This window comes from Natator depressus, chromosome 7 (assembly GCF_965152275.1).
Source record: "Natator depressus isolate rNatDep1 chromosome 7, rNatDep2.hap1, whole genome shotgun sequence".
NCBI classification, from domain to species: Eukaryota; Metazoa; Chordata; order Testudines; family Cheloniidae; genus Natator; species Natator depressus.
Window position 1 is genome coordinate 105,740,318 of NC_134240.1, and position 288,358 is coordinate 106,028,675.

The window sequence follows — 288,358 nt, forward strand, 5'->3', positions numbered from 1 at the left end:
TTCTGGGACAGTTTGCCTCCCTCTCTTCTTACCTATGGAACTGGAAAAGCATCAGATGCCAAAAGGAGATGGGGCGCAGGGTTCATAAAAAGGGGAAACCACCACGAAGAAGGAGCAGCAACAGCAGACCTCAGTGTTTTTTAAACTTTTTAGACTCTTTTAAACAATGCTGCTAAAAATTAAACATTAAATATTAATTTTCCTATGCAAAACAAACTATGTAAGCTGCCTTTTGTTCTTTACTTTGGCACTGAGCTTCAAATAGAGCATACCATGTTGCCCTCTTACACTAACCCAAAACAATTAGCTCTAATTGACTTTTAGGCTTTCGTAACATTGGATTCTGTGCAAGTCCCCTGCTTCCAGTAATAAGAAAAGCTTAGTTATATGAAGTGTAATTTACGAGAGGAAAACCAAAATATGAAGACATACTTACTGAAAGTCCTACGTGGTTTTCACTTGGTAAAATATGTAACCTTAAACCGGTCATTAAGAGAGAGGGGAAAATAGTATTTGTGGCTTTCTTAATGTGTCTTTTTGGATCTTGCATGTTATCATGTATAAAAGTAACTCCTATTTCAATGAGGAGCCATTTTAGAAAGAATTAAGTTTATTATTGGATGTCTAGCCCAGTTTGTTTGATTTGAACTGCAACTAGAGGGATGAGGGCATACTTGACATTTCTACTGAGGTAGAATGTCTAAAGCAATGCCAGTTTGGGATCCATTATGGGAAGCTAATAAAATCCTCTCAGTCTTCTGTCTTCTATGAATGAGATTCTGCCATCCTTGCCTATGTTGAGTAGCACCTTTTTAGTAGTCCCAATGAAGTCAGTGGGTCTAGGCATGGAGTAAGGTACAACTCAAAGGGTTTCAGAATATGTCCCTGTGACAGGGTGCTGGCTAAGGAAATCTGAGCCAGGCCACTATCATGCCAGCTGCAGTCAAGAAAGGGGATTGGAGCTGGCTGAGTAAGCCCAGCCCTGATTGGCAAACAGGGAACCGCTGCCGGCTTCGTTAGCTGGGGGCTACATAAAGGCTGGCAGGAAAGAAACAAAGGGAGGAGCATGGATGGTGGGTATCGTAGGAACAGGAACGTGTTGCCTTCGCAAACAGCCTGATGTGTCTGTCCCCCCCCCGCCATGTTCCATCCCCAGGCCGCATCCTGCCTGCTGTTCCCTGGCAGCCAGGGATCGGGGCCGGCAGTGCGGCCCAGGGAGGCTGGGGAATGCCGGTCGGGGGTCGGGCCTGGTGGCATGGCCTGGGGAGCCTGGGGCTGCGCTGCCCAGCTCTTGGTGCTGCGGGGCTAGGGCAGCTAGCCCGGGGGTGGGCTCCAGTGGGTGTGGAAGGGGTGGGGCTTCGGGAAGAAGGGGCAGGGCTGAGGGCTAGCCTCCCCAAGCCAGGGGTTTATCCACTGCCCATGGGGAAGAGCCAGAGAATTAGAGGGAGTGGGAACTCTTCTCTGCTGGCTGCCGGAGCTAGCAGTCCTTGAGGCTGTAATACTGAAGCTGTTTGGAGCTAGAAGGTGGTGGGAAAGTGTACTGTAAATAAAGAGCACGGGTGACTGCACTCACGGAGAGGGCTCTGGCTGGTTTGTGGGCGCAGCAGGGGCAGAAGCGAGGAGGGCCAAGCAATGCTCTCTTACAGTCCAAAATATCCCTTTCTTTTATATTGTAAGCTCTTCGGGGCAGGAACTATTTATTTCCAAGTTTTAGGGTATGGACACCTGTCCACTAGGAAGTGACATTTCACACAGAAGCAATCAAATGGCTAATAAGCATCTATATAGCATCCGTGTAGAACAAAGTAACACCTCGTAGAAATGTGAAGCATTTTTTCCTGCTAATTTAACACTAAATTAAAGTAGGAGGCATCTCTTCGTACAATAGGGCAACACAGAGAAAGAAAGAAAGTGGGCGAGATTTTCTAGTTAGTTGCTGGCCTCTATGTATCTTTGTGACCCAGCCACAAATATCCAGCAGAGAATTATTATGGCATAGGGGAACTCCCTCTTGGTGCACCTATGTTGCAACGGGGCCTGCCAGCGTCTGGGGCAGAGAGAGGGTGTGGTGGAACTCTCATGCACCATGGCAATCCTCGTCGCCAGGGGTCCATTAAGGATTCTGAGCTGCTGGCAGAAGTTAAAGCTGTCTGGCAGTGGCTCTAAGTGACCTATGGGCCAGGGCTTGCGTAGGAGAGAACCCAGCCCAATATCTGAAATGATGAATATGTGACTAGGATGTTATTCTGTAAGTTAGTGATTTGATGGCTCTATCTATTGCTCATTCATCAGTACTACTCAGACTCTTTCTATATGGCTGCCCATCCTCCTTTCTGGACTGATATGAGCTGCAAGGTGTTTAGGGCATAGAGCTGAGCAAACTAGATATTAGGCTGAATCTTAAGGCATGGCTGAATTGCAGAGAGATGTGGCAAAAGATGGCTGAAGCTAGCTCACCTTTGCCAACTTCTGGTCCTGCTACAGCTCTACCCGCATTCTGTGTTTAAAGTCGCCCTCAACCTTCTCTAACTTACGCTGGCTGCAAATGGCCACAAGGGACTGAAAACTGAGCCAATGATTGGTGTGGCAGGGGGTGTCTTGTCCACACCCTTTTCCCTTGCTGTGCTGACAGCAGGAGTGGAATTAGAACTCCTTCAAGGGCTCCAGGCTGGAAGATCAAACTTGCATCTGGGTATTCAGGTAATGGGCATCCCATGTTAGGACAGATGTGGACAATTAGAGAGAGTCCACAGGAGAGCAACAAACATGAGAAAAGGTTTAATAAAAAACATTGGCATGTTTAGCCTTGAGAAAAGAAGACTGGCAGGGGACCGGATAAGAGTCCCCAGGTGCGTGAAGGGCTGTTATAAAGAGAAATCTGTTCAATTGATCCCCTTCCACTGAAGGTAGGACAAAAAATAATGGGCTTAATCTGCAGCAAAGGAGATTTGGGTAGGTAGCAGGAAAACCTTTTAACTAAGCACTGGAATAGCTTCCAAGGGAGGTGGTGGAATCTCCATCATTGGAGATTTTTAAGAACAGGTTGGACAGACCTGTCAGGAATGGTTTAGATCAGGGGTGGGCAAACTTTTTGGCCCGAGGGCCACATCTGGGTATGGAAATTGTATGGTAGGCCATGAATGCTCACAAAATTGGGGATTGGGGTGTGGGAGCGGGTGAGGGCTCCGGCTGGGGGTGCAGGCTCTGGGGTATGGCCAGAAATGAGGAGTTCAAGGTGCGGAAGTGGGCTCCGGGCTGGGGCAGGGGCCTAGGATGTGGGGGTGTGTGAGGGCTCCAGCTGGGGGTGCAGGCTCTGGGATGGGGCTGGGGATGAAGGGTTTGGGGTGCAGGAGGGTGCTCCAGGCTGGGATCGAGGGGTTCAGAGGGTGGGAGAGGGATCCAAGTTAGGGCACGGGAGGGGGTGAGGGGTGCAGGCTTACTTCAAGCAGCTCCTGGAAGCAACGCCATGTCCCCCCTCCGGCTCATACATGGATGCATGGCCCCATCCTCAGGTGCCGCCCCTGCAGCTCCCATTGGCCCGGAACTGCGGCCAATGGGAGCTGTGGAGGTGGCGCTTGGGGCAATGGCAGCATGCGGAGTCCCCTGGCTTCCCCTACGTGAAGGAGCCGGAGGGGGGACATGTTGCTGCTTCCGGGAGCCGTGTGGAGCCACGGCATGCGTGGAGCCGGGCAAGCCCCCGATCCTGATACCCGACTGGAGTGCATGAGCGAGGCAAGCCTCGGACCCTGCTCCCCGGCGGAGTTCAAGGGCCAGATTAAAACATCTGAAGGGCTGGATGAGGCTCCCGGGCCGTAGTTTGCCTACCTCTGGTCTAGATTTACTTGGTCCTGCCTCAGCCTAGACTAAATGACTTCTTGGTGTCCCTTTCAGCCCTACATTTCTATGATCGTGATTCCTCTCTGGGGCAGATGAGTGGCCTTTACAGTCAGAATTTGCTGGTGGGACAAAGCAGCTGCCCTCTGCCAGAGGATCTGGCCCATTGCATCTATGGTGTCACACCTGTGTATATGTTCAAGGACAAGGAGTTGAAACACACTTTCCCATAGGAAAATGGAAGAAGCTGGTAAGCTGAGAACATTTATAAAGTGGCCACAGTGTTGTATTAAAGTTTGAATTTTAAATATGACATTTAAATGAACTGGTCTGACTTCAGAACACAAATAGCAAGATTTATCTGAATTTTTGAAGCACACCCAGTAAATTAGGGTTCTTAAGCACTCTGTTATTTTCCTGTTGTTTAGCAACTATCAGTTTAAGTTTCCTAGTTGACTGGGGAATCCCAAAAGTATTCCTACTTTCTATAGCCACACAATTTTGATGGAATAAAAGGACTGAATGCTCCCATGCACAATCACTGTAAATTCCTGATTGCCTTCCTTCACTTAAGGCCACACAGTTAAGTCTGCCTGGTATTTTTAAGGTACCTGCTGTCACTCTTCTCTCAGTGCCAAGAGAGGCTGGAAGTATTTGGGTCTTCATGTAATACCTCATTCTCAGTGAATGCTGCTAGCAGTACTTTTTCTTGGTCCTGAACTTCCGACGGATGACCAATATTTTACTGTTTATTTATTGGTTTACTGTCTGGAAGGAAATCAGACCATCCAGAATATGCATCCCAGGTAATTTGGGGATTCAATCTTCCATAAACAGAATTATGTTTAGAGTTGCTACTTCAAGAGTATTCCCGGCTTTGCTTTGCCTTTGCTTTTCTTTATTCCTTTTCCTGGGTTTTCTAAATGACGGAATCCTTCACCTAAGGGCTTCAGAAATGTTAGCTTGTATGTCACTTTCAGTATCCATTTCAGTACTGTCTACTCATTTCCAATTTGCAAGTTTTAGTCTGTGTTCAATTTTCCTCAAGTGCAGGAAGCTTTGCAGAGCCCATCTGGTTCTCTCGAGATATTATTTATTATTTGTAATCCTGTAGTACCTAGTAGTCCTGGTCATGGACCAGTACCCCATTGTGCTAGGAGCTGTACAAATACAGAACAAAAAAAGAAGGTCTCTGCCCTAAAGAGCTTACAATCTAACTACACCGGACCCTCGCTAGAACGCGCGTCTCTATAGCGCGAATTCGCATATAACGCGGTCGTGGCCATGAATCGCAAATTTAATTACTTTAATTGGAATTCATTTTAACGTGGTCCCCACTATAACGTGATCCCCGTGTTAACATGGTACCGCGCATGGATCCCAAATCCCACGTTCTAGCAAGGGTCTGGTGTATAAGGTATTGCAGTTAATCTATAGCTGTTCCTTAAGAATGGCTTGTCTGCTTGGTTTTGAGTCAGAATTTTCCAAACAACTGAAGATAAATGCTAGGAATGGAGGTGCCAAACTGACCTTCCCTACAGCACTGATTCACTGCCAGGACTCTCTTTCATAAGTGTCCAATGAGTTTAAGAGTGAAGACATGGGGTGAAATCTAGGTCCTGTCGAAGTCAATTGCAAAACTCCTACTGCCTTCAACAGAGCCAGGATTTCATCCACAGCATTTCAAGAGTACAGAAATGTTACATGGCAGGTAGTTTTTAATAAAGAGCAGAAATGATGGGTCCTTGCCCTTCAAATGTGTTCAGTTTTTAGTATTTTTTCCAGTATCTTTAGGGCATTTGGGGAGATGGCATAGGATTTCTTTCTATGTCTGGAAAATGCCTTGCCTTTGTGGGAACTATGAGAAATAGAAAATCATCTCTCTTCAGTTGCTGTTTGGGAAAAACCAACACAATGCAAACAGGATCAGACCCATAGTGAAGTCAGTGGCAAAACTCCCTTTGACTTCACTTGGGGGTGGACTGTGTCCTGTATCATCCTGGGAGACATTTGTCTTCTGTAAAAAAATGAATGACATAAATGATGAATAGTATGAGTCTTTAAAATGCTTTGTGGTTCAAATGGGGCCTGCTCAAAAACCCACTAAAGTCAATGGAAAGCACATGTTCAGCTTTTCCTGGGTTTGTCTAAAATTGTGTATATATTTCATTTTTTAGCAATTTTTATACCAGTTCATTAATTAGTGGCCTTAGAATGCTTTTTCAGCCAAGGGCAATACTGGTGCTATAATTTAGCACTATCTCTCATGTATTCTGCTTTTTGTTACTAATATACTGAAAGCACATAGCAACTAGGAAAACTTTTACTCACGTCCCACTAATGTCTCTGTATTTTCTTCTACAACACCCTCCCTGAACTAATTCATTAGGCGACTACCCCTCTTGGCCTTCAGTCTTACATACTCTGCTGCCATGTCGTCCACAATAAATAGCCAACAAATAATGAAAGCACTTCAGGGCAAGGACCGTCTTCCTGTGGCCTGTGCAGAATCAAGCATAATAGAGCCCTGAGCCTGAAGAGGATATCTGAGTGTTACTGCTCTACAAAGAAAATAGTAATGGTGATGTATAACTTTACTGGTTCTTAGATCTGAGTTTCTGAAAGGATCAGTGCTTCTTCGGCTTGTAGCAGAGGGAGAGAGAATTCTGTAACTGATCAAATATGTTGTGGATACGAAATGTAATTGAGGAAAAGGTGAATATTATAGAAACATTTGCCCCAAATGAAAGAGAATGGAGGGCCTGAGCATTAGATGTTGGAGCACAAAAGCCCTTTCTGTGAACGGTTCAGATCCAGCCCAAGGTCAGAAATGACTTTGCGTTTGTTTCTACCTGACGGCCATTTGGTAGCTTATGTGAACTGACTTTGATGACCTCCCTCCAGTTCTCAGTAGGCAAGTGTCTAGTAAACAACAGTGGGCAGCTGAAAGGCTAAGGACTGACTGAACATGGACGGTTAGCTACCCTCTTACAAGGAGAGGTGTCTTCGTCTGTGTTGAGAGAGGTTGGTACGGCAATGTGGAGAGGTTTGCGCTGCTGCTGTCCAAGTTGTATCAGATCTCTGGATAACAAGAAAGAAAAAACAACAGTTTCTAGGGGCTTTCAAAAAAGCAGCTTTCGCAAGCACTAAACTCTCATGAAATTATAAGGAAACCCCTCCAAATCCCCCAGAAACATTGAGTAGCACTGACAAAATAAAAGGGATGATTAATACGCCCTTCATAATGCAACAGACATAAAAAATACAGCCTCCTGAAAAAATGATTGCTTACAATTTTCAAAAAAGAACTTGCTAGAAGCCATAATGTGCTTTGGAAGGAACACGGATCATATTTCAGCCTTGGATTTTAGACACACATTGTGACACCCTGTGGCAGACATGCCAGGAACTTCATTCCATAAATCACATTTCTTGAAAAGGGAGGCCTCTGTGCTCAGTAGTAGCAGCAGCAGCATTTGTTTCTTCTTTTTCTTGGCTGCCTCACTTAGAAGTGATGTAAAGATTTAACCCTCGTCAGGAGAACCTGCAGAGACATAATGTAGTACGTGAGAGCTCCAACTTTTGCCTTGTTAAATGAATCTTAGTCCATATAAACATCCCCTGGAAAAAAAAAAATAGACGCGGATAGTGCTGCAAAATGGGTGTGCTGTTTTCGTTTAGTTTTTTGGCAGCGTTTTTAGCAAGAATGTTTTTGTGACTCTCAAACCAGACCCATCATCTTGGATGGACAACAGTGGCAATAAAAACATCACACACACCTTTATTCCGTATGCAGGTCTTGTTAGAAACATCTTACCAGATAAGGAGAAATAATGGACAAGAATATTTATTCATTTTCTCAGAAATGAGTGAGTTCTAAATCAGGATTCTGTCTTTATCTGCCCCCTTAAGTTCTTGGGTTCCTGGGTTTGTTTTTCACTGAATGCCCCTTTCCTCAAAGTGGTGCTTTTCCTTTTCTTTAACTGTGTTATAGAACTCTGTGGAACTAGACACATTCTTTACCTGGCCTTTTCATCCTGAAGTGTCTGAAGTTTAGTAGATTGTTTCCTCACAAGCTGAAAATGTTTCTGCATTCTTTGTGTTTATATTTAAACCATGTGAGCTGTGGCAACCAATGGGATACTCCTGTGTTTAAAGTTACACATGTGCTTAATTAAGTGCTGTGCTGGAAAAGGGGATATATGCCCAGTAACCTAATGTAGAGCACGGCCACATTACTGGTTCTTTTATGAAAGAGAATGACGATCTCACCATAGGATGGCATCTTGGATGGCAGTTACACTATAGTGTCTGCAGAGGAAAGTGCTTTCAGTCAGCCACTGAGAATTAAAAAAGCTCTTCGCCGTCATAAAGGAATATATGTTTTGGATCAAAGTTCATTTTGAATTACACTGTTCCAGTATTTTAAAGAAATCAAGCACGACTGCTGAAGACGTTGCTTATTAAATAAAGTGGAATCCTTTAAATATATCGTTCAAATTTATAGTGAAGAGAGAGATCGTGTAAAGGGCTGGATTGGCAGTCTGACAATCAAAAGCCTCTGTTTATTTGTGGAACAGGTACAGCACAGGCAGCTGCAGGTTAAATTGCCTTGCATGTCTGCAGCAATGTGTTTCACCTGGGACTGGAGATCCATCATATAGGAGAGTGCAGCAGTTCAGTTTCCATACCTAGTTGTTCCCTGGCCTCTCCAGGGAAAGGATCATCAAGGGTGTCAATTTGTACCAATTTTGCTGTCCCATGATGTTGATATCTGTCCACTAGAAACTGCAATGAGACTGCAAACGTATTGAATGATGTAGGCATGACCTGGAATGTAACATTGTTTGACTATTGACCTGGACTGCATTCAAAGGGGTATGTCTATGCAGTAGCTGGGAGGTGTAATTCCCTGTGTGGGTACGACATACACGTGCTAGCTCTGCTCGAGAGAGCACCTAAAAATAGTGATACACAGTGCTGTTGAGATTTCGGGCAGCTCTGTGGCCCATAGGGCAGCCCTGTGAGGCTGCTAAAGTATGCCAGAGGCCTCTTCTCCCCCTGGAGAAGCCCACGAACAGGAGGGCATAAAGATGGCTCAAAGCCACTTGCGCCCCTCACCCCAGGTGCTGTGACTTCTGTGCTGCACCACTTAGAGGTACAACACATAATCTCACCTAGTATCTCTACCAATCCCTACAGCCATTTGAATTCTGTCTCATTTCCCCCACAAATGGCTGTCTTTACTCTCTGTGACACCAGGGCAAGAAATCCATCTTTTTTTAACATTTAAAGTAACATCGACCAGAAAATGTGGAAATCTTGACGTTGTAGCTGCCTCAGGCAGGCCCAAAACATGTTTATGTGTTATATTGTTTGATAACAAAGAGCAGAGCATGAAAATGAAAGGCAGCTTCCATGCAACAGATGTGCTTACAATCTTGTCCTCCTTTCCTTTGTTTAAAACACAAGTATGCAGGTACTAAGACCCTGGCCACACTGGGGCTAATTCCCAGTTCCAGCAATCAGTAGCCTGCCATCATTTTAGTGTAACTGGTATATACCACTAATACACACAAGGAAAGATGCAATTTGTGCTTGTGATGGCTTCAAAAAGAAATTAGCTCTGTGTATACAAACCACATCTCTCCTTGTCTGCATTTGGATTTTGCACTAGTACATCTACATGGATGGCTGGAATTGAAGCAAATGCCTTGTTGTAGTCGAGACTTAACTCTCCAAATTCACTACCTCTTTCTGCAGAGAAACCCAGAGGTCCGGCCCTTCCAAAAGCCATCTCAATAATATTTTGCACTTCTCACCATTCACCCAAAAATGAGAGCTTTTCATATGTTAATGACTGAATGAACTTTGTTGTAAATTTGATTGCTATGGCATACAAAAAGAAAGAAATGAAAAGGGTTGTTTTGCTGAGCATTACTTGGTGGTGTGCAGTCTTAAGGCACTCAGTGAGTTAACTTTGCATTGTGATATCATTTCTGAGCTACAAGTCTGTCTCTTTTTGAAAACCACCCACACAAAAAGGGAGAACTGTCAAGCAGCAACATGTATAGGACACCTAGACACACCTATTGAAGCAATGCTTTGCCTGATCTAGTGTTTTGCATTCATTTAGCCTTTGCCTACTCAATGGAAAAAAGCAAACAGGTATTGTATAGTTTATTTTCAAATTTTATTTGTCAAACACCAGAGACATTCTGTGAATTGCAATGCATGGACAGTCATGGAAAGAGCATCTTTGTAGCACATTTTCCTGCAGGTTCATAACTGCGTACAATACATCATTCCGCACACTGGTGAAAACAGCTGTTTGCATGTATATGCTATGCTGAGCCTCTTGCAGCATTTGTGTTTTGCCTAAGTGTTTTGATTTGATGTTTTTTTCATTTATACTATGCTTTGTATTATTTGCTGAACACTGGAAGATGCAAGGAAGATGTGGGTTTGTTAGTGCTGTGGCAGCGGTTTTCAATGCAAGTTCCCGATGGAAGGATCTTTAACAAAGGCTGGTTTGAGCACAGTACTGGGAGCCAGGAACTACTGAGTTCTAGTTCTGACACTGTCGCCAATTTGCTGCATGGCCTCAGAAAAGTCACAGCCCCAGTGTCCGTTTCCTGATCTGTCAAATAGGAATAAGGGCTGGTCTATGCTGGAATCTTACGTCGCCATAGCTGTGTCTCTTAGGAGTGGAAAAACCCAACCTAACCTCCAGTGCAGACAGTGCTAGGTCAATGGAAGAATTTTTCTGTTGACCTGGCTACCACCTCGTGGGAGCAGTTCTCCCATTGGTGCTGTTAATCCACCTCTCCATTGCTGTAGTGCGCGTCTACACTGAAGTGTTGAAGCAGCACAGCCGCAGCTCTGCCACTTATAGCAGTTTAAGTGTAGACATACTAAGACTAACCTACCTCACCTCACAAGGATGTTGGACGATGTAATGGAAGAAGAAAAGTACTTCAGAAGTGCTAAGTATTATAGTTATATATCTGTAGAGGGTGAGCAATGAGTATTTTGGAAAGCAATGACTGACTGGGATGTAGAGTCATGGTAGATAACCAGCTGAATAGGAGCTGCAATTGTGATGTGGTAAGAGAGCTAATGCAGTTCTTGGGTGTATAAGCAGGAGAATATCAATCAGAAGTAGAGAGGAGATATTTCTCCTTTATATAGTCTTAGTGAGACCACTACTAGAATACTGTGTCCAACTCTGGTGTCCACATTTTAAATTGAGAAATTGGAAAGGATTCATAAAAGAGCTACAAGGATGATTTGGAGTCTGCAAGCCTACCTTACAATGAGAACTAAAGAAGCTCAGTATGTTTAACTTATCTGAGACAAAGCTGATTTGATCATGGTCTATGAGTCTACACAGGGAAGAGATTTCTGATCGTAATGGGATCTTTAATCAAACAAACTAAGGCATAACAAGATCCAAAGGCCAAGTACAGACCAGACATGCCAAACCCTTGAAAAAGATGCAGAAATTGGGCTTGTTTTTGGCTTAATTGGCTTGTGAGTTGCTTGTTGGTTAGTTTTTGGCTTGTTGCTTGTTTGGCTTGTAGCTTGTTGCGTCGTCGTCTTCTTTTTTTTTTTAAATCAGCTCCCAGCAAGCAGGGGCAAGGGCGGGAGAGAGTCGGGGTGCACAGCGGGCCCACCACAGTCCCAGACTGCATTCTGGCGGGATCTAGTCACACAGAGTGTTGGAGTTCTTAGGGATTGGCTTGTTTTGGCCTTGTTTTGAACTGGGATTAGCTTGATTTTTGGCTAATTGTGAAAGTTGGGGTGCTTATATACCGTGTGAAAGTTGGCAACTGTGGTACAGACTAAAAATAAGATGCACATTTTAAACAGTAAGGATAATTAACCAGTGAGACAATTTTCCTAGCCATGTTATGGATTCTCCATCACTTGAAGAGTTTAAATTGAGACTAGATGTCTTTCTAAAAGATCTCTCCTAGCTCACCCAGAAGTTATGGGCTGAATAAAGTAGTTAATGTGAAAATCTATGGCTCGGGTTATGCTGGAGGACGCATTAGATGATCAAATGGCCCTTCTGACTTCAACGGTTTAGATAATGGCATAGAGAGTACACTTATAAAGTTTGTGGATGATACCAAGCTGGGAGGGATTGCGAGTGCTTTGGAGGATAAGATGAAAATTCAAAATGATCTGGACAAACTGGAGAAATGGTCTGAAGTAAACAGGATGAAATTCACTAAGGACAAATGCAAAGTACTACACTTAGGGAGGGAACAATCAGTTGCGCCCATACAAAATGGGAAATGACTGCCTAGGAAGGAGTACTGCAGAAAGGGAACCTGGGTGTCATAGTGGATCACAAGCTAAATATGAGTGAACAGCGTAACACTGTTGCAAAAAAAGCAAATATCATTCTGGGATGTATTAGAAGGAGTATTGTAAGCAAGACATGAGAAGTCATTCTTCTGCTCTAATCTGCACTGATTAGGCCTCAGCTGGAGTATTGTGTCCAGTTCTTGGTGCCACATTTCAGGAAAGATATGGATAAATTGGAGAAAGTCCAGAGAAGAGCAACAAAAATGATAAAAGGTTTAGAAAACATGACCTATGAGGGAAGATTGAAAAAATTGGGTTTGTTTAGTCTGGAGAAGAGAAGACTGAGAGGAGACATAATAACAGTACATAAAAGGTTGTTACAAGGAGGAGGGAGAAAAATTGTTCTCCTTAACCTCTGAGGATAGGACAAGAAGCAATGGACTTAAATTGTAGGAAGGGCAGTTTAGGTTGTATATTGGGAAAAACTTCCTAACTGTCAGGGTGGTTAAGAATTGGAATAAATTACCTAGGGAGGTTGTGGAATCTCTATCGTTGGAGATTTTTAAGAACAGGTTGGACAAACACCTGTCAGGGATGGTCTAGATAATACTTAGTCCTGCCTTGAGTGCAGGTCCCTTCTAGTCCTATGAAAATCTATGTAATAGTATGTTTTAGATATTATACTGAAATACCATCTACCATAGTGGTTTGATATTTATTTATTTATTATTTGGTCTAATTAAATCCTCCTACATGTAGTAAATGTGTAAATCAGTGTTTAGGGTGAAAAATAAAATAAACTTTCCAAATTGTTGTCTCTGATGATCTTCCTTCCCTACCCATTTCCCGCAACAAACTTGCTGTGAAATTAAATTGCGTCAAGTTAGAAGGCATTAAATACAAGCTTTTCCAGAGTTTTTTGCAATCCTTTGGTTCCATCTTTTACATGTCAGGTTGGGTGTCTTTATGGTATCATGCCAGGTGGTAGTTTGCCAGGGAATACCATAGATGAAATTGTATAGTGTAATATATTCCAGAACTTCATTCCACTCACTTTCTGCTCACTTAAAATAGTATTTGCAGTTACGGAAGGTGGAGTTTTATTGTGAAAATGACAAAAATTGTCCATGTGTTTAAGTATTTGACGAAAGCAAAATGATTTAATGATTGCTACTGCAGGTTCTTTAGGGGACAAGTGTTTTATTTCCACAACTGTCTATGTAGTGCCATGTCATATACAATTCTTTTTAAGGCTAGATCTTGGCCTCCACCATGGCTGCTATAATGTATGCTTCACTGGCCCCTACAGATTTCCCTTAGCATGGGGGAATTCCCCAGGTGGCTCAGGAACTCCTCCACCGCTTACCACTCCATTCTCCGGCAATCACTAGCTACCAGAATGGCCTACTGGAGGTGCAAACAGCTTAAGGATTGGTTAGGGTAGCTCTGAGCAGGATTGAAAATGTCTAAAAGCATCATTCTATAGATTGTTGACTGAAAATCGTGACTCATTCTTTGTGCATTATAGAAATCTAGCTATTATATTAACTTTTGATATAATCACTCTTACTTCTGTTGGTTTTCCTCTTCTAGTGGTGATTGCCACCTTAATGAGCCTTGGTCTATATTTTTGGTTTTCCTATAGGAAAAACACGAAAAACAAAATGCTGTTTAAAATGGGTTCCTTTTCTCTGTTATTAATGACAGCAGTGAGTGAATGTATACATGAGTTGTGAATTGTCCCACATAATTGTGTTGTAAATGACTGATCCATGTTTTAATACTCTGGAAATAGCTGGCAGATAAGAAATTGCTTTCTGGAAATCTATATGGTGGTTCTTGCATTTCCCAGGATGCAGACTCTTAAATGTATTTCTTCTCCCAGCTGGGACTGAGTAATCCTTAAACACTTTCCTCCTTTAACTAGACTAGTCAGACTTACTCTTGCTATGCTTAAGACATATTATTGAACATATTCTAGGGGTACATTGGTGTTTGTTAACTGTAAATGTCAAACAAGTATTTTGTCTTCAGTATTTTGACTTAAACTTGGGGGAGGGAGAGTGGGGAGGGTCAGTTTGTTCAAGTCAAAAGCAAGTTCTCATAGATGATAAACTAGTACACTGGTGGTTGCATATATGAAAATGATTCTCTGACTTAGAATCAGGTTTAAAGCCAAGGTCTTAAAAGGTCATCTAATCCCACACCCTGCCAATGCTGGATTGTTCTTCACTGCATACAGAAGAACCTCAGAAATGCACCCTATATTATGAAGTCATCATAATAACTGAAGAAATCAACAGGCTTTCAAAAACTGACAAAGTTTGAAATAAATTAAAATTTTCTACCAAAAAAAAAATCATTTTGGGAAAGAGAGGCCATTTTCTGCTGAAAAATGTTTGAGGAAATTTTTTTTGTCCAGCTCCACCTCTACCTCCCAAAGGAATGAGTTGCACTGGTGTGAGAGAAGAATCTTTCTTGAGGATGTGCAAGCCAGAAAGGCTTGACGCTGATCACAGGACGACGTACCGAGTTGGCAACTGGAACAAGGCATCTTTTTACTTTGTCAGCAAAGCACATTTGATATGGATGCCCAGGATGGCATTGTTAGTCAGGTCTCAGGAAAGAGCTACATATTGAGCAGGGAATCCTTGGAGGATAGCGATTGGAGCAGATGGGCACTGAGGAACATGAGGAATCTCAAAATGTACATTTAGGAATGTACAGCAATTTTTTTGCTCGAGCAGATCTTATTATATTTGTCTTATACAAGTATAGGCCATTTTCAAAGTTACTTTTTGCTAACGTGCTTCACTGAGTATACCCACTAAATTATTTAATAAAACAAGCCTTTATTTTGTTGTTCTTATACCGGCTTTCCCTCCTCCATTTTTCAAGCTTGTACTCACTGCAAAAGGAGTTTGCAAAGTGAGTCGTCTCTTCCATTTCTGTTCACAAACCGTACAACCATTTTTGAGCACTGCAGTTTCCTCATTACTTTTTCTTGTAGGTCAGCACTGTAACTTTTTACATATAAAAAATGACAGTTCCGTGTCATATATTGATAGCTGACTTTGCCTTACAAACATAAATCTTCCCTTACAGGAACAATACCTATTTGAATGGTTTGAAATTGACTAATTAAAAACCAAACCAAACCAACAACATCCATGGGAGTGCTCTATAAATAGTGGTATGTCCTGAATTTTTTAAAAAGGAAATTTTTAAAGTATTTTTTCCTGCTCCCTTCTTAATGTTTATGGGGGTGGGGAGGGAGGATTCAGCAGGGGAAGAACTAACTAAAGTCTGGATCCTGCAAAGAAAAACACACAGGAATAACCTTAGTCACGTGCTTAAATATTGGTAGGATTAGACCCTTAGCTCATTGGAGAATCTGTGCAGGTGTAGGTACACTACAGAGTACAACATGGCAACCCTCGCATAGTACAGTCCTTGAAGGGTCCCAGAGCTCAGGCTTCAGCCTGAGCCTGAACTATACACAGCAATTTTTCAGCCTGAGCCCCGTTAGCCTGAGTCAGCTGACTTTGGTTAGCCACAGGTCTTTTATCCCTGTGTGGACATACCCTGAGTGCTTCAGTTCCCCACCTGTACACTGAGGTAACCGCACTTCCCTACCTAACAGGGAGAGTTTTAAAGATTGTTGGTTGCTCAGATACTACAGCGATGGGGCAATAACAAATACCATATCTAGAAAGAGTTAGAATTCAATTATCTAGCTTTTTAGTACAGCTGGCCTAGTTTTTCTCTCACACAAGTCTACTATGACCCCTCCCCCTTCGAACACATAAGTGACTGCCATTATTTACTACACAACTCGGCCCTTGAGATCTGTGGGTGAACCAAAGTCAAATGTTACGATTTGCACGGCAGTTAATTATACTTGACGACCTTGGACTGTCTTGGGCCCCAAAAAGGCAAGTGTGTCTCTCATATCTAATTTAAACCACCAGCACCTTCCCTCCCCACTCCCTGCCCTGCCGCTACCCGCACCCAAACATGCTGTACGTTACTCTTCTGTAGAAATTCATTTCAGATGGTTTTAACCTCCCTGGGACTTCAAAGGGATTTCTATCTGTGTTCACTCTAGCAAGCAGGGTGTGTCCTCGGCAAACTGCTTGTGACAGCAGAGCATAGGTAGGTAGGAATTTATCAGAGGGGCCGCAAGTGCTTCACTGTTCGGTCTGAAGACTGCGAAATCTTAAAGCTAGAGAGATCTCCAGAATATCATTGCAAAAGCCTGCAAATGAAGAGCAAGATTCTGGAGCTTTTGCTTGTATTTCGCCTTTTCTGTCCTTGAGGATTAAGGCACTACTCAGTGTCAGCAAGGTGGCATAATCTGGACCCAAATCTTTAAAATAGGGGTTCTCAAGGTTTTTCATCACATGGACCACGTCTTAGTGTAGTGTGTCTTGTGGACCTGCCTCCACTCCCACTCATGAGCATCACAGAGGGGAGCCAGCTCTTGTTGCCTCACCCACATTGGGGCATCTTGTGTACCTCATTTAATAGGGGAGCGTGGGAATCTAGCTGTAGAGAGAAGGTGGGATAATCTTGGTTGCCAGCACAACCCAGTGGAGTTCTGGAGTGTTTGGGTCTCAGAATTACTCCCAGAATTTCTGCTGTTCCAGTGCTGTTCCCTTCTATAACCCCAGCACTGGCGATGACACAGCAATGGCTTACATAGACAAAGGACACTAGGAAAGTACTGAATGTATCTGTAGCTGTCTTCAAATGCAATTTAGCGGCTGGAAACAAGGAGAGGCAGCACCATGTGGCCAGCCAGTTCTCCACACAGCATCAGCAAGCACTTTGCAGGCCAGTCAACAGGCTATCGTCCGAGAATAGATGATGTGGGGGGGGGGGGGGAGGGGGGAAGAACTCTCTGAAGACGCCCTCACAACAGAAAACCTCCCTCCACACGAACCCTCTCCATCCCCATTGAAGATGTCAGAGGGCATGTCTACGCTAGAAACGTAAGTCGACCTATGTTAGGTTGACATACAACCACTGCAGTAATTACTGCAGTGGTTCATGTCCACACTATCCTCACCAGGAGCTCTTCCACTGACTTAAGAGGGGTAGTGTGGGGGGCTGAGAGCCTGGGCTCTGAGCTCCACACACAGCTCCCCACCAGGAGCCTTGCTGCCCCCCAGAATCTCAGTTCCCTGCTGCCAGGAGCCCAGCTGTGCCCTGAGCTGTCAACGCCCTGCTCCCTGCCGCAGCTGGGCTCCCGACTGTGAGCTCTATGCCTGGAATCTGGGAGCCTCTGAGTAGCCGCCAGACTGTACCTGTTCAGCTTCCCACTCCCAGCTCCGAGCCGGGCTGTGCTCTGGGCTCCCCACTCCCCATGGGGAGCCCACTGGCTGCACCGAGGCGCTCACTCACTGCAGGGAGCCTGGTGGCTGCACTGACGTTCCCTGATGGGAGCCCAGGAGCTGCCTGGAATCTGGGCATGGAGCTTTCTGCCAGGAGCCAGCTGCAGCACGGAGTCAGGAGCCTCCCAGGAAGCAGCTTGGCTGGCAGTGGGGAGCCTGGGCAGCAGCTAGGCTGGGAGCCAGGACTGGGAAGCTGGGGGACAGCCAGGCTCTGAGTGGGGAGGAGGGCAGGCTCAGCCCGGCTGGGAATGGGGAGCCCAGGGGCAGCAGGGCTCTAGCTGGAGCCCCTGACCTGCCCCAGTGACAGCCAGGCTTTCTTGTCAATGTCACGGCTCCAGCATCAGCGGGAGCAAGGCTGTAGTGTGTACATGGACATAAACAGGTCGACATCAGCTGCCTTATGCTAACCTACATCTGTAGTGTAGACCAGCCAGAGTGTCTTTCCCTGGGCAAATCACCTAGCCTCTTTGTGCTTCAGTTCCCAAACTGTAAAATGGGCATAATAATGCTTCCCTACCTGACAGGGATCCTATTGGGTTCCGGGTCGTATGTCACAGGGGTGTTGGGAGGATAAATATGTTGCTTTCCCTCTTCTACCCTCAAGTCCCCATGTCACAGCCACCATGATGCAGAGAGTCCCTATTTACTGGAAATCAGAGGTGCTTTTTAACAAACTGGAAGAGGATCTGTAACGGTTTAAAACAAACAAACAAAAAAAAAGAGCGAGAGAGAGACAGAGAGAAAATCTGACCTCAATCCATTCTTTTGAAAAGTGGACTTTGTACAGATTTAAGACTACTCTTGTTCCATTCTTGAAGTTACTGAAGTTACTTTATATCTAAGTTGGAATTTTAAGCTAATTTTAAGATTTGCTGCACTTAACTCTTCCACCCCAACCAAATTTGTAAAAATCAGTGTCAGTGTTAGAAACCTTAATCTGCTTTTTCTCTAGATCTCTCTTAATCCAAAAATGAGACCGTCAGTCACAATTGTTCTTCAGGAACTGAAATATCGTGGCGGGGGGGGGGGGGGGAGCAAGAATTTGTAATCTGCTGAAAAGCTTGTGACACTGAAGTGAGTTCTAGGAGTAGGATTCAGTCAAGCAGCACTCTTTGTGTTTATTTGTAAAATGTGTGTCTCTGGATGTTTAGAGATTGGCAGTACTGGAAAATTAAGTTTGTTTATTCACAAGATATGTATCATACAAACAGCTGCAAATGGCTTCCCCTCACCACTCTGCTAATGTGTACGATTTTGACCTCAAGAGACCACCCTATCTGTGGCTAAGAGGTAGTGGCGTCTCTTTGCAGGTTTGTTTATTGGTTTGTATTCAGAAGACAGAACCAGTTGTTATGGCTTTTTGTACTGACAGCTCTCTAGCAAGAATCCTATCGCTATGCTTATTAGTTCTATAAAGCAACAGGGGAAGTAAGTACTTGTAGCCAGTCAGTAGTAAGAAGCTTCCTAAGAATGACTGACTGAGACCAGATGCTCAGCTGCTGTGAATTGGTGAACAAATCAATGGAGCTATGTTGATTTACACCAGCTGAGGATCCAGCCATCAGGCTTTTCTGCAGCACCTGTCACAATAATAGCTAAGCAGTAGTAGAAAATCTGGTCATGTGCTACACTCAATAAAACATAGTGGTGGTAGCTACCATTCAATGTACTGAAAAGATTTCTCAATGAATGAATTAGCAATGGTATTACTTGTGACTGGACACCTGGATTTTGGAAGAGATCTACAAATGTTTTCCTTTGGCAGTTTTGTTCCCATCCCAACCCCACTTCTCTTAAAGGAGGATCTCAGACAGGTAGTGGATCTGTCAGTTTTTTAGATGTGAAAGATTGTGGGGATTTTTCTCTGGAATTATCTCTGTTCTTGGTACCCGAGAAATGGAGAAGTTTTTTTGCCTACATCCTGGGTGTAAAATATCAGTGGGCCCTATTTTCTCATCCTCCAGGAAAACCTGTCAGAGAGCTCAAAAGAGATGGAAGTCATGGCAAGATTTTCCTTTGGGAATTTTCCCTAATTGCTTCATCGGGAAGATGAGGTTTACCCCGTTCCCTTGCTCCCCCTGCAGAACAAGCTGCTGGGCTGGCCTGGCTCCAAACCCAATGGATCCCCCAGGAGGCCCTCCAGAGACCTGAATTATTGTTGTAGAGGCCCATGTTTCAATGCAAGATGCAGGCTTCATTACAGCTTTGGGGTGAGCACCTCCAGGTGTGTCCTTTTGTTATTCTTTAACATTCACCCCAGCCCACCTGCTCCTTCCCAGACTGCCCACTTTTTCCGTGACCCATGCTCAGACCAGCACACAGCCCCCGGCTTGGGAAGTGTGTGGTTGCTGAGACTCCTTCCTGCCTCGGGGTGTGGAGTTCCACATGTTGAGGGTCCTCTCTCTGTGTGGGTTTTGGATCCTGTGTTACTATTTTTCCTGTTTCAGAATAGTAAATAATAATAGGAGAGGAGAGCTGTCCTGTCCTGGAGTTGAAGGAAGCATTTCTCCATTTTACAATGAATCCTCTAGCAGACATTTTATCTGATCCTTGATGTGAGGGGTCAGATACTTCCAGTTCATGCTGTCCTTGTAGCCTCTAAACAAGAGGATCCAAACCTGTCATTCCTTCCTGCCCACCCCTCCCTCTCTCCCACCGGAGAATCTCACTTCTGAGATCTCAAGGCAATTTGTATACAATGACAGCTAACTTGCAAAGGAAAGTGACACCACCACCACAGTGACTGACATCAGGGCTTTATGTCTATGTAAATACAATTTCGTAGTGCAAATGAATTGGTTGTTGCTTGCAGTTACCATTCTCTATTTGATTTGGGGACATAAGCTAGGACAGTGTCACTTCTTACTAGTAAATTATATATATATATTTTTTCCTCCAGAGGCTTAGAATCACAACTACAGCTACCCTGCTTTAATCTGTATTTTCTTCTACAATTCTTCCCCCCTCTCCTCCCCCCCCCCCCCCCCCCGCCAGTTTTCTCTTCTGTTGTACAGGGAGTTTGTCCCTCTGGAGATTGCAGCAGTTTTTGTTGAAGAGCTGTCAGCTTCTCTGTTCTCCAGAATTTAATACGTAACGGGTTTCTGCATACTGAATGGGTGGGACAGCTGATTTTTTAGGGAATAGATTACTGCATGTAAGGCTTCAGGGAATATAATTTACAGGCCCTTTTCTTTGCTTCAGTTCCTACTACTGTATAAATGCTTAGTGGGACCATCATGTTTTCACCCTCTGTGCACCGTGAAGAACTCTGATTAGCTGAAATATTCTCTGCAGTCCAAAATTTGTTATTTCTCTCTGCTTCTCTAGTTCTTGACTTAACATCTGTTTATTTTTATGGATCTCTAGTCCTTCACTCTCCTGGATGGCTAAAAATACAAATTAACCACTCTATTTTTTTTGTTTCCCTTATTTGGATTTAATTGGGATAAATACCCCATTAAATATTGGCAGGATAATTTAAAACATTTATTTTCTTCAGTAGATTTACTATCTGTCTGTGGGCTAGCAGTTGGATGGGCTCTTCAGACTACTGGTCTGCAGCATAAAATATTTTGAGAATCATAGAGTGAGGGGACTGGGATGTTGGGAGGTGAGCTGGTTCACGAGATGATTTCCCTCTTACAAAGTGGTCCAATGACTGAAACAACAGGAGAACTCTTGACACACGATACTGCTGAACTCTCAACTGAGTGCCACGCTGCAAGTTACCAAGAGTCTGAGGGCTGTACTTGGGTCTAGTCTGAGAAGCACTCTGTGTTGAGTGTCTTTAATTTGTCTAGGCCCACCTTACATGTATCAGCATCTTGTTCTTCATCTTAATTAGATTGATTTTATCTGTTAACTCTTGGTGTGATCTGCAATTGAGTATTTTGCCTTCAGCAGTCAATGGGAAAGAGAGGAGCGCAAGTTGGGATAAGCCATTGCTGTGTTCCACAACTTCATGCTAAAGTTGGCACTGACTGGATCCTTCTGAAAAACTTCTGTTATAGGATTCCAGTCAGAATTCTTTAGGGTTTCCACATACTCTTAATAGCTTTCTCAAAGTCAACAGCTTGTGTGCTACTTACTGTTGCTCTTAGCATTGATGATTATTTCAGATCTAATGATCGCCAGGTCTAAGGCTTGCCATCTGAATCCTTCCCAGGCATAGGATGGAAGGCATGAGCACACACAAGGCTCTGCCATCCCTGTCTATCATGCTTTTTTTGCTGGAATGCATACCTTGATCTGTTTCTCTAACTTTACTTTTTAGGAGGATAGGTGGTTGGCTGATCACTGCCCCCCTCTGATCTGGAGGACCAGTGGACCACTTGCATCTGGTCCCTACTCTTTGACCTGTCCTGCCTGGGTGGCACTTCCAGGAGTTAAAACTCCCACCAGTATAGGTCTCAGGGTCATTAGAACATACAAGCCTTCCTGCCGTGACAAAGTGCAGTCCCTAGGGAAGGAAAGGCTTGCCATATTGAACTGAATTTATAAAATTCCCTTAATTGAGCATTAAGCTTAAAGTACACTCTGACAGCCCTGCCCTTGTTAATCTAGTGTTGCTTACTGTGGTCATCAGATAACTACATACTTGCAGTGTTGGATGTAGAATCTTTGGCTCCAAAAACACAGGCCTGAACTTGACGAGCTAAAAAAGAAGTGGCTGTATCTCAAAGGAATGTCTGTATATGTGAGCCAGTCTGACATATTCCTTCCACTAGAGGGCAGTGTTACACACCTACCAACATCCATACCTTTTACTACAGAAGCCGTGGTAAAAGAATCCTGCCCTTCCTGCAGCAACACATACTCCTCTAATTTTTTTTCGCATAACTGTCATAACTGAATATCTAATTACATTCCCCTGAAATCAAGCTTCTAGCCTGCTTACTTGTATCTACTATGTGAAACATTTCCTGGTCTATTTTACTTTTCAGTCATGGAATCTGTTGAACTGTCTGTCTGACTTATCTGGCCCTCATAAGCAGAGTTTTAGTACCTCATAACTGTTATTAAATTTTAACCCTCCATAATCACGGAACGTACCATTATTATTCATTAAAAGATTGAGAAGATGGTTCGGTCCTAAAGTTACCTGCTGTCTCATAAGGGGTCTCCTCAGGGTATTGCATCAGTAATGTAATATTTATTGTTGTTTACACAGAGCTTTGGTGCAACTTGAAAATATAAACCCCAATGACCTTGTCGTTAGCCCTGAAGGAAAGCGGTGCATGTGCCCTATACTCTGTATATTTGTTTACACAAGATTGCATAATAAAGTGAGGATTTTCTTTTGTTTAATATTTGTACTGTGGGTAGTGCCTAGAAGCTCCAACTGAGACCCGGGCCCTGTTGTGCTAGGCAGCGTACAATGACCTAGTAAAAGTTGAAGAGTTTACAATCTAAACAGACTAGACAGACAAAGGATGGGAGAAAAGAAGGCTCTATTCTCTATTATCCCCATTATCCAGGTGAGGAGCTGAGTCACGGAGAGATTCAGGCCATGGCTAAAGCAGCACTGCTACAGTGCTGCTGCCGTAGCGCCAGAGTGTAGACGGAAGGGGCTTTTCCACTGATGTAGGTAATCCACCTATTTCAAGAGGCAGTAGCTAGGTCAATGGAAGAATTCTTCCACTGACCTAGCTGTGTCTATGCTCAGGGCACAGAATTTTTCACAGCCCTGAGCCACATAGGTCGGTCAAGCTAATTTTTAATTGTAGTCCAGGATCACACAGAACACCTGAAGCCTCTAGCCCCTTAATGTAGATCTAGACTACAGCAACAGAAGGGGCTTTTCCATTAGTGTAGGTAATCCACATTCCCAAATGACAGTAGCTAGATTAATGGAAGAATTCTTTCATCAGCCTAGCGGCGTCTCTATCAGGAGTTAGGCTGGCATAGCTACAGCACTTTCATACCCAGGAGCACAGCTATATTGACCTAAGTTTTAAGTGTAAGTCACCACACCATCCTTCTTCTTTAAATTTATCATGCAACACAGTTATACAAATAATTTTTTTTAAAAATTCTGGAATCCTATAGGTAAAATAAATATACAATATTCAGCAGTTGTCAAGGAAGGTTACATGATTTACTATCTAACAATCTAAAGAACGTATAGCTGGACAGCGCCTAGCACAATGGAGCTCTGATCCTTGGCTGAGGTCAGCTGGCACTATAGTGAATGCAGATGAGAAATGAGCATTTATTTTTGTCCGAACTGTCTTAATGCATTAGCTAAAATAATTGTATTTCTCTTAGTAGACTCTGCTGTGGCATAATGAAAATGGGGTAGACCAAAAATTGAAAGGTATAAGCAATTACATTGCAACAAACTGTAGTTTAAAGAAAAAAGGGTCTTACAGTTGCTGGATGCTTAGTATAGCTTTATCTTCTTGTGGATGGCAAACTGGAAAACTCTGATGATGCTCTTGACATATCCTGCTGCTGCACAATAATTTGATAGTCAGTTTCATGCTTTGGTGTGTAATGACTGATTCTACTGGCATTAAAATAAATAAATTCTTACCACAATTTTTCAGTTGTGCAGCATCTTTATTGATGTTGCAGTCTAATAATTTAAGCCTTATGATGGGCACTCTCATTTAAAGAACAGCTTTAATAATAATAATTTATATAGTTTGAAGTGACTTCCATCCCAAAGTATCTTAGAAAATGTATATAGCAACCACTTCACTTTCCATTGGAAGAAGAGGGGTAAAAAATGCTGAGGCCAAGATATTCAAGAATGGATGCCTGCGATTGGGTTCTTAAATCCACATTTAGGCATCTAAAGAAGTTGCTATATTTGCAAAGGTGCTGAGCATCCAAAATATGCATTGATATCAGCTCCCACTGAAGTTGATGGAAGCTGCAAGTGCTTTGAAAATCAGGCATATTATTTAGGTGTTTAAATATGGATTTAGAAGCTTAATTTTAGGTTATATTTAAAACAAATATTGGCCCAAATGTCTAATATTGCACAGCGTTATTAGACAACATTTTAAGACAAGACATGAGCAACTTACCCAAAATGGGGAAAATAGTACGTGGGCAGATAGCTGGAGTTAGCCCAGGACGCTGATGTAACTGGAACTAACATTCCTCTCATTTGAAAAATGCCATCGGAACTTTTAGGAGTAGAAGTGGTCCATTTTTAGGTCCTCAGGGCTGTAGTTAGACCACATTTGATGATAGATAGCTGGTAGAGTGTAACTGCATTACATTTAAAAGTTAGGGTGAGATTTTCAAAGGGCCTAAGAGAGTTAGGTGCCCAATTCACATTGCCCTTCAATGGAAGTTGGGCACCTAAGTGCCTTTTGGCCTTTGAATGTGAAGGTGTATGGAACCTGAGTTTTGGCTCATCCTGTTATAAAGGGTGGAAACCAGGACCAGGTACAAGTTTAAGTTCAGATCCTAGTTTCCCCAAAGGTCTGAGTGTTGTTCAGATCTAGAGATTGGACTGAACTCATCTCTAATTACAGTTGTGCTTTCATCTGGAATTTGAGTCTTATACTTTGTGCCATAGCTGATGCTGAATGTTAATTAGATCAATGTCTATTTATGGAGTAGAGAAACAGGGAGGCCGGATGACTGAAGTGACAAAGATTTCAGAGCACTGAAAGATTCAATTTAACTTTCTCCCCCTCCCTCCTTCCTTCTTCCCTCTCCCCCACCCCACAACTTCCTTCAGTCCATATGCTAGGAGACAGTACAGTTCGTGCTTTTGAAACTTATGGTGCAAAGGAGTATTGATGTCCTCATTTTCCTCCTTCCCTATTGAGGTATCATTACCAGAATGAAAAAGGATGTGAGAGCTTTTGAAAAAAGGGTGACTACTCAAGACACTTTATAAAGGGGGAAGAAAAGGAAAGAAAATAGAACTCGGCAGGGGGTAGAAAGATTCTGAATGTGTGCCTCTTCTGACTTTTCTTTTGCTGAAAACCTGGAGCTGCTGTTCCTATTTCAGCTCAAACTGTCCTAGTTGTTGATGGCTTTACTGCCCTTGCTCCTGAACCTCAACAGATTGGGGCTTATTTACCTATTCACACTCCACTGAGGAACCTCGTTAATATGCTTATTAGCCACATCATTCTCTTGCTGCAGGGTTGACAAAAAAGATTCCAGCCACTTTGAGAGAGAGAGAGAGAGAGAGAAGGGCGGCGGGGAGGGAATTCTAAGGAGATTATGCTTCCATTCAGCAGCCTAACTGGTGTGAAAGCCTCCCTGGGCCCACTGAAATCACTTGAAGCCTAAATATGATGACAGAATTTATTTTTTTTTAAATTTTAAACAGGCTTTTGCTTTTCTCAGGTTGAGAAGTTTCGCTATTGTGGGTTAGCTTGCAAATTGACTCATTTAAGAGAATAGGGTGCTGTTGATAGATAGCTGCCGTCTTTTCATCCCTCCGAAAAATAAATTCAGAGAACTGTTTCCAGATATAAAAATAGATGTCCTTATCTGTCATTATCAGTGGAATGCTTCCTTTTCGTTCTTTCAGAGTATGCAAAGATATTGATGAATGGCGAAACTGCTGTTTCCTGTGTTGGCCAATAATTTATGTGAGAATGTGTTGAGTGTTTTCAATGGACATACTTGGAGCTGGGGAAATTGGATCTTGACTGTGACATCTCGGCTTCTCAATTAGATCGTTCCAGTGTCCATTACTTTAGGGAGAAAATTAAGAATTCCAGTCAATGACAAACTTGTCCCCATCCCTTCCATAGCTTGTCTTAATGATGGTGACAAGGTAAAAGTACTTCCTGGGAGACGTACATATAGTTGTGAACATTTGAAAATGAGTTTCTGATGTCCCAAAGCATGTGAACAGAGATATACTGTGTTGTGGGTTTCAGAGTAGCAGCTGTGTTAGTCTGTATCCGCAAAAAGAAAAAGGAGGACCTGTGGCACCTTAGAGACTAACAAATTTATTGGAGCATAAGCTTTCGTGAGCTACAGCTCACTTCATCGGATGCCCATTTGTCAACATTGCACACAGATTAGAAAATGTGCAGTAGCGCTGTGCTTAAATAAGCTAATATTAAATTGATCAACACTCTAATTTAATTTGAGGCAACTACTGCATATTGATCTTGTTGTCAAGCTGATTCCACAGAACAAGCATTAAATAGAATCTATATAAATAACCTTTTTGTTATTAGTGTTTATTTTAGTAGCAGTTTAAGATGTTTGAATTATGCATTGTTTTTAAATCTGTGTGTCCAGGCAAATAACTTCTGCTGGACTATTTGATCAGACTCTTCTTTTTAGAAATCAGGAGTACATTTCTTAAAGAGGCAGTGTCCCTGAAAATCAGATGCTAATTTTATGTTTCATACAACAAGGTTTTGCCAAACCTAAGGTTGATTATTTATTTATTTACTGTGGTAGCCCCCAAAGGCCCCAGTCAGGATTTCAGAGTAACAGCTGTGTTAGTCTGTATTCGCAAAAAGAAAAGGAGTACTTGTGGCACCTTAGAGACTAACCAATTTATTTCAGCATAAGCTTTCGTGAGCTCCAGCTCACTTCATCGGATGCAAGTCAGGATTTTGGGGCCCATTATGGGAGGGGCTATAGAAACACACAGGTAAATGCAGTTCCTGCCCCCAAAACTTACTCAATATAAAGTTTTCCATTTATTTTCCTAATTCGTTTTTTGTTTGACTTTAAACGTTCCTCTGCTGTGTTAGCAACCCAGACTTTTCACATTGTGCTAGTGCATGACAGCCAGACAGTGAAAGTGACAAAAAATAGGAATGAAATTAACCAGCCTGTTTTCCTTGTCCAGGCTGAGTGAATGAAGTTCATAAACAACCAGCACAAATGGTGGAAAAATAGATTTTTACAACTTTCAGCTTTAACCATTGGAAGTGTTCTTAAAAACATAAGTAAAGGTTTTTTGTCAGTGTTGTTTTAATGGGTGGTGCTGAAATTGTGAGGGTTGACGGTCATATGCAAGCTGCCTGTTTTACTGCTTCTTTATGATACACCTCAAGCTCGAATCCTTGACATTTAATATGGATGATGTTGTGCAAGATTGTTTTCCCGCTAAAAATTAGGGTCCGAGTTCAGCAAAGCCCTTCAGTACATGCTAGGCTTTAAACCGATGTCACTGCCCATCGCCTTTAAGGAGAGAAGCTGAGCACGTGATTAAGTGCGTGCGTTGCTGAATCGGGACCGAGCTGGATAAATTTTTTTTAAATCAGCTTTTACCCCTAAGCTTTCACCTGTGTCTTTTTCACTCTCTTCTTCCCAGGAGGGCAAATTCTCCCAGTAATGAAGTACTTGTGGCACCTTAGAGAGGAACACATGTATTTGAGCATAAGCTTTCCTGAGCTACAGCTCACTTCATGGGATGCGTTCAGTGGAAATTCAGGTATTTTCCACTGCATGCATCCGATGAAGTGAGCTGTAGCTCAGGAAAGCTTATGCTCAGATAAATTTGTTCGTCTCTAAGGTGCCACAAGTCCTCCTTTTCTTTTTTGCTAATACAGACTAACACAGCTGCTACTCTGAAATCTCCCAGGAATATTATACGTTATGAAGGCTAGTGCCAGTACAATTCACTACTATTTAGAGACGTTTCAGAGTAACAGCCCTGTTAGTCTGTATTCGCAAAAAGAAAAGGAGGACTTGCATCCGATGAAGTGAGCTGTAGCTCACGAAAGCTTATGCTCACATAAATTGGTTAATCTCTCAGGTGCCACAAGTACTCCTTTTCTTTTTACTATTTAGAGCTTGATCTAATTGCCAACTTTCTGTGGACTTCAGTGGGTCAGGATCAGTCCCTTTATGAAACAATTAGAAGAGGTTAGGGTAGTTTTTAAAAATATCGGGATATTTTAAATGCGATCGGTTTCCAACATGAGATGGGGGGGGGGGGGCGACTCGCCTGGCAGACAGGAGCCTGTAAATTTCTTTCAGTGCAGATTTTAAAGGGGGATTTTCTCCCTGCTCATTTGGTTGTGCCACTTGGAGGCGTTTTCAGAGCGAATGCTCTAAAAGAGAGAGGGAGGCAGAGAAATCCCCGCTCCGAGTCCCGGTGCATCTAAGGGGGAAGAGTCTGCGGAGTTAAACATTGCCTGGGACGGCTGTGATTGGCAGAGGGAAGAAGAACTGTCCAGGAAATGGCTCGAGTTTCAACGAGGGGGGAGTGACCAGGGGAGGGAGGAAGGGGAGAGAGAAAGAGAGGAGTGTGTAGGGGGAGGGAAAAAAAGGGTTTGTAGACTTGACAAAGCTTTAGAGATTACAACCGGAATTCTGAATGGAGTGGACCTGGACCTAGGACTTGTTTTTAAAAATCCCAGATATGCCGTTGTGTTGGCTGGAAGTTATTCTTCCCTTTCCCCAAGGCTGGATCTCCTCTCTGAGCCCCTAACTGGAGAAGTGGAGGGAAGAAAAGTTTGGCTGATTATTAAATCGAGGCTTATTTCGTTTTAATTTTTTTTTAAATCTCTATTCTCCCGGCAATTTGCGTGCGAATTGCGCGGCTCAGGCGCTCCTGTTCCGCAGCCTGGGTTTGCCACCGAGGGGCCGAGCGCCTGAATGTGGAATAACCGAGGCACGATTGTTTTTCTTTGGAGAAGTTTCCCCCCCAAGGGAGCCTGTCTTCGTCACTTTGATTCATCCTGCGCACACGCCTGCTGCAGGGGGAAAGCAGATCGCTTACTCGGAGCCTTTTCATTCAAGGTAATTGCACCAGTGGTGGGTGGAGGAAACAGAGCCTTAGCGGAGCGGGACTGGGGTCGCAAGGACCCGAAACGCAGCAAGGAAGGACTCGGTGGCTCTGGATCCCTTTCCCATCTCTAACGTGGGCCTCCCTCCCCCCCCCCTTTTTTTTTTTTTTACTTACAAACGGTTGTGTGGGCCCCATCCACTCCTGCCTTGCACCTTGTGCAGACCTGTCCACACCCGTGCAAAACGCTGCGCCGTTCCCACTGACAATAGCTTTGCGCTGGTGACAAGCCAGGCAGCGGCGAACCGGGCTCTGCCCTAGACTCGCAGGAACGTGGAGTTGTTCATTGGGGATCTGCAGACCCCCTGTCAGCTTAGCCAGCCTGATCTCAGCCCTACAGGTTTATTTAACGAGGATGTCTTTTGTTTTGGATTGAGGGAACTGAGGCCAAGCACCCAGGGGAAAAAAATCCAATCGGGGAACTTCCCCCTCCCCCAAAGAAGAGGGTTGATTTTGAATGCATGATCATTTTTGTACAGTGGCCTTTGGCTAGGAGCGCCCGGTAGAGCGGCAATGAAAATGCTCATCCCTCATGTATCATTTCTGCTACTACAAGTATAATAAAAGAGATTACCTCATCCACTACAAGACTGCATTTTTTGTCTTTATTGCATGTGGACTCGGTCATCTTTGCTGTTAATTACAGTGAAGCCTGACAAACCTTAACCCTTCTTTATTTTTTCTATACACGGTTTATTCCTAGCAATTGAATGCCATCTTTCTTACCCAATTCATAGAAATCCACTTATTAATATTCAGTGGTTACAACACGATCTAAATTGCCTGGCCTATCAGTAAACCATTATCATGCTCCTAATTAAAAGGGAGCTAACCTTTGGGGGGCAAGAATAGATCTAGAGTACTCACTTGCAGTAAAAGTGGGGCTAAGTCTTTCAAACACATAACAAGTTAAAGCTTGTGTGGCAATGTTTTAAACCTATGTGGCTGTGGAAGGCCACAGTATAAACTCAACACATGGAATCTTTTAGCAATAGTTGCAACAATCTGTGTCAATGGAGAGAAGACTTTTACATGGAGCTTAGTGAAAACGTGGAGCAAAAGTTGTTAAAATCAAAAGTACAAGAGGTTCCTCATCTAGCCATGCATGATTTAGGTACTTTTTCGGGTTTTTTTTTTTTAAAGCGATACATAATTTCCCCTTTCTAATGAAATATATATTTAAATGTAAAACTGCCCTTTCAAACAGTGACCTATTATGAGGTTGGTGTGAAACGCTATCAACATTTAAAACCTCATTGTCTCCTTTGTACCAAAATCCCTGTAAATCTTCCACTAGCCTTTACTCATTTTCATCTGAAAAGCCTGTTTGAGCTGAATAGACAGCAATCAGTAGCCTCTGTACCTCTCTCCCTCTCTGGAATGTCAATTAAAATGCAGATTCCCCCTCCCCCCCCCGATCTCTTGGTGGCAAAAGACTCGAGAAAAAACAGGATAGTCCAGGAAAGTAAATGAAAAGTCCAAACAATGAAGTCTCACCGAAACTGCTAGCCAGTTCCCATTAGTCCTCTAGAATTCATGTTTAATAGCTGTGATACTCAGATCTACTTAGAGATTGAATTGAGATGAGTTTTAGTTTTATATAATGTATATGACATTAGCTCAATTATACTGTCACTTTTTAACTGCTATACAGCTCATTCCCTTAGCGGCAGCTGATAGTCATATGATTTTTAGAAGGAGAGATCCATACTTGATTCATATTTTGGTATCCCCTGATGCCTAAGTGTTCTACAGTGTGCAATGTATTGATTTGGATAACATGCTCTCTACAAATTGCAACCTCTCTGGGGAGTGATAAACATCATATACACAACAATGGGACGAGATTAAAAAGAGCTCCGAAGATTGAATTTAATTAAAGCCACTGCTGAACAAGTACTGTGTGTGTGTTTAAAGTTGAACTACAGCTTGGAGGAATTTGGTTGCGCTCCCAACTCAGGTTGTTTTCCCATGCTTGTCAGTTTGGCAAAGAAATTTGGGCAGGTATGTGACGAGGTGAAAATTGACTTGATGAGCGGGTGGCAAGGAGAACGATCAATCATTGGAGGCTGACAACTCCTCCCCAAAGTGTAGGCTGAGAAGAGAGACAGAGTTCCCTTTCAAGGGGAAAAATAAACACTACGTGTGGCTTTCACTGAGTCTGAGACTCCAGGAGGGATTATGGTATTGTAGTCAGGAAGCCAGAATTGTGGAGGCCAAAAGCATGCTGGGGCTGTGTTCCAAACATTGAGATAGAGGTACATAATTATCCAGAGTAGGAGGTCTTTCCAAATTCCAAAGAATTGTCCACCAGCCACAGTGGCAATTAAAATATGAAAAGAATTTGGTTTCATTTCTTTTTTGGGGGGTGGGGTGGGGGGAGGAACTGCTTTGAGACGTGGGATTCTTGAACTGCTTTGGGGGCACCTTAAAGACTAAAAGATTTATTTGAGCATAAGCTTTCGTGGGTAACAAGTCTTGTGGGGGAAATCCCTTCTCTTCATGTGTCAGTATATTTATGTCTGCTTCTGTAATTTTCACTCCATGCATCTGAAGAAGTGGGGTTTTTACCTACGAAAGCTTATGCGTAAATAAATCTGTTGGTCTTTAAAGTGCCACCGGACTCCTTGTTGTTTTTGTGGATACAGACTAACACGGCTACCCCCTGATACTTGAACTGCTTTACAATTTTTGGGTACCTGACATATTGCAATGCAAATTGCTTAATGCCTGGATGCAAATATCGGATTTCAGCTTTGCTGTTAAATTGTAAGAGAGATCTGCTGCATTTCAAACCTGCCTTTGCGCCATGGATTAAGAGAACCTATTCTCTCCTGGCAAATGTTCAGATGCAGAAACCATGCTAATACTCAGGTGTGAAGGAGTCTTGACAGAAGCCTAGTGTTATTGGACTGAAGAATGTTTACGATGAGGGCAGGAATAATTTATATACTTTAAAACCTTTTCAGGGGTTTAATGTAGCCTAAAATTCTTTAATGATTAAAATGTGACTAGAGTTAAATAATATTCCAGACCTGTTTTAAATAGTTTTCTTTCTTGCAATGATAGTTTCCTTGCCTGGGATTACAGTTTACATTTATATATACCCTTTAATCAAGTTCAAAGAAGGCTTTATAGAAATGTATTAAATTAGCCTCACAACCATCCAGTTAAGTCATTAAGTATTGTACCTATTTTACACATGGGTAAACTCACAAAGAAGTGAGTCAAATGGCAGTTAGGAAGAGAGCTCAGGTACAGACTTCTGGTTCCACTGCTCTAATTGCTAGACAGTCAGAGACAAAAGTTACTTAAACTGGTAGCAAATTCACTCCTGCTTAGTTAGTCCTTATTTAAACATTTTTTTTCAGATCCTCTAAAATCAAAGGAGTACTTGTGGCACCTTAGAGACTAACAAATTTATTTGAGCGTAAGCTTTCATGAGCTACAGCTTTAACCTGTCTTTAAAATCATTCCTTGCAGTGATCTAGTGTTTGTTTCATTGAAGGTTTAATGATAGCTGTTACAATATACATTATGAAAGCTCATGCAATGTTTAAATTTCATTTCACAGAGTATAGATCTGCATGAGATAAGGAGAAAAAAAGCGGTGGCTTGAAACATCATGTATTAATTAGAAAAAAGTATCTTGCAATTACATTTTTAAAATGTTTAATACATTTCTGGGTCTGAAACCTGAGTTACACTGTGTAGTATCTGAGGGGGCAGAAAATATGACATCAACATTTTCCCTGTTTAAGGCACAGGACAGGTTAGTTTTATGCATTATATAGCTTAAACAGGATATCTGAAGGCTGACACATTCTGAATGAACCCAGCAATACTTATTAAAGGATGAATCTGTGTGTCAAACCGTTTAAATGCTGAGGAACCAGGGTACGGAGTATGTTACAGATAGATGTTTTGGAGAAAGTTCCAGTTAAAAAAAAAATAATTGGAGGATGGGAATGAGGAGGAGAGAGAGAGGGACAATGAAAAAGGAATTTTTGATTTTTTTGTTTTTCTTCACAACTACCACCTCTGAAATTTCAGTTAGGACTTAATACAACTAAGATTAGTCATTAGCCAGGTCACACAGATCAGAATTAATGATGCAGTCACTTGATTTATTCATTCCCTGAGGAGTAGTCTTGTTTTGTGTGTGTGTTTCGGGGCGGGGGATGGAGGGGAAGAGAGAGAAGTTTGTGTCTGGTCCAGTTGTTAAGCCACTCTGTGTTGGTGCCGGCATTTTGATCCATGACACATCATTGTGGTGATTACCAGGTCCATTGTGGGAGCTGCAAGTTTCTTTGGCACTAAATTTTTTCCAGTACATTGGTGTTTCATAAAGGGTGCTCTTCATCCTTTTAAGTGGCTTGTTTTAAAAAGATTGAAATAAACTTTTTTTCTTGCCTGTATAACGTCTACTGATTCACGTCTATATTCTGTCTCAAGGATGTCTCTCTAGATACCTGTGTATATATGTGTGTTTATATGTATACTTTGTGCGTAAACAAATAGAAATGGTAGATCTTGTGTGATCTCTAGCAGAAATGTATTTTTGTGGCAAACATTATTCAGATTTTCATTTTCCAAAACACAGTGAAGTGAGCAAGTGCAGCTGCAAAAACTGGACCATTTTAATTGTCCCAGTCATGCAGACATTTGCATTGACAGTGAAGTTAATGCAGAAGAATGTAAATATACACGACAGTTGGAATCCCAAGTATAAAAGAAAATATCAAGGAAGATCTAAGTGGCAAAAAGTAGAAAAATACTATATTTCTATGTGGAACATTATTGGTTTGTTTTAAAACTTAGCTGACTCTACAGCTATATAGGTGAGGGACCGAAAGGCCATGCAAACTCAAACATATGTTCAAACAATAGCAAGAACAGAATTTGTATAATTGTGGTACTTTTGTAGCATTAAGGGTTATTTGTCTGCACATGTGTGCCTTTGTATTTCTTAGCAAGCTGTATATTTTTCTGTGATTAAAATAGTTCTTTAAATATGTGCTGAGGAACAATTTTGTGAAATCAAGAAGGGCTTGGTTATGCCCGAAGTGGTGATGGAAACTGTTAACAGAAAATGAAAAATCACTCACTTTTCTCGTGCTTTCAAAGCTGTAAAACTATTTCTCCCCCCCTTGGGTTTTTGTGAAGATTTTCAACTGGCATTCAAGATGATTTCACTGACACTACTAAATCTCTCTTCCCTACAGTGGCAGCAACAGTTCCAAGTGAGAAGCTTTTTATCAAGGCTGAAGGCACTGCTTTCAGTCCATGCTTGTGTAGAAGTGTTCAGATGGGATTAAAGTCCACATGGATATATGGAAAAGGACCAGGAACTGGCACTAAAAAGATGGTCAGCTGCAATTCGGGTTGCCTTATATGCTTGGTGGTGGTCGCCATGGCTGGACTTTCCCTGGCTCGGCCATCATACAATTCAGTTGTTCAAGACACCACTTTGGAACCTGAAGGTAAGGCTCTCTAGATTAGAATACTTCAGCGTCAAAATAAGTTCATTTGAAATGGTGCCTGAAATATAACTAAATTAGTTTATTTGCCCAGATAAACATAGAGAAAGTGTCAGGTTAGTCCAGAAATAGTTTCATGTATTCTAATTCTCTCCCTTCCAAATATGGGTTCCGATTCGGCAAATGTGCATGTACTTAACTTTATGCAGGTGAGTTGTGTCAGTGACTTCATTCGGACCTTCGCTCGTGTGTAGTGTTAAGCATGTGAGTATATGATTGCAGGAATGGGTCTGTGGTTTCCTTTAAGAGAATTCATCTCCTAGCTGAATGGAGCCACTGTGTTTGTACACATCTGTTACACATTCTGAGCTTATATATATATATATATAAGAAGCATAAATGTCTTTAAAAAATCCCATTTATTTTTCATCATTTGTGCTGATTATGTAATTTTGCAGTTCACTCTGCTAGGAGAATGAAAACGGGTTCCTCAGTTTTATTTTTGTTTATGGTCAGTTTCTGTTATTGTTTCTAATGCCCCAGCACAAACTCTGGAGTGTCTGGTTTGCAGATCCTACGGGGGAATGCTTAAATCCACACTAGATAGATATAATGTAGGATTTGCAAACCATACACTCCAGAGTTTGTGCTAATATATTTAGTTTAGGTTATAGTGTTATACAATTATATATAGTCTGGATTTAAGCATTCCCCTGTAAGGATTTGCAAACCACACACTCCAGAGTTTGTGCTTATATATTTAAAATTAATATATTAATTCAAGTGAAAACAAAGAATAATGGGAACATTTCTATTTATAGTATGCTTTATACAAACAAGTTCTTATAAAATCTAATATTTTGAGCCTAAATGTGCCAGAAACTGTTTCTTTAGGGATATCTTTGTGCCAAACTGATTTATTTGTTGAATTTTAAGAAGGTGTTTTTATTATAACATGTTTATTGTATTTTAAGTATATTTTTGTTATGCCGTACAGCACTCTCACTGGCCCCCTAGGCACCTTAATGGGGATGGTTGTTTCTTAATAAAGTTATCTTGTAATACAGTGCACGGATACATTTCTAATAACTGGGCTGTCAAAACAGTCTTCTCAAAATAATTGTGTATTGGCCCCTTCCTATCCCAAAAGCATTGTTTAAATAATTTCGCCTCTCTCTGTTATATTGTTCACATACAGGAATACCGCTTTGGTTTTCTTCAATGTATTTCAACGCTGAACTTCTTTGTTTCAACCCATTATGTCTAAAAGTAGGGTTACCAGTTAGTGAATTTTAAAAATAAATTCCTAATACATTCTTATAGATGAGTGAGGTTGGATTATTTAGATATGAGTGCTCTCCCCTAGTGTACGTTCATAAAAATATTAACAAAGTATTGTAATATTGAAGTCTGTCATCAATAGAGATTATTGGTAGCAAAGTAATTTTGCTCATGGTAATATGAGAATTAAAAACAAACAAACAAACAAACAAAAAAGGGCCAAACTCTCATCACTGCTTAAGGGACCTGTTTGTTCAATAGCCCACCAGGTGCTTTCTTGACTTCTTGGGAGCATGACAAAATCATGAATGATTCTGATTTCAGGGCTGCTGTTTATGGCAAGGGCTTATGGTTTAAGGGTTAATGCAGAAGGAATGTGATTTCATTGCAGGGCAGTATAGTAAGAAGATAAATGTTTTCATCTTACGGTCATCATCATTTTTCAGTTTTATAGGGAAGAAATAACCATTATTTTTATTTTAAACTTCCAATTCTAAAATATGATGCCTACAAAATGAGTATCCACTGGATGAAATCTGGATCTTATCAGAGTGTAAATTATTGAAAAGAAGTTAAAAATTTTTCCCTGGGCAGGAATGTCACTTACATAAAACAATTTCAGATGTGAGAACACTGAATTACTACCAGCAAAGCGAAAATAGGCTTTTGAATTAATGGCATAATAGCTTTCATCTTGCAGAATAGAGGGAACCGTGTGGGATTATATTGGAGATTTGGGAAATAAAAACTCCTTTTTGCTTATTTCCAGTATATCTTGGCACTTTGAGTGAGAGTTCATCTCAGTCTGTTTATAGAGCAACTGGCTCAGTGGAGCTCGATTCTGACTGTGGCCTCTAGGCAGTACCGTAATAAATAATATTTACACAGTAGACTACATCTATCAAAAACAAGCCAATTTATCTTGCAGTGTCATATATACTCACTAAGGGCCCGATCCTGCCAGCAGGAGTGCTGGAACAATTTGTATAGTGGGGGTGCTGAGAGCTATTGAACCAAATTGTAAACGCTGTGTATGATGGAAGCCACTTCAGGCTAGGGGTGCGGCCGCACTGCCAGCAGCCCTAATTCCAGCACCTATGCCTGCCAACACTTATTGCTGATTGGAGTGCGTCCTACCGCATGTCCTAGTAAGAACTAACATTAGCAGTGTTTGCAGCAGCAGAAAGTTAAGGACTCAGTTTTAAGCCTGCTTGTGTGTCTGTAGAATTATACCTAGCACTAAATGTTATGGGGCGGGAAGAGTAGTTCTGAGCAGGGGGAGTAACACAATCTCCACTTTCAAATTATTGTGATATTTAGAAATAAGCATATTCAACAGCATATAATGGAGTTCTTCTGTTATTGCACACTCACACTATGCAGTCTTTTGATTGCAGCCAGCACTTAAAATGCTGGGGTGGGGTGGGGGGAGTTGACCGCACACATAGGGTTACTTTGTGAACTGAATAATTAGTTTAGACACACATTTGATAAAGGGCAAGCTAACCCTTGACCTTCCCCTCACCCAAGTTGTCTGTTATGAAGCCTGCCAGCTAGCTAATTTAGTCCCCTCCATGCAGGACTTTGACACTGCGCTCTGTATACCCAGACTCACTATTTCCACCTTTTCCCCACAGTTTCAGGAACAATTGTTTTTAATTTAGCGCTGTTTTTAAAGCCCTAATTTAAACTCTCCATAAAGCACAGCCTAATTTCAAGCCCTGTGAAAAACACAATAGTTTAAAATTAGTCTTAAAGTGTAGGAGTAGCAGGGTATACAATCTCTTCAGATGGGTATCCCCCTGGGTGATGTATGCTTATGTTAGACACACAAGTGGCTAATAATTTGTCATTTGATATTTAACTCAGTAACAAGTATTCACTGATAGTAAATGAACGTAAATACCAGCTGGTGTAATTAAATACCTAAAGCAGTTCATTAATATCTGTAAAGTGTTTCATAATCCACTGGCAAAGAACTGTGCTTAATGTTAATGTCACTTGATTAATACAGTCCAATCACAATTAAATCAAGTAACACAATCCAATCTAAGTCAGAATTCTTTTCATCATTGCTACCCAGACTTGATTTGCCTGTGCTGGGACAGACATCGGAAATGAAAAGAAGAGCAAACAAAAATAAAAAATGAGTTAAAGTCCCCTACTATGCAGGTTGTGAGGGGCATCCGGCAGAAGAACATATTTTAACATAGCTTTTATTTTTTCCCCTTTGTGAAATCCTCTTATTATGCTCAGGACTGCAGGAGGTATTCCAGAATGCATAATTTTGTGATACTACAAGTACTATTGGTAGCAATGACATTTTTGGTATGAGTCAAGTCACAGAATGATGCGTTTTGGGATGCCTTCTTATCTAAGGAAATAATAGCATTTCAGAGGGAAGAAAATAAGTTCCAATTTGCCCTTTTAAATTATATGCCTGATAAGGGCAAAGAAATGTCTGTTTTAAACTCAATTTTCACTTGAGTCGTGCATGGTGTAACTATAGCATATTAGAGAAAAACTTCATCCGTTTTGCTCAGCCCAGTGGTATGGCAGTTCACTGGGTAAGAAGCACTTGTCAGCAAGAATAAACTATAATTAAGAGAAAAAAAGGCAACTGGTATTTCTGAGACTAGTGTGGAAGTGGCCATGTTGTGTTTATGTGGCATCTTTTGAAACACTCAGGCCTGGTTTACACTACGAGTTTGTCGGATTTAGCAGCGTTAAATCGAATTAACCCTGCAACCGTCCACACAACAAAGCCATTTTTTCGACATAAAGGGCTCTTAAAACTGATTTCTGTACTCCTCCCCAATGAGGGGATTAGTGCTGAAATCGACATCGCCGTTTTGAATTAGGGTTAGTGTGGACGCAATTCGAAGGTATTGGCCTCCGGGAGCTATCCCACAGTGCACCATTGTGACTGCTCTGGACAGCACTCTGAACTCAGATGCACTGGCCAGGTGTACAGGAAAAGCCCCGGGAACTTTTGAATCTCATTTCCTGTTTGGCCAGGCGGGCTTATCAGCACAGGTGACCATGCAGAGCTCATCAGCACAGCTAACCATGCAGTCCCAGAATCGAAAAAGAGCTCCAGCATGGACTAAACAGGAGGTACTGGATCTGATCGCTGTATGGGGAGAGGAATCCGTGCTATCAGAGCTATGTTCCAAAAGACAAAATGCCAAAACATTTCAAAAAATCTCTGAGGCCATGAGGGACAGAGGCTACAGCAGGGACGCAACACAGTGCCGCGTGAAACTTAAGGAGCTCAGACAAGCGTACCAGAAAACCAAAGAATCAAACGGACACTCCAGGACCCAGAGCCCCAGACATGCCACTTCTACACTGAGCTGCATGCAATTCTAGGGGGGACCGCCACCACTAGCCCCCCCCCCCCCCATGGACTTCGATGGTGGGGTACTCTCCACCATGCCTGAGGATTTTGCAGATGGGGAAGATGAGGAGGAGGAGGAGGAGGGCGAGCTTGAGGAGAGCACACAGCACACTGTTCTCCCCGACAGCCCGGGTCTTTTTATCACCCTGACTGAAATATCCTCCCAACCCAACAAAGCTGGAGAAGGGACCTCTGGTGAGTGTACCTTTTAAAATATAATACATGTTATAAAAGCAAGCATTTTTTAATGATTAGGTAGCCCTGAGGACTTTGCATGCATTCTTGGCCAGTATAGCTACTGGAAAAGTCTGTTAACGTGTCTGGGGATGGAGCGGAAATCCTCCAGGGACATCTCCATGAAGCTCTCCTGGAGGTACTCTAAAAGCCTTTGCAGAAGGTTTCTGGGGAGAGCAGCCTTATTCCGTCCTCCATGGTAGGACACTTTACCACACCATGCTAGTAGCAAGTAATCTGGTATCACTGCATGACAAAGCCAGGCAGCGTATGGTCCCGATGTTTGCTGGCATTCAAGCAACATCTGTTCTTTATCTCTCTGTTTTATCCTCAGGAGAGTGATATCGTTCACGGTAACCTGGTTGAAATAGGGGAATTTAATTAAGGGGACATTCAGAGGTGGCCATTCCTACTGGGCTGTTTGCCTGTGGCTGAAAAGAAATCCTCCCCTCAGTTAGCCACGCGGTCAGGGGTGGGGTGGGGGCGGGGGCATTGGCGCTGAGCTGTTCGCGTTTGGCTAGCAGGAATCTTCCCTGATACCAGCCACGCGGTGGGGTGAGGGATAAAGCGATCATCCTGGAGAATTGGATGCGGGGCGGGCGGGGTGGTTAGTTTGGTTTCTGTTGCTGCACGTTAACAGGAAAACGGCAGCACTAAATGGCCAACTCAACGATCTTTGCTTGGTATGGGAGAGGAGGGCGCTGCTGTTATGAAGGTTGTCGAAGCCAAAAGACTATGGCTTACCATGGCCGCCTGCAAGCCGAATTCTGTTGCCCGGCACTGCGTGTGTTATCTCTAACACCAAAGCCGCAGGCACGCAATATAAGATGCAAAATGCGACCAAAATCACATGTGCTACGTAATGTGAATAGTGTTGTTCACCGTGAAAGAGTATAGCCATTGTTCTGTAAAATGTATCTTTTTAAATACTTCACTCCCTTTTTTTCCTCAGCAGCTGCAAATGTTTCAAGCCTCCCTCCTCCATCCCAACGGCTATTTCAGATAAGGCGGCGAAAAAGTTCTCTGAGCTCATGCAGTCGTCTGGCACTGACAGAGCTCAGCAGAATGTGTGGAGGGACACAATAGCAGAGTACAGGACAGTGGCCGATGAACGTGAGGAGAGGTGGTGGCAGGAAGATCAGAGGAGGCATGAGGCAACGCTGGGGCTACTGCGGGATCAAACGGACATGGTCCGGCGTCTGGTGGAGGTTCATGAACGGCAGCAGGATCACAGACTGCCGCTGCAGCCCCTGTTTAACCGACCTCCCTCCTCCCCAAGTTAGGGAATCCCACTGCAGCAAAGCCGTCTAGTATGACCTGCACATTTCCCAGAGTCTCTACCTTTGATAGCAGCAGCTCAATGCGTTGGCTACTTGCATCACAGCAACCCCCACAGTAGATTTGCCCACTCCAAATTGATTCCCGACTGACCGGTAGCTCTCTGGCATTGCAAGCTTCCACAGGGCTATTGCCACTTGCTTGTGAACTGTGAGGGCTGCTCTCATCTTGGTATTCTTGTGTTTCAGGGCAGGGGAAAGCAAGTCACAAAGTTCCATGAAAGTGCCCTTACGCATGCGAAAGTTTCGGAGCCACTGGGAATCATCCCAAACCTGCAACACTATGCGGTCCCACCACTCTGTGCTTGTTTCCCGTGCCCAGAATCGGTGTTCCACGGCATGAGCCTGCTCCATTTGCCCCATGATCTCCAAATTGCGGGGGAATGCGGTTTTAGAGAAAAGTGTGTTCATGTCCTCATCACTGCGCTGCCGTCACCTCCTCGCCTGGTTTTTCAGGTGCTGGTTCTGCATAAACTGCACGATAATGCGCGAGGTGTTTACAATGGTCATAACTGCTGCGGTGAGCTGAACAGGCTCCATGCTTGCTGTGCTATTGCCCGCTCGGGCAATCCAGGGAAAAGGGCCAGAAATGATTGTCTGCTGTTGCTTTCATGGAGGGAGGGAGGTTTGACTGACAACATTTACCCATAACCACCCGCAACAAATTTTTGGCCCCTTCAGGCATTGGGAGCTCAGCCCAGAATCCCAATGGGCTGAGCTCCCAATGCCTGATGGGGCCAAGACTGTGGGAACTGTGGGATAGCTACCCACAGTGCACCGCTCAGAATGTCGATGCTTGCCATGGTACTGTGGACGCACACTGCCGAATTAATGTGCTTAGTGTGGACGCATGCACTCGACTTTATACAGTCTCTTCCCAAAAATCGACTTCTGTAAAATCGGAGTACTTTCTTAGTGTAGACATGGCCTTACAGTCATAAAAAAGAGCTCCAATATTTAAAGAACAGGTTTAATTTTTAAATATAAGCCATTAGCTCTGACTTCTGTTAACACAATACTAAAGCAGTTTAGAAAATGGTCTGATGGCCACTTCCAGTGGGCTCCTACACTCAAACTGTATGAAAGTCTCACACATATTCTCTAATCACCGTGGGTTCTATTGCTCTGGGAACCCCGGGCACCTTGAGTCTTGATTCATACCCTGGAATCTAGTAAGCTCTTCCTTAGACTCCATGTGCATGTGTGCCAGGTTGCCACTCCTAAAGTATTGTATTTTTTGGTTGGTTGTGGTTAGATGGTTCCTGCTCCCACTCTAAAGGCATTGTGGAATGGCATGAAGCATCAGAATCCTGCTTCCCACTCCTCCCCAAAACAGAGAAAGAAGACCAGCTACATGATGCACAGAGATGTGCCCTGTTTGTGAAGTAGCTAAGCAATAATACTGAGGGATTCCTTTAGGTCCCTGTGCTAGGGATTATGGGACAGCCTAGCATCTTCACTAAAGGTTATCTTCTTTCACTGCAACCTTTGGACCTTTAAAAAGACAGACTTAGTTTTAGTTTTAATCTGCATCTCTGAGCTCAAAGAAGCATAGTTAAAAGTACACCAGCATGGATACAAAGATTTTCTCCTCTGCCAGCAAATTCAGATAGGTGATCAGTAGGTGATAGGACAATACAAAATACTTCAATTTGGTCTGCATGCTTTGTAAAAGGCAAGGGACTGTAGATATGTGAACAAAAATAATTTTGACTTGATAAAACTTTGAGCCATTTATAGTGAAAGTCATGGACAGCAAGGCCTTGTCCCCACTAAAGGATTAAACAGTGGTAGTAAAAACCACTTTTTAGTATGGCGCCAAGAAAATCCAATGGCTGGAAGCTGAGCTCAGAAAAATTTGAACTGAAATTAAGATTCAAATTTTTAACTATGGTAATGAACCATGGGAAAAGATTTATCAAGAGATGTGGTAAATTCTCTATCAGAAGAATTCTTTACAGCAAGATTTAGATATGCTCTGGTTCAATAGCAAGTTTTGAAGCAAGAATTGTTGAGTGAAGTTCTATGGCCTATGTTGTACAAGAAGTCACACTAGATGATCGTGAACATCCATTTTGAACTTAAATCTATGAACCGTTAGCATGGACAAGGCCTAAATCTGCAGGCATGTGCGTATTATACTGCTGTACTGATCATACACTAGCTGTGTTAAAACTTCAGCACATCAGCTATATTTGCATTTTTTCAAAGTATCAGAAACAAGTGCGCATGGTAGGCTAATCTGCTACATTTTAAACCCAGTCCCTTTTTTATAATCTTGTGGGGGCGGGGTTGGGGTTTTTTTTTTTTTTTTTTTTGGTTTTTAGTTTTTTCTGGGCCAAAAACATTTCAGACTGGTTGAGTTCTTTTTTTTCTTTAACTTGTGACTAAAAAACTAAAACAATTAAATGGGTGTGTATTTTTCTAATTTTAAAATAGTTACTCCTGAGTAGAGAACTTATAACTACATTTTAGCCCATAGTAAATTTTTACAGGCAAGATACAAACTCATTAAAACAGAGTTTACAATAAAAATCCTGATATAACTGCAGCTATGTGAGGTTGTAATATATACGAGACAATGGGCTATTATGGCACTGCAGTAATAAATGTGGCATAATTCGTAATGAATATTTTCTACACTAGCTTTCCAACTTCAGTAGAAATCGTTGAATCCCCTTCCTTTTATACAAATACACCAAGATTAATATTTGCTTAAAATAAATGTTTAGTTTGGAAACAGATGGAAATATAAAAAAAATACTTAACTGTACTCTAGTGTCTTAGTGCATCAGCATCCCTTCTGATCACGCTGGGTCTTGCACTGTGTCCACTCAGCCCAGCTGGTTTGAATCTATATAGTAGCACATCCTTGGGGTAAGGACCTTAACTTCTATCCCTCTGTGCAAGGGCCTCCCCTTATATATAGTCGGGGGGCACGCTGGCTGGTCCTTATCTTCAAGGCTCTTGGAGGCCCCCTTTGAATCTAATTTTCTGTTAAAGGGGAGTTAAGGGAACCCAGGCCCATCCACTGCACTGTCTGCAGCTCAGGGCCCTTAAACCAGGCAGGCAGAATCAATCCTCAGCAATTCTCCTGCTGTGCCCATAGCTCCTGCCTAGCTCCCTTAGTTCTCTAGGCTTTTTCAAATGCATCTGCAAGTCTTCACTCACCACTGAAATGCAGATACTTCTGTAATACATTCAGGATTAACATGCAGGTCTTGTTATAAATCTACAGCACACCACTGCTAGGTGGTAGATACAGCATCTTAAGTTAGCAGTTCAAAAAAAAATTGACCCAATGGACCATCTTTCACTAATATTACCTACTGCCAAGGAGAGAGTTCTGGGACAGGGAATCACTTTGATATTTATTTATACTGTATTAAAAATACCCATACCTTTTAAAATGACTCTGGGACCATCAAGCTGTGAAGATATCTAGCCTGTGTAACTGCCTCATCCTATGACCGTGTCCTCCCTTTCCCCAGGTGCTATTGTTTGTTACTCTCACTGGTTGCATCTTGTTTTAAATTAGGCCCTGACCCTGCTTTGAGAGCTGCAAAGACAGAGCCCTATGCTCAGAGCCCCATTGAAGCCAGTGGGGCCTTGCACAGGTGCAGGTGTGTGATCACATACAGTACATTGCAGGATCAGAATGGTGGACTGTAAGTTCTCTGGAAAAGGAACTGTGTCTTCCTGTGTGCTAATACAGCTCTAGCACATTGGGACCCTGATCCTGACTGGGACCTCTGGTTGCTACAGCAATATGAATACTGATATATGATACCAGGCTTTAATGCTGGTTGACCAAAGTGGCTATATTTGATTAAAAGGCCTGTGTTGACAGCCTTAGGTAGCATGTCAGGAAAGGGAATGCTCTGAAAAAACAGCCCATCTGGGAGTAAAGTGGGAGGTAGAAAAGACTAGTGTACAGATTCTGCAGTTTAAAATACTTAAAGCAGTGGTTCTCAAACTTTTTTTTTTGCGGACCACTTGAAAATTGCTGAGGGTCTCAGCGGACCACTTAATGAGCTTTCCAAATGTTTTTTGTACCATTAGCTAACTATTGTAAAGCGCTTTGGATAAAAGTGCTATATAAAAAAAAATTAATAGTTAACTTTTTTTGTTCTACAAATAAAAGCACACAACTCATATTTTAATATCAGTAGTCTTACCTTTCTAATGCGATGGATATGCCCTCTCTCCCCTGCCACAGCAGCCCCCAAGCTGGGGCGGGGAAGGAGGGTTGTCTCTCCCTGGCAGTTGCAGCCTTGGAGCTGGGGAAAGTTGCCTCTTTCTCTGGCCGCCACAGCCCTGCACATCCCAAATTGCCCTCACCCCCTCTTCTCACCCCACTTCCCCCTCCCACCTACCCTCTATTCCCCACAAGGCCACCACCTCACCTTACATGTGCATCTTCTCCAGGGTCCAGGCACCTAATTAGTGAAGCCACGCCTGCACGGCTCCACTAATTAGGTGGGTGGCCCTTCACTCTCTCATGTGCGGCCGCCCAGGAGCGCACCTTAGAGGGAACTATCCACAGACCACCTGAATGGAGCTCACGGACCACTGGTGGTCCACAGACCACAGTTTGAGAATCTCTGACTTAAAGCTTGTATCTGGAGAAACTCCATTGGAGCTGACAGATTACACAAAGGTCAGAATTTGGTCCATGCCTCAGCTCCTGATCTTGGGGCTGTGCAGGGCAAATAGCATTAGCATTTAAATGGAACCAACAAGATTTTGAATCTTGATAGTAGTTGGGACAGACCAAAGTCAGATGATACGCCATGGTTTTAAGTTAAGAGTAATGTATTAACGAAAGGAGTTTCAAGAATGCTTAAGGGAATTATAGGCATCCAATTCCACTGATGTCTAAAAGTCCCATCCTAGCCATCAAAGGAGGTTTTATTTTACAAGGAGAATAGTGAATTCGCAGAATAGACTTCCAGATGAGGTCAAAAGGAGAGCTGGGTGGGAAATTATTTTCCTGTCCTGCAAAAAATTAGAGATTCCAAGGTTTAAGCCCCTGCAATTCCCACATCCCAGGTGAGCCCCCCCAACTCTTGGGCTATAAAGTTAGTCTCTCTGTCCCAAGGAATATTGAATTATTTCTGTAAGTGGAAAAGTTTCAGCTGGCGAGACTGAGAGAGACCCACCTCTCAATTGTCTGTGGTGGTTAGGGCTCTTCCTGATTTGGAGCAGGGACTTGAACTTTCCTATTTCCCATGTGAGTGCCCTAATCACCGAGAAATTGACTCTGGGTCTTTCTCTCTTTTTTTTATTTTGATGAATTGGCTTTTTCTGACAAAAACACACTAACAAACAAGCAACCTGTTTTTCCTGAGCTGTTTTAATCAAGAGTATTAATATAGTCATGTGTGTGGTCTAGTTTTTACTTAAGAAGGAACCACTGCTTTGCTCACAGAGAACCTGAGTATGTCCCCTCTCTGTCCAGAAGTTATGCAACTTCTAATGTTAAAGTTGTACTATGTTCCCATGGTATGTTTACAGTGATAACACCACCAGAGGATGGTGTGAGCCTTGAAGACAGAGGCTTAGTTCCATTTTTATGTGATGGGGAGTGGAAAGCACTTCCCCTTCATCACTCTTATAAATGGAAATAGGGGACTGGATAAAAAGCAATAGTCTGGGATGAGTCTGGTGGTTGGTTTAAGATGCTTTTTTGTTTATTCTGGATTCTGAATCAAATAGACCCATCCCTTTTTCCAGGATCATGTCTCCTATACATAGTGTTTCCCAGTCAAGCAGCTAGCGCCAGGTAGCAAAATGAAAACAGCTCAACCCCTCTACTGCTGTGTCATGAAGTAAGTGCTCTGTGCAGGAGCAGAAAAGATCTGATGATGTGCTGTTGTTGGAAGGAAAAGCAATGAGGAGACACATGATATTTGTCTCTCTGCCCATCCCTCAAAGTGTGCCTTTTAGCAGTAGTAAAGGTTGTTTCACAAAATGCTGCATTCAAGGTTCTAGAAAAGGTTGATGTCCCTTTTTATCGTTTTACATGTTACACAAAAGATCCCACTGTAATTAGCTTCAATATTTGCTTTAGTTTTTATGAGATTGAATAACTGTGTGAAGTACACATCACATTCCCCAATAGCATCTAGTTTGCGTAGAGGATAACAATCTACTACTGTGTCCAACTAATGGAGGTATTACTTTAGCTCCAATGATAGGGGTCTGTACTTTGGAGCTGAAGGTCGTGGGTTCAAGTCCTGCCGATGACATGTGGTTTGGTCACCATAACTGCAGTATAATTAAAGGATACTTAATAATGTAACTGGGGTGACTCCCAAGAGCATGTAGTGCATAGCTAAACCCAGGAGCATGTAAGACTTGGCACTTCCCATGTGTATTGTGTACTCTTGCAGCCACAACTCCAGGGTCACTTCTGTAGTAAGGTTCTTTCTACTGCAGTAAGGTGGACTGTGAATGCTGGGTGAAATTCTCACTTCCTATGCAAAGCTTGAACAAATAAACTTTCTCACAGGAGACCAACGCAGAGGTTCTGTGAGATGCAACCATCACTCTCCAACCTGGAGGCAGGACATGTGACACTGAAGCAGCCACTTTGCCACCACCAGTACAGTGCCTGAAATAGTTTCTGTGTTCCACTATGCCTTCCCTCCCCCACCAGTAGGGTTTGTAGCTAGAGAATCTGTGTAGTTTGAGGATCTGCTGGCCACACTTCATTACTTTGTTGCCTCCCCAAGAGCCTGCTGGGGCATCCTGTGCAGTGGGCCATCCTGGACCGTAATGCCATCACCTGCAGAGTGCTCTGGAGTTCCTTTGCAATACACTTCATGTTGTCCCAAGCAGTAGAATGGTGTCATTTCTGTTGTATTCTGTCCCATCCTTAGCCATGTCAGGGGAAATGTGACTTTCACGCATGGTGTATAAGACTCCTTGGTAATCAGGTCTTTTAAAGAAATTGCAGTTATTTATTTTAAATGCTCTCTTCTGCCATGCATGATCTACATCCTGGTATTCACGGCCAAGACTAAATAGAGCTGAAAGGAGTTCTCTGCAGGAGTATGCAGCATTACTTCTCTCATATTGATAACCAACCAGTTTCCAACCAGTATTACTTGAAATCGAAGTCCTCACACAGGGATTCATTTTAGGTGTGTTTCTGAGGCTTTCCTCTTTGCTAATAGGATCTTCAAATGTTGGAACCCGTTGCTATTTCCCCATCATCATCATTATTATTATTATTTTTTAAAGTCCTCAGTGCTTAGGAAAACAAGTCAGCGCCGGGTAATATTTTCCCCTTCCCATGATGATGTTGGGAAATATTTCTATTGGAGGAGATTCATTTTTTTTTTCTCCCTGTCCTAGTGTGTGTAGCATGTGAAAGAAGTTATTATGGTCCTGTAGGCTCATACTGTAATTACTGATTGCTGTAAAGTATACACTCATTGGAGTACGAGGTATACAGAACATGACATCATAACTTAACTTGTTTTGCAAGTTTCCTCTGCCAGAGCAGAGTAACTTGACCTTTTGAAATGGCTTTCTGATGTATGGTTTTCATCTCAGAGCTACACCTTTTTTTCATCTTATCTCATTGGTGGTACAGCCCTGCACACCTCAGGTGACTAGTTGAGAAGCCCACTTCTTTATAGAATAAAGATCCAAGGGTTAAAGGATGCCAGAAAAAAATCCCTCGGTTTATTTGGGAATCTGTCTCTTAACATATTTTGTAAATGAGGCTGTGATTTGAAATACAGTAGTTCAAGTAATTTTGTTCAATAGCTTCTTTGAAACAGAACTAGAATTTGTCACACTTTTCTTCTGTCTGTAACTATCAGAATGAAGTCCAGTTCCCATTCTTTGATGCCATTTATTTTATAAAGACTTTTGCTTCTGATTGTACTGACATTTTTAAAATTTCTTTTTAGAGGAAAAAATTAGTCTCTGCTCTTTGTAGGGCTATTCTTGACCATAGAAGATTTGTGTGTGTGTGTTGTGAGAAGATATTTATAATGGACTGCAGTGTATTTGGGAGATAACGTACGGCAACAGAACAGCTGGAGAAGTCATAGCTATGCCTGGCATAGGGTTTTGAAAAAAGATTGGGACATGGATGAGAGCTAGTTGGCTGAAGCTCAGTCCAGACAAGACTGAAGGGATTCTGGTAGGTTGGGGGAGGGAAGTGGAAGATGTGGCAAGAATGATCCCCACACTATTAAATCGGGGGTGCCCACCCTCTGTGAACTGTGCTCCTTGGTCTTTAGCTGCTGCCTGTTGGTTTCTGGATAGTACTAAAGCTTTTGTTTTTGACCTACAAAGCCCAAGTGGTTTGGGACTTTCAATGCCTTATGAGAGACATAGATTCCAGGGCCAGAAGGGATCACTGTGGTCATCTAGACCGACCTCCATAGAGCCTAGACCAGTGGTTCTCAAAGCCGATCCGCCGCTTGTTCAGGGAAAGCCCCTGGCGCGCCTTCCCGCAGCCCCGATGGGCCTGGAGCAGTGAACCACGGTCAGTGGGAGCAGCGATCTGCCGAACGTGGGGACGCGGCAGGTAAACAAACCAGTCCGGCACGCCAGGGGCTTTCCCTGAACAAGCGGCAGACTGGCTTTGAGAACCACTGGCCGAGACAATTCTGAGACCATATCTTTTAGAAAAACATCCAATCTTGATTTTAAAATGGCCTGTGATGGCGAATCCACATGACCCTTGGTAAGTTCTTCCAATGGTTGGTTACTTTTTGTTAAAAATGTGCACGTTATTTCCAGTCTGAACTCGCCTAGCTTCAACTTCCAGCCAAGTTGGCTCATGTTATACCTTTCTCTGTTAGATTAGGATAGCCACTCTTCCCATCCCATACTGATACAGTCCCCCTCAGTTTAAAAGAGAGGGAGCTGGCAGCAGAGTCTTCTCTGTGAGGGGCTGTCAACTTTGCAACCAGCCTCTCTGATTCAATACAGCCTGGGTCTTTGTGCTGCAGAGGGTGTTTGGTTATTTACTAAGGCTTTTGAAGTGGAAGAGGCTTGAGTGGGGGGAGGGGGATATGGCTTTTGTGAAGGTGGAGAGCTTTTTGGGAATCTTTGCTGGGTCTTATTTATTTATTTATTTATTTATTGGGGTGGGATATGTTAGCTGATAGTTTGTTTGACTCTAACTACGATATCCACATTCTTAGCTTTTTGTTAATATTTTAATAAATTTAGAAAACATAATAAAATACATATATAAACTTCTTGTTTAGATTGGTCATGCCCTAAATGGAAACGCTGTTTGGAATATAATTGAATTCATAGTAATATGAAAATGAGCTGTAGGAATTTCCACTGTCCTCTGTTCTGACCACTTGGCTCTTAAACAAACAGCATTTACACCATTTGTTCAGGATGGTCAGCTGACATAAACCATGCTGAGAGACATGGGGGAGGTGGGAGGACACCCAAGCCCGTTTGTCAAACATTTATCCCAGAGGTGCCCAGTTTTGCAAGGGACTCCCCCTTGCTTTTTCTCCACCTATGTTGTCATGGATGTGTTCACGCACGGGCACTTCTTTTCCCATCTGACATTAAAATAATGATGTCACTGTCAGCAGATGATTGACATGAATGTAAAAGAAAAGGAGTCTTTTTTTCAAGAATTAAGAATTGAACTGAAGTTTGAAATCCTTTAAAAAAAATTTATTTTTTTTTTGAGGGTGGAAGGACAGATGATAGTTACATTGCTTAATGCACCACTGGAGACGCTCAGATACCACGGTGATGGGGCGATATAAGAACCCGAGTACTAAAAGATACAAAGAGTGTTTGGCTGCATTTGTCTTCCACCCCCGATTGAGTAAATTGTCAACTTACAAACTCAGCCTGAGGGGCCAAATTGGACTCCCAACCTGTGGAGCTCTGTTGAAGGGAGGTGCCACCCTCTGCAACTGTAAAAATCTCCTTGATGGTGAGGAGTCATAGCCTTGCCTTTTCCTCACCCCTTTTGGGGTGCCAAATGTCTGGTAGTACTGAGCAGCCCTTGTGCTTGAGGGAACCACAAAGGCTGCATCTGAGGCAAACCCCAGGATGCAGGCACAAGAGAAGCCAAAGATCCTTGGACATCCATATGAGGTTGGGTTGCAGAAACAGCCCCTGTGTGGGCCTAAGGTCCAGCATTAATTGGGTTACACAGTGTGTGTGTGTGTGTGTGCAGAAATTGGCCCTGTATTCCTTGCTGTAAATCTCATCTGAGTGTAAAAATATTTATTAACTTGCAGAGTACTTGGAGAGGAGGGTAATTTTGTAGAGTACTGTAGTTGGCGGGAACAGTTAACAGTTGAAACCTGTTGACCTCTGACTATGAAACTATTGGACAGGATAGTGCTTCAGTGTCCCACCTGTTCCCTGTTTGCGTTTGGGCACCAATTCAACACCCAGACTGGAAAAGTTTTATCGGCAAACATTATAAAAAGTGGTTCCAGAGTAGCAGCCATGTTAGTCTGTATTCGCAAAAGGAAAAGGAGTACTTGTGGCACCTTAGAGACTAACAAATTTATTTGAGCATAAGCTTTCGTGAGCTACAGCTCACTTCATTATAAAAAGTGGCGGTCTTAAGTGCTGCTAGAAACACAAAGCCTTAACTGAAATAGCTCACGCCTTCCAAACATTGGTTATTTCCTGACAACTCTTGGTGCTATACCTTCCTGCAGATGATATTAATAGAGAATAATGCACTAGGTCAAGGATTACTAATTTGTACAGATCAGTATATGAGTTGTCCATTCTTTGTTGGCTTACTTGTAATTTTTCTTTTAGAGCTGTGGTTAAATATGACTTTTGACTTGTGCTGAAAGATTTAGTAGGATAGCCATTTAAAAAGAATTCATTTAGGGATGGAGTTTGAATATGGTTTATCTTTCACGGCATGTAATCACAGTTGGAGTAATCTGTATGTGGAGACATTGCAATGGGATCCAGAGGGCCCTGTCTGTTTGCTTTCTTGAACTGTTCAGTATAAAGCCCCTTATAACAGTGAATGGGAAGGCTGAATAAAGTTATCAACACCTATATTGGCATTTAAAAAATTTAAACAAGTCATTTTTAAAGACATCTGTAAATTGTTGGCATAGAGTAATTCTGTAAAACAAATTTACTCTGAAGATAGAGCCCACTACAGAAGCTACAGAGAAGTCTGTCAACTCTTGTACTGCAAAGTAAATTTGTCATCTTCTTTGTTTTGCAATTTCAGGTAACTTAAAAAAAATCTTTGGCAGTAGGATGTGAGTTTTCTAGTTTTCTTGGGTTTAATCTTTACTGATATGAAATATATGTAGAAACCACTTGTCCTCCATCTGGAGATCACTTTTGTAATAGCACTATTTGGTGCACTATGTTTAACTTGTATAATGGATCAATGGAATTCTTAACATGCCAGCAAGACTAAGGTGGATGAGGTAAAATGAGTTTGTAAAAAGTGTCAAGTTGTATTATAGCTCTTTGAAGACTTTGGCTAGAGAATGTTGTTCCCAGAAGTAAGAGTTGACAACGCCTATTTTAAGATGATGCTTGGCTCCCAATAACACAATATGTATATTTTATTTATACATATACACATAGGCATACTGGACAGTTGGTGTCTCCATGTTGAAGGATATTTGTTGGGGTTCTTAGGAGCTGGAGAGCAGCTGCTCCACATGACACACCCTCCTCAGTACCCATGATTCTCCCCTTCTTTGCTCCCTGTTCCACTCTGGAGAAAGGGAGGAGGAGTACAAGTGTGGAGGAGAGTAGACTGTGGCTACATATCTGCTTCTGAGAGGAACCCATGGGTACAGAGGGACCAAATTCCTTCATACAATGAAGCCTAGGGCTTTGAGGGGTTTCTAACTTTCATGCTCCATGACTCACAAGGACAGGAATCTGTCCCACTTGAGGTAACTGTGAAGTGAATTTCCAGTGTTCTTTTGGGTTTTGGGTTCTATTTTGGGAGAGGATGATTTCGGTCATATAAATATAGAAAAACTTAATTTGAATACCAAATTTGTTTGAGAAAACAGCTGCTGAAGTTCTTGTGACTATCCTGATACAGTAAGGGAACAGAAGGGTGAACTGTCTCATCTTGAGTTTGAAAGTTTCACTCGCATGTCAGTAGGTGTTTACATTCTACTCAGGAGAGAGTGTGAAATAAGAAAGGGAGAGAACCAATTCAATGGAAAAAAAGACTGTAAGTTGGAGCAGAGAGTGGGCAGTATGGAAAACAAATATAGAAAGTTTGAAAAAGGAGCAGAGAGGTGCCAGAGAGAGGGGATAAATTAGTCATATATACTGTGTATAAGCAATGGATTTATGCCAGATTAGATTTGTTCTTGTATCCCCTTATCCCTATTCAGAACCTCTCAGGGAGAAAAATGTTTTGTTTTCTATTTCTAAAATGAATTTCTCTTGGTGAAAAATATCCATTCATTTAAGTACAGGGATGAAGTAAATGTTCTAAATTTTGAATGAGTTTTGTGAGTCACCCCCCTCCCCAAAATTGCTTTGAGATCCTCAGAATCTCAGACTCAGTGACATTCACCTGACCAGAATTAGAATATTTTGTAGGCAGCTTTTGGTTAACATACAATAAGAATGTTACAGGGTTAACATACAATAATAAGCAGTTATGTGTGATGTGCCTCTTCATAATCACATGCGAAACTATCCCAATGAAGAAAGGAAGGACCACTGCTGCTTTGGCAGGGACTTTCTTTGTGGTTTACTTTTTACGAGTAAAATGTGCTCTATAACTGCATGGCTTTCAATTTTATAAAGTAGGTGGCTGGGAGAATTTGATAATGAAACATTTTCTTAACATAACTTAATTTCTGAGGATGAAAGGGGCCTTTACTAACTTTTGTTGGCAATTCTCTCCTTTCCCTTTTTATTTTTCCTCCTTCCTTCCACTTTGCAGAGCCACCAACCAAATACCAAATCTCTCAACCAGATGTGTACTCAGCACTTCCAGGAGATCCACTTAAGTTGCGTTGTCAGTTGAAAGATGCCATCATTTGGACTAAAGATGGGGTCCAGTTGGGGCCCAATAATAGAACAGTGATTAGTGGGGAATACTTGCAAATTAAAGATGCTGCACCCAGAGATTCGGGCCTCTATGCTTGCACTGCTGTTAGGACTACAGAAAGTGATACTCTATACTTCATTGTAAATATTACAGGTGAGTGAGCTGAACACAGATCTTGCACGTAGTAGCAATTTTCAGTGTTAAAAGTGCGATATAAAACTACATTCTGTTCTAATTTGAAGAAGTCCAGTGAGACGTAAAGTAGGATACACAGAATAGCCTTTCATATCGTGAAGTTTCTAATATTTTCCCCTTGAGCCAGATCCTGAACAGGTGTAAATTGGCATAACACTTCGTTTACTTCAATGGACCTATGCTGATTTACACCAGCTGAAGATGTGACCCTTTGCTTTATGTGTAAATTACTGGATTAGATTATACAAGCGACCACAGTGATAAAACAGCCTGTGTAATGTATTTAAATGATATGATTTACATATGAGAAGTATAAGCATATCCTAGAACCAACCACGCAGTTCTGCATGTTGCTGTATTATCTGCATCCTACAGTCTGCTAGTGACAAATCATTCCTGAGACAATTAGAGCTCTTAAGAAGAAAAGAATCATAACTGGAAAGAAATAGATTTTCTGTAGTTAGCAGCCTTGCTTTGAAATCTCTATAGCAATTTCAGGATTATTACCCAGTTTTAGTAGGTTTTGTAAGACTCATACACATTTTATGATTGGGTTTGCTACTCATTTAACTTCGGCACATTTAAAGAAATCTAATCCAGATGTACCTTGTTTAGGTGTTCTAAAGTGTAGGAAATTGCGTGTGCTACAAAATGCATCCTATAAAAGATATGATCATCTTTAATATGCAGATGCTCTTTCATCTGGAGATGATGAAGATGACAATGACGGCTCAGAGGATTTTGTGAATGACAACAACCATATGAGTAAGTAACAGCCAACTGCTGGAGGTGACTGGCGGGATCCATGTGGAAAGTAGTTGCTTTCTAACCTTTCGCACTGTCAACTACTTGGCTTCTTGGCTCTTAAATGCATGTGATATCAAATAGCAATAACTTTTCCCAACTGTTTTCTCTGTGTAATTTATTTCATGACTCTGGAACATGAAAATAAACTAACATTGTTGCATACCCAGTTTGTTTTACTGGTCTGTTCTTTCTATCTTAGTTTATCATTAACTTTTTAGTAGTTTTCCTTCTTCCTAAATTAAAGTTAACCATTGTTGTGTTATGGAGTCCAATTTATAAACTATCATCCCCTTTCACTTTCTGCTTTTGTGTCTGATTTGAAGTTTAACTAAAGAAAAATAATCTATTTGAGAATGAATTAGTTAAAAGGTGGTTTGGAACTATTTTTAACTGAACCTTATTGGGCCAAATCCTGCAGCCTTTACACAGGCAGAAATTCTTCTGGAGACAATTAATGGATTTAGAGACAATGGGATTTATTCCTGGAGTGAGAGCTGCAGGATTTGATCCCATGGAAAGCACTTTCTCTAATTAGTAGTCCAACTAAACGTGAACATTTATGATACTCAGTTAATGTGAAAGTGGATTAAAAGAATCTGAAACCTATGTGGACATTAAAATTCCTTCCCTTTTGGTTATTTAGAGAGTTTTTAATATGGCCTGAATGGATCAATCACTAGGAAGAAAAGTGTATTCATATTGATTTCTTAGGTGGCTCAATGGAATTATTATTAAACCCCTGTGGATTACTGGTGGTGTGCCATTGTGCACGCTTTTGTAGTGTCACTGACTTAAGGAACATAGACTGCTACATTTCACATTAGCTTACTTAGACATCATGCATTAGAGAGGTCATATTGTTACAGTATGTAGCAGTCAAGTAGTACATTCATTCTTCAGGCTGCTTTGTAATTAGCTCTTGTTTGGCATATAATACGTAGCTGAAACATACGTTCAAATGATTTAAGTACCGGTGTTGTTCAACTGTACTAGAGATACTGCTGTATATAACTGCCTCTGTTCTGACAATGTGAAATGTTAGATGCTATTTAAATTACATAAGTTCTTAGCTGACTGTCTGGCCCCTGCCATCTGTTAGTGTGATTAACACAGTCTGATTCACAGGTGCATCTTAAAGTGGCTTAGATTAAGCAGCTCTAGGCTGCATTGATAAGAAATGTGGTGGCAAGGATAATTGACAAGTTTGGAAAAGAGACATTTCCTTTAAAAACAGAATTTTGTAGTCAAAGCTGGTGAATATAGCAAATGCACATGAGGGCATAATTCCGTGTTGCATGTTTTAGGGAACATCCATATTTAAATTCCCATCTTCAAGTTTGTTTTACACTTGCTGAAATGATTTTGTGGCATTTTTTAAGAAGTTAGTCAATACGGTGGAGCTTCTGAACCACACTAATAACTGTGCGTGAGACGCTGTGATGGAATGAATTTTGTGAGTGACTAAAGTGAGCAAAGAGGAAAAGTCCAGATTGCTGCCTCACAAAAGAGCTTTGTTTGCTTATTTAACAAGTTGAATTTACTACTATTTATTTATATGTCCTGTAGTGTATTTTGCCACAGTAAAAGACATTCTTGTAATATGAGTCTTCATTGTAGGCCACTGCTAACTCTTTGCTGAGAAGAGGGTGAAAGACGGATGATCACTGATGATGTAACCTTAGACTTTGCATATTCAAAACTCATTTTATGTAGCAAAATAAAAGTTTGTTAAATTTTTAGGTGTAAACACAAAAAACCAGAATCTCTGATAAGAAAGACAACTGTTAGAGTTCTCTTTAATAAGGCTTTCACGAACTGCTCTGCCTGCCTGCAAATGGAAGCCCGAGAAAGACACTTTTTTCCTAGGTCATCTTCCTGGTTCTTGCAAGGGTGGGGAAGGAAATGGCTGCAGAGGTTTCTCAGGAAACCAAACCTTGGCATGCTCAATCCTGGATGCTTAGAAATAAAGCAAACATTTTGTGTGGTTTTATTCACTACTTTTTAAAAATGTCTTTTAAAATACTATTTAGAAGTTTCTTTGGTTACAAATATATTTTGTGTGGCCAAAGTTTTCAGATGAAGGCACCTCAGTCTGTAGGTAAATGCAGTCTTCTTTCAAAAGTGCCAAGAACACACAACTCCCCGGGAAGTTCATGGGTGCCGTAAGTGCTCAGCAGCTTTGAAACCAGGCTGCTTTTATTTAGGTGACTAAATATGAATTTAGGAGCCTAAATCTAGGCAACTAAGTTTGATCATTTTGGCCTATGTGCATTTTTTAAGTGACGGGCATGCACAGCATATATCATTCTGTATTTGGTTTCCTTACATGTTGCCAGATATTTGAACGGTCAGAAAACAGTATCCTGAACGGGTTTCTATTGCTTCCAGCTTTTGTTTAAGGGATTAGTGGTGCTGGGCTGAATGTACTAGAAAATAAAATCCTCTCTCCACGGAATAGCTTTGGTGGCAGTTCAAGCTTCCCCATCACGGACCTGACAATCTGCCTCCATCCTGGTTTTGAGGGCCACCTCTAGGGGCTACAAGGCTATTGGTCACGAATGCTGATTCAGGGCTCAATCTTGCAAGTCACAGAATGCCTCCTACATGGTGCTGAGCATCCTCAGGTTCTCTTGGCCTCAATGGGAGTGCATTGCCACCATTTGCTGATTGGTCACACCATAATTAATATACCACTGACATCAGTGGGAGTTGATGGGTGGTCAGCAACTTGAAGGATTGTTTTAGCTCTTTGTGCTCATTGCTGAGAATTCTGACATGAGTATCCGTTGTGATGATTTGTGTGATATGGACGCTTGTTCACGAATAACTGGACTGAGGCCGCCAACTGTAATTTCACATGGGCCACTGAATGACCATCAGGCAGGTCACTTCTAACTTGGACTGAATTCTAATATATGAAAGGCAGCATATCCAAACTTAGTCCTGTGACCATCCAGTTCCTCGCTCTCTCCATCTCCTTTTAAACCATTTCCTTTCAGTTAAATAAATGTATATTGCCATTATGAGTGTTTGTTTTAAAATAACCTGTATTTGAACCCTAAGTCTTCCTTTTGAAACTTGAAGACTATCCAGAAGCATAAGCTATATAGTTATAAGCTATGTCTGTCTATAGGGTGATAAGTGATAAAAAGGTGCAAACGAATCAAACTGCAGAGAATGGAAACCCTCTCAAGGGAGCAGCCAAAATTGGATGTCTAGTAGAAGTGGTCTTTAAGTAAAGGTCAAATTCAATTGTACTGGAAACCTTCGGGATACTTTGATGTGGTCACTTAAAGCAGGGTGTTGCCTGCTGGAGGTGGTTCTCAGTCAAGCTTCAGTGCAGTTGACATCTTTTACATTTGTGTTTATTGAATACTTTTTGTAGGACTTTGTAAATCCTGAAGCAAAATGGTCCTCTGCATTGTCTAATTTCAAGTTTGCATGTTCGGGATTTTCCTGATTAGTTTTAATTTGTCTGTAGTCGAGGGCAGAGCAGGTCAGCAGAATATTTTCTTAGCTAACGTGAATTCTAAAAGTAATCAGTAATTCTCACCAGTTCATCTAGTACTTATACTGTTACTGTACTGTGAACGTTAAACTGATGTACTATCTGTATATATTTAAGTGTCTAGTTAGTTAGCAAAGATAGTATGTGATCAGTATCGCTCATAAAAAGATCCTGCAGAAGTATTAACATGTATTGATTCTTGGTTTTAGTAGATCTGGTAAAAGTTATTTTTCCATAAGCCGATAAAAAGCACTATTGGTCAGAAGTTCATCTAGAAAGGAAGAAAACCTTCCTTGTTTTTCTTTGATACTTTCTTCTCCTTAATAAACCAAAATAATATGAAGATGGGTATTACAGGTCTGTGCTGCTGTTTTTCTTTTTATTTCTGTTTAAAAAACAATTGGTATGTTGCTAAAATATCTCTCAATGATTGTCTAAGGAAATACCATAAGGCCCTTTGAAGGACTGATTATTAATATAAAACGATATGTTTTAGCCCAGTAGAAATATACAAGTTAACTAGAAATCTAATTGCACAAACTGGCATTGTTTTGGGGATCCTTCTTCCAACTAAGGTCTGGATCCTGATTGTCTTGGTTCCACTGTGCTGGGACGAATATTCTGCAGACAATCCTCCCAGGAGGACTCAGTCCAGTCCTGTAAATTGTGGAGCAGTTTCCTTCAAGACAATGTGGAACAGGGTGGGGGTCTGCAATTATGGGGTTCCACTGGGTAGCTGCAAACCTCGTGCACACACAAAAACACACACACTCTCACAGTATATGCTTGAGTCAGTGCATGCAGTGGACATGACAACAGCCCATGTGTTATCGTTAGGCTTGGCAGAATTTGATTTTTCTTTTTGATAATTTTGATGGACCATAGTAATGTTTATTTTGAAGCTTTTTCCTTTTTATAGATTTTAAAATGTTCACAGTTGCAGAAATTACGGGGTAGGGTGGGGTGTCAGACAATAATTATTTAATGACAATAGACACTGTAGTTCAAACACTCAAAGCTTTACAATTGTTAAAACACAAATTTTGAACATCACATGTCAAAAAATACAAAGTAAATATCCTTAAAACAAACTCTAATAAACTCTCCAGCAGCATTTTTCTTATCTTGCTTATTTTTAAAAGTTGATTATTTTCGATGGAAATACCTTTTTCATAGGTTGTGTGTGTGAAATCAATGTTTCCTGACATTTACCAATAAAAATCGAATCCTTCCAAGTTTACTTATAGTATTTGCTGGGTGGGTGCTACACACATGGTAGGAAGGATTGCGTGCACTCAGCTCTTTGTAGGTACTCTGATATCTCAGTGAGGAGCCCAGAATAAATAAATGGACAAGCGGGTAAGTAGATTGCTTGTAAAAATCAAGTTTAATCTGACTTCAGGAATCATGGATTTGGCCCAGTGAGCATATCTGTTTGATCACATTGCACTACCTTATTGAATATGTTTAATGGTGCAGAGAAAATATTCTTATGCATTAGTACTTTAATGTAATTCTCCCTTTGCTTGATGTAGTTTTAATGTAATTCACTTTTTGCTAAATGAAGTAAATTCCTTTGGTCTTACTACTTCAATTTATTGAAGGAACCTTTGGTGTGTAAGGGAAATACTGTTTTTAGCTGATAATTTTAATGGTGTTTTCCTCTGCATCTTTGTTCACTTTGGATCATTTAGCAATTTCTTGGTCCTGCAGTTTAATTCCAAATACTTACAAGTTACCTAATTTTATGTTTCAACTTCATGTGCAAATTTACTTTGCTTTTCTAGTTCATTAATTTTAACATTAATTGCTTCTTCAGGCTAAAAAACCCCACTTATCGTATCCAGCGTCATTTAAGACTTGCTTTTGGAATGTTTTTCTTTATGGAGGAGAGGTTGTTAAAGAACTTATTCCTGTATTTCTGTCCAGCTGTATTTTTATTTTGAGGGGGGAGAGGTCACAGGATTTCTGAGTTTTTACCAATTGTAAGAAGTGCTATAAATATTTGAAGAACGGAAGAGTTTATTTATAGTGGAGTGCTAGACTGCTAATGAAGGAAATGAAACAGGGCTGAGAGAAGTGCAGTTATTTTTCTAGACCCCTTTAGTCCTAAAAATGCCATGCTAATCTGATTGATTTCAGGAAGAAGCCATTGTAAAATAAAGTAATATTTCTTACTCTTAAAGAGATCTTGATTTTTTTAAAGCAGGTAAGGTGGCTTAATTAAAACTGTTATGAAACCACCATGCAGTTTAGCCCAAGTAGCGTACACTCTGCTTCAGAGGACTAGATCTAGTATAGTAGGTATGTTAGGGCAGTCCAAAATTGAGTTGAACTGACAAAGTGTGTGGGGAAACTGGTACTGTGTATGGCTCATATAGTTAGTGCTAATAGACCCCCATGAGTCATGGGCATCAGCTATTATCTATCTCTGTTTATCTACACGTGTGTTAGGGTGACCAGATGTCCTGATTTTATAGGGACAGTCCCGATTTTTGGGTCTTTTTCTTATATAAGCTCCTATTACCCCCCACCCCCCCGTCCCAATTTTTCAAATTTGCTGTCTGGTCATTCTAACGTGTACGTGTGTGTGTGAATATATGTAATTTTTTTTTCCAAACTCGGCATTCACTGGGTAAAAACAGACTGGTTTCAATTCTTTTTATCACAGTTTATGATTTTGGTACATGACATATTAAGGGCCCAGTTTTTAGACAACAGAAGCACACGCGCGCACATGCACACACATCACATTTATCTGTGTGTGTGAGCACTGACCATAACTACAGATGGAAATGGGTATCTGGAGGTCTAAACATCCATTTGAATGCAGTAATGATAATCACCCATGTAAGTGTAGGCTCACAGATATGTGATCATTTTTGTACAACCACCTTGGGCTTTTCTATCCACTGAAGTTTTGGTTTGAAGGATCTTGACGAACTCATAACAGCGAAGAAATCCAAAGGTTGCAACTTTGCCCTTGTATCATCAATTTTTTTTTAATCAGATAACCTTTAACACAGATGCTGCCAAATTCTCTACCCCTTCCCCCCCCCCACCAAAAAAAACCATGTCCTGATAAGAAAGCACGAAATACAATTTTGCTGACTTGAGTTTGGCTCTCCTCCAAATCCATGTTGAGACCACCACTCTGCAAATCGTATACGACGGAGTGTTCTTGGGCAGGGTCTGCCTCTTGCTGTTGGTGTACTTGACTCATTTGGCCACCCGCATCTTCTCAGATAATTCATATTTCCAACATGGGAAGTACTGTTAACTGAGCTGTGGCCAGTCAAAATACATATGCAAAAATGAACTGAGTCCAAATTTGCCCCTTGGCATGTAATATCTCCCACTTTTTAGATCCTTGTAACTTCTGAGACTCGGTGAAATAAATTAAGGGTATAGTTCTCTTAACCATAGTGAGTCAGCAGCAGAACTGTGATTAGAACGCAGAAGCATGTGACCCTAGTTTTATGCTAACTCTAAACTACATTGTCTCCCCCAGACAATTCATGCAAAACCAAGAGTGAAATTTTCTGGCAGTGGGAAGGGAGCTCAGAACAGTTTGTAGATACTTATTTTTGAATATTTATTTTTTGGAAACAGGAGCGCCCTACTGGACACACACTGACAAAATGGAGAAAAGATTACATGCAGTCCCAGCAGCTAACACAGTCAAATTTCGTTGCCCGGCTATGGGAAACCCAACACCAACCATGCGATGGTTAAAGAATGGAAAAGAATTTAAACAAGAGCATCGCATTGGTGGATACAAGGTAAGATTACTTTTTATTATATTTCTATTTCTCATCTGCAGTATGGGTCTGATCCAAAGCCTATTAAAGTCAATCGAAAGGCTCTCAAAGGACTTTGGATCAGGCTTAGAATCACAAAAAGGCTTCTAAAGAAAATTAGTTCATCTTGCCTTTCTTCTGTCTATTTTGGCCATTATTGAGCTTGCAAGCTGAGTTTTATACCCTTTTTTTCTTTTTTTAAACAGATTCAGTCTCAGAGAATATAAATATATTTGAAGATACTTTTGAGGGCTAATTTGGAAAACTAAGAGAAAAATAACTTTACAAAACATGTTTTTTACAGATCAGATCTTAGCAGCCCAAGCTTTCAGCTCTAGTATCCTGGAATATTTAGTTGCATTGTTAAATACAACAATCTACATTGGTGATTACAGAGGTTTAATGAACGCAGGGTCGGAAGTCAAAAGTTATTATTTTCTATGGAGTTTATGGTCTGTGAAACTGAAATGGGAAGCAGAGTTTGAGGGAAAGTAACAGCAATTACTGACTTACTTACAAGGCTTTGTTTGAATTTTAAATAGTTTAAGATCAGAAGTTTCAGTCTCAACTCGTAGTTACTGATTAAAAGGGAGGTTTAGGGGACCAGCTAGTTCACTGGTATAGTGCACTAACCTTTAACCTCTGGAGTAGGTCAGATCAGAAGTCAGAATTTGGTCACTGTACCCTAGCCTTTGTTGAACATGAATTTGTTCATACTCCGGATTGAACATGTTTGACGGTAAGTGTCTGCACAAGAATCATAATTTCCACCTTGCCCCACAGCTCCAGGCCAGCTCTAATCCAGCCTGGCATCTGCCACAGCTGTGCTGCCACTGACTTGCTCAGACACTTCTAGAAATCCCACCAAGGGAGAAGAGTATCCAGACATGTGCAGGAGGCAGTAGTATAAATTATGGTAGAATCCCTGTCTCCTTCCACTCCCACTGATTCTACATACTGGGACCACACAATAGGGTCTCTAAGGAATGGGGCGGATCATGGCATATGCCTTTAGCTCTTCTCTTTTCTCCCGCAAAAAAACCCCAACTTTTTTATGGCCGTGAGCATGCAGAAGTTAATGGTAAAGCTTCTATTGACTTATTACAGTGGAAGACAAGACCCCAAAAAAAGTTGTGATCTGCACATATAAGCAAATGGGAGCATAGAGGAAGCCTTCATTATGGGTGTATTGACAGGTAGACTTCTGTAAGGAGTTCACTCATCCTTAGCACAGTCTGTATTCAACTCATGTCAGCATCTCCAGAAAAGCTGCTGAAAATGGCTTTGGTAAGGAAATGTCTTCATGGATACAAAGACTTTCTTGAGCATCTAATTAGATTGCTTCATATTTCTCGCATTGAGAAGTGAATATATTGATTTTGAGTCGTAAAACTTCTGAATTCAGTTTCATTTATGAAATGTAGTGTAAATAAGTATACATATATAATAATGCCAAGGAATGTGGCAAATACTTGTTTCACTTCCTCAAGTTTTTTCCTCTGAATTCATCATTTAAGATATTTTTCCCTTAGCCTTTTGTCCTGGCATTTCATCCTTCTCCCACTTTGTGCTGGACACTGTAGCACTTTTTATTTGAAGATCCCAAAGCGCTTTCACACACCTGAAATAACTGAGAGAAATTAAGTTACGTGCTCAAGGTGACACACTGAGTTAGAGGCAGAGCCCAGACTAGACCACAAGAGCCCCAATGCCCAGCTCTCTGCTCTAAGCCTGCTGCTGCACTGCTTCCCTACTCAGATTGATGTAATCTTATTACTGCTTTACAGGCTAAAAAATTAAGGTGCCTTGTCTTGAAATGCCCTGCTGTAGCAAGCACGCATATTGCCTTTCCTGCTGTTGAGTCAGATCATCCCTTTTGCAAAAATTTGTTTCCTCGGGCTAAGGAAGCCAGATTCTAGGCTCCCCTTTGTCTTTTCTACCCAGATTTACTGTAGAAGGTGTCAGTTTTTCCAATATTTGCATTTCTACAGAGCTAACTCCCAGCAAATTTCCCTAAACAAACATTATTTCTTCAAGGGTTTTCAATCTGATTTGCTTGCTCCATAAATTACTGTTCCTTATTAGTGTACACTTGGCAACACCTTCTGTCTTTTATAGTACTGTAGTGTGTTAATGAATTGGCTACAATTCGGTGGTTTCGTAGAGTTGTTAGAAAAATGAAGCCAACTGAGAAACCATTAATCCTGTCTCGGAGCATAACAGTAGCTGTTTTTTAGCACTAACGTTGCCATTGTTTGAACACTTTGCACCATGTGAGGGGGGAAAACACAGATATCTAGCTGAAAAATATTAAGTGGGGTTAATTAAATTTTGATCATGTGTGTAAAAATATATGTAAAAAATGCATATATGCCACCCACCCACACAAATCACAAACACATATTCCTGAAGCTGATGTAAGACAAAATTAAGTATATTCCTATAAGCCTAAATCATAAAATATCCTACACATTTTAAGATTAACAGATGAAAAAAGCGTGCGGTATTATGATTTCTCATAGCAAGCATATATCAAATAAATGCCTCCAGAACATTTCATATTTATCATTGTCCTTCAGTAAGCAGTCTTCCTACTTGCCATAATTACCTTTAGCCTAGATCAGGGATCGGCAACCTTTGGCACATGGCCCACCAGGATAAGCCCCCTGGCAGGCCTGGCCGGTTTGTTTACCTGCCACGTCCGCAGGTTCGGCCGATCGCAGTTCCCACTGGCTGCGGTTCGCTGCTCCAGGCCAATGGTGGCTGCGGGAAGTGGCGGCCAGCACATCCCTCAGCCCTTGCCGCTTCCCGCAGCCCCCATTGGCCTGGAGCAGCGAACCACAGCCAGCCAGTGGGAGCTATTATTGGCTGAACCTGCGGACGCAGCAGGTAGACAAACCGGCCCAGCCCCCCTAGGGGACTTACCCTGGTGGGACACATGCCAAAGGTTGCCGATCCCTGGCCTAGATTATGACAGTGGTCCTAGTAAGCAGAGTAAATTGTGCTCAGAGAGCGTGTTACAGAATGAAGCCCAAGTTGATTTTTGGGAGGTATTACACGTTTATTCAAAATAATTCCTCGGGTCAGAAAAACTTTGCGTCCTACTAACCAATAAGGCTTGGTATGCATTTTGCAACCTCAGTATGAACAGTTAAGTAGGGAAGGAAGACATTTTAGAAATGACTAATTTTTTTTTTTCTATTGCACCATATTCAACCAGGCATGGCAGCATCTTGTGCTGACTTTTATAAATTGGATTGTATGTAAAGTCTTTCTGGGGCTAAAGTATGTAAAAGCTTCCTGCTGTAGAATTTCATACTCAAGGTATTCAGAAAGACTTAACTGATCTAGAATGGTTAGAAGAGAACTTCTGCATCCACCATTGCTACCTGACATGACAGTCTGTGCTTTTTTCTTCTGACAGAGCCAATAATCTACACAGATATAAAGAGCAAACAAGAGGAAGGAAAATGTAAAATTGTTTACTGATCCTCCATTCCTCCCCACATGCTTCTTTTTCCTCCCCTCTTGAGCTAAGGAACCTATTCTTTTTTCTTTTTGTTCTCGTTATCACAATCAGATAGCAGTACCCAGTACTTTGTTCATTTGAGGTGTGTGGTGAGTCAGTTTTCACTCAGGCATGATAGCGGAATGGGTATCTGTGAAGGGAGGTAGGCTCCAGAAGGGAATTCCTCCACAGTGAGTAACTTTGCTTTTTAACCCCTGGAAATATAACCTTTTATGGTTTTCATGATATACTCAGAGTTCATATATCAAAGTAAAATGGCCCCTTACTTACCTTTCCAAGCCTTTTTGATCCCCCGTGTCCCCTCTAACATGACTATGGTATTTGCTAGGTCATTTGAAGAGATTTTGTAATTTCTCAGTGTGTACTTTAAAAAGAAAATATACTCTGTGTGAGATCACAGGACCCTTTACTTTTCTGTACGCCACCCAGAAAGCAAATTTACTTCTATCTGTTGTTACTGTTTAAGTATTAACAGGTGTTTGTTTCCACATCTGCGTTTTGATAAACTCCATCACCACAGCCCTTTTCACACATTTAAATTCAGCTTGGGTAAATATAGGATGAACAAATAGTTTTGAATCTATAAGAACTGTAAGAATATATACTTTTTGCATGTACCTTTTTGCCCTAGCTCTGTGGAACTGAGTATCCGCAGCAGGAAAATTGTAAAATACTTTCATTCTGTACTACTTGATGCACGACTAGTCGATCTGTTTCTGATACAGAGCCATGCTAGTAACTTTCAGGGTTTTGGTTCAGACTCCCCTTTAATATTTACATTGTATTATGTTTTTAATCTGTGTATCTGAAACCCCGTCAATTTTGGAAGGGTTTAGAATCCCAGTCCAAAACCTAAGTTGCTGACTGGACGTCGTCTTTATAATGGGGGCAAACCAAATCCCCAGATCTGAACACTGGGGAGGGGTAAAGTGCTTTGAAATCTGGATCTGAATTTTGTGGCTTTGGTACTAGTCTGAATTCACATCCTGTATGTGGAGGTAAAGAGACACAATATGTTTCAGCAATTTAGCTGATACCTGGAACTCTTTGAGGGGCTAAAAAAAATTTATGCTAATGAATCATCTCAGTTATATGTTACCGCTAGTCATGGAAGGGGTTGTTATTAGAACTTGGCAAAAACCTATTGCGGGAGCAAGTTTACTTTCTAAAAAAAAAATTAAAACAGAACATTTGCCTGTTTTCTCAGTCTGGCAAGCATAGTGCAAGTGTAATGAAAAATATAGGGCATGTCTTTGTGAACAATTTAAATTGTGTAGTCACAACTGTTGTCTTTTCTCTCCTCTATTTAGTTTCTCTGCCCAATACTTTCAGGGGAAGATAAGCAACTTAAATAATGCTTTCATTGTTTTAGGGCTCAGTGCTCATTTTTCCACACCTTTGTTTCACTCTGATGCACAGCAGTCTGCTTTCATTTTCACCAGGTTACAGCAAACATCCTCTTAATGTTAGGACTGGTCAAACATTTTCTCTCTGTTTTGTTTTTCAGTGGAAAATTGGATTTTTGACTAACCAGTTTTTTTTTCTGAAAAAAAAAAAACAGCTTTTTTTCTGCTTTCTGCAGAAGATTTTGACTTTTGTTCAATAAACTAAACACCCCCAAACTGAAATGCTTTTGATTCAGAAAGGGTGCTGCAGTGCCTCATGGAAGTTGTAGTTCAGCTGGCTCATGCCTCCTATTCTCCTTTATGGGCTGGATTCATCAGCCAGACTACATCTCTTACGATGCGCCATGACCAGGACCTCCCATGAGGCACCTTAGCAGCATGGCTGAATTGAAGTTTTTGATTTTAATTTTTTTTCTGAAAAGTCAATATTTTCTCTCTCTCTCTGTGGGGGAATCTGATTTTCTGACCAGCTCTACTTAATATTACTTTTGGTTCTATCAGCATTGAAGCAGTTTAGATTTCCTATTAGCATCAAGGTGAATTTGTATGGTTTTGATATGGTGCCTTGTGAGATTCTATTTTAAAAAATTGAAGTGGCTGTAATAGGGTTACTAGGACATGAATCAAAAACTTGCTGACAGACTAAGCAAAAATAGCACTTCACTGATTTGGTTAGACTGCTACTGGGGGACATGCAAGGGTCAGTGTTGGATCCTAGTTTCATTAACGGTATTGCAGAGACAATAGAAAAAAATTGCAGCTGTTGTTAAGGTAAGGGGAGCTGTAAACACCTAAGCATAGAAAGAAAATAAATGCAACCTGGAAAAATGCAAGGTGGTATATTTGGGGGGAAAATACGGCAAAGCATGGCTATAAAATGAATAGATGATGCTTGGAAAGCAAAAATACCAAGATAAAACTAAACTGAGTGGTGGATTATAAATTATAGAGATCAGCTCACAATAAGGTCTGGTGGCAAAACATTACAGGCCAGGCTGTGATAATCCTTCTGTATACAGCTGCAGTTCCAGAGTGTTTGGAATATTGCATGCCCTTTGGGGTGCCCCGGGTCAAGAAAAGGCCTTGACAAACTGGATAAAGTGAAGGACAGTAAAGCTGGTTAGTCTTGGTGAGGTGTGCATATGCTGAAATAACTTGAAGGGACTCAACCTTAAAGAGAGCTTTAGGTTGGTATCACTAGAAATAGTAGGGTGATAATGGACAAGGAAATATTGAGGGTGGACAGTTAATAAAAAAAAAAGAAAAAGAAAAAGGGTTTCCCTAGCTAAAGATTAATGAAGGGTGTATGGAATGTTCTTCCAAAGAGAGTTACTGAATCACTGTCACTGGAGTTATTCATATTCAGCGGTACAATTCACCCCTGTGAAGGCCAGCACAAGGCCTATGTCCTACATAAGACCCACATCGGCCTGATTTAGACATTTTAAGTGGAAGTTACGTGCTGTTTAGATCTTGACCTGGCCTCCTCCACAGGGGCCAGTTTCATTACCTGGTCTCCTTAGCTCACAGGTTAAATCAGGTTACCTAAGAGTGTGTCAAAATTTTTCACCTTCTCCTGTAACAGTATACAACACTCAGTGACAAATGGTACCACTTCCGAATCATGGCTAGATTCTAGGGATGATTATAGTTAACCATTCAGGTCAGTAATCTTCATCAGGAGAAACTTCCGTCAATGCAGGAAAATAGCTTTCACCATTCCATTTACAACATGGAGGCAGTGAGCCAACAAGATAAATCAAGTTAGCAGCCAAAAATCTGATTCCGTGACAAGATGTCCTAAATGCTTTGGGCATCTACAGCAACTGATTAGTTTAATTTAAAGAGGCTTAAATTGTGTGTCTAATCTGGAGATACAATAGCTCTTCCCCTCTGGGATATGAGAGGATATTTCCACTGTTGCTTTTTTATACTGACATTGGTTACATTCACATTTTAGCTATAAGCCTTATTTTCCTATCAAAAGTTACATAATTGATTGTATTTTCTTCCCAGATTAATTATTTGAGTAGCTGTTTGTTTTGTGGACCCACACTCTGTTTGTCCTGTTTTGATATCATCTAGGCTAAAAATTCTTGGTCTATAATCCTAAATCCTCTAACTTGGAAAGGCAAAAAGCATAGAAAACTTTTTATGTTTCTTCTTCCCAATAGAGGCCATGAAGCAGTAAAGCATCCAAAATACATGGCAATTGCGACAATTATTTATTGGCAATATGACAATAATAATCTTCCAACCCCAAACACGTAACATGCAAACTGCTTAGCAGCATAAAAATAGAATACAATAGTTATTTATTATAAACTCTTGATACTATGAAAAATTTGTAAATACTTAGGATAATTTTATAAATATAGAAAAAATTAACAATTTTGCATAGAGCCAGCACAGAGCCTCTAAACCACTTATAGCATAGTAACTGGTGTGTAGGTGTAGCTGCGTGTCTGCAAAGGTTTGAAATTCACCTGTAGGGACAAATACTGCAGGCTTCATTTTCCATGGTAGTACGCTCCAAGAACTTTTCCACTGCACTGGCAGAATAAGCCAGCAGAGAACCAGTGCGTGGGCACTCCATGTTCCCTGAACCCTGTGGAGCAGAGCTCCAAGGTAGTTCCTTGCATAGCACAGGTTGTAGGGGGAAATCTGGGCAGGCCCAGCATGTGGTCACTATGTCTATACGTTTTACGAATCCAGAGACCTCAACCCCTACCTATTTGGGAGCAGCAACATCTGCCTGGATGCATGCTAGTCATCGTAAGCGAGGGCTGAAGATGCTGGTCCTGTATTCTGTAGCGTTTCTGAGTGGTTTGGTTAGTGTCCAGGCCATTCACATAGGCTTGGACTTTCTTCCAGGATTTGACCTTTTTAAAGCACATAACCAAAGTGACTATTTCCTGGTAGGTAATAACTAGCTGTGAAGGCACAAGGGCAAGGCCAAGAGTCCTTGACTGAGCTGATAGTTCACTTATATAAAATGCCTGAACTCTGGAGGCCATTGGTGCTGTCACCAACATCAAAGAGCAGAAAGATATAAAGAAAACAAAATACCTTTTCATTTGCTTTAAAGTGCAAAGCTAAACTGTATGGCTAAACCATGGGTACATTATTGACAACACTAGTCTCTTTCTGACAGATAAAGACCAGTATAATAACCAAAAGGAAAGTAGGATTTCATAGATTTTCCCAGATTTTCACTTGAGTCCTTACTAAGCTTCTTTTTAGATGTATAGTATCTGACAGTATTGCTGTAACCCCTAAAAGTTATTATTGAACACAAAATTGTGGAAGGGAGAATTCATTGTTTTCCATTTTGCATGATTAAAATCACTCAAATTTGTGTTTACAGCACTTGACTTTTGTAAGCATGGCAGTTCATTGATGAGGCAGGTGTAGGGGGTCCTGGGTAGTGAAGGGCAGACCTTGGATCTAATTTTCATGATATATTTATAGTTCATAGAATTGAACAGAAATTTAATCACTCGACCTAAAAGTCAGAAAGTTTTCAGTTTATCTAACTATGTGTTAATTTCACAATACCACTTTGAGGGTTTTGTTTAATTCCAGCGTAATTTCCTTTTTCATTGCAACATTCAGATGGCCTTGTATTTTATATCAGACAGGAATTTTTAGAACCGTTTTCTTGAAAAGACCCTCTGTTGATACAAATTAGATTCCTAGAATAATAGAAGATCTACTTGAGTATTAATGTTGCACTTTTGGTTTTTTTGCTCTATAACAACTCTGTATCTGGATTGTTAGTTGACTATAGGGCTTTTGATATCATGGGAAAAATCCAGCCCTGGTTGCTAGAGTGATACAGCCAATACCATCAGATAACTGTTGGAGGCAGATGTGAAATGTCTTGGCAATCTAAATTCAGTTTCTAGTGGACTGGTGTCTACGTTGTAAAACCATAATCTGAACTGGGACTAATTGTGGCACCCTTGTTGTCAGTTGAAACAGAATGGCTGAGGACTGAAGTGCACTGAAGACTATTTTTCCAACTTAAGGGTGAAGTACCTTGGTAAAGGAGGGTGTGGCAGCATTCACTGCTACTGCCTATGCTGTAGCTGCTCTGTGCATAAATAAAGGATTTTGGTCTCCAGGCCTGTCAATCCAGCGCTGCTGTGGCTTTTAAAACATTAGTGTAACAGAAAAAAATATCCTCCTTTTATATGGGAAAGACAAGTACAAAATTGTGCTATCAACTTTTAAAACTCTCTTATTGAAATCCTATCAGGTACGAAACCAGCACTGGAGTCTCATTATGGAGAGTGTAGTCCCATCTGACAAAGGAAATTATACTTGTATAGTGGAAAATGAATATGGATCCATCAATCACACATACCACCTAGATGTTGTCGGTGAGTAAAATTCTATCAACTACAAGAAATGTTTTAAATTAATGGCTTAATTTTATTTCTTTATTTAAAACTAAATTTAATGGATATTTTAAAATTAATTTTAAGGATGATTTCAGGGTTGGATAAAAGAATAACTTCTGTTCTTTGAGGCTATTTCTACTGCCTTACAACTACAGCAAAACCTCATTGATTCACACACCTTATACATAAATTCTCTCTCACACACACACACCAGTTTCCTTGTGTCTCAGCAAAGATGTGGTACCCAAGTGTATGAGGTCTCATATTATGAATTCATTATTGTTATACAATATGATACAGTACACTTACAAGTGCATTGTGAAGTGTAAATAATTCAAATCTTACTGCAGTTGTCCGAATTGTCACATGGTTCTCTGAACTATTGTAATTATAGCTGGAAAAAAAATCATCCTATAAAGGGTCAAATCCTAATCTCAGTTACACCTGTGTAACTCTGGAGTGTTGGCCTTGAAGTCAGTACAATTAATCTGGATTTACACTGGTGTAACAGAGATCAGAATTTGGTCTGTGAAGTGCTGATATCATTTACTGAAACATAAAGGATAAATGTTGTGAAATCATTTAGCTGATGGAGAATCTTTTTTAAAAAAAATTCTTATCAGTACCAAGGCCTTGATTTAGGAGAGAACTTAAGCACATGCTTAACTTTAATCATGCGCTTACGGCTTACTGACTTCAATAGGATTGAAGCACATGCTTTAAGTGCTTTGTTTAATTAGGGCCTAGAATCTCAGGACCCAATTCCACCGCACATACCCATTCTGAGTAGTACATACTTAAGTGAGTAGTGGTACTCAGTATGACTATGGTGATAGAACTGGGTCCTTAGTTTCTAACATATGTGAATATAGCTCATGCTCACACCAGATGGTTAAAATGATGTGGGCATCTGAAGCTTAGTGAATAAAACCACTGATCATTCAGCACTGAAAAGTAACTTTTGGCAATTGCAGGCCAGTTCCAACTAGAGACAGGAGGTGCATTCCATCTCCTATTAAATCAATCGGAGTCTTATCATTGACTTTGGATAGGGATCAGACCAACAGTGACCCATTTTTGTCATTTTTATATTCATTCATTGTATTTATACAAATAATAGTGCACCCATCACATTGTCTCTGGATACCTGGAAGTGAATTAATAAAAAGCAATGCTGCATTCAGATCACAACTGTCCAAATCTGCAAAAAATTCAACCCTGCATTCAGTTGTGAATACAAATGCTTCCCAAGAAAACTTTGAGGGTGAGATTTTCTAAAGCACCCCAGGGGTTTAGGAGCACATCCTGTTGACTTAGGGACTTTTGAAATTCCCACCCTGACAGAATAGAGGAGCTTCACACCTCTTCAGCAAACTTGGTCCTATCTGACCAGTAGAGACAGAGAATGCCCTCGAATGAAGACGTCCTCCCCGCCGACATTTAAATTTTAAAAATTAGTTAATCTGAGCTGTTCAGCAGATCATTGCTGTAGCTTTGGTTCACGAAGAGAGATGCAGTTTGTTATGAAGCTAAGACCCAAACAAATGCAGGGCCTTTTACAGCACTAGCAACACTTCGGAGTCTGCATAGAGAGCATATTCATACAGTTGAGGTGAACTAACTAAACACAAAGCCATTTTTGTTTGAACACTTGTTTAAACAAAGTTTATTGAGGGTGCAGCACCAACAGCTGCCAGGAGTTGTAGTAAATTGTATTACACACGGCTCCATCCTTTGCAGACCAGCTGGTGGAAGGGTGCAGTCAAACCACATTAGCTCACCAGGGAATGCTAGCAAAGTAAGAACAGAGTGGTACAGAGTTCTGCAGTGATTTTCTTTTCCCTTCAAGTCCTGGCTTTGTTCCACTTTGCTTGAGGTTACAAAGTATTTGTAGCAGGTTAAGGGGGAAAGAAAGACCCTTTTAAAATGCCTGGAATTTTCTTAGCTGAAGTGAAACTGATTAAAAGGCGCCAAAACTGGCCAATTTCACATTGACTGTGAACCCTTTCACCCAGTTCTCTAGCAAATGCGTTCACCATGGATAATGCTGTCACTTGAGTAAATATTTGCCAGAAACCCCTTACCTCCTCTCCCCTTTTAAGCCTTTTCTGAATGTCATGCATTCAGGAATATTATGCAGAAGTTTATTTTTCCTGGCAGTAAATCACAGTGGCCTGCATGAATGAATGGAATGGTAACAAGGATTATGTCATTTATATAAATGTCTATTCCTTTCCTATAGAGAAGCAGAAAAGTAAATAATGAAGCCAAGATTTCAAAAAGTGATTCGTGATTTTTTGGTGCCTCTGTGTTTAGGTATTCACTTGAGACCCCCTCATTCCAGATGGTGGGTGCTCAGCACTTTCTGAACACCAGCCCCCTTTCACGTGACTCAAATCGGGCACCCAAAATCATTCACTACTTTTGAAAGTGGCAGTTCATGTTTTTTGGAAGCTAGCCATTTTAGCATTTACAGTGAACATAACCATGTTTGTCCCCAATAACCCAGTGTGAGTGTGTAAAATGTTTTTTGGGGGATGTATGTAACTGCCACATTTCTAGTTTGACCTGAAGTCCTATATGTGCAGACGTTTGATTCAGTGTCTGCTGAAGCCACTATGAGTCTTTGTATTGATTTCAGTGGGCATTGGATTAGGACCCTCGGTTGACTGCATGTGGATGGGATTGTTGGAAGGGGGTCAGGCAGATTTCTGTGGCTGCTAAGATACTGAAAGCCACTGCTGAGTGTGGTGGTTAGGCAGGAGGCAGAGCAGAGGACTGAATTAAACCAGGCACGGATGGAGACCTCTGTCACCCCTTCCCTATTGTATTGGTGTATTTCTACGGAAGTTTGGTTTGTTCTATTCTGCTCTATACATTTTCAGCTCCCATCGGGTTAAAGAGGGTTGTGGATGTGTGTTGCTAGTCAGTCATACTCCTTGATATGTTTAGCCATTGGTGATCACCTCTCACAAACTTCAGGCTATAATTTTAGGCCAAGTTGTATACTGAGAATGTTTGAAAACTGTCAGCTGAAATTCTTTGAAATAGATTTTCCTAAATGGTTTAACTGGTTCCAGAGTTGATTTTTAGTGTAAGTCATAAGGAATAGTATTAAACATGGCAATCTATTATAATAAAATGAGCAGCTGACTGTACGGTGTAATGTAGAGAAACTTCTGATTATGTCACAGTTTTGGGAGGTATCCCAGCAAAATTCATGCCAAATAATGACACAATCCTAATTGGGAATATCCATTATTACTCGACTCAAATAACTTTCCAAACCCTGAACCCTTTTGACATGTAGAAGCCCAGAGCCAGCAGAGCACGAGAGGTTTTCAGTCAAAATGTAGGTGTGAAGTATAATCATTTTTACTTGTAATTACTTGGAAGAACTTTATAAAATAAGGACTCCATTGGCTCAGACATTCTCATTCTCATTCAAATTTACAGACCTGGCACACAGTCAGATTGAATTTCTTACAGCAAGTGGGAATAGAAATAAAAGTAGCAAATTATTAGCCATCCATATGTATATCACAAAAGACTTGGCCATATTTACAATGATAACTTCTAACTGTAGAATAGAGCTGGTCAGGAATCTTTGATGGACAGTGTGATTCTTGAAATGTTTTGTGATGCCCCCCCACCTCCAAAATTTTTTTGACTGGCTCTACTGAGTATGAAATTCACATCACTGCAGAGGGTCGAGCAAACGGAATAGACACCACATTAGCTTTCACAATGGGACTTAAGTGGTACCTGGACTTTGGGTTGGTCTCTTGCCAGTGGGTGAATTTCACCCTGAGACAGTTAGTTTGCAGTAGCAGCAGATGATGAGGATTTATTATAGGTATAACCCATTTTTTAAAAGTCCTAGTAAAGCTCAGTTGTATTACACACACACACACCTATTCACCCTGTAAACCAGGAAGTGTGTTTTCTGGAAACCAATACTTTTTCTCTCATCTCTGTGTCTCCCACTCTTTTCTCTTCACCAGAGCACCAGGAAAACATTCGTGAAAGAGTTAGTTTTATTGTTAAAGGGCTATCATCTTTTATGATCTTCAAGCATTAAATAAAACCTGACACAGTACTTAATCTTACCACAGAGGTGGGAGAAGGCATTAACATCATGTAATAAGTGACTGTGCTTATTTTTGTTGATGGCAACAAAAAGATGAGTCCTGAGGTTTGATAGTGGACACAGAGCTGTGTCTCTGGCGCTCCCTGGCCTGTGGGAAGGATTCCATGCTCCCAGAGATCTTGCAGAACTCCCTGTATAAATCACTTTGTGAATGCATCCGATGAAGTGAGCTGTAGCTCACGAAAGCTTATGCTCAAATAAATTTGTTAGTCTCTAAGGTGCCACAAGTACTCCTTTTCTTTTTGCGAATACAGACTAACACGGCTGCTACTCTGAAACCTGTCCAGAGGAGAATAATTATAATCTTATTTATTACGGTAGTGCCTAGAGCTCCAAACAAGATCAAAGACTCTTTGTTCTAGGCATTGAATGTACAAAGAGCAAGATTGACACTCGAAATACATAAAGGATGGAAGAAAGGAAGTATTATCAATCCCTGTTTTATAGATTAAGAACTGAGGCACACAGAGAGAAATTAACTTAGCCTAGGTCTCAAAGGAAGCCTCTGGAGATCCAGGAATTGAATCCAGTTCCAAGTCTCCTAATCCAGTGACTTCAATTATAAGACCATCCTTCCTCTTGTAAATTTTGACGTTCTTGTCAACTGCTGGAAATGGCCCACCTTGATTATCACTACAAAAGGTTTCCCCCCGCCGCTCTCCTGCTGGTAATAGCTCACCTTGAGTGATCACTCTCCTTACAGTGTGTATGGTAAGACCCATTGTTTCATGTTCTCTATGTATATAAATCTCCCCACTGTATTTTCCACTGAATGCATCTGATGAAGTGAGCTGTAGCTCACGAAAGCTTATGCTCAAATAAATTTGATAGTTTCTAAGGTGCCACAAGTCCTCCTTTTCTTTTTGCGAATACAGACTAACACGGCTGCTACTCTGAAAGCTTATCAGCTGTTACTAGAGTTCAGGTGAAGTACCTTTTTATTCTGCTGTACTTAATTGCAGGTAGAAACTTTTATTTATAGGAAGCTCACAAAACAGATTCCGTCCATGTATAAAGTCATTCAGTCTTAAGGGGAAATGATTGGAAATTACAGTTATCGTGTACCAGTTGTATGTAGCAAATTCAGACTGTAGAAAGCAACATGGGAACACAGAAGTGCTGGAGTTTTTATATAATTAGATTGCCATTATCACCAGAGTACAGCTTGGGTAGCAGTTGCTCTCTATAAGCATGGAAATCATTTTACAACTAATTGAATTTATATTGTAACAGAAAAAAAGAGATATTCACTGAACATTCAGGCTGTAGGTTGCAATTTGTCCTATTTAATGTAATCATCTGGGGAAACAAAAAATTGGTTAGGTTTCAGTTTAAGTGCTTCACATTACCTCATCTACAGGGTGTTATAAGCAGCTAACAATTGCTCAACATCCTCAAAGAATGTATAGAAAGACTATGCCATTAACTGTAAAATTAATACAATTTGTCAGAAACACTTGTCTTTTTTTAAAGGTACTATTGCAACCTGTTCAGCTGCTTATTAATCAGTTTCTAAATTGTCCAGTTGGCTCATACTTATGGGTTTTTTTTAATGGAATATAACTATAAATGCAGCTGAGTACCTTTAGCTCTACTCTATTACCGTAATTACTATTTTCAGATGAAAATGGTGGCAGAATAACTTCTCCATGAGGAGCCATTTAAAGGCTTCTGTTAAACACTGTTCTGTTGAAAACCCTTTGTCCTGATCCTGCAAAGACTTATGCATGTGAGTAGTCCCATTGATTGATGTGAGTAAAGTTACATACTGAAGTCTTTGCAGGATTTAGACCTCTTATTTTTTGAAGCAAATTTTCTTAACTATGTTACATTATTAGACCATCAAAGATTCGAAACAGCCAATCTACTTTTCGCTGTTGATGATTGATTGTTTTCTTTTTTGTATTTCTCTTTGGGAATGAGAATGAACTTCTTTTGTTTCTCGTCAGATTCACTTACAGATTCTAGTGTGCTGTAATGTTGCAAAAAACACTGCAAGGGTTTTTTTTGTTTGTTCGTTTTTAAAGAGGCATGTCTCCATTTTGTTGTTTCTAAATTCAAGGAAACCTATCCATTGATCTTAGATTTTGTAAACACTTACTTTTCAAAATCTAAGGTTTGGCCTGTGTCCCTTCAATTTTTTATTTTTTTAAAAAATAGAGTATTAATGACTTACATTGTCTAAATTTATAGCTTGCCCTGTGTATCATCCATGTCTGGTTGGAGTTAAATGTAGGTATTACAACCAAGCCCAAACTTGCATTTCTGGCAGAGGTGAATGGAAGTTGTTGACTAGATCTTTACATGAACATGCTTTAGCATGACATATTCACCTGAGTGCATGCAGCCTGGGACATGATGGGACAGAGACTGAAAGAATGAAGGAGTACATACTATCCTCAGGTATTTGGTTAAATTGAGCAGGAAGAAGGTTTTATTCAAAGTACTAATAAGCCTGACTGTGGACTTTACACCCAGCATTGGGCTTTTGGCAACACATCTACAACTCTGAGAGGAAATTACCCAGATTGTTTAGGTTTCAGAGTGGTAGCCGTGTTAGTCTGTATCAGCAAAAAGAACGAGGAGTACTTGTGGTACCTTAGAGACTAACCAATTTATTTGAGCATAAGCTTTTTTGGGCTAAAACCCACTTCATCGGATGCATGCAGTGGAAAATACAGTAGGAAGATATATGTACATACACACACACAACATGAAAAAATGGGTATTGCCATACACACTATAACGAGAGTGATCAATTAAGGTGATCACTCTCATTATAGCGTGAATGGCAACACCCATTTTTTCATGTTCTCTGTGTGTATATATATATATCTTCCTACTGTATTTTCCACTGCATGCATCCGATGAAGTGGGTTTTAGCCCACGAAAGCCTATGCTCAAATAAATTTGTTAGTCTTTAAGGTGCCACAGGTACTCCTTTTCTTTTTACAGATTGTTTAGTGCTTGAGGCTGTGTGCTTCACTGTTGAGAATAAAGATTGGTGTGTGATGGTTCAGCAAAGGGAAAGTGAATTGATCTCCCTCCTTCCCCCCTCAGCTCCTGTTAATAAAGTCAAAATATTCCAAACCTGTAGTTTTATAGCATTGAAGCTTCTGATTTCATTTGAGTAGTCTGGCTAAAATATATTTTATGAACATATACTAGCATCATTACTTCATCCATTGGGTGAATGCTGAATTTCTCACATTTGAAATGCTTGCTGACTAATCTTTTGTGAGAGGACTAGCCTCCCTGTCCCACTTTCTGTTTTCTTACAATCTCAAGACAGGTATTTCTTTTTGGTTTGAGGGACATTATTGCAGCTCTTGTGCAGATTATTCTCTTTAATCTTGTCCTTTAATTCATCCAGCTTCACACTCACTGAACTTCAAGTAGAAGTTTGCAAGAGTTGTCTGAAAATACCAATGAGCATGTTGTATTACTAGATGTGCATTTGGCACTTGCTGAACGACACTTGTGTAATCTGTGTCTTTGTGATGCTCCACTCCACAGACTTATCCACAAAAGAGGTTTATGAGTTTGCTACTGTGTCCAGCAATGAGTCTGCTATTAGTGCTTCAACTCAAATCACAGGGCACTCACCCTGTTAGCTCTGAAGGTCCCAGGGTTCAACCTCTGCTTTTGGCCCAGGTGCATTTGTTTACACGAGTACATTGAGATATTGCAGTTTACCCATGCCTTAATAATTAAAGCTATCAGGAAAAGAGGTGGTGTTTCATCTTTCTAAGGCACACAAATTAAGTACCATGCAGCTTAGTGGGTGAGGTCTATTGGATGAGAATGTGGAATTCTGTGGGCACTGCAGAGACACTAAAGATATAAAAAAAGAGGTTTTCCCTGACAGCCTTCATGCAAATGTCCCCTCTACTCCCTCTTGTGCAGAGTGCTGTGTGCCCTTTACTCCAGATATGGCTGCATTTCATAGGTGTTGAGGATTTTAAGTCATTAGACCATCATTGGATTGCTACCATTCCCAAGGTGCTTTCGTAGCAGTTGCTGCATTTTAAGCATGGAAGTACAGTTAAAGCTAGTTTACTTACACTTTAAAAGCCCTATTAAAAACCATACTTTGTGAAGAATTTTGGGATATTTTAGGAGGAAAAATGCTCTGTAAATAAAAATTGATTATTTTTTTTCAGATTGCTCTTTGACAGGGGTGGCTAACCTGTGGCTCCGGAGCCGCATGAGGCTCTTCAGAGGTTAATATGTGGCTCCTTACATAGGCACTGACTCCAGGGCTGGAGCTACAGATGCTAACTTTCCAATGTGCTGGGGGGTGCTCACTGCTCAATCCCCGGCTCTGCCCCAGACCCTGCCCCCATTCCATCCCTTTTCCCAATGACCCTGCCCCTACCCCCGAGCCCATCATGCCCTCACTCCTCCCCACTTCCCACCAGAGCTTCCAGTGCATGAGAAAGAGCTGATTGCCGCAGGTGGGAGGCGCTTACTGGTGGAGTCCCCAGCGAGCTGGGGACTGGAGGACGGGAGCTGATGGGAGGTGCTGACGTATTGCTGTGGCTCTTTGGCAATGTACATTGGTAAATTCTGGCTCCTTCTCAGGCTCAGGCCGGCCACCCCTGCTCTTTGAAATATTTCATCCATTCAGGTCTACTAAAGAACGACATTGATAGTGTTAGAAGTAGAGCTGAATGGAAAACTCATCATGACGACCTACTTTTATCTTTTTCTTTTTGCAAAATGTTGACAAGCAGATTGCGAAGTTCTCAGATGTATTAGTTGTTGGAAATTATTTCTCACCTTCACAAATTATTCTGTCATAAGTACTCCTTTTCTTTTTGCGAATACAGACTAACACAGCTGTTACTCTGAAATCTGTCATAACAATAGCTCATGAACAAATAGTCTCTATTTAAATTTTAAAATTCACACTGTTGGTTAGTGCTGTGAGATAGCTGGTATTGTTTCTCTTCTCTGGTTGGATGAGACACATTAGTAACCAACACAACTTGTATTTCAAGTGGTGGTTTCAAGTATAAATTTGTTTTCGGTGACTATTTGAGTATTTGATCTTAACTTTTTTTTGAGTGGGTATTTGTGCTAATACCGGTACTAGGGTTTGAATATTTGCAGAATGCTCCCATGTCCGCAGTCAGCATTCACTTTCAAATTCAGACAGACAACTTTTTTCCCGCTCTTCACTCAGCTCTAGTGAGATGGCATTTCCATCAAATACACTTGGCCAGGAGGATGGAGATGTTGCTTCTGAACCCGAAGAGAGGAACGTGTAAATCTGTCAATTAATGAGCACTTCTAGCATGAGGAATGTAGTTTTTTGTTTGTTTTTAGTAAACCCATAAACAATTGATCGATGTTCAGATGACTGGAAATAGCTCTGCTGCTTCTCCATGCATCTGGTTACATGTGAAAGTTATGCTGTCCTTCCCATTCGAATGCTTATGTTAAAAGTCAGACAAACCTAGATACAGAAGGGAGATTAATAGCTGAAGAAAATGACATGAGAGACATTGCTTTGTCTTTGACACATCTATAGTATGTTTGCGCCCAGGCGTGGCCAGCTTAAATGTTTTCTATTAAAGTTGCTTCACCTTTATTTGTTGAAGCAGTGGAGTTAAGTTAAAGGTGATGAACAAATATACGGTTGCAGTTGGCCCATCTAGAAGCTGCTGTGCCTTCCCTGAGAAGCCACTAGGAACCAGGGACATTTTGCACTTTTCTGGAGTTGTACGACATCTTTTCAGATCCGATCCAATATTTAGAACAGACTCCAGATCAGGGACGGGCAAACTTTTTGGCCTGAGGGCCGCATTGGGTTTCTGAAATTGTATGGACGGCCGGTTCAGGGAGGCTGTGCCACCCCAAACAGCCAGGCATAGCCCGGCCCCTGCCCTCTATCAGACCCCCCCATTTCTTGCCCCCTGACAGCCCCCCTGGGACTTCTCCCCATCCAACCCCCACAGTTCCCTGATGGCCCCCCAGGAACCCCTGCCCCATCCACCCACCCCTGCTCTCGGTCCCCTGACCGCCCCTGGACTCCCCGCCCCTAACTGCCCCCGCCGCTCCATCCAACCCCCCTCCTCTTCCTGACTGCCCCCCACGGAACCCCTGCCCATCCAACCACCCCTTCTCCCTGACCGCTCCCGGACCTCTTGCCCCTAACTGCCCCCTACAACCTCATTCAACCCCTCCTCTCCTTCCTGACTGCCCCCCCCCCCGGGACCCTTGCCCCCATTCAACCCCAGTGTTCTCTGCCCTCTGACCATCCCAACCCCTGTCCACACCCCTGACCACCCCCTCTATCCAACTCTCCCTGGCCCCTTAGAGCACTGCCTGGAGCACCGGTGGCTGGCAGCATGGGTGCACCAGGAGAAGCCGCTGCGCCGTGCAGCACAGAGCACCAGGTCAGGCCAGGCTCTGCTGCCCCGCTGCCCAGAGCATTGCGCTGCATGGTGGCGTGGTTGTGTGAGAGGGGGGACAGTAGGGGAGGGGCCGGGGGACAGCTTCAGGGGCCGGGCAGGACGGTCCCACAGGCTGGATGTGGCCTGCGGGCCATAGTTTGCCCACCTCTGCTCTAGATTCCATACCGCAGTACAGTAAGAAGAGGGAGAATTGTGGAAACGTAAAAGAACTCAAAGGGTTTCAATGGTATTTTCCTGTCTACTTTGAAGGCAGACACTTTTCAGGGAAGGGAGAGTGTGGAGATAGAAAATATGTGGTGGAGCCACACTAATAATAATGAATACTTCGCATTTTATAGCATCTAACTAACTAGTTAAATCTCACAATACCTGAGGGAGTTAGGAAAACACTATTATCATCATTTTATTGATGAGGAAATGGAGTCACAGAAAGGTTGTGATTTGCCAGAGTCCTACAGCAAACCTTTGGCAGAACCAGATATAGAGCCCAGCCCTGTGCTTTCTCCACAAGACACTCCCTTCATCACCACCATCATTGCCATTATTAAGTGGTTGCGTGCTGACTGGGTGCTCACTGCTACACACAACACAGAACACACAGTTCCTTCCCCCAAGAAACTTAATGAAACATCTGGAAATGGCCTGGACAGTGACATTTTCCCCACTTTCCAGCCTTGTCCGTGAGAAGTTACATGCCGCTTTTCACATTCTCTTGAAGTTTTAGAAGAAGCAAATCAGAAGTAATTTCAATGGAAAGCTTTTCATTGTTCTGCTTCTCATGTTTTTTCACACCAAAATGAGGCATTTCTCCTTTGCTCAGATGTGCCTAACGCTGTTGCTTATACATGTAGTGTTTCAGGGATACCACAAGTGAACTCCTTGGCTTAGTAGGGCAGACATTAGTCTTTTTTCAGCTAAGACACTTTTTCACTCTGGCGAGACTGATGAAATGCATACTGTGGCAGACTAACAATAGGGTGTTGCACTAAGGATAGTCTAGTATTAAGTATTACCTTGTGTTGACAACTTAGCATTTTAAAACAAGAACGTTCATGTTGCATGCTTCAGTTCTTGAGTATGTCTTGACTTGTCTCTTTTTTTTTAAACCCTCTGATGCAGTCATGATTTTAAAGAACAGATTTTATTTAATTTTGATATGACTTTTATCAGGCCCTGATCCAAAGCCTGTTGAAATCAGTGAGAATCTTTCCACTGACTTCACTCAGCCCTTATAAAAGCGGCCTTTTTCCTTGTAGTGTCATATTCCACTTTATTTTGCTACAGCTGTCTTATCCCCACCCTGCAGGGAGCTAGTGAAGTTTTAGTCCTTAATCCTGAAAAAGTTTATGCACATGGTTAATTTTATGCACCTGAGCGGGCCTTTAGGAGTCAATGAGAGTACGCAGGTGCATACAGCTCAGCACATGCATAAGAGTTTGCACGAGTGAGGCCTTAGTGTTAATTCCCCTTCATGCCCTTACATGTCAGTACTCCCACCTGGAATAAATCTTGAGAGTTGCAAGCACTGACCAGAGTCTTATGTTTAGAAAAAATAATGCTTCACTACCTGCTTAAAAAAACCCAGCAAGGTGCTGGAAGGTCTCTGGTAGCTGTTGCTATTTACATTGAGCCACCACAGGTACATTGTTCTGTGCTTGATCTAAGAGAAAATATAAACAGACAGGGTGACATCAGTGGAAGTTTTGTCCATGGAGGGAGTGCTCAAGAGGGATCAGTATTTCAAGTCTGAGGCGAAAAGTAAAAGGAAGAGCAAAAGAGTTGAACACGTGAGTCATTTCTGTGAAGGGTTGAAAGGTATTGTAATTTTCTAACCTGACCTCGATGTGATTACTTTCAAACCAGGAAGGCAGTTTTCAGACGGCACAAAGAAGCACAGTGATAAATGCTTTACTGAAGGCAGTGTATCAACTGCTCCAAGTTTCCGTAATGACACTATATATTTTAAAACTATAATTGTTTAAAAATCACAGATAGCCCCAGTGAAGCCATTCAAGCTTTTCTTAAAGTTGTGAGCCTCATAACCTTACCTAAGAACTCTTATTCAATAATCAACTTTAGGGAAACTATATTGTCCCTGACCCTCCAGTGTGGTACTCCAGTCTTATGCCAGTGGACAGTTAGGCCCCGTAATTAGCAATGTCAAAGCATGTGAAACAGCAGCAGAAAGAAATAACCCAGTCTTACAAAACTGGAGCCACTAAACTTTCGCTAGGTCAGAGGAACAAAGAAGATGGTGAAGAAAAAGTAGGATAAAGACTTTAGTCCCTGTCAGTACCTACATGGGCAGACCTCTGTGCCTGCATGGAGCCCTACTGACTTCCTTAGGGCTTCTCGAAGCACTGGGGTCCACCCACACGGAAACAGTTGTGGGACTGGAGTCTTAGGTGTTACCTCTTTAAGGAGTCTTGAGCTGATCGGAATATTGTATACAGAGAAAAGAGAAGAATATGATCAAAAGATAGAACACCCTTGTTTCCCTAAAAACTTAGCAGAACAATAATTACATAATAAAAAATCTTCTAACAAGTCCATACTTATTTTAATTCATAAGAAACCTGTTGCTGAACAGTAAAGCTGTTTGAATAATTAGTAAAAATTTATTGAGGAACAATTATTTTATCAAAGATGCCACCATTGGTAACAAATTATATGACCAGCTCTGATGAACAAAATTGGTCCAAACTGCAAAATCCATAGTCCATTCTGCTTATGAGTTACCTGTTAGTAAACAGCGCTATGGCTGGATAGTCTTTCCAGTGTTGGAAAGGAATATTTTCTCTGGTTTACCATGTTGCTATCTCCAGTTTAAATTACAGAGTGAATGATTATTTTATATACAAAAATAGAGCATCGCTGTTCAGCAGAGCTTTTGAATTGGGTATGAACAGAATGCAATGCTTTGTGAAACGAGAGGAACCAAACTGACACACAGCTGGTCAATCCCTGGCTCAGTATATATATAATATATGACATTAATTAGTAGAGGTACTTGCCTATACCTGCTTAGTTGTTGCTAGTCTCCTGAAGCAGCAGCCATCCCTCAGCTTTACTTCTGAACATCATTGAGCAAGTGCAATGGAATTAATAGTGTTTTCCTTCTAGCATTTCAATGACGCAGGCCCCCATAAACCATTGCTTAGTTCAGGAGTAAGGAAATTTAGGCATGGATTGCCACCATATGAGCATACACTGAGGTGGGAAATCTCTGTGGACGCTCTGGAGTTTCCCCTAATCATCTTGCCAGTTTGAGCCCTCCTGTGTCACTCTACCTAGGAATGTACAGCCTGAGATCCCGCAGATCAACTTGAGTGCAGCTGGGGACACAGGGCCAGCTGAACTCTCCACTCTGGCTGAAGCTCCCATGGCCATAGCTTTCCTCAGAGCCCTCCTTGGAAGAAGATTTCCCCAGTGCAGAAAAGGCTCCAGCAACAATTAATGCAGCCTGAGGCTTAATTAATTTTTGGACAGATTTACCATTGGTAGCTGAGGTGTTTGGTGATGGACAATGGACGTCTCCCTTGGCCTTTCGTTTTTCATCCCTTTCCTTCACACTGGTCCCTGGGGCCCTCTACAGCATCCAGAGTGATGGGCATAGAGGTGTGGAAATTGGGATGAAGATAGCACACTTCACGTGCACCAACCAACAAATCTGTCCCTGATGGATCCCCAATCTTCCTCCTGGCCTTTAGAAACTTTTCTGAAAATTCACCAGACTGAGTGAATTGTAGTCATATATCTTAGGGACTCTTTAAATGAAGCTTTCTAATGTCAGCTTTGAGTGCAGAAGGTAGGCAACTACCTTCGGAAAATGAACTGTTAATCAGAATTAATATTATAAACTATAGCAATAGAGAATTAAAATGATCAGAGGAAACAAGTGTCCACATGACAAAAACCCCATCAAAGTTGGCAATAAATAGCATGTTTGTTACAAGGTTGGAAAATGAAAGAAGACTAATGACTGCAAGACCAAACATGAGTTTAGGGAGATCCTTGAAAAGGCAGTGAACTAATGCTCTTCTGCAACTTGTAATTAGCAAGACACATTTAACGGGTGACTGATCTTACTGAAAATAAAGGTGCTTACATAATAGTGCTGATAATGGCGGGAGCCTTGAGTGTCACTTACTCTTGCAGAATCATCTCAATAGCTGCTGCTGAGAAGCTGCAGAGGCACTCTCTTGATTGCATGTCCAGGAAAGGAAGAGGGTCCAGCACAGTCATCTGAAGGGGCAGATCCTGTATCTGTTTCTCTGTGGAGAGAAGAATTCCCGTGTCCTTTGTTCCCCACCCTGTTCGCCTAGAGCCTCAGGTTCTGCAGAGTCTGGGAGGTCTCATTTCTCAACCAACTGTCTTCTAAAGTGATGCTCTGCAGGAAACTCCATGAGGTCAATCTCATGGACTTTTCTGAACTTCCTGGCTCCCTTCTGCAGATTTTTCTGCTGGAGGAAGGCAATCTGGCCTGATGCTTTAATGTTAATAGTTTCAATAATGCATCCATTAAAATATGACCATTTCTTATAAATTGGTGGGGATTTTTCTTTGTTTGCAAATTGTTTACAATCTCCATCATTTCAGATGTCGATTCTGTTATTTCCTTTTATTTAGGCAATCCAAAAACTGGGCAAACAAACCCTGAACATATTTATATATTGGTATGTAATTTAGATATCTTAAATTTGAAATAAGGCATTACCTACACTGATGATCATTGTGGCTCTGCCTCTTGTAAAGGAAGTGATTGAACTCTAGTGAATGATTGACTCTTTAGATATTGACCAGAAACCTACTTCTTTGGAAGGGGAATAGGCTGTTCTTTTGTTGTTGTTTTTAACTCTGAGTTACTTATCTCCACATTTCCTTGAGTTACTGAGAATGAGCCATGCTTTCTGTTTGTAAAATATTACAGTGGTTGACTTCAAGAGGAATTAGAAGGAAAGTAAAATTTAACATGCTCTTGCTCAAATTTATATTTTTATAGCATTGGACTTTGCTAGTTCCAGCTCATTTTAGAGAAAAATATATTTTATTATTTCAAAGCCATGTAATGTGAGGTACTAAAAAAAACGTTAAGAAAGCAGAATTGATCTTTGAAATACCTCGTAGACCTGAATTTTGTTCAGTAATTAAATATCTGAGGGTTTGAGTTAATGTGTTGGAATAAAACAAGTGCCTAGTAACTTTTATGGTGCTAGAAATACAGTGTTTAGTATGCCTGAAAACATTTGGACATCTTTCTACTCTCCAGGGCTTCCCCCCATGTTATAGCCGATGATGTTGACCTGTTTTTGGGCAAACATGTTATGTTAGCACTGGAAATGGAATGCTATAAAATTTAAATGGTCAATTAGCAAAGATTTATTTCCCAAAGGCCTGATTCACCTTTCTATCACACTGGTGTAAAAGGAGGAAGTATACTGAAATCAATGGAATGACAGCAGTCTAAAGCTAGTATAACTGAGAGGACAGTTGGGACCAAGTTGTTTTTATCAAAATATTTAGTATTTTGAGTGAAATTATCAAAAATGTATATATTCTCCATAATTTAGTTTATCTACAATGCTTAGCTACAATTGTTAGACGATATAAAATAAATCTACATTCTTAAGTATCCATCAGACAAACTCTTTATTTCAGAATTAGTTTCTGTTAACTTTGAGGGATATTTTTAAGAGAGAACTTTCAACTCTTTTGTCTATCTTTATTGAGCAGATTTCATAGCCTCATGATATTAGAGCAGCCAACTGTCAACATGGGGATAGCTGCATACTAATGTAAGGCTTAGGTTTTAAATGTACATATTGACCTGGAATTCATATACAAGATCTGAGATAGCATATAAAGATCCACAGTCTCTTTGATTAGTTTTTGCACGTTGCATAGAAACAGCATATGAAATGTTAGCACTCTAATGGAGACCAAAAATATCTTACACAGAAATATAGTCAGCAACATGGTCACAGTTTTTCAATTTTACTAATTTTTCCATAGTTTTTCTTTTCCCTGTGTTAATAAATACTCTGTTTCACGTGAAGTAATTATCTAATGCCCTGATCTTGCACCTTATTTAATGAACACAGACTCCAGGATTTACACAGAGCCCCAGTGACTTCCTATGATGTAGCCTGACTTCAGCAAGGCTCCAGGCATAGTGTGAAACAAGTGGCAGGATCAGGGATTAAGAGTAAACTGCGAAAGGTCTGAATCATAGAGATCAGTTCTAAATCTGTGCAGTCTGCCTGTCCAGTGGAAGCAGATGAACAGGAGTTGAACAAATACTGATCAGCAGTTTATATCCCAGTGTGCAAACTTTAATTTGCTTCTAATGCATTTAACTGAAATGCATTTCAGGACATAGCAAGAGGAAATTTCACAAGTCCTTACTCCCGTTTGACCTGACTCTTTTAGGAATTTAGGAGCAGGAGTATAAACATTGCTTTTACTTCTTTACTTGGCCTTTTTTTTTTTTTTGAGGGGAGAGGGGTTGACAGTCATCAATAAAAAATTAAATTGTTGATGGCTATTGAGATAAACCAAACGTGTTTTGTGTGTTGATGCTGGCGTAGTAGGAACTTTTCCAAGATGTTTCAGGCCTCATTCTCTGGTTTGTTTAAGGGCAGAGAGTAAGGTCACAAAGGAAATCAAACCCTGATGTGGAGAAATGAAACATGAGGCCTACTGACTTTTAAAAAACATTTTAAATAACATTCTCTAAGGTTTCATTTTATACTGAAGGCAGCTGTAATAAGTTTTGGAAGATGGTGTAAGGTTTCTATTAAAGGGAGATCATGCTTGCTGTTTGTGTACCCAGAAGAAGGAGCAGGGGAACATGGAATTAGACCCTATTTAGTATAAGGTGAGAAACTTTATAAATTCTCTCCTGGACTATAAAATAGTAATTTATACATTCTACTGCAATTTACAAATTAAATAGAAAGCTGTTCCTAGGCCTTAGAAAATAACACAGATAGCCATGGAATAATTTAATAACTGCAACACAAATGCACTTTTTCCAAAAGTAAAACAAGACTGCTGCTTTGTAGTACACTGCCAGTGTTGCGTCAGTGAATAAATTCCCAGTAGATGCTTGCAGCATGCCAAATATATTGGACTGTATGAAAGATTCCATTGTTCAGTGGGCATCATTATTTGCTATTACACTCACAGTGTTTGCTTGTGAAACAATTTATTGGAAACTAGTATGTTTAAGAAAGAACACTTGATTTGAAATTCAGTTGATTTGGCTTATTACATTTAAGCTCTTAAATACATTGCCTCTATAAATATTTAGGTCCATTATCCTTTTCTCATCTTTTAAATAAAATGTTTTGAAGCGGGTATGGATGGCTCAGGAGATTTGGCAATGTGACCTTCACTTCTAATTCATGGGCTCAAATTTGATCTAGGTCACTATTAACTGTAAATATTTACCACCCAACCGCTATTTAGTGACTTACATGAAGTGAGTTGCTGGTCTTAGTCTCATTTCTAATAGGTATCCAGGTTACAAGAAATGTCCCTCACAACTGGAACCCCTGTTCATCTCAGAAGAAAGGACAAGGGGTGGATGGGTATGGAGAGTGTACTAAATTCACTTCTGGACTGCTCAAAGTTGAGGAAGTTGAATGATATATTGCTCCTGTCAATTATGATGTATGGATAATTAGGAGATTTCAGTGTGCAGGGCTGTTGTTAAGACAAGGCTGTCGTTAAAACAACTTTAATTGACACCATAGTCAGGTGGAATGGTTTTAAGCTTTGCTAGAGTTCCTTGTCCACCCAGTGTAGCCAATGGAAGCTTTGGGAGGCTGATCCTGTCACAGAAGTCAATGAGAACTTTACCATTGACTCCAGTGGGTGCAAGATCAGGCTCTGTGCACAAAAAGAATGCAGAAGCAGGCTCCAAGAGTGAAATCCTGCCTTTGCGGCACTCAATGGCAAAACACCTATTGATGTCAGTGGAACCAGGATTTCATCCCAAATCTTTACATATTTTGACAACAACTTTCTGCTAGTGACAGTAGCATATTGCTGACTCCTCTTGTAGGTTCAAGGACTGTAGAAGTAATAGTTAACTGACAGTAATAACCCATGGTGCTATTGAAGATAATTCCATATTCCCCTAAGCTATACTTAGAATAGGAAGCAACTTTGGTTTTTCTGATGCTGTAGTTGATACAAGTTGACTTTTGTTCCCTGTGTTTCAAAAGCCTGCTTAATTTTTGTTCCTCTTGTACCAAGAGTTTGATGCCTATGAAGCTTTTTTATTATGCCTGTAATAACTTCATTCATTTTAGAGCAATAATTATTTAATTTTATAAAATGATGAAACTTTGTGTTTTTCTGGTTTTATATTAAGTAGAATAAATAAAAACTCAAAAGCATTTGTTATGCTGAACTGTAAAGTTAAATGTATTTTCCTTATTCGGTGGTGGCCCAACCTTGAAAAAATGAAAAGTTTGTCATGTGGCTTCTCTCCCTCACCTCCCCCCCCCCCCCCGCGCCTTCTAAATGGGTATTCTTTGAACTACAAGTGTAGTACTCAAGTGATCTCCTTTGAAGTGTAGTTTTTGTTATACATTTTGGCTGCACTGTTATTTCAGAGGAGTCAGCCAACAGGCTTATAGGGCTTTTTGGCTTAAGTTCATAACAGTGTTCTTGGCAGCACTGCTTATTTATTTATGCATCTTTATTTTTTCTCTCTCTCACTCCCACTCCCCATCCCCACAGAACGATCACCTCACAGGCCTATTCTCCAAGCTGGCCTTCCAGCAAATGCCTCCGCAGTGGTCGGGGGTGACGTGGAGTTTGTCTGTAAAGTGTACAGTGATGCTCAGCCTCATATTCAGTGGATTAAACATATAGAGAAGAATGGCAGTAAATACGGTCCAGATGGATTACCGTATCTTCAAGTTCTAAAGGTGAGGCTTTTCGGCACATTAAGCGAGAGAATTTGGAGAATGGACTATATGTTGTGTGAACCCAAGAGTTTTGAGATCAGTTCTTCTGTTTTCAAACTGATTAGCTTAACAAAAAGAACATATCTTACAAATGCAATGGTATGTTGAAATTTGCTAGTCTAAATGCTAATTGCGCTAGCTTAAGGAAAGTCTGTTGTTCTTCCATAATTTCTTAAATCCATCTCTAAAATAATTTATGCATGTTTTATTCAAAGAAGTGAAAAGCCACTAAAAGAACATCAATGCTATTTATTTGTAGAGAGCATCCAAAGCAAACCAAAGAAAATCTACTGTCTCTCACATTTCTTGAGCCTCTTCATTTCAAAGGCCCCTTAGTAATGATGAGATCTGCTGCCAATGACTGTTGGCAGTGCTGGGTTCTCTGGATGTGGAGCCTGCAGAGATGTCAATTTTTCACCAACTTGATGGGGCATATGAATGGCACAAGGTTATTCTTCTTGGCAGGCATTCTAAGGAAGTTCGTTTAAGGAAATTCTCTGTTATGAAGTTTTCCAAACTGGTTGGCGATGCCAAGAATCCAACCAGTTGGCATCCAGGCTGGTCAACTATATGCCATGTTATTCCATTGAACTAGTATACCAGCTCTGGTGCTCTTCCTCCCCCCCCCCCCCCCATTAACAACTCCTCTTAGTTACTTCTAATAAAAAAACCCAAACAACAAAAACAATGTTTTGACACTGGTGTTTACACTAAATTGAAGGTATGTTCTCATGCAGTGTTGGTGGTGGGACCATAAACAGAGTAATGTCCATATTGGGCAGCAGTTACATTGTTCTCCTATGTTATTGGTCTATTCTAGCATTCGGGGATAAATAGTTCCAATGCTGAAGTGCTGACGCTGTACAATGTGACAGAGGCGGACGCTGGAGAATATATTTGTAAGGTCTCCAATTATATAGGGGAGGCCAACCAGTCTGCCTGGCTCACTGTTACAAAAGGTAACAATGTTTTTTAAAGAAAGCTGGATGTGTAGAAGCTGAAAAAAAATGGTGCTTTGGGAGACTGCAGGCAGCTTGTAGGATAACTCTTTGGCCTTGGTATATTTATAATCCTCCTTTGGTGATGCAACTGGTATTACGCCAGCAGCCATGGAAAAATTCTCACAATAGTCTCTGTCTGTGCTCTGTGTTTTCTGAAGTTGATCTGTCTTAACCAATTTTATTCTCTCTTGTATTTGATGTCTGTCTCTGTGTTTAGGTTTGTTGTTAATTCTGTATATTTCATCATAAAAAATACAGAGTGGTATTATATAATATTAAGGTCTATTTTTTGCTGCAGCAAATATATAAAATTTACATACGTACATCTCAAGACATAAGTTATCACAGTATTTAGTCATTTGTGACCTTCTACATTACATGCACATAAATTGCATGTGATTGATTTTTTCCCCATTACTTTGTTTACAAAATAACTATAAAACACAAAGCAGCATCATATTGACAATTTATACCTGAAATGATGGATAAGATTTTGCTCAGTCTCTCCTTCATTTACTTCAATTTAGTTTCTATTTTTGTTTTAAAATTGTGTTCTCTATATGTCTGACCTACTTCCTCCTAAGAGTCAGTGCAGTGCTTTGCCCCATTGAACAGTTTGTAGGATCAAGGGCTAAAAGTCTCTTTCTGAGTTAATTCTGTTTGTCAAAGTTTAGATAATCGATTATACAACAGATGACTTGTGACGTGATCAGTGTTGTCAACAAGAAACTTTCAAATATCATGGTTCAGGCATCAAAAATCATGAGATTTGTTTACGTGTGCTGAGATTTTTATATATCTACTTGGGTTCTATTTTGTTTGCCTCCTGATTTTATTAACCTTTAGGGCTTTCTAGCTTTTCTCCACAATCCTGGGCTAGTAACATAACCTGAGGGGAAAAGAAGAAGAAGCTGAGATTCTTACATAATAGCATGATTCTAGGAGATAGGGTTTTAAGAAAAGCATATCATGAGACTAGATAATTGAAAATGGTGAGACTTGGCAGCACTGTGTAACATGCCATATTTAAATACAGTGCCATGGATAAAGATTTCTTAGGGCCATATTCTGCTCAAGATAGCAAACAAGTTGTTTGTGTAGCTGAGGCCAGAATTTGCCTCTTAGGTTTCATCTCTTCAGTGTATATTTTTGTATGGCATGATTCTTTCTGGTAGCTGAGTGGTACCAGATACTGTCCTACTTTGTTTTCTCTCTGTTTTTCTTTCAATCTACTTTTATTCTTAAAAAAAGAAGAAAGAAAACAAAGTGTTGTGGGTTAATTTTTCCATGTCATTTGATTGCATGCATGTTTAGGTGGTGAGTTTAGGTCTGGTGAAGGGTGTTGATTGCTCTCTGAGGTGAGCTGGGACCTGTTGGTAAACGCCTTTTGGATGAGGGATTTGTGGATGGGGAAGGAACTTTGGATCTGCACACCCCACTGACTTCAAAAAGTGCAAAGCCCTGTGGTTCCATAGCCCTGTCCACAAGAATTCCCACAATGTCTAGCTTTTCTATTGCTTCCCTTTTTTTTTCTAGGCCGCCGGTGTTAACACCACGGACAAAGAGATTGAGGTTCTCTATATACGGAATGTAACTTTTGAGGATGCTGGGGAGTATACATGCTTGGCGGGTAATTCTATTGGGATATCCTTTCACACTGCATGGTTGACAGTTCTGCCAGGTATACACTGCTCTCTTTCAGTGGTTTTTCCTCTTTTATTTTCTTTGTTGATTGCTGCAGAATTAGCACAGCTTCTGTCTCAGAAATGGGGCTTTTATTATCCTCAAAATTCTTAATTATTATTATTTTTAAAGAAAGTCACCTTGATAAGTCTGTGAATGTCTTACAGAACTGCACTTAGTCTGCAGCTATAAAAAATGTAAAGGACAAATTGAACTACTATCAGGCTTAATTTAAACATCTTTACATTCGTCAAACATTCATCAGAAATTTGAAGGAAATATATTTTCTTAGCGCTTAATGAGATACTGAGAATCAACACACTGATCATCACAAACTTTTCCCATAAGAGGAAATTCAAAATTACCTTGGTAATTTTGAAACTAATTTGGCCATTATAAAGTATGTTTCATCAAAATCTCTAAGCCATTCCATATGATTGGGTTCACTTTTACTTATAACCTAAGTCTCTTGTGAGAATCATTGGGTCTAATTTTAAAGCCAGCAGAATGTATACAGAAGCAGTGTATGATATACCTTGGGAATCGGTTCTGTGCATCTTTCAACATTGCATGTTTTAAGAGAATGAATAGTTAATTTGCTTTTACTGCAAAGCATGTCCTAGAATGCGGGGATTGATGTTTTTTCTTAGGAGAAACAAACATCAATGCGCTTTATTGCCTGACAATTTTTAGCTGTCCGAAAATGTAACCTTTTAGTTTATTTTTATGCTAGTCAAACTTTCTTATGTATAACTGTTAGCTATAATGTAACTGCCTTGATGTTACCTTTGAGATAACTTAGGTCATCTGAGGTGTGCTGGGCCATTATGTACTTGATCATTAATTAATTCTTAATCCTAAGAAAAAGATGCAGTTACCTGCATGTGTGTCTTGCATAATTGTGTAGTTATGGTTTGTGCTACACAAGCGAAATGTTCTTAATATCTACTGGCCATTATGTCTTTATTATTAAAATGCACTGGACAAAACAGTTCCATTATATCTCACTCGCCTCTTGCCCAGTGAACTGACGTCTGCATGGTTCATTCATCACTAAGCAGTCAGACAATGCTTATGCTGAGCTTGCTTCTGCTAGCAGTGTTTGCATTTTGCAAGTGACTGTTTAGCATCTTTTAACCAATTTGCTTGAATGAAATATGACGTTAACTGAAGACGAGGTACAAGAAAATGAAAACTTGGATGTGCACTGCTTGCAGAGTGACCCTTGATTGCTGTGGAATGCTGCCTTTTTGGAGGCATATTCCAGATAAAGGCTAGGTAAACATGAACTTAGAGTATTCACATATGTAACCGTCTTGAGGATAACTTCAAAATGGTTTCAATAAGAATAGTAGCTACTTACAAAAAGACACCCACACAGCCCGCCCCTCCCCAAATAAGGACTAATCTTATTGACCCGTTACCACTGATGAGGTTAAAAAAAAAAGTATGAAAACTATTATGTAGGTCTGACTGAAGGAGAATCATTAAAGTGTATTGAAAGCAATTCAGTCATCATGTTTGTTTGTTTATTTTTTTTTAGTCTGAGGCTGGACTCTTCAAAAGAGCCTAAGGGAATTAGGCACCCAACTAAAATAGAAATTAAGTAGGAGTTGGGCAGCTAATTCCCTTCAACTCATTTAACAGCCTGAGTTAAGAAGCAAACTTCTTATAAGGGGCTGATGGATCCTGAATTCCTTGTGCACTTATTTCCCAGCGGAAATCTTGGATACGCAAGCAACACAGGCTCATGCCCAAAGTACGTTCTGTTTAGGAGTTTATAAGCCTTTCTTTTAGCCCAGCTAAATGAATAAGTGTTCGTCTGTAAATGTGTGTTCAGCCGGTTAGCAAAGTTAAATACAATGCTTTTGTGAATTATTTTGACTTAAATCTGTCATTTGTTGCTATCAAAAAATTGGCTTAACTATTTATTCATCTGGAGTGAATTATGTGCCCATTTTCTCCTCCTCGAGAGCCTGGCTTGAAAGTCAGAACTAGAAAACAAACTTAGGTGTAGTTTTAATTTTTAGAACTGAATTCACAGTGAAGCAAAATGAGTTATCCCAACAACTATATATATGTGTAGACATACACGCGCGCACACACACACACACACACACACACACACACACACACACACACACACACAGTTCAAAATTGTCTTGAACCAGCTGGAGAGGGAGACCAGTGTACTGGTTATGAGATGTTCTAAACAAATTCTTTGGAGATCAACAGTATTCTGTATTTCGTGAAGTCACTGCATGAAGTCCCCATGTAATTTAATGTTGTTCCAATTACTGTACTGATACATGTTTTTGCTGTGTGCTAACTCTGTGGCATGATTATTCCTCCTCCAAACTTCCAACCTAGCTCCTGATGAAAAAAAAGAGTATCAGACATCCCCAGACTACCTGGAGATAGCCATTTACTGCATAGGGGTCTTCTTAATTGCCTGTATGGTGCTGACAGTCATCCTGTGTCGCATGAAGAATACTACCAAGAAGCCGGACTTCAGCAGCCAGCCTGCCGTGCACAAGCTGACTAAGCGCATTCCTCTGCGTAGACAGGTAACAGAAAGTAGATAAAGAGTTTAAAAAACTTTTCCCCCCAATCCCCTCCCCCCCCCCCAAAAAGAGAGCAAGAGCGCCATGAAATTGATTTGTAAGATCAGAGTTTTGATGTAGATTCAAATCAGTTGTACACAAAATTGCCATAGAAGAGTTGGTTTCAGTGCCTAAAACCCTAGGAAGCCAGAATATGGAGAGCCTCATCCTAAATGTAGAGTATATTCCTCAAGGGGAGAAGAAAGCAGGGTGGGTGGTAGGGGAAGGAAAATTAAAAATGAAGCATGTTCTATATTAGCAATCCACAGGGGAAAATGCACTTGATGCAATTACGGCCTGATCCAATGCTCGTTGAAGTCAGTGGAAAATTTTCAGCTGGCTTCAGAAATGGGCATCACAAGTGATCCTTATTTAATTTTATTTATAATTTTGTTTCTAAGGTACCTATCATCATAGTAAGTGGGTACCAGAGAGAAAGAGGAAATTTTTAGGAAGCATTTCCGGAGACTGAGCAGGAAGGAATTTCAGTACATCATAACGCTAACCAAACACATAGAAACAGCTTCAGAAATACACAAGAGCATAATCAAATAGTAGGGGAGAGATTAAACAAATTCCCAAAGGCAATTTGATTAAGCTGCAGATGCATTTGGAACCTGGCCATAGGGAAAAAACTAATACCAAATTTGAAGCATACATCACAATAAAAAGTCACGTGAAACATTCACTGAATCTATTAAAGCATACTTTGACTCATCATTGGCAGTAAAAGTCTCTGGAGAGGGCAGTACCAGGAACTACAAACCAGTCGAGCAAGTGATAGGCTTTTTGGCTTTGTCATAGGCCCATCACTTGCCAAACCAGCAAGATTCCCACATACTATCCTCTTTTAAAAGACTTGTTTCTTTTGAGGTTGTAGTGTAATATGTTTTGATTTTCTTGCTATAAGTCTTCAGAAGAAATGGGCCTAAGCCACAAAGATTCACTCCCAGATTTTCAGTGCCTCAGGATTCAAAGGTCTCTGGATTTGGGGGTTTGCTTCATTATAAAAAATATAATTTGCCATCAGCAAAATTTAGATTCAGATTCTGCTTTCTAATGTTCAACGGTGTTTGGATCTGGCCCATCTATAAAATTAGTAATTTGTACAAAATTCCCATTGTTTTTGCAGCCTGTTCAGAATATTATGTAATTTGTAATAATGTGTGTTCCTCAGAAAGTTTGGTTTCTCAATGTGGATAAGCAGATAGAAGTTTAGATTCTTATTGTGGGAATGAGTCTTAATTTAATAAGCTGTGCTTTTTTTTGTTTTGTTTTGTTCTGGATTTCTAGTTCTTCTGGGTTAGAAACACTGTGAGAGGAACCTTTATTGCAATATTTTAGTCTGATCTTGAATACAGGAAGTGCAGGGGTTCATAGAATTTGAATAGGGAGGAAAAATGCGCAAACTCTTTCAAACTTTAAATATGTTTGGTTTCCTCTTATGGTCAAAGATTTGTGTCAGTTCTTATTTTATTTGAATCTCTTTGCTCATCATGATCATTGTAATTCTGTTTCTAAACTTGCTTGCATTTGAATTTGATTGCGAATGAGGAGAGAGAAAGTTTGGTGTGCGCCCCCCCCCCCAAAGCCCTGCCAATTAAGCCTGTGGAACTTGATTGATTGATTGATCAGAAATAGCCACGACATGTCTCTCTTCACCAGATAGATATATATTAAAAATTCTATACCAATTGTTCTTCACAAAGAAGGCCTTTTAAATGTAGCCCCCTTATCCAGAGAAGGAGATGTGTATCAGCTCCTATGATAAAAGACATTTATTGGACTGTGGCCTGAATGACAAGAATTGTACTAAAATGTTGTTGACAGAGAAAATGCGATAGGAATCCTCTGCGTGCCTTCACTGTCACCAGCCAGGCTTAAGGCTCATTGTAAACTCATCTTTTTCTGATGGAAAATACTTTTGGACTGGTGGTTTGTTAGGTGTCCTTTTGGTATGTGTGTGACGTCCTGTGCCAATAATTGCCCTCAGTTTAATCATTTGTCATCAGTAGTGAATTCTTCATGTGTTATACATTCTCTGCTGATGGGTCAAATTCCCAAGGGGCTGATTTGAGCATGAAACTGGCAAAGATGAGGAATTTGTTTGACTGTGAATGGCATCTTCTCTAGGTAGGAAGAGGTTTACTGCTGCGTACCATATGGCTTGGGTTGGGAGTCTTATAACTATTATTTAGTGACTATCCACTATATTTTATCCTTCTACACATGTAAGATTTTTTCCTACCAAAATTCAGTTGTTTCCACATTCCAGAGAAGCTCTGGGGTCACAATGAAGTTAATCAGAAAAAAATATTTCCCCCACCCTTTGCCCTGACCTCACTGTGTCCTATTACCTTCTTTTTGAACAGGAACTGCCTATGAGCCCAGTGCTGTTACTTAGTTACAGAAAATCGAACCTACACTGGTGTGTGTCTATGGCATTCTGTGTGGGAGTAACTATTCACAGGGTTGGGAGGTGAACTGCTTATGGGATTGGGTATTATGACACCAGTCAGAGAGTAGATCTCAAATAGTCACTTCATGGGGCAGAGGAACCAAAGTGAAAAGTTGAACATCAGTAAGAACTTTCACTTGTTTTGTAGAACAATTTTATGCCTTTAATAAAATAGATGACACTGTACTTTAGTGTTCCGGATGTTAGGGTCCCATAGCTCGTGACTTGCCAGGGTTACAAACATACTATGGATAAGTAGGAATGCTCTCATGCCTAGAAATTTTCCAAGTATTGATCACAGTAATGGATCAGAAAGAAATATTTGCAATCCCTTCTCCTTTGTGTGTTGTGAGAAGGGAAGGCATTTTACAGAGAGACATATTTTAAATACATGTAAATTAATTTGATGAGCCTATCAGCTGGTCTAGAAGTAGGCTGTTGAGTCTAAAACTATGGAGATATAGCAAATGTATTTGTAATGATAAAAAGGTTAATTGATCTGCGGGAAGACTGAGTTCACCAAATGGAATAACATCATTCAGAACGATGGTATTTGATAGGATTAAAAAAGAAGAGAGAGAAAGAAATAGTTCAGATTTAGGAAATTAAGATTAAGCATAATGGAGGATAGCTGGGGAGTAGAGAAGGTCAAACATAGTACCTGTCTTTGAAAAGGGTAACAAAGAAAAACTAGAGAATTATAGACCAGTCAGCCTAACTGCAGTACCTGGAAAGACACTAGAACAAGCTCTTCATAGGGCAGGATTAGAATTCAAAATGAACTTGACAAATTGGGGAATTTGGTCTGAAATCAACAAGATGAAATTCAATAAAGAAAAGTGCAAAGTACTGCATTTAGGGAGGAAAGATCAAAGGCATGACTACAAAATGGGGAATAACTAGCTAGGTGGTGGTACTGCTGAAAAGGATCTGGGAGTTATAGTGGATCGCAAAGTGAATATGAGTCAGCAACGTGATGGAGTTGCAAAAAAGGTGAATATCATTCTGGGGTGTATTAACAGGAGTGTCATATGTAAGACATGGAGTTATTTGTCCCATTCTGCTTGACACTGGTGAAGCCTCAGCAGGAGTACTGTGTCCAATTTGGGGCACTACCCTTTAGGAAAGATAAGGATAAATTGAAGAGAGTCCAGAGGCAAGCAATCGAAATGATAAAAGGTTTAGAAAACCTCACCTATGAGGAAAGGTTAAAAAAACTGGGCATGTTTAGACCTGAGAAAAGAAGACTCTGGGGGGACCTCACAAAAATGTTCAAATATGTGAAAGGCTGTTATAAAGAGGGTGGTGATCAATTCTTCTCCATGTCCACTGAAGGTCGTACAAGAAGTAATGGGCTTAATCTGCAGCAGGGAAGGTTTAGGTTGGATATTAAGAGAAAACTTTCTAACACTAAGGTTAGTTAAGATCTGGAATAGGCTTCCAAGGGAGGTTGTGGAATTCCCACATCCCTGGAGGTTTTTAAGACCAGGTTGGACAAATATCTGTCAGAGATGGTGTAGGTTGATTTGGTCCTGTCTCAGCACAGGGGCCTGTACTTGACCCCCAAGGTCTCTTCCAGCCCTACATTTCTATGATTCTATAATATTTCATGTAGTATTGATCTATGAGTTTGGTCTTCATCCTACACATACTCTCACAAACAGTTCTGGATTGGATATGGCCCAAAATGCTTGTCTTACTATATCATCAATCATTATCATCATCACTCCCATAACCACATTGGTCATTGGGGCACCATCATTGATGAGCAATCAACCAATTGTATCCACCCCTGGCGATTGTGTGTCAGTGCTTGAGTCTCTGCAAAGTCCATTCCTGTCCATCTCTTCTTCTGTCTACCTCTTCTTCTCTTCCCCTGTACTGTCCCTTGAAGGATAACCTTGGATAGGCCAGATGATCTTGTTACATGGCCATACCACTTCAGCTTGTGCTTCTTCATGGTCATTCGGAGGTCTTCATATGACCCAGTGCATTGGGTGATGATGGTGCGGACCTCTTCATTAGTGATGTGGTCAAAGTAGGAAATGTCCAGGATTTTACGGAAGTATCTCATCTCTACTACCTATATTTTCTGTTCAAGTTCTGCCATAAGGGTCCATGTCTCACATGCATACAGAAAAATGGAGATGACTAATGCGACCAGCAGTTTCAGTTTGGATCCCAGGGGGATGTTCTTATTCCTCCAAATTGGCTTTATCTTTGCCACTACTGCTGCTGTTCGCGCAGTTCTTGCCCGAATTTCAGTCTTGGATCCTTCATCAGTGATGATTGCCCCCAAATAGTTGAACAGTTTCACTGTCTCCAGCTCTTGTCCACCGAGAGTGATGTGTGATCTGATCCCATCACGTTTATTTGTCATCATCTTGGTTTTCTCTGCACTGATTTCCATGCCATATTTTGCAGAGGTTTCATCAAATCATTTTACCAGGTTGGCAAGTTCATCTTCGCTCCAGAAGGAATTGTGACTGAGTCAGCCAAAATTCTGCCTTGGGTTTTCACTACAGTGCGGTTTCTCTCCATCTCCTTAACACTGGGCTTTGCCTCAAAGGCACAGTCTAGCCTTTAATATTTACACCATAAATCTCTCAGATCATTACACGATTGAAACCAAAACCTGCTGTCCCACACTGCTGAAATGAATTCTCCATTCTGAACTTTGGGGCATATCTTAGCAAAGCAGCAAGCTCTGGGATGAGGTTGCCCATGTCCCCAGAAGAATGGGGCAGCAGTGATCTACTTAAAAAGGGATATATAAAATGTAAGAAAATGTGAATTTCCTACATACGACTCCTTAAAAATATTCAAGTAGGTTAAAACGAGCTTCACCTAGGTGGAATGTTCTTCACTGTTATATAGTGTAGTCCAATAGTGGATAAACAAAAATGCTTGATGTAAATTTCAAAGGCTTATTTTTGCTATTACAGAAGGGAGAAAAGGCCATTTTTAAATAGTTGTCTAACCTCAGAGGGCCTCCTCTGACCAAGGGCCAACTCAGTCTGCCTTCCTCTTTTCTCAAGCAGGACTTTTATAGCCCTTCAGCTTCCATAACTTCTTGCACTGTTCCAATTAATCAATCAAAATTATATTCCCTGTGAGCATGGTCTATTCCTTTCCTTATGACTAATACTGGGGAATCCTTCTGGATGTCACTCGTCCATCATACCAGGCTAATGCGCTTTTATTTCATATAGCAGTTAGTCAATTACATAGTTATTGTATGAAGTAAACAGGTTCAGTTATATTGAAATGAAAATTGGCAAAAAATTCCAGCTGTTTTTCTGCAACATTTTTGCAATTTTCTGTGTTCAAAATACACTTACAGGTTTACAGTTTCTTCCAAGTTTAAATGTAAACATGTTTTTAACCTGTAAAACCGCTGACTACAATCCTCTTTTAAGTTAAGAGCAAGCAAATGATCAAAGATGAAGAGACAGTTATTTGTACTAATGACATCCTATCAATGAAATAAAGTTCTGAAAACCCATTTCAGATCATTCTTTGATGTGCATGAGATATTAACTAAGTAACGCACCATTTTATTCACACCTTCATGGTTCAGTGTCCATTGAAAACAGCAGTGGCTATGATGATGAAGTAAAATATCTGTCAGATCACTATAATCTTTACTCAGAGTTCTGCAAATTGGTGTTTTTAATGTGAACTGTTTTCTATTGTTAAGTTGCTACTAAATGTGAGTATGATCATCACCTATGAATAATTCTACCTGCCAAGCATCAAGAGAGTCACTCTTGCTGCATTTACCAAAACTTAAATGGTGCCCAAGCAAATTTGGATGGAATATTCCAAATTCCATCTTTGCTTTTAAACTACTTCTCTCAGGAACTGCTTGCCACCATGAGTTCTACCTATTTGTGGTTGTGGAAAATTCCTGGACATGTGTCTGATTTTGTGAAGTATGCTGTTCACTTACATGTCATTTCATTGCTTTGTATCACTTAAGAGCTTCTCAGCTAACACAGAAGGACAGACAGGCATTTGTAAATAATATAGGGTATGGACATAAAGGGTGAAATTCTGACACCATTAAAATCAATGAGAGTTTTGCCATAGACTTCAGTGGGGCAAGGATCTCACCCAAGGTATCTACTCCTTGTTGTGGAAGTATAAAAAAAAAAAATTTATGTTGCACTGATAGAGTGCTAGACTCTTGACAGACAAGTATAAACACAGAATACCTGCCCCAAAGATCTTTCAGTCTAAAATAAACAACGTATAAACAAAGTAAGGGGAACAAAGAGCAGTGTGACTGCATGATGAAGTGGGACTAGCGTCTTGTGAGTTTCACAATTTCTTTCAATTTATGTTTGGTGTTTATCATTAGTTAGTTTGATGACCTGGCATTTTGGTCATGACCGGGGATTGAACTGGAGACTTCTAGAGCTAAAAGTATCAGCCTCTACAACTTGAGCTAAAGGTCTAATTTTCCGATCTGGGAGTTGTATACAGAATTGTATCCTCTGTGAATCAGGCACATTAGCACTTCTGCTGAAAGGACTAGGATTTATAAGCCCTAGGAAGAAGTGTGCTTTAAAGAAGGAAAGGCATAGAGGATGATAGATTGGATCAGGGAGGAATTTTCAGGCATGGAAGGAGGTCTAGAAGCCAGAATGAAGGAAATTAAAGGGCTAGGTGAGGGACGAATGAAAGGAGATGAGCACAGAGAGGCAGGCAGGAGCTAGATTGTGCAGATTATTGAAGTGAGCACAAGGAGTTTGCATTTGATGTGGAAGACCGTGGGAAGCCTGTAAAAGTGATTTGAAGAGGGACTGGATGTCATCAGAGTGGCAGGCAAGGTAGATGCCTTGAGAGAGAACATTTTGGACAGATTGAAGAAGCCTGAGCTGAGAGTATGGAAAGCACAACAGGGAGGGATGAAGTGGAAAATAATAATTGCCTGGGCCAGGGTCTTGGCAGTGGGGTGTAGACACATGGGTGGATTCTGGAGATATATGGAAACACTGACAGAATCTAGTGATAGCATCAGTGTGAGAGAAGAAGGAAAGAGGGGAATTAAGGATAACACTGAAGTTGTGAGCCTGAAGGACATATGGGATAGTGGAGTTGCCATTTTGCTCAGATTGCTCTGTATATTTCTAGTTGTGCTATCAGTTCATTTTATGAAGTATATTTTTTAAAAGGCACTTGTGAAGGGAAATAGATAAGTAAAAGTAGAACTCAAATTCTAATCCTGGGTCTTCTACTGACTTGCTCTGTAGCTCTGGGCAAGTCCTTTAACCTCACTGTGCTTGTTTCCGTCTGCAAAATGGGGATAATTATTCTTAGCTCACTGCAGTGTGTGGAGACTCTTTGGTTAAAGTGCGTTCTCTGCTTAGTATAGCCGTGTAAGCAGTATTAATAATGGCCTATTCATATACCAAGTGGGCAAGGTATTTATTATTCCTTAGTGCACAGAGTCCTCTGTGCCATGTATTTATATATTCTATAAATGGATAGTGACTTATTGATGTTGAGGAAGAGAGACTCATTTGTGTGTAAAAAGAAGACTTTAATTTGAGTTGTCAGAGTCACCTGTGCCCATATCCACATACCACAGATGCAGAAGTTGGAGTTGATCCATGGCAACCAGATTTCTTTTGAAGGCAAGTTTGTCAATCAGCTGTAAAATGGAATGGTTTCCTAATATGTTAATTTGTTGAAAGCAAACCACAGCACCTTTCTCCCCATTTCTAGACATAGGCAGTCCCCAGGGAGCTGCATCAAGAGGCCAAATCCACCTGATGTCACATCATAGTCTTGGGGATCTTCCCATGTTGAGAGCATCATTACCTCCACCATATCCTCCACCCACCTTAGAACTCTATTCCTGGGCACTAAGCAATTTAGCGAGCTTTGGCACTGTAACTATACTGGCGTTTAATATAGGTGGGAACAAAAGTGCAGTAGCCTGATGTCACAGAGGCAGCAAGGATGTTATGTGTTTTTCATTGGCATTCGCAGGAGAATGTTTTTCTCTCTCTGGATGAATCAGGATGGTTGGGAGCTGCTTTATTTATAATTATTTTTTCATTTAATTGTGTTTGCTGAATATCTGGAACAAATGTGAAATATGTGGCCTGCTAATACTGTACACCTGCCACATGTCATTCAGCCGCATGTGGGCCATGGGCTAAGGATTGATCTCAAGACTCCTGGTCCTTACTGTGATAAAGACCAGGTGTGTTAGTCATACTGATGTGTTCAATCTCTGGCTTGGGATGGGAGCAAGCCATGCCACCCTTCGAGGACCTCCTGCCAGCTGATTGTGAGGATTGGTATTGATGGCAGCATTGAAAGAGAACCTCCATCCAACCCTACCAACAAGATACTGGGTTTCCAGAAAGAACGCCAATACCTGGAGAAAAAAGGTGGACTCAAAACTAAAGACAGAGACAGGGTGGCAACGACACTAGAGATGCCTGAGACGTGAGGAGGTCTGGGGGAGAAAAAACACTATTTTGTTTTTAAATTATCTTGCAACAATGAGATTGAATAACAGTGGGATGCATGCAAGGGAAACGCCATATGTAAGGTGGCATCTTCTCTTTATTTTGTGCAGAAACTATTTTTATCCCACAAATGTAATCTGTGACATTGCTGGTGCCATTTTTGCTTAGCGGTTAGCACTAAGGGCCTCTAACATTATACTGTGAATTCCCGAATGTCTGTTCTGGGTGTCTGTATGCACAAACTGAGGAGCTGTGAATCTAGCCGTACAGCTGGGGAGAGGGGAGAACTAAAACCTGTTTTCATGGGGGGGGAAAAAATCAAAATGCCAAAGTTCCTTTAATTTTGCAGTGTTTGACATTGAGTCATTTTTCATTCCCCCCCTGCAAAATTTTAATGAATTATTTTCAATATTTTTTAATCAAAAATGTTATCAATATGCTTATTGACATTTTTCATTGTCCAAAAACTTGTTTTTAGTAAACCAAAAATGTTGATATCCTTTTTGATATTTTTGATGGTAATTTAGAGAAAAAAACAAACAAACAAAAGCCCTAACAATAAAAGACATTACATTTTCCCTTGTCCCCCCCAAATGAAACATTTAAACAACGCTGACAAGTTGGTTTTTGTAAAAAGGCCCACTGAAATCAATGGCAGTAATTCCGTTGACTTCAGTGAGGTCAGAAATTCACCCCTCTTTTGGTTTTGTTTGTTTGGAAGGGGATTGGTATTTTTTAACTTCACATTTTTTATTTATTTTTTATGTTGTTGTATGCAGCCCTACGCGATCTTATGTGGGAAGTGTTATAAATATAATTATTACTTTAATCAGTTGGGGTATGGCTCTGAATCTGTCTTCACAATAGGATTTCTCTGTGTACTGTTGAGCTCCCAAACTACACTTGCTTAGTGATCCCAGTTGAGCACAAAGTAAATAGAAATTCTTAGAAAATAAAAATATATTCAGGTGTACATAGGGTAAAAATAATAAAAAGGACAACTAAAATGAATGTCAATGTTTCAATAATTCATCATCTTAGAAATGGAAGAGGAAAAATGATGCCAACTAAATTAATAGTGAATGTGTTTAAACACTTAGCACTGTCCAGTTTTCTGCTTGTACAACTGACTCATTCTTATTGGCAATTGAATTAGAGTCAGTGCTTTATTTAGAAGGGAAGATAAACATGTCCAAATGAAGTGTGTGGTTTCATCCACTCTTCATTTTCTTTGGTTATAATGTATTGCCATTGTCCAATAGTTGGGCCAATATTACATCTCCTCCTTTTGCATCTTGTATTCCAATAACAGGTGTCTGCAGATTCTAGCTCCTCCATGAACTCCAACACACCTCTGGTGAGGATAACCACTCGTCTCTCATCAAATGCTGATGCCCCAATGCTGGCAGGTGTCTCAGAGTATGAACTGCCAGAGGATCCAAAATGGGAGTTCTCCAGAGATAAGTAGGTAGACTATTTCCATTAACACCACTTACAGACATCTGAAAATCACTACATGGTACTTTGAAGCGGTTTTCTTTCCAAATCTCTTCAAGGATTACTTTAGCTGTATATATTTTCCCTAATATGGTTAAATGAAAATTCCAAATATCTGAACCCTTGCTAAATGTCAGATTCACTTCTGTTTTATGAATCCAATATTTATAGTTCTGATTTATTCTGAAGTTTTCAGATGTCCCTCAGAGACATTTAGATAATGGTAGTCCACCCTGTAGAAAACTTTAGCAGATCCATATAACTGACTTGTTAGTAGCAAAGGAGTAAATCTTAATTGTGAGTTAGCAATGAGCCAAGAGTTTATACAATCTGGATCAATCATAGACAATATCTCGTTAGCAGTTGTTAAAGTTAATGGGCAATCAGACCCATGGGATTCCTTTCCATTAAACCATGTCTCTTAATCAATGTGGGTAATTAATAAATAGAAAATGTAGTACAACGCTATTGGAGATGATGATCAGTTTTGGCCTATTTGGAACTTTTTCTTTTTTTGAATAAAGCTATTCTGGAAAATCTATTCTTAGCAAAGTAATAAAGCTGAGTATCTGCAAGATGAGCTAGAGCATAGTCTTTACCATAAATATCATCCAGGGTTTAATCTGTATGCGTGAGAGCTATGAAATATTAACACAGGTAAAACCAAAAACATAGAGTAAATTTAGTATTAATTTAAAAAAATCATTAGGTTGGTTTGAGAAAACTTGTTTTTACCATGAACAGTTTCCTTTGTAAGATCAGACTAATAACTGTTGGCTAGAGGAGTTGTAATCATGTATGTTTTGAGAACAGTTATGGAAATTATTTGAATTATGTAGTCGAAACCTGGTGCAATACACTGTAATTGCCACCTGCAATGTTCTGGTCAACAGTGGGGGTCTGTATGAATAATTTTGTCAGCCCTCACCCTGGGGGGATTCCCTGAGTGCGGAACATTTTAGAGTGCTAAACATTTAAAAACCGTTTTCAGCACAAATATAGGTGGAGCTGGTTTGCAATGAAAGGAGGCTATTTAGAGGCATTTTATGAGGTTGTGGGGCAGCAGGCACACAATGGCAGGATTGTTATGCTGGTGCGAGCAGTGCAATAACACATAAATTAACCATTTTCCAATGCAAATGTTTGTTCTCTGCCAAGACCCAAAATTCAATTATAGTTCTGGATAAAACGCAGAATGACCTCAGCATAGCATACCCTGCCCTTCAGTCTTTGTACCTTTTCAAGCTAGTGTGCACACTCAAACAGATCCAAAGCATATTGATACATTTTCACTAGTATTACGGTTCAATTAAAGAACAATATTTAAAGAAAGTCCATCAAATTGTCCCAGCTGGAAATATCTTTCTATTGTTTTCCCTGTTATATCCAAGGAAATAGGTGAGATTTTTAAATCATTTAGCACTGGTCTAATCTATTCCTGTTCACCCCTGTGCTAAAACCTCCTTTTACTTCAGTGGTAACAGATAGAAAGCAATGCTGGGCGCTTTTTTCTGAACATCCCATCCTGTATACCTATTCATATGAAAAAGATGTTACTTCCAAAAGTGGACCCACACAACTTGAATAGCAGTTTTTATAGCCCTGTATGTCGAGGGCCATATTTGGATCAGACATGCCAAACCCGTGAGAAAAATGCAGAAATTTGGCTTGTTTTTGGCTTAACTGGCTTGTGAGTTGCTTGTTGGCTAGTTTTTGGCTTGTTGCTTGTTGTAGTTTGTTGCTGCTTCTTCTTCTTCTTCTTCTTCTTTTTTTTTTTTTTTTGATTGGCTCCCGGCAAGAGGGTGGGGGGGCAAGCAGGGGCAAGGGGGGAAGAGAGTCAGGGGTGCACAGCGGTCCCACCACAGTCCCAAACTGCACGCCGGGGGGATCTAGTCACATAGAGTGTTGGAGTTCTTAGGGATTGGTTTGTTTTGGCCTTGTTTTGAAAAGGGATTAGCTTGACTTTTGGCTTATTGTGAAAGTCGGGGTGCTTATTTACCACGTGAAAGTTGGCAACTGTGATTTGGATCCCATTATTCACACTGAATAGCAGCAGCAAACGCCACAAGTCGTCTCATTGATGCCAATGGGGCTACTTGTGGAATAAAATACTGCTGCATGTGAGTAAAGAGAGCAGAACATGGCCCTGAAGCATTGATTTTGTAGTTCTGTAACTTTGGGTAAACACTGATATTGCCACCGAACTCTCTCAAATCTCATAGTTTTGCAATCTTTGTTTTTATCTATCTATCTATCTATCTATCTATCTATTTATTTATTTATTTGTCCCCCCAAATTTGAGAATGAAATTTCTCTGTTACAGTTTAGTGGGTACTGCCTCCCGGGTGTCCTATCCACATTGCATTTTACACGTGCTGGTGACCTGGGTACTGAATGTTCTTGTTAAAATCTTTTATGGTGAAAGTATTATGATCAAACTTTACTTTCCCCAGCCCCTGCCCCAACTCCCTGGCTGGAGACAGGGGTTGGGAGACTCTCTCATGTGACATCTGGGGCAGGAGAGAGCATACAGCATGGAAATTGTCCCCACAGAGACCATACTGGGACACAGCCCCTAGTGAGAGGGGCTGAAGGAGTGGGAACAGGCATCCTACTGCTGAGGATGGAGAAGGGGAGAACTTTGGGAAGAGGAGGTGCTGCTCCTGAGAGCACTTACACCAGTAACTGGGCAGCCAAGGACAGAGGCTGCCTCTGTGTAAGTGGTGCCAGTGCTCACAAGGGAAGAGCAGAGCCAGGGAGAGCCATCAGCACTGGCAGCTCCTGGCAGTTGTTCAAGGCTTGGAGGCATTTAGAGAGAAGCTTTCTGTATGCTCTCACAGCTGCTTTACAGAAGCAGTTCCTCCCAACCCCCACTCCCTATGGACTAGCTGCTTGGTCGTCACTGGCAGTTTCCCCTTTCCATACCCTCTTGCCTATGTCTTCCTTCCCCTTTCCCATAAGCAGGAAGTTGTCTGGCCACCTCATTGCCCCCAACCTTGGACTCTTTAGTGGGAGAAATGGGGGTTGTGACCCAGTATGCCTGTCTCTGTGCTGCCTACTCCGTTCAGCTCAAGATGTCATGAGAGAGAAACTCGCTGTCCCTACCTGGAAACAGGAAATGGAAAGAGAAAACTGATCTAAAATTAAACTGTTTAGAAGTCATTTTAATGTCTCTGTTGCCTCCAGACTGTGGGTTTATACCACATGAGCCACTGATATTTAAAAGGTCCCAAAGGTGTTGATACCACCTTTAACACAAGAATCATTCCAACTCCAAGTTAACAAGTAGAGTTGAATCCAAACACAGAGCCACACACACAAATAAACTCTTTTCTCATCCCCCTGCACTCTGGCTGGAAAAGAAGAAAATGACCATATTATAGTGATGTGAAAAGTTCAACTGCTGTTGGCCATTCTGAAACACTGCATTTTAGTTGAGCAATTTTTAAGGACTACAGCTTGCGAGCCCTGCAGATCTGACCAGGTAGCCATCATATAGAGTGTTTGTTATTCTACGTAAAGGGAGATTTCAAAAACTGGTTTAGTAACTGTTCTGGCAGTATTGGATGCTCACTGTGGTGTCACTAAAAAAAAACATGCTACAGTGTGCATGAAACCTGGTATGCACCAGGAGTCTCATTTGTTCTTTATGATAAATGATTCATGCTATAGCAAGTTGTTGCAAGCTTTTTATATCTTGCTCTGGAATTTCACTGGCTATATCCCTTCCCCAGATGCTGTGTGCTAATCCTCTGTTTACACCTCTAGGCTGACACTGGGTAAACCCCTTGGAGAAGGTTGCTTTGGGCAAGTTGTCATGGCAGAAGCAGTGGGAATCGACAAAGACAAACCAAAAGAGGCAGTTACTGTGGCAGTGAAGATGCTGAAAGGTAAAGGGGTGTGTGTGTGGGGGGGGAGATGAGGTGGTAATTTTTATCAAGAAAGTTCTTTTGTGGCATCTGAACTCTATCATTATATGGGATCAGAGTTCACATAGTTGACCTCAGCCTTCAGCAGTTTTCAGTATAAATCGGTGCCTTTGACAGCCTATTTATCTTCAGCAATGTGTATTTACAAGCAAATCGAAGTCTTGTTAGAACTGTTCAGTTTTCTTGTCTGTTGGTTTCATTCACAGGAGAGATGATATATATTTAGATATACCCATGATTTTCCATTTCCAGGTAGGCAGGTACATGTTTGTTATAAACTTAGCTATAAGATTAGCTCTCCAAAAAGATGCAACAATTAATTGCTTGAGAGTCCAGTGCAGGTTTTGCAGCGTCTTGGCAATCTCCCCGTATTTTTTGCTTTTTCCTCTAAACAGAATGTTATTGAAGGGGACGGGGAAGGGGGGAGCTGTCCAGCCTGTTTCAAGAGACTGAGACCACTGCTTATCAGGTCACATGACTTTGTCACATGACATGACTTTGTCCTAGAAGCTCACATTTATTCCTAAAGCAGTGTCCTTTAGATGATGTCACGTGATCTGACAAATGGCTAACAACCCAAGTTAAGCTGGCATGCCAGAAAACGTTAGATGAACTTGTTTTCTCTTGTGCAGATGATGCTACGGAAAAAGACTTATCTGACCTGGTGTCAGAGATGGAGATGATGAAAATGATTGGGAAGCACAAAAATATCATCAATCTTCTTGGAGCCTGTACACAGGATGGTGAGTACAAAGCAGAAAGCTAGCCAGTGCTTTCATTCAAACAGGTCTTGAAGTGTCTCATTTATCATAATTTTTCAATAGTTTTAAAGGAAACAGTCATACTGTGATGGGATTTGCAGATATTTCTTTAGCTTAGCAGCAATATTTTAACTTCCATATCTGATTATAAACAGGCTTTGCAGCTGTAATGTTAAGAGGGGATACCGTATAGTGTGAAACCTCTGTAACTTAGCTCTGCTATAGGGAAAAGTGGTTTTTTTTTTTTACAGCAGTTTTACACACTTTATTCTAGGTTTCAGAGTAGCAGCCATGTTAGTCTGTATCTGCAAAAAGAAAAGGAGGACTTGTGGCACCTTAGAGACTAACAAATGTATTTGAGCATAAGCTTTCGTGAGCTACAGCTCACTTCATCGGATACATTCTGATATAGCTGTAGCTCATGAAAGCTTCTGCTCAAATAAATTTGTTAGTCTCTAAGGTGCCACAAGTCCTCCTTTTCTTTTTACACTTTATTCTGACACTCTCAGTCCTGTTTTAGTGAAACTTTTAGTGTGTCATTTGGAAGGGATCGCTTTACTCTGTAAATGTTTTACCACTTTGTTATTACAAGCTAATTAAGAGCTATAAGGAGTCCAGAACTGTGTAAAGGTGACAGGAAAACTAACTTTTTTTTTTTTTTTTTAAAGCGGTGTAATCTTTTGGGGGTTTCATGCAATGTTTGTTCTGCAAATGTATAAAGTGCAGGAGAGAGCATGGTCTGAAAGCAATAAACTCAAGGTTGGGATTTAGGAACTCTGGAGGGCTAATGCTGGCTCTGCCACTGACTTGTGGTGTGGCCGTGGGCAAATCACCTCACAATGTTTCTGCCTCTTTTTCCCTATCTTTAAAATGGTACTTGCCAATTTCGCAGGGGTGCTGTGAAGCTTAGTTAGTGAATGTATGTGTGTACAGTGCTTTGAAGATGGAAAGCACTATATAAGTTTCTGTTAAAAATCATTTTACCCTTTGTCCCTGTTTCAACTCTCATGCTGTCTATTCTGTTTATCTAAAGGTCCGTTGTATGTGATAGTTGAATATGCTTCTAAAGGGAATCTGCGGGAGTATCTGCGAGCACGGCGACCCCCTGGAATGGAATATTCATTTGATATCAACAGGGTACCAGAAGAGCAGATGACATTCAAAGACTTAGTATCATGCACATACCAACTGGCAAGGGGCATGGAGTACTTGGCTTCACAGAAAGTAGGTAGAGATTGGCAAATGCTGCACAAATCTTTCTGGGAATATTTGTCTGATGCTTTAAACTAATTCACTTCAGTTTTAGTCTGACCCCTTTTGTGTTAACTAGAGAATGTATTTACCAGCAGAAATGTTAATGGAGGCCTAGTTCCAGCAGGTTCATGACTCTGTGCACATGATTTCATTTTAATATGTCTCACACATTCATCAATTCTTTTTCTTTTTTTCTTTTTCAGTGCATTCATCGAGATTTAGCAGCAAGAAATGTTTTGGTAACTGAAAATAATGTGATGAAAATAGCAGACTTTGGTTTGGCCAGAGACATCAATAATATAGATTATTATAAAAAGACTACTAATGTAAGTGGATTGCAGTCTTATCTCTGGAACCAGTATTTCTTTCAGTGGGTCATTTAAAGTAGTGTGATTATAATACTAATGGACTTCTTGTACACCAGCCTAACTTTTAATCACTGAAAATAAAATAGTAATCAAAGGCATAAGCATCTCTAATCACTTTTACTAAGCGATGAATGTTATCTGTTTACACAACCTGAGAGAATATATATTACACGATTAATTATGAATGATAACATTCAGTATTGCTTTTCATAGGGCCTGATCCAAAGTCCACGGAATCAATGGAAAGATTCCCATTGTCCTCAATGGGCTTTAGATCAGATCCCAGGGTCTCTGAAAACATTTAGTAAACAGTAAAATGTTTCCTTTTATGGTACCCAAATAATGTACATTATTGTAGATATTTCTGGTTATACTTGCATTGTATTCAGGTTTGTAAACACTTTACTGTGGTGGTAAGTGGGATTGGAGTCAGGAGAATGGGTTTCATTGACCACTCTACTACAGATCTGTGATATGATCTTGAGCAAGGCAGTTAGGTCAAAAAAGTGTCACTGATTTGGGATACCTAATTTGAGATACCTTTTGCCAAGTTTTCAGAGGCCCTGAGCAACCCCAATTCCATTTGAAGTCAATGGAAGCTATGCAAAGTGCTTTGAGATCCACTGATTCAAGTTGCTATATTAGTGCAAAATATTAATATAATATATTACATTAAATGGTTAATTCATAAAAATAAGTTTCTAAGCTACCATCCATTGCACTTTTAAGGGTGAAACTGGGGTTTGTGTGGGCAACTCCATGGTCTTTGTCATGGAGGGAATAGAATCCACCGTCAATCTTGGGGCAAGACATAGCCCCTCTGCAGACTCGTCATTGGAAATATCATAGAGTCATAGAATATCAGGGTTGGAAAGGACCTCAGGAGGTCATCTAGTCCAACCCCCTATTCAAAGCAGGACCAATCCCCAATTTTTGCCCCGATCCCTAAATGGCCCCCTCAAGGATTGAACTGACAACCCTGGGTTTAGCAAGCCAATGCTCAAACCACTGAGCTATCCCTCCAGTCTCTAGTCCTCTGCAGCTCTCCTGTGCCCACCATGCTTGGGTTTGGGCCACTGGAGCAGGATAAATGTGAATCCAGTAGCCCTAACCTCACCTGCCAACTAGTCCCTCTGTGCTGGTCTACTGGTTAAAGAGTTGCTGAAATTCATCTGTTTGCAGAGTGTCCTAGGCGTCAGGCCCTCCCATATGAGGCTACTGACTCTCTCCATCTCTTCCTCCCACTGATAGGCAATGTGGGGGATACGTGGCATGTAAGGGTTCTTTCTGTGGATCCTTAGATCATTTTGTCTTAGCTAATTTTGTCTGAAAAGTTTACATCTATTTATTTGGGCCCGGGGTCTGGAGAATATCAGTCTTTGTTATCTCTGAGAACACCATGTCATTAATCCTTGCTTTTTTATATTACAGTATCGAATATTTTAGAAATCGTATTGCTGAATTTGCCTTGTGAATAACTACAATTTTAATTCAGTGTTACTTATTTCTCACCCACCTCCCCCTCATGTTTCCAGGGCCGGCTGCCGGTAAAGTGGATGGCTCCAGAAGCCCTGTTTGACAGAGTGTACACACATCAAAGTGATGTGTAAGTAACTTTATTTTCTTTAGCCTTTTATTTTATTTTATTGTATTTTATTTTAGTTACAGTTTTGGGAATCTTTATATCTTTTCCTGTTTTCCTTAAATCTTAACTGCATGCTTTCTCTGTTTCACACATTAATAGAAGGAGCAGGCATCGCCCTTGGAAAGTGAGGATTTTATGGTAGACTGCTAACCAATGCTCTGTTACTAATCTGCCTGGCTTCAAAGCACATGAAAGGTGGAGAATGCTAACCTCCTTCTGTCAGTGCGGAAGTTTTCCCCCCTTGAACTTATTTACGGATGTGCAGCTACAAAGCATGTATCTAATTTGCTTGGCTTTGGGAATATTCTGAACTTCCTTCTATTTTTTTTTTAAAAGGAAATAATCCTGAAATTTTCACTTGTTGAAATTTGTGCTAAAAATGGTTTTGATTTAGGTAAAACATACAGTGGGCTTACTTGAAAAGTTCATTCTGCTTTTAGAGTTATTACTGCTTCCAGAAGCATTCCCTATTTTAAGTAGGGGGAATAACTGGAATCAATAATACCTCTAAAACTGGAACAAACTTTTTAAGTTTCCCCACTGTATCTAGCTGACATAACCTTATGGGGTTTGCTCTACTTTCTAGGAAAGTTTTCTAGGATAATCTTAGCACTCCTTATAATTCTGGGATTACAATTTGAAACAAAATAAACTCTTTTATGGTGTAAATATTTACTGTTTTCCAGTGTCTTTGTTTCCTATACTTTGGTTTGATTTAAGCAGAAGAACTCTCTTTTTCTCTCACTTTGGGTCTCAGAATCACAGCGCTAATTGACACTACTCATAACAATTTAAACATTGCTTTTGTTGCATAGTCTTTATACAGTGCTGATGGAAATTGCACATTTCTTTATTTTTATATGAAGAGCTATTAACTCCAAAGGGCTTGATGCTGCACAGCACAGACATGAGAAATTGAACGTATAAACACAAAGTTTAAAAAAAAAAAAAGAAGAAGACGACAGGACGGGAGGAGTTTGATCCTGCACTAATCAGAGCACTTGCATCTGTATATAACCTCTACTTGCATTTACACAGAAGTGTAACAACCATATGCACCATATGAGGAACTGAAGGATTAAGACCAAGATTTGCAAACATAGCTGGTGATTTTTGGGTGCTTTAACTTTTGTGGCATCTGATCCGCAGAAAGTGCTGAGCACCCACCCTGTGAAAATTGGGCCACCTTTAAGGGGTGTCAGGCTGGGCTCCCAAAATCGCTAGTCAATTTTGAATATCCTAGTCAATGTGTAGTCTTTTAAAAAATGTTAATAATGTATGATGTACATTTGGTTTTCATGCAATGTTTTCATTATTTGTAGACAACGCCGTTAACACAAGTTAGTGGTAGCTGATTTAATTTGTTTGAGAGAGAGTTTATATTTAAAATAGAATTAAATTTTAGCAACTTTTTTGAGCAAACTTGCAATAAAAGTTGCCATATGTCTACATATAGTCCTTGCTTTGACAAATATATTTATCTGTCTATATTTTTAGTAGTCTTCAAGTTTGCCAAGGTTCTGGGACCCTAAAAGCCCAGCTCCATAGCTCCTCGGGGTTTCCTGCCTGGTTTCCTACAAAGATTGGCCAAAAGTGACACATTCCTGTGGAACATTTTGTTTTTAATGAATTGGCATTTTCTGAAAGAGAAATGTTCTATCATAACATTTCCAGCCCGCTCTACCATATATGTATTCTATAAATAATTATACTGTTAATTACAATTTCAGTTTTATTTACAATAGCCCTGGAAACTGACAACTTGGGAGTTTGGAGAACATCGAACGGAGGCTTCAATTCAGGGAAACATTTAAGAATGTGGTTAAGACAATCCCTATTCAGCAAAGTCCTTATGCACACGATTAACTCTAAACATGTGCTACGTCCCATTGAAATCAGCAGATGCATAAAGTGGCAAATGCATAAAGTTAATTTCATGCTTAGCTATTTTTCTGAATAAGGATGGACTGCTGAATTGTGGCCAAATTTAGGACCAGATTCTGCCATTGTTTCTCATACTGAGTAGTTCCTTATTTGATTAATCATCTCAGTGAAATGGGAAGTATTCAAGGAGTCAGATTCTACGTAATAAGGCTGGTAGAATCTGACCCTTAAACACAGAACTGCTGCAGAAAATAACAAGGAATCACTGTTCTCTGTCTCTTTCAGGGATATGCCTTTGCTTTTATAGGTAAGATTAATTTAATTATGCTCTGTTTCCTTTTATTCTGTAGTTGGTCATTTGGTGTGTTGATGTGGGAGATCTTCACTTTGGGAGGATCACCCTATCCAGGAATTCCAGTGGAGGAACTTTTTAAGCTGCTTAAAGAAGGGCACAGAATGGATAAGCCTGCCAACTGCACCAATGAACTGTAAGGACCATTATTTACTGAAGTAATACAACACTAGCATGGTCACACAGCTAATACTGATTTGAATCCCATGCAGAATCCAACATTTTCTAAGCTGCTTGACTCTATAAACGGGAGCATTGCGTATAAAAAAGAAATGGTTGAAACATGTTTCCAGGAAATGTGTGATACAGGATAGACATTTACTCACTTAACTTTGGTACTGTTGAAAAACAATTAAAAAAAAAAATCTCAACAAGTCAATCTTTGGTATATTTGTTATTACACTCAGTCCTAGCATATTAAAATCTATTGGCAAACCATTATCTGCATTTGGTAACAGGTATGAATATGACCCCTGACTGTCTTTGCTACACATTTCCCCCTGTTTTGTTCTCTCCACCCTCAAGGTCCTTTATAGTATCCATCATTCCTCCCGCCAAAGAGGAGGAGGTGCAAGAGTCTGTTTGTACCACTTATTAATCACCCAGCAGGATAGAACGCTACAAGCCACTTTTCCTGTTGTCAAGAGCTCAGTGGGCCACTAGGAGGTACACCTACCCTTTGGCCTCCTAGGAAGCCAGAGGCTTGTGGGAGTGCACAGCACAGACACAAGGTCACCCCGTGGCCCCTCAAAATATTCTGAAATTCTGAAGGATATCAGAATGCAAGTTAATGGTACATCCCTGCACATAGCACTTTAGCTCCTGAGTCATAGGCAAAGCCAAGCATAAAATTAACTAGTTCTGGTTGTGTTTTTGAGTATCTGCAGAATGCTGTACAAATGTCCTATATCTGTTAGGGTGCAGTACAAAGTGCAGAGCCGTTTGTAAAGTATAAAGTTCTATAATAATTTAACATGATTGGCCCAGTCTGGATATGAAATAGACCAGATTTTCAGAAGGGCTGAGCACCTGCAATTTCGTTGGCTTCAACTGGCGATGTGGGTGCTCCTCACCTGTGAAAGTGGGGCCGTATATGTCAAATGAATTGTCATGCTTATAGCCAAAATCCATACTTGTCATGGCAAATGTCATGCTCTGCTTGCATGCTGTTTTGTTGAAACCAGTTGATTTGACCTCCAAGCTATACCCCAGGTAATGCCCAAAGTTAGGACATAAAAGGCATTAAATCAGAGGTCCTCAAACCGTGGGGCGTCCCCCCAGGGGGACATGGAGGAACATGCGGGGGGAGTGGCTGGGGACCGGGCCAACCCCCACAGGAGGGGAAGCACCACCTGGCTCCGCTCCTGGCACTGGCTGCTGGCCCAGGGCCCCGCCTGCTGGCCCCAGCTGCTGACCCTGCGCCTGGAACTCCGATCCCAGCCCCCTTACCGTGTCCGAGTCTCCCCCAGCCCCAGAACCGTGGCCCCACTCCTGGCCCCAGCTCGGGAGGGGGGGCATGGACAGGGTAAGTCGGGGGGGGGAGGGGCGCAAGGTAAAAAGTTGGGGGACCACTGCATTAAATTATACTTCTAGTAGAGGAGAGCAATAATTACAATTCACAGAGGCTAAATTCCCTAATTCAGCATAGTATTTAACCATGCGCTCAACTTTAAGCATGTGATTTAGTTCCATTGAAACTGATGGAACTTAAGTGCTTCCCTGAATTTGGGCCTAAATGCTGTGATCTAGATGCTGGGTTTTCACAGTTATTTGCAGTGGTATAAAACTAGAAATGCAAGCTCATTGCTAAGCCCTAATTTAACAGAAGTGAAGTATTGTACAGTGACCACATTAGGGTCCATGGGCTCCTAGGCGCCGCAGTAATACAAATAATAATTGTGAATTAAATGGACAGGCAACAAGGATAAATATGGTTAATTAACCCAATGAAATGCATATTTATACAGCTATATGATGATGAGAGATTGCTGGCATGCAGTGCCTTCGCAGAGACCAACTTTTAAGCAGTTGGTAGAAGACTTGGATCGAATTCTCACTCTCACAACTAATGAGGTAAGTAAAGTATATTCACTTCTTAACCAGCAGATCAGAACATAAAGTTTACAAGATAAATGTAATTTATTAAAATATGAAACTGCTCTATTTCTGTTATAATTCTATTTATCAGTTTTCCACTGGGATCTCACATAGATAAACTATATGGCTTAATGAATCATGTTTTTTCTTCTAGAGGTTTTGATTTATATAACAAAACAAACACACGCATGCGCGCACACACACAATAAAGCGTTTTCCCTTGTCCCTCTGCATATCTCATAATAGTTTCAGCATATCATCCAGGAAAAATGTGTGTATGGGGCGGGGGAGGGATTTATATTTCAACATTACAGTTTGGTGTGAGGGACAGACCTAGAGTTTTATATTCTGAATTTGTCAACTTAGTTTGATTCTCACTTATAGTAATTAAGTCAGAATAAGCAGCCAAAGTAAATGGCAGATTTCAGTTGATCTGTCTAGGTGTTAATTTGCTTCATTGAAATAGCTCTGCTGGGGGTACAAGAACCCAGAGGGGAATATGGAGAAACCATGCAATTCTACAAGGGCAACATCTAGTACCATTCCAGTTGGAAATATACATGACGCTATTTTATTCTTAAAACCTTATTTTCAGAGGTCTGAAAATCTATTAGTTGTAGCAAGCAATGCATTAAGATATACAGATAGGGATCATTTCAGTTCTCTTACCACTAACTCACAGCTACCAAAAGTTTGGTGCTTTGGTTTGGATAAATGCTGCATCCCTAAGAAGAAGAGAGAGGGCTTAAAACCGTCTTTGCACACTCCTGATTCTATGCTGCTCTAGGGGCCCGGAGCTTACAGCGGCCTATTTGTTACTGCAGACTGCCTAGCTAACCTATGGGCAGCCGTGTTGCCCATAATCTCCACAATGCTGTGGCCATGTCCCTTTTCCCTCCCTCCCTCCGCACACCACCTGCACTGGGGCTTGCCAAGGGGTCTTTGGGAGCAATCTTATCACGGTATTCCACAAGGCCAGCTCCAGTAATCTGCCTCAAGCTTGATATGAGGCTTTTAGGCCCCATTACATCACTTTGGCTCTTCTATGTGATATAAAGGGGCTGGAGTGGGGGTGAAGATCTCAGCCCAGATGATTAACTGAATTATGTGAAACTCTTGGATCTGCGAAACTGGGTTAGAAATCTCATGAGAATGCTCTCTCTCCCTCTCTCATATTCTGGTACTTCCTGCTTCCATTTGTGTCAGAAATTTCCAGACCATTCTGGTGCCCTGGAGCTGTTTCCCTAACCTACATGTGTATCCTGTCTTCAAACAGTTACAAAGGCCAGCTTTAAAAAAATTGCTTGTGAAATATGAAGTTATGTTAGATCAAAACTGCAGTCTAGGAACCATTTTGTTGCCTGCTATGTGGGTGTTTGTTTTAAAACCTCCGTTATTGCCCTCATTTTAAAGCTATGACCATAAAGTCCTGACACTTTAAGATATGATTTTGAAGAATCATTTAACGCAAATAATTAAATGAAATATAAAATACTGACTGATAAGATTTGTCTCGTCAGCATGATCATAACTTGTGGTTTAGCAAATGAAGAGATAGCATTAAATGAATACAGCTGCCCTTCAGAAGTTGAAAGAGAAGGAACATTTCAAGGGAAAAAATAACTTTATTCTCCTGCCAAAATTGCCGTTTCTAGCAAAAGTTGCTTAACTCGAACCTTGGATTAAACTGAAATTATTTCCTTTTTGTTATACTGGTCTGGTCATGGCTACTCTAGGACAGTAGTTGTGAATCTTTCCAGACTACTGTACCCCTTTCAGGAGTCTGATTTGTCTTGCGTACCCCCAAGTTTCACCTCACTTAAAAACTACTTGCTTACAAAATCAGACACAAAAATACAAAAATGTCACAGCACACTATTACTGAAAAATTGCTGGCTTTCTTGTTTTTTCTGTATGAAATTTTAGTTTGTACTGACTTCACTCGTGCTTTTTATGTAGCCTGTTGTAAAACTAGGCAAATATCTAGATGAGTTGATGTACCCCTGGAAGACCTCTGCATACTCCCAACGGTACACAGAACCACGGCTCTAGGGGGCAACAACAAAGAAAGAAAGTCGCAGAATATTTAGTGTAGAGAACCCAAATCCAATGAATAAGGTTTTGTTATTTTTCATTTCAGTTCTCATAAGCATGCAAGTGTAGTACATGTCTAAATCTAAATTTAAAACCAGATAGTCAAACTGACCAAAGGAATATAAAAATGGAAGTATCTTTTTCTCCAAATCATTACCATATGCTAGAGAAAAATGGTTCTATTTAGGATGAAAATTTCATTTTTATCATTATAAGCAAAAAGTCCTCTTTTGATGTGGTGAGCGTGTTTATTTCCACTGATGCGGTTAATGCTCATGTTGTTGGAAATGACACGTCTGCCTTAGACTGACTGACTCTTTCTTTCTTTCTCTCTCACTTTCTCTCTCTGATATATAGGCGACAGTCAATTTTGAATGTAGCTGATCTTTCTTAGTATAGAATTGCCTGAACATTTTTTGTCTGTGAAATATACATACTGCATGACAAAGCCAAATCATGTGGCAATTTGCTTTGTCATTTATATAAATAAAATTATTTCTCTCTTCCATTACAGGAATATCTGGACCTCAGTGGACCTCTTGAACAGTATTCACCCAGTTATCCCGACACTAGGAGTTCGTGTTCTTCAGGTGATGACTCTGTTTTTTCTCCTGATCCAATGCCTTATGAACCCTGTCTTCCCAAGTACCAGCACATAAATGGTAGTGTTAAAACATGAAAGGAAAGCATTCTTATTCCTCAGAGGAATAAAGAAAAAAGAATGCCAACCTACCTACCACAAGTAAAGAGCTCTTTTCTCCAGGACCCTAATGTTTCTGTTTGTACATATGAAATATAAGAAGAAGAAAAAATATCTTGGAGGAAGATGGTCAGAACATGTGTAAAGAATTATACAGTTTGGAACTCTTAAGCAATTCCAAAAGAAGGAGAATGTTTATGGGCCATGTATGGATGTACCTCACCATGTCAATTTTCTGGCTCACTGCAAGCTGCAATGGACTTTGTTTGTACCATGGACCAGTTGGACTTAAGGCAAACTCGGGGTCTGCCTTTTTTGTTTATTTTGTAATATTTGGAGAAAATATATGTTGGCACACACTTACAGAGCACAAATGCAGTATATAGGTGCTGGATGTATGTAAATATATTCAAAATATGTATAAATATATATTATATATTTACAATGAATTATTTTTTGTATTGATTTAAAAATGGATGTTCCAATCCACCTAGCAGATTAGTTCTTTTTTTAACAGCTATTTGCTAAATGCTGTTCTTACACAGAATTTCTTAATTTTCACCATTCAAAGGTGGAAAATACTTTGCTTTCAGGGAAAATGGTATATCATTAATTTATTAACTAATTGGTAATGTACAAAACAATTAATCGTTTATAGGGTTGTTTTTTGTAATTTAAATGGCATTTCTAAGCAGGCAGCCCAGAGATCTAGTAGATATATTGCTCAGACTTTCGTAGTTGTCAGATCTTTAAAAAAAGAAATATTTACAGTATATAACTAATTTGGGGAGAATTATGCTTTTGATTTATTTGTGTTTTAAACTTCAGTGCCAGATGATTGTTCTTATCAATATCAAAATTCCCATATTTTAAAAAAATCCTTTAATAAGAAGGTATTCTGTTTTCTGTGTGTCTGGTTTTATAACTATCACTAAAGCATATGTGACACTTGAACAATATTTTCTAAGGCCCAAATAACACAATCATTCTATGGAGGGGAAAAAAAGGAGAGTCTTTAATGGGTTCCTAAAGTAGGGAAAGATATTAACTTGTCTATAACCATAGCAGAATGTACTGCTCTAAAAAGAGCTGAGCTTCCACTCTGCTTTGCTCATGCATCAAATTAACTAGTATTGTCTTCGTTGACTTGATAATGGGTTCCAGATCTTCTGGCCCGATAGTAGCCTTTCAGCTGTTCCTATATTGTAACATAAGTTAAAAAGAGAGAGACAATTTATCATGACAATTTGCCATAGGAATACTACCATCCTTTTAAGGGATTAGTTCATACTGGCTCCAGTATATTTTTCCAAACTATTCCTTGATATCAGGCATAGTTCGCTGGGGTCAGACAAAATATTACTGCATTTCTTTCATTTGTATTTTTTTTTTTAAATATTGTGTTTTTACTTTCAAAACACCCATTCACACTGATATAGCCATGCAATACAAATGCGAATTACACTGATTTACTTATTAAAAATTTGGGAAAAAAGTATTAACATCTGTTAACTTTTGTACTGACAATAAAATGTTTCTACAGATACTAATGTTAACATTACAAAATAAATGTCATGCAGCTTATTTTTTTAATCCTGTGTGTCTTACAAAATGGTTTCCTGTACTTAAAATGATGGGGCTTATCAAGTAATTCTTCTTATTGGCTTTACATTAGATCACATACTTGCAAAACATTCTTTTAGTACAGGGGTTTGTACACCATCTTTCACACATGTAAGCACGAGTCACTTTACTCACCTGAGTAAAATATATATAAGTTTTGGTGTTTGCAGATATTAGTTTGAGCTGAAAATGTTTTGTGTGATTTGCCCAGATAACAAATTGATGCCAAGAAAAATTTGGTTTCTCAAAATATCTTTCTCTGTTTGCTCCAGCCAGTTTGTATCCATTGCTAGTAAGCATTTATATTAATATTTGAATGGTACTATCCTTTGTGTCAAAGGTTGTTGCAAAAGGAAAGAAATTGCCATAAATCTTTCATTTTTGCCCTACATTCCTGCTTTGATATCTTATGCAAAATTTTAGGAATAATCAGAGCTTCTTTCTAACAAATGTAGCATATGGAAAGAAGGTCTGTCTAAATTAGAATTTTGAATTATTTCCATGGCAAGTGATTCCCCCCCCCCCTTTATTAGTTAGACTTTTAAATGTTACCTATCAACCCTAGATTCATATACAAAGCATAAGAGCTAAACCATTTCTGATGCTTCAGTTTAATAAGAAAGGTTTTTGTGCGCTAGGATGGGGAGTTTGCCATAGATGCTGTTTTTTCATAGCCTCTTAAACATTAACTTGTTTTGTGGTGTATGTATGTATAAACCTTCAAACTTTATTTCAGATTCCTTACATTTGTTTAGTATTGCACTAGCACCTAGATGCCTCAATCTTATTGTGCTAGGTACTAGGTATAACCAATAGATGTTCAGTGTTCTAAAGAGCTATTTAGATCCAGGAGGCATCCATTGCCATCCACTGCTATGCTTGCTCCGGTCCCAAAGAATTCATAAAATGTCCAGTAAATATCCAGTTGTGGCAGTTCTGTTTTAAAGAGGCTCTTCTTTGGGGCTATGAGAAGAATCTTTTTTTTTTTTTTAAAAAGAACAGGAGTACTTTTGGCACCTTAGAGACTAACAAATTTATTTGAGCATAAGCTTTCATGGGCTACAGCCCACTTCATCAGATGCACAGAATGGAACATATAGTAAGAAGATATCTATACACACAGAGAACATGAAAAGGTGGAAGTTGCCATACCAACTCTAAGAGGCTAATTAATTAAGATGAGCTATTATCAGCAGGAGAAAAAAAAAACTTTTGTAGTGATAATCAAGATGGCCCATTTCAGACAGTTGACAAGACGGTGTGAGGATACTTAACATGGGGAAATAGATTCAATTTGTGTAACGACCCAGCCACTCTCAGTCTCTATTCAAGCTCAAGTTAATGGTATCTAGTTTGCAAATTAATTCCAGTTCAGCAGTTTCTTGTTGGAGTCTGTTTTTGAAGCTTTTCTGTTGCAAAATTGCCACCTTTAAGTCTGTTACTGAGTGACCAGAGAGGTAGAAGTGTTCTCCTACTGGTTTTTGAATGTTATGATTCCTGATGTCAGATTTGTGTCCATATATTCTTTTGCGCAGAGACTATCTGGTTTGGCCAATGTACATGGCAGAGGGGCATTGCTGGCACATGATGGCATATATCACATTGGTAGATGTGCAGGTGAATGAGCTCCTGGTGGCGTGGCTAATGTGATTAGGTCCTATGATGGTGTCACTTGAATAGATATGTGGACAGAGTTGGCATTGGGCTTTGTTGCAAGGATAGGTTTTGGTGTGTGGCTGCTGGTGAGTATTTGCTTCAGGTTGGGGGGCTGTCTGTAAGCGAGGACTGGTCTGTCTCTATTAGGTCTATTAGATCTATTAGGTCATCTAAACTAGTGCCTGTCAGTACAGGATTGTTCCCTATGGCATATTTGCTGCTGCTTTGTTCATTCTTGCTTTAAATGTCCCAAGGATTTAGGCTTTCACCTCTTACTGTGCAACATTTTCTACAGTTTCATAAATCTCACTGTCGGGACTTTTACCAATTTACAGAATACTTTTCCCCTTTACCTAATTTCATGGCATGAGTTCTATTTAATTCCTTTGTGCTACCCTATTTTTTTCCCATCTCTTGGAGGTAAGTACTGCCCTTGGAGGCAGTCATTTCTGAAGCAGAATGCAGCAGCACAGAAATAATGTGCAACTTGTACACAAGAGGTGAAGAATAGCATATCTAGTTGGAATTGTGGGGGCAGTTTAGGCAGGTAGAATATAAATATTCAAGTTAGAATTTGGTCAGGACACAAGGGCAAGCACCTTTTAATCTTGAAAAAATTGCCACGGCTCTTTCATGAGCAGGTCAGAAATTTGGTTTTACATCTCACCTGAAACATGGGTCCACCACCACTACAATGTGCCCTCACAATAGACTAGAGCATGACTCAAGAAGTTTCATGTACTGAATATCCATCACCACTTGCTGTAGCACCTAATTGTTTTTGGGTTGTCTCCCATCCAAATATTGATTTAGCCCAACCCTGCTTAGCATGTGAGAAGACAGGATTATGGCACAAGATGGGATAGTTGCAGTCTATAAGGAAGTTTCCTTCACTTGTTTTCATATTTACCTCTTGTCTTGTTTTTACCTCACGTCCTTTGTTAGGATGTTACACTTCATACTGGTCAAAATCTAATTTGTGACACTGAATACTCAAAATTATGAATGAAGGTCAAAGATGGGGAAAAGTTTGTCGTCTTGTTCTTTAAAATAATATGAGCAATTGTTCTGGAGATCTTATGGGTTCTAGCATCCATACTTCAGAAAGAGATTTGAAAAAATAGGAAATATTTCAGAAAGGAGTCACAGGAATGATTAAAGTACTGGACAACATGGTCTATAGTGGAAGCAGGGGTGAAAGTAAGCCGGTACGCCCCGGTACAGCGTACCGGTAAGAGCCGGTGTGCCGTACCAGAACTGGCTTTCCGAGAGAGCAATTTAAAGCCCTGGGGTAGCGGCGGTGGCGCTGCGGCGGGGATTTAAAGGGCCCCAGAGCTCCAGCCGCTGCTACTGCCCCGGGGCCCTTTAAATCCCCGCCTGAGCCCTGCTGCCGAGCCCTGGGGTAGCGGCAGCGGGGCTCTGGTGGGGATTTAAAGGGCCCTGGAGCTCCAGCTGCTGCTACCCCCCCCCCCCCCCACCGGGGGCCCTTTAAATTCCGGCCTTAGCCCTGCTGCCCAAGCCCCGGCGTAGCGGCTCTAGCAGGGATTTAAAGGGCCCCGGAGCTCCAGCCGCCGCTACTGCCCCGGGGCCCTTTAAATCCCCACCAGAGCCCTGCTGCCCGAGCCTGGGGTAGGGGTGGGGGGGCTCTGGTGGGGATTTAAAGAGCTCTGGAGCTGCAGCCACCGCTACTGCCCCAGCCCTTTAAATCCCCGCTGGAGCCCTGCTGCCAAAGCCCTGGGGTAGTGGCAGTGGCGGGGCTCTGTTGGGGATTTAAAGGGCCCCAGAGCTCCAGCCTCCGCTACCCTCCCGGGGCCCTTTAAATCCCCGCTTGAGCCCTCCTGCCAAAGCCCTGGGGTAGCGGTGGCGGGGGTCCGGAGGGGATTTAAAGGGCCGGGGCGGTAGTGGCGGCTGGAGCCCCAAGCCGTTTAAATCCCCACCTGAGCCCTGCTGCCCGAGCTCTGGGGTAGGGGTGGGGGGGCTCTGGCGGGGATTTAAAGAGCCCTGGAGCTGCAGCCACCGCTACTGCCCCGGCCCTTTAAATCCCCGCCGGAGCCCTGCTGCCCAAGCCCTGGGGTAGCAGTGGTGGGGCTCCAGCGGGCATTTAAAGGGCCGGGTCAGTAGAGGCGGCTGGAGCCCCAGAGCCCTTTAAATCCCCGATGGAGCCCGGCCACCGCTACCCCAGGGCTCGGGCAGCAGGGCTCAGGTGGGGATTTAAAGGGCTCAGGGCTCCAGCAGCTGCTACCACAGCGGAGCCCCAGGCCCTTTAAAGCTCTGCCAGAGCCCTGAGCCCCGGGGTAGCGGTGGCAGCCGGGAGCCCCCAGGGCTCCTCAGTGATTTAAAGGGCCTGGGGCTCCAATGCAGTAGCGGCAGCTGGAGCCCTGGACCCTTTAAATCGCCCCCGAGCTCTGGAGCTCTGCAGCTGGTAGCTCGGGGGTGATTTAAAGGGCCCTGGGCTCCCAGCCGCCACTACCGCAGCTGGAGCCCTGGCCCTTTAAATCAAATTTTAAAGGGCCCGGGGATTTAAGGCCCTGCTTCTTCCGGTTGAGGCCATGCCCCGTGCTCAGGACTCCAGCGTACCAGTAAGTCCTCTAACTTACTTTCACCCCTGAGTGGAAGAGGCTGTAGAACCTCAATATAGTTAGTTTATACAAGAGAAGGTTAAGAGATGACTTCTATTCTTCTTATGTTCTTCTATTACCTACACAGGGAAGAAATTTCTGAGAGTAAAGCGTTCTTTAACTTAACAGAAAAGGACATAACAAGATCAAATGACTGGAAGCTGAAGCTAGACAAATTCAGATGAGACAGAATGCACACCTTTTTAACAATGAGGGTCACTAATCTTTGAAACGATTTTCTTTGGGATGTGGTGGATTTGCCATCACTTGAAGTCTTTAAATCAAGACTGGATAGATTGCTAAAGGATATGCCATAGCTGAAACAAAAGTTATGAGCTTGGTGCATAAGCTACTGGGTGAGGTTCTAAAGCTTATGTTATGTAGGAGGTTAGACTAGATGATCACAATTGCCCTTTCTATGAAAGGAAAAATCCCTGTCATGAAGAAACTGAATTGCAAAGCTAAATGTTTTTCAGTTGCTCAACTAATTGCAAGTGAATATCAAGCATCTCATCAAATGGACAGCTTTATTGCAAAATTTTGTATATTGCAGATTGAAACTGTTGAAAAAATGTACTGAAACACAAATCTCGGGGGGAGAAGTTCCAGGAACTTTCTTGGTGTTGGTTTCTCTGTTTTTTGTTTTGTTTTTTGTTTTGTTTTTGCTTTGTTTTATGAAGTGTGTGTGGCAATTTTTTTAAAAAAAATCTAGGCTCAAATGTAAAGCTGATTAGGTTACTAGTATCAGAAGAGAAAATAGTAACCAAGATTTTTTAATATAAAGAAACTTCTTATAAAATGGAAATTATATAACTCTAATGAGCTGATTGCTATGAATAATTATTTTTATATGGAAAATGTAATTCCTTCTGAAATAAATTTGTTCTCCTAAAAATATCACATGCAGTTACAACTAACAATTCATGTTAAGAAGGTTTGTTGTTGACCCTGCCTCGCCTATAAATATGGATACAGAGCATTGGTTCTGAGTTTTCATAATAGTCATATCTAGAAATGAAATGCAGGTTAAGAAGTCAATTGCTTTTGTTTGTGGAGAAACCTTTCTTTCCTCTTCTTTAGAGTTGCAAAATCCTTGCTTAACTGTGTTTTCCATAGAACTCCTAGCATGGTTCTTGTATAATATGACCTCAGTTTTGGAGAGGAAGTCTGGAAAGCTACTCTTTTCCTTCTTGTATTCATGTGTAGGATGCACAAGGATGTTAGGTTTAACAAAAAGGTCTGATCACAGAAATGAATAACTGAAAATTAATTTCCTGCTAGTGCTACTAGTAAGGAAACAGAGAAAGTAAAACAACAAATGCAAACATAATATGAAATTTAAATATTGAAATCCCCCAGAACATATTTTTATTGCAATTGGCAATAAACAGGTGGTTGATGGATAAAAGTTAGACTTGATTAACTGTACAAGTTAGGAGTTCAGGTTGAATCAGATCTTGAATGTGATGATATCAGAATGTTGTGAGCTGTTCTCAGGGTGTTTTGGATGCATCTGAACCAGAGCCAGGAAATAGGCCACTGGACCTGACATAGAACATAAGGGACATGGTTGAATGTGGGGGGATTTGAATCTGATTCTTTCCCACCACATCTTATTCCCAGCCCCCTAAACATCTAAGGAGTTCCAAGTTCAAAATTCGGGTTTGGCTTCATTTCTAATGTTTAGAGGTGGCTGGCAATTTTCTGACAGCACTTACAGTTGGAAAAACAAAACAGTCAAAATTGAAACTTTGGACAGTTGATTTAGATGAAATTTTGTTTAGAATTATTATTTTTTAAATGAAGATTCTCAACCTTATCATAATGGAGCATTTTTAATTCTTGTTTCAGAATGACTTTTCCTTTTAAAATTTATTTTATTTTATAACTTATATGTAACATTTTAAAAAGTAAAAATTAAAACAAAACAATTTTTAATTTTATTGAAACTGTATGCTTCGGCCCAATAAGGTGTTTTTTGTTTTTTTGATCTCACTGTGTGGGAAATTTTTTTTAAAATTTCCAATTGGGAATTGAAACAAATTTCAAAATGTTGGAAATTCCTGCAGAATAGAGATTCTGAGATTCGACCAGCTCCAATAATTTTTATATTTCACAGAGCTCCTTTAAAAAAAGAAGAAAAAAAAAAGCGCATTTCTGATGTGTGACATCTGTGATAATGCACCAGTCATTAAGGAACACAGGACAGATGCTGCCTGAAGGTCTGTGTGTGAAGGGAAGGTGTAAATGCAATTCCTCCATGCATTTCCTGGGACACGACACTTCAAATGTGAGTCAGTGGAGAGGAGGCAGGGCCATGCCCCCTTCTCATCAGCCAGCAGAGTGTGTCAAAAGAGTATGCTGTGTCCTCTGAAAGGGTGTAATTATTGAACAGGCTCTCCTGTACTCTGAGGAAGTCTGGGAAGAGGTCTAGTGCTTTCCTTGGAGAAGAGACTCTGTGCTGCTTCTAAAGTGGTGCAGTGCCTTGAAGCTGTTCTGAAGCCTTGGGAGTGGATGGAGGAATAGGAAGGGAGACCAAAGTCCGCTTCCGATGCCCCTGCCATTTGGAGAAGACCATGGCATATTACATCTGAGCAAGAGAGACTGAAAATTTATGGAAAAATCTGAAGTGCCAAAGACACTGTTTTTCAAGACATTTGAGAGAAGAAGGTAGCCAAGGTGCACTATTTTGTCTAGACATGTTTCCCTGGCATGACTATAATTTTTTAGGTCTATTTAGCAGTATGCAGTACTTTCTCTTCCAAAATTATGTTGCCACAGAGTGGTACAAACAAAACTACATAATGCTAACTGCTGAATTGAAGACAGTAAGGGATCTGACATCTTAATTATTGTTTGGCAGTTCACAATACTGCGTTAAATCCAATCCTGGAATAAGTGGGACCAACGCCATTGAAAAGAATGTACCTTCTTGCACCACAGCTGAATTTGGCACATTGTCTTGTAAACCGTAAGACATCCATAACATTTGAGGACCTGGAAAAATGAGTTAGTGCCAATGGTTCTGAAGAAAGCTCTAACCATTCATGCTTGAGGTTTGCGTGTGATCATCTTTACTGGGAAAAGAATCAAACTGCAATGGAAGAAGGATGCCTTTCTTTTCTGATCTATCCAGCAGGATTATAAATTGCATCTCTCTGCTTTCTGTGACATTAGTTGAGTCTTGGCCTCACTGAAGTCAATGGGAGCCTGGTAATTGACTTCAACAAAGCCAAGATTTTTACCCATTATTTTTGTCATGAACTGTATTTGTGAGTTTCTGGTGGTAGTAATGCTGAAGGTAAAAGGAAATGTGACACAATGAGTTAATGTCAGAATTGGGAATACCCTCTCTCCCATCCTTTCATCTATCATTTGTTTTACAAGATAACACTTGTACTGTGCAACAAATGTCACACTCAGTGGTATGTATGTTGTCTATGTAGATGGGCTGTATGAGTCTTAATGGTAGAAACTCATCCTTTGTGATGAGTAATGACTCCCTGGTGTAACTTAATCTATGAAGTTCCAACACACATGAATTTGGTACAATATGTATTGTACTTTACAATGGATTTATCCACAAAGAGCAAAATACAGCCTGCTCCTTCTCCCACCAAAGTTAGAAGGAGTTTTACCCTTGAGCTCAATGGCAATAGGATAAAGTTCATAGCACATTGCTCTTGGCTCTGTAAATACTCGGTCAGAGATGGAAAACATCCCAAGTGCAATCTACTCTGGTTGACACTTATAGCCTCAATGGTCACATACTGCCTGTGTTCCTTTTGACTGGAACATGGCAAAAAGACAAGAATAGTTTCAGAGAACACATGACAAACCCCCTATACTAGAAGATGAGTCAGCACTGCTATCAGCTTTGGCACTAGAATCTATAAGAGGAAACTGAGGAATATAAAAGTGAGGAAGAAGATCCATCACACCCGGGTATTCTGCAAGAAGAGAGACCCAAAGACATCATCTTAAAGAATACGTTTTGACCACAAAAATGGACATCTTTATTAAAAAGAGGTGAGAGGAGAAAACCTGCACCACTGGTGTGAGCTCTCAATGGAAGGTTGGTTCTCATTCTCCCCTCACCAGCCCTGTGAAGATGCCAACATGAATGTCTGGATTGTCTGTTGTGAAAGTGTCGGTAAGTATGAAAATTGCTTATAGGCAACTTTTCCAAGGGTTTTCTCTTTATTGTTCATGCCAGCCTTCTTATCCATCTTTCATTTTTTATTTTTAAATATTGGAAGGAATTAAAAATGAATTTATTTCAATTTTAAAAATATAGACATGGAGGAGACTTCAAATTTATGTTTGCTAATTATTGAAATCTTGCTTACCTATTTGTAAAAATTGACTTTACTTTTAGTGAAAATTTTCAGGTGCTTTATTTTATGACATTTGTTAGGGCTAGTGTCCTGGTGTAAATCAGCATGGTTTCATTGTCTTGAATGGAGCTCTGCTGCTTTACTCTAGTTCTGGATTTTCCCCATAAAGCAGATTCCAGTTTTTTTAAGTGCACAACAATGCATTCTGAGTAGCTTTCAGAAGGAAAGCAAAATTAAACTTGGCTCCTTTCCCTTCTGCTGATTGCTAACCATGTGTCTAAATACTTGATAGACATACAATAGACATGACTTCTCAATAGACATACTGCACAATTTTTTTTTTAAGTTTTGAAATATATTTAGCTGGTTGGAGAAAAAAAAAGTAGAATTGTTTTCATTTGTGGAATTAAAAGGTTTTTCCCTCACATTTGACAACATTTTGTTTGTTCTTGTTTGACTCTGTGCTCCAGTGTTCCCAGATACCGTGTTTATCCTTGGCTGGTTTAATGATCAGCAAACAGCATTTATAGCCTAGACTAGTTCTAATAAGTCTTAAAATCACCCCAGAATATCATATCCAACCTCCTTTTGAGTGTTTGCTTTAAATGTGAAGGATGTCACTCAGATCCAAATCAAGCCGTAGTGAAATCATCCAATTCCTGGACCTTCTAAAAGTCAATAAACTTTATTTGTCATATATACTGCATATGTGTGAAGCCAAATTGTGAATATGTACTGAACTGTCTTAATTTTTAATGTTGCAGTATACATAAAGGCAAAATCTGCTGTGGTTTTCCTCATGCTCTGGCTGGCTTGTTGCAGATAGACAAAGAGTGAAGAGGCAATGTGGTTAGTTGCTTTTGATTGTACTGTATTTGCTGTCTTTCTGTCTGGGGCCCTTCTCCTCCTCCTCCCACTCCCCGATCTGCCACCAGAGCACACAACATATCAGTAGTTCAGTAACATGCACTGTTAAAGACCTTCATATTTTTTGAGATTTCTTTGTAAGGCTAATGACAGACGGCTGTTGCTCCATTAATCACCTTGTTCTGTTTGACAATTGGTAGATTTACAATACTGCATTTATGAAACACAGAATGCAATTAAACACAATCAATCAACTCAACTGAAGTTTCCAGATACTGCTCACTGAATCAGTTTCAAACATCACTATGGTTTGGTTAGAGTGGGGCTTTGAGAAAGAGTGAGGGAAACAAAGAAAAGACTTTAACTTTAAATGCTGTTTTCAATCACTAAGATATCTAAAAAAATATGACAACTTCAGGAAAAGGGCAAGAATCTCTTTGCTGTTTCAAGTATATTACTTTGTTTCAACTCAGGGGAGGTGGGGAGGCTTGAAATTAACAAAGAAATAAATCCCCAGGGCTTTAGTGGTTTGTGTGGGCATAATGGCTGCCCCTTCTCTTTTAAGTGGGACTGCGATCATGAATAGTAGGTTCCTTTGAGGAATACATATGTAAACCCTGTACAGCCACATGCTAAATTTGTAAACAATTTTGTCTTTTTAAACACCTTTAGTTCTTTTGATTTTCATAGTTTCTCCTGCCCCCCATCCTGAAATATATACAACTTCCACAAAACCTACCCAAGGATCAGAAGTAGCTTAGCTTTTTTGCCATTGAATGCTATGTTATTTCTTAAAGGATTAGAATAATAGAATAAAATCCTGCATTTTCTGCCCTTCTTGCACATTTATTCTTTGAGGTGACACAGTATAATGAAAGCAGTGTCAATATTATCACTAAAAGAAAAGGAGGACTTGTGGCACCTTAGAGACTAACAAATTTATTTGCGCATAAACTTAGCTCACTTAGCTGTAGCTCATGAAAGCTTATGCTCAAATAAATTTGTTAGTCTCTAAGGTGCCACAAGTCCTCCTTTTCTTTTTGCGAATACAGACTAACACGGCTGCTACTCTGAAACCTAATATTATCACTGTTATATCTACTGAAAATATTCAGAGTCTTTACTTCATGGAACAAGTTAGGGAAAAATTGAAGTTACTCGAGAGAAATCCTGTGTTCCTTATGCAATCTTTACCTATTGAAGTAATTAAGGGGAGATCAAGGAAGCATTCCTATACAGATTAGGACTGAGGATGCCCCAGATCCTTGATAACACAATGGAAAGCTCCTGGCTACTCTACCAATATTGATAAGAGAAGGTGGAGCTCACCCTCCCTGGGTTAGGTCAGTGGCAACTCTCCATGAATCCTGATTCTGTGTTCAAGTGCAAGGGAAGACAGCCCTGAGAGCCTGAGAATAAATTGAAAACTTATTTCCATAAAGTTTGCTCAAACACCTCGCCTCCCATCCTAGATATTCCTACATATCAAGTACAAAAACAGAAGTGATTATTAACGTTCAAATAACCAAGTCCAGCTTAGTGAGCAGTAATTGGCTTTGGAAGTGATGCAAGTCTGAAATGGCAATGGCAAAAAGTCCCAGCAGGCTTTGATTTGCAGTGTGGTCCCTCATTTGTAAGTGATGCCCACCGCAACACTGTATGTTGTCTCTCATCTTCCAGAGATGTAAGAGATGACAACATGTGCCATGTGATGTTCTGAAACGGTTCAAGGTGGACCGTTGTTTCCAGAGTAGTTTAACACCTGGAAGTTCTTTTGTGGGGTCAGCAATTAAGTGTTTGTTTGGGATATTAGCATTGCTCCAGAATTCTTTCCAGTGCAGTGTGCCTCAGGATTGGATGAGGATTCTTTAAGAGCCTTAGACTGGACCCAAAAAGGCATGTGAGATTTCAGGTGTGTCTTCAGAAGGTTCTGGAGGTCCTCATGAATTGGTAAATTTAAGCTGGCCATTCTTCAATCGTATTCTTATGCTGTGTGTGTGTGTATGTCTCTGGTGGAGCAACCATTGGATAGGTGTTGATGTTAATGTTCCAGCTGTGATTCTCATCATAGCATTAAGCTGCTTGTCCAGAGATCTTCTCTGTGAGCAGCCCACCCAGAGTGGTACACTGTAGTAAGCAGTCAAGTATATTAATGCCAGAGTCACTGTTTGAAGTGCGTGTGCACATTAACACCGCATGTTGTGCCCATAAGTTTTTCGACCAGGCTAGTCCTTGCTTTTACCTTTCCAAGTGTCTTTTCCAGATGAGTTTTAAAAGTCAAGCATTGGTCTGAAATGAGCCCTATCCAAAGTACTTGGATGTAACCTTGGACAGATAGGGCTCATTTTGGACAGTTGACCACAGAAGGTGACATTGCATAGTTCCTTGGAGGCTTTGTTGTTTAGGTGAAAGGATATTACCAAGATTTTGGAAGTAGTAGGGCAGAGCTTCCAGTATTGGAAGTATTCTGCCATTATCTTGTGATTAATGGAGAGGGTGTTGCTGATGGTGGTGCGGGCTTTGCCTTGCGCTACAAGAGTGTCATCAGCATAAATGAACTTGCACAAAATGGTATCAGGGTAAATCACTAATATAGATGTTGAATAGTGATGGAGTCAGCATGGATATGAAACCTTTGCTATTTTGGAGCTGCCCAACTCAGAAGGCCACAGATGTATGGGCCTGAATGGGCTCAAAAGGGTGTGTATATAGGGGACCACATTAAAAACAAGATATTTACCACTTGCTGTAGTTAAATTTACCATAGCATTTGTTATGGTTCCCATTCTAAGTATACGCAATGTGATAGTAGGAGACAAGGTCAATTCAGGGCCACAGGCCCATTCACTTGTGTATTAGTACAGATCAAAATACGTGTATACGTGTGTATTCATACATTTAAACTTCACGAACACTAGTGGAATGTTACTTGTATTGTTTTCACTTATCTGTTCCTGTTATAATGCAAAAAGAAAAGGAGGACTTGTGGCACCTTAGAGACTAACAAATTTATTTGAACATAAGCTGTAGCTCACGACTAACACAGCTGCTACTCTGAAACCTGTTATAATGCAGTAGCAAACATTTACATTGTGTATAACCCTGTAAGTAAATCACCCATCAAAGAAATCTTGTGAAATGCTAATGAAGGACTTAAGGACTTTAACAGAACAAGTTTCAGAGTAACAGCCGTGTTAGTCTGTATTCGCAAAAAGAAAAGGAGTACTTGTGGCACCTTAGAGTTAGTCTCTCAATAAATCGGTTAGTCTCTAAGGTGCCACAAGTACTCCTTTTCTTTTAGCAGAACAAGCTAATTTCAAAGCAAGTGGCCAATATGTATGCTGGTTGGAGGACAAAAGACTTAAGTGTATTCCTCCCTCACTGTCATCAAAGGAAAAGCCCACAGGGGTAGAGATGCTGTCAGCTTGTTTTCTTTGTCAAGAAACTATAAATACGGATTCAAAGAAAGATCCTTTGTCTCTAAACTGTTTGGACACTTACAAGGGACTGTCCAAGATGCAAAGCGGAGATCCTGAGACACAATCTGGGTATCCTGAAAGACTTTTGGGAAGCTGGAAATTTATTACATCACTGCCACCATTTAGAATTATAAATTGTGAATCACCTGTGCATATATTTTAGCTGATTTAACTTCTCAATAACTCTCATTTCCTTTCCTTAGCGAATAAACCTATAATTAGTTTACTATAGAATTGGCTGCCTGCGTTGTCTTTGGCGTAGGATGTGGAGTACTAGTTGATCTGGGGAGCTCACATTTGTTACTTGTTTGGTGAAATTTAATTACAGAACACACCACCAGCTTGGGCTGTCTGCCCTGTTTTCTGACAGTCTTCCCTGACATAGGCACTCTCAACTGTGAGCTACTCCAGACTGCATGACAGTCAGGACCATAAAAAGCACAGTAATGGTATACATTGCAGGACCATAAAGTCCATTTTTAATGACTGACTATCACTATGTTTTCTATTGTTTTTTTTCCTGTTGAAAGGCAGACAACATTTTAAATAAGGAATTTCATGCTTTTAGTAAATAAATTTTAAAATGTGTATCATGTGCACTAGTAACTTTACATATAACGTTTCTGTGAATTTGTAACGGGGAGAAGTTTCTACACTGTCTATTTTCTAAAGCACAAAATTAGCTCAAGAAGTTAGAATGCAGACTCTCCTCCTGAACGTATTTAGATAACACAAGAAGCCTCTCAAATGCCAAAATCATTAATCTGCAGGGACTTTATTATGACATATTTACCTCTCATGTATGAGACCATATGGATATATAAACTAGTTTTGGCTGAATTTCAGACAAAAGCCATGTTTTGAAACTTAATTATTCACCCACTCATACGATAACAAAGCAGCTACCTGGCTGATTGTTACATGATAGGCAGACATGCCATTTTCCACCTGTGCCTAGCACACAAGGAACGGGGGACAATGAGGAGTGAAACCTTCTGATAGTTTGTATTTCTTTCATTACACACAGTAGAGTTTGGTCCATACCTGTTTGGGATCCTTGGGGCAACTGGTACACATGCAATGTGTCTTAATGTTAGAGTCCAAGGAAACTTCTTAATAAGTGCCATAGTCAATCAGATCATTGCTCCATCAATTCCAGCATCTTGTTTCTAGCAGTGGTCAACACTTCACTTCAGAGGAAGGCCTTAAAACTCCCGAGTGCACACCTGACCAAGTGTGCAGTGCTGTACCTTGGATGGTGGGGAGGGTTTCTTCCTGACCAGTGGCAATCATTTTACTTCCAAAGCTTGAGCTTTTAATAATTTTATCTCAGAATGCACAACTACAAATGCTATTATAATCATGAAATTATCCAGCTTTTTCCTAAATCCAGCTACAGTGTTTGACTTTCTGACCTCCTGCACCAGTGAATTCCACCTGCTGTGTAAAAGAATTATTTTCTTGGACTTGTTCACATTTACTAACCATTAAGTTTGTTAAGTGACCCTCAGGTTACTTATTAAGGGACAGCATACAAAGGAGGAATGGATTAGTGCTCACAATAGCTTTCATTACCTTGAAATATCTGAGTCAAAGTTCCCACTGAAACTTCTGCTTTCCATGTTAAATAGTGCGAGCTTTTTGTAATCTTTATACATATATTTCTCTCTTCCTTTTTAACCAGTTTCATTAATCCACCAAGCATTGTTGGATCACACCAAATCATGATGAAATCACTTAATAATTGCTCTATGAAAAGCACATTGTTTTCTAAAAAATATTTGGGAAAAAGAAATATTGAGTGGTGGATTGTGATTTGAGGCACAGGCCTGAGTAATGGTTGGTGTGTGAACTACACCAACCTAAGCGTAGTGTTCGGAGACATAGTGATTGAGACACACAAGTGTCAGTGCCTCCTCTGCTTCATCCTTGCTTATGGAGGTAATAATTTACTGCGGGCCTATACCACTGGCTCAGCTACTGTCCATCAAGAAGTGTGGATGGAACCAACACTCAGCCCGTTCCACTGCCCATTCTTGCAACTCCTTCTCTTCTTTGTAGAGAGGAAGTGGGTGAATAGTTCCTCTTACTTCTGTGCACCAGGGCCCAAGGTCCGTGTCGTCCGTTAGGGGAGTTAAGGAATTTAGTCCCTTTGCCTAGTGCAAGTAATAATCTAGTCTTAAAATGATTATTGTTATTGACAATGCTGGAAGGTTTCCAGGCTTCTATATTTTGGCAGACAAAGTGGGCATGGGAAGGACCCATTTGATGTTAGCTTTGTCTGACCTATTCACATACTGCTGCTATATTTCTCACTGAGATTTGCAGTCCTCCAAAGTTTGTGTGAACACTTCTGTTAAAAGTCTTATCAGTGGTTCCGATGAAACATAATGTACTGCATACAGTGTTCCATTCATCTCTTCTCTGAACAAAGGACCCGGTTCAAAAGAGAAACTACATTCACTTTCCTTTTTGTAACGATTTTTACAAAACTATCTGATGGAACAAAATGTGTTGAGTAGCTCCACTGGTCACAAGGAGTTGCACCTGCTCCTTCACCAGAGCTGAATTTGACCCTTAATCTCTATTCTCAGCCAGGGATCAAATAAAATAATAATAATAATGATCCATCTACTAATCTCATGGAAGTTTTATTTTTATTTAGATTTGGTTGGAGATGATATTAAGGAGGCTTGAATGGTTTGAGAGATTGGTCAGGTGGAGTGTGGAGATTTTTACTGCCATGTCACTAGTATGGAACAAATTACCATGTGATGATTGATAGGTCATTGGCTATGTGAAATGTGATAAAGTTCTCAGTCAAGTTCCTTGTAGATGAATGCTAACATCAGAATATCCTTCACCACAATAGAAATTAATTGGTATCCTTGTTGGCAGTCTCAACAGAGAGACCAGAGATGGAATCTGTATGGAGAAGAAATTATCCTCTCATTCTAGAAGTAGTCATTGTGTATCAGAGTAGCCGGTAGAGCTGAGTGAAATTTTTCCAACAAATAAAAAATGAAAAATGCAGTTTGGGTCAACACAAAAGCGTTAGTGAATTTAACATGAATATTTTCAACCTTCACAAAATGGCCCTAGGAAGAGGTGACAGTTATGGTGCTGCTGTCACCTCCCTCTTCCCCCATCCCTTAATAACCATTCGGCCAGTGGCTAGGGGGCTCATCTGGGATGTGAGAGAGAACCACTTTCAAATCCCTGCTCTGGAACAGACTCAAAATGGACTTTTTTTGATTCACTGAAAATTCTAAAACATTTCTGATTTGGTTTGACCCAAACCGATTTTTCCTCGTTTTAGTTCAGAACTGCCACCGAACCGAAAAATCCATTATTAGGGACCAAATGGCTAGGCAGCAGTTCTGCAGAAAAGGACCTAGGAGTTACAGTGGACGAGAAGCTGGATATGAGTCAACAGTGTGCTGTTGTTGCCAAGAAGGCCAATGGCATTTTGGGATGTATAAGTAGGGGCATTGCCAGCAGATCGAGGGACGTGATTGTTCCCCTCTATTCGACATTGATGAGGCCTCATCTGGAGTACTGTATCTAGTTTTGGGCTCCACACTACAAGAAGGATGTGCGAAAATTGGAAAATGTCCAGTGGAGGGCAACAAAAATAATTAGGGGATTGGAACACATGACGTATGAGGAGAGGGAACTGGGATTGTTTAGTCTGTGGAAGAGAAGAATGAGGGGGGATTTGATAGCTGCTTTTAACTACCTGAAAGGGGGTTCCAAAGAGGATGGCTCTAGACTGTTCTCAGTGGTAGCAGATGACAGAACAAGGAGTAATGGTCTCAAGTTGCAGTGGCGGAGGTTTAGGTTGGATATTAGGAAAAACTTTTTCACTAGGAGGGTGGTGAAACACTGGAATGCGTTACCTAGGGAGGTGGTGGAATCTCCTTCCTTAGAAGTTTTTCAGGTCAGGCTTGACAAAGCCTTGGCTGGGATGATTTAGTTGGGGATTGGTCCTGCTTTGGGCAGGGGGCTTGGACTAGATGACCTCCTGAGGTCCCTTCCAACCCTGATATTCTATGATTCTATGATTATTCTCCCAGCTCTAGTAGCTGGCACTATGTACAGCAGCTTCCTGTGCTGTATCCAAAATAAACTGGGCTTCAGTCTCCCACTTGGTCAACCTTTCACCTTTTGCTTCAAATAAAAAGACAGGCGTAACTTTTTAAAAGACATTAATTTCAAGAGTAGGGCTATACTAAAGAGGAGATTAATGGAATTCAAAGGCATTACACCAAGGGATAAATGTGGCCCTTGGACTGTTAGTTTGAATTATGGATATGGTCAACATGGTATCAGGATGTCTATGTCATAAATTTGAAGTCAGCATTGCAGAAATTTTAGTATCAAAATGAATCAAGATACAATGGAAATATCACCAGCAATCTTAGTCCTCTTGTGGGTCTAAAAGGTGTGAGCATGTTGTTATATTGGTCCAAGACAAAGTGTCATGTACCGTCTTGACCTATCTATGCTAGCACTCTTGGTAATTGTATCAATTAAAGACATAGCAGCTTTGGGTTACTGCAACATGTTCATGGCATTAACAAGACTTCTTTTCTGTGAGAAGAATATTACTAATTATGCTGGCAACCGTGCAATAACTCTAGTGCAACCTTTGAAGTTTAAAAAGGCATCCAAAGTGATTTAGTTATGATTTCAGTCCATTAAAAATGTTGGCACTTTTAAAAAAAATGCTTCAAGGAAGGAAATTAAAATCTGAGTGCATTAACAATTAAAATAAATGAAAGACTCATTTCAGCTGACTAAAGTAGCATAAACTGAAGTTTTAATGATATAATTCAGGTTCAACTGGTTTTCACTTTAATTGTTTTAATTACTAAAGTACATCCAGCTGATTATCACACAATCTTTTTTAGGATGATGATGAAATAGGAGGCAGAGCCAGTTTTAATGCACAAGGGAGAAGATTGTCTCGTGGTAATTCGCCCCACCCTGATCAATCTGTAAAATATCAGAGAATGTAGCATGTACCATATGTGTTTTTAGTTTACTCTTTATGAGGTAGTGATGCTTTCACTGGTTGTAAGCAGTGTTTTCAGTGATTCTGATGAAGTGAGTTGATTTTTAAGACACATCTCAGCCATTTGTTAGTTGCTCTTTAGACTCCTCATAGGTTAGTGCATAGGCACTGTGAACAGGCCTACGGCCCTGTCTTCTGGACTCGAGTTATCAGGACAGAATCTTAGCTTTCATTTAAAAAAATGTTTCAGAGCCTCTCAGTTGCAAAGAAAAGTTCAGAAATGTAAATCAATGTCCATATGAATCAGCACCCAGCCTGAAATAATGGCTTTGCGAGGTGTGAACTGCTCCCTTTATCTTAATGGGTTAACTCTGAAACCCACTCCTCTTAGGATACCATGGACACCACCCCTCCAGAGGACTCTGGTCCTATTCAGGAAAGCACCTGAACACATGCTTTAAGTATACACATCCTTAATTACCATTGAAGTCCAACTGAATTTAAAGCATGTGCTTAAGTGCTTTCCTGAACTGGGGCTTCTGCATGTGCAGAGAGCATGGACATGTGTCACAGTGCAGGGCTTGGTGCTCGGGGATTCCATAAATGGGGTGTGCCAGAAGTCCTGGATTGCTTTAATCTGGCCTTGCCCTCATGTTGGCAAAATACTGCTGACGCTGAAGTTCTCCTGATGAAGACTATTCCAGTGGAAACAAATCATGTTTGCTAGTTCCTAGGAGTAGCTGTATGGAACACTTTTACCTGGGTAGACTTCTAACTCTCAAGAACTTTTAATTGTACATTGAACCATACTCCAAATTATGTATTATATACGTGACTTTTGTATAGCATTGTACACACCAGGAGTGTCTCACCGGTTTTTCAGGGTGACACGGTCACAGATTAGAAATGTACTATAGATTCGATCTGGCTGAATAATTCCCAAAAGGTTCTACTGGTTTTTATTTGTATTTGGAAATGAATTCGCTTTGGCCTTGTACCCACCACTTTTGAGTTCACTCTCTAAGAACATTCCAGTGATCAAGTTTCACGGGCACATATGGCTGAGGAAAGCAAATTTACAGTCCCGCACCACGATGTTTGCAGAAACCAAGTTTTATATTACCCACCGCAAGTGTTCTCATCTGAAGTGCTTGTGTGCCTCTACAAGAAGGGAACAGAAACAGTACCATGTGACATATCTATCTGATCACAGCTACAGCTCAAACAGCAAAAAATGAACACTTGCAAACATGTGAACAAAACAATGTCACAAATCAAATCATGGAATGATTTCTAATAAAGAGTATGTTCAAGGAGCTTGAAATCTGTTCATGGATGTTCCAGGACCAGTAAAAAGGCTAAATTTGTAAAATAATATATTATTCACTCAGCTCAAATAGAGATACAAAGGCATCAATTGACCAGGTCTCCCCTTAGCAAGAGGGGAAATGATTACATTTCTAGTTAAGCATATGAACCAACAGATAAAACATTATTTTGGAGAAACTGTTGCATGGCTGAAAGCTGAGACAGCAATTACTGTTTTTTGAATCTTTTTTCCTCTTTTAGTGAAGCTAGCATCCTAAAGCACTGCTCTGGAACTTCTCTGAGTTCTTTTTTAAATTTTAGCTGACCTGTTTAATTGGTAATGTTGTAACCCTTACTTGTACTCATTTACAATGCTGAGATAAAAATAGAACTTTTTTAGGTACTGATTTAAAGAGACAAATGTGGCAGTTAACAATCATTTGGGAGTCTGTCAGATTGGTGCAGATTGCGCTCTGAGATTATGCACAGGACATTTTTTAAACATAATTTTTGAATAATAAAATGGACCAAATTCTCTGCTGGTGTAAATCAGTGTAGCTCCATGGAAATTTTACACTAGCTGAGCATCTGACCCATAATTCCTCTACTTTAGACATATGAGGTAGGGCTGTCCAAATGCTGTAAAGGAGGACCAGGATTAGGCTGCTATTATGGCCATTATTTGTGGCTATTCAATTAAAATTAATTATATTCTGGACAAATTGTTTCCTAACGCAAAATGGGATACTCAGTTCAGGATTTCCATGCTGGGGAAAAGTTTTTATAATATTTGTCCATCCCTAGATAGTATTATGTTTTATGGCATATTTAACCAGTTGAGCACTGTGGGTTTTAAAATTTGATTTATTGGGTTCACATTCTGTTAATGAAACATTTCTTAACTGGGAGGTCTATTAGACTGTCACCACTGAGGAAGCGCTGAGTTCATCATTGCTTGAATCATTTTATAAGGGTCATGAACAAAGCTTTGACAAGAATAGACTTTGGGGAAAAATTCTGCATCAGTAGGGTATAGGACCAGACTTACCTAATAAGCCTCTTTGCATCTATGATTCTGTGAACAGTGTAATGTCCTGAGACACCGTGGTTGGAATTGGCTCATTGGAAGAAACTGTCAGCATATTGATGTCTTTCAGGTGATGGATTCAGAGCTCTCTAGACCATATGTCAATATGGGACAGATGACCTCAGAAGAAAACTATAGACACAGGAGTTGAAGTTGCCATGTTGTGATGTTTAATAATGTTCCCCATACGAGTTTTACAACACTGTTAAAAGTGACTTTGTGAACTGCTTGCCACACCCTTTTATTTCCTCTCATTATTAGATTTTTTTCCCATTTGAACATCTTTTCCTCACAAAAGCGATTGCTACCTTAATGACTCTTGTAGCAAATGAGAAACACCTGTACTGTACTGCATGCCGCTCCATAAAGAAATGCAAATCCCAAAAGCATTTGCTGAAAGCAGGGCACTGTAGGTTCAGATTTCAGGAGTGTGTGTGTCGGTGGGGGGAGGCTATTAGCACTCCTTGTTGGGCTGGGGAGGAACATTGACCTTTCACATTGTTTATCTTGGGATCAGGGACAATGGGGTTTGGGAACCAAATGAAAGGAGGAGCTCCCTGCTCCTGTGCTGTCAGATCCTGCTGAAACAAGAATCATTCAGGCCAGATAGTAGCACAGCAGTAGTAGTGATGTGTCAATTGTGGTTCTTTTGAGACTTTTTAACCTTCCAGTCTCTCCAAAACAGAAGGATTCATATAAGCTGGGTCAGATTCTCTACTACATATGGCCTCTTTATGCCATTCTAGTGATTAACAGCTGTAAGGTCAGCAGATCTGGCCAACAAGGAATATTCCTTGAATGCCATAGAGGAGGTGTGGATGCTCTACCTCACCACCTGATGGCTTCTGGCATAGGGGCCATCTAGGAACATGGCTTGAGAGAAGGGGGCATAGCCAGAACATTGTCATATATTCTAAGCTTAGGGAACAACCCCATGCAGGTCCCTTTTAAGCATAATTTTTATGTGCTCCATGCTTTATTTCTCACTATGTCCCTCACATTTTGATGATCTCAGCCCTAAATACTGTGGCAGGGAGTTCTGATACAAACTTTTAGGAGTGCTGTTAAGTTTATACCATTTTCAGTTTCAGTCCTGGCCAACTGCACATTCAAACCTAATTCTTTTCCAAGGGTTTATTCTACAGAGCTTTCACACACATATATATATATATATATATATATATATATATATATATATATATATATATATATATATATATATGTATTTAATTCACCATACTAGTGGACAATCAAATACATGGTCTTCCATTTTATTTAGAAAATAGATAACAGGACTGGTAATTTAGTGACTAATAACTTTTCTAGATATATATGGTAAAATGAGGGTAGTTAGAGCTCATGCTCCAGAACGTAATCTGATGGCAACAGGTATCAAGCAAGAATGTGTCTCTCCAAACACACTTTCATGTTTAGCATTACAAAAATGATTAGGTGCATTAGGTGAGGGAGTTCCCTTACCATGATGCATAAGGTCTGGCCACTTTCAAGAGGTCGGATACTGGAAAAGGAATACTTTGAAAAATGAGTATGTAAACACCTGTCTGAAATGATCTGCTAGTTGTATCTATTTGTATCTGATGAATTAAGTACCCACCCCCTCCCCCCCAAAAAAAGGGGAGAAGAGAAAAGAAAAGGGCAGAACAAATATATCTTAGGAACCTTCTTCTTGTGCATCAACAAATTAGTTTACTAGGTTTGACAGTTTACACCTATACATATCCACTGATGGCAAATGAAAATTATTTATTTATTTAAACTCTGGTAGCCAACTGCAGTCACAAGCAGAGGCTTCTGTAGTTTTGTAACCAAGCAATATAAACTCTCCAGCAAACATAGCTGCAGTTTGGTCCTAGAATAAGTAATATTAGCAAAGAATACATGGACAACAATGAGTATTTCAGATTAGTTTATTTGTTCCATTTCTAAAGGACAAGGTTGTAAATGTTAGGGTTTTCCAAGTATGGATTTAATTTAGATTTCATTAAAATAGCTATTAAATGTTGAATAAACACCAATTCATTATTAAACAGAATTCACTTGGATGCCCTGCCTTGTTGTCTCAAATTTAAACCATCTTTTCTTTTAATTATGGCTGGAGGTTTTTACAAGTTTATGCCTGACACTGTGCCCTTGCTTTCTGGGCAAGAAAGGTAACTGTTTATTTTTGGTAGCTCAAAATGGCCAAAGGTATAAATCAGACTGCAGTTCATAGCCAAAGGCTTTTAAAAAATAAAATAAAACCCACCTAAAGCTATGGGGACTAAGATGGTTTGGGGGATACACTGAGTCAGTGCATGTCTGCTTCCACCTCCATTGGCCGAGCTTTTATGTAGTGCCCAGTGACGTTGCCTCCCTGCTGGGTTCAGTAGTCCTCACTGGCTCAGCGTGGTGCTGAGCCAGAGGAATAAATCTGGATAGATCAGAATTTTAACTTTTTTCCCAACCAACAAAAGGAGCAAAGTGAAATAATGCAATGGCCAATGTAAAGTAAAGTAAAGCTGAGAGGGCTGAGCTTTATGAGAAAATATAGTAATCAAAGGAAAGGTAGCCAAACAGGCAATCGTTGGCAAGACTTGCATCCTGAACTGCTACCGCCGGGACAGTTTGGTCCAGTCCATACATCTTTACTGCCATAAGGAAGGGCAAACCTGTATGACCCTTTTGGCTCCCTATCTCAATAAGGGCAGAAGGTGGGTCACTTTCACCTCAACCCTGGCAGAGCCTCCTTAATGGGGATAAGGTTGTGGGGTGTCCTAGCTTGAAAAAGATTCCTTTTACCCGTCATTGCTTTCCACCCTCCTCTCTTTCCTGTCCCCGGCCTTCCCTATACTCTCTCCCTCCTGTGCACAGGGGTAGAGTTTTTGCAACGGTAGTCAACTTTTATCATACCTCTCCCTCCTGCTTGAGGTGGCTGCAGCCTTATCTCTAAAATGGCAACAGAAGTACTGAGAGTGAGAGAGTATTCCTGAGCAGAGGGAATTCAAATGAACTCTCATTCCCTCCATGCCATGTACAATGCCATACTCTGCTGCTTGAGAAGAGTGACTGCATAGTCCTTACAATTAAGGCTTTTCACAAACCTGCCCTGGGCTCCATATTAGGTGACGACAGAGACATGCACTGCCCACATGTTCCAGTGCTCAAAGCAGTCACTTCTACCGCTTAATGGGTAATACTATCTGATGGATAAAGGACCCAAATGAGCTTCTGACATTCTGAAGATACTGTTGTGAGCTGGGTTAAACATTGTTATGGGTTGAGTTAAAACATCAGTGAGACTGATGTGTGAATTTACCCTTCCTTTAAGATTGCTGTAAGAGACTGTTAAGGGGCCACACCCAAAACAAGGCCTAACAGAGTCTCTCCAGGAATTAGGTATTGTTCTGCACAGGAGACTGTGTGTGTGTGTGTGTGTGTGTGTGTGTGTGTGTGTGTGTATATAAAAGATAAGCTTTGGGGGGTGTTTGGGAGGGAGGACAAGAACTGAGAGACACTCAGAGGGGGCAAGAAAGCCACGTAGCAGCCTTGTAACCATGGTGTAACCCTGAGAGAAGCCTAGAGAAAGGTGGTGGGTTGCAAGTTCTGGCTGAAAGCAGCTTGGGCCTGTAAGTTAAGAAACTACTCCTTTGTTTTTGGTTTCTCCTGCATTTGTAGAAGCTTGACTCTTGTTTACTTGCAAGCAATGCACAGACCGCATCAAAGAAAATACCACACTCTATTAGCAATTGCTAGTGCCAAATGGAACATCTCCAGCACCTCAGCATTTGACTAGGCACTTAAGTCAAAAAGGGGTAACAATATTTTCAAAACCAGCATCCTCTGAGAAGTCAGAGAGGTGAAAGCACAGGTTTAGCAGACAGGTTGATGTCTGTGATGATGGGAGCCATATAAGAACCTAATCAGACTAGACAAGAACAGAGAAAGTGCAGCCAATAGAGTTTGACACTTTTGAAAGCAAGATTCGCCCCCTTGATTCAGAACATCAGAGGGGAAACCTGCCAACAGAAAGCTCACGTGTGGTCATTCAAGGTCTTTTACACCTACCCCTGTATTTCTATGTTAAATATAATTAGGGCTGAGTATCACTGAACCTGCTGAAATGAAGATTAAGGGTAAGCAAACCCTACAAAATCTGACTCTGGTCTCCAAGATTCCAACTGAAGCAGAGCCAAAATGTGTCTTTAATATTATAACCCATTATGCAAAAAGCTTTTTGAGTACCCCAGCCATCCTCTCCAAATGTTCCATTCAGCCGCAGCTGACTGCAAGGGCTGTCCTCATTACAAACCCACATTTAGCTCTGTCCCAAATCTGGTTTTGATCCTGCCTTTTGTTACTCCCATCTGAAGGGCTGCATTATGAAATGCAGATTAGTAACATTAAAGAGGTTCGTAACTTATAACATATTGCTTTGTAGTGGATCTTTGTCACAAATTGTATTTACTTTGACATTTCTAACTGAATGTAGAGATTGAGAAACTGGACTTGCTACAGCCAGCCTAATATATCTGAATCATAACCTGGAAAAGCCCCTCTGATTCAAATCTGAACTTCTTCGGACTTCTAACTATGCTGATTAGAGTACTGGGTATTCATTGTTGTAACAAATGGGGAATCAAAATGGGAATGACAAATTTATTTTCACTCAAGAATTAAGCAAAAATATCCGCTATGGACTGCAGTGGGTAAGGCTGATGCATGAACTCACTACGTTATCTAGATTCCATCCCATGTTTCAACAACATGTGTTCTAAACAGAGGCCCTGGCCAAGTCTTCCAGTTTCTCTAAAGTCATATCTTTAGTTTGAGCAAACCTACCAGCTTTGGTGAAATGTGCAATTGACCATAATAAACCAATCCTATGAGTAAGTTCTTTTCACTGTGTAATTGGCTCGCTACACTGCAGTATGTAACTGGGGATGTGGCAAAGAGCATGTGTGTGACCTTCTGTCCTCACATCTGCATTCGGAATTGTATCTTCCAATGATTTCTTTTATACAAATCTGCATTCAGTTAATTTTTTGTTTTTACTTTAGTCTGGGTGTTTGCAGAATGAGAATCAGTTACACTGAATGTTCAGAGAGAGTGCTGACACTCGAGGAACTGTTCCAGTAGGAGCGAATGCATCTTATCTCAAAGACAGTTATATTATTTTTATTAAAACATAAACATTGTTTATGTAATCCCTGTGGCCTGAAGCCTTAGAACTCTCAATGGTCACCTGTTAGTGAAATGGGAGAAGAGTGACTCCATTGGGGAAGCTGCTCTGTACCAACATCTATTGGAGAGCAAGAGTCATTCACTGAATGGGCCAGGCCTCCTTCGCACTTTAGGTATGTGACAATTTGGGGTATTTTGGTTAAAATATAGTTAAATTTTGTGTTCGGGGGGCAATAGAATGCTATTGACATTGTTGGGAAATGCAAGGACAAAACACCAACATCAAATGTGCTTAGGGACCTAATGTATGAGATTTCTGCCTGGCACAGGTGGGCAAGTGAGCCTGGACAGAGCTAAAGAAGGAAGAGAGAGGGGAAAGAGACTTCTACCATTTGATGTGAGTGTGTTATTGCTGATGGAGACTCTAAGTGCCGTGAATGTTACTGATCTCTCCCTAAAACCTGAGCTGAGACTGCTGGAAAACAGAGGATGGCACAGAGTGGCAGGAGCTTCAAGGTGATGGGTGGCGCAGAGCAGTGGTGGCCAAAGCAGAGCTGAGGCAGCTTGGGTTGAAGCCACAGAGAAAGAAGCAGCCTGCCAAAGGGACTCCAATGCAGACTTCTCTACCAAGCAATTAAAATCGCCCCAGTTGGGTCAGGCATTAGAGCAGCCCAGGAGTCAGTACTGGCCTGCCAGTATGTTTGGGCATCTCCAACCTAAGATGGCTAGCTAAATGGGGTGCTGGGGAGGAGGGTGAACTAGAACGTACCAGTTACTCTAAATTGCCAGGTGGACTGAGGTTGGGACTGTGGTTAAAGCACCCTGGGGTGGGAGACTTACCACATAGAATTTTTGACAGGTTTCAGAGTAACAGCCGTGTTAGTCTGTATTTGCAAAAAGAAAAGGAGTACTTGTGGCACCTTAGAGACTAACCAATTTATTTGAGCATGAGCTTTCGTGAGCTACAGCTCACTTCATCGGATGCAACTGATGAAGTGAGCTGTAGCTCACGAAAGCTCATGCTCAAATAAATTGGTTAGTCTCTAAGGTGCCACAAGTACTCCTTTTCTTTTTGCACATAGAATTTGTTGGTTTATTAATTGCTTGTTTTCCCAGTTTATTCTGTTTTGGCCCTGCCCGCCCCCATAAAGTTCCAACAGTTTTAAGCCCGTGGATTCATTTCTTGCAAGTGGGGAAGTATTGCTCATTGGGGCGCCCAGGGTGGTAGATATAGTTTCCTAGGTTTCTGGGTGGAGGGTGTAAGCTAAATCTTTAAGGAAACCCTTAGAAAATTGAACCTGGCCTTTTTTGCTGCCATCAGCACCTGGCAGAATGTTACATTTATGACAATAAATCCTCTCATCCCTGAGAATGAGTAAATGAGACATTTTAGGTATAGCTTGGCTGTTGATTGAGATTACTATTCCACAGCATATAAATTCAGTGTCTTGTCATATTTTACAATTAATACACAAGTACACTGGGATATGGTCACCGAATTCCATGGACACTCCTTTGAAAACCCCAGCCTACAAAGATAGCGGGTTAGAGTCTGATCTCATTGACACCAGTATAAATCCTGAATATCTCTGATTTTCATGGTATTGCTTCAAATCCACCAAACTGAATGTAATTCCAATATAAAATACTACAATAAATGCTTGCCTGTATTTTTTTCAGATTGATGGTATGGTATGCCCTAAAAGCAAGGAGGCTAGAGACAGGAAATCACATTAATACTCTTGTGACAGAATACACACCTGTATTCACACCATTCATGCTATTGTAATAACATTTGTGCAAAGTATGCCTTGTAAAATGTCATCTGAAAACTCATAATTTGCGGGTCAGTATTGTTCTGGTAAAATGTGTGGCAACATTGTATATGAAGTTTTAGGATTCCCCTGTAGGGTGTTGTTATCATATGTTCCAAACCCCACAGTCCTGCCCAAACAGAAGTTGGCAAATAGGTCTATCCTAAACAAAGGACTGTGTGCTCTGCTTAATTTTTATTTAAGCAGTAAACAGAATCACCAAGCTGGGAGGGAAACAAAGAAAGCTCAAACAGGTGAGAAAAGGCCATCAGGGAACATCCTTCCACATAGACTCTTTGTCCCTCCTTTTTAGTTTCAGATCCCCACTTGAAAAACATTTCCAGCCGGGTACTAGGAGACAAACACCCCAAGGCCCCTCCCCCCCCATCACATTCATTATACCTGAAGAGACAAATAAAGCAATCATTGGACTCTGGGGGAGGGGTCCTGACACACAGTTTTGTCAGTAAGACTGCTGAAAGCATGTGGTGAGAAACTTTGCTTGAATCTGATATAGTCTAAGTTAGGCAGTAGTAAACATTTTATCTTATAAACATTTCTGACTTTTATGCCTCATTATTTGTACTCATTTAAAATCTATCTCATTGTAGTTAATAAACTTGTTTTACTGTTTTATATTATCCAGTGTGGTTAAACGGAAGTGTCTGAATAACTATTTGAGATAAGAAGATGGCATATTATTCCCTTAAAAGAATAATGGACATAAATATTTGTACTGTCTAGGAGAGGGTGGGGCAGAACAGGACATACATTTCTGAAGGGAAATGGGAGGCTGGGGGTGTGTTGGGGGTCATCCTGCAGTATAACCAAGGCTGGTGAGAGCCAGGGCAAAACCCAGCATGGCTGGCAGGCTACAGTTATACACAGATACTGAGGGTGTTGCTTGCATGCAGTAATTCTGTTTGTGAGTGCCCCAAATCGGACCTAGTTCAGCAAGGCATTGTAAGGCATCCAAGGTAGCAGGACAGGGGTGACACAGCCCTCGAGTCTCGACTGTACCCTGGATGTCACAAATCTCTTACAGATTCCTTTTTCTTGGCCACCTATAAATCTTAGGGCTTGCAGGGTGTAAATCTACAGTGTACTAGCCTGTTGTTTGGACCCTGCTACCATGCGCTAAAAGTTCCTTAATGGATTTGAAACAGCAGTACGTGAACACGCACTATCGAACTGTTAGTACACGATATCATGTCATTACTTAGTGCACATCAGTCTTAGCGCTGTACATTGACACTCTGGCTTGCCGCACGCTGAGTTTCTGTGTAAACAAGCCTTTAGTCTGACCTGAGTTGCATCTCAACACATGTAGCTTTTCCCCAACTCCTGCTTTAAATAATCCAGGCCCAATCTGTACATTTTCTGTGTCAAAATTTTAGTTCCTTATGATTAATAAGGTGGATCTTTTTCAATATAGGTTTTCTCTTCCCTTAATGCTGTCCAGTAACTCAGGCTAGAACCTGCAATGAATTCTACATGGCCAACCAGGTCCTTGTTCTTGGGGAGAACTCCACTGAACTCAATGCTCACACAGAGCTCATTGCAGGATCGGTGCCTAGGAGCTTAAATCACTCTCTTTTACACCCTCTTTTCAACTGTGCATTGAGACAACTCAGCCCCTCTTACCTAGCTGGAACATAAGCTTTTCCAACTGTCAAGTCATTCATAGGGGTGTAAATGTAATCTCTTTTCAACCTCAGTATTGTCAAATACTTGACTTGTTGCTTCACACAGTGCCTAGTAAAATGAGACAGTTCAAATTGTGTGGATGCAAAAATTGACATTACATAGTCAACAAATCATGCAAGGAATTCAGTGATCTGTGTATTTAATCTAAATTTGTTAACACTGGCAAGATAAAGGTCATTTTGACTCCATGCCCACTCCTGAAACTGGGACACTGTTCAGAAATTCTGAGTTTCTGCATCCAGCTGTGTACATGTGCCCTGTTATCTAATACTTTAATTGCTAACAAAACAGTATGTGGCAGCATATATGCTGTCCTGTGTCAATATTTAAGCAGGAGTTTTACTTTGTGGCTCAAATTTATTCACCTTGAGAGAGAATTTTTGCCTCAGTTGGATCAATGGGTAAGGTAAAATAGCAAGGTTTCATCGTGTTCTTGTGGTCTGTGTCCTACTGTAGCCAAACAGGTAGACAACCCTTGTGAGCTCTACTCCTTCTCCCCCGTGCCACTTGGAGGGCTATTTCTTGATTCTTCAGGAGACTAGACATTTCTAAATAGCTGCATGGTTGCTGTAGTGTAAACCTTTTAATGAAAAATTCTGTGTTACTAACCAGGCAATTTTACATCACCTACTCTCTTGTGTCTATATAGAAATGTTAGCGTAGGAGGAAAGGGCCAAGTTTTCATGGGGGTGGAGTTTATATGCTGATTAAATTTTGGCTGGGAGCATGAGGTTCTTTGCAGAATTAAAGTTAGGACAATCACAGATAATATGTAAGTTCTCCAAGATTCTTAGTTCCCCTCAGAATAAGTTTACTTACAAATTCTTCCTACTCCTTTGGGGGTCTTGCTGCTTCTTGAAGGGCATTGTAAGCTTGAGCTTCCATAAATTCAGACAAGAACAACAACAAACATGACCAACAGCATGTGAAGGGTGAAATAATGTAGTAGAAGGCTATAGCTGTTCTACAAAAATATGGCTTTAAAATATAGCCACTATAGAAGGCTTTTTATGCCATTTTTATAGCCTTTGTGATTTTTAACAAATGTGATTTTCCATCTGGTGTGTGTGTGTGTATGCAGTATAGAAACTATGGTGAACTATGAAGCAGAAACAGAGTTCTGATCATCTTGCCTAGACACAGTGTTTGAATTAAGAATCTTTTTAGATGAAGGGTGGTCTCTTGTTCCATTATTTAAGGAACAATTTTTATTTTCATCCTAATGTTCACTGTGCCATGACAGTAATAACAAACAAGGTAATTATTAAGTTGCGTACTTTGATAATTGATTCCTTCAACTCCCAAACAATTTCCTGGCTTCCTAAATGCTAGTCTGATGTCAATGCCCTATATATCCATTCTGTACTGTGAAATTCATTCTTCATAGATCTTACCTCTTCTGGGCTGTAGAATGTCCCATAGAATAGAACTGTTAGATCAAGGTCCCGGATTCTGTGCCCTAAGAATATAGGTACATTCTGTATCCCTCACTAAAATAGGACAAAGTTGTAAACTATGTAGCATATCATATGGTCCCGTTGAGCATCACAAGGTTGCAGACATTAAGGTTTATCACTTGGATAAATAAGATCTGGGATTTGTGTGTGATTGTGTGTTTACATATACTCTCTCTCTCTCTCTGTGTGTGTGTGTGTGTGTGTGTGTGTGTGTGTGTGTGTGTGTGATTCCTGTATTCCTCAAAATGCTCATTGTCCAGCTTTGGAACCTCATTTCTCCTGTGGAGCAGAAGTTGAACTGATAATTACATTACAATGCTAACTAACTATATTGGTTGCCAAACTTCTGCTTTTAATACTGGTCTCGTTATTAGCTTAAAACTTGACTTATGCATTTATGCCCATAAAAGTTGTTTGAAGCACAGATAATGTGCAAAAAGAACACAACATAATATTAGGAAATTGAAAGGATATCTGAAGAGATTAAGAAGCAGCAGCATGCTCTAAACAAAGGGGTCTACTCTGCCATAAGGTATATGCACATGCCATGCATCACTTCAAATGCTGCCAAATCTGCTGCTGGCTTATTTGAGATACAGAGCCATGCTCCTCCATGGATCTCATTGTGTGGGAAAAATAGACCCACACAATCATTAAAGGGGGAAATTTAGCAGACATATTATCCAAAGCAATGGGGTTTGGGGTCAGATTGAGGCTGGTCATGCATGGGGTGGGTAGGTGTGTTCAAGGAGTCTGCAGATAAGCCACCCACAGTCTAGGGGTGTATACACAGAGGATGTAGAAGGAAGGTACTCAGTCTACAATCAAGAATTGCCACTGTGCTAGCCTCTCCAAAGACAGCTCTTCACTGGCCATTTGAACTAAGTCAGCTGGGGCAGCCTGAACCCTTTCAAAAGGCAGTAGAGTTGTTGCTCCAGAGCGAGCTACCCCAGAGCTTATGTTGGACAGAATTTCTCCAGGTTTTCCACGGCAACTTTCCATTTCCCCCTCCTTCTCTTCATAGAGGCTCTGATGCAAATGTCTCAGTGGGCTTTAGAACAGTCCCCCTCGCTGTGTCAAGAGCTGTACTCAGTTCACTTCCTTCATTTCTTATTCTTGTCTCCTCTTGAAACTCTGAAATTTATTACCAAATTTCACTCTAAATTTGTCTCAATTCAGACAAAACATTTTTTGGTCAGAATTTGCTGGTTTGTCAAACTCAAAACATTCTGGAGAGACAATTAGCTTTCAATGCAGATCAGATGGAACTTTGCCTGGTTTCCAATCAGCATGCCAGCCCACCTCTGGGCAGCCCAGGCTCTCAGGGATTCCCTAGCTTTGGGACAGCCTGCCAGGTGGACTGCCCACAAGCCAGGCTTCCCTTCCCATTTGTGGAGAATTTTGAAATTTCATTCTGAATCAGAATGAACCCGAATTTTAAAACATCAAAATCCTTCACAAAACAGAATTATTTTTCTCCACCTAGTTCTAATCAATTCATTGTATAACCTAGTAACATTCCTTACTGATGATGTCCACAGCATCTCTCTCATTGCTGTTAGAAAACCCTTTATGAATTCCAGTAGGCTAGTGAAGCATGACTCTTCTATTTATGAAATCACGATGGTTTTCTCTAATCTAGTTTTTCTCTTCTAAATATGTTCTCTCATTTCATCCCTTAAAAGAGGCCCTCCAACTTTCTCCCATAACTGAGGTAAAACCAAGTAGCCTTAATTTCCTAGATGTGTCTCAGGACCCGAACTCATTTTCCAGTCTTCAGCAGTCTCCTCATTACTGAATGGCCTCTTATTACTGAATGAAATGTTTACTAGTGCTCCACCAAGTACTTTCCAAACTTTCATTATAATTCTTCCATGGTCTGAGCTCTCATTTAAATAATTTAATTTTTATAATTACTTCAGAAGTTAATCTTTATCTATCTATCTATCTATTCAGGAGAGTAATTCATTTGTAAATGAGAATTTTGAAACATCATCACAACATGGTCATGAAAGTCTAAAATAGATTGTGACACAGTCAGACCAACAAATCTGATCCAGTCTGGTATTGAAAATGGAGGATGGAAGGATGTGGTCCCATAGTGCCAGTTATGTGATTTTAAAAAAATAATTCTTTTTATTTACCTTCTGGGTTTTCAGCCTTTAAGGTTCAGTTTTTCAAGCTTTCTCTTGAAAGCTTTCAGTTCTTCAAGCTTTCTAAAAACCTCCTTTTCTTTTTAATGAAAGCTGAGATACTCACATATCACCTGATTCTAGAAGCTGACGCTTTAGGGAAAACACACATGGTCATCTAAAGGGATGATGGGATAACATGATTTTGGCAATTAATTGATCTTTAAATATTCATGGTAAATAGGCCCAATGGCCTGTGATGGGACGTTAGATGGGGTGGGATCTGAGTTACTGCAGAAAATTCTTTCCTGGGTATCTGGCTGATGAATCTTGCCCATATGCTCAGGGTTCAGCTGATCGCCATATTTGGGGTCAGGAAGGAATTTTCCTCCAGGGCAGATTGGAAGAGGCCCTGGGGGTTTTTCGCCTTCCTCTGTAGCATGGGGCACGGGTCACTTGCTGGAGGATTCTCTGCACGTTGAAGTCTTTAAACCATGATTTGAGGACTTCAATAGCTCAGCATAGGTGAGAGGTTTATCGCAGGAGTGGGGGGTGGGTGAGATTGTGCAGGAGGTCAGACTAGATGATCATAGTGGTCCCTTCTGACCTTAATATCTATGAAACTGCATGCAGGTTCTCACACCTGCAAGAACCTAAGAACTCCAAACTACACATGCTGGGGAATGTAAAACTACAAAAGGCAGCTACATCCCATCATGCTTTTTTAGGGTTGTTTGTTTTTAAGTAATTACTGCATAAAGTGACAGGTCTGGAACAAAAGCTTGCGTTACATTATTAATAATAATGACTACTTTATGGGGAACTCTAATATGGTGGAAAGGGGTGTTTTTTCCTGCATAGCCCATGATAAATGTTTGTTTAAGAAAGACATCTAGGCAGAGAATACAAACCTGTTTTCCAACGGTTAAGGGGGAAAACCTGTTTGCCTCTAATCCTAGCACTTAACTCCCATCATTATCAGGGACATCTCTCCTTTCAAAGCCATATTGTCTTAATCCCCCACACATGTTTATTTTGGACATCAGAATTATGGACATCAGAAGGGCAGAATCGTGGGTGATAGCAAATGTTTCTACTAGTGCAGTTAAATCCACATTAATTTACATTTCCTATGTTATTAGTTTCAATGTGCATTTTTGGGTCTTTTCCTCACATTTGGGTCTTGGCATGCTGAAAAGTACATATATTACACTGCACCCATTGTTCTAGCCTTAACTGTCCTTGTGACAATATTATCCCTGTAATATGGCCAAAGAAGAGTCTACAGGGATTATCTGTTGCTTAATTGCCAATATTACATAATTTAAATATACCTTGGGCAACTTTAAGATGGACACCCAAGTCATTCAAGCATTTTTTAAGAAGGCTGCCATTCATGCTTTATTGCTGTTGTTGAATTCTTTCCCATATCCTCATTCTCTACTGTTTGGAATTTGCCAGCTGCTAAAAATGAAACAGGGATGTCATGCCTCCATGCCAGCGTGGATTAACATAACATACACATGAGAGTCACCTATGGGCTACCATTGCCACCAAGTTGGTCTGGCTCTATGGATTTTCTCATGTCTTATTATTGCTTACATGAAGGACATTATTTGTGGTGTGGGCCCTTTGGGTTTGTCTTCACAGCATTTTGAAACAAGCCTCCCAGTCTGGGTTGATACCTTGGGATGAGAAGGCTCACGCTAGCACTCTAAAAAACAGTGGTGTAGACAGCGCTTATTTCCATAGTGAGCCAAACTCAAACATGGGACTTGAATTCCATGTATGCTATTTCCAAATCTCATACTTTGAAGGGTAGGCCCATTTCTAATCAGGTCTTGTTCAGAAAAATGGCTTGGTCTTGTTTGCTAGACCTGTTATACAAGGAAACTACTCTGTGGTAATTCTAGAAACCCCAACACTTGTTCTTGCTTACTCTGCCATTGTTATTTTTCCAGTTCAGGTAAATGTAAATTTCACATGATACCCTACCCCGCAACTGATGCAATAAATGTAACCTCTGTGGCTTTGGGTGAGATCTCTGATGGATTGCCTACATAGAGCCAGGGGATGAGTCATGTAAAAAAAAAAAATCCCAGTTGTAACAGTGGCTGCCACATAAAGTCTTCTAATCAGGTCTCTGGGTATTTTCTGTAATTGGCATAGCCATGAAAACCTACTGTGACATTATGCCCCATATTCTTCATAGAAATATTATGATATGAATATGGCATAACTAAGATGTTTTATGCAAGATGGGTCATGTGAGGTATCATTGGAAAGATTATGATTTACTGAATGTGATTATCCAATGTGTATGCATGTATTGTTTCTGTATTTGAAGTTAGGAGTATTGACTATGTAACAATTACAACTGTGTATGTACTTGGGGCACGCCCACCAGACAGTATACAATCAGCCTGCATGGGCCATTAGGAAGGACAATAGGAGGTTGAAGATACTAATCTCCCTTCTTTCTGAGAATTTTTCTGGGATGCTTCTTTGACACTGCAGGGTCATGTGATCATGTCACCTGCTCCAGGATACCATCTTGAAATGCTGCTACTTTTCCAAAGGAAGGGGGTGGGGGGGTCAAACTGGGAAACAAAGGATTTGCACTATATGCAGAATCTATTTAAGGCTGGGGAGTGAGTTAATATGGGCTCCTCTCCACTGCGTGCCCGCCCAAGAAGGAAGACTGCTGAAAACACCTGAAGAAACAAAGGAACTAAGCTGGGGGAGGCAGGGGTTGAGTTCAGGTGAAAAAGGTCAGCCTGTAAAAAGGAATCCCTGGAGATTTAAGCTGCAAGTGGTGCAGTTTACCTTCAAGAAACTCTGCAACCTGCTTGAAACAAAATTTAGGGTGAGAAATTATTATTTGTAACCAGTATTCCTTAGTGTATTAAGCTTAGTTTGCGTGTTTTGTTTTATTTGCTCAGTAATCTGCTTTGATCTGTTTGCTATTCCTTATAATCACTTAAAAATTACCTTTTGTAGTTAATAAACTTGTTTTTTTGTTTATTCCAAAACCCAGTTTGTGCAATTAATGCCGGGGAGGGGGGGAGGGAAGCTGTGCATATCTTCCTCCATGTTGAGGGAGGGGGTGAATTTCATGAGCTTATGCTGTATAGATCTCTATATAGTGGAAGACAATATAATTTTCTTCCAATTCCCCAAACTGAGTCTTCCCACTCAGAGCTGATTGCAGACTGTGCAATTCTACAGCTGGGTGCGTCCCTACCTGCATGTGTGTGTGTGTGCAGCAAGACAGGGCGAGGGAGCCAAGGCTGGTGGAACAGGTGGGCTCAGTGGTACCCCAGCACATCAGGTGGCACCCCGGAAGAGAGGACCAACCCTTCACACCTACCTTGTCAGAAAGTAGCTAATAGAGTCTGTGCAAGGTCACCAGACATCTTCTGAACCTTTAAAATTAGCTACATTCCCCTGGATGGATGCGGGAGGGAAAAATGTCTTCCCTGAGTTGGGACCCAGTTTGGGAACCAAAGGAGAACAGAAGTCTCACACAGAGCTTCAAAACCCATCCTCTGCAAGCTCCGGTACTATCCAGACCTCAGAGGGTATTCCAGGACCAAGGCACTGCCTGATCTTGTGTTTCTCAGAAGCACATGGATTCTTTACCCCAGCCAGGAGCAAATAAATAATGAGTGGCTTGGGGAACAACTGACATAGGTTATAGAGCAGGCTTCATAGCCTTGCCTGCTCAGAGAAACTCAGTGGTTCCTGAGGGATCCTGACCCTATTATTGTTTGGTGCCCCTATTTCTTACCCCATCAATGGAGCCCTTTGTATTTGGCAACAGGTCCTGTCACTTGCAAGTGAACCAGGCTTTGAGCTGTTAAGATTGAAGCTTTTTCAATAAGTACTCTGCATTTTTAGTTAATTCTTTGTGTCAGGAATTCAGTGGAGAAGGTGGGTTGGGGGAAAAGACTCTTTGTGTGGTGTTTTTATAGTAGTAGTCTGTGTGTTGCATTTGTTTATCTTAATTATTTAGCCTTTTTTCTACGATTTCCTAAATTCAGTCTTCCTACCTTTGTAGTTTAAATAGAGCCACTCAAGTACTACCCATCTTATGAGATTTCACTGTCCACGTCGTGGGTTAACTGGCTCTTATAGACTTTAAGCATTGTTCCTTTTCGTTTATGGGGCTTACATTGAGGTTCACTGTAAAGTTTTCCTGGAAAGGAAAAAGTAGAGCTGGTTGGGAGTTTTCCATTCGTAGGATTTTCTTATAGAAAATTCACTTTCTGCTAAATCAAAATTTTCAATGCGAAAATTTCAATTTTGCAGGAAAACTTTGATTTTTCACCAGAAAATAATTCCAGGCTCCATGTCTCCTGTACTTCTCAGCAGTTCACTAGGCAGGATGCCTTGGAGCAAGGGCTATCAGGATCCCCAATGACTATCCTGGAGCCAGGGCTCCTGGGCTTAATGACAGCCCAGAAGTCCTGGGATCCCCAGTTCCCAGGGTCTGTGATCTGCCCACTTCCACTTATGGCAGACTGCTGGAGCATCAGCTTGAGGAGCCTCAGAAACATTTAGAAAAGATCAAGACCAAATGTCAGCTCAACCTTTTTTAAACAAAATTTTGGAATTCCAATTTTTGAAATTCTGCTTCTTTTGTTCCATTTTGGAACTAACCTTTTTTTTTAAGTTTAGTTTAGAATTCCCCATGGAACAGGAATTCCAGTAGCCAGCCACTCTAGATTAAGCTTATGTGGCTATGTCTCCACTGACCTTTTTACCTAAAATTTCCCAGCTAATGTAGAATGGCTACCCGTGCTTTAATCATAATTCTGTTTGACCCTGCTCAGAGCAAGTCTAGATGATGTAATTGTTCAATTGCAAGTGCCTTGTCTGCAGCAGGACCTAGTCAACATAAGACCTACTACTGCCACCAGCTGATGGAGTTTTCATATAGCTCCAGTGGTAGAAGCCTGTAGTAAAGATCCCAGGGTTCTGTCCCTGCTGATGCTATAGAGTGGAGGATTATTACATAAACATTTTTTTCACATTGATCTTTGACTGAATCAGATTTCCTTTTATGTTTCTTAGCTTTGTGGTTCAGGTTTTAAATGTCATTCAGAGCATTTCATCTATAACTGTCGGTGTACACAATAGCTTTGTGGTAAACAGTCTACTGCTTTCTTCTGTCCATAGATGAACATTTTTAAAACAGAGACAAGGTGGGTGAGGTAACAGCTTTTATCGGACTAACTTCTGTTGGTGAGGGAGAGACAAGCTTTTGAGCTTATATAGTGCTCTTCTTCAGGTCTGTGCAATCTCGAAATCTTGTCTCTCTCATCAGTAGAAGTTGATCTAATAAAAGATATTACCTCACCCACCTACTCTCTCTAATATCCTGGGGCCAACATGGCTATAACAACCCTTCATTAATTTATTAAACAGTTTACAAGGGATAAACCAAACACATTGCTTGCTTATTGAACTTAAAGTTTAAAATTTCTTTCTCTCTCACATTGCCACATCATTTCTTTCTCCCTGTTCTTTTCTCTTGGTATAAGGAGGAAATTGGTGAGTAGAATGGTTGCCCTTATAACCCAGCATTTGCTGACAAGCACCTTCCTTTGCAATCTGAGATATCACAGGTTTTCCCTTATATTCAGAATAGGAAATAACTGTGCGGTGACTATTTGCACATGCTGACTATTTAAAGGTGCCTCCTATGGCTGGGATTTCCAAAAGTGCTTAAGGGAGTTAGATGCTCCTCTCCCGTGGGCACCTAGTTCCCTTAGGCTTCTTTGAAAACCCTACTCTATGTCTGCCTTACCCGGAAGATATCATTTTCTCATGCATAATCAACCTAGCAATTCTTTAGCCTTGTTTTGTTTGTTCTTGAATGTCAATAGAAATATTGTTTTTTGTTGGAAAGAATGGATGGGAACAGGAACTGGATTGACTAAAGAAAATAATCTCGCTTATCTTTTTGGCATTAGCTATCTTCCTCTGCCATGGTTTTTTCTGTCTCTTGATATCTGCTCTCCACCCAATACTTGCTGGCCTCTTTTCTTTTTTATGTACCTTCTTATCCCATTAGAAAAATATGATTTAATGATATCACCCTACTTCTGTTCAGCTATAGTTTTTCTGTCCATCCTCAAACAATTCCATCTCTTCAGTTTTCATACTTTCTAGCTGCTTTATCTGAATAAAGCATCATCAGTCTCCATAGCATCTTGCTCTACACATCCCCTGTGCAAAACTGCATGTGAGGAGCTCAGGCAAACCTAAGAAGTGCTATGTTAACACTTTACTTCTTCCTCCTTTCTTTGTCTCGATAATGCAGCTGAATGTCGTCTTTTTAAGTACAGAATCCTCTTCCTCTCAATGCTATTGATATATGCACACGCCCCCTTTCTATGCATTGCCACCTCCTTGGAAGCATTAAAAGAATGGTATTTAGGCTGTAGAGTCAAGCACTTGAAAGTTACAAAATGCCAGATTTACAATTGCCCATGCAACCTAATTCAGGTCTCTTTGCATTTAATTGCTATTTTGGCAGGCTGCGAAAATTTTCCTGAGAAATGCAAGAAAGAGAAGGGAATTGGTGATTTTTAACAGTTTATGTCTCAACATAAATTTTACAGAATTTGATGGCACAAAGAAAAGGCACTTATCTAACTCGAGGGTGTTTCTACTGCCGAGTGTCAAAGGCAGCTGTAAAGGATAGAGGTGGGAAAGCTTCTCAAAGGAAAACATGTAAAAATCCTTTCTAATGTAACAGGCAGCCTAAATATTGGGCGGATCTGTGTTAAAATATTTCCCTGTAACATTTCTAGCTTTCACTTCACATTGGTGTTCTCAGATCTGTGTTGTTAGTGTTAGCTTTTGCCAGTTCAATCACTACCTGGTTAGCTCTGTCCTCTGACCAAATTTTCTACTGTAGAGTATGGCACAAATGTTAATCAAGAAAGAGGTTGGTTTGGTTGTCAATAATATCTGACCTATTTTAAACTTACACTTAAATGCTGGAAAACTCGGAGGCCGCTATGCCAGTTGGTTACAAAGTACTCTTTGTTTTCTGTTTGCCTTATCTTTAAGCACAATACAGTCTTAAGGCAGCACACCAATTCTTAAATGTTTTTCTTGGGAGCCAGAAACATGTGCTGTAGAGTATTTATCAATTTCCATGTAAAAGTTGGGTGTATATTATGAAGGCTGGGGTATGGGGCATGCTGTGGTAGTGGCAGAGGAAATTATATTTATACTGAACTTTATTGGATGTAGGAGCCAGCTTGCAAACTGAATTATAACTCTTTGTTTTTCTAAAATGAACAGAACTAGCCACAGACCACACCTCGCTAATGGGAAAGTTGTGAGTTCACATTACCTGATGGATTTCTTTTTAAGACTGCTACACCTTGTTCTGCAAATAAATGGAACACTTTAGAACTTCAGCAGCTACACTATTTATTCCTCAAATAGTTACGCAATGAGTGCATCTCGCTTGCTTTTTATAACAGACCTGCTCTTTTTTCTCGGTTTGCTACCAGTTTCCCCCTTATTTATATAATCTGTAATAGTGATATTTTCTCTGTTTGCTTAAATATTTAATCTTGTTTTCCCCTGCATGCTGATTTGTCAAGTACTAAGGTCTCTAGAGAACACCAGAGCTTATCTGAGCAATTGTTAACTCCATTTGACTAGAAGGGTTGATCCTGCACAGCGCAGGTAAGGTATGTTGCCTGTATATGTGCAAGGTACAAAGGGATGAGCAGAACAGACTATTTAGGGAAAACTGATCTGGCGCTAATGAGAACTCTGTTGCATGCTCACCAAGTTATTCTTGTATAGGAGCAGAAGTGATACTAAGGAGCTAAGAGACTCATTTGAACATGTAACCCACATTAGCGTAGATGTGTGTCATGTCCCCCTCTGCGGCTGCTCCACGAGAGGATAACAGCCTGCCACTGCTATAAGTTAACATAGCTACTCCTTTAGCTCCAAAGGTGGAATTCTATGATTCAGAGGTGCCACTCCCAGGTTCAAACCCCTATGGGATTAACCTTACTTACTTACTGGCCTCCTCTTTCACTTGCACTGGAGCATGACGACTTTTCACTTATTGTTGCACATTGCATAATGACTTGCAGGACCAAGGCCAAAATAATAAAAAACACTTTCACTTAAACCTGCCCTGCCCCAGTTGTTTTAGTTGATACTGAACTTTACCTATGTAAAAAGAGTCAGAATGAGCTCTACCCTGACATCTGGTGGTGAGCTGTGGGAAAGGACTTCAGGGGCTGATCTCGTTTGCATGGGCACACCCACCCTGCCTAACATGATGGACTGCTTGCCCAAATGGTCACTTTGGCTGCTGTGGGGTACCCAGTCTCTTTGTTATTGGGGCAGGAATAATAAAGTGTTGTTATCCTGGTTATGTGAATCAAGGACAGTAGAACTGTACTTGCCATTTTATGATGGAGGGACTCGCCCTCAACTAAGTAGCACTTGCTAGGCAAGGGACATGGGTTCCAAAATCCAGTGAATAGCAAGAGGCTGGGGACAGGTATGTGTACCTTCTAAGGGCCATAAACACTACTTTGACCCCCTCCTCTTTCCACTGTGTGATAACAGAGCTAATTTTGGCTCCATTAAGAGTCTTGTTACATGCTGCAGAGCTGAAATCACTGACACCTAGATCTAAGCATTAGACCTACTTTGGGCTAGTGGTGCACCAGCACTGAGGCTCCCCTGCTACCAGCTAAAATCACTGAGAGCTGAAGTCAGTAAGAGCTGGGGGGGGGGCTGAAGACAAATTGGTGAGTGGACAACAGGATGGTTAGTGCGGAGAGTGGAGTGGATAGCAGGGTGGCTGGCAGAGAGGAGCAGATGGCTAGTTGAGAGGTGTGCAGAGTGGCACGGAATGGATAGCAGGGTGGCTGGCGGAGAGGCAGAGCTGGCGGTGAAGACTGCAGCAGAACCCCATGGAGAGGTGTGGCACTTGGCTGTTGACCCAAGCAGCTGTAAGATGCCCCCCCATACCTGTCTCCACTTCCACCGAGGCTGGGAGGTAAACTCTGCAGATGAACTTCTGAACTCTGGGGGCTGCACTGATCAAGGTCAGAAACTGTGGGTGGGGTGACTGGTGGGTTGTTGGACTTAAAACCCTGAGGGGAAAAGGACACTGTCAAACTTACTTTGGGGGTGGGTCTTTTGCTTGTGGTTTGTGTTATGAATCCTGTTTGCTGTGTTTCCCCAACATAATGCCACATTGTTTCCCTCTTCTATTAAAAGACTTTTGCTGCACTCAGACTCTGTGCTTGCGAGAGGGGAAGAATTGCCTCTCAGAGGCGCCCGGGGGGTGGTATGTAATTGTTCCAGGTCATTGGGTGGGGGCTCAAGCTGGTTTTGCCTTGTGTTATTGAAATGGAACCCCTAGATACTGAACCTGGCCCTTGTTGCTGCCAACTCTGACGGGCAGAAGGGCTACACGTAAAAACTATAGATGGACCAAATCTGGAACTGCAAACTGGAATCCACTCCAATTTTACAAAGGTACAGGGTTGAATCCCCAAATCCAAGCCTGCCCGTATTATTTTGGTTTCAGGTCATAATCAAATGGCCCTTGGGTCCAGTTCAGATGCAGCTGCAAACTCAGATGCATGGCTGACCTTTTGAGATCTCTGCTTTTTAGAGTAAAAGTCTTGTGAAAATAGCTTGTGAGATTTTGGCCCTTTGTGAGCAGAAAAACCTAATCCTGATTTGTATTTTAACTCAAATATTTTAACTTTCAGGTTAATTGTGAAAAAAATGTTTTTTCCCCCTTTACTTTCACACTGTCATTGTTTTCCATTTTGAAAAGAGAAAATACGTCTGAAAAGCGGGTTCCCACCCACCCCTTTTCCACCTTCCCATCCCTATGTCTCTTTTAGGGAAAAAACATATGTGGGGAGGAGGAGAAAAAAGGAAGCGAATGGGGAACAGAAAATTGAAAGTGACATATTTTTGGTTCCCCAAACAAAACATTTTAAATCAAAATGAAACAAAATTTGTAATTGGGAATTTTCCAGTAAGAAAACTGAAAAAATGTGTTTTGAAATTGCTGATTTCCCACAAAACATTTTGATTTGACAGGAAAATTTTTCACTCAAAAATTTGGAACTAGCTGCATTCAGTGCTGATTAATACTGTAAGAAGTTAAAATCCAGCATTTCAATAAGGTGTTGAGCTGTTTAAGCTATGTTCAAACTGTATAATCTTATATTTCAATCCATTTGTCAAAGGGCTTGAAAGTCTCATTGCAAGGCAGGTGAAACAATAATAAATACCGAGCAAAGAAAGTTAAACTCTTTTCAAAGCATTCTATTAAATACAAAATTAAGAAAAAAAAATCAAGGTGGCAGGTTCTAGCCAACTCTTTCCTTTTGCAGAGTCTTTGCTGCTTTTGGCCATTTACTTATTTTTCTTTTCTTTGTTTATGTTTCATAGATTTTCTTCTTTTTCTATCTGAAAAACATCCAGTTCTCTTCTGATAGAGCCTCTTGCTTCAGGAGTTTTGTCTGCAGAAATTACACTCGTGCAAAATCAGTGCAGGAAAAATCATTTTACTGCATAAAATATGATTTTGTGATTCATTGCATCTTATTTCTCCTAGATATAAGGGGAGACCTCGTATATCCCCTTTGGGTTGTACAGTTTCAAAGGAATGATCTAATTAGAGGGGGAATGATCTAATTAGAGGGGAAAGAGTATTTTAAAATATTAGGCATGACATGCATATTCAATTAAAAATGGAAATATTACAGTGAGGAAGAGGAAGAGTACAGTACTTAATAGTCCCAGTTCCAAAAATGTACACTGATTACAAGTTATTCACTGTTCCAGAGAGTGATTCTTCAGTGGTTGCATGTGCTTTCTGAGAGAAAACACAGAACTGGTTTTAAAGAAACACACCCAAACATGTCTTTAATATACATTTTAAAAAATATTTTACAAGCAACAGAAAATTAATCTAGCATATGTTTCAAGGAAAAATAATGTCAAACATATGCTGTTCTTTTTTCTCTCCTTAATGGGTGTTTTAAAAAATGTTTTAATTAACCAAATGATGTCAGCCTGCATGAGATGTTTTCCTACACAGGTTTCTGACTGGTAGGTGTGCAGAATGGTGACTACCACTGTTGTCTTAATTAGCGGCTCATGTAGATTCCAACTGTTGACAACATGGTTATTCTTATTTATAAAACTACAAACATTTTTTGCTCTTGTGAGGTTTTCTGGCCTTCACTGAATTTCTGTGTATCAGTGCCTGGAAAATCTTCACTAAACCGCACAGGAGAAAGATATTTAGCAACAGCCATTTTGATTTAGGAAAGGAAATCTGACACCAGCGGCATTTTAGATGGTGTTCTAAATGCTCCCATTTTGGCCCCAGTCCTACGATCAGGTCTGTGAGGGTGAACTCCTGTGCCTGTATCAAACCTTGGTGAGTCCAGCAGAGGGATCTGCCTGTAGAACTCTGATCACAGGATCAGTACCTGAATTTGAGGCTTTGCTACATTTTAGTCCTCGGTGACTCTCTTTAAAATGGAGATCCATGACAATGAGAGCGGCTCAAAAAATTTGGAATTTTAAAATTATCCAGTGCAAAAAGGGGACACATTTTTCAAGTGTATGTTCATAAAATGTTTCCATTTTGGGGCCAGCTCTAATTGACAACACTTACTTAATCCATAAGTGTAGTGGGTCTTAATTAATTAATTAATATGTCTACAAATTGCTTTGAGATTCTCAAGATGAAAAGACAGTATAAAATCTCTCTTTCTCTCTTGCTCTTAGGTTTTTATACTGGTGTTCATCATCATAGTATTTGAGCGCTTTCCACATAAAATCACTAGCAATAGCGAAGCCCTTAGCAGACTTCATGGAATTTCTGGCATGTCTCCCTTCTTGTGGTTAAAACTCTGCTCAGTAGAAGTTTGGGAATAGAAAAGGGATTCATAATATGAGCATTTCTGATGGGGTGGATGGCTTTAAAAATAAAAAAGGGCCCATAATTTAATTATTATTTTTATTGTATGTGTTCATAGCATAAATGAATGCTTAAGTGAATGAGATTCTAGTACAGTTTCAATGATTAAAGCCCCAATCCACCAAGATATGCTGCTCAGGTGTGTAACTTCCAACATTTACCTTGCAAAAGCAGATACTAAGTTGGCTTCAATCTCCAGGTCATGGTGAGAATTCAGTAGGCCTAGAGTATATAAACAGTTTTGAGAATCAGCAGTATGCTTCTTCAGAGCACTGTCTGTCATGGCACTGACAGCAGATGGAAAGGGGTGGTTCATCTTAGCTTCATTTCCTAAGCAGTCATGTGTTTGCATGTCTAGATTATTGGTTCTCAACCAGGGGTACGTGTACCCCTGGGGGTACACAGAGGTCTTCCAGAGGGTACATCAACTTATCTAGATATTTGCCTAGTTTTACGACAGGCTACATAAAAAACACTAGTGAAGTCAGTACAAACTAATGTCATACAGACAATGACTTGTTTTTTCTGCTCTGGTTTCAGAGTAACAGCCGTGTTAGTCTGTATTCGTAAAAAGAAAAAAGAAAAGGAGTACTTGTGGCACCTTAGAGACTAACCAGTTTATTTGAGCATGAGCTTTCGTGAGCTACAGCTCACTTCATCGGATGCATAGCATATCGTGGAAACTGCAGAGGACATTATATACACACAGAGACCATGAAACAAAACTTCCTCCCACCCCACTGTCCTGCTGCTAACAGCTTATCTAAAGTGATCATCAAGTGATCATCAAGGAAGGCCATTTCCAGCACAAATCAAGGTTTTCTCACTCTTTCCCCCCCCCCCACACACACAGACACACATACAAACTCACTCTCCTGCTGGTAATAGCCCATCCCTCTTTGAAACCTCTCTTTATAATGCGCATGATAATCAAGGTGGGTCATTTCCAGCACTAATCCAGGTTTTCTCACCACCCCCCCCCCACACACACCCCCTCCAAAAACCACACACACAAACTCACTCTCCTGCTGGCAATAGCTCATCTTACAATGTGCACAGCAATAATCCAAGTTTAACCAGAACGTCTTGGGGGGGGGGGGGGTTGTTTTTTTCCTACAAGCCCCCCCCCCAAGACGTTCTGGTTAAACTTGGATTATTGCTGTGCACATTGTAAGATGAGCTATTGCCAGCAGGAGAGTGAGTTTGTGTGTGTGGTTTTTGGAGGGGGTGTGTGTGGGGGGGGGGTGGTGGTGAGAAAACCTGGATTAGTGCTGGAAATGACCCACCTTGATTATCATGCGCATTATAAAGAGAGGTTTCAAAGAGGGATGGGCTATTACCAGCAGGAGAGTGAGTTTGTATGTGTGTCTGTGTGTGTGTGTGTGTGGGGGGGAAGAGTGAGAAAACCTTGATTTGTGCTGGAAATGGCCTTCCTTGATGATCACTTGATGATCACTTTAGATAAGCTGTTAGCAGCAAGACAGTGGGGTGGGAGGAAGTTTTGTTTCATGGTCTCTGTGTGTATATAATGTCTTCTGCAGTTTCCACGATATGCTATGCATCCGATGAAGTGAGCTGTAGCTCACGAAAGCTCATGCTCAAATAAACTGGTTAGTCTCTAAGGTGCCACAAGTACTCCTTTTCTTTTTTCTTTTTCTGCTCTATATGCTATACACTGAAATGCAAGTACAATATTTATATTTCAATTGATTTATTTCATAATTATATGATAAACATGAGAAAGTATGCAACTTTCCAGTAATATGTGCTGTGACACTTTTGTATATTTTATGTCTGATTTTATAAGCAAATAGTTTTTAAGTGAGGTGAAACTTGGGGGTATGCAAGACAAATCAGACTCCTGAAAGGGGTACAGTAGTCTGCAAAGGTTGAAAGCCACTGAGCTAGATGACTGGTTCATAAAAACGCGTGGAATTACTAAGCGCAAAGGACAAAATAACACGTCAGTTTTTTTTTAAAAAATTGGATTTATAGCTGCTTGTTGTAATCAGACATCACAAATTCTTTCATGGGAACAATAAAACAAGTTTTCTCATGAGGAAAAAAAAATACAGTACAACAGCCTCCATGAAACAATTGTGAATTTCTAGCCCAGTGCAAGATTGGGGGAGGAGGGAAGAGGGAAAAGTACCCAGCAATAAATCCTTTGCACAGCTTGAAGAGTCAAAGCTGCTAGGACTTGCTTGGGTGACTTATTCCCAAACAATGGGGATGGAAAAAAGTTTATAATACAGCTGCAAACTTTCACCATCTCTATGGTGTAGTCATTGTCCCTGTGAAACATCTTGATATACACATCAAGTTGTTTTAAATAAATTGTTTGTCATTATCTCCATGATCATTTATATTCAGCTCTGCAATTCCAGCTGACTTCAGTCACACTTACTGTACTTTCCTTCCCAGGAACAACCTTTCCATCGGAAAGACTTTATTCCATCTCCACTGAATATTGCATTAGAGTGGCCGAATCCTCAGATTCCCCTTTAAACGGCATATATTTCTTTTTCTATTGTCCTTCCCAGAGGAGAAGAAAAATGCTGACCAAGAACAATAGTGTATCAGAAAACTTCAAAGGCAATATTTCCTTCTCTCACCCTATTTGGCATCTGATGACCTCACACTGGCAACAGAGCGGTAATTTGTAATTGTTTTGATATGTGTTGGTAAAGGTTATTTCTTTTAAGGAAATATATATTTGATAATTACTGATGCAGTGGTGATATCAGGGCTGCTGTGGTTAACTTGGGGCCTGATCCAGAGCTAATCCCAGTCAAGAGGAAAGACTCCGGTTGACTTCAGTGGGCTTTGGATCAGTCCCTTGGACATTTTGCTAAGAGAAGTGGAATGGACAATTACCTAGATATATGGACTGATTGCCACTTTGCATTAAGATTCGCTTTAGAGTGTGATAACAATGCCAATAGGCTTGAATGGCTGATGGCTATTAAAAGGCACTGAAAAGGTCACCAACATTTTATGTTTATATATATATATATATAATTTCACTTACGTTTTCTCAGTTATGCTCCTGATACATTTTGATTGCTTATTGTAAGAAACTCTGTTGTCAGCATACAGTACAACATTTGAAATTGTTACTACTCTGTGCTGTGCACTTCACCTAGCAAGCCACATTTTCAGAAAGAGACACAATTTTCCTGCACCAAAAGCAGTTGTGCATTTGGTGACTAAGTCACCTTTTGTGCACAGGATCATGGTAACTGTGCATGCTAACATAATGGCTTCATTTCATACATGATTCTATTCAATGGGACTTGATTGGCATGACAAGCTACACAAATGTTTCCAAAGTATAAGAAAAAGACAAACTCCTTTGTGGTGGTCAGAGACAGGTGCATCCCACCCAGGATAGGGTTCCACACTATGCTTGGGGTTTGTTTCTGGATGGAGCACAGATTTGAGCTCGGGCCTGTGGCCCCTGGTTCTGAAAAAAGAGCTTGGCATGTTCTGTATTTTATTATTTTTGTAGAAGAGCAGCACAGTATACTAATATAAGACTGCATGACTGCTCTTCCTGTCATGAAGAGGTGATGTGTATCTCATTAGGCCATCACATGGAGGTTATTCCCTGGTGACACAAATCTGTGCTCACTGGCAAGGTCAATTAACTGTTAAATATATTTGGTATGACTAGCTCCTTGCAAACATGCATGAGGTGCTTTCATGAAGTCGAGCTGTGGCTCTTTGGCTTTCTAGGAGAATGTTGTGGCAATGTCTTTTTAATTGGTGGGGTTTTTTGGGAACAGGCAGAAGCTGGTGCTTTGCCAGGATTACATTGCCTTTCTTCTTTTGGATTATTTTCTTTCCTACTCTTTTCCCCGTGTGCTTTGTTATAAGAAAGACGCACAGTATTCTTCCAGTCCTCTAACAAATGTATAATAGATGAGTATCTTTTAAATTAAATAGAACTTGAGCTGACCTGTCTCTGACTTGGATTTCTTAACAGTATAAAACACAGCCTTTCCAACAGTCTGAAACCTGTGGTCTTCAACCTTAATCTAGGTATGATTAGTAATTAATGGACCTTGAAAAGTGCCTTTATTTATAACTGCCACAGGTTGCTGTTGTCTAGATACCAATCTCCAGTTCTCTGTTTTGTCTTGAAACGATATCCATAATAATGGGGCATGTATAATTATGTACCTATATGCTATATTTTCTTTCAGAAATCACCTTCTTTGGAGAATGATGTTGTATATTTCTTTGACACTGGAAACAATGTACTTCTTTATTCAAGTCACTCCTGATAACACCATATCTGTTCCATAGACAAGACCCAAGTATCAAGTACTCTTCATGGAAGAGAACATCTGAATATGGGACAACTGCTCTGGGTCCAAGGAGGTGAAATCACATCAAGGGGTAGCAGTGAACATGAGACTGTTTTGCAGCCAGATGTTCTCAAAACACAGAGGGAATTCTGTGTCACTGCTAGGTGAAATGGATTCTTCCCATCTGTGGCTGGTTAAAGCCAGTGAGTAGCCTCTAGGTCAGGGGTGGTCAATTATTTTTTGTGAAGGTCCAGATTTCTTGGTCAAGGTATGGTCAAGATCCGGACTCCAGAGAAACATTTTTCACATGACAAGTGCACCTGTTAAATGAGCACATACAATGGTGTGTAATGTACCCAGGGCCTATTGCAGGGGTAGTCAATAAGAGGACCACTGGCCAAATCCAGACTGCCAGAGGCTTTTTACCAGACCATGAAACTTTGGGGGGCCATGGGCAGTTAGTGGGCTTAGTGTGGGCAGAGGAGTGACTGGCTGCGTGCTTGCGGGAGCTGGTGCCTGGGCTGATATGTAACTCGGGGGGAGGGAGGTGCCCCCCCAGCCTCCCTAAGTGGAGCTCTACCCCTGACAGCAGGAGCCCTGGCGCACCTCCCATGGGGCTGAAACTCTGCGTGCTCCTGCTCACGCTGGGACTCAGGGTTTCAGCCTCGCCCGAGGCATGCTGGGACTTGTGGCTTCAGCCCCGCTGGGGGAAGCTTCAGTTCAGCATACCTCCTGCAGGGCTAAAGCCTTGATTCCAGGCAGTGCTGAAGCCCCGAGTCCCAGTGGGGATAAAGTTCCAAGTCCTGGCTGGCACGCCTCCTGCTCATGCCAGGACCCGGGGCTTTGGCCCTGCCTGAGGAGCGCCAGGACCTGGGACTTTGGCCCTGCCTGAGTTGTGCCGGGACCCGGGGCTTCGGCCCTGCCTGAGGCGCGCTGGAACGGAAGCACCCCCTCTTCAGGCAGGGCTGAAACCCCAACTCCTGGCATGCTTCCCACGATCCGCTGAAAAGCCTCTTGCGGTCCGGATTTGAACTGCAGGCCGCCTATTGACTACCCCTGCTCTAGCTCATTTTCTTTTTAAGACTGTCTTAGGGTTAGTCTACACTGGAATTGCTACAGCGGTGTAGCTATGCCCCTGTAGAGCTGCTAGTGCAGACATTCTTCCGATGGGAGAGCGCTCTCCCATCAGCATAATTACTCCACCTCCCTGAATGGAGGTAGCTATGTTGGCACAAGAACTTCTCCCATTGACATAGCACTGTCCAAACCGACTCTTAGGTTGGTGTAATTTACGTTACTCAGGGAGGTGGCTTTTCCACATCCCTGAGTAACATAAGTTATACTAAGGTAAGTGCTAGTGTCATGTAAGAAATCACCACTAGAGGCTTGATCCAAAATTCCTGGAAGGCAACTGCAGTCTTTCCACTGAAATCAAGTTGGTGTGGATCAGACCTTACACAGAAATGATCGCATCAGATACTACTTTGTTTCTAATTGTTTGGGTCAGATAACAGAAACCTGATGATGAATTGATTGCAACATTACATGACCTCTGCCAATATTCTTGACACTTCCCAGTCAGGGTTCAACTCAGGATGTGATACAGACATGAAGCTTGTGGAACGGGTAGGTGATCTTATGGTTATAGCCAGAAGACAAGCATCCCTGCTAATCTGTTGAATCCATAGTTATCTTTCGGCATACTAAATCAGGAGTGCTTCTGATTCCTTATGAGATCAGGCAGGGTTGAGCAGAGTTGCATTAAGCTGCCATTCATGCTCCTCAGGAATAGATTCCAGAGAGCAGCTACTTCTGTCACCCTCACCCCTGCAATCAGATCTGAATCTAACATTCCCCAAAGTCTGGGGATATCCAGACTTGGTATTATTGTTTGGGTCCATTTCTATTTTACAATATTTATTATGAGTAATATTATAATGGTAGTACCTACAGGTTTCAGCTGTGATTGGAGCCTTATTGTGCTAGGCACTATACAAACGTACAATAAGAGGCAGTTGATGCTCCAAAGAACTTACAACTAAATAGATCAGGGTAAGAGAAAGGAAGTACTCCATGTTACAGATGGGGAATTGAGGCACAGAGAGATTAAGAAACTGGCCCAAGGTCACATAGGGTATCTGTGGCAGCGCTGGGAAATGATTCCAGATCTCCTACTCTAGTTCACTGTCTTAACCACAAGATCATCCTTTCTTCATATGCTATTTTTATATAAAAAAATCCATCCTTGGATTTTAATTTACAATAACTGCTGTGACAAAGTTCCTCCTCTACCTTGGTGGGTCTTGCGCTTATTGGCGGATTTGCTCGCCTTGGAGCTTCACAGCAGCCCTCAGTTTGGCCGTTTTCGTGAACCCACAGTCCAGGTCAACTCCTCCTGTGTCCGACCAGGAGTTGGGAGGTTTGGGGGGAACCCGGGCCCGCCCTCTACTCCAGGTTCCAGCCCAGGGCCCTGTGGAATGCAGCTGTCTAGAGTGCCTTCTGGAACAGCTGTGCGACAGCTACGACTCTCTGCGCTACTTTCCCATGGCCTCCTCCCAACACCTTCTTTATCCTCACCATAGGACCTTCCTCCTGGTGTCTGATAATGCTTGTACTCCTCAGTCCTCCAACAGTATGCGTTCTCACTCTCAGCTCCTAGCGCCTCTTGCTCCCTGCTCCTCACACGCACACCACAAACTGAAGTGAGCTCCTTTTTAAACCCAGGTGCCTGATTAGCCTGCCTTAATTGTTTCTAGCAGCTTCTTGACTGGCTGCAAGTGTTCTAATCAGCCTGTCTGTCTTAATTGTCTCCAGAAGGTTCCTGATTGTTCTGGAACCTTCCCTGTTACCTTACCCAGGGAAAAGGGACCTACTTAACCTGGAGCTAATATATCTGCCTTCTATTATTCTCCTGTAGCCATCTGGCCCAACCCTGTCACACTGCATGTATAATTATTTTTATATATAATAGTTATCCATTAATTAGAACTAGAGATGGGCAGGAAATGATTTTCCCTATCCTGATGGGGCAAAAAGTAGATATGTAAAAAAAAAAATTGTGAAGTGAAATCCGAGAAAAATAATTATTTGTGTCATGTTTCATTTTGTATTTGACCATTTTTTAAACGTTTAAAAAACTATCAATCATTTTAACTTTCTGAACAAAAAGTTGTTCTGAGCAAAAAAAAAGAAGAACCTTTTATTTTGAAAATGTTAAAAGGGGTCATTTTGGCAAAACTTTTTTTAAATTTTTTTTCAAAAAAGGAAATTCATCAAAAACAACCCTTTCCTGTGAAAAATTTCAGTTTTGACAAATCAGTTTTGTCATACAGAAAATGTTTCAATGAAAAATTCCCCACAGCTGTAATTAGACCCCTCAAGGCCAAATGCATGCACTTCTATCAACCCATCTGTTTTCTATAGTACCCATCATCATAGTTTCTAAGTGCTTGTCTTACTATTAACATTTTTGAAGTGATTGCTTAGATTTTTAAACCACTTTAGTTTGAAATGTCTTTTCATCAGATTTCTTTCTCCCTTTAAAACTGTAAGCAGAGTGTTATTCTTATATGGCAGACCTGCATCTCTATCCTGAAAGATGTCTTAATCTACTAGGAGATTAATTCTGCATCAATGTGTTTTAATCTTGAACACATAACTCAACAGATGAATAGTCAAAAGCAAAATCATTCCTCAGAGTTCTTTTCACATAAGGAAATTAAGCATAGTGACAGGGCAAGTGTAGTTTTGATGCCAAAAATGTGGAAAAGATGGAAGTGGTATGTAGCTAGCACATAAAATATAAAGATTTTGGTTGCAAAAAGCCTTAAAATATAATTATGTGACGTTCTTCTTTAGCATATTTTTCTGATGGATCAATTACTTAGAAAAAATGCAAATTAGGGTAGGTGGGATTCTGATTGTCATATATTATTTTAATATATTCTCATTTCATTATTTATCTACACATTTATGAGCTTTGCAGTAAAAAATAGCATTGAAGGAAGAGAACCACCTGCATAATTTAATACATAGTCTTTGAAAGGGATGACTTAACTGATTAATAGTAAAGATGTATCCCTACATACAAATGTCCATAGAATAAGACATCCTTTCGTAAGGAGTTTTCAGTCTAATGCAGATAAGACAAAACACAGGATAACAGTGCAGGCAAAAGAGCCTTGAGAGATCATGGAGAGTCAGCAGTAGGAAGAATTAATGGAAGAAATGGATAACTGACAGATGAGAGGTGAGAGACACATGGTGCAAGACATGAAGAATCAGGCCCAACAGTATAAATAATTATCCTTCTTCCATTCTGAGCTTCATGTTTCCATTCCTGGTGCCTTTTGTGTTTGACGTTTGCCTCATCGATTGTCTACCAACTCTTCCTTCTTCCATAAGCACTTCTCATGCTGATCTGTTATCTGCTCCAATACTTTTAGGCTCAGATGGTAAAGGAATCAATGTTTTCTGGGGCAAATGGATCCATTCACATTATTGGTTTTGCTGGTGCCAAAGATTTGGACACACTGAATCGTTAAAAACTATGTCTACGTTGCATACCACTGGCAGTGGTGTGTAGGGTATGTGTAGCTACGTGCTGCAGCAAAAAGCAGGCTGCATCACACTGTGTGTGTAACTACATGTGGCAGTGAAAGGCCCTGGCAGGGTGGAGGCAGTGGGGAAAGGCTCTGGCAGTGGGAAGCTGCTATAGCCTTTCCTCACTGGAGATTTTCCTCACTGGGCTCCAGCAGCTCCACACTGCTGGAACGTTTCTCTGCCGCAGGGAGCTGTCAAAGCCTTTCCCTGCCGGAGCCTTTCACTGAGGCAGGAAAGACTCAAGGAGCAGGGTGGCACTGGAATACTACACAGCTAAAAATATCATTGTGGACAGCAGAGGCACTGCTTGGGCTCATGGAGAGCCATGTAGGGTACATCCCTTATGAGTTCAGGCATGTCTTTACTTAAGAAGTGCCTCACGGTCTACACTGATATTTATACCTTTGCTAAGGGGCATGCAGTGTACTTACTCTACACATCACAGTGAGGAGTGTACAGCATAGACGGACCCGAAATGTGGCTGTATACATGTTTTGGTGAAGATTCATGTTAAGAAGGCAGGCAGCATATCTATTGATCACAGCAGGACAAAGTTGGGCTTGCATGACTTAGTGACCCATGCTGCATATTTTAGGAGTAGCCCAAATAGGTTCCCTGTGGCCTGTTTCATCTAGTCCTCCTTGGCTGAAAGTTGGAAGCTTCAATGCTGCATGGTAAAGGAGGAGAATGGGAAAGGCCAGCTCTCATTAGACCAAATGCAGGGAGGGTTCCCAAAAAGATAAAGACTCAGATCTCTCAGAGTCTTGATGGCAGAAAACAATTAGCTCAGAGACTTCACTTAATGGAATAGGCATTGTACTGCAACATGAGCCAAAGATATAGTTCTAGCCGCCTAATAACAGAAAAAAGGAAACAAATACAATGCTACATATATTGGATGCTTTATATGGTTTAGTATTTTTTTCAGCTGTTGATGTAAAGTATTTGATTCTTTTTGTTGCTCTTCTCTGATATTTAAGGTTTCAGAGTAGCAGCCGTGTTAGTCTGTATTCGCAAAAAGAAAAGGAGTACTTGTGGCACCTTAGAGACGAACCAATTTATTTGAGCATAAGCTTTCGTGAGCTACAGCTCACTTCATCGGATGCAACATCCGATGAAGTGAGCTGTAGCTCACGAAAGCTTATGCTCAAATAAATTGGTTCGTCTCTAAGGTGCCACAAGTACTCCTTTTCTTTTTTCTGATATTTAAGGAATTTGAAGTATGTTTTGTCTCCAGAACTTTAAACTGTATTTACTCCAATGTTTACATGGTTTACAGATAAATTACTGATAAGGATAAGGATTTCATTTTCACAGATTCAATGAAATAGTTGAATAATTTGACTTTTAATCTAAATATTTAAACTTCCTAAATTCGCTGGTAGGGGGACCACCCCTTCCCACTCCCCCTCCATGGGAGATGCAGGGAGTGCTCTCCAATATATTTTGCCATTCTGGCTGTTTTCCATAATGCAGATTTATGAGTGGACAACAAATCACTGGAATCATAGAGCCAGATTCCCAGATGGTGCAAGTCCCTATAGCTCCATTAAGGACCCTACACCAATGGTGTGCAATTTAGGACTGCCTGGCATTGTTGGGGCTGGTTCAGGCCTAAGAATCAGGGAGCCATAAACCTCTTTTTCTCTTCTCCAGCTCTAAGGAATTATTTTTATATATAATAGTTATCCATTCATTAGAACTAGCTCTTCTGCAGCAGAAAGTCTTTATTAAGTGAGTATGTAACTCTTTGCAGGATTGATCCTTTGTTACAATCACATATGTTTTAGCTCCATTTAGATTGTGAGATCCTTGGATCTGTCATTGACCATGTGCCTGAGAAGCAGCTAGTACAATGTGACCCAGATTCTCACTGGGTTCCTAAGTGCTATGCAATACAAATAATAATAATAATAATAACAACATTTCCTGGACACACATGAAACAAATGTTTCAATCTAAGCAGGGCATTCATTTTTGAAATATGAATTTGAACTATCCAGAAAAAAGTGAGCATATTCCAATGGTGAATAGCAGTAATAATGGAATCTAGGAGTAGAATATAGTTATGTTTGAATAAGGCAAGTCATGCTCCTTGGAAACTCTAGAGAGCCCCCCACATTTCCAGGTGCCATCTGAGTTGAACATAAACTTGTTGCAAAAAGCTGTTAAGAATGGAAAAGATCAAATTTGTGGTTTGTTTGATTCAGTTTTAGGTTTTTTTAGATAAACAAATGATAGTAAAATGGGAAGAGTTTCATTTTTATCACACACTTCAACTCCAACATATTGAATAGGGCAGGAACTTTAAGGGAATTGAGCACTGAACACCTGGTGACTTTCATTGAGAACTGGGTGTCTAACTCCCTTAGGTCTCTTTGAAAATTCCTGCCTAATGTTGTTTGCCCACTTAAAAAGAGAAAATAATCCAGAGAGAAGTGCATGACAGTAAAATTGGAAAATTTTTGTCATTTTTTTGTCATTTAATTTTTGTCATTTGATTGTTTAAAAAACCTGAAACTGAATCTTTTGTCTTTTCCATTCTTAACAGATTTTTGGAACAAGTTAATATTCAGTTCAGATGTCAGCTGGAGATGTGTGGGGCTCCAACAAGCACGGGCATGATGTGCATTTGTGAGGGAAAGATCACAGAAGATACTCCATTTGGATTGATGCAGCAATAGGGAAGCTCCATTGGTTGCTAATTAATTATCATGATTCCTATTTATATATTAGTTTTTATTATATATTTTGACGTCTAAAGGCCTCCATTACTCATGGTGAGTAGAACTTGATTCTTGAGTAGTTTCATTGATTTCAAGGAACTACTTGATTTAGGTAAAGGTGACATAATCTGGCCCTTAGAGCAGAGGTGCAGCCTCTAGAATTTCTCCGTGTTAGGTTGTCAGGTGTCCAATAATCATCTTGACACTGGCTCCATAAAACAGATGAACTCAGATGTAACTCTGTGTCCCTTGCTGTGTGTTGACTCTGTTAATGATCAATAAACATGGCCCACACAGGGTTGAAACATCCCACCCCCTCTGTTTATTTTGCAGTGTTGCTATGCATTATAGTGACTCAGACCTTCTTTGGGGGAGGGACATTCTTACTCAATGAGCACATTTACACTTTATCTGATGCATGGCATTTTCCTGGTTTATATAAACAATTATAAAAAATAACCTGATCAAAGAGATGTCATGGTTAACACCTGAAGTGCTGCACTCACTACATTTCAGTAGCTCAGATTAGCCATTTCCCCAGCATCTGATTTGCTTGTGTATGTGAAAAAAACAACAACCCTTCATGCTTTACAAACCCATGGACTCCCACATACCTTACCTGTATGGCACCACACTGTATCTATAAGTAATGCCAGTGACTTACTGACAGATTGATACTCAGATGAGGGTAAAAGGTCGCGTGTGACTTCTCACTTATAACTCATCTGCTGAATGATCATTGTGGCTGAAAGGAGCTATGCGTCTTCTTAATTTTTAGGTTTTTCAGTTAGGCTTTTTTTTCAGGATAATTTCCCGAATGGTCTTGCTGCTTTTTGTGATAAAAGTCCAAAGTCAGAGAATCACAGACTTTAAGGTCAGAAGGGACCATTATGATCATCTAGTCTGACATCCTGCACAACGCAGGCCACGGAATCTCACCCACCAACTCCTGTAACAAACCTCTAACTTATGTCTGAGCTATTGAAGTCCTCAAATCGTGGTTTAAAGACTTCAAGGTGCAGAGAATCCTCCAGCAAGTGACCCATGCCCCACACTGCAGAGGAAGGCGAAAACCCCCCAGGGCCTCTGCCAATCTGCCCTGGGGGAAAATTCCTTCCCAACCCCAAATATGGCGATCAGCTAAACCCTGAGCATGTGGGCAAGACTCACCAGTCAGACACCCAGGAAAGAATTCTCTGTAGTAACTCAGATCCCATCCCATCTAACATTCCATCACAGGCCATTGGGCATATCTACCGCTAGTAGTCGAAGATCAATTAATTGCCAGAATTAGGCTATCCCATCATATCATCTCCTCCATAAACTTATCAAGCTTTGTCTTGAAGCCAGATATGTCTTTTGCCCCCACTGCTTCCCTTGGAAGGCTGTTCCAGAACTTCACTCCTCTGATGGTTTATTGTAACCTGCTTTGAACTGTTAGCAGTTCCAATACAATCATAGAATGGAGGCCGTAGAACACAGCCTTTCTCTGCAGTGCCAAAAGGAAAGCTCTCATCAGTTTCAGGTTGAAGTGCAGAAGCAGGGCAGTGAGAGAGCAGTGTTAATAAAAACACTGAAAATGAAACGTTAGCATGGGGTGGTGAAAGAGCTCAATTTTATTTTGTTTTCGCACATTAGGTTTTGCTTAAAGCAGACAAGCACCAGGGAGAGCGTTCTGAAAAGGAGCTTTGTATAGGAGCTGGAGTTCTATCCATCAGATTTGTCATTTCAGGAATGTAGCCAGATGTATTGACTTGCTAGCAATTGCACTGGTGCCATCTGGCCTGCTGGAGGCTTTATTAAAGATGGAAAAAACTGAACAGGAGAAATGAAATTTGTTCATCATGCCATTAACCTTGCTGCTTATTTAAAGAGGGGGAAAATGTAACTTCTTGGCAGGGGGTTTACTATTTGAAAATCAAATATATGGTTTTAAGGAACACGAGTTCCAAAACCCAAAACCAAGCAATGATGTTTATATGTAGACTTGAAAACTGGCCTCCACTGCTGTCATTTTGTATATTTTTCAGTATAAAAGCACTTTCAAATCCTACTGTTCTGAGTGGAATGAAAAAATATCAACCTTATCCCACTGCAATAGCCAAAGTGAGTCACTCTTGATTCTCTTTAATATCTGATGGGTTCACGTTCCCTTTTGTAGTTGTCTCCTCTTTTCTGAGTACTGTACTGTATGCACAATATTTGCTACTTTAGACAGGGGAGTAGCTTTCTATTGTATTCTAACTTCAAATCCTTTCTTTGCTGACTAATACAAATTGTTCTCCTGTATAAAACTACCATTCCTAGAAAAAACTAGAACTATACTTATATTTATTGTTTTTATACCAGCACGCTCTCTGATGTTCCTATTTTAAAGACTAAAATCCAATAAATGTCCAACCTTAAATATTTCCACACATTCTTCCTATCAAGGTGGATTTTTAAAATTAATATTAGAAGAACTAGGATAAAGTTCACTATGAACTTTCTATCTAGGTACATACAATACAACACTCATTAAAGTCAATGGAAAGGTTTCTTTCACAACAATGAACATTGGATCAGCCCCTTGAATGCCCCATAACTGAAATAACTGAGCTCCTCAAATGCATTGATCAGTTGTTCATTTAATCTCCCTGTGGTGCTTCCCTACCACACCGATTTGCCACCCTTTTACAGGATGTGTGTACATTTCCCTTTGTCCCAGGCCAACTCCATTTATCTGAACCCACTTTTCTCTGGCCATACCTTCTGCTTCTGCACTTAAGTCCATACCACCGGAGAATTCCCCAGGGGAATCCTTTAGTAGCCAGGTAGGCTGGGTTTGGAGCTGCTTTGTGCCATGGCAGCTGCAAAAAGCAGCCCCGACATACCAACGTACCACTAAGCAAAGCCATTGATATGCATTGCATCTCCATTTTGTGCACTTGCAGTATCCTAGAAATAATTCCAAATAGCTCTGCTTGTAATGAGAAGGTTGTTTCTATAATATGGCAGCTGAAGTGGAAGGGGCTGGATTTTCCCCTCAATGCATTCATTGGAGGGCACAGTTTGCTATTGCTGGGTTGTTGTTTTGTTTTTTGAAAATACAGAATGTTAAAATATTACTAATGTTATGACAGCAGCAGACTGAGAGTGCTCCATGAGATGAGACACAGGACAAAATGCTTCTCTGGCCAGGAACCACACACTGACTAGGTCAAGAGAAGCATAAACATCACAGAGGAGGAGAAACAGAGTTTACTCTGCTTGGCTATCTTTCTGCAGGAATTTCCACCCATGGAGAAGTTGTGACCAGAGTTTGGTAGCCATAGGAAAAGTGTAAACTGCCCACATCAGCTACTGAGGGTTATGATGGGGAATGGAGGATAGTGGCCAGTTCTGAAGTTTGAAGGGGGAATGAAAGAGTGATTGGGGGAGATGGCAGAATTGTATTAATGTGGGTTCAAAAGCAATAATGCTTCTCCTCAGAATTTCTGCCCCTTATTCTAAATCCCATCCAAGTAGTAGTTTGGGTTGTTTGCAGTCAGAATGATAATTCTTCAAAAGTTTATCTAGTTTCATGTGCATCCGTGTTTTATATATATATAAAAATTACCGACAAGATGTAAAATTACATATTTTCATGCAAAGTATTACGAAAGTCTCAGTGGTACAGACCTTCGGCATAACAATAGTTGATTTTTTGGGGTCAGTATAGCATTATATAAAATATTATGCCAATTAAAAGAACTAAACAAAATTCAAACTAAGTTGCAAGCTCCAACAAAAGAAACAAAACTAGTATGGATATATATTTTTTGTATAATTTAACATATCATTTCCCATTTATCATATACACACAGAGATGTAACCAAATAATTCATTTTACAATTTTTAGTATTTTAGAACCATTTGAGAGAATACGGATATAGATATATGATTTCTATTTTAACATACGTTATTCATTTAGGTAACATACACATTTTTAATTTTTTTGCTTCTGAAGTAAGAGTGATTTTTAAATCAAGCCATTATCAAGCCATTATAATATTATTTAATTGCATGGGGCTCAAATGATTTTTTATTATTGCAGTTTATTATTTTCTTCACAAATCTGTTTTTAAGGGTTTTTTGGTTTTGGTAGAAAAAATATAGAAGTTAGTTATTAGAGAAGAAATTTATCCCAATGCAGAGAGCCAGTACAAGACCTACGCGCAATGTAAGTCCCACTTAAGTCTCTAAATAAGACTTAAGTGAGACTTTAGAGATGTATCGACCTTGTTCTGGCCCGCTGCACACAGGCCATTTATACTTAGGATACTCTTCATATGATTTTTTTTCCCAATGGAGTTGCTGTTGCTAAGTAATCTTTGGTATGTGTTTAGCAGGTTCAACATCAGTCTGTATCTAGTCAGGAATATCAAATAGTGAGGATCCATTCATTCTATGTTGTTGTTGTTGTTATACGTAATTGGGAATTTTCCAGCGAAATGGTTTTTCATTGGAAAATTCTGACGCATCAAAACTGAAATTGCTTGCAAAAAAGTGTCAGTTTTGATAAATCTCCCGATTGAAAAAAAATTGAATTCTTTTTTCCTGTTTCAATATTTTCAAAGTGAAGGGTTTTGTTTGTTTGTTTGTTTTGGTTTCAGACAAATCCTTTTTTTGACATTTTAATTAGTTCATATTAAAAAAAAAGAATAAAAAAGGTCAACACTGAAATGAAACATGTTGAAATTATGAACACTCAATATTTCTCAAACTGATCTGAGATTTTTTTTTCAGATTATCAGTTCGCAAAAGCTTTCGAGATTTCGACTTTTCGACTGATTTAGGATGGGACAGATTTTTGAAATCTCAGAAATTCTCATGGCGTTTAAAACTCTTTCCCACCCTGCTCTAGAGCCTGCATGGTCTTTTCTGTAGTAAATATGGCACATCCCTTGTGCAGAGTCCGTGCACACCAGTGAATTTCACCTGAAGACATTTGCTTTCAATCCAAAAGATGCTGGCTGAATTTATGGGAAAGTCTGTTTAAAAAGTTTCCTAGCTCATTTACACTGCTTGTGGTTAAACAGTTTCACACGGAGCATTAGTATTAAAAATATAACAGCACATTTCATTTGTTATAGTACATTCAATATGGATCGTTTGGGCCAAATTCTGCCCTTGGTGTAGGCATGTTCAACTCCCATTTAAATCAAGGGTGGTTTTGCTTATGAATCTGAGGATGGCACTTATCCTGTTATGTTTTAAAATGAATTCAGATGAACAGCAAGTTTTGATGTAAAAGATTAACAAATCTAGTTCACTACAGAGAACAGTGGAATAACGTGGCTATATGATCCAGAACTGCTTGCAGAGTGTAACATCTATGCAAGACATACTTTTTACATCGATTATAAAGTCAGAAGGGACCATTGTGGCCATAGGACTTCCCTGAACTAGAACACATCCTTTAGAAAAGCATCCAATATTGATTTTAAAATGGTCAGTGATGGAGAATTTATGTATTCTTTTTCTAGTGTATTGTACACCCTTATTTAATAGGTTTCTAAATAACTCTACCTCTGTTAGTCAGGAAGGTGAAGAATAGATGGCTTTACCTACAGGTCTTTTATATAATGTTCATCAAAGAAGGGCTGGTGATTGGATGTAGTCATCCACTTCTAGACCACTCATCAGGTAAAATCTGGCACAGTGTTTTTGTAGTTGACAAGATTCCAGATTATAAACACTGCCATTGCATTTGGCAGGTAGTTAGTAATCTCAATGGCAACTTCAGCAGGGAGCAAAAGGACTGAATGGCAGGGGATTGACTTACCTTTTCAAATCAAAGAATGGTCCTCCAGAGCGTGGGGTCGAGGCTCTTTGATAAGGAATTTGAGAAAAGCTTGAACTTTTACTGCTTGTGTTGTACCTGCTCCCTGGATAAATGAAGTATTGTGAACTCCAGGATTAGATATCATTCATGAGTGCTATGTTCGATCAAAAAAATAAGAACATATTCTAAAGTGTAGCCAAGATACTGGCCTTTTGGTTCTTAAACTCACCTGGACATGGCCCAGGATTTACTTTCAGTGGGGTTGGGATTTTGCCCCAGATACTTGGAAGACTGCAAATTGGTGCTTTGCTATAGTAAAGGCTTGCTATGAATGATACCTCATTTCTTAGGAAATATGTTTTCTTTCAACTCCAGATTTTCCAATATGGAACATCACCTCAATGTATTAGGGTTAAAATTAGGAATGTACTATCCAATGAGAAACAGCTGTGAGAAATGGTTCCTCTAGCATTGCATGTCACTTCTGTTATGCTGCCAAACAAAGACTGATCTTGATAACTGAAATGACTGCAGTCTTGCTGTTCCTTCTACTGTTCAGGTTTGTCTGTTGCAAATGTATTATTATGCTCAGTAGAAGCAATCTAATGTGATTCAGAAGAGGAACTAGTTATTGCACACTACTTTGCTAAGGCTGACCGCACTGCTCTTTCCACTGTTAAGTGCACTTAAAAGTCATCTGACTAAAAGAGGACATACTAGGAAATTCTTGAACTGTTGCTCTCCTGATTCCTTTCCTGTCCTTAAGCCCCATTCTGCTGGCTGTTCCCAAACCCCCACATTAAGTGCAGTATTAACCTAACTTTGCAATTAAAATGTGCAGTGTGCACACAGTTTGATGGAGCACATGTGCTCTCTCACATTAAACACCCACACGCATGTACGTGCACACACAAACCCAGAATATTACATGGAGGTCCTTAGTTAAATCACTGTCCAGTCAATAACTCTTAAATTAAAAACACTACAGTAGATCTCCAGTTTCCTTTATTAGGTGATCATAACTCTGTATTTCAGTAAACCTGAACACAGGAAAGCAATTTTAGTAAACACAATACCAGAAAACAAGTTTGAAGTTACTTACTGGCATCTAAAGCATAATAATCCCATACAGTTAGATTATTTTCTTTGGGTCCACTCTCCAGCCTGTGCTTTTTATTAACCTTTTGAATACCCTATTATCCATCTACTCAGGTGCTGCCGTTCCCTCATTCAGCATAATGTAGAAGGGTAACCAAGATATACAATATTATTTAGACAGATTTAACTATCTGGCTAGATTTTGTGTACATGCACATTGCCCTGAAACATGAATAATTGGGGAAAAACTCCAAACACAAAAATAGGCTGGGCTTGAGTGCACGGTAAAGTTGTACCACCCAATCAGAGATCCCCAGAACATGGAGGGGTTGCACGGGATGCATCTTCCCTGGGAATTGTACCTCACCAGCTCCATATGTGGTTACATCTGGAGAGAAAGCTCATGATCCTGTGTCTTCTCACCTTTCCCTGTCCCCTTTTGGATGATGTGCACCTACACTGGGAGTGATTGTCCCTAACTTTTGTGCATGGCGTGGAATAGTGTTTGTGCCCTCCCCTTCCCTGAAACACCCACAAAGATAAGCTGGCATTTTATTGTTGAAATTACTGTATCAGCCATTCAGTAACAGAGCAGTATCAATATCTTTCAAAAAGACACATTTGTACTAGCCTGACATAAAGGCTTTAGACTATCAAAACCCTTCTTTAACCATGCCAAGAAAATAATTGAAAGCATATTTAACTATACTGAACGTAGAAACCTAGAGGAATTTCACTGGTATTGTGGTTAGTTAAAGACAAATACTGAGAGACATTTAGACCATGGTTTTTATGAGCTACATATTCATATCCCTGAAATATGAGAGTCTTTAACAATGATATCCAGTTTAAAAGCAGGGTTCAAGGTTCTTTTGAATTGTTCTTGCATGATTTTGGCCACATCAGTAATTTTTACTGGGGGACGCTCCAATCATGAATCTGGCCTTATTCATTGCAAGCAATTTGAACCTTCTTTAGGCTATTGTGCTTCTATTTTGGCCACACTGGAACGCTCTTCAGCTAGTTTTCCAGCTTGGTGGATATTTTTTCCCCCAAAGGCAACCTCTCTCCAAGATTGCAATCGATGCAAACTTTCCCTTCAGATCAGAACTTATAGGCTGGCTCTGTGTTATCACCTGACAACAGTATCGTAGCTGTCAACAGCAGATCTGAAGGAATTATTTACCCACGGTGCAGAGAATTATAGAGGACAGGAGTCTATCACCCATAAAAGTCTTTCAATTTTCTGAGTCTGTTTCTAGTTCTAATAGCTTCAATCTGTCCTCAAGCTGGATTTCCCTCTTGTTTTAAATCATACTCAAGACACCTCCTAATAAATTAGTTACATGATTTGTAACCATTCAACCCATTTATGTACGAATTTATTTTATTTCCTTACATTTATTAAAGTCTCTATAGGTGTCTACCCAATGGTCTGGGAGTATAATATTTTTTTGTACTTGTTACTTTGTTGTTACATTCATGATTAAAACTTCTGTGTTTGTGTTGTGTTAACACACACACGTTCTTTAACTTGCAGTGCTGGGGCGGGACTGAGAGCAAGTTAATGCAAAGTGGGACAGGATTAGGATGTGGGAGTATGTCAATGTTAATGCTCAACTAGAGGGATTAGGATAAGGCTATAATTGAGCAATTCAGCTAACCTGGGATTCACTGGAGGGTTTTCAGAAGTACAATATACAGGCATGTCAATGAAGGGAACTTTTGACTGTCAAGCAAATGTCATATTGAAAGGCTCTAATTGCATGGTAACGGGGTTAAGCACTTATCTCATTCTGCATGTATAAATGTAAGATTCGCTGCTGGTTTTGGCAAAAGGTATGCATGAAAATCAGCATTTCTGAATGTTTAAAGATAATGGGACAACGAGAAATGAAAAAGTGTTTTGTCTGAGGAAGTCAAAAATGGTGGGCAGATGATAGTATTTATGAAATACCATTAAAGACACACTATCTGGTAGAATTTAAAGAGACTCTGAAGTGATAACTAAGCTCAAGGGACTTTTAAAAAGGCATTTTAACAGAATGCCTAGTGCCAGCAATTTACTAGATGAAGACAGATGAAATTTCACATATTTCTGTAATCCCTCTAGTTCATGGATTGAAGTGGGTAAAACTGTGTGGCTTTAATAAATACATCAGAGATGAAATTCACCCCTGTGCAGAGGGCCCTCAAAATAGGACTTAAGTGGGAGTTAAGTGATATGTATGCCTTGTGCTGGTCCCCTGCACAGGAGTGGATTTCACCCTCAAAACATACAGTTATGCCTTTCAGATATGTCATATCACAATTTAAAGTTGGTGAACCCACCCTTGATAAATGACCCCAAATGCATACTATTTTAGAGGGCCCAAAAACATGGATCATTTTTTTAATGGTTTTACTTTCTTATGTCCCTGCACTTCTAGTCATCACATCACTGACTTTAGCTGGTGTGCCTAAAGTGATCATATTGCTTAAAAAGCTGTGCAATTTGTCTTGCGTGTGCTTATATCTGAATAAGTAACGAAATATAGCCTTGTTCTGATGACATCACAGCTATGGGCTAAGACTAAACCTTTCCGCCTCTGGCTGATGGTGGGATTTTTGCTCCGTCTGATATATGGTGTGTGTGTGTGTGTGTGTGTGTATACACACACACACACGCACTACACTGGCAATATGCCAGTTTGTATGATTGTTTTATTGGGTGTCCACTGTTATTAAGCCTTCCTGTTTCCCTCCCATGCTTTCACTTTATACTTCTGAACTGCATTTCTGTAACCAATTTGCATTACTCTATATTAAGTTTCACATGCCATGTGTCAGCTAAGTTATACAGCAGATCCAAAGCTTTGAATGCGTTTTGTTGGCCATGCCATATTTACTACTAACCCAAATGTGTATCATCAAGGGATTTCGCTCGTTTTGAGATGTTTTCTGTGTCTGAGGCCATGTACGTACAGGATAGATTAAAAATTAGTAAAGGTTCAAAAAATGAACCCTCTGGGACTCCTCACAATACAGTTTCCACACAGCTCTGTAAGGATCCTCCTATGTTCTGATTTTTTGTGCTCGTGCAGCTGTTGAACTATTCTGTTGATGTATGCAGAGGTTGGCCATGCCATCCTATGTGTTTGTACAGTGCCTAGCACAGTGGTGCTCTGGTCTTGACTTGGGAGCCTTTGGGGGCTACTGCACTACACAAATAATAGCCTGATTGACATCTGTGATATGCTACAGCTGGTAAAATATGTATTTTTATTTATAATATTTGTAAATCAAGTCCTTTAGAAACTATCTTATGTTAGCTATAGTTAGGCATTTCTAAAAATTAGTCACAGCACTATAACCTCGTGGACTGTCTAATACTGTGCTGTATCGCATTTCCTAGTAAGAATGAGATCCTGAAGATTCAGCAATGGCAGTCTACACAACATATTTTTTTTTATTTTTAGCAACTCTCTTGGTTCTTGCATGGGCCACACATTCAGACGTCTGAATACTGTGCTACGTTTTGCCTATTTGCTTTAAATGTTGCACTCTGCTGTGAGTGGAATGGATACAAAGGGCCTTATTCTCTTCTCATCGACACCATTGTAATAACTGAGCAGAGAGTCAGGCCCAAATGACTTTAATTCTGATCTTACACTGATGCAAAACAGGAGGAGTTCAGCTGAAGTCAACAGAGCTAGTCCAGTGTAAAGCGGATGTAAAGAGATCAGAAACAGGCCTCTTCAGGCTCTCGCTCTAGGATACATTTACTCATGCTCGTGGCAGTATATTCACAAAGCTCTGAAGTGCTGGTTTGTCAGAGTTCACAACAGTTCACTTCAGCTCCAAATAAAATATTATCTGACTTGGCTTTCTAGCACCAGTAGAGGTAACAGTAGAATGGTTCTAATTCATTTTACGAATCCAGTTTTCTTACACTAGTTTCTTTATTGGAATTCATGCAGAGCTTTCTTTAAACAGCCTTTCACTGAGGAATAACAACAGAGTGTTTATATAGGACAATAGAGCAGACATCGTTTACTGTACGGGGTTGGATTTTAGCTTATGCAACTAAAACAAAGGGAAATGAACACCCCCATGTGGTATAACCTCTGTACAAGTTTAGATTTGTTATTTTAAAGTCTGAAACTCCGTAAGTTTGAATTTTTGAACCATATACTGTATAACGTACTGTGTTCTACACTCTACAGGATGCTGGGACACAATGGCTGCCTTATGTTTTTAAATTTAGTATGTGTACAGGAAGACAACTGCCACTTTCTCTGAAACGCTGGCTGCAACGAAACTCAGAAACTTTCAGTAACGTTAACAATGTTTCCTTGTTGCACCCCATTTCGCCTCCTAGCCCTTAAGAGGCTGTATTACAAAGCCACCTCACATTTAACAAGTCAGTTCTCCAGTGCTAGCTCAGCAAGGAGTCGGCAATGATTTCTATATGTTGGTTGATCTATATGGAAGTAAATTGAAACTTTTTGGCCACCAAGCTCATATGGCTTATAAAAGTTATCAGCCAGAAGTTCCAGTAACGGATGGGCCAAAATCAGCACTTCACATTTGAACCACATCCAGTTTTGGGGGTGGAATTAGATTCAGATTTCTGCATCCAAACCCTCCTCGATGATTTGGATCTGTGAGGGAGCCTAAACTGTCAAGGGCCCTTTTTTCCAGTTCATACTGGGCCAAAATATCTCAAAACAGCCATTCCCATGAAATTTCAGCCCAAGGCAGTAGAATTTTTTTGAAAATAGCAGACTTAATAAGATTTCCCACATTTTGGAGGTGAATTCTTGCAAGAAGAGCTCTCAAGATTGTGGCACTGCCAATCTGAACCTGAACCTTACCCCTGAAATGGGATCCTCCACTCCCTGTGGAATGAGTTTCAGGGCTGACCTGCAAACCTGGAGGTGTTTAGGGATCCACAGGGGGGCCTAAATCATGCATACTGAAGCTCTGTGTCCCAGTACCACCTGCCCTGAATATTGCCTGCATCATCTCCCCTCCACTCACCCACTTCCTGGCAGTGCAGCTCCAACAGAGTTGTACTACCAAAGAGTCACTTGGTTGTGGATGCCGCTGGGGCTCATCCCCTCCGTGGAAAGTGATCAGCAGAGCAGGAAATACAATCCCAGATTCTATTTCCTGTCCCAAGAAATCTCCATGAGGCTGGAGGAAGAGAAAAGATGCTTTCCCTGGCCTCAGCCCTACTAAATCTCCCCCCTGCACATATCCCAGTCCCCAGTAGATCCTACAAAGAGAAGACTGTGACAGGGAAGAGGCTGAGCCATCTTTCTGTATGGGAAAAGTGGGGTGAGATCCATGCCCAAAGGGAATTCTCTGTATGTGGATTGATGGGTCATGATGTGGCTATAAGTGAGAACACCAGTATTTCACCTACAATCAGTCCTTGTGGCACATGGGGCCCAACTGCTGAGATATACCCTTAATCTACTGCTGGATATCTCTAAATGCATATCTTAGCAGAACAGGGTAAAATTAAGGACCAAATTCTGTTCTCAGGTCCCACTGTAGAGGCAGCTGAGAGAGCATGTCCTAGGGCAGTATTTTACTTCTAGTTAGAAAATATTTTATAGTAACTATTGGAGTTACACTTATTGATTTGCAGCATTTCTGATGAAGAGTGCTTTTGCTCTGTTTCTGCTGGAGAATATAACCCCCCTTGGAAAAGGATCTGATTTAATAAGGAAATTCAATATTTGTGTGTGAGAGAGACAGAGAGTGAGGTCTATTTCTGTTCTCTTCATTAACAAATAGATTAGGGGAAGTTTGAAAGTAATCTGGAGGCTTCCTTTGCAAATCTTTGATTTACTAACAATCCAAGCATGATACTTACAGAATCAGCAGCAAGTATTTGATAAGAAGAAAATGCATTCTGATTTATAATCTGGTTAATGTAACCAATGATTTTAGTTTATTATCGATTTATTGTGTGTTGATATGATTAATCAATATGTTATATTACATATATTCATTGTATGTAAGTTAGAGTTGATTTTTAGGATTATAAAAGTGTAAGACTGATCAGTATTTAGAGGAACCAAGTAGGAGACATGAGTAAGACGAGCTAAAACACAAGACCCTGTAGGCTGAGGCCTGCAAGACTTGAGCTTAGCTAGTTTAGGCCTTGGAGAAAAGAAATGATGGCGTAAGTCAGTGACCGAGAAATAACCCGAAAATTATGGGAAAAGAGGTATCAACTGGTAATATTGCGAACGTATAACTGGGAAGATTAAATTTAAATTATAAAATGCTGTAACAACAAATACTGTCTCCAGCATGTGCCTTAATTGCAAGATAAAGGTGGTACATCAATGTTAATGAGAACCTACACACCCTATAGAATTCAGGGTCCCTTGTGTTTCTAGGGGACACAGACCAATAAGAAAGAAAGGGTTAACACTTTCACGTACATGCGCAGAAAGTAGGTATAGACAGAATCAGAGTATAAAAGAAGGGTGCCCAGAGTAGGAAAATTGATCTTCCTGTGGGAAACTCCAGCAGGAACCTCTCCTGTATTGATGATCAATCCATGAGAGGGCCAACAGACTCTAACACCATCTAGGAGGATGTGCGTATGTCTGTAGTATAACTGGCACGTGGTACTTACCTTTAGGAATTATATATGCAGTGACATTTATAACTTTGTTGGTAACTTTAGTGAAATTGCTAAAGTTTAGCGGAAATTGCTAAATCTTGTAACTGTATGTGTTATTTGCCTAAGGTTTCATGTGTTCCTATGGGCTCTAAATCCAGAACAAGAGATAACCCTGTTGAACTTGAGACTGTAGCCACCAGAGCCGAACCCACTGAAGTATGATTAACATTAAATAGGATAAAAGGCTACACTAATCATATGATCCTGTTGGGATCCAGGAAGTGGGCGGGCAGAAGACCGCCTACTGCTAAAGGACCTTCCCCCAGCCTAAGGGGAGGATCCACAGGTCTGGGATTCCAGATGATTGTGGGGGACAACTAAAGATATAACAGGAATGGGAATGAGGTCACAGGGCTAAACAAAGGGAACCGGACATATGATGTAAGTGATATACTACAGTCAAATGCATAGCTGAGAATGCATGACTTGGATTCCAGTGGCTCAAAACGTTAACCTCATATTTAAAGTTAGGTGCATAAATCTGTGTTTATGAGCTTACACTGGATATTTATTAGTAGTATTTATTTATATTCCTAAGGAACTCTTCCCTGTAGTATCTAGACTATGGTAGGTACCCAATTTTAAATCGTGTTTGAAAACTGGACCCTGTGTCTACTAATTACAATATTTAATATGCTGTAGCAGTAGGTGATTGTTGAATATCCAACTATTGATTAACAGTTTACATTTGTGTGAAAAGTTGCATTGAGGACACTTTTTGGACTCAGAGTTCATTCTGGAACTCTTGCCACTAGCTTGCTATCTCAGAAATATATATAACAGGGATTTTGTCATATTATGCCGATTTACCAGACCCAAAATGTTTTGCAGAGACTTATCTGGTTTAATAAACTTAGAGTGAACCACAGGCAGGGTTCCAATGGAAGCCTGCCTAGTTTCCTGCTAGCTCACTTGGTGGGCTGCTGGAGAGTTTGAGCTTCCAGCATCTGTGGGTCCAGGACCGCCCTGCCAAGCATACTGCCTTGAGGTTGGGGACCCAGGCTCCCTGCCAGAGAGCCAACAGCTGGCTGCTTCATTTTGAAAAAATCCAACCAAAGCAGTTCAGTTTTTCCAGAATGAAAATTATCTGAATTTCCTTTCCAAAGGAAATGTTTCCATTTCAAATCAGACCAGAAACTCTTTCAAAATGTCAGAATTTTGAGGGGAGCAAAAATTCTGAGTTTCAGACAACTCGACTCAGCACTCCGAGTTGGGGGCCAGACTTTCAAAAGGGCTCAGCACCTAACATATTGAGCTCTTTTGAAAATCTGGCCCAAAGTCTCTCAGTGCACTGTGACAAAGTTCCTCCTCTACCTTGGTGGGTCTTGCGCTTATTGGTGGATTTGCTCACCTTGGAGCTTCATGGCAGCCCTCAGCTTGGCCGTTTTTCTGAACCCACAGTCCAGGTCAACTCTTCCTGTGTCTGACCCGGAGTTGGGAGGTTTGGGGAGAACCCGGGCCCACCCTCTACTCTGGGTTCCAGCCCAGGGCCCTGTAGAATGCAGCTGTCTAGAGTGCCTTCTGGAACAGCTGTGCGACAGCTACGACTCTCTGGGCTACTTCCCCATGGCCTCCTCCCAACACCTTTATCCTCACCATAGGACCTTCCTCCTGGTGTCTGATAATGCCTGTACTCCTCAGTCCTCCAACAGTCCGCGTTCTCACTCTTAGCTCCTAGTGCCTCTTGCTCCCCGCTCCTCACATGCACACCAAAAACTGAAGTGAGCTCCTTTTTAAACCCAGGTGCCCTGATTAGCCTGCCTTAATTGTCTCCAGAAGGTTCCTGATTGTTCTGGAACCTTCCCTGTTACCTTACCCAGGGAAAAGGGACCTACTTAACCTGGGGCTAATATATCTGCCTTCTATTACTCTCCTGTAGCCATCTGGCCTGACCCTGTCACAGCACTGACTTCATCTTTGAAGACTTGAATGAAAATTCTCTTATAAGCACAAGTACAAAATGAATGTAATGGCCTTGCCTAGAGTGAAGTTTGAATGATTAGCAGTTGCTGCACAAGAGAAACCCAGATCTGGAATAGGATAAGTTGTAACAGGTTGAGACTGAGCTACAGTTAGGGTGACCAGACAGCAAATGTGAAAAATCGGGACGGGGTGGGGGGTAATAGGAGCTTATATAAGAAAAAGACCCCAAAATCGGGACTGTCCTATAAAATCGGGACATCTGGTCACCCTAGCTACAGTAGTACAAAGGCATGTGCAGCATTTCACAGTGTTTCTCTGTACTATGCCTGGTACAAAGCAGCGCTATTAGTCCAATTAAAATAAGTCCAGCTGCTATACAGAGACCCCAAATATTGGGCCTTTAAACTTGAACTCTCCTAAGTTCTTTTGGGGGCATCGGGGTACTGATCTTTTGATGTCTGCTAGGGTAAGATAGCAGCAGGGATGATGGGTCTTCACTTCTGATCCACAGGGGACTTAGGAGCTAGGCCATCCCAAAATGGCACCCAATGACCTGCTAAGAGCTGCTAGAATAGCAGCTGAACTCTAAAAGAGGACTTTACTCCTGGCATCTGAATGGTGGAACCCTGCAGGTCCTGATTAGTCCCTAGCCTCTATGTAACCCAAGCCCAGGAAGTTGTCCATACAACTAGGTTCTTCCTGTTCAGGACTGCTTCCCTTGCAATACCTGGTCTTATTGCCTGCTGCTGATCTCGTGGTAACCTCAACCTGCCTGCCTGTTGACAGCTGACTCCCAGTTTGCCCTCTGGCCTGTTTTGGATTCTGACCACCTGCTTCTGATCCAGCCTGACTTCCAGCCCCTGCTTTGACCACCCAGTCATGACAGACATGATGCTGTAGCATTACTGGGTGCATGATAATTAAAGTAAAGAAAATGATAAGTCACTCACGGGCAATTTGTGAGCAGCACAAAAAGGAGAAATTAACTGAATAAATTATTTGCTGCTAACGATTTGCCAGCTCTAATTAGGTTGGCAAGTTTTAAGTGTGATGATCTCATTACAACACAATTGTGAAGTCAAAATAGACAAATCTAAAGAAACTAGCAAGTGGTTTCTTCAAAGTTATAATATCTATAGTGAGGGAGAGTGGCCTCATTCTGAGCCTGACAGTGAGGGCCTACTACACTCCCTCTGGTGGGTGGAGCAAAACCAGCCAGTCCCCGCAATGGAAGTGCAAGAATGGGACAGGAATTATAAAGAGAGGGCCCTCCACTCAGTTGGGGCCGAGTCAGGGAAGAAGGCAGACATCTCAAGTCCTCAGCAGGACTCTGGACCAGGTGCCAAGATGCCCCATGCCCTGCCACCGGAGGGGACCAAGGACAGAGAGGAGTTACTGGTACTACTGTTGGCTGTCTACCCAGAAGCTGCTGAGGATGTGTGGCCAACAGAGCCATGGCAACAGACTACGGTAGGAAGTAGCTGAGGGGAACCAGACATTAGTACGGCTGCGCTGCCAGGAAGTGAGTCAGCTTGTTTCAGACCACATGCCACTGTTAGGGCCCTGAGCTGGGACCTGATGGAATAGGGTGGGCTTGTGTCCCCTTACCTACTGTCACCAAACCCATCTCTGGGATGGTGGCTTACTCACCCTAAGCCAGAAGGCCTGTACCTTTTTTGTGGCCTGTCCCAGCCAGGAGGTTGTGGGCCCTACTCTGTAAATGTTGTCTGCTCCAGCCTGAAAGCTGAACCTAAAGACTGCTTGCTGCTCTGCCCCACCCAGAGGGTCAGAGCCCCAGACTGTTACTTGCTGTCTGCCCCAGGCAGGAGACTTTGGGCTAAATACTGCTCCATGATCAGCCCTGCCCAGAGAGCCAGATTGCTGATTGGCTGTTGTTTGCTGTCTGACACAGTCAGGCAGAGCGGCTTCCCTCTGAGCCTGACCATGAGGGACTACTACAGTCACTTTCCTTATGTTTCTCTTGTTTGCCATGAGAATTATGACAGAAAAAAATGTGATTGATAGGAAAGTAAAAGTGTGTGTGTGTGTGGTGGTGGTGATTGGGGGGGAGGGGAGTGAGGGAGCATTTGCAAAGTATGATAACTAGTTGGTTTTGATCTATAAAGTCCTAAATAGTTTGGGACCTTCCAATCTGAGAGACCACTAACTTAATCTCTGGAATGAAGAGACAGGTGGAGGCGACCTGATCTGGAATGATACTGATTTAACCAAGAGGGGACTGGCAGTTGAGCATTCCTTGTGACGGCTCTTCAGCTTTGAACCAGCTCCTGTCCTCCTGGTCTGCTGACACTACAAAGCACATTCATTTATTTACCTAGGTGGTCTCTCTCTCTCTCTCTCTCATTTTTTTTGTAAACGTGTGGAATGAATGTGTTTTGTATGGATATGTCCATCACTTGTTAGGGTATGTCTTCATTGCAGAGTTAATTCAGGTGATCTGTACCCAGGTTGAGTTAGTTTGCGTTTGAGTGGCTACACACTACAAAGCCACACTGTAGTTACTGGGTCTCTACTTGCTATATTGACCCATGTGAACTTCTAGGCTTCTGTGATTATAAACAGAGCCATTCTATGATTCTTTCCTAGTGAATTATGGTATAACTTGTCTGCCCTTCTGGGTGCACGGGGGGAATTGCGGGAAGACTTTGGAAGACTAGAGGCACTTAAGTGGGTTAGCCTGCATTCATACTACAAAGTGAGAGGGTTACTAGCCTGAGTTCAAGTAGCGTTTGGGCGATGGTATATTCCTCAGGACAAGCCAGCTAGCTCAGGTGTAAAGTACTCCACTGGAGCCAGACGGTTTTGTGTGTGGATAGGAGCTGGGTTGGAGCAACAACTGAATGAGAGCCCAAGTTAACTGTGCACTGAAGACAAATTTTTACTGAATGCTTCTTGGAGCTTTTTTGATAAACTTAAATTTAATTTACAATTTTGTAAATTTAAGTCAAAAGAAAAAATTCTATGGTAAATTGAAAACTTGTTTTTAAAAAGGGCAATAAAATGTCCATCATCGGCACGTTAAGTATTAATTAGTAAGTAGAAAGTGTAGAAGTGTGAGTGTTGACAAGGGCAGTCAGGGCCCAGGGTCAGAGCAGGGGCAAAACTGAGGCCTGGAGTAGCAGAGGAGCTCATAGTTGGGTTCCAGATCACCGCTGATACCAAGGGTCAGAATCCAAGTCAGGTTTTAGGGTTTGAGTCAGGAGGCGAAGTCCAGATCAAGCCAAGGTTCAAGCCAGGAATTCAGGACCAAGGGGCAAGAACGGTCATGCCAGCTACAGGAGATCCACACTACTGCCTGGACACTTCCTGGAAAGCCCCTTGGATTTATATAGGGATGGAGCCAATCAGGAGCCATGAGGCTGTTATCTGTCAAACCCTTGAGGTGGAACTTCCCCTGGTCTGTGTCCACAGCTGGTCATGGGAAGTGGAGAGAAAGCTAGCTATAGATGCTGCTGGGTGTCAGTCAGGAGATGTTAGCTGTCTGGTAGCTGGCAAGGAGCCTTATACTGAGTAGGCAAGGTGTATTTGTCTTGCAAAGTCTTCTAGAGGGGGCTGATCCCACAAACACACTTCTGTTGGATTACTCAAGCAAGTAGGGGCTTTCAGGTTTGAATCCTTTATACTATAGAAGCTGTTCCTTATTCCTCAAGCGTTATCTCTAAGGAGTTATGAAGAAGTTCCTGAATTGCTTTTTTTTCATAACCACTGAATGCTCAAACTCTGCCCAGGTCAACTGCTTCCTACCCAGATAAAGTGAAGGCAAGTTTATTTGTAGCAAATGATAGACTGAATATTTCATTCTGAGAACTTCAAAGTATAAATCAAGGTAGTCCAGTGATAAAAATGCTTGGCTGGGAACTCCTATTGGCTTTTCAAGATGAAATACGACGTGAGTTTATTGTATTTTTTATGGGCACAAATGTTATTTTTCCCTGGCTGTCAGAAGAGGCCTATTACAGCTTCTTATACCATTCACCATTGAGATAAGTTACCAACTTAATCCATTGTATCCATTAGGCTGAATAAACATTGGGATTTGTTCATCTTTAAATCTATTATATAGGATTTCCCAGGTGAGGTAAGCTTTGTGTTTACTCATGTAGCAAACCTTTAAAATATGGCATTTGGAGCTATATTTCCCCGTCTCCCCTGTTAAAAGCATACAATTCAGGAAGCGACTACTCAGATCTTCAATATTAATATTTTACAGTTACCAGCACAGCCTCTTCAACAAATGTCAGATGGCTTTCAGGTACAAATTCTCATGAGCAAATGACACTCTCAGGTCTGACCAAAAAAACAAAGCAAAAGCTAGAGTTTGGCTTTATATATGTGTTTAAAGAGCAAACAGTAACCTCTAATGTGAAGATCCACTATGTGCTCTAACTTTCTAGAAAGATATTTCCAAACTCACATGGTTTTATAGATTTATATTTGCAATGTCCTCAAAAGGATGTGGTTTGACTCTCAAATGGTGAAAGGAATTAAAAAACAAAAACACAACACTTAATTCATCGAATGGTATTGCATAAAGGAACATCTGAAGACAGATTTAAGGCTTAGTCGACGTCATACATTTTTCAAGTTAAATCAGAGACTCAAATACAAATTATTTTTGGATTTTGCACATATTCTAGAAGTATTCTGGGGGAAAAACAGATGATGTAGTTACATCCCAGGAGGATGCTAAACAGCAGCTACTAAATTTACACATTTTTAAATTCAGAGGTCTGGATAAGTTGCATCTAAGAATTTTAAAAGAGCAGGCTGAGGAGCTCACTGATGATTTTCAATAAGTCTTGGAATAGGAAGGAAGTTGCAGAAGACTGGAAGAAAGTTAATGTTGTGCCATTATTTTAAACAGGTAAATGGGATGACCCAGGTAGTTATAGGTCTGTCAGTCTCATATCGTTTCAGCACAAGATAAATGAGCAGCTTAGCAGGACTCAGTTAATAAAGAATTAAAAGAGGGATAATGTATTTAATGCCAATCAACATGGTGGTTTTTTTGAAAATTGATCCTGTTACCCTAACTTGATAACTTTGTGTGATGAGATTACAAATTTGGTTGATAAAAGTATAGCATTAACATAATATATTTAGACTTCTGTAAGGCGTTTGACCTGCTACTGTATGGCATTTTGATTAAAAACTAGAATAATATAAAATTAACCTGGCACACATTAAATGGATTAAAAGCTGGCTAACGGTTAGGTCTTAAAATGTAATTATAAATGAGGAATCATTACAGAGCAAGTATGTTTCTAGTGGGGTTTCATCATGATCAGTTCTTGGCCCTACACTATCTATTTATCAATGACCTGGAGAAAACATACATTCATCACTAGTGACACAAAATTTGGGAAGTGGTAAATAAGAAGAGGACAGATGACTGATACAGAGTGATACAGAGGTATGTTGGGCATACGCAAACAATATGCATTTTAATATGGCTAAAAGTAAATTGATATATCTAGGAACAAAGAATGCAGGCCATACTTTCAAGATAGGGGACTCTATCCCGGGAAACGATGACTCTGAAAAAGATTTGGGGCTCATGGTGGATAATCACATGAATATGATCTCCCAGTGCAACGCTGTGGCCAAAAGATCTAATACAATCCTTGAATGCATAAAGGAGTATCTTGAGTAGGAGTAAAGAGATTATTTTAGCTCTGTATTTTGCACTGAGGCAACTGCTGCTGGAATACTGTGTCCAGATGTGGTATCCACAATTCAAGAAGGATGTTGATAAATTGGAGAGGGTTCAGAGAAGAGCCATGAGAATGATTAAAGGATTAGAAAACATGCCTTATGGTGACAGACTCAAGGAGCTCCATCTATTTAGTTTAACAAAGAGAAGGTTAAGGGGTGACTTGATTACAGTCTGTAAGTTCCAACATGGGAAACACATATTGTGTAATGGGCTCTTCAATCTAGCAGAGAAACATGATCCAATGGCTGGAAGTTGAAACTAAACAAATTCAGAATGGAAATAAGGTGTACATTTTGAACAGTGAGGGTAATTTACCAAGGGGTCATGGCCATCACTAGCAATTTTTAAATCAAGATTGGATGTTTTTCTAAAAGATATGTCCTAGAAATTATTTTGGGGAAGTTCTATCACCAGTGTTATCAGTTTTTCACATTCAAGAACCTTATAATGTTCACCAAAGTCCCGGCCTCCCTGCAGTGAAAAACACCAGGGAAAAATGCTATAGTTTCCAAGTCCCCAGCTTCCCAAGGCACTCAGATTTGGACTGAACATTTAGCCTGTGTGCTGAAAAAGAGCCATGTCTAGGGAGCCAAAAGCAGGATTTTGCCCCCTTGAATGTCAGTCAGTGTAATTTGCTGAGATTATGGAAGTGTTGAGGGAATTTAAATTAATAACCAGTGAGCTTGGCCTATTTCTCTTCTGGTTGGTGAGGCCTGCAGCATTGTATTGGATCCATTATTGAAAATGATTGTCAGTACTTACCTAGGAAGGGCAAGAAATAAGCAATTTGTAGACATTTGCTCAAGAAACTAGATATTGAGGCTGACAAACTCTCCAACTATTCCTTGTAGTGAATCCCTCTTATTCAGGGAGGATTAAGGTTGTGGCTAAGCAATCTGGCAACATTTGGAATCCTTGGGTCTCCTGGACCCCAGACAATTTATTTTAAAGGTATGTGCATGACATGGAATATACAATGGTTGTGTTAGTATAATATTCTTTGTGATGAAGACCAGGTGTTCTTTCTGACTCTCTTAGATCTGTCAGCTGCCTTTGACACCATTGAGCATGAGCGTTTGACGACACAATGGTGGGCCCTCGCTGGGGAAAATGGAATTGCTTTTGAGTGTCTCTGCTCACTTCTTTGTGAGATTTGGATTATGCCTCACTGGCTGGGTAAGACTGTGTGTGGGTTGGGGAACCAAGCCAAGATTGGTGATGGTTTTAGCTCTTGTGAGTGGGAGAATTTGCCTGCCGTTTGTTACACAGGTTCACACCCCATGGGTTCTGCTGAGTCCCCAGCTGCTTCTGGATGGCCTGCTGGGAGCAGTGGTAAGAGCAATTTTTTCCATTTGTCTGTGGCTGGATGGTTTCAAACATCTTTCAGAAACAGAGCTCACTACAGTTAGTTATATCTTTAGCATCTCAAGACTGAATTACTGAAATATGCTGTAAGTGTGTCAATACCCTAACATGACTACAGCTTTCAGCACCTGAAGCTAGCGCAGACTGTAGTGGGTTGTGTTTTGAGAGTTCAGCCATATTTGGCTTGACGTATGGAGAGAAAAGTGAAATTTGGTAAATTCTGTCTTTCCGCTTATTTCACCACCATGGTTCTGATCCAGAAATAGTGGTAGTTTCCAGTGTTGTGGTGATCATTTTAGAAATAAGGATGATATACACAGTACATTAATGCTTTGTGAATCAATTCTTCTCTGCTAACTGTTGTTTTATATTCAACATCTGTAGTTACTATTCTGAGAACTAGGGGTAAAAGTTTGAAAAGAGCTTAAGTCACTTAGGAGTCCAAGTCCTATTAAAAAGCTTCCAGCTTTTCTTGGCCAATCTCAAGGTATCCAAAAAAGATAACATGGAGCTGGAGAAAAGAGACAGGTGAACATCTTATGAAAGCAGGGCTAAATTTCACCAAAAATACAGATTTGGATTGACCAAAAATTTTGCAAATTTCTGTTGATTTCGCCAAATTGTTTTGGTAAAAAACTAAAACAAAACCAAAAAAGCATAAAATGGAAAAATTCTGAAAAAATCCAAAATGTTTTCCTTTGACATTTTCTAAATGAAATGTTTCAATTTTTTAAAATTAAAAATGACGTTTTGTTTCACAATTTTCTTCAATTTTATCTTTAAAAACACAAAAAAGCCATGACACTGAAACAAAATGTTTCATTTCAGGTCAAACTTCTTTGCTCTGAAATGGATTTTTTTTAAAAACACTTTTTAAAACCTTTTTGCTTTGCCAAAATTTTTTGGAAAAAGTTGGTTTCAGGTTGTCCTTTCTTCTCCCCAGAACTGCCACAGGATCAAAAATTCAGTTATTTCACAGCACTAGATCTTACCCAGTTAGGTGCCTAAAGGTGCAGATATGTCCCTCATAGGATTTACAAAAGCCCCTAATTATCTTTGTATCTCTGGCAGCCTAAATACTATTTTCAAAGGGCTGAATTGATTTAGGAACTTTCATGGGACTTAGGCTACTAAGACATTAGGTGCTTTTGAAAAGGTTACCCTAGGAGACTACAACCTATCATTTAACTCTTTTCCTCCTATTCACTGGTCCATAGCTGTTAAAATTGGGTATATTTGAGCTTCTAATATAAGAAGCTAAAATCAGAATAAAAAGTGTGGGTGTATGCTGTATACCTGCCTCCAATCCCTTGGTCACATACTTGCCATTGATTAAGTTTACAAACATTCCATTCTGTTTTTACACTTTAAAGTGCTAGAGTAAAAGCTAAGGCATCTGTTGAACCTGACCCAAAATATTTGAAATAATTAAATCTAGTTGAATACGTTTCTAATTCAAATATTATTCATATTTAACTTTTCCCTCCCACCTCCCCTCTTAAGTTAGAATCTCATTGTTCTCACTGGTCTGTGATTCTTGTTTTTCTAAATGATTATCTGGGCTACCTGACTTTGTGCTTGGCTATCAAACTTGCTGAGTTAGGAATACTGAGGAAAGCTTAATGCCTTCTCCTGCTGCTGATTATGTCTGAATGGGCTACGTCTGTGAACTAAAAATATCAAGCATGCCAAGGCAAATATTCTGATTCTCCTGAACTCATTAAAAGAAGTTTGTTTTAAATTTGAGAGCATTCAGGTTATTATACCAGAAAGACATGGCAGTACAAATACATTAGACATGTCAATAATTATTGGAACTTTAAAGAGTTCCTTTAAAAAAAGGTCAAAAGCTGTTTCTTATAGGAAAACATTATAGACTTACAAATATTTTATTCAAATTCCACCACCTATGGGGAGAAACTTTTCTTCTCAATGAAGTGCTTTCCAAGTTTGGACTTTCACTCTGATACCTTATATGAAAATAAGGTAAATCCATTAACTAGCTCATATTTCATGCTAAAAGGGAGCGATGGCAATAATTCAGCATACAGAGCATGTAGGGGCATGAACACCATGTAGAAACTCGTGTAACTTATTGAGTTTCAGGGTAAATCATGAGTGGCGCATCGGGCTCCAAAGAAACCCTTATGCATTTTTCTCTCTTTCCTTACTGTAAGTCTGGTCTCAGATTTTTTTTATGGAGTTAGCTGCCATTCAGTCTCAGTTAAACTGCCAGAGTCTTAAAATAATAAAAGCAGGAAATTCTCAAAAGATAAATTCAATATGGTAGCTACAACTGGGCTTCATTGGACTGATTAAAATTATATCATATTCTGAAGCATATTTAGAAAGAGACTAAAACACATTTGACATTTATATTAAAATAAGAAACAGACGAATACATCTTATCTCACTTCATGGCCATGCCATGGCCAATATATTCATCTTCAAACTTATTCTGTTTATAGCCTGCACAGGACAAGGTTTATTTGAACTGATTCTATTTTGTTCTGTCATGTGGGTTTCTTCTGTGAACTGCAGATGTTTTCCACAAGTTCTCGTGTCACTCTGCCTGGCTATTCTTTTTGTTGCCGTGCCAGGGTTTATCACCACTCACTTCTGGATAGTGTTAATGATGCAGTCACTTCCTGTCTGCCAAACAAGTGTAACATTCACCAGACTTCCCTGTACACTACAGAGCAAGTCAGGCATCATTACCTGAAATGGTAAAAAAAAGAAAAAAAGAAAAGAAAGAAAAAGAAAAATACCCACACCACAGATGCCAAACCTTAAAGGGATGTTAATACTGTATATAGACACTTTTTGAGATATGCTGAACACACTCATGTGAAATGTGAGGAAAAAGTAGTAATTTCTGTATAAATTTTTGCAGCCTTTCAGATGAATGACACTTATTTCACAGTGTTGTACTTTTAAAAATTTGTTGTGGAAGTGAGCTCTCCATTTTCATCATTTATGGCAACATATTGTGTATATTAATGGGAAATGGAAACCAAAGAGGAAGTTAAGAAATGATGAAGGGGATGAAATCAGTTTCCCCTGTCCAACACTGTGTCAGTTCAGGGAGTGGAATGGTTGAGACTGACAATTAATTGTTCAGTTGACCACAGTTCTCAGACTGCCTCTTTTCCACCACAACAAGAAAGATACATTTCATTAAGGGGCCCGTGTGAGAGAAGATGAGAGTCACAGCATGGAATGCCAGGGCAGGTAGAGGAAACATATCTGGATACAGGTATTTCAAAGCATGAAAAAGTATTTCAGTTTGGATATATTTGTAGGAGAGAGGCAGCTACTGTGGAAGAGGGATAAAATGGGAAGGAGGTAGGATTTCTGCCACTTGACAAAACTTGGCCAAACTTGTCCTAGACATTGAGTGTTTCCAGAACTGATTTCTTAGCAAATGTTTTAAAGCCAATCACATTTGTTCTTGGGAACTTCAAACTATGCCAGCTACAGTTTACCCATTGCAAACATTTAATCATTTTACTATTCTTACCTAGGAAACTTAAGCTATTATACTCTGATGTAGGTAACTCTCCCACCTACTGTTGGTAAAGAAAGAAAATAGCCAGCACTGGCTACAGCTGAGGAGACCAGGGTAAGTCAGACCCTTTTAGTCCTCCCTTCCCTGGAATGAATCCAATCCAGTGCACTGGGTCTGGACCCATTTTCTTCCTCTCCTGTCCTCTACATGGAAGAACAGCAGCAGCATTCAAGAAGAGCCTGCAGAGGGACTGACTTAGGAAAGACCCAAATTCTTGGTGCTCCTTTCTGCAAGTATCCAGCACATGCTAAAGCCAAGGGCATGGGCGGGGGAGGGGAGAAGTAGGAGACTCAGGACCTTCCATTCCCCTCTCCCCCCCAAGCCAACTTCACCAGACCTAAACAGACCCATCTCAGCAACTGAGCCCAATAATCTTCCCTTCTCCACATGAAGAATAACAGCATCTGTTGCCAGGAAGATCTTATAGAGTATAAAAAATAGTTATGTACTGTTGTTTTAAAAGTGTATGAGAAAGCCAAGCAGATGTGGGCTGGAGAAGGTTCTAGGTAGAGATGGTGAGGAATTTTCCACTGGAATGATTTTCAGCCAGAAAATTCTGATTTTGCTGATTTTTTTTATTTTATTTTTTTCTATTGAGACAATTAAAAGGAGTTATTTCATTTTGGCTCAGTTCAACCCAAATTGGAATATTTAATTTTGAACTGACCCAAAATATTTTCTTCATAATCAGTTCAGCAAAACATTAAACTGCATTTCCTTTGTGGCACATTACCTTGTGGGAGTTTTAGTTCAGGCCATCATTCTCTCCAATCAACCAGGCTACTTAAAGGGCTACATCTCCCATAATGCAATACAGGTTTGAGCTGCGTGATGCATCATGGGAGTTACATGATTGGGTGACTTCTGAGATATTTAGTCTGGCCCGGAAGCCTGAGAGAGTGGAGACATGAGGATTCTGAAACACAACTCCCATCAGGCAAAGTGCCCTTTTAGGAAAATGTAGTTTAATATTGAACTGATCATAAATTAAGCATTTTGTACAGTACAATAATCCAAAATGAAACATTTTGTTTTCAGAGTGTCAAAATATTATTTCTATTGAAAATGTTGAAAAAAGTTTCAACATTCCTGAATTGAAATTTTTTTCAGAATTTCTTTTTTCTCAGAATTTCAAAATTTTCATCTTGATTTAAGATGGCGGGGGAAGGGGAGGTTGAAATGTTGGAATTTCACATGGGTTGGAAAATCCAAATTTCATTCAGTACTAGTCCTAGGCAGTAGCTATACAATGAAGTGGAGGGAGACAAAATAACTTTGGGAAGAATACAATTTCCCTTATTCTTATGTAGTTCCTCATTCATTAGTTGAAGAAAGTGACTCTCTTCTCTTGTTTTTAGTCTGCATCGTATTATACCGGGGGATAAGCTTTGGAAAGCCCGAGATTCTCAGAGTTCCTTCCTGAAAGCATTCCATACCAGCTACTGCTGAATTTCAGGGCTTTCCATTTCTGGGCCAGGAGAGACGTGTTCTGAAGAAATGGAAATTATCTCTTCCTCTTCCTATTGCTCTGTCCTGAATGGAATAGCTGGCAAACTTAAAGGGAGGTACCACTCCTTTTTACCTACTTTACCATCTCTTCTATATTTCTGTAAAATTCAGTGCTGATCTCCTGCAAAAATGGTGGTTAATTACTTCTGTAAAATATTTTAACTGTGCTCTAGTGATGTGGAAGCTGACAGAATGTAGGCAATTCATAAAATGCAGACTGATATAAAAGTTAAGATTAGTGGTGATGGTGTCTTAGGGTCAGTTGTGTGTGAGAGAAAAATCTCTAACTTGCTGTGTTATATATCGGGGACCTGTGATGTGGCCAGACTTAGTAACCCACGACAGTTTTGAACTTCACTGTGATACTTTTCCCCACTTTTCCTTTGAAGCCCATCAGTTTCATTACAACTGTTTGGCTGTAAGCTTCCAGGACAGATGTTAAGGTGTTGTTGAGTGACATAATACTCTCTCTTCCTTCAACACTGTATCTTTCTGGGGAAGCCAAAGAATACGTACATTCTAACTTGTTAACAATTGAATGCCATTTATCATATATGAATATGCTCACTTAATGAAGATATAATTCAAATATATTACTGGGAGTCTGCTGAGTCTGACTTTAAGCCTATTTTTAAAATTTAAAAAATAAGTTGATCAATCTGCTATGGAACATCCTGGATAATATTTCCACACAGAGCACATATAGCCCACGGTAGGTAACTGGAAAACTGGAGATGGCTGTGTAATATTAGGGGTCTTACAGGGTAACTAGTACTGCACGAGACTTGAACAGATTTTTCCCTTACACTAGTATAGTGATCCTACATTATTTTCAACATCAAATAATTAAGTTACTTTTGAGCACTGAATCATACAGCCTAGCACTACAATATGCCTAACCAGTATTTATTGAAAATTATGCAGAAAGAGAAGGAACATGTGGGCTGCATGTCAGAGAAACAAAAAGGCAGTCACACATCTGGGCATTTGCTTATGACTAGGGCTGTCAATTAATCACAATTAACTCCTGATTAACTCAAAAAAATTAATCATGATTTAAAAAATTAATCGCAATTAATTGCAGTTTTAATCGCACTGTTAAACAATAGAATACCAATTGAAATGTATTAAATATTCTGGATGTTCTTCTGCATTTTCATATATATTGTATTCTGTGTTGTAACTGAAATCAAAGTGTATATTATTTTTTATTACAAATATTTTCACTGTAAAAATGATAAAATAAATAGTTATTTTCAATTCACCCATACAAGTACTGTAGTGCAATCTCTTTGTCCTGAAAGTGCAACTTACAAATGTAGATTTGTTTTGTTACATAACTGCACTCAAAAACAAAACAATGTAAAACTTCAGAGTCTCAAGTCCACTCAGTCCTACTTCTTATTCAGCCAATCGCTAAGGCAAACAAGTTTGTTTATATTTAGAGGAGATAATGCTACCCTCTTCTTATTTACAATGTCACCAGAAAGTGAGAACAGGCATTTGCATGACACTTTCATAGCCAGCATTGCAAGGTATTTACATGCCAGATATGCTAAACATTCGTATGCCCCTTCATGCTTTGGCCACCATTTCAGAGGACATTTTTCCATGCTGATGATGCTTGTTAAAAAATAATGCATTAATTAAATTTGTGACTGAACTCCTTGGGGGAGAATTGTATGTCCCTGCTCTATTTTACCTGCATTCTGCCATATATTTAATGTTATAGCAGTCTCAGATGATGACCCAGTACATATTGTTCATTTTAAGAACACTTTCACTGCATATTTGACAAAACCCAAAGAAGGTACCAATGTGAGATTTCTAAAGATAGCTACAGCACTCGACCCAAGGTTTAAGAGTCTGAAGTGCCTTCAAAATCTGAGAGGGATGAGGTGTGGCGCATTCTTTCAGAAGTCTTAATAGAGCAACACTCTGATGTGGCAACTACAGAACCCGAACCACCAAAAAAGAAAATCAGACTTCTGCTGACTCAGATAATGAAAATGAACATTGTCGGTCCACACTGCTTTTGGATATCAAGCAGAACCCCTCATCAGCATGGATGCATGTCCTCTGGAATGGTGGTTGAAGCATGAAGGGACATATGAATCTTTAGTGCATCTGGCACGTAAATATCTTGTGACGCTGGCTACAACAGTAACATGAGAACACCTGTTCTCACTTTCAGGTGACATTGTAAACAAGAAGTGGGCAGCATTATCTCCTGCAAATGTAAACAAACTTGTTCGTCTGAGCGATTGGCTGAACAAGAAGTAGGACTAAGTGGACTTGCAGGCTCTAACATTTTACATTATTTTATTTTTGAATGCAGTTTTTTTGTACATACTTCTACATTTGTAAGTTCAACTTTCATGAGGATCTGAATTTCAAACAATCCAAACTTTGAGATTGTTCAGATATGTGATTTTTGTTTGAGCCTCTCTCTGATAATGAATTAATATATTTTTGCCAGTTGTCTACGTTCCTGGATCCAGCCCATACCTTGCGTTGGGTGACAGTATTTCTCAACCTTTTTGATATCAGGGACCGGCTTGCTGTCTTCCTAAACTGTGTCAGGGAGATCTCAGGGACCAGTGCTGGTCCAAGGACCTATTGTGGAGAAACACCTAGCTGGAGCATATCTTTTAGAAAGAGATATGTGACTATGGGGATCTGCTCCACTTGGAATGTTACAGCTGATCCCCAATCAAGGATGCGGACTCTTATGTTGTAAAGACTTTTAAAATGTGGTTTTCAAAAGAAACTAAAGGAGTCCGGTGCCGAACTCCTATTGAAATGTCCAACTCACATTAAAATTCAGTGGAAATTGAACACTTAACGCCCTTAGGCTCCTTTGACAGTTCCAGCTTTAAAGAATAAATAAAGCCAAATACCATGGCTCTATAGTGGAGATCTGACAATAGCATCTGGCCCTGCATAATTTACAACAATTTGTGGTTTTATTTGGTTATGTTTTACTTTATTTTGTAATTCCAATGTGTATTTAACTTATTAAACAGTTGTTGTTCAGTGGATCCATTTTAAAATACACCTACTGACTTCATTGCTATATTCAAGGATGTAAAATCCTATAAAATGACACAGTTCCCTTGCAACTGAAAACCTTTGGTTTTGTGTGTTTGTTATAAAATTGAACAACAGGACAATTGAGGTTTCTCAGTTACAACCTCAACCTAGAGTGACATTTTAGTGGTTAGTCCCTGCATTTCATAAACTTCAATTATCCATTTGAGAACAGCACTGTATTTAGAAGGCAATGTAAGCTTTTAAAGAGAACTTCGCAGAATACAGAAATACTTAAGCAACCTCACCCAGGTCCCATCTCTTCGGCCTCCCTAGCAGAGCAGCGGCAGTGAAAAAGCCCCAATAAGGATTCCCCCACCTATAAACATCCCTGTGTTACCACTTCCCTGCCCCTTCTGCAGTTTCATTGTTGGGTTGGTGGGGGATGGTAATGCATCCTCCATATATACCCCTTCCCACCCATATTATCCCATGCCCCACGAAGGGCCTCAGTGAGGGCCACAAGCAGGGGTGTGGTATCATAGAGATGTCTGATCCCTCCTATTTCCACAAGTAAATGGGAAGAACTGTTCACAGAGGGTATCCTTTATGTGCTGCTGAAGGAGACATCATCTGGCCCTTCATTTTTTAGTATTACAAGCTAGAAAGATAGGAAATGACTTTGCATATATATACTGTTTTACTTTCTGCACACATTTCCCCTTCTTATGCCACTTTATACACCCTTTCTATCTTCTTCTGTCTATGTGGACCCCACCAGATAAAGTTATTCAACTGCTTAAATATCTCTGAAGCTAAATGTTGAAATATATACTTCAGTGGATGCACAGGTGCAGTTTAAGATGAATGCATTATAAACTCAGTATCACCCACTCACATTCTTCAATACCACATTTGTTTCAGTAATGATCTTGGAATTACTGCAGGAAGAATAGACATTTATTGAAAGCCCTGTAACACACAGTGTACAGTTTGGCTGTGAATGTGATCGAAAGTCCACCAAAGTCAAAGAAAAGGCTCTCATTGATGCCAGATGGGGCTCATTTTACTATGGGGCTGAGAAAAGAGAGAGAATTGAGAAGCTGTGTTGGTTTTTCTTTAAAAGTTGGCTTGTGGGAGGTCAGCATAAGGTTGTAGGCTTAGGCTGGGTTTGAAGGGACTGCCTGCCTGCCAAGTCCCTGTTTCAATTCCAAAGTCTGAAGAACACCATACCCAAAATAACCCTAAAAATTGGGTTTGGTGACCAAGCGAGACTTGCAAAATTGTGAAAATATACCAGTCTGGGTACAAAATTTACTTGTTTGTCTTGTCCTAGGATAGCTGATGTGAAAGAAAATAATGAACTAAAAAACTGGGTAAAATTGCCTCAGAAATACAATTATTCACCTTGTGTGAACAGAATTTTCCAAGGGTGTTCAATAAGAGGGCAGGAGATGTCCACCTATTGTCTCTTGGCCATCCTATACTTAGACAGTAAGCTTCTTGGGGCAGGAACTGGTTTTTTTTTTTCATTGTGCTTATGTATCACCGAGTATGGTAGGGCCCTGACTGCAATTCTAATAATTAAATAATAATGAGTGAGTTTGCACTGGGGCAAGAAAGGGTCAGGCTGTGACCAGAGATAGGGTTGGAATTTGGCAGGACTGTGCTGTGTCACTCCTGATTACTGACCTAAAGATCTTTTCCGTTGTCATAATTTTTATAAACCTTTGAATCTGTAGGATTTATGTATTTTAATGACACAATATACTACGTCTAGTGTATCTTCTGGCTTAAATGCAGTCCTTGTGAACAGATTTTTTTATGGTACTAGCAGCAACCCAGCAACCAAACAGCCGCTTGGAAAGAGGTGCCAGTGTTAATTTTTGCACAGCTACTCAGGCAATGAAAACGCTTAGCACTGAATAATAGAGCGAAACACGTTGACAAAATTATTGTAATCAATTAGCTGAAACCCACGCAGTAGTTTAAAATATTCTTTGAATGAATCACCTGCTGGTACGTTTCCTGGTAGTGATAGGTACATTTTTTGGGTACTTTTATTCATACTGCAGATATGTGTTGGCATGGTATGTGGAAAGCGCATAAAAATGAAAACCTGAAAATGTTATATTGTGACTCTGCCAGCTCTCATGTATGTGTCTGTGCATTGACTGCTACCATACTGACTATTGTTTTGATCTTTATCCTCAGGACTTATTGTAAGAACAATTCAAAAAATGAGTTTTTAAAAACAAGTTGTTGCAAGTCGACGCTTGGATGAGGTCTATGTCACCTAAAAAAGAAAAAAAACCCAAACAATAAAACCGTAATTTATTTCATTCTGAGTAGATCCTGGCAGCATGGTCCGTGATATCACCAGCATGACTCAGGACTCAAATATCTGGATTAGACCTCAAGAAAAGCTTGTACTTTTTATTAAGGAAATATTTTTTCATGTGTCTTGCACAACCTGTGTCTCCCTTCTTTAATTTTTAAAACTGAAAAAAAAAAATAAAACCAGTGTTTCAGAAGGTGGCTGACACTAAGTTAAATAAATGAGATTTTATTAAATTCAATTTGATATCCACAAGCGCATATTTTAATTACTCACCGGCATAAATTCTTTGCATAACGATAGAATTGGTTATTTTGAACAATCTATGGCACACATGTAGCTTCTTTTGTATCAGAAATAGTTTAGAAACCACTCTTGATTTCTTTTGATTTATAAGTATTTACTGAATTGTTTCAGTAAATTTCCAGCCTGTGGATTTTTTTCAAGACTGGATGGCTTTCTGGAAGATATGCTTTAGTTAAACAAGTTATTGGGCTCAATACAGGAGAAACTGGATGAAATTTTATGATCTGTGATATACGAGAGATTGACTAGATGATTTAATGGCCCTTTCTAGCCTTAAAATCTCTGACCGGCATGAACATTCACTCCCTGTTATTGATGTTGGTCACTTGCGTCACATTGTATTTTCTCTATTCCAGATACTGTGTGTGTTCCATGACAGGATGGCAAAGCTTTTAAACAAGAGAATAACAACAAGCTTTAATTTATGGGTGGGGCTGATGAAGGCATTGCCAGAGTGTGTTTATGATTAATTGTACTTCTAAGAGTTTATTCAAGGTGCCCAGAGCTTGGGGTGTATGCTCTTTGATTTATATATTATAAATCAAAAGAAATACATATCAGTCTAGTGCTTTAGGCACAAGTGCATCTCCTTCACCAAGGAAACACTGTGCAGTGCTTCTATAATATGGAAAGTCATATATAAAGGCCGAATAAATATTTTACTATTATAAATACCAAGACACAGAAATATTCAGTGACTTCCCTAATGTCAGACAGCGAATAAATAACTGAGAAAGAAAGAGAACCCAGGAATCCTGTCTCCCTGTTCAATCTTTACACAACATTCCCGCTCTAATTTTTCCTTTCTCCATTCACTTTAATAAGCTCCTGATCTTGGCAAATTCAATCTTTGGGGTTTCTTTTCCAGCGGGTGGGTTTTTCCGAATGGACCTGGATCTGCTCATTATGTTAAAGGCCAGATGCCAAAACTAGAGACCAAATAACGGTGTGTGAACTTGCATAAAGCAAGAGAAACGAATGCCATCCTTCCTTTTCCTCTGCCGTAGGATCTGCTATATAATTGAAGGTCTAGTTAGAAATTTCTTGTTAAAACAGGATACAGCAAAAGCCTTTTAGATATACAAAACTGCTACTTCTGATGCTGGAAATATGAGAGAAATAAAATTATATACTCCATGGTGAATGTCAGAGCTGGAAGAAAAATAAGACTGTCAAATGCCTTGAGTCCCATTTGGGAGAATATGACAGACTCAAGACAGATGCATGAGAATAAATCTTCTTTTAATGAACCACATTTGGCTCTGCTGGGCTGTATCAAAAGTATTGCCATGGTGTCTGTACAGCCTCAGCAACAGGAAGCTGAATTGCCAAAGAGGTAATATCCTGAGTCTGATCATTATATCATAATCAAGCAGTCTCTAAACAAGAAGAATATAGTGTCTTGTGAGTCATATTGGACTAAACAAGTTTGCTAAATATCTTAATTTTTGTGGGCTCAAAGAGAAGATGTCAAGGGACAGAGAGAAGGAGACTCATAGAATATGTTATTGCAAATTATTGCAATCCTCCAACTGTATATTGTCCTTATTTTAATATTGCTGTGTTGAAAGTATCACTGTAGTTAAGATTCCATTATAGATCTCATTTTCCCAGGGTCTATAATTCACCCATAATAATTTGCTGAAGGTTGAAACTTGGCAGACAGGGCTGAAGACTGGGAATTAATTTTGGTAACACTTTATAATGAATGCTTTATAATTAATGTTAAATGAAAATGGAATTCCTAAGGAATTACACACAGCAGTCACGCAACATGCCAAGTGCGTTCATCATCATTAGTGTTGTTAAAATGAATATCAAAAGTAATAATCAGGATTTGCCATTATTAAAAGGTGTTACCAGAATTCTTTTACCATTGACATGAGATTGCTTTTAAAGGGACACTGTCAGGGTTAAAAGTCACATTTAAAAAAAAGAATAAAAAAAAAAAAAGAAGGCAGCCAGCTCTTACAAACCCTATTCACATAAGGAATTCTTATCCATGCACAGACTTCTGTTGGAATCAACTTGACTAAGAATGATTCAGGTGAGTAATATGAATACTTAGACCCTGATCAGGCAAACACTTACGCATATAAAGGAACTTCTCACATACAAAAGGTTACTCGTGTAAGTATTTGCAGGATTGGGGGTCTTACTTCTAACACAAGTTTTCTTCCCTATATCTCAAAGCACTTAACATAATGCAATTATCACTATCCTCATATTTCAAATGGGAAAACTAAGGAAAAAAGAGATGCGGTAAAGTTACCAGTTCAACATCATACAGCAGTTCAGTGTCAGAACTGGGAATATAAGCCATGCCTCCTGACGCGCAGTGCCTTACCCACTGGATTTGGTGCCTCCATTAGAATTTACATCAGTGGCCCTTCTGTTCAGTGTTACATACAACACCTGAAATTATTAAATCTGAACTTTTTTTTAAAAAAACCCGATTTTATTTTTTATTACTTTTTACTGGTTACATTTTGTGTGTGTGCATGCCCATACTCAATTTCGACAACAGATCCAGTGTAGTCAACTTCACCTTTGTCTCTCGCTATTTTTGAGTAAGTGTGGTCAAACAATATTGCCCAAATACAAATTCTGGTGAATTGTGGCCTTTTTTTTGGTGGGTAGGTAGTATAAATCACAAGCAAACCAGTGGTAGTCTATAGATTATTCACAAAGTATCCATTTTGAGGGTTCCGAATTCAAGCTTCCAAATTGGTCACTTCAGTATTCTAGCAGGCAGAATGCAGGCATTCAGCTAAATCAGTCAGACCATGTTTGAAGCTTCTGATATGTACAAATTCAGGATGTAGTCCAGCCAGGAAGTCCACCCCACAGGAGATAACGGGAGCAAACTTCAACTCCCAAGGGGATCCGTGGCACTATGTAGCTAAACTCAAAACAAAAGATTTCAGTTCATTTCGACAAACTGAAATATTTTGATTTGGGTCAAAAAGAAATATTTAATTTCAGTTTTCTATTGAGAACATTGAAAAAGTTTGGCACCATCAAAATCTTCCTCTGGGAAATTTCAATTGTGCAGAAACTGCATTTTTTGTCAAAAAATAATTTTGACAGAAATTCCTGACTAGCTCTCATTCTCAGTTATCCAGTCTAGAAATAGAAACTTGTCTTCAGCACACCTCTGTTCTTACAGTACACACTTAGGAACATGTGGAACACAGAGCTGAGATGAGCAATAGTGCTGCATAAACAGCCTGCTTAATTGGCTGACATTTATAGTAAGCAGTAATGGAAAAGCTCTACAACCAGAATATGTATTTTGTCTAGGTCATCACAGTAGTTTCTCAGCTGCTTACAGTTATTCCTTTACAGTAATATTCTTCCTCAGTTCAACAAGGCTCTTTTTTGCGCCATACAAAAATGTGATAATTACTCTCACTGATTACTCTACTCTCTGTACTCTATCTCCCATCATGTCGATGTTATCACTCAAGTTTCTCAAATCTGGCAAGAAGACGTAAAATTAAATAGACACACTGGTGCCACCCACCCACATCAAAAAGCTGAAGCCATCTTTCTCTGAAATTATGGAATATTTTATATTTATGCTGAGGAACAAGGAAGGTTAGTTTTATTTACGTTAGGGGTGGAGGAGCCTTCTGATATAACATCTGATTTTAAGCCAGAGGATTTGAAATTGCAGGAACCAAATCAGATCACTAACTGTACAATGGTAAATAAAGAAATATGTCAGAGAGAGAATAAAAACAAGCTTTCATACCGCAACACCCTTGACACATGACGTTACCAGCTGCACAAAACAATATGGGTTTCCAGAATTCTTTGTCTGCTTTATGAATTGAAATAGAGCAGATAGAGATCTTTCACTAGAGATCTTTCCATATTATACCTGGCCTTGGGGAAGGGAAATTCTGGTTCTTTCTTTTCAATGTACATTAAGTATAATTGCCCCAAAGTATCTGTTACTATGATCCCCTTCCTTCCTCCTTCCCTCTCCTTCTGTACTAGGGATCAGTGACTTGTGATTTCATTAGTTTTTTGTGCTTGATTGAGGCACTGTAGTACAATGATGTGCTAGTGCCTTTCTTTCCTTTCCCCCTCCCTTTTGACCACATTGTACACTCCTTTTTCACACTGGTGAGCTGTTAATCACACGAGTAGGCACCCTGAAGTTACAGTATGGCCATTTGATTGCATATTTACAATCTGAACCTGATCTGTTATGAGTTAGAATAACTGAAATAAATTGACATGCTTGCAATTTCTTCTTGCATTTTGAAGCTATTCTGAGCAGTCTGCGACACTATTACTCACAGTTTCATGTGTCCCTCCATACTGCACCATTAATGCTTTCTGTAAATGTCAGTTTCTGTAGCTTCAGTTTCGGTAGGGTGTTTCCCACTGATGCTCTTTATTATCTCACACTCTGTCATTTAGGAGAAAACAGTTTCCCACAATGCTAGCTTGTAGGGCGGCTGCTGTTGCTGTGGTAGGAAGCAAATCTTACGTGAGTTGTACACATCCATTATTTTCCTTATATATTATTGGAGTTTTATAAGTGCTATGACAAGGGATAACAAAAGTCACACCATTGACAAATCCACGTACATACTTTTAAAATATAAGGTCATTTCAATACCTCAAGCTTCTTTCGTAAAAGCATTGAAACTAGAGATACTAATACTATTAGATTATACGAATAATATTGTAAATATTAGATATCAGTGTAATACTTAAGTGTGTCCACACACAATACGTGTACCCTAAATCTGACTTTAACAGAGTACATACAATAAGTATGCTGGGAGAGGAGAAAGCCTTTTGAAAGCTAATGACACCCTGGTAATTAATATCATTGTAAATGTATATATTAACACTATATGAGCAGTATGGATACTTTATGCTTTAAAGTCTGTGACCAAACAGAGGGAGAAACTGGTCCTCTTTAAAGAAGCAATGGACCTTATTATTCATCTCAGTGTTCCAGAAGAGGGCTAGACATTTCAGGGCAGGCGGTTTGGGGAAACTTCGGGATGTGGGGTGTATTGGGGTCACTTAGCTAGTAGTAACCAAGGCTGGTGGAGACCAGAGTGTGGTTGTGGTGTAACCAGTGGGCTGGTGGATTCAGAGCTCTTGAACTAGGGCTGCTCAAGATACAAACACTCAGTGCACACTTGTATGCTGGCTACGAGCCTCCAGACAGGGAGCTACAGCAGCAGAGCATATTAAGGCACTCAGGGTTACAGCACAGTGACACAACCTCTCACTGATCTGGAATGCATGAGACAAGACTATGTGACAAGAATATATTCACTTGTGCAATAGGTTCAGGATTCCAGACAGAGCCAGGCCACGCTGTGGTTGAAAGAGTGCTAGCAATAGCTTCCAACTGATGGTTGCATTGCTCTACCACCAATTTCCTGATAAGTGTTGTTAGTTTTATTTTCCCAAGGTCCAGATCCCCCAGTTTCACTTTGACTTTTCTGTAACACCTCCTATTCAAGGTTGGACTGTGGCATTTTAGGAGGAAGGGCTTCCCAATCTAGTGGAACCCCATCTAGAGGATGCTCAGGATCCATTGGGAAGGGTCATCCTAGATCCACAGAAGCAGGAACACTTTACATGTCCCTGCCATTCTCAGTGCATCGTCATTGGTCCTTTTCTTACCTAGTAATTTAGCTCTTGGAGTTCTGCTGACATGGGTTAGATCTTCTGCAGCTGTCCCCAGTAACTACTGAAGGATCTCAAAGGGAGCTGATACAGTTTTGAGCACAAATTCAAAGGGTGTGCAGGAGACTACCACAAACTTTCACCAGTACCATGTCCCATCTCTTCATAAACCTGTAGTGCATCTTCTAATACCTTGAATACCTGTGAATTCACAATCATGGAGGTAAGTTTCTCAATTAAACAAAAGATTTTACCAGCTGTCATTTAGCTCCCACCTGAATACTTCTACCCAGCAACCCATGTGTTTATAGTTCTGCTTTATCTTTGCAATATTCACTTATTTGAACATGGATAGCACTGATATTTGCCCTATAGCATGAGTGCCATATTGTGTGGGATGAAGGAAAGGAGATGAGATGAATAGGGTGTGCAGATCCCAATTTAAAAAGAGTGAGAATCCCCCGAATTTATGAAACTCAAATTCACAGTATACTAAAAAATTGCTCTAAGCAAAGCACTTTGGGAGGTTACTTATTCAAAAAGCATGCAGGTATCGAAATTTTACCAGCATATAGGAAGAAACAGGTCTTATAATAGTGCTGAGGTGTCAAAGATGTGGACATGCCTTCACTACCACACAGCCTGTAACAATAATTATGGCAAAGTAAGGAGGGAAAGAGAGCTACGTGTACATATACTGAGTTATATCTGGTCTTTCATGCAGTTCAGTTGCTACTGTGAGTTGCCATCATAATTTCTTTCTGGGAAAGGCAACCACATAGAATTTGAAACGTTCCCCACCACAATACAACATTTCTGTGTCTAAGGCTCTTTAGGATCTGTATGGTCTGGAAGTGGAAGTGGAATGGCATATGCAATGAATGAAGGAAGGCAAAACATAAATACAGGAACAAAAATAACTTTGTTCCAGACCACGTCTGATTTCCCTCGCTCAGTATGTTTGGCAGCATTCTGCATGTCTAGAAAAGTGACACGTATTAAAATAATCATAATGGTATATGTACTTGGGGGCACTCTCTTTTAAAAGTTTGCTAAAAAAAAAAGATAATGAATGGCCCTGATTCTTCAGACCTTTATATCTGAACATCCTGTGTTGAAAATAATGGGATTATAAACCTGCTCCTGCGACACTGAAGTTAATTTCCCCCCCCCCCACATTGGCTTGAAGAAGCATAGGCTCAAACTTCACATGCAGGAATTAGAGGTTTCAGAGTAACAGCCGTGTTAGTCTGTATTCGCAAAAAGAAAAGGAGTACTTGTGGCACCTTAGAGACTAACCAATTTATTTGAGCATAAGCTTTCGTGAGCTGCAGCTCACTTCATCTCCGGAGCAGGCCTTCAGAAAGCAATGAGTGCTTTGCACTACACAAGAAGCTGTATTTGTTACACAATGAAAATGTCTTCTATTCAAATATGGTAGCTTGGGGCTACAATTCTTATTGAAGGTGGAGTTAGCAAAAGGCAAGACTGGAAAAGACTGGGCTGGCCAGTTACCCTGCGGGGGGACCACCTGTCACAAATGAATAAGGAGAAGAGGAGAATGTAGTTTGAAGTTGAACATAGCTGGAAAAGATCCAGCAATTCAGAGTCATCAGTGTGGAAAATAACAACATACTGACAGGTCTCCAGAACAAAAAAAGAAGCTTAATTTAACCCTTTATTATTAGAACTGCTTGATGTCTGTAAAACATTTTTGAAACAGAAAAGTATTATGTATAATAAATGATGCACCTTTTTGTTTTCTTTCATGCTATATAGGATATAGAACGGTATAGTGGGTGACAAAGGAAACTGGGAACTGGTGCTTTAGGAAAAGCAAAGGTTGTATCGCTCCAGAAGATAGAATAGTACAGTCACAAACTTGAGCGCATCTTTAGAGTATTGACCAACTCTTTTACAATGACTGGAACATCTGGATCAAGCCAAAAGGAAGAAACCACAGTATGAACTAGTTTACACTGCAGCACGTTCTAAAAAACATGAAGACCAGTCACCCCCTTACCTCGAAAAAGAAGGCCAATTCCTTTCCAAATATTAGACACCCAAGGGAAGTGGTGAAAGCCCCCTCACTTGAGTCACTTAAAATTGAAGGTAGTACTATAAAATATATGGTTGAGATAATGCATGCCTTATCAAGGAATAAACAACCTAATGGATCTTTGGTTTCCATCTTTATCAGTTCTCTGGATCACTGTTTTTTTTTAATATTGGTTTTGGGGACTAAGATATTTAGTGAAATGAGATTTAGGTAATTTTAGTCCTGATGTCAAGAGCTGCACATTCCACAAGCACCATTCTGAGAGTTATCTGATTGTCCCCTTCACCAGATGATCTGTTGCAACTCACAGTGGGCAATTAAAGATAATCCTATCAGTATACTGAAATTATATTCCTTTTCCATTGGGGCCTATAGGCAATAATCATGTTTATTATCCATTTTTCTGTTTCCCTGTGTGAAGTTTTCAGATTAACTGGCCAGAATAAATTTGAAGAGTCTGTCATCATTTCAGGACTCCTGGTGCCAGAGGGCTTCTAACACCTATGGTATTTTTAGCTCTCCTGCCAAACATTTTTTCCCCCTTCATTCATTTGCAACTTGGTTGCTATTTGTATTTGATAGGGGATGGGGGGGAAGGCAGCATTATTTAGCCCATGTCCCAGTCCACACTGGAAAAAAAGCCAACAACACGTAATACTGATTTGATATAACTTTGAATGACATCACATCACTGCTTCCAATTCATTCTTCCCTTACAAGGGCAATATTGTACGTTCAGCAAACTGTCAGAGATACTAAAAATGGCTTGGGAGCAACAATAATTGTGAATAGAGTGAGTAGGTTCCCTGTTCTGACTTGTTTCAGGGGCTCAACTGTTGGAAAACAGCCTAAAAAAATACCAATTTAAAGAGGAAAAAAAAAAGGACCTAAGGCATTTGCTAAGGCCAGACTTTAGTTCCATTTAGGGCTTAAACCATCCCACACTTAATTGTAGGTCTGCTGCATTAGCTTGTAGGAGTAGTAAAAGCATGTAATTCGAGCTAATCAGATCGGCTCAGGAACTGGGTATTTAGTGCCAAGTGAGACCAGGGAACAAAAGGACAAATGTGATTTCAGAAAAAGTAGCTTTATGCAGAACACACAAAAACCATAGAAAATTCTTGCAAACCAGTCATTCTGAAAAAGCACAGAAAGAAGTATAAGAGTCAAAGTACCTAAGATACGTTGGGGTACAATCCCTTTTTGAACTGTGAAACATTTGGTCCAGCCTTTAGGCAGTCCTCACACAGGCAGAACTCCCATTGAACTTGAAGGGTGTGCAGGCACCCTAGGACTGAGCTCTAAAATCAAAAGGCCCATGTCGGTGCCCAGTCAGCCCTAATAGATAAATTGGATAGTAGGGGGATATGATGAGTGGCAGGGGGAAAGAATCCTTCCCCCAGGCTGTGGAGAAGCTGCAGAGTCACTCTGGAGGCTACTTCAATCTGCTGGCACAAGTAGTTCTCCATACCCCTTACCTGCTCTCACTTTGGGCTGGAGGGATGGAAGATTTCACTGTGATAGATCTTGCACCTCCCCCTCAGATCACCCCATATGAGAATTCAGTACCTCTGAAGATATAATGAGGGCTGAGATACAGTGAGAAAGTGTCCCTCTGTCCATCCTTAGGCTGAATTTTGTCCTCGGATATGTATATCCAATTCCCATGAACATCACTAGAGATGTGCTTTTGTACTTCAGGGCAGAATTTGGTCCTAATTATTTTAACCCTTCACTGGAAAATACATTGCAAGGGAACAATCTTGGTCCCTGTGGCCTAAAAGGTCGCTCCTTCTCTAGCCTCTATAATGAAATGTAGTTTGTTATATGAAAATGTATTGAGGCAAATAATAAATATCTGTCGGAGACACTTGCTGAGAAGATAGTTAGTGTGCTTAATAACTGTGGCCACTGTTGAAAGAGTTCTGTTCTGCCTCTTTTAAATCAGGTTTCCGCTCCTCCCCCCACATTGAAATATGATGTGATATGGTTTCAATAAAGACTAACGTGCACAGGTTATCATGATTAATTGTTTTCAAATCACAGTTGTTTCTGGAGTGTTGCTAGCATAAAAAATACCTGTAAATCAGTTAGCCAAATATCAGTCAATTGCTGTTTGTTTATATATGTTTTGCATCTGATTTAACCATGTCTGAACTTACCATTAAAAACATGACTGATAACCCCCTGAAAGTGAGGTTTCCCTCTCCCTCCAGAGTGAAAACAAGCCAGATTTTTGTTTCTCTAGTATCCTATGCAATTCCAGCAATATGCTACATCATCATAGAATTTGAACCAATGTTACCAAGACTGAGGTAGCCAGAAAATGTTTTTCATTTCCCCACTGAAAATTTGGACAAAAATGAAAAAGTGTTCTGTTTTTGCCCAAATTTTCAGTGGAAAATGCTGACTTTTTGTAGAAAAATCAAAACCCAAATATTTTGGTCGCCAAACTGAAAATTCAGCAAAAACCAGATATTTTTTTCAGGTTGTTGCTGAAAATCTTGAGTTATCTAGTGTTTTCTAACAAACAAATAGCATTTTTTTTGAGGAAAGCAGACACTTTCCACAATAAATTAAGTGTTATAAAAAACCCAACTGAAAACAAGTTTGATTAAATTTTTTTTGATGAGCCCTATTCATAGATCCAGAGATCTGAAGGCCAGAAGGGGCCACTAGGATCACAGGTCTCTTATTGGAAAGGTAACTCACATTTAGGCTTCAGTTAAGTGGACTGGACCAGAACCACACTGGCTGGGAGAGGGCAGTGTCGGATGGTACCTATCTACCCACTAATAAGCCCTCAGGTGTTCAGCTCAGCCCAGCTCCACTAATTCTCCTCACCAATGCACTCTGGGATCACTGACTGCATTATTCTGGCTGCTTCCTGCATGGGAGCACTAAGGCTACCTGCACAATCTCTCTCTCAGCACATCTGTCATCCTTCAACTATAGCATCACAAGGACTAACACAAGAATAAGGTCTGATGGTGTCAGAATATGAAGTGTAAACATTAAATAAAGGGTTAAACAACAGAAGAATTGTATCTGTCAGAAAACAGTTATGAGTGCTATACTTAGAGGAACAATGGATGCATTATGAATGCATTATGATTTGTTTGAATCTGCGTGGTCCGTAGAAACATTTGCAATTCTTTTCTCAGGTGATTTAAAATGGAACTTCTTACTCTATCAGCAGATCATTTTTGTTTTTAAAATCATAAGACAAACCATCAAATAGAGGAGAAAATAAAAGGAAAAGTCTGGCTTCAATTGTCATGTAGTTTACAAGACAGAGAACAATTCCATCAGTAAAAAGAGTGAGTACAGAATAAAACCATGTTGCTGTGTTTGGTTTAGTCAGATCCTCTTGCTATTTAGAATTTATCTGATATTAAATATTCGAGATTTTAAAGAATGGGATCCTGAGGTTCAACTGTAAAATCTATGTTTAGTCACCAAGTGGCCAGAGTTTCAAACTGCTGAGCATCCAACAGGTCTCATTTGAGGTGGAGCTGAAAGTTATAAATAAATAAATCAGTTCTGATTGGGAAATTCTGATATTGCAAAATTTAAGTCCCAAATCTGAATGAAAAGTCAAAATAGAAAACAATTTTTGGAGCAAGAAGTTCTGAAAAATTTCAATTAGGAAATATCAGAATGTTTTGTTTCAACATTTTTTACCAAATCAAAATGTTTTGACTTTCCTAAATTGAACTGCTACATTTTAGTTTGTCCATCTGAAATGAAAAGTTTAGTTTGGGGTCAATAGACATTAATCTCTACATCCCTCTAAGCCATGTGGGTTCTTCATGCCCCATTCTTTCTTATTGGCCTTTCTCCCCAAACAAACTACATTCCCCATAATGCACTAATGGTCTTTCCTTGTAGCTGAGCTGTCACAGTGCCTCATGGGAATTTATTTGTCAAACCCTGTTTTCTGATAGAAAAATGTTTCTTTTAAATTTTTCAACCAGTCTTACATTGATGTCAATGGATTTAGAAATCAAATCTTAGGCATCCTTGCTTAAAAATCTTGGTCTCACATTATAATTGGGTTATTTTCCTGTTGGTAAATGCTGCACTTGAAAACTGTCTTTCACTATAGTGTCCAGTTTTCAGTTGCTCTTTCAAAGCTACCCATAACTTTGTCTTCATCCAAAGTTGAATATATCTGGAAACCTAGAAGTAAATCGTTCAGTTTTTATGGAATTATTAAGAACATAAGAATGGCCTTACTGGGTCAGACCAAAGGTCCATCGAGCCCAGTACCCTGTCTACCGACAGTGGCAATCCCAGGTGCCCCAGAGGGAGTGAATTTAACAGGTAATGATCTAGTGATCTCTCTCCACCTTCTGACAAACAGAGGCTAAGGACACCATTCCTTACCCATCCTGGCTAAAAGCCATTAATGGACTTAACCTCCATGAATTTATCCAGTTCTCTATTAAACCCTGTTCTAGTCCTAGCCTTCACAACCTCCTCAGGCAAGGAGTTCCACAGGTTGACTGTGTGCTGAGTGAAGAAGAACTTCCTTTTATTTGTTTTAAACCTGCTACCCATTAATTTCATTTGGTACCGCCTAATTCTTATATTATGGGAACAAGTAAATAACTTTTCCTTATTCAGGTTTCAGAGTAGCAGCCGTGTTAGTCTGTATTCGCAAAAAGGATGAAGTGAGCTGTAGCTCATGAAAGCTTACGCTCAGATAAATTGGTTAGTCTCTAAGGTACCACTAGTACTCCTTTTCTTTTTTCCTTATACACTTTCTCCACACCACTCATGATTTATATACCTCTACCATATCCCCACTTAGTCTCCTCTTTTCCAAGCTGAAAAGTCCTAGCCTCTTTAATCTCTCCTCATATGGGATTAAAGAGGCTAGGACTTTTCACCTTGGAAAAGATATTGAAGCAATATCCAGTAATCCCAGTAATTTGTGTACAGACATCAGGGTGTTTGCATGTATAAATTCATGTGCAATTGTGGGCATATAATTATAAAACTCTGTCCAGATATGACCGATAATTCTTCCACTGAAATCAACAGTAAAACTACCATTGACTTCAATGGGAGAGGAAAAATAGGCTTTTGGATATACTGTGCCTTTAAGATGCAGCCCTGGTGAGGGAAGGAGTTATGCTGCAGCAGAAACTTTCTGGAGAAATAATGGCTAATTCAGCCAGAATTCCTTCAGGGGCCCTAGGGAAGCACATGTTGATGTGTTAGCTCTGCCAGCCTTTGAAAGGGTGCAGCTTGTGCTCCCCACTGTGTTCAGCCAGCTGCTGCAGATGGAAGGGCAGAGTCATGCTGCCCTTCCTCTCTGCCTTGGGGAGGCTGGCACAGGGTCTAATCCTGAATCCCATTAAAGTCAATAACAAGACTCACAATGACTTTAATGGGTGAAGAATTAAGCTTGCAATACCTGTGCTGTCCCACCAAAATATGGCCAGGACCCGAGCACCAGAATTTGGCCCTTGCTATTTCCTCTGAGTTGTGTTACGGTTGTTCGGCTCGGTGGCTGGTCTGATAAAGAAAAGCATTGCTCTGTAAGGGTTCTGTCTGCTGGCTGCAGAATTCCTAGATATCACTTGCACAACAATTCTCAGTTTGTTGAAAGTTAGATGGTTGATAGAATTTTTTTAATCCATGATCTTTGTTTGTACATTGGGAAGGAGAATTTGCTGCAGAAATTTAATCCTGGCTTTTATTTATATTTTCTATTCTCTCCCCTGCACCTTCCCTTACTCCGCCCCCCCCCAAAGAAAAGAAAAAAGAAAAAGAAAATCCTTGATAGGAAACACACACCTTCTTAATCTGTATTCTTGTTGAATGATAAGAAGAGGAGCCCTCATGTCTACAGGTTTTAGACAGCATAATGTCTATTAGAAACAATGGAAATCATCAAAGCTGAGCCCTAGGGAAAACAAACTCTCCCATCTTGCTGTCTATACATGAAGAATTCTGATATTAGGTGTTGTAACTGACGCGATTTGACATGCTCACTGAGTTTTGAATAATTGCTTCTTGCTGAAAACATGTATATTCTTTTTACTGTGGCGCTGATGTACTGTGCTTGGCATTTTTAAGAGAGATATAAGGAAACAGTTGCTTTGTGGGTTAAAAATAAAAGGTGTCCTGCTCTTTGAAAGACTCAGGCACTATTATGTCCTGGAAGCACACTGTGGGGTGGATCTCTCCTCTGCAATGTGGAGTTCTGAGCAGGGAATCCATATTAGATTTAGACTCAGACTTGGGTTTCTGGGCTGAAAGGGACTGAGGTTCCGGTTTGGATTGACTCTTACCAAAAAATCTCAGAAATTGTTTTCAAGTAGCAGAAAACTTGGGCAGAAGTCTCACAAGAATGGCTGTTCTTATATGTTTTGGGGTAGCTCAGGCACCTGATCCTGCAAAACAGGCACTTTTTGATTGTGGATTCAGTGGAAATCCTCACAGGAGTAGTCAGCTACTAGTCAGCATGAGTAAAAGAGGGCAGAATTTGGCTCCTAGTCTTGGCCCATATGAGACCAATGATAAAGTAACTGTGGATGGAAACTGAAGGTCTGCACGCAAAAACAGCTTTGAGAAATTTGGTGGAACCTTGACAAACAGGCCTTTGTGGGATATTTCCCCTAGAGATTATGCTAGAACCACAGGTTTCAGAGTAGCAGCTGTGTTAGTCTGTATCCACAAAAAGAAAAGGAGGACTTGTGGCACCTTAGAGACTAACAAATTCTTTTTGCTAGAACTACAGTTTGTGCAAGGTGGACTGTGCAAGGTTAAAAACTCAAAACACTGTATGGAAGTGTAAAGTTGAAGACAGTAAGACGGTACGTTTATTTAAAACTTTTTGTGATTTATTGCAATCCAGTGAATATTACATACATATGGTATTGTTTCACTATGAGAGCACCAACTTCCCTGTCACTTTGGATTTTGTCTTTTACAGTGTTAGGGAAATGTGTCCTCTCAAAAAAAATGAGGGCCATATATATCACATAATACACCATAAAGTGTTATATCTTGTGTATTGTATCAGTTAAAGGCCACCAGGAATCAATCATGTTACAAAAGTTCAAGGAGTTTCTTCGTATTAGTCTATAGCTGCCACCCAACCTCTTTGCAAACTTTACTCAGAACTAGTTTGCTGAAGCAAGTCGTTATTTTTAGAGAATTATAACCCACTTACAATCCAGCAACTGGAAGTGTAGTGAAGACACAGCAGTATTATGGAGTACAGAAAAATTAATCAGGTGGATCATTAATTTCCCAAACACATTATTTCATTTTGGACTAAAACTTTTTTGGAAATTGGTTTATAAAATGAATTCTGGAGCATTAGGCTTTCTATTTTCAGTATATGTCTCTGGGCAAATGTGTTGCTAATTAATATAGAGAGTTTGGAGAAAATAACAAAGCTTTTTTGCTCCTTGAATATTTGAGGAGATCATCTACAGAATGCAATCAAGAATCCCCTTTTGTCATGCTTTTCATATGATGTACATTATCTTTGTGGTGCATGTCCGTAATGTGCTAAATATACTTCTGTTCTTTTTGTATGCTGTCAGCAGATGTATTGAGGGCCACAGTTTATACTTTGAACTAACAAGCAGTGTTGGAAATTTCAAATTGTGATATTTATATTTGAATTTACAATTAAAAATTCATGCTGGTGTTGGTTTGTTGTGTAAATCATCCAAAAGGGAACAGAAACAATACCAAGTGATTAATTTAAATAGTCCCACAGTGTTGATTTAACTTTCACACCGAATGGATTTCATGAATACTTGCAGTGAACTGTTCTCAAATGACCTGCAGACCAAGAAAAAAATTGCAATAATTTTGAACAATGAATAAATCTGAGAATTTCTCAGATGATTCGCAGCAGCACAATCATCAGATAAATTATTCATTACAATGTGGATTTTCAAAGTCTCTAAGGGAGCTAGACACACAGCTCCCACTGCATCTCGAATGGGATTTGGGTGCAAAACTGCCTTAGGCTTTTTGGAAAATCCTAGCATACACATTATTCACTCTGCTCTGGCTCTAAGTATCCTAGACCATGGTGCCTTTCTATAGCAAAGCTCCTTGGTGATATCTGTCCCTATCCCTCATCTTACTACACACCTGAGAATAGCAGGACTAGGCAGCATGGTCCAGCATAGAGAACACTAGAGTGGGAGCTTAGAGTCCTGGATTCTATTCTCATCTTTGTCCTGATTTTCTGGGGAACCACAGGTCAGTGACTTAACTTTTTCTTGTGGCTCAGTTTCCCCAGCTGTAAAATGGGATAATGATTAGAGGTCAGAAAATTATTCCAAACCTGAAATTTCAGCACCAGTAATGATGCTCATCCACCATCTTAAAGAGCATTAAAATCTCTGAATGGAAAGTGGTGGTAGTATTTATTGTTTATTTTTATTTATTTATTTATTATTTGTATTGTGTTGGTGCCTAGGGACCCAACCCCTTTGTGCAAGGTGCTGTACAGCTACATAACCCAAATATAGTCCCTGCCCCAAAGAGCTTACAATCTATGTACTTAAGTAGTATTATTACTTCTCCCAGACAGAGAAGCCATCCAGTGTCACAATAAAGCAGTCCGGTACACAAGGCCTTTGCACTCATAACTCTTAAAAATATCTAGCGCACAATAATACTACAGTTATACTCTTCACCATCATATTGTGTTTACACTAAGACTATATCAAAACTTTTGCAGCTGCAAAAATGATGCAACAGTATTTAATATTGAAAAAATAAAAAACGTGAGGAGGAGGAGAGGATGGCCTGGGATAACATGATGCTTGTAGCAACCTATGTAGCACACTGCATATTTGCAGTCTGAACCCTTATAGTAAAATCCTATTAAATATAGAATAGATGAAAACAAGAGTCTTATTTCAATTTAATAGGGTGCTATGTAAATGACTCTTAAAAGCTACAGAATTTAACTGTGAATGATATCCTTTCTACAGGTTTTTTGAACCATATGCTAGAATTCTGTAACACGGCTATTATTGTTTATTAATTCTATAGGATTGTCCAAAAAAACTACAGAAAAGTTATACTTTTACATTAAATTCTATAGGATTTTTTCCATAAAGGGAGAACAACTAAAAATGGCATCCCACAAACATCTGCTAAAATCTGACCGGAAGCAGCAGACACTCACAAGAGCTTGTATCTATTCTTTAAGAAAGAATTTACCCCGGCCTGCATGTCTCATTAAACTAACTCTTTGCCAGGCTGTTTACAAAGAAGGATATGGCGACAGATGCTGTAAACAGCCATACATTTTCCAGGGCATGAAGAAGAAATACTGAAGGAAATCAAGATCACAACAGAATACTGTTAGTAATTTAAAACGTAGAATGTCTGGAGACTGACAAGCTTTAGGTCCTTATTCAGCAAAGCACATAAGCACAGGCTTGATTATGAGCATATGCTTTAGTCCATCCCTATTAAGCAAAACTTTGAGTTATGCATAGAGTTAACTTTATAATAATCATATGTAGTTCTGATATAGCACCTTTTATCAGTAGATTTCAAAGCACTTTACATAGTAGTATACTTATTCCCATTTTACAGATAGAAAAACTGAGGCACAGAGCGGTGAAGTGATTTGCTCAAGGTCACCCAGCTGGCCAGTGGCAGAGCTGGGACTAGAACTAGAGTCTTCAGAATCCCACTCCCATTAAGTCTGTGCTTGAGAGCTTTGCTTAGTGTGAAAGTCTCTTCCCCCAGAATTCTGAAGGAAGTGGAACAAGGGATACCACAAAAGCAATTTAAATGAATTTGCCTTGCCATGGTAATGTAAGGGAATCAACTATCAGGAAAGATAAAGAGAAGGCTTTGCACATACTATAATTTACCTGAACTATAGGAATTAGATTGAAAATGGAACACCATAAAAAGTCTAATCAATAAGATGATCAGTTAGGGGGTAATTTACTTAACTGGAGTAAGGTTCAAGAGAAGTGCACAGTAATAGTTCCCATAACAGATGCAGAATCAATATTCAGATGTATTTTGATTTCATTTTGTTTGCTCTATTTGTCAGTGTTGTAGAAGGAAGTGTGTGCCCGAACCTGGTAACATGAGTAATAATGCATAAGAGAAGGCAACATAATTCAACATGGTTTGAAAGATCTTGAAACTGGTGGGTTATTTTTATAATTCAGTCTGTTGAAATGAATATAAGGGGACAAAATATTCACCATAAAACAGGAATAAATATTCATAGCAAAAAACTACACAAGATTAGGAGAAAATTGAAAAGGATTTAGATCTGTTTCTGGAGCAGAAAATAGTTTGAGGGATTGTAAAAATGGGATGGCCCTAGCAGGATTTCATAAATATTTGGATTTACCCTACTGGTTCTAGGGAAGTATTGATCCATCTAGCCTAGAGTCCTGCTTCTGGCTCTGACCAACCTTTCGTCCTTGGTAGAAAGGAGGAATAAATCATAGAATCATGGAAGTGTAGGACTGGAATGGAGCTCAGTGGGTCATGTTGGCCAGTCCTCTGCACACGAGGCAGGACTAAATAATAACTAGATCATTCCCGACAGCTGTTTGTCTAACCTGTTCTTAAAACCTCCAATGATGGAGATTCTACAGCCTCCCTAGGCAATAAGGCTAACAATCACCAAAAGCCAACTAAGTGCTGTAATGTATCAATATAAAATCATATATGATGAAAGGCTCTACACACCATTTAAGCCTTTAACATGGGATTTATGTGGTACATAGGTCCCTTTGCAGGTTCCCTGAATTGAGGTGAATTTCATCATTCAACAACCTTGTCATTGCAAATCTGGTACAAGAAACACATTTTACTCTAAGGGACTTTTGCAAGATTAGTGTTAAAAATTCCAGTGTGCCTAGTATATATTTTTGTGAGCAAATGAGAATAATGACCAGCTGCCTGTACAGAGGGCATGATTCTGCAAGGTGTTGAGTACGTTGGCCCCAGTCCAGCAAAGAACTAAAGTACATGCTTAATTTTAAGCAATGAGTAAATCCATTGACACCGTTAAGCATGTATTTAAATGCTTTTCTGGTTTGGAACCAGATTGTTCAGCCCCTTGCTAGATTAAGACCTCAGTGCATGGAGGGGCAAAGTATTTTCAACATTTTTAGAGCAACAATGGTCAGTTGTCCACTACCTTGTACAATCCGGCTTGTCTGACACAGTGACTTTTAGGGTCTGCTAACATATTGCTTGATTTCTGACAAAGCTCCTAGAAATGAAAGCTCTGAATTGTTTCAAAGGGACTGTGTATCATGATGAAAAATCACATTTCCTTTATTGTTTACTATCAGATTGGTTTTTGCTTAGCTACCTTTCCTTGTCTGAACTCAAGAGAGAAACAATCTGTGTAAATATATTAAGCTAACCTCTTCAAGCATTAATATTTATTATAACTGTACTTCAGTGGAACACTCCTATAGGGCCAAATCCTGAGTCCCGTGCTGGGTAAAATAGTCAGTGGGAATTCAGTTCCTCTAAAGATTCAGTCTGCCTTAAATCAAATTTCTTCACAGTATGACTTCAACTAATAGGAACAGAAATTTGCACACTGCAGCATATTGAAACAATATTGGACTTTATTCTCCTTCCACTATAAATGAGTTCACTATAAGAAGGTTCTGTTCTAGAGTATAAATTTATTTTGTTGGTTCAGTTTTTTTTTAAATGTACTGTGTCATTTTTTCCCCTAGTGTTTAACAGCTTTTCATTCAATCCATTTTTATAACCGACTCTCAGCAGATTCAACGCACTGCAGCTTCCCTAAGTGTTAGATTGTGGGTGGTCCCTTTCATTTAGGGTATCTCTAGCCAAATGTGAATAGAAAACAGCTTTTGGCTCTGCAGTTTTGGACTTTAACCTTAAATACCTACTAGAATGCAATTATCCACACATTACCGGGTGCCAGTAAATAACCTATTCAATTATTCAGAGCTCCAGTGGAATAGATATATATATTTTTCTTCAGCAATTGGAGGCATTAGAGCAAGATAGTGACTCATTTTTTTTCACATTAAACTGACTTAGATGTTTTACTGGGAGGGGAGAGTTACAGATTGTTTTTTACAGTGAAATAAGAATAATATAGTAGAAGTTGTTTCCTGATAGACAGGAGGCTAAATTTTCCTCTGTTATATATAGTGTAAATGGCAGTAGAATTTGGCCTCATGTCTTTTTACATGTGTTAGGCCAGATTTTGAATAGCATAGAGATTTAGAGTATGTCTACACTTCAAACTGGAGGTGTAATTCCCTGCTCAAAGAGGCATACCTGTGCTAGCTCTGCTCGAGCTGGCATGCTAAAAACAGTGTGTTACCACAGCAACACAAGTGGTGGGAGGAGCTAGGTGTTCTGGGTACATGCCTCCTCCCATAGCCTCTGCAGTCATGGCTTCACTCTGTTTTTAGTGAGCTAGCCTGGATATGTCTTCTTGAGCTGAGAATTACACCCCCAACTCAAAGTTTAGACATACACCAAGTCTGTGCAGAATTTTACTATTATTTTATGGTATTGTCTCGGAATCCTAATAAAGAATTAGGGCTTCACTGTGCTAGGCACAGTGTACAGGTATTTAAAAAAAAAAAAGACAATCTCTGCCTCTGAGATCTCACAGTCTAGGTGTTGGAGAAGGTGAAACAGGTGGATGAAATAGACAAACGATGGGGAGAGAACTGGAAGATGAACTAACAATATAACAGAGTTTAGCAGAAAAGTGGAAGTCTTAGCTTACCACTTCCCTAATCAAAGCCAAACAGGAGTAGGTGCCGCAACAGAGGTGGGTTTAAAGGAAGGATTTAAAAAAGGATAAAGCTGAATTTGACCTTCGGAATTTCTTTTTTTCTCAGTCAAATAGTTAGCTGAACAGAATGTGTTTCTTTTGCTCTCTTCGGAAATTGCCACGAGGACACTGACACTGCAGCATGCAGTAAATTGGCTGGAGTGCTGCAAGGGCTTCTGATCTGAAAGAGTCATGTTTGATTCCATCAGACATTTTCCCTCCCTGAGGACTTTTCTACCATTTTTGTAATACATCAGAGTTATAACGTGCTGCCGCTGCTCCCTTTCTCATAATCAGACAGCTCCAATTTGTGGCTCCCCAGAGAGTCATTAGAATGTGGTGGAAGGGCATTGGGTTAAAATTAGTTTTACTAAGCAACCTGTTTTTTATCATATTTTCCTTAGGAATCAAGAATGAGTTTTGGCACATTGTACACAAAGAAATGCTGCTCTGGGTGGGAGAGTATCTAGTGGTTGAAGAAAAGGAATGCGAGTCAGCAAAGGACTATGAGTCTAGGCCTTCTGGGGTCTATTCCAGCCTCGTCTACGGACTCACTGTGTGATCTTGGACAAGAAACTTTATCTCTGAGATCAGTTTCCACGTCTGTAAAATGGGAATAATAACTCCTCACAGAAGAGCTATGAGACTTGGTTATTCTGGGTGAGATCCTCACCCCTGCTCCAGACCCCTTATGATGGTTAAAAGGGCCAGAGCAGCGTACAGGGGCCCTAGAAAGCCTTGTATCAAGCCTGGGGAAGATTCCCTTGGTCCAGGTACTATAGGAGCTAGCCATAAGTTTGCGCTCCAAGGAGACCCTTGCAAGCCCGAGTGCAGTGGGAGGCAGCACTGCAGAGATTTGGGGTGGGACTGTGGCTCATGGGTCAGCTCAGGGAGGCTGTCGTAACCTAGACAGGCCCCCAGGCCTGTCTAAGTTGCCCAGAGGACAGCTCAGGATTGGAAGCATGCAAAGATGGCTAAAAGCCAATTTAGTCCCCTCTTTCCCCTTGGACAGCAAATTCTGTGCTTCGCCTCTTAGAGAGACAGCACAGAATTTCACCCAGAGTAAATATGAAAAAGAGCTCTGAGATCCCCTGCTGAAAACAGCTTCTCTTTGTAAATGCAAAGCAGGGTTTTTTTGTGTGTGATTTCCTTGATACCCTAGTATGTGTCATTCTTTTGTCATTCTAAGTTTAGTCATATGTATAAGGCGTTGAAGGAATCAAGGACTGTGCTCCATTTTGCTAAAGCCTCAGCATTGAACTACTTATATGCCACCATAGCTATTATCTCCATCTGAAGACAATTGCTTTCATTTTCTAATTCCTAAAGGCTGCAAAAAGTCTGGTCTCTTGGCTCCAGAGTCTCTGTGGGCATTTACGAAAGTGTGAAAATCAGACTTTTACTGCCTTCAATGGCAATGGAAGATATGAAATGATTTGTTCTGAAATGAAAGTATGTAATGTTGTATGACAAACAGTTCAATGCTGGGATTTTAGGTAGATGGCACAATGCAGGGAATAAGGAGCTTGGTTTGGCAGACACATACATATCTGCGCCATTCCTTCATTTTATTTGCATTATTCCTAACACAGAGCAATACGTTCGGCTTTCCTCCATGTACATATGTTATAGTGACATGACTGAACATACCCACAGAGAACAGTATTGTGACTTGGGGAGAACTCTTGTTTATACAGGGGAAAAGCCTGCAGTAGCTAGCTACTCCACATTAACTCCTTGTGTGGACATTCCTCCTGCACCCTAAGAATGCCTTTGTGCACAGTAGCTTAATTCACTCTGGAAGTGCATTAAGTTAAGCCACCCAAGGGTACTCTTAATGTTCAGTAGGAGTCTCCAATTGGGGAATTAGTGCGGAATAGCCAGTGTGTTGTAAATTCACACCCTAACTTGAGGCACACTAACTTCTCCCACATAAACATATCCTCAGAAAAAGGAAGACCTAATTTTTAGAGTCCTCTTTCAATGGTGCCTTTGGACTGTAATAGGAAATCTCTGGATCATGATGAGCACAACTAACTATTGCACGTGGGGCAACCAGGCCTTCAGAGAGAGGATTTCTCTTGAGCTCTTACTTTAAGTATGTTCAGCACAATCAGGGTATGTCAGTGGGCCAAATTCAGTTACAACTGCTCATACCAGATCTGAAGTTGACCCGATCTGTGAAATCTGTCTTTCCTGCTCTGAAAGGACACCCATTGATTATTGGACTTACTCTTTCTTCCAACTAATTGCCCACTTCTTGGGACAAGTATGGTATTGGGCTGCATGAAATTCATTCCTGTGTGGCTGCCATGAGCTCACCATAGGAAAATGGCTGTTACATTTTTCCAAGGAAAGTATCTTAAAGGGACATGTAGTACCAACGCTTTGCTAGTGTCACTGTGTAGGAAGATTTGGTCCAATTCTCCACTGCCTTGCAATATTTTTAGTTCTTTGCATTCACTTTGCATAGGTGTAAATTAGTATACCACCAAAACACCCCGGGATATAGTCTGATCCATCTTGTAGACAAAACCCCTACTCCTTCTCTCTCTTGTCCATTTAGATTGTAAGTGCGTTAGGGCAGGGACTGTCTACTACTCTGTGTTTTTACAGTGCCTAGTGCCAGCACAGAAAGACCCTGATCTTGGCTGGGCCATAGACATGACCATAACAAAAATGATTATTAATAATAACAACAGCAAGACAGGTTGTTTGGTAAAGGTAAACAAATTTTATCCTTATTTACCCTAATAAGAGCCTTTTGACATCAGTGGATTTAGGTTTGGGCATAATATGGTGCAAAGCCCACCACAAAGTTGTCCCACTGGGAGGAATAACAATAATATATGAGCCAAATAATGAGGCAATAATACAAGAGCCAAACTCTTTCTTAATTTATAGCCACCCTCTTGCCAACCCACTGATTTCAGTGTGTCAAAATCTGCTCTCATTTACACAGGTTCAGTTCTCTGTAACTGAGAGCTGGATTTAGCCCTTTTACTCTACTGACTCACAAGATAGAGTAATTGAGAACAGAATTTGGCGCCATTGTCTGTGAGGAAAATTGACTAATGTTTCACAAGGTACTGAATCCATTTATAGACACTAATTCAGCAAAACACTTACGCAAATGCTTAACTTTAACAGGCTTAAAGCTTTTAGTCCTATTGACTTTAATGGGATTGAAACTCATGCTTAGAATAAAGTACATGCTTAAGTGTTTTCTGAAACAGAATTGTTTGCTGAATTGGGGGCTATACAGTGTGTAGGGATCTGAATTGTTTTCAGACGTTAGTAAATAACATGTTAGTAAGTGATGTGATCTTATTCCAGTCTGCAAGTAACTAGTATGTACACTTTAAATTTTATTTACTAAAATATTCCTTTAAAAAAGTCTTTAATGCAACCATAACCACCTAAGGTAACACTTCATAGTACCATAACCACTTATGTTCAGCAAGTATGGAAAACTGGTGGAAAAATCCTAAACCTTCAGACTCTCAAACAAAGCCAAGCAGTTCTTAATGTTGGCTTGGATGTGATGGTATGATTCAGCTGTCTCTGTTATCTTGAAGTTGTTTTTTCAAGTGCTCTAACTAGGGGAGCAAGTGTGAACATAAACTTCCTGACATGCAGTCACCAATTTGTAGCTTTTACTCTAAACAGATTATTTTTAAAATGATAACACTGAATTGAATGACGAAAATTTCCTTTGATTTATTGACAGTAAGTGTCATAGCATTCCCTAGACAACAAACAGTTTTCTTAGCTAGATTGGGAGACCAGTTATCCTAGGATGATTTATATTGCTGTGAATGACACTTTCCAGTATTGCTGTGCCCAGACAATGGGACAGCTCAAAAGTGCTAAAGCTGCATATATAAATTACAGTCCTAGGGAAATTACATTCTAATCTCAAGATTGCAGGTTTCTGTTAAAACAGCACTGGTGACTATTTGTTTTTGCCATTTTAACAGCATTTAGATATAAGAGTTAAATGGAAAATATATTTTATGGATTTGAATGATGCAGAGCCTTGAGAAATGCAAACTTAATCTGAACATGTAGTGTTCTCTGCTATATGTCACCATGTACTTGGACTATGTCAGTTTCTAGTGCCACATAACCACTTTAATTTTTGCATGTGGTTGAGCACGTGTTATACAACTTGATTAATCAGTTCTTTGTTCCTGGTCTGAAGTGTGTGATTTGTTCAGTATGACAGTTGTCTATGTAGGTGGCTTTGCCATTCTTGAAGGTGTTAATTCCATAGGCTAATTTGGTCATTGTGTACTGTGCCCCAGAATTATAACTCTCCTTCTATTCTTGCCACTTATGCCATGTCTTGGCTTGTTTGTTTGGTGACTACCATTTTCTAGGAGATGGTATGTAACCTGATCTGTTGTAGTGGTCCTCTGTCTTCTTTGGGTTGTTGGTAAGCTTCCAGATGGTTATCCATGCTTTCTTGCTGCGGTGGGTCATGTCCACACTCTCAGTGAGTTTCTGCCATGACTTCTGCTTTTACTCTTTTATGGCAGAGACCAGTTCTTTGCTGGCTGAGATGGTATCCTCATCAAATGGGTCTGCTTCAGACTTCTCCTTGTATTTTGTGTTCTGATCTAATAACTCAGATATTAGGCCATAATTTGTTCGACAGCCTTCTGAAATATTCTTAATTTAGATAATGGACTCCACATTGACTAACTGATCATAATTTTCTGGTATTGACTTCATCTCTCTTACAATGGCATTGAGGGCACCAAAACGTTATGGCTGCATTGATCTGGATGTGATGGGACAGTGCTGATAATGTGGAATCAGACCCAAACTAAGTTTGTTACACAAACCAGCTATGTTGTTGCTAACAAATGCCAGATCACGGTTGTAGCCCCGTCTCCATCAGCTGTATTGAAAGAACTGGGGAGCTTGGGGTTATGAATTAAGCTTAAGTGGTATGCATCTGCCACCTGATTCTACTAGTTCACCATTTTCACGAGTTACACTGTAGCCCCATTTGATGCTCTGATTGTTAGTCACCAATGATCACCCATGTTTTATCGTGTTTGAGGTTATGTGAGCTAGTGAACTTGAATTGTTTGCACAGCAGTTTGTAGACTGATGTGATGGAAATGCCACTAATGTCTACAGTCAGAATTTCAGTGTCATTATTATTGGTCATAGATGTTGGGTGGATGACAAGATCAGATTTGATGAAAATGGCAATACCATATTATTGCTTGTGTGGTCTTTCAATGGTCAAGTTCATCCCAAATATCGTCTAGAGGCATAACACCTGGCAGTTGTAGTCAGCATACATTTTGGCTATTAGGTGTTGTTTGACAAGCAAGAGCTCTTGACATTTTCTGAAATTATTGTCAGTGCCAACCCCGATGAGGACCCTTTTGAATGACAATGACGACTGCATTGACCTTCAGAAACAGTTGGTCAGTTATGCTGATGACTGTGTCAGTCTGCAGGCATAGACATATACTTTGTTTATACTGTAGTGGTAGGTGTTGAGCTGGATTCTCAGATTCAGAGAATCTAACAGGGGCCACAATGGGAACTCTTCTGCTATAGCCCCAATGGAGCCACAGAACTTCAGGCCTATATCACTACTAAATCACCTCTACAAACTGTATGAGCGTCTCATCTTAAACCACCTATTACCAAGCACTGAAAAGCACCTAATCCAGGAAAGGCATGCACCAGTCAAGTGCTGAACACCACACAGTACACAGAAGATGACTTTGAAAAGGGAGTGGTAACAGGAACGGTGTTGGTTGACCTAGCAGCAGCATGACACAATGAATCATTGAAGGTTCTTCACTAAAATACACAACATGACAAAAGATCACCACTTTGTATGACTGATACAATCTCTATTAGAGAAGTGAGGGGTTTTTTTTTGGTCAAACTGTTGCAATATTGTATCTCAGGATGTACAACTTTGGCCATACCATCTGCTGTGGGAGATGCCAGGGAGGGAGCTGGGTTTGGAGGATTTTGTGAGGTCGGAAATCATCTTAATTGTAACTGTTGGTTAATTATTAGTAAGTTAACCTTAACCCTTTCCTTCCCCAAATCCTATTTTCTGTTCACTATAAAGTTTGTCTTCTCCCCATCCCACCTCCCATTATAGTGTTATTTTTGGTGTAGTATCTGTATATACATTGAGGGGTATCACTTTGAATGGAGGCACCAAGTGCCAAGAAACAGTAAAACCCAGGACCCACTCCACTTGAGGAGTGGGAAGAAGCTGTTCCAAGTGCTGGTGATACCAAGCGCCTGGGAGAGAAAAGGGAAGAGGCGTGAGCCACACCTTGGGGGACAGCAGCTTAGATCATAGAAATATATGGCTGGAAGTGACCTTGAGAAGCCATCAAGACCAGTCCTCTGAGCAGAGGCAGGACCAAGTAGACCTAGACTATCCCTGAGAGGTGTTTGTCCAACCTGTTCTTAAAAATCTCCAATGATGAAGATTCCACAGCCTCCCTTGGAAGCCTATTCCAGAACTTAACTACCCTTATAGTTAGAATGTTTTTTCTAATAACTTACTTGAATCTCCCTTGCTACAGATTAAGCTGATTACTTTTTGTCCTACCTTCAGTGGACAAGCAGAAGAATTGATTGCTATTCTCTTTCTAACAACCCTTAAAGTATTTGAAGACTATCAGGTTTCCCTCACTGCTAGTCTTCTTTTCTCAGGACAAAACATGTCCAGTTTTTTTTAACCTTTCCTCATAGGTCAGGTTTTCTAAACCTTTTATCATTTTTTGTTGCTCTTCTCTGGCATCTCTCCAATGTATGCTTTTTTTCCTGAAGAATGGTGCTCAGAATTGGACTCCAGCTGAGAGCTCACCAGGGAGAGTAGACTGGGACAGTTACCTCCCATGTCTTACATACGGCACTCCTGTTAATGCACCCCAGAATGATGTTAGCCTGTTTTACAACTGCATCACATTGTTGACTCTCATTCAGTTTGTGATCCACTATAATACCCAGATCCTTCTCAGCAGTACTACCACTTAGCCAATTATTCCCTATTTTGTAGTCGTGCATTTTATTTTTCCTCCCTATGTGAAGTACTTTGCATTTGTCCTTATTGAATTTTATCTTGTTGACTTCAGACCAATTCCAGCTTGTCAGAATTCTATTCTGTCCTGCAAAATGTTTGTGAACCTTCCCAGTGTCGTGTCATCTTTACTCCATTATCCAAGTCATTAATGTAAACACTGAACAGGACCAGACTCAGGACTCAGCCCTACATGACTCCATTAGATATGTCCTCCCACTTTGACAGTGAACCATTGATAATTACTCTTTGAGTATGGTCTTTCAACTAATTTTGCACCTACCTTATAGTAACTTCATCTAGACCACGTTTGCTTATGAGAATATTATGTGGGACTGTGTCAGAAGACTTACTAAAATGAAGATATATCATGTCTACTGCTTTCCCTCTATCCACTAGGCCAGTAACCTGATCAAAGGTTGCTTTGGCATGATTTGTTCTTGACAAATGCACTTTGGCTCTTCCTTATAACCCTATTATCCTCTAGGTGCTTACAAATTGATTAATAATTTGTTCCAGTATCTTTCCAGGTATTAAAGTTAGGCTGACTGGTCTATAATTCCCCGGGTCCTCTTTGTTCCCCTTTTTGAAGACCAGTACTATGTTTGCCCTTTTCCAGTTGTCTGGACCTCACCCATCCTCCATAAGTTCTCAAAGATAATTGCTAATAGTTCCGTGATTGCCTCAGCTACTTTCTTAAGTATCCTAGGATGAATTTCATCAGGCCCTGCCAACTTGAATACTTCTATTTTATCTAAATATTATTTAACCTGTTCTTTCTCTATTTTGGCTTGTGTTTGTTTCCTCTTGTTGTTAATATTAATTATGTTGAGTATCTGATCACCATTAACCTTTTTTTTAGTGAATACTGAAGCAAAATAGGCATTAAATACCTATGCCTTCTTGATGTCATCAATTATTAGCTCTCCTTCTCCACTAAGTAGAGGACTTACATTTCCCTTCATCTTTCTCTTGCTTCCAATGTACCTCTTTTTCCTGTGTTATATGTTATATATTTCATTCCTGGGCCAACTATGATGCTTTGATTCAGCTGGATCCTGGGAGAAGGGGTGGTATAGATTTGGTTTCTGAAAGTATCATTTTCAAACCATTCTTTGTTGGCTGAATTAATTGTCCAACACTTTATAACCTTAAGAGTCCCATACTATCTCTGCACTGGAGAGAAGATGCTTCACTGAGAGAAAGGAGTATAGATGGCCCCAAAACTAAAGTCAAATACTCAACCAGAAAAGCAATAAAATCAACCCAACATAGTGTAATTATAATTAATTGAGAAAGCTTCACATCAATAACATTCTTAAAGCTATACTAAGTATTTTTTCTGCCAACTTAGGAGAGATTGTATAGCAAAGCTAATAAGATTATGCTGCCCTATTCAAAGCAATGTATTCTGTGTATGTCAGATATGTAAGTTTTTCACTTTGTTTTTCAGCCTATCTTACCGAATTCTTCAGAACACATAAGGCACACATACACACAAGGTTTTTGTCCTAACAAGCTTGTAATAACAAGGAGATATTGCTCCACAAATCTTTCAACAGCTCTGTACTCAGAATAAAATATGAAGCAGTGTGGAGCAAAGTAGTAGCTCAAAGCTAATGAACAAGCAGTAGCTAAAAATTCTAATGTCACAAGAATGTACTTACATGGGTGTATTGGATCAGAAAAAAATCTCAAACCTGCCTAAACTATGGTTATGGAAGCTGTCCAAATTGATTCAGATCTTTTGAAAGGTTCATATAAGAACAAAATAACATAGGTGGGGTTTTTTTAGGTTGCATCTGGTATTGAGACCCTTCCCTTTCATATTTTTGTGTAGGGATCCCGTGAATAGCTCTGCCAAGGGTCCGGATTAGAACTGTGAAAAGAGATTTCAATTAAATGCAAAGTGACATGAAACTCATCTGTTTGGGGGGCATGTTATGAATCTGAATCTCAGCACAAATTCATAGAAAATTTCACTGATCTTTATAAAAAGAAAAGGAGTACTTGTGGCACCTTAGAGACAAACAAATTTATTTGAGCATAAGCTTTTGTGAGCTACAGCTCACTTTATTGTATGCATGTAGTGGAAAATACAATGGGGAGATTTTATATACACAGAGAACATGAAACAATGGGTGTTACCATACACACTGTAACAAGAGTGATCAGGTAAAGTCAGCTATTACCAGCAGGAGAGCGGGGGGTGGGGAGGGGAACCTTTTGTAGTGATAATCAAGGTGGGCCATTTCCAGCAGTTGACAAGAATGTGTGAGGAACAGTGGAGGGGGGGGGGAATAAACATGGGGAAATAGTTTTACTTTGTGTAATGACCCATCCACTCCCAGTCTTTATTCAAGCCTCAGTTAATTGTATCCAGTTTCCAAATTAATTCCAATTCAGCAGTCTCTCATTGGAGTCTGTTTTTGAAGTTTTTGTTGTTGAAGAATTGCCACTTTTAGGTCTGTAATCGAGTGACCAAAGAGATTGAAGTGTTCTCCAACTGGTTTTTGAATGTTATAATTCTTGACGTCTGATTGTGTCCATTTATTCTTTTACATAGAGACTGTCCAGTTTGGCCAATGTACATGGCAGAGGGGCATTGCTGTCACATGATGGCATATATCACAATGGTAGATGTGCAGATGAACGAGCCTCTGATAGCCTATGAGTGGCTGGTTTGTAGGATGTCCTTGTAATTAAGGTGCAAGCAAGGAACCTTGGGGTCTGTCCCTGATTCTGTGTGATGTTGAGCATATCACTTAATATTTCTGTGCCTCTGTTTCCTGATCTGTAAAATGGGAATAATAAACTACCTATTTCACAGGGTTTTTGTGATGTTAATTTCATTAATAATTGAGAAGTGGCTGGGGATACTCAAATGAAAGGCACTAGAAAAGTTCAAAGTACTACTCATTATTTTCTATATCTTGGGCTGAAATCTTGAATCGCCTTGGAAGGCTCAGGGCATAGGTAGTGAGATATAGAACCTTTCATGGTTAGGTGGCCAGTTCAAATCTTCTCCTGTAGATTGTTTCCATCTGATGCTTGTTTGGCTGTATTCCCACTGTTTCTTATGGCCTGTATAGAACGTTTCTTGGTTTCAGTCCAGGTCACAGCATATCAATGTCTACATCACAAAACCCACCACAATTGGTACCATTGTCTCAGAAGAGAGGCAAAGAACTGTGTAGGCAGAGAATCTGAACATCTTCTCACCTGGAGACATGTTTCCTGCAGGTGGAGACTGAGACACAATAGTGGTGGGAAGAGAGTTTGCTGTTGTACTTTTGCTTATGGATAAATAAAGGACTTAATCTTCAATTATATCAGCTCAACACCTTTATGGAAGTTCCTGAGACTAATGCTTCAAAATCAGATTAAATAAGTAACAACAATTCATACAGATTTTCTTGTGATTCCCTGCAAGGTTACAAAGAATCTTCAAGGGCTCCTGCTCTGGAAATTCAACTTCTCACTGCTGAACTAAATAGTTTTAGCTCATGTTTAGCATAAAACTTTTGAAATTGCTAAGCTCACATATATCCATTAGATGTCACAGTACATTCTCTGCTACTGATGTGCATATCCATTTTATTGGCCTCCTTCTGTTCCAGGCCATTAAACACAGCTGCTGTCAGTAGAAAATAAGCTGAAAGGAAAGAGGCATCAAGTGTGATTATGGATAGGGCACCGGCCATGGTATGACAATTCAATATGGTGCTGAAAGAAGCAGCAACATATCCGTACATCCGTACATGGACACAAGTGTCCATGTATCCGTACATGGACACAAGTGTCCATGGTAAAAATGTTGAGCTCCATGGTCATTTTTCAAAAAATGGAATGACTGAATAACCACGCCCCAATGTCCGTCACTAAGTATAGTAATTTTGTCAGGTGTCTGTCGTGCAGCATGGTGGTGCCGATCCCTGAAAATAAGCCAATGTGTAATGTAGTATTAGAAAACCTCAAGCATTCAAAAATCAGGAGTCAGAACCAAAAAATCTTGAGATTGGCTCAAAAATCATAAGATTTTTTAAAAAATAATACAGATTAAGTTATTTTGCTTTGCCTTCTGACTTCTGAGCAGGTGTTAATGTCACAGAGCAGGGAAATAATACTTCCTCAGGGTATAGCATTAGTTGGACTGAATTAAGAAAAGAATGGCAATTTAGAAAGGACCCAGAGAAGCCAACAGACTGTTTAAAGATGAGACTGTAACTCTAGTCTCTTGGATGTGCAAGGTGCCTCATTTCTCCCTTGTGCTAGCTATCCATATTGCAGGTAATTGCATGTGGTGGAATAGCAGCTGCTATGCATCTTCCCACTCCAGTGGTAGGGGAGTGGATGGAAAGAGGCAGGGACTGGTTGGAGATTTGAGTTAGTCCCCATCTTTGTGCAGCAGAGCAATCCTGGAGGGGGAAGCAATCTCCTCTAGGTCAAGGGCTGAGATGGATTACTTCCCCCTGGAGCAAGGGGTGAACTGGGGACCAGGTTGTGACTCTCTCTCCCCTATAAACACTGAAAAATAAAACTACTTTCCATAACTCCTCACACATAGGGCTGTCACTAAACATTGAGAGCCTGGACTCAAAAAAAAAAAATGTGCAGAGGGCAACATTAACATATTTTTTTTTTAGAAATGCAATTGAAAATTCACTTAATGTTTCTTTTTCTTTGGTTTGTGATACCCACATGCACATCACAACAGTGCAATAAACCCCATAGCTAAAAAGGTAACAATGAAGTCTTTGTTTTGATATATATATATATATATATATATAATATCTTAAGAAATGAGCAAGAGTGATCAGCAGTGCAAAACCAAAATGTTCATGTGTATAAAAATGCTCATCAGAAACAGTGTTGTGTGAGAACTGCATGAACTCAAAGGGTTTAAAACATAATCCCTGAAAAATTGATCATTTCCAGTAGTTAATGACCTGTTAGTCTGCTAACCATTAGGAGGGGAAGCTAAGGGTAGTTAACACTTAAAGAAACACAGTTGTTACTAACAATAGTAATGAACCATATTTTGAGCTTGTTGTTATAGACTATATAGGAGAAGTATAATGTGTGCTTTAAAATGGCAGTGGATAATTAAAAAGAATGAAGACACAATGCTGAAGAGTGGCTGTAGAAATGATCCAGTAAGAGAAGTTGTATGTCACAAATATATCAGACAAGCAAAATGACTTTGGTGCATACCTGTCATTTATTTTAAAACTGAGGGCTAAATGTTCGCCTCCTACAGAAAAGCACCCAGGAAGGGGAAAGTTCTCAAAATTCTCTACAGGGTTCACTTTGGGGGGGGGGGGGTTACTGGTGAATTCTCCCTGGATGGAGAGGCAGGAGATTCTGCACAGCCTTGAAACTCCAGTGAGCCAAGGGTCTTTGGGGAAATCTGCTCCCCTGGCATCCTCCATCATATGCCATGGAAAGCGTATCTCTCTGTATTACAGTGTGAACTTCCTCATGTCCTTGGCAAGAGAGCTCACTTTGGAGTCAAGTTGCAGTTGGTCCTTCCTAAAGATGGGATGCAGGGAGGGGCTGAAGCTGCAGGTGGAACAAGTAGCATAAAACCCCCCACATATTTCTACCAGACAACCTGGAGCATTCTGAGGAAAACAGGTTACTAGCATAAGCAACATTGCACCAACTATCCAAATCCACTTTTTGGTGGTGGGAAGGAGAAGGGAAAACAAGTTTGGAGTAGAAGTATCAGGGCAGCCGTTACAGCAGGTTACACTGGGAGCAACTTTAGTCCCTTGTCGGAGGGAAAAATTGGGGATCGGTGTAAAGGTAGTCTAAGCAGAGTCTGAATGAGCTCTCCCCTGGCATCTAGTGATGAGCTAAGGAAGGACTTCAGGAGCTGATCTCATTTGCATGGGCACACCTACCCTGCCTAGGTGCTCAGCATGATGGGATTGCTTGCCCAAATGATTACGTTTGGCTGGTTTTGGATCCCCAGTCTTCTTGTTATTGGGGCAGGAGTAATAAAAGGTTGTTATCCTTGTGTGAATCAAGGACAGCAGAACTTGGCATACCCTGATTGAGTGACTCACCCTCAACTAAATGGCATTTGCTAGGCAGGGGACATAGGTTCCAAAGCCTAGTGAGTTAAGAAAGGGTGGGGTTAGGTCCCTGTCCCAAGGGAATTTGACCCTTTCTTTCTACTGTATAATTAAAAAAAAGCTAATACAGACTTAATTGAGAGTCTTGTTGCACACCACAGAGCTGAAATCACTGATACCTTAGTCTAGGCATTAGACTTGCTTTGGAACAGTGTCTCTGATGCAAGAAACTGCCCAGTGTGTACCAACAGTGATGCTTCCCCCCCACTAACAGCTGAAGTCACTGAAAACTGTGTTAAGTATTAGGACCTGAAAACATCCTGGTGGACTGGCTATTGGCTGGCCAGTGGAGAGGTGTGGCAATCGGCCAGCATGGCAGTTGGTGGAGAGGACTGGAGTAGAGCTCTACAGAGAGGCATGGTATTCAGCCAGCAGGGTGGCTGGTGGAGAAGATTGGAGCAGAGCCTGGCGAAGAGGAGCGGCGAGCAAGTGCCCAGGCAGCAGGGTGAGTAAGTTGCCTTCTTACTCCCTCCTGGTCCACAGTGGGAGGTGAAATCTGCAGGTGCACCTCTGAACTGTGAGTCTGCACTGACCAAGGACAACAACTGTGAGTGGGGTGCAGAGAAGTCCCTTCTTTGTGGAGCATGTTAAAGGGACTTTTGGGTTGTTGGATTTAAGAACCTGAGGGAAAAGGACACTACCCAACTTACTTGGAGTGGGTCTTTTTCTCATGGTTTATGTTGATGAACCCTGTTTGTGGTGTTTTCCCAAATTAATGCCGAGTTACTTCCCTCCTTTAATTAAAAGTTTTTTTGCTACACTCAGACTCTGTGCTTGCGAGAGGGGAAGTATTGCCTCTTAGAGGCACTCAGGGGGTGGTGTGTAATTGTCCCAGGTCACTGAGTGGGGCTTCGAACCGGTTTTGTGTTGTATTGTTGAAAAGGAACCCCTAGATATTGAACCCGGCCCTTGATGCTGCCAACTCTGACTGTAGAAGGGTTACAGTAGCTTTACCTTTTCCCCAAGCTACAATAAGTGTGACCTCAGTACCATTTAAGACTTAGCCCTATGTGTTCTGAAAGGGAGGGCAACTGAGGCTTTACGCAGGAAAAAACTGGTTAATAGGTAGGAAATGGAGAAGAGGAGTTGGAGGAAAAGGGATAGGATTTTGCCATAGAGGGTATAAGACACTTGAGTAGATAGCAGATAGAAGAGCATGGGCAAAGTGGGGAGGAAATTCATGGAAAATAAATGTAATCAGGGAGAGCTCTGTGTACAAAATAGATACTTGCCAACAATCAACCCCAAAGGAAATTCCCCTTTAGGCCAAAGCTGGTGGAGGTCAGACCTACTCTTGGTAGAAACAATGGAAGAAGGGAGATTGAGATTGTTCTTTCTGTTACTCCATTGTGTGGTGTGATCACAGCTGGGCACTGTTGGCAGAAAGTATCCCAGCTGATCTCAACTCCTGAGATAGCACCTAGGGGACTGGCAGCTTCTAAGGGCTCAATTAAAGTTTGTCACAAGCCCTGAAGAAGACGCAGCATATAGTTGCCCATCTCCAAGAATAGACCAAGAATCAGAATGTGATGGTAAAAGTCACAATCTTGGTTCCCACCTGTTGGTCTGGGAGAGACATAATCTGCACCATCCGTGTAGCTAGCAAAATTTATTTCCTCCACCACGCCATCTCAACTGTGTTAGCCAGTATGTAGCTGGGGGGCTGGTCCGGGGTCAGAACCCACAGCATGAGAAGGGGAGTAAGGTGGTTCACAACTGAGCCCTAAAATAGCTAAGACCAAAAGTGTACACGTGGTATCCTGGCCTCATTCAAGTCAAGAGGAGTGCTGCCATTGACTTCAATTGGGCTAGGATTTCACCTGTGTAGTTCAGTATTTCTCATTCTTTTCGAAATTAACTGCTGAAATGACAGAGTTGTGCTTCCATTTTTGGTAGTGTGAAAGTTGTGAATTTTGGAGTCACTTCTACATTCATTTAAGTTCTATTCTTCAGATGTTCAGAAATTAGCAGTTGTAATTCTGTGACTTCATGGTGATTTTTACGCTTTTGACAGATTTCCCTTTGCTTTCTTTCTGTGTAGTGGATTTTGGGTCCCCCCCCGCTCCCAGAGTTCAAAGACAATCTACTGCAGGTTTCTGCTGCCTGTGTGATATACAACTGGTTCAGAAACTGTCATAGTTTCTGCTTTTAACACTGATCAAGCTTCATTCCTTTAATTTGAAAGCCACCCAAAATAGCTCTACAGCAAGTGGGAAATAAATTTCACAGAAAGCAAAAGAGATTTTTTTCCATAGGGTGTGAAATGGAGTTAGTGAAAACAAAACCAAAGATCTTTAGGAAACGTAAAAGGAGAGGTGGGGGACTTTGGTGCGAGGAGTTGGGAGGAAAAGGGGCTGATATTTTATACAATTACATTTTTGTCCAACTGCAACACTGAGCTGGAGAAGTGATTTTTTTTAAACCATGTACTGTAGAAATTTAGTAGAAACAAATCCAAGTTTTTCCTGGCTCTGCATTTTTTAGGTTTGTATTCCTCATTTTTCAATCCTTTTATTGTCGAAAGTTACTACTGAAGACATGGAAAAAATAACAATATTTAGAGCTTTAGGAACTCGTTCCTGGTAGCAACTGATATTACTAACCCTGGGACCAATTCTTCCCTCAGTTATCTCTGTCATTGGAGATTTTTAAGAGCAGGTTAGACAAAGACGTGTCAGGAATGGTCTAGATAATACTTAGTCCTGCCTTGAAAACAGGGGACTGGACTAGAAGACCTTTCGAGGTCCCTTCCTGTCCTATGAGTCTGATTCTATTTGTCCAGCTTCCATTTAAGTGAACAAGGGACAACTGAGGGCATAAGTGGCCCATAGTAAATTTTGCAAAAATACACGATAGATGTAATCTAAACCCAGAATTTGGCATATCACTAACATTTGCAAAATGCTATATTCTAACGCTGCAGGGCTAAAATGTAAAGCCATTTAATTTGCCCCATTCTACTGTCTTGCAAGTATATCAACTCCAGTTATTAGTTGTTTTCAGAGCTAGTCCAAATTTTTTGAATGAAAAGTTTTTTTTCATTAAAAAAATGGCCACTTTTCGAAATAGAAAATTTTCTCCAAAAATATTTGCAATGAATTCACAAATATTATTGTGATTTTTTTTTCCTATATGCTTTAACTTCTTTTTAAAATGATTAGAGGAAAAAAAAGAATGGGGGAGTAGGGAGTGGAAAGGCAAGGAAAGAGGAAAAAACAAAAAATGAGAAATGAAATATATATATTTAAAACATCAGAATTTCTGCCCACCCATTGGTCCTTTTAAAGCCCTGTGCAATGAAAATAACTTAAAAAATGGTTCACCAAACTATTTTCCATTTTTTAAAATTCACCCCTATAAGGTAGCAGTTATGATTTCCTTTCTTTTTCTTGGTTTGAAGATATGATGACATTCAAGCCTTAGCAACATGTTCTTTTCCTGAAAGAATGATCTAGAATTGGCAGATTGCACTGGCCTCTCTTCAAGGGATTTTTTGTACTCACCTTTTTTCTCTTGTGATGGTGTGGATAATGCCAGTAAGGGGAGATGTTTAGAAACCAGGCAAAGCAAAAGTTTTACTGCTTAGAGCAAGTGTAAGATCAATTAAAAATCTTGAGTTACTTTGTCTTCTTTTCCTACTTAAAATCTATTGAGGTGCTTGATAATAGCCAGAATGCTACTGACGTGCCAACAGGCTTCATTTTCCTCTCTATCGTATCCTTAAGCTGCAAGGCGTGGAGATGGTATTTCTGTCCTCACCCACAACTATTTCACATTTGGGGACAATATATACCTTCAAGTCAGCGGCACTGCTATGGGTACCCGCATGGCCCCACAGTATGCCAACATTTTTATGGCTGACTTAGAACAACGCTTCCTTAGCTCTCATCCCCTAACGCTCCTACTCTAGTTGCGCTACATTGATGACATCATCATCAACTGGACCCATGGAAAAGAAGCCCTTGAGGAATTCCACCATGATGTCAACAATTTCCATCCCACCATCAACCTCAGCCTAGAACAATCCACACAAGCGGTCCATTTCCTGGACACTACTGTGCTAATAAGCGATGGTCACATAAACACCACCCTATACCACAAACCTACTGACCGCTATACTTACCTACATGCCTCTAGCTTCCATCCAGGACACACCACACAATCCATTGTCTACAGCCAAGCTCTACGATACAACCGCATTTGCTCCAACCCCTCAGACAGAGACAAACACCTACAAGAGCTCTATCAAGCATTCTTAAAACTACAGTACCCACCTGCTGAAGTGAAAAAACAGATTGACAGAGCCAGAAAAGTACCCAGAAGTCACCTACTACAGGACAGGCCCAACAACGAAAATAACAGAAAGCCACTAGCTGTCACCTTCAGCCCCCAACTAAAACCTCTCCAGCACATCATCAAAGATCTACAACCTATCCTGAAAAATGATCCCTCACTCTCATAGATCTTGGGAGACAGACCAGTCCTTGCTTACAGACAGCCCCCCAACCTGAAGCAAATACTCTCCAGCATCCACACAACAAAAACACTAACCCAGGAATCTATCCTTGCAACAAAGTCCGATGCCAACTCTGTCCACATATTTATTCAAGTGACACCATCATAGGACCTAATCACATTAGCCACGCCATCAGGGGCTCATTCACCTGCACATCTACCAATGTGATATATGCCATCATGTGCCAGCAATGCCCCTCTGCCATGTATATTCACCAAACCGGACACTCTCTATGCAAAAGACTAAATGGACACAAATCTGACATCAGGAATCATAACTTTCAAAAACCAGTAGCCGTAGCCCACGAAAACTTATGCTCAAATAAATTTGCTAGTCTCTAAGGTGCCACAAGTACTCCTGTTCTTTTTGTGGATACAGACTAACATGGCTGCTACTCTGAAACTTGGTATTTCTGTCATAGGCCAAACAGTTGGACTGCATTAGCATGGAAGAGCTGACCTCTGAGTTGAAATATGAAATGATCAGCCATTTCTTCTGCCTCATCCGGCCTTAATTAAGGTACAGTAGCCCAAGTTTCACCTGCTTGCTGGCAGACAGTCTTCTTAAAGAAAAAAAGGCACGCACAAAAAAATCTCTGGATAGAAGATAGATAAATACCTTGAACTCCCTGAACAGAGCATCAGCTGGATTTATAAGATGAATGAAGACTAGCAAGGCTGACCTTTTTTTGAATTATGATGATCCTAATAGAGAGCGAGATAAGTGAAAACTGATGGAAGGAAAACATTAATCCCATTAACTGATACAGAGCCAGTCTGGCCGTTTGAAGATCCATGTGTATAACTTGAAAATATCAGTGGATATCCACAAATAATCAGGGTGGAAGAACTTAGTTTAGAATCCAGCCTTTGATTTGACAGCTCCTGTATGTAGTGCCATAGTGTCTCTATAGGTAGTCTCCATATTTCTTGGTATAAAAAAAGAGTCTCTTTACTGCTGTCTTTCATTTTTAATATCAGGGCTTCAAATATCTTCATGAAATAAACAACAAAACAAAACAATTTTGAAAACTCAGAAAAAGAAATCCTCCTTTCCAATCTATTTGGGTTACTTTGTTTTTTATAATGTGAAGCAGAATTTACTGTTATATACACATTCCACCCAATGCATTTTATTTTATTTTATTTTATTTTTGTATCATAAAAATGTCTAGGAACTCCAGTCATGGACCAGAGCCCTATTCTTTCAATATCATCATGTGAAAAAAAATAAAATATATTATTCAAGAAAAACACAATCAGCATTGACCACTCCATAATGGTTCCAAAGATAAACAAAGTCAATGAAAGTCCTAAACATTTGTGAAAGGTAACTGTATTGGAAATTACCTGGCATTTTAACACTTGTTTTTCATCACAAACTGTGGGAATCTAGCTTTAAATTGAAAGCCACTTAGTACTTTTTAATTGAATCCTAAAGGTCTCAGGTTTTTATTAACGTGACTCCAAATGTTGCATGAAGTCATATTCTGAATATCTGAACTATGTTGCTTCATTGGGTTTCATTGATTCTGTATTTTTATGTTGAGAATGAATTATTCTACTGCTAAGCTAAACAGAATTATCTTAAAGTTATACAAGATTCCAGAATTAGTTCCACTGCATGACATATGTTTTAAGAAATGGAAAAACACAGCATGCAATATCATGCATATGTTTTCTAGGAAACTCTGAAAAGACCGGAGCAAATTTGGGCTACTATCATTATACTGAAAATTCTTCTTGTTTCTGCTAAGGAAAAAGGTTTAGTGAGTGAAATTTTATGTCCTATTTGTCAGTTTTTTGTACATCTAAATAAGTCATAAAACTCTAGGAGGTAGTCTCCGAATATGCTTAGCCATTAGAGCAATCACAATATTATGTTGAAGGTCAGGTTTTCATATTGTAACATGAGACTTGATTTGTCAGGCTATGTCATTGGAAGTTAGGGCCTCAAGTCCAGGCTTCTCTGGCTGTGAACTTCAAGTTAGTTATAATTTATTACTAGCCTGGAACAACTTATGCAGGATTTGGTATATTTTGACTCAAGGCTGATATTTAACTCAAAAGCAAAGCTTCTGCCCATCCACCTCTGTGCTTAGCAATATTAAATTCCTTATCCTTGCAAGCATTCAAGGCGTTTTATAGGGAAAAGCCAAATGTCAACAGTGTAAAGTTACTTTAATAAAACTGACCAAGATCAAGTTTCCTTGTTGGCTGCCTGCCACCAGGAATCCTTTTGTTAGCTTTGTAAAATTTCCTGTGACAAATAGGAGCCCTTTCATTTCTCTCTATCAGACTGAACACAGTTTAATTAAAAGGTGAATAGTTTGATTGCAAAATGTCATAACATGGAAACCTCGGGAGCATGGGCATTTTGAACCTAGCTAGTTGAGGGGGTTTCATTACTTTCATGAAAGGTATAAATCTCTCTCTAGTGTGGAATGAGCGAAGCATCACAGAAAAAGTTTAATTTCATTACCCAGTTTCAGAGTGACTATATCCTCTCAGTTTCCAGGAGTTTATGATAAAAACATTATGGAAAAACAAAACAAGAGCTATGGTAGACAGAAAAAATATATATAAATACTGAAAATTAAAACACAATGAAATCATTAAGTAAATGAAAAGAATATTGTACAGTGGGAATGAACTTGATATCTTTTGGACAGTTAGCTATAGTGAATACTTACTGTTTCCTTAGCTGCCATGCTTGGTGGTACTGCTATCAGCAAATGTAGTAAGCAACTCCAAGAACAGAGCCACAATAAAGGTTGTGCCAGATACTTCACTGAAATATAACGAGAGTTAGGGTTTCAGATTTCCGCTGTTTAAAATTGGATTGGGCTACCGCCACATGGCGCAGTATAAGTTATGGATGTAATTAGTATGTACAAATAATTTTTACCCAAACAGTCTGAATCTATTAATATGTCTACAGTGTATCTTGTGTGTTTTTAATTCTTGTGAAAGCAACCACGAACAGGAGATTAAATGGAATTTTAAGTAAATACATATTCAGGAAGCAGGTAAATATATGGAGATTGTTGAATTTGACTGGCAAAAAACCTTGCTTGTATTCATAAGTCTTTGTCAGACAGTGTTTTTGGCTTCACTAGATATTGTGGCTCACAGCAAGGGCAGTTTAAAGAATGACGGAAGGGTTTGACCTCTGTCTTTTCAGTCAACATCATCCATCTTTCTGTACGAGTGCTATTTAGTGCACAGCTATATTTCAGAAGAGGCGCAACAGTCTCTCTTGGCATTCTTGTGTTCTCGATAATGGACCCCAGTGTGGACAGGTGTTCCCATTTTGGAGTAGTTAAAAAAGTTCTCATTTGCCGCATTTGAATGGAGAGCATATCTCAGCAGAGAAAGCCATGCTGAGTCTCTGTGATGTCACCTCACCATGAAGATACCCAGGAGAAAAGACATTTTACAAATACTTACACAGAGAAGCAGGCAGATGAAGAATCAGCCAGACTGAAGCAATGAAGCACCCTCACCTCCTGTCACCTTCTAATCATTGTTATTTGATTCGTCTCTGTTCTGCTTGTCTCTAACGGAAAAAGATGTCGCACCCATGACGGTTAAGTGTGGCAAATTCAAAACGGGGAAAAAAATCACCATTTAATAGAACATTCTGCTTTAGGGACTGCAAACAATAAACGGAAGTGGCAATAGCTGTGTTTAAAGCCAAACATTGTCTTTTTCTAAAATGCAAATATTTCTGCCATTTTAAAAGAAGCATTAGTATAGCCTAGCAACTCTGCTCATTTGACCAAGTATGGATTTAGTTAAAAATGAGTGAAGACCTCAGGAATTTATACATAGCCATTTGAGCTCAGGACAGAAGAATTAAAAAGACCTTCCCCTGTATCTCTTGAAAGAAATTAACAGTGGGGAGATGAAAATAGCAATAAAACAGATAATCTAAAGAATGCCATAACAAGTGTAGCAGGAGCCATCAGTGTTTGGAGATTATTATTCAATATTCCTGTCCTACAAAGAGACAGGAAATAATGTGATTCAAGTATTCTGATGGTGATTGTTCCAGAGAATGACATGGAGAGGTCTTAGTTTAGGGAAGATGCTGATGTCCCAAATCCATCAGGATGACCTCGCTCTTGGGATATGGCCCTTGAAGAAGGTTTTGTCTCAAAATGCAGTGGCCAGAAGCCCATTTTAGTATGGTGGTTTTTATCCTGCATTTTAGTAAGGTAAGGGATGAAGTATCTGTAGATATTGGGGGAGAGGGTCTGAGATGAAGGAGCAGTAAAGACGGAGGAGAGGAGAGAAGATTTGCCCGAGAAGAGTTCTAATGACAGGAAGAAAGAACAACAATGGCATTTTTGACCAACAAGGTTGTAATTTGATTTTGGTTTTAGTTTCTGCAGTACCTCGTAGGTCAGGTTTTGCAAATCTAAAAACAGAGGTGTTTTGAATCTAGGTGCCATTTTCTCCATATCACCCAAGTTCATGTGATACAGTGGGTGGTGATGGGGGCGGTGGGTCTTGGATTAAATGTTTGCTTGGTCTCATCTCTAGTTTTGACAGACCTTTAGTGTTACCTCCCAGGTAAAAGCAAATAAACATCTCTTATATGGAAGCAATAGACCCATGTACTGAATCACTCCAAAATGGGAAGCAGACGAAAAAATGCTTTTGGTTTGGCAGCTTTCCTGAGTAGTGTTACATACAGAAGAGTGAAGTGAATTATTCATGGGAATCGGCCCTGCTTTGAACACATCAGTGTTTCTAAAGTAGGTGCCTAAAATAAGAGTGTTCAGAGCAGGCTGGATGCCTCAATATTTTGTTTAATTCAACCTGCCCTCACTGAAGACCTGCCAGATAAATATAGCTTTCTATATATTTATTTATTCTGGCTAATTTGATGTACATGTGTTTCATGTTTGTTTTTGGCTTGACCTATGCTAACTCTCCCATCCCCCCACTACTATTGGATTTTTTTGTAAAGAAATCAAATTCAGTTATTTGCAATTTGCATGTCTCACAGAGCCAGTTCCATACAGGTAGATGACTTTACTCCTTACTGTGATCTGGTATGAAAGCAATTAAAAATCATTGCTGGAAGCTCACCGTACAGTGCTAACAGCAAGAAGGGAGTCTCAAAACTTAGGCCTCCTGCCTTTTCACAGGCATATTAGCAAATACATAATACATAGTCAGTGAGTGAGTACAAAGCTATAATTCTTTTGAAGAGCTCTTATGTTGATGTTCTGAACAGTAGGGAGGCAGCCCAAGAGCACAATGAATAATATAAATCATCCAGCTTATTTCTATGCCTTTCCAATACCAGAGGCAGCATGAGTTTATGAGTTTACATGAAGAAAAGGAGTACTTGTGGCACCTTAGAGACTAACCAATTTATTTGAGCATAAGCTTTCGTGAGCTACAGCTCACTTCATCAGATGCATACTGTGGAAAGTGTATATATGTACACTTTCCACAGTATGCATCCGATGAAGTGAGCTGTAGCTCACAAAAGCTTATGCTCAAATAAATTTGTTAGTCTCTAAGGTGCCACAAGTACTCCTTTTCTTTTTGCGAATACAGACTAACACGGCTGTTACTCTGAAACCTGAGTTTACATGGGCTCAACATAATATACACAGATGTTCAATTAAAATACATATTGTAGGTTCATAGCACCATTTGGAATGGTGGGAATTTCTAGTGGGTCATCTAGTTCACCCCTCTGTATCTTGTCAGGATAGATTTAATTAGTCCCAAAGATCCTTAATAGATGGGTTTCCACTCTCAGTCTTGAATACTTCCGGTGACTCGACTACTAGCCTTGGCAGTTAGATCTATTTCTTCTCTGTTTTTAGAGATACAAAGGGTCTGATCTTGAGCCCAAACAAAAATGGCTGTGTGTCATCTTTGAAGTTCCCCAGTCCAAGGGGCTGCTGGGGCCAGTTCAGTTAGAGCAGTCTCAGGGATTCAGCCCAATGATAATGGCTCCTAAGGGGCTATTACATGAGCTGAGGCTTGCCAGTCAGTAGCAGCAGTCAGGTCTCTGGCATGCACTCTGTGCAGAAGGGCCAGGAAGGCAGGTGTAAGGATGACTATGCCCAGCTTCATACCACCTAGGGATTCTTCTGTGCCAGAGTTTGGTTTGGGTAGCTTAGGCCATTTGCCCATAGTTTTCCTTCACACTGAGCCCATACAGTTTCTGCTTCTTATTTAACTGATTGAATCTTATGTCCTCACAGATTATGCAAACGTTTCATCCTATTCTTTTATAACATCACCTTTTACATTATGTGTAGTTTTGAAATGGAGATTGGCCCAAATCATGACACTCCCGAGCCTATCCTGAACTTTGGAAATGCGTATGGATGCAAAATTCATGGCTCAAGCCTGTCCCAAACTGGATCACCACATCCAAACGCACTTGAACTTTGGGGAAGACTGAACTGATTCAAAATCTGGATCTGAACTTGGTAGCTCAGGCCCCAAATCTAATTTAAAGACCACACCTTCATATCCTCACTTGATCTTCTAGAACTACCAAATGCATCACAGAACAAGCATTCTTCAGTCCACCAATGATTCAGGGTACATTCCAAATCCCCAAGAAAGTCAGTGGGACTCTTTTCATGGGCTCCAAAATGATTTCATGGATGTTGAATCAGCTCCATATAGCATTTGCCAGGAAATAGCAGTGCATTGTTTGAAACACATTAAAATTAAAACATACGTTCCAGTACAGATACATTTCCCTCGGATGGATATTGCACTTTTATTTACAAGCATTTGTTAATTCAGAGCAATTTCTATTTAAAACCTTTTTGCTATTGTTTAACAAAAAAATCATAAAAAGAAAGTGTGGAGGATATTTTGCTGTTGTGTTTAGCTTTGGCTATCACACAATTAATACTTTCTATGTATTTAATTCTCCATAGGTGTGGTCCACTCTTACCCATCTTATTTAGTGTTTAATAATAGCTTGCTTCTTCTATACACGGCCTTTCATCTTCAGGGATCTCAAAGCACTTTCAATACACTGAAATCACTCACCTACCAATACAGTGTAGTTACAGAATGTCTAAGGTACAATGAGGCAGCTGTATAGCAGCACACAGAAATGCTACATACCAGTTTAGGGCAGGAAGTAAGAGAGAATACAATATATACAGTTATAACTTTTAGGAGTATTTAGGCAGGCTAAATATAGTTACCCATATTGGAATTTGGCCACAAAACTAAGATTAACAACCCTACTCTTGTGAAAAGTGGAATAAGATCTTAAATTTTTCCATTCCTTTTCCATTAATGACCACAAGTGGTCATAAGGTTTTCCATCTCAGCCAAAGGACGGCATTTCCAACAGCACACTACAGTACAATGTACTGCTGGGACACTGGTACAAAACTGTTTGAGTTAAGAGTGCCACCTACTGAATTACTGATACAACTTCCTTCAGCATCTAGATGTTCCAGGTCTGTCAGCCATTTACTGACCAGCACGGATCATCCAAGTATTGAACCCTGCTAAGCCTGTGGAGCTGCTGAGATCATAGCCTGAAGTTGTGCAACTGCTTATCTAGTCTTTGAGCTGTCTTTATGAAAAGGGTTAGCGGGATCTGCATCTCTCTGATGCTCTGGGCCTAATGCAAAATGGTAATTTACGTATTCCTTTGTATTTTTCTGTCTATTAAAACTCTTTGGAATTGAATATTAGTCATTCAAATGAAGATGTGCCCAAGATACAAAGTCTGGACCCAGAGCCAAACTTCTCTAAGGTTCTAGGAGGGATGGGTTGAATCTAATCTACAGTAAAGAAAAAAGTCAAGCAAAATGATCAAATCCTCTCCTTACAATGAATGTTGAAATTCCATGGCAAAGAATAACCTGGCACAGTATTGGAGGCCAGATGCAAAGGCTGATGGTATGTGGTGTGACAAAGAAGGGTCTTTTTACATTTGAAGCGGGGCACAAAGAATTATAGTAAATGTGATATAAATGAGGAGGAATATTTTATTGTGAAATGACGTCTATGTGAATATCTTGTTTTCCAGATGCTACATTTAATCAAGATGGCTTGCACTGCAAGGCCTTTCATTTTTCCAATTAAAATATAGTGGTTATGCTTCTATCTGGAGGGATCGATATTCTATAGCATTCAGAATAATTACTGGTGCTTAATTTAAAGGGTGCCCTGAATTGATCAGCCCTGTGCACAGGGTTAAAAATGATCAATTGGTATCCTGTGTCTGCTCCAGTTGTAGAATATTAAGGTCACCCTGAATCCTGGCACTGCTGACTGTCATTTCACACATCTATCAGAGCTGATTTATTATATATAACCATACACATTTAAAACGGCATATTTATGAGTAAACAGTTGGTATTTGAAATGAGATAGTAACTATGAACTGCTATAATAGAGTATCTTACTAACTTATGGAAATACAGTAATGTAAAACCTAAAGGATAAATATAAACTTTTGTAGATAAAGACTAATAACTCGATCATTTAAAACAGGCTTCCTTTGAAAAGAGGTTTTATTTTACTTAAATGATTCCAAACAGATTTACCTGTTGTTCAGGCCATTTGGAAAGACGAGGGAAGGAGAGTGTAACTTCCCATTTTTGGAATAAATTCTCATTATCACCTCCCACTCCACCATTATTATTTTTATTTTTATTAGCTAGAGGTCTAAACTAAGAACAGGCCCCCTTGTGCAAACACGTACTGAAAGATAATCCCTACCCTGAAGAGCTTACAGTCTCAATAGACAAGATGGACAAGGGGTGGAGTTAGAAACAGAAGTGGAGTGACTTGACCAAAGTTTCACAGTATTTCCACGGCAGAGCCAGAAATCAGTGGAATGATTTGCTAGGTGCCCAATCCTTGAGCCTGGCTGAGCTCTCCCTCGGTTGTGTGCCCTCCCCTATCCTGGGTCTGCTCTAAGTTACACCTGACTAATAGCAGCCGCGAGGAACTGTTTTGGCAACTGGGGATTGTCAGAACACAGCAATTTTCTGCCCATACCCTCGTTCCCCGAACATGGCCCTGCTGCCACCTTTTGCCACTGTATACAGCCCTATGCCACTGGGGAATTCACCTATGCCAGAGGAACACTCCACTAGCCAGTTAGTCTTTTTTCTGTAATCAGAGAGTCACAAAGCAGACATAATGAGGGCCAAACTCTGTTCTTAGATGTATACATGCAGTTGCTATTGACTTCCATCTCCCCCACATGCCCCAGAATGGTATTTGGCCTTAAACAGGACAAATCCAAGACAAACATTACAAGTGACAGGCATTCCTGTCTGGCATTCAACCTTTTCTCAGGGTGCCACTGAAATAAAATGTAGTGGTAAACAGTACTAACGATGCAGTTTTCTGAAGCAAAATCCATGGTTATGTCATCCAATTAAAAGAAAGCTTTACAGCTCAAATGATACAAAACACCATTAATGTCACTTTCTCTGGGCAGTTGTTAAAAGAAATGGAAAAGATGGATTTGCTGAGGACAGATAGAAATGAGGCATTTTAATCACTGGAGAAAATGACCATTCACTTTTCTATTCCATGGTCTCTTTATGAAGATTGGCTAATTATATTGCAAGTGAATGGTTTGAGCAGACACTCATGCTGGGAAATGTGATCGATGTAAATTATTGAGGTCAATATTTTTAAATGCTGGAGCTCGCACTGGCCTCACTGGGAATTCTGGGGGCTCAGCACCTCTGAAGATCAGGACACATTTATAGTAGGTCCCTCATTATGGATTACGAATAACTGTAGCTCCCAAGCTGAAAAGTGTGGGCATGAATTTTTGTTTTTCTAATACGTACTCAGCTTAGTGCCTGATCCACACCCATTGAGGTGAACACAAAGGTTCCTGTTGACTTCAGTGGGCTCTGGATGACTCCCTTACCATGCAATCATTTAAAAATCCATATACAAATTGTTTGACCTAATGCCGCTTTTAAATCATTTCCAGGCCACAAATAATAATTTGTAATCAGCGCCTTTCATGCCGTGCCTCCCTTCATGTTGCTGAGTTGCCCTGTCCAAGCTCTCCTCCCCATAGCCTGGATTCTCCCACAGCAGTAACGTGGTGCCTCTCGTGTCAAGGGCGAAAGTGGGCAGGGACAGAATTTGGCCTTGAATAAACATGCTGTACAGCTGCTTTCCTCAATGAGAACACAGAGGTCCATTTCAGTGGAAGTTTTCGTCAATGTTTCCATTTTGATATAGCTTGGGTGTTTAGCTATGGCCCGCTGCACTCCTAACTCAGGCAAAAGTCATGGAAGTTTTGCCTGAGTCAGCACTGCGGGATTGGGCCAATATTATTCTTACATGAGCTTGAAGTTTTACCTGTTTGCCAATTTTGCAGTGAATGAGTAGGCGGCAGAGGGGGGAATGCAGGATGGAGACTAATCTTTTTATTTCTTACTGTAAGTAGAATGGGAAGGACGGTGGGGCCAGCAGAAAGGGTTAATCCATCACTGACTCTCTTGTGCAGGGCTTTCACTCAGTGGAAAAAAAAATCCGCAGTAATGTGAAAGGAAGGCACATGGCTGAGGGCTCTTTTCATCGGATAAGGCAGTTGCTGATACCTTGTTCACACTGTTGCTAGCAGAAGTGAACTTATACTCACACCTAGTGCCTCCAAAGATAACACGTTCCTCAGATAAGATCATGTACCTTCTGTTATGCATGTGAATATTCATTTTCCTCTATTTCAAGGCCACCATTGTGATAGTGGGCGGAAATCTGATCCTCAGAAGAAATATACATGTCTTGGGTCACTGACAGCTTGCAGAGGTTACAAGCTTCCTTCTGTCACTTTGGCACAGAGATGCTGCTGGAGCCTACACAAGCACTAGTGTTTTGTAACATGAGAAAGAGGTGGTGCAATCATTCATCTCCCACGTTATCTTGGCCCAAGCTGCTCCCCAAGAGTAGCCAGCTTGAATGGATTGTTTTGTAGCCCACAAAGTAGAAGCACTCTTGAGTCCATCGTGTCTATGCCAAGAAGTGGCTTCCAATTAGGTCATTGTTTTGACAGTTTGACAAAAAAACAAAAACAGTCAGAAGTAAACAGTCATCTATTTCTGACAACTTGGGACACTTGTAAGAGGATAATGAAGTGTATCCCAAACTTATTTTAAAACCCTGGAACACTACTGAATATTCAGCTTTTATTAAAAGGCAAAGGGTCACAAACCCAGTATTGTTAGCTGGTGATTCAGATTCCCTCAGTGGGTTTTGTAACTGTTGTTGTTCTTAACCTCTCTGCCATCAGTGTATTTGAAACTCTTGTGTTGCATAATTATATGATTGGGGGAAGAAAATAATTTCAAACTTCAGCAACGTTCGTTCTATTTAGGATACTCTTGGTGACGTGTAGGTTGCTTTCTTGGAATACCTGGACTTTTTTAACTGGATCCAAGATTATGCCTGTATCAGTCATTTGTAGAACTGTGTGAAACCTTCACAGTGAACTCTGAACCCACTGAAACTTAGCTTGGGTTCAGTGTTCACTGCAATGTTCACTAGACTTCAGCCTAGTCTGGCAAAAGTTCATGAAGGTTGTGTTCTTCCTACCCCTCCAGTCCATCTCCCTGCTTCCACCCTTCCCCTTCCTCACACATCCATCAAAGCTACTTTCTTTCCCTCAACAAACCCTTTCCCCACCTTACATTTTTTTATATCTACTCTCCACCCCTTCTTGTGCCTGGTGACCATTGACCTCTCCCTGGTCTTTAGAAAGTGCTGGGTGGCCACTCTTTGCCAACAAGCTTTTTACACTCCTGACATAATTCTTGTACTAATATGGGACAAAGACAACCTTCAGTCTCTTTCATGTGGTTGCATCTCATCAGTGGATTGGAATCTCCTAATGATTCTCTGTTGACCACATGCTGGGGATGGATTATGGCTTGCATTTCATCTGCTGCACTACAAAGAGATTGACTGCATCCTGCATACCAGAAGACTATGTTAGCTGTAAGAGTCAGAGTCTGAGTTGCACTTAAGTGATGCATAGGTCTGCTGCTGGTCTGCTGCACAGAGGTGAATTTCACTCTTATTGAGCTAATAAAGTCTCACAATATAGATATGAGTTATGATGTCATCTTAATAGGGCATATTACCATAGTTTTGGATCTCATTAAAAAGTTCTACTTGGCATGAGCAGAAATTAGATTTCAAAAGCTACAAATAAATCTTTTAAAAGACATCTCTCCAGTGGGAATTTCCTGCCTGAGAAAAGAAAAGGAGTACTTTTGGCACCTTAGAGACTAACAAAATAAATTTGTTAGTCTCTAAAGTGCCACAAGTACTCCTTTTCTTTTTGTGGATATAGACTAACATGGCTGCTACTCTGAAACCTGCCTGCGAAGTGTCACATTTAAAGGTCAAGAACCTTATAACACAAAAATGGTTGAATGGCATTTTCTCAAACTTTCCAGCAATGTTCACCAAGAGCTGACACCAAGTGTTTCAGCTCAAAATGCTCATTCAGACTGAGAAGCAGTGAAGCTAAAGATCATATAGTGGCAGGAGAAGAGAGCGGGCAAAAATTAAGAGACAAAGCAAGCTTCCTGAAAGGATAAATAGTACTGGCTCACTGTGTTAGATTATAGTAGTATCAAGTAAACCTAACAGCTGTTTGCAGCTATGGTCACATGCAATCCTATTTCTTTCTATGGTCCTGACCTATAAAATGCTAAACACTTTCTGCAAAGTTCCAAACACACTCAACTCTCACTGATTTTTCAGAGGGAGTTGATGTCCTTAACACCTTGCAGGATCATCCACTTTAAATGCAACCATATTTCATACTAAAATAACACCGTTAAAATGAGGACTAAAATCCAAGGGGAGAGAAGGGGATTTTCACCTCTTTTTCACTGCTAATGTAGTGTTACTAGGCAACCTAGCCTACTTGATGTCAGGAACACAGTACCAGGGTCGGAGAAATAGGAATGTCCATATCTAGAATATTTATTAGTTATTTTCATTTAAAATTTTGGCTGACTATAATGGCCTCTGGAGTTATGCAATTCCAGTTATCAATTCCATAAGGGCTGTAGGAACAGGGGGAGTCACAGATGCAATAGTCAGAGTTTTACAGTGATTAAGACCTAAAGCTGAATCCAGAACTGGCTGCCTCAACTTCCATCTAACTATGAGCAATTTGCCTGTCTCAATGTTTCTAGCTCCAAGTTCTGTTCTGGCTGTTGTCCTATGCAATTCCATTGAGTCCATGGAGCTGCACAGGATACAAGTCAAAGGACAAACTGGTCTTTGGTGTGCAATTTACCTGGAGCCCAATTGTTTCTTCCCATGTAAAAAGTAAAACCCACAGGAAGGAGTTGGAGGAGATGCCATCTGCAGACTTGTTATCCAAGAGGGGAAGAGGGCACCCACCATGGAATGAACAAGAAGTTGTGAACCTAGAATCCACATGTTCTGGCTGGCCTTAAGGGTGGGAAATCAGGGTGGTCATCCTGGATCCCACCATTTGGAGGTACCAAATCCATGTTTGCTGTTTTTTTTCTTATGACTTTTGACCTGGTAGCAGGAGGGAGGATGCCAAAAACATTTTCCGCCCTGTGTGACAAAACACCTAGGGCTGGCCCTTTGCTGATATCTGGGCTGATCACAAGGGATCTGCAGGAGGCCAAGGCCACCTGCACACAGTCCCATTGTGTCTACACCAGTTCTTGGATCTCATTCCTTTCCTGTTCCTTCCATGTACCCATTAAGGGGTTTTACAGCATAGGTGGGGAGCTGCAGAAAACGTAATTTAGTGTCAGCCTATACTAACCTTTCTTCAGGTTCTGGCAAATAGTGTGTGTCCTCTTAGACTACCTCCTTCCTCCCCCATTAAGACTAAAGCATCGGGAACTTGGACGTTGTATGCAAACTATATAATGACCCAGTCTGTGTATTTTATGAATATGCCTTGCCTTATTTACATATATGACAGCAAATATCCTGATTACTAAAACTTAAGACTGATGAGGCTGTAGCATGGCATGAATATTGAGAGCATAGGAATTGCCGTGCTCCTGGCTGGTTCTGATATATGAGTGGGCTGGTGCCCAAGTAACTTTCAGCTCTCCGAGGCTCTGCCCTTGCTTACTCCTTGTCTTGGACTGGGTTGAGGGCTGGGGTCAAGTTGTTTGCTCCTGGTGCTGGCTGCTGCTTGCCCTGAGCTGGTGGATCAGACTGACTCCTGCTATCAACTGTGTCCTATAGAGCCAGTTTAGAGTAATAACTGGCAACCAAAACAATTATTAAGCACTAAAGAATCAGGCTACACAGCTGGGTCTGTTCTGGCTAGGCTGCTGGCCCTGAGTTGGGTGCTTATACCTGGGTGCTCCTTGCCCCTTGGCTCCTGGGGTGGGGTGGTTGTTTCAGGCTCAGATGAGGAGAGATTTGGCACAAAGGACTGTGCTGGCTGGAGTGGGAAAGACCTATCTCTGTGGCACTGCAAAGTAGTGCCAGCTGCTGCCAAGCCCAATTACATTTTTCATATTTCTTAGTGTTTCATTTTGGAAAACTGTTTTGCAAAAATGTGCTGAGTTTAAAGTCTTGTTGCAAATTTTGCCAGCTGGCAGGGTCCCTTTCCTGCAAACAAACTTGACTTGAAAAGGGCTGGGTTTTAGTAGGTGCTCTCTGTCTGAGCCACAAGTTTGGAACAAAAATGAGTAAGAGTGGAAGAAAGAAATGGAATTAACCAAAACTAGGTCACCTAGGTATGTTACTCACCTAGACATACCACTGCTCTCACTTCAACCACCATCAAGTCTGGAAGACCTCCTCCAACCCTGTCCCTTTTGTTTGATTAATTATACCTGGCCATTTTAATTGGTACTAATTTTTCAGTTTTGTTGGCAGTCTCAACAAAGAAATCATGGAGACCGAACTGCTCAAAATGTTCCCATACTACTAAAGGTCCAGGTGCAATGGTGTTGGCCACACAGTTCTCTCTTGTAACTCAGTGTTCTCTCTGAGTCAGTACTTAGTGAATATGCCAGTACTCAAGTAATAGCTGGAGGGCACTGTGTTTCTGGGTGTGCGGAAACCTAAAACCCAGGTTCTGCTAACTACTTGTGGTCATTAAAGGTCCCACAGACACATTTTTCAAGAGTAAGAGTGTTAGATTGAATGTTCAGGCTACATCCCCTAGTGCATCTACTTACATTTCCACTACATTTTCAACTGGATGACAGTTTCAGAGTAGCAGCCGTGTTAGTCTGTATCCGCAAAAAGAAAAGGAGGACTTGTGGCACCTTAGAGACTAACCAATTTATTTGAGCATAAGCTTTCGTGAGCTACAGCTCACTTGATCGGATGCATTCAGTGGAAAATACAGTGAGGAGATTTATATACACACAGAACATGAAAAAATGGGTGTTATCATACACACTGTAAGGAGAGTGAATATGATATGTGTGTATGATAACACCCATTGTTTCATATTCTGTGTGTATATAAATCTCCTCATTGTATTTTCCACTGAATGCATCCGATCAAGTGAGCTGTAGCTCACGAAAGCTTATGCTCAAATAAATTGGTTAGTCTTTAAGGTGCCACAAGTCCTCCTTTTCTTTTTTCAGCTGGATGAGTTATTCCATATTTCCTCTCTAAAAACACTGTGGTGTGGTTGCTTCAGTTAGTAACTACTGTGTAAGCACCCCATGGATTAATGAGTAGCAGTAGTGAGCGAGGTCATCCCCTTAAGTGCAGTCTTTAAAGCCCTCTGAGATGCAAGGTGTGTTGTAATGTAAGCAGGTCTTGTTATTTTTTCTACCCCTTGACATCTGAAAATTGAAAACAAAACAAACCAACCCAACAACAACCAAAAACTGCAATTTCTTCTCTTCAGTTAGCACATTTAACGTAGTGCGCTTAACTTTAGAAGTCTGTAAAATACTAGGCTGAGCACTGCCAAAGCCTGGCATGGTTTATTTTCAGCCTGCATGTTTCAGATCTATTCAGCACTGCATGTGTAAAATGAGAATGGTTAAAATAAACAATCTGATTCATTTTACTTGCTTTTAAAATATTTAAAGAGTTTTCTGGATTTATACCTATAGCAGCAACAATTTCTGCTTTTTGTCACATCAGGTAAAGTTATTGCTATGTTTGAAACTGTCAGCCCTGGAGAAGAAGTATTAGAGACACTTGGGTCAGTCACAGTCATTAGTAATTGCTCATTCGATGGCAACTTGCCACTAGGCTGATGTAGGCCAAGAAGTCTAAAGTTGGGATCTTGATTTTCAGTGGGATTTTCAAAAGGGCCTAAGTGTGTTAAGGGCATGAGTCCCATGGTTTTCAATGGGACTTGTGCTCCTAAATCACTTAAGCTCTTTTGAAAATCCTATCCTTAGGGTCCTAACGAGCTTGGCTGATTTTCAAAAGTGCAAAGCGCCTAAGTAACTTCCATTGACGTCAACATTCTACACTTTTCAAAATCAACGCACTTACGTTGAAGCCTAAGTCAGGATTTAGGAGCCTCCATTTAAGCTCCTATTTTTCAAAATCTTGACGCTAACTCTCACGATGGAGTGTCACTCTCATAATCTAATGTGAACCATTTTCTCCCTACTCCATTACTGGCCTGATGGAAGAAAGGAGAGGAGGAGAATCAAGGAGAAACCAATTCTCATCTTGCAGTGGTCGTAACTTCCTACTAAGTTGCATACTCTGCTATGCAAGCTCCAATATATAGTGCTTGGATTTGGTAACGCTTCTCTATAGAAAATGACAGAGGGAGTATTTTAGCCTGAATATTGCTGTTTTAATACCAAATGTATCTTTTCTTTACATTGATTAAAATTTACTTTAAAAATATTTTAGTTTGTAAGTGTGTGTGTGTGTGTGTGTGTGTGTGTATTTCATGGAGGCTTTCCAGTAAGTGGTACTTTCCAACCAGCCAAATGCAGTTAATTCCCTTTTTACATAGTCCTTGAATGATTTTTCAAATCTTGACTGTATCCTTTAGCACAATGTCCTATATGGAAGAATGCAAGTTAATTCTAGCAGTGATCACCCCGAAGTGAAAGGTGAGCTCTCTCGTTTGGAGGGGTGCAGACCACCATCACCCCAGACTACGCTTTGGGAGATACACTGGCCCCAGGAACATAGTGGGTGGCTATGGCGCTGTTTGAAAGGTGCAACATGTGCCTGCTACACTGCAGGGTGAACAATGTGGGCCTTCACAGAGGCAGGGTTGTAGTTACATGAGAAGGATGTAGGATTCATGAGACGTTATCCCCATAGAAAAGATGACTATGGAAATAACACCCTGCACAGGGCTGCGAGCCGAGAATCTCACAACACTTTTAATATATATGCTCTTACAATGCCCCTGTGAATTAACCATTGTTACAGACGTTTATTCCCGCCCCCCAACCCAAATTATTGATGGGTAACTTTAGACACAAAGGTGAAGTAACTTGCTCAAGGTCACCCAGAAGTTCAGTGGCAGAAATGAGACTGTGAACAAAGCCCCAAACCACTAAATCAAACCACCTTAGTCTGGGTCCTGCAGCAGCTAACCTGCATTTTATTGTTTTTCAAGTGATTTGAATTTATGGCAAAAGTGGCACTTTTTTGGGGGGGGGGTAAGTATGTTACTATCATCTTCTGCAGTGTCTGCTTTCATTTGGGTAACTCAAGGTATTTGAAGACCCTTCTCTCCTTACTAAAATATTCAGCGAGATCTCCATCACAATGAAGGGTGAATACAGCAAAACTCTGTGATTTCCATCTTCAATTAAATTAATGTCATGCCCATGAAAAATCAGGCCTTTAATAATACATAAATATTTTCTTCTTGAAGTAGCTACATGATTTCCCCTGCGACGGTCCCTTTCTACTTCTTGCAGTACTACCAAATTATGATTTAGAAGCTGCCAACGTAGGTATACTTTCATAAGTGTTCTTCAGCAAAACTTAATTAGCCTCCTTAATAATTATCTACTTAATATGTTTATGGCATCCCTTAGAGCTTGAAGTGAGACACATTTGGATTACATAAACCCAGCTGGCTATCCTAAACATCAGCTCAATTTATAGCTTTATCAGATTCAGGCAAAATAAGATCCTGAATATACTTTCCTAAGCATGCCTATTCTTAGGCTTGAAAAGGAAAGCATATGCTTCAGGGTTTGCTAATATCTTTTCCATAATGTGTGGTTTTTTTAAAAAGTAATTGATTGTGTCATATTCCAGCTTTTCCTTAAAACCTCGGTACAAGCACATTGATGAGGCAGGCATTCTAAAACAGATAATTAGACAAAAATATTCTCTTCTGACTCCATTTATAGGCTTGAACACTGTGCCACTGTTTAAGCAGAGTGAAGGAAAACAGTCTTTCTATCTGACTTCTGTAACCATGTGTAAACCCCATTCGGCAGCTGCTTCAAGCTACAATTGTCCAGAAGTGGAATAGTTGTCAACACAGTTGACCCTGCACAAAGCCTGGGAATTTCACACATACCTCCTCTCATGAAATAGCAGCGGTATGTCAAGTTTGTACGTCTTGCTTTTTCACCTTCCATAAAAAGCTGCAGAGCAGGCATAGGAATGAAGTGGCATAAGACCGAACAAGCACTGGGAGAGGCCATAGGAGCCTGGGTGTGCCAGCGCATTTTTAAAACATTTTTTATTCGAACTTTTCAGGGCAAAAAAATGAAAACATGCTTGCAGTTTATTCAAAACAAAATCTCAGTTTATGAACACAAAAGGCTAGAATAGGTACAACATACATAGGTATGCCCTGCATTAGCTTTGTGTGTGTGTGTGTGTGTGTGTGTGTGCCTGGATTACTATAAGATCTCGTTACTATTATTGAACATACTGGTCAAATGACCTTCCAGAGACTGGACAAAAGCTTATATTTTAGTATTTTTCTGAGCCGCCCCCAGCTTCACAACAAAATTGGGGAGAAGAAGGGTCGTGGATAGTCTGGGATGGAATCTATCTAATCTATCCATCCATCCAGGTCCGGCCTTACATAGGGGCGAACTAGGCGAAGGCTGGGGGCGCCGTTATAAATGGGGCACCTCCAGAGCAGGGGTGCCCCGCTCCCTTCCTGTTCTGCTGGGGTCTGCAGCCCTGTGGCTCCTGCCCGCTGCCTTGGATCCGCCTCTGCAGCTACTCTGGGGAGCTTCCAGCCTGCTGCGGGGGGGGGGGGGGGAGGAGGAGGAATGGGAGGAGGGGTGCTGCTGATGTCAGGGTGTCCCCTGCGCCCCTCCCCGCTCATGTACCCAATCTCCGCAGAGCAGGGTGTGTGTGTGTGTGTGTGGGGACAGGGATGACCAAGAGGGGAACGGAGCTGCTGGCAGCTGCTGCTGTGTTTGAAGGAGCTTTCCTTCAGATTGGTGGTGAGTGCCAAGGGGCAGTGCCCGTCTCTCACCCACTCCCGCAACTCACAACTCCCTGAGCTCACACACTGTCTCTTTCACACTCACCCCCCCCCCCAACATATGCTTATATTGTGGTTGTTGTTTGTTACTTGTTGGTATTTCCTGCAATGCACATATATTCTCTGTAATTTTATTCTTTTAAAATGCTGTTATTTTAGTTTTTTGACTCGTCTATGCATTTCATGATTTTATTTCTCTCTTATGCTTACATTTAATTCTTTGAATAGTGAGTTCTAAAATATCTAACCTGTCCTGGCTGGAGTAATTATCATTATTATTTTTATTATCATATTATGCTTTGTCATTCATTATTATGGTACAATCAAATAATAGTATCCTTCTAGACTGTAACATTAGCTTGTGCTAACCTTAGCAGTGCCAGTTTAAAAACATAAGCTAACATGTAAGTTTAGACACTGGGCAGATGCAGGTCGCTTATTTTCAAATTGTATTTTCAGTTATATCTGTAAAATAACTTAAAATTTGCATGAATATAAATGCAGTTCCAACTATGATACCAATAGTAATGATGGAGTCAAATGTTAGTGAGTCACGTACATGATTCACAAATTTATTTGAGCATAAGCTTTCGTGAGCTACAGCTCACTTCATCCGATGAAGTGAGCTGTAGCTCACGAAAGCTTATGCTCAAATAAATTTGTTAGTCTCTAAGGTGCCACAAGTACTCCTTTTCTTTTTGCGAATACAGACTAACACGGCTGCTACTCTGAAACGTACATGATTGTGATCGGTAAACATAAATGCCAAAATAATTAGAAAAATAAATTCCCTTACTTAATAAAAGAGAAAAAAACCTTAATCACATATGTTAAAATTCTGTTTTTAGTGAAAAACCATTGACTAAAATAGAGTAGATAATGGCAGTAACACACTGTGTCTGTTAGAGAAAGTAAGCAGATTTTAAGCAGATTTTGTTTATTTTTATTTATCTCCACTAAAGATAGTGTACAACGTATCAAATGTGTGTTTCTGATATCTGTGTTAAAGCTACAGAACTGATACCTCAAGGCTTGGGATTGGGAATATCTTGCTGTATTATCTCCTAATTATTCTAAATGTATATATGAACTTTAAATGTGGCTTTAACTGGAGTTTGTATATATTTTTTCTTTCTTTATATACCAATTAGATACAGTGCTCCTGTCAGCTAATTCCTAAGTTATTATTTGCAAAACCCTTAGAGTTTTCAGGTGCTAAGTAGTCCCTGGAATCATGGTTACAGTTTCCTCCCTCCTGCTAAATCTGAAATGGCGCCCTGGGTGAGCCAGGTAGTGGCCAGAGGGCTGCAAGAGGGCCATGGGCTCTGGCAAGATGCAGCCCCCATGTGACAGCGTGAAGCCCGCCTTGAGCCACATGCTGAGCATCATGCACGACAAACCACAGCAGCAGTGCAGAAAGGTGGCAATATACCATACCACCCTTACTTCTGCCCTGCTGCTGGCGGTGGCATTGCCTTCAGAGCTGGGTGCCTAGCTGGCACCCGCTGGTATCAGACCACCCTGCCAGTGCTGAGCTCTAGCATCTGGCATCTCTTTCAAGACAAATTAAACACTGGGGGAGGCAGTGGGGCCTAGTGGTGATGGGGGGGGGAGCACAAGGAGCCCGTGGGGGCCAGAGTGATGGGGGGGGGCGCCAAAATACATGTTTGCCCAGGGTGCCATTTTTCCTAAGGCCGGCCCTGTATCTATCTGTCTGTTTCTAAACAGTAATCTACTGGCTTCTGTCCAGTCTCTGAAAGAGAATTTGAGTGGAATATTCTATCATTGACCATATGATGATAAAATCACATTATCTGGAATAGCTAGTGTTCAATGAAGCCTCTTTAAGAAATCAAGGCTGAATACTATCATTCTTCTGAACCATCTCTTCAGCCATTTTACAGTCTTCTCTTTCTCTCTGTGTTGTCTTGTAAAAGACAATTCCAGGCGTGCATACCCACACACACACCTACACAGGCCCACCGAGAGTAATTCTGGAACCCAGGGCCATCCCTGAGTGGGCGGGGTCTGGGGAGGAAATGACGATTCGTCACTTCCGAATGCTGTCACTTCCGGGACTGACCGGATGCCGTTACTACCCCCAGTGGTCGCACACACCCATAGGAACCCTGCGGCCCACCCGGGCATTTAAAAGGGCCTGGGGCTCCGAGGCAGCGGAAGCTGGGGGCCCCTGGTCCGTTTTCAATCTCCCGGGCCCCATGGCAATTGTCCCCTTCCCCCCCCTCCACCCCCTATTGGTGGGCCTGCACCTACAGGTTTCATATTGTTTTATTAACAAAGTAGCAGTGCTGGGGGTCACAGGATACCATAGTATCTTACAGGGGCACCGCCTTATATTCTGTCCCTCTGTTTCTCTTCTTTTCCAAGCATGTCTCCCATTTAACAAGGTACTTAAGCATGAGGCTAACTTTAAACATGTGACATGATGGGACTACTCAGTTGCTCACCTTAGGCATGTGCTTGGGTACTTTGCTGAACTGGAGGCCATTATTGTATATGGTACTGAATCATGAAGGACCTGAATTAAGTAAGGAGATAGAAGGAAACGGACAGTTAAGACTTAATTTTTTCTTGAGCAAAGGTAATGGGGTGACATAAATCCAGTAGCTTCTGATGATGACTTTATTATTGTAGAGCAGACACACAGGGAATCCTAGAATGTGTGGTTTTAAGTTAGACATTGCCTTAATGTGTCTTAAAAACTTTTAATTATTCATCATATTTTAGTGAGGGGCTTTTTGTTTCGCTCAAAGGTGATCCATTGAATTAACTTTAACTGAAGCTAAAATGAGCTCAATATGATATGGTTGCTCAGCAAGCCTGCTACAGTATAATATAGCTACTCTGCTGAGAACTTGTCTTAGTTGGAGTCTGAGAAAGCCTTTGGTGGTGTTATACTGAGATCTAATTAGTTCCAAAGAATCTCAATGAAACTTTAAGACATAGGTTCAGAGGAAGCAGGAAATTGAAAACTATGGTGGACTATTAATCTTATCTGAAAGTTTTCTCGCTCTGTGGAAAAACGTGATGTGATACCAGGTTCTTCAAGTGAGCTCAAATTGACTCTGAAGACAGTTCTTGGGGAAACCCTGAACTTAAACTGTTCTTAAAGTGAGATCAGTGAAGCAGAGCTTTCAGTTCACTGAAATGTGGAAATCTACAGTAGTTCCTTTCATAGTCACCTTAGAAACTTGTAATACACTTGTATCTTAAAGATTTTTAAATGGACTCCTTTTGCTTTCTTCAACATGTCAACAGGTACAAGTCCGGATTATTAACTAAAAGGTCTGTTCAACCATAAATATTTGTGCATAACTTTTATTAACCCTAACAATAGAAGCAGTGTATATCGCAATAAAACAATTAACCCTTTAGTGACTGCCACTATTTGGCTATTTTCCGTTGTTATCCAGGTGTGAGCACCAGTAATGCTTGTGAGAATTGCACCCATACTGTGGGAACAAGGGATCGTTCTGTAATGGTTTTACACAAGGGAAGAAAACAATCTAATTCTAGGACAAAATCTTAAAGAGGCATGCACTATTTATCTAATCAAATATAATTTAATCAAATGCAATTATAATATACCCATCACAGTAATAATCAGGGGCCTATATAAATGAGCACATTTTTCTATAATTTGTATTAGAATCCATTAAGGATTTCTCAAAAGAAATTCTTCTTTCAGTACTACGGTAATTAGTGACTAATTCTTAATCTGGTCACCAAATCAACTTCAGCGAGACCCGCCTGTAAAAATAGTCCTTCAATTTCTCTGTTTTCTGTTCTTGCAAATGCACTGGAAATATTCTCCTGCTGTCAAGTCAGCTTCTAAGTAATAATGTAAGGTTCCACAAACAGGAATTGCTAAATCACATTTGTTAGACAACCTACAGTTCAAAGGAGCATTAAACTAGTTGTGAAATATCATCGCTGAGTCCATAATAGGATGTTCCAATACTGGGAGTAAATGATCATGCCAGATAAGAGTAAGCAGTTAATACTATTTATCACAGTAATTTGATTCTGATCCTGTGTAATTCACTCTTTTTACACCGTAAGTCTCCCAAATAGTCAAGAAAATCTTTACATATACTGTCTTGATATATTTTAAACAATTGGAGATTTTAGATTGAATTATGGGAAACTCTTAAAAATACACAGAGAGGAAAGAATAATAGGTGAAATGTTTAACTTTTTAACATTATGGAACCGGATTTTCAGCACAGAACTATGGGAAGTAATTCATAATAAGTCATAATAATGTTAATCCAAATAGAAAAACCTGTGCATTCTTTGTAATGAAAGCATCATTTGTTATGGACAAAGTGTAGATTGTTTCATTTGTTATCTTTTGTTCTGCTCTGGTCTCTTGTCATGTATAGTACAAACTGTCAACACGAACTGGGATATGTCCTGTAAACTCTCCTAAAGCAATCATTCTGCCGGATGGTTAATACAAAGAACAATATCCCACATCAATTTATGCACATAAAACTGCTTTTTATTCCTCTTTGTGAACAATGGAGATTCCTGATGAAAAAGACACCACCCAATAATTGCTGTGACCCTGGCGTTCCCTCTCCCACATTAAAAGGTGCTGAAGGGGAAACGTGCATACAGAACTCCACTCCCTTTCTACACCTGCAGTTTGCCACATGGCTTCTCTTGCGGCAATACTTACAGATGGGCAAAAGGGATTTTGCCTAAATTTGAACATCGAAAGAAAATTAGGAACATTTGCTTGACATAAAATAGGGGCTCAGAACTTCTGAGGGTCACATTCCATTTAAGGCTGGCCAAGCACCAGTTCTAGGCTGCTGCTGAGGCATGCAGCAGCTGACCTCAGCTGCAGCCGTGAACTGGGAGTCCATTCATCTGAGGAAAAGGGTCTTTTGAGCCAAAGGACCCAGAAACACTCTCCCCAGATCTGTTCCACTGTCCTGTTAAACACTGTTGATCAGAAAGGAAAAGTCTGCCAGAGCCAAGGAAAAACTCCCACAGGCCTGCCCAGTTGATGTTTAAGCAAGTAGTAGATAACTGCATTGAATATTAAGAGGATGGTGGGATCCCTAGATGGTAAAAGGGAAACACAGACTACTTTTAGTAGTCCTACACAACAGGCCTGATTCTCTGTTACACAAAGGACCCTTTAAATTGTTTGGGAAGTGTAAAATGCCCTAAGAATATTCATTGGACAAGGCCTATCTTGGCTGGGCTTAGAACTGATGTAAGACCTCTAACACCTGTCCTGCTCCCAGCTCTTGATGTAAGGAGAACGCTAGGGCAGAGTGTAGGAATAAGGAAGCAAATCTGATGTTTACTACTCTAGAGCTATTCTATGTTTCCCAAGGACCTCAGGAAAGTGGGAACCAAAGCCTTATGTCTGTGTAGCCCTGAGGCTGCTCTAACTTTCCTAGGGAGGCCTTCAGCTGTCCCAGAAAACGGGGAGAAAAGGTAGGTCAAAGTCACTTCTGCTGCACCTTCCATTCCTGACCCAACTACATGAAAACTGGGGCCAATATACAAAGAAAGCAGAAGTATTTTATTCAGATTCAACGACTCATATTGAGGCTATCAGCGAGCTACATACCAGGGAAAGATTTCATGTTACCACATACAGAGTACATTGTATATTCACTAGTGCTTTGCTGTACAATGGAGCACATCTCTTGTTAGTCATAGGCATGCTTTCCCCTTGACAGTGGTCTATGCCAAATTTTGGTCTAATTATTCCACTAACAAATAGATTCCCCCCCTGTTCCCCCCCCCCCCCCCCCAAAAAAAAAAAAAAACCCTTTACAAAAATATATGATTACTGAGGTTTCCTAGTGGAAATCTGAGAAAGCTTACATAATTGCTTCCAGCAAAGCAACTGGCACTGGAGAACCACATTCACAACTTTTATAACAAATTATAGGGGCTAGCATATTGCTTAAAGTTTTCCTTTGGTGCAAGCATTGTTAGTATTAACCTTATTTGATCAAATTTCTCTTAATTTTGAATTTCATCATCTCAGCTCCATTGTGTTTTCCTTTTTCTTTGGAACATCCCTGGGTGACGAACTAGACTCATTCAGGGAATGGTAACTGGTGCATGTGGAAGATGTCTGTGGGCTAGTTCCCCCAATCATTTTTTGAGAGGAATGTAAGGATGGATACAGTGAGGTTACAAAATGTGCTTTGAGGAATTATAGCCCTGATTCAGCAAATCACTTAAGCATATGCTTAAACCTATTCCTATTTGCCAAAATATTAAACATGCTTCACTTTGAGCACATGCCTTTAATGTTATTAAACATGTGCTTAAGTACCTTTCTGAAACCTGGTTTATAGGAGTTGGTTCAAGCTCTACTAATAATGCACTGTATTTACTGAAAAAAGAAAAGGAGTACTTGTGGCACCTTAGAGACTAACAAATTTATTTGAGCATAAGCTTTTGTGAGCTAGAGCTCACTTCATTGGATGCATTCAGTGGAAAATACAGTGGGGAGATTTATATACATAGAGAACATGAAATAATGGGTGTTACCATACACACTGTAAGGAGAGTGATCACTTAAGGTGAGCTATTACCAGCAGGAGAGCAGGGGGGAAAAGACCTTTTGTAGTGATAATCAAGGTGGGCCATTTCCAGCAGTTGACAAGAACGTCTGAGGAACAGTGGGGGGTGGAGGAGGAATAAACATGGGGAAATAGTTTTACTTTGTGTAATGACCCATCCACTCCCAGTCTCTATTCAAGCCTAAATTAATTGTATCCAGTTTGCAAATTAATTCCAGTTCAGCAGTCTCTCATTGGAGTCTGTGTTTGAAGTTTTTTTGTTGAAGAATTGCCACCTTTAGTCTGTAATCTAGTGACCAAAGAGATTGAAGTGTTCTCCAACTGGTTTTTGAATGTTATAATTCTTGACATCTGATTTGTGTGCATTTATTCTTTTACGTAGAGACTGTCCAGTTTGACCAATGTACATGGCAGAGGGGCATTGCTGGCACATGATGGCATATATCACATTGGTAGATGTGCAGGTGAACGAGCCTCTGATAGTGTGGCTGATGTGATTAGGCCCTATGATGGTGTCCCCTGAACAGATATGTGGACACAGTTGGCAACAGGATTTGTTGCAAAGATAGGTTCTTGGGTTAGTGGTTCTGTTGTGTGGTGTGTGGTTGCTGGTGAGTATTTGCTTCAGGTTGGGGGGCTGTCTGTAAGCAAGGACTGGCCTGTCTCCCAAGATCTGTGAGAGTGATGGGTCATCCTTCAGGATAGGTTGTAGATCCTTGATGATGCGTTGGAGAGGTTTTAGTTGGGGGCTGAAGGTGATGGCTAGTGGCTTTCTGTTATTTTCTTTGTTGGGCCTGTCCTGTAGTAGGTGACTTCTTGGTACTCTTCTGCCTCTGTCAATCTGTTTCTTCACTTCCGCAGGTGGGTATTGTAGTTGTAAGAATGCTTGATAGAGATCTTGTAGGTGTTTGTCTCTGTCTGAGGGGTTGGAGCAAATGCGGTTGTATCGTAGAGCTTGGCTGTAGACAATGGATGAAAGCTGGAGGCATGTAGGTAGGAATAGTGGTCAGTAGGGCAATGCTTCCTCAGCTCTCGTCCCCTAAGGCCCCTACTCTACTTGTGCTATATTGATGACATCTTCATCATCTGGATCCATGGAAAAGAAGCCCTTGAGGAATTCCACCATGATTTCAACAATTTCCATCCCACCATCAATCTCAGCCTGGACCAGTCCACACAAGAGATCCACTTCCTGGACACTATGGTGCTAATAAGCAATGGTCACATAAACACCACCCTATGCCGGAAACCTACTGACCCCTATTCCTACCTTCGTGCCTCCAGCTTTCATCCAGACCACACCACACGATCCATTGTCTACAGCCAAGCTCTACGATACAACCGCATTTGCTCCAACCCCTCAGACATAGACAAACACCCACAAGATCTCTATCAAGCATTCTTAGAACTACAGTACCCACCTGCTGAAGTGAAGAAACAGATTGACAGAGCCAGAAGAGTACCCAGAAGTCACCTACTACAGGACAGGCCCAACAAAGAAAATAACAGAAAGCCACTAGCCATCACCTTCAGCCCCCAACTAAAACCTCTCCAACGCATCATCAAGGATCTACAACCTATCCTGAAGGATGACCCATCACTCTCACAGATCTTGGGAGACAGGCCAGTCCTTGCTTACAGACAGCCCCCCAACCTGAAGCAAATACTCACCAGCAACCACACACCACACAACAGAACCACTAACCCAGGAACCTATTTACTGAGGACTGAGGAACTTCCCTGTGGCTGGTACAATATAAACAAGATATAATTCAGTCCCTCTCAAAGGTACTTAAAATCTAAACAGGACATGGGTCAGTCATATGCATATGATGATTCACAGGTTAATGTCCCATCTCTAGGAGGTGTGGCTGTCTTTGGGGATCATCAATAAAAGACTAATTGAAGCAACGTGTTTTTGGATAGATTTTAAATGTGGAAAGGACACCACTATGATACAGAAGTCCTTGACTATAGTTGTACTATTAAAACAATTCAAGGTTACTAGGTCTTCGTTCCTCTGTCATCAGTTGGGCTCCTTCTCTCTCCCCAGATTTTTTCTCTCTCCCAATTATCTCTCTCTTTTCTACTCTGTATCCAAAGTCTCCCTTTTTCTGCTGCAGAATTTCAGGTTTCTCTTTTCCAGACCAACTCTGTTCCCTATAATCTCCATTTCCTCCATGCTTTCTCTATCTCACTACTACACATCTTCTCTACTCTAGGCACCTGTATCTCGGTGACAGCACCATAGTCTCATCTTCCTCAAGGCAGCCTTAAACAATGTTATTTCATGCCCTAGGTGCTTGTCAGGGTTCCCTTCCCACCCTGAACTCTAAGGTACAGATGTGAGGACCCACATGAAAGACCCCCTAAGCTTATTTCTACCAGCCTAGGTTAAAACTTCCCCAAGGCACAATTTTTTTACCCTTGGATGGTACGCTGCCACCACCAAGTGATTTAACAAAGAATCAGGGAAAGGACCACTTGGAGTTCCTATTCCCCCAAAATATCCCCTCAAGTCCTTACAAATTTCCTGGGGCGGCTTGAGAATAATATCCTAACCAATTGGTTACAAATTGATCATAGACCCACACCCCTGGGTCTTAGGACAATAGAGAAATCAGTCAGGTTCTTAAAAGAAGGATTTTTTTTAAAAAAAAAGGTAAAAATCACCTCTGTAAAATCAGGATGGAAAATAACTTTACAGGGTGACAAAAGATTCAGAAACACAGAGGATTTCCCTCTGGGCCAAACTTTAAAGTTACAAAAAGAAAACCAGGAATACACCTTCCTCTCAGCACAGAGAAAATCACAAGCCAAAACAAAAATAAGCTAACACATTCCCTTGCTAGTACTTACTAATTCTAATGGAGTTGGATTGCTTGCTTCCTTGATCTGTGTCCAGCAAGCACACAGAACAGAGAGACCAAAACCTTTCCCTCCCCCCACAGATTTAAAAGTATCTTGTCCTCTTATTGGTCCTTTTGGTCAGGTGCCAGCCAGGTTACCTGAGCTTCTTAACCCTTTACAGGTAAAAGGATTTTGTGCCTCTGGCCAGGAGGGATTTTAGAGTACTGTATACTGGAAGGTTGTTACCCTTCCCTTTATATTTATGACAGTGCTGGAATTGGGGGTGCAGCAACACCCCTTGGCTTGAAGTGGTTTCCATCATATACAGGGTTTACGGTTTGGTTCAGTGGCTCTCGGCACCCACATCATACAAATTGTTCCAGAACCCTTGTTTCATGCATCTCTACTTCCTCCTAAAACTGTTGAATCATGTACAGTGTACATTTCCACTCTGTCGTATTATCTTAGAATGATGCATTCAATGATTTAATATTGGACCTGCTACTTTTCACTTTTAATCTTGGGCAAAACATTTAGAGGCATATGGGGAAAAATAATTCTTAGTGTAACTTCATTTACTTTGGAGTTACACCAAGAACAGTTTTGGCCCATCATGACTAGAATCCACCAACATAAATCTATACGGTCAGATCCTCAATTGGTGTAAATCAGTAAGTTCCATAGACGTCAACGGAGCTATGCCAATTTACATCAACTGAGAATCTGGCCCACACTGTTTCCAAACTGTTGTGTTCCATGGATACTCCCTAGTGCAGAGGTCCAGCACTGTGGCCAAATTACACCCCCAGATGCCCACGTACAGGACCTATAAATTCTAAACACATCTGAGGGCAGACATTGGCTCTTATAGGTATTATCACAATACATTCACTTTAGCATAACCCAAACACACATTGCTTGCACATGTCCCTTACTACCTCCATCAAGTTACCAGATACCCTTTATTTCTTCCTTCCTTCCTCAAACCTTAAACTATATAACTCAAGATAAATCACTGATTTAAAAAGATATTTTTAAAAAGGATACCAGAAGCTAACTCAAATAAATTTGCTGGATAAAGCTAACAGATTCTCCTTTCTGACAGGACAATATGGAACTGATTTCTTTCGAACAGGTAATCTAATAAGTAATGTCACAAAATATTTGGTAACACATTAGAATGTACCTATTGAAAAGGAAACACGTTACTAAGCCCTAGCAGGTTACACCCCTGCAGTAGGGATATTTCTTAAAATGTTTCAGTAATGTGGAAGGCATCACTTAATTAGCTGATGATAGCATATTTATACACAAATATTTCTCTTAAACTCACATTCATATGGAACCAAGAAAAGGCACAGGAACACTCCTTGACAATTTTTTTGTTCATTTCACCAAACAGAAGAAGAAAAAAGAGAACATTGCAGGGAATTTGTACTTTATCATATGCTAGTAACTTAATGCTGCTAGACTCCTGGGATACAGAAGTTATTTATTTAACCATCCCACTGAATACATTGTACGAGACCTACATATATGCCCATTCCGCACAATTGCCTTTTTTTAAAGGAATTATTTTCCTATTTATGGCTTGCTTTAATTTTCTTCCTTGTAAAATATGTTGGCAAAGCTTGGCATCTGGTGAAACAGAGCAAGGGAAATTATGCATTTCCATGCTGGCTGAACAGGGAAAAAGGTGTGATTGTGAACAAACAATATATCCCATTGTTGGTTCTTTATTTTTATCATTAATACTAATCAGAAAAGGTAATAACAGTAAAGGGAAAAGTGGACTGATGAGCAAAGGGTGCCAGTATTACATTTTAATGGTTAACAAACCTGATACTCTGCACTGCTGCAAAACGGCCGTAAAGTTACCCTCAAGGGACAGCTGAAGATTCCCCTGACATAGATTCATATGTTTATAGGGACCATTATAATCATCTAGTCTGACCTCCTGACCCGACAAATCCTTGAGTGGCGCAGGCTGCTCTATGTCACCCACTTTTCCCTTAACTCTGTGCCAGGGTGGAAGGGACTGGACTGAGTTTGTAGCACTTCACCTGCTCATCAGTCCGAGCAGTGAGCCCTATGGGTATGTCTATGCTGCAACTAAATACCCACAGCTGACCTGGGCCAGCTGACTCAGGCTTGTGGGGTTCGGGCTATGCGGCTGTTTAATTGCAGCGTAGGTATTCAGGCTCAGGCTGGAACTGGGCTCTGGGATGCCCCTTCCTGTCAGGGTCCTAGAGCCCAGGCTCCAACCAGAGCCCAAATGTCTACACAGCAATTTATAGCCCTGCAGCCTGATCCCTGCAAGCCTGAGTCAACTGACCTGGGCCAGCCATGGCCATGTGATGGGTCTTTTATTCCAGTATATATGTTCCCTATGAAATTGCTGCAATCGGAGTAACTTGCAGCTACAAAGCAGTTGCTCTAAGTTACACTGGGGAAGGGGAGACATTCAGCCACCAGCTAAACCTGGATCTGGGTAGTGGAAAGGTGGCTTAGAGTCATTCCTCAGCTGCATTGAGCATAAACTCTGATCTTGCAGCAAAGTCAATGCCAATATCACAAGAAAACTTACTGAAAGGAATAGACTTAAGCAGGTACTGCTTTAAAATATGTATTTTACTGGACACCTGGATAGGCTTTCTAGATCTTTGTGAGGACAAATAACATGCTTGCAAATGTAGAGCTCATTTGCAGGTGCAGTTATCTTAATTGCGTATGCTTTTGCTGCAATTGCTTGTGTAAATCACCAGTTAGATTTTAATAAAGGGGTAATGGCTAGTCTGTCTGTCTATCTACAAAGGAAATCAACTCTGATGGAGCCTGTAGACTCCAATGAAGTCTTTAAACAGGTTGTGTTTTTTTTTCTTCTTGTTAAGTTGAGAAACATCTCAAGAGAATTTCAGACTCTCCATCCAAACTCCAGTGAGCCAAGTATGGCTATTATCTGAGTTTAATTCAAATCATATGAGCCTTCTAAGTTTTTACCATACACAAGATTGAAAAAGAAACAATCTGGCAATACATTCATCAAGTTATGGGCAGACCCTGCTTGCATAAAAGAGCAGTTTTGTGAACTGTATAGCTTACCGGAGTGTCAAAGTCCAAAACACATTTACAAATACATTTTTTTAAAAATTGGAATGCTCAAAACTATTATTGTATCAATAATAAAATGTCAACATGCAATTAACTCCCTTTGTGACTCATAAATGAGTGTAATAAGAGTTAGTAAAGAGTTAAAAAATTATTCCTAAAATGTCACCCATGGAGAAATATTAAGTCCTTCTGGAAGTGAAAGAACCATAAATTCCTAGGGTAGGAACACCCAGAGTGCTTGCATGTCTACATAGACACCAGCAGGCTTGCAGTGTCGCCAGAAACAGAAATGCCATCTTTGCAATGATGGTTGTTTAGAAATTAACTTATGTCACGCAAACGTTTAAAAGTTTGTCTGAAGGAATGAGCACAGGCAGGCCCTGGTGGTCCTGACTTTTAATGCTAGCTCTGGCAGGGATTCATTCTATGGGTTGAATCTTTTGTTTCAATGTCTCTCATGGGTGGCACATCACATAGGCTTGGGAAGGCTGTGCCTCCCCAAACAGCCCGGTGTGGCTGGGGAAGTCTGTGCCCACCCATGCTCCTCCCCGAAGCTCTGCTTGCCTTTCCCCCTTGGCCCCAGCCCAGACAGGCTGCTCCTCTTCAGGGAAGCAGTGGGCTGGGTTAAGGTGGCCGGGACTTGGGGTCGCTGGGGTTGCCCAGTGCTGGGGGGCCCCAGGCATTGGGGCTGCACCAGCCGGCACTCACGAGGGAGGCTGGAGGCACTGGGGCTGCTCGACCTGTGCTTGGGGCTGGGTGGGGGGCTGGTGGCTGTGGGGAAGGGGGGCTCAGCAGGGAAAGGGGGCGGGTCCTTGGGTGGGTGGGGGGGCTGGCCGGGGGCTAGCCTACTCCAGCCGGATGTTCACTCACCACCCATGATGTCTCTGTATTTCAAGAGGGCATAATAAGTTACCCCCCTCCATCCCTGGGGTTTTGTGCAGGTTAATTAGTGTGCCCACTGCTTTGGACATTGAAAGTTCTATATAAAAATGCTAAGTAATATTAGTTCTTGACTCTATGACAATATCCATAGAAATACCAATGTGAGGGCATGGATAATTGCAGAGGGCACTTCAAAAACAGGAACTCAGAAAGCGAGCAGTACGAGAAACATCTGTCTTATCCAGAGCTCTCCAATGATTATGGGCATTCTATGTGTAAAAGTCCCAGAATTTTTCCAGCCCTGTTCGTGCCATCTCTACAGATATGTACAGTATTTTCACTAAATCTTCCTCATGTGGAAAATATGTTTAAAATGTTTTTTCAGTGTATTATATAGTCATGATCTGTTCCACGAGTTTTCCTATGTCTCCTCTCCAGCACTTTTCTTTCTGTGTCTATTGGTCTTTTGAGCCTTTGGCATCCCTCGCATTCTGTGTTCTTCTGGTGATTTGTTCTGCCCAGTGCCCTTTTCAGTGCTCCCATGAGTCCTGTTACTTTTGATTGTTGTCATATGTATTGGTTTGGATTCCTACCCTCTCATCAGTTCCCACTTTAGGATGTTTATACTGCTGTTCCAGTGGAATCAGGGTAACACAGTTTCCAACAAACAGCTATTATTTATCCTTTTGGATGTGCCTATTATTGCCATATTTTAGAACAGTCAAATTAATTTGTGTTGTATTCCATTGTGCTGATGCTTTAATAAAAATCATTTCAAAATGGATTATAGTAACTGCCACACAACACACAGTTAACATGTAAATACAGTACTTACAAAACACACAAGATGCAGTATATTTAGACTCAGTAGTAAAGACAGTTGAATACAAAAAGCTACTTTAAACTTGAGATGGCACGAAGCCAAACATCTGGAACTGAACATCAACAAACTTTGGAGAAGTTCAGATCTGATATGACCATGGCAGCTTGGACCTCTCTCTACTTTAAACTAATGTTCTAGCCCTAGTCTCTTGCTCTCTGGCACTTGAGATTTTTAGAGCCAAGTAGGCTCTAAAATTAATAGAAGTTGTGTGTATAAATCCCCTTGTCACCTGTAAAAATCTCAAGCTGGAAGTTCTGTAGAGATAATGACTGAATCCCAGAGAGAGTAAAAAAATGGAGTTCCTCACATTATACAACAGTGACATATCTGGCTTCTAGACTCTTATCCTCTCTTTTTCCAGTTAAAAAATGGTGACTGCAAGAAAAGACCTTGAGACCAGTATGTGGAAGAAGAGTTCAAATAGCATAGTCTAAAATGGGCTAATTCCAAATAAGAACTATTTTAAAAGTCAGTCATTTCTTTTGTTAGTCTGATAACAAAAATCATGTTGAATCACAAAGTGACACACAAATGTTCAAACCGATTTTAATTAAATTTGGCTTAAGTGGTTTTTCTCAGGCTAGAAACTGGCTTCATAGTTATGTTGTAAAACTGGTCAACTTGAAAATTGGAAAGCCATACCTTGCCGCTGGCTACATTCCTGTTTAAAAAGATGCTGAAGGCTAATAATGTTGGCAATTATCTGAGAATTAATAAGCAATGCTTATTTTCAATTTGTGTGTAAATGAAGTTGGGGGGAAGGATGAGTTATAAAAAGAGCGTGAGTCTGCACTTTTTATTTCTTTGAAGTCAGTGGGAATAAAGAGTGTAGGATTTGACCAGTAGAGCTCTTGTCTCTTGCTGGGTGACTATTTATCTATAATTCAAGTATGAGACAATAGACAACAGATGGATACAGATAGACCAGTGAGTACAAGGAAACAAGACAATATTGGTCAGGATGATAGGCTCTGGTATCAGCATGTCAGCAGTCTAACTGTTGTCAAGTATTTTGTAGGCATTATAGCAAAGGCTATAAGGTGGATAATGAGGTAGCTTTGTAGATGTTTATGGGGAGCTCCTCCCAAGCGAGAGGGGAAGCATGGGAGAAAGCACAAAGGTGCTTGTTTGGACATGCAGGCAGAGGGCTTATCCCAATTAAATAAGCCAAAACTTCATTAACACAGAGTTAAGATTGCCCAGTTATGTGTCATGCCCCCCAGAGTCTGGAGAGAGGCTAAACCTGAATCTCTGACAATCAAGAAATGAAGAGGTAAGGTAACAAAAAGGTAAACTTCAGAAAACAAGTCAAAATACCACCCAGGCAATGCAACCATATTCTAAGCCCTAGGCTTGTGCAAATCCGTTAGAAGGACCAGGTAATTTTAAAAAAAAAACTGATTGGGACGACTAACGCTAGCCATCACCACCAAACGGCACAACCAATGTCAAATCAATCTGCATTAGCATGTGGATTTGAGAACACTTAGAACAGTTGTATTTAAAAAGTAACTGACTCTCTGCCTTAAGTATAGCAGAGCTGCCCCTCCCCTATAACAAGTCTCTATGAGCAGGTTTTGCTCAGTCCATGTTGCCTCCAGGGAGCAAATTACCTGAAAGTAGGCAGGGAGGAAACAGGTACATCTCCTCTCCCGCCCACCCTGAGCATGAATCAACCTACGGACCAAAGCTGGCACGCTGAGGGGAGCAATCTACACCGTCCTAATGTGTAGTGAGCAACTTCTGGGCTCCTCCAGGGATGTGTGACCAGTCACCATCGCCCTACATGGGGCCATATGAAAAGCACATCACTTAGACCATGGTCATTACACTTTGTCATCACACTCTTACAGAAACAATTCTGTATGGAGAACTGGCTGTGGAATTTCTGACCTGTGCACACAGACACTCCACACAGTACAGATGACTGTCTTTTTTAAAATGCCCAGGGTGTCGGTCACCCTGCTGAGTTGTTTCTCTATGCTAAGATGTAGTCTGTTGAAAAGAGAAAGCAATGAAACCTGATTTAAACAAATAACCACAGAGCCAGCAAAACCCACTTACAATAGTTGATATGATCTCTAAATACAGGATAAGGGCAATTGTACCAAAACCTTGGGGATATGTTAAGACAGGTGAGTGCCTCCTGGAAGTGGCCATTAGCATTAGGTTCAGTGGCTATTGCACAACCACTATAGCCCCCCACTGCCATCTCCCCAATATTTTCAGCACCAAGTTGCTTGGTTTTGTCTATTTGTTGTTATGAACACATGTAAAATCATTTTGTTTGAAGTATACTGTTTCAGTACAGAGGTGTGTTCTGTTTGTTTGTTTGTTGAAAGACAGTTAGAAACCCTTTGAAGTGGGATTTGTAGGGGCATGGCTAGAACACTATTGTAGTTTGAGCAGTGGGCATGCTTACAATTAGGTTTTAGCTGGAGACATGCCAGGTAGCTTGACAGGCTTGTGGATGGAGTATGCACCTTGCTTTACTCTGTATCTTATCATTGCTTTCCTATCCACGCATACTGCATTTTGAATGAAACAGGAGTTTTGCCCTATTAATCATTGCAGGATCAGTTACATATGTTAGTGATCCTTCTCGGAAGTCTATTGATATTACGTACTTATATGGCCCCATCTCTATAGCATCACAGTACCTGACAATCTTTAAGGTATTTATCCTGAAAACACCCCTCTGAGTGCTATTATCCCAGTTTTACAGATGGGAAACTGAAGCACAGAGAGACTAAGTGATTTAACCAAGGTCACACAAGAAGTCTGTGATGGAACAGGGAACTGAACTCAGGTCTCTGGAACATCCCTCCGCTCTGTCATCCTTCCTCAAGTGTACCATGCGACATAATGATTGTATACTTCAGATTGGGAGTGGCGAGAAGTCAGACTGGCAAATTTCAAACTGTTAGCTGTACCCTGGCATAAGCACATCTTGGATGATAATTTATAATTTA

The 288,358-nt window shown here is 40.5% G+C and overlaps 1 protein-coding gene across 4 annotated transcripts; it reads left to right on the forward strand.

Moving 5' to 3' along the window:
* The first annotated feature begins 3,907 nt into the window (after positions 1–3,907).
* Positions 3,908–123,576, forward strand: FGFR2 (fibroblast growth factor receptor 2). Of its 4 annotated transcripts, none has more exons than XM_074959231.1 (18): positions 3,908–4,084; positions 34,512–34,769; positions 53,941–54,201; positions 54,934–55,008; positions 62,171–62,340; positions 71,555–71,678; positions 91,023–91,213; positions 93,790–93,934; positions 96,307–96,503; positions 106,798–106,949; positions 110,751–110,872; positions 111,544–111,654; positions 112,706–112,896; positions 113,130–113,252; positions 114,830–114,900; positions 117,174–117,311; positions 119,143–119,248; positions 121,881–123,576. In XM_074959231.1, the coding sequence occupies exons 1-18, from the start codon at positions 4,072–4,074 to the stop codon at positions 122,043–122,045; spliced, it is 2,613 nt and encodes an 870-aa protein (XP_074815332.1). In that variant the 5' UTR covers positions 3,908–4,071; the 3' UTR covers positions 122,046–123,576. The 4 variants fall into 4 exon arrangements, with proteins under 4 accessions (XP_074815332.1, XP_074815335.1, XP_074815334.1 ...); XM_074959232.1 differs by lacking the exon at positions 3,908–4,084 and adding an exon at positions 28,808–29,240 and having other exon boundaries at positions 96,307–96,509; positions 121,881–123,575; XM_074959234.1 differs by lacking the exons at positions 53,941–54,201; positions 54,934–55,008 and having other exon boundaries at positions 3,911–4,084.
* Positions 123,577–288,358: the final 164,782 nt, after the last annotated feature.

Bases quoted from the DNA above. Each gene is read 5' to 3' on its own strand.
- FGFR2 (XM_074959231.1), top strand. The intron at 112,897-113,129 runs GTAGGTAGAGAT...TTTCTTTTTCAG, and splicing joins AGTACTTGGCTTCACAGAAA to TGCATTCATCGAGATTTAGC. The intron at 113,253-114,829 runs GTAAGTGGATTG...TCATGTTTCCAG, and splicing joins ATTATAAAAAGACTACTAAT to GGCCGGCTGCCGGTAAAGTG.